Here is a 288,358-nt window from a genome sequence, read left to right on the forward strand (position 1 = left end):
ATCTCTTCTCCTTCTGGTAAAACTGGCTTATGTTTTACTAGCTTGTTTTATTTTCCTGATCTTTCATGCACTACCTGTTTTTAATTGCCATCTAATTTTCATGTTCATGCCTCAAGAGCGACCAAAGATACCTCAGCCTGACTGGTATTCTTCATGTGTATGGCATCAGCCAGCACAGGCATTGTTTTTGCCATCCTACATGAGCCTTCAAACTCATTGTCAGAACCTTGGAAATTAATTATTTTATAGAGTTTTAAGTCAGACAGGACTATGAAATGAACATCTGTCCTGATATACCACAACTTGCTGCATTTCATTATATTACCCTTGTACTGAGTCAAATACATTTTTGACAAAAACATTATTTTGGAAAAAGTAAATTTGATTTAAAGATGATTATTCACAAATCCTGTTGAAAGCTTTATTTCAGTGGTTGTACTCAGTGCTGTGCCTTGTCTCCAGTTCAGATGTGTCCAGTTTTGTCTTCCAGATATTAGTTCCTATGAAATTTTTCTCCACTAAATTAGAGACCACTGTGATACCTACTTTTTGATCCCAGCAAAGATAAACACAGTAATCAAGTTATCTCTCAACCCTCCTTTTTTTGCTCTTTAAATAACTAAGACGACATCTTATCCAACTCTGAGGTATTTTTGTGACTCTTTCATGCATTTTAATGACTCATTTTTTGAAATGAGGATTCTTTGCTATTGTCCAATATGAGACTCATCAGCACGATAAATGAAAATGAAATTGCCTCTCAACTCCAACTTATCATCTGATTTTTATGCATAAGGATTGAATAATTTCCTTTTGCATTAGCATTGTAGTTTTGCACTTGCTACCCTTAAAATCCACATGAATCTTAGAGTTTTCCAATATACATCAAGGTTCTGGAGCAAGAAAGACTTTTGCTTGGTGGAGAAGGACCATATTAGGGACTATTTAAATAAACTGGACATACACAAGTCCATGGGAGCTGATGGGACGCACCCACAAGCGCTGAGGGTAATGTGACCAATGGCCAATGGCCATTGTCATTGCAAGGCCACTCTCAACTATCTTTCAAAGGTCATGGCAAGCAGGTAACTGAGGACTGTAAGAAAGCAAATGACAGTCCTGTCTTCAAGAAGGACAAGAAGCAGGATCCAGGGAAACACAGGCTGGAGAGCCTCACGTTTATTCCTGGGAATGTGGTGGGGCAAATCCTCATTGATACTATTTCAAAGTATTGAAATGACAATGAGGTGTTGGGAGTAGTTAGCATGTATTTGCAAAGGGGAAATCATGCCTGACCAACCCTGTAACCTTCTACAATAAGATGAGTGGCTTGGTGGATGACGGGAGAGCCGCTGGGGGGAGGGGGTGTTTATCTCAACTTTAGTAAGGCTTTGAACACTATCTTGCATAATAACCTCATTGATCAACCAATGAAGCGAGGTGAATTGAAAGTGATCTCAACTACTGGGCTCAGAGAGCTGTGATCAGCAGCATGAAATGCAGCTGAAGCCAGTCACTAGTGTATGCTGGGGGTCCATACTGTAGTCAATATTGTTTAACAACTTAATTAATGACATGGATGATGGGACAGAGTGTACCTTCAGTGAGTTTGCAGGTAGTGCAAAATTGGGAGGAGTACTTGATACACCAGATGGTTTTGCTGCCATTCAGAGGGACCTTGACATGGTGCTGACCAATCTGCTCCAGATGACCCTGCTTTGAGGAGGGGGGATGGACTAGGTGATCTGCAGAGGTACCTTCCAACCTCAACGATGCTGTGATTCTGCGAAAGGTATTTAAAACTGCCTTCAAATACCTTTCTAATATTAATATGAGACCACACATAGTTTCTTCTCAGGTGACATATAAGAGAAAGACTAGGGCAAAAACAGATGCGATGATATTGATTGCTCTGCCAGTCATGTGGCCAGCTAGTTTAAAGCATTGTGGGTAATACCGTTGACTTGGCATTTAGCAACCATAGCAGTGATGACATGTTCAGTTCATCATAAATCACCTTGAGCGTAGCTAATTCCCTCAGGTACTGGATACCTCTCTCCATGGTGTTATACTTGCCTAGGTGACATATAACATCTTCTTTGAAGGGATTCCTTTCCTTCACACCTCACAGTAGTTGCCTTCAGAGGCTGAGGACTTGTGCCCCTTTTCCAGTCACTTTCTCAATACCCCCTTCCCTAGAGACAGATTCTGGCTGTTTGGCTTCCTTACCTCTAATTCCAGCCTACTGGTCCTGTTATCCCATCATCGGAGCAGACAGATGACAATATGCTTATCTAGATGAGAGCTGAAATCCCTTCGCATATTTCCTAGCACATTTAGGGATAGGGATTGGGTAGTTAGCTCTTGACATAAATTTGTCAATTTATGAGCTCTTCCTCTCCCTCCAAGGAAGAGAAGGAGGAACCCTCCCATCGAGTCCTTCATCAGGGGAAAGTGAAGAATTCTTCCTCCTCCTGTTCTTGCAATGGCCCTGCTTCAGAGTAGTCTGTCTCCTCACTGGGCAGTATGCTTCTTCCTCCTGCTTCTTTGTAGGAAAAGCTTCTTCATCCCTTAATAAATGAGCTGACTTCCACTTCCAATATTTCTTCTTGTGTACAGGAGTGACTGATACCAGCATGGGCTGGTTCTCTGCTTCAGCTGCAGTGCCTGTCACCAGAGTTGGAGTAGCCAGAAGGCTTGTCGCTTTGTCACCAGATCCAGAAACCTTCTCTTCCCCTTGAGAGTACTGAATAGTGTTGAACAGGGCTTGGTAGGCATGAGCACATTGCATGTTGCAGTGATTTGTGTCTCTCTGGAATTGCCAGGGTGACAGCATACTATTTCCAAGTATTTTACCAGTTTTTCAGGATTCTACACCTGTTCAGGGGTAAAGTTCCAAGACAGTGGAGATGCCTACTGTCCTAAGTACTTGCCCATACTATCCCACACATGCTGGCACTAATAGCTATCCAACCTCAGGGCAGATCTCTTAAATAGTTGTTTAACATCAAACAAGGCCAGAAACATGTTTAGGAGACATGGCAACATGAACATGCTGTTTTGAACATCTCAAGGAAATTCAAAATGTACGGAGGAGAAGAGGAAGATGAAGGAAGGTGTCTCCACCGTGGATTTGCTCTCAGAGGAGAAAAAGTAAGAAGTGTAATTATTAATAGTTTCCAATAGATGGCTCCTGAAGTATGGAGATGATAGCAGTGATGAGTGTCGATACCAGATTGGTCTCACAGACAGCAATTTTATCATATCATTAACCAGTATTACAAAGTACAGCAAAACAATAATCTTGGCTGAGCTCCCAGAGATGATAAACAGTGCAACAGGGAATGCGTACTGCAAGTAAGGTGTTACACAACACAGCTCTGAGAACAAGTGCAACAACTTTGAGAGAAAATAAATTAACATTGTGACCAGTGACTATAAAAACTAATGTAATGAATGCTTATAACAAATTTGTTTTAACACGCTCTGGTCAGATTTGTCAATATCTCCAGCCCTTCGAGCCACACATTGTGTGCCAAAAGGATTGTTGTGATTTAATCTGGCAGTCAGCTAAACACTACACAGCCGTTTGCTCACTCCTCCCTTCCCACAGTGGGATGGGGGAGAGAATGGGAAAAAAAGTAAAATTCGTGGCTTGAGATAAATACAATTTAAAAGCACAGCAAAAGAAGATTAAAAAAAAAAAAAAGATAAAAGAATATACAAAACAAGTGATGAACAATGCAATTGCTTACCACCTGATGACCTATGCCCAGCCCATCCCTGAGCAGCAATTGTGTCCCCAGCCAGCTTCCCGCAAGCTTATATACTGAGCATGATGTCATATAGTATGGAATATCCATTTGATCATTTTGGGTCAGCTGTCCTGGCTGTGTCCCCTCACAGCTGCTTGTGCATCCCCAGCATCCTTATTGTGAGAAACTGAAAAGTCCTTGACCTAGTGTAAGCACTCCTTAGCAACAACTAACAGATCAGTGTGTTATCAACATTATTCTTATCCGAAATCCAAAATACAGCACTATACCAGCTACTAGGAATAAAATTAACTCTGTCCCAGCTGAAATCAGGACAATGGGAATTCAGATTCTGATGAAACAGCATTGAGTATAATGGTTTGGTATGTGAGAAAATTTTGCTACATCTGCCTAATGATGAGAACTCAGGAGATTTTTTTTAAGGTGTTTTGTGGTTTTTTTTTGTGAAGAAATTCAATAAATGAGGCACTCAGCTGCTATGCACTTCAAAAAGACAGCAGGCACTTTTTTTGGATGACATGGGACTCAATAGTTCAGAGTGCTCACAGAATAATGTAAACTACAAGGCATTGGATTTATTCAACCATGAATGCTTGGTTCTTTCATTTTAACATGGGAAACAAAGATCACCCTCCTTACCCACTTAGTTTGTTCTGGATTTGCACACCACTGCAAATAGTTCACTATTCCTGCTCCAATAAGTTTTTAAAATTTAACTTCTGTTATCTTATCATTTATTTTTGGAAGAAATAACACTGGTGAATTAGACAACAATCTGGTTTTCTAAGGCATCCTGAAAGGGCTAGTTTAGATTTTTGTATGAAGGAGTTAGTACAGAGACATGAGAAATGCCCGTATTGGTTATTGCCTGTGAATACTCAGGATGTGGGCTTTATCTCTGTCCTCTTTATAGAAATGATAGAGATCATCTGTCGAAACCACTTTCAACATCTGTAGGGTAGTTTTCCCTTACATCACTCACTGACAGGTCAGATTAATTGCTAAGTAAAACATTTCCCAGTCATCCCTCTGCACACTTTTCCTCTGTGCTAGCTCAGTCCTTGATCTTTGCTGCTACCTTGTTCAACACTCATGACATCTTCAATGGGTTCTGTACTCTCTAAACATCCACTGGGATTTCAGATATTAGTGGTTTACATTTTCCAACATCATGTTTAAAATGGTGTTAAGCCTGACAGGTTCCTGAGAGGTTTCTCTATTTGGAAGGCAGTCCTTGCAGTGTTTTGTTGGTCAAGCAGGATCTTCCTTTTTGACAATCAAGATATTTCATTTGGTCATACTTAAATTCCCTTCTGACTACTGCAAACAGGCACAAGCTTTTCAAACTGGTGTTCATGCAGAGTCTACATAAGCAATACACTGGAGCACCCTCTGGCTACATTAGCATAAGGAATTTCCTCACTGAGAATGAGGTCAAGTGCCAATGTCCTACTAAGTGATTACTGTAGCAAAAAATCAACTTTTCCTCATATGCATGAAATGGCTGGCAAAGGTTGGGTAAAAATATCAACTACTTCACTTACCTGTAACTATGCTTCAGTTCTGAAGGATTTAATATCAGCAGTTTTAAGACCGTTTGCTCATGTAAGACAATGGTTGTAAGGTCCTCCAATGTGTCTTTGAATTTTAATTTTCCCAGGGCATAAGGTAACAAACTAGACAACTGCAGTGGTTTCTCCCCCAGACAGCATCAGAAATGTGCTCTGCCATCACAGAATCACAGAATCGACTGGGTTGGAAAAGACCTCAGAGATCATCGAGTCCAACCCTTGGTCCAACTCTAGTCCGTTTACTAGATCATGGCACTAAGTGCCATGTCCAATCTCAGTTTAAAAACCTCCAGGGACGGCGAGTCCACCACCTCCCTGGGCAGCCGTTCCAATGCCTGACCACTCTCTCTGTAAATAATTTCTTTCTAATATCCAGCCTAAATTTCCTCTGGCAGAGTTTAAGCCCATGCCCCCTTGTCCCATTGCTGACTGCCTGGGAGAAGAGACCAATCCCCACCTGGCTGTAACTTCCCTTCAGGTAGTTATAGAGAGTGATGAGGTCACCTCTAAGCCTCCGCCATTGTGACTTCCCTTCCTTTACTCTTGTATTTTTTTTCCCTGGGGACAAGTCCCTTTGTGATGCCCTCTAAGTATGGAATAACTGGTCATTCTCATGTCTTTGCTTTTAAAATGAAGCTTTGTTTTGTCTTACCTCTGGGTAAGTTTCAGGCACAACAAGTAGATCAACACTTTTAATGAGCCTGCCGTTGCTTTGGCAAGTTTAGCCCTTGGGTAGCGTCACCTGTTGTCTCCACTGGGCTCTGACCATGTTCACCTACAAACGGGATGCACAGCAGCAGCACTGGCAAGTACCACAATGTGGGCTTTAATCTGGTTCAGTTAACCACAGCGTTGATAATTGTGACAGCAGCAGCAGCCAGGGCTACAAAATGAATGGAGAATCCATTAGTTACTGGCCCATAGCGTGCTGCCATGTCTTCACTGCTGGGTTACCTCTGCTTACTGGATTAAAGCTAACTTGTGCGTGTCTACTCCTGCTGCTCACACACCCAATGGAAAGCACGGTGGACAAAACCTTCTAATCTCTTTTTATCATTATTAGGTGTCTGGACATTTGCTAATTGCTAATTTCAATGGTCATACCTTTGATTAAATCACTCTTGGTGGTTAGTTCCTTCATGCCATTGATCTATGGGTTCCTTTTTGAGTAAACCCCTTCTTTGAGAAACCTTAGGAGGAAGCGTTGCTGCAGTGAATACAGTTTGCTGCCCAAGCCATGGTTCCTTTCCCAGTTTTCTGCTGCTTTCATAACCCCATCAATTAGAGAAGTGTGCAGCTCAGCATGCAAGATCTGATTCCCAAAGAAATCACTTGATTTTTCATTATCAACCTTCTGGCAAACCTGTCAAGACAGAATAGAGGAACTGACTCGGTAAAAAATCACAATCGCCTCTTAAATTACAGTCAGATTCTTGCAGGGCAAGCAATACTTTCTATTAGGCAGTAGTCTGTACCGTGCCACATATTACAGGTATTCCTCAAAAAACACTATTTGGGTACCAGAAGCTACAGTGACAGCATGAGAACCATGCAGGATAGACCATGGCGTCTCAGCTTGACAGTTCTCAGCAGCGTATGGGAGCCCACATTGCTCTCTGTTGCCACCCTTGGACTGCTTTCAATAACAGGGTTAGCTCATTTAAGATGAGCTAAAATTAAGAGCTCTAACAAGGATGTCCTGAGGTGGATCTTCTGGCTCTCATGCTGCTATTTACAGCTATGATAAAAATCAGTCGCATATTTATTCCTAGTTATAAAATCTTAAAATGCACCTCATGTTTGGCAGGCTTAGATCATTTTTTTTTTCCTTCTAAATATCTCCTGAGGCTCCATTCTGGGCAATCTGCCTACTAACAACTTCTACTAGCTTTGCTTCATTCTGTCATCTTAAATCACATTTTTGGCTGGAAAAGTCAGTGTTGGTTTGTGGTTTTTTTTGGGGGGGAAACATCATCCAGCATCATTATTTTAGCCCTTTTTAATAACAGTATTGGGGACCAAGCTTTTTCCTTCATCTTCAATTTTAATTTCCTTCATGATTTATGGAGACAGCGTTTCAATCAATTTTATGTATCTATTCTAAAATTTCAGTTTTCTTCTCCTTTGCTGAAGCTTAAAATCTATTTTTTAATTCCAGCAATGGTAATAATTCCTGATGTTTCAAATCTTAAAATTCTTATATTATATATTATATATATAATATATATATTATATTATTATGTTCTTATATTATGAAGACAAAAAAGTTCTTTATTTCCATTTCCTGGGAGGTATCCCAAAAATAGCCAAAGAATCATTCAGTCCCCTTAAATACTTATTCTTCAGTTGAGCAAAGTTTTCCATTTTTGTTAAAAAGATGTAGGAAAATATGCCTTAATTTAAAATCTATCACGGTTTAAAAACTTGCAGAGAAAATATTTATTGATTTTCGTGAAACATTAAAAATCGAACCACAAATTTCAACCTAAGGGAACTACTGACTAGTTTGAAGAAAATAAATTGATTGAAATAATTTCACAGCAGGAAAAATTAAAGAAAACAGCTTCTACAGTCTTTGCATTTTGTGGAGAGTGTTGATGGGATTATTTGGCTGTATTGGTAATTAAAACCAATCTATGTAGTTCAGTTTAAGTAGTATCCACAAACAGGTATTTCTTCTGAGACCACAACAAACTGTTTGTGTCTCATGTTCTATCTTCTTCTCTGGCAAGGTCTGATTAATCCCTATTTCCTCTATGATTAGAAATAACAGGAACAACTTTCTCAACAATACTGATGAACAGTAATTACAATGTACCTCCAAAGAGTGCTTAAGACATTAACATCAAGATGGTGCAACACAAAGCTGACCTATCTGTATGGTACTAGAATCTGTTGCTTCTGCATAATTTTAACTATCAGTCCAACTGAATATATGTATGCTACATTGTTACTTTTTGTCCAGCTTCAAAAATAAAAATCATTCCATTTTGTCCCCTTGTCCTTTTTTACCAACTGCCTGAATTTTTTAATGTTTTTCCGAACTCTTTCCAATTTGTAAATAACTTTGTGATAATGTACTAACTTTGTGGTAATGCAGTATCAGAGCCACAGTGATGCTTTTGATGCAGTCTGTCCAGGGTTGTTAAAATAAGAGAAGATAGATAAGTCTGAATCTGATCTCTTTGCTAATTCTGGCAGCAAAGGTATTTGAATTAATGTCCCTGCCCTCCTGGCTGAAATGACAGACTTCTTTGTTAGCAGATCATTAATGTGTTGTGTAGTTGTGGGTTGTGCATGCTCACAGTTCATCTAGCACATCAAATTCTCCTGTTGAAATAAGCAGTTGAATGCTGCATGTTGCTGGAGCCTTCCACTAAAGCTGAGTGCGAGACAAATGTCAAATGCTGCATGTTGTTAACATTTGAGTTGTTTTCTCATCATTATCAGCAAAAACTGTGAGAACTTTCATGGTAGACATGAATTAACCCATTTCCAGGGGTTGGAGATGATTTTGAAAGTAATGGGCCTGGATGATGTGATCATAAATGCTGAGAAAAGAGGTGAACCAGTCTGAGAGACTCCCTTCATCCCAGTGCCTGAGGTTACTTTCCCCGTAGCAGGGTACATCAAAAGAAATATGCATTTGAGTTGCACTATTTCAGTCCAGCCTCCCACTTTCCTCAGGATTAAAGGAATATGCCACATTCTTTATCTGCATTGTGGAAGTAGTGACCTCCATCAAAAGAGGGACGAAATAGGTCAGGGGTGAAAAGCAAGATTCATGAGAACTCTCTCAGAGTCCTTAATTGCTTAAAATGGCAATTGCTTTTGGGGACGGCTATGATATACTTATGCCCTTGTGTAACATCATCTATACTTCCCTTGCAGCATTACTGATTGCCCACGTAGTCATTCTTTTTGAATGCTTATGGGTTTTTTTTCTGTCTTCTGTTCTGGTTCTAGTTTGCATTCTCCTAAGGCTGTTATATGTCACTTCTGTTCCAATTTCTCCCATTCACTTATCAATTCCACCGATATTTTATTTCGTTCCTTCTTAAGGTCATTAATAAAGATGCATCATAAGTGCAATCTCTGTGGCACAACAATACATTGTTTGGATGCATTCGTAATTCAGAGGGTGGAGGACTAATGACTGGCTACTTAAATTAATTTTGAAGTCTACTTCTTCTAGTCATGAAGGGACACTTCATTCCGGTACAAATGTATGGGGTTTTTTACGCAATAATAACAATAACTGCATTTACATACTTATAATAGTATTTTCCACATGAGGAACTGCAATGATTACAAATCCATTATTATCAGCACTTTTCATAGATAAGGAAGAAGAAAAAAAGCAAAACCGTAAGCCTCAACTAAATGTCAGTAAGACAGTGGAAGACTCGCAAAGAAAACAAGTTCTTTTTCCTATTAGCTTTTCATCAGCTCAGTTTTACACAATTATTGGTAAAGGTTGCTGGGGAAAGAAGTAGCTGGCAAGTAACAGGTGGAGTAGATAGGGGGTCATAATTATTCCCGAGGAGCAGAGGAAGTGTTCCCATATATTGGATTTAGTGTCTGAAGGCCTGACCCTGTCTAAGCTTGTTGGACCTTGATTGTGCCTTCTTGGATGTAGTCATCCTCAAAGACTTTCTATCTCTCTAGGCCTACTCTTTTTCGCAGCACGGGATTTCTGGAAAATCAACCCTGTTGTTTGGTGGGGTTTTTTTTTCTGTTTTCTTGTTTGTTTTCCCTTTTTCTTTTTTCTGTTACTAAATATCATAGTTACATGGGCTTATAGAAGCTGCATATGAAAGCTGTCTGATAAAGTAATAAATAAATATTTAGAAGTCACTTCATGTTCTTCTGATTAAGAGTATCATTTAGATTATCCAACTCTAGATCTTGCCATCACTTTTTCAGGACCAAATTCACAGTTATATGTGGTATCTTTTCTTGCTTTCACTGGTTGTGGTAGAAGAGTCATCAAAGGAGACTTTTAACAAGTTGCGGTGCTCTCAACTGTTATAGTCTGTGGAGCAGCATGCTCAACATTAGATCTCCCAACCGTATAAAGATCCCACACAGTCACAGAGACTGGTGAGACAGAAACAAATCTGTATCCTATTTTCTCTGCAGGGTCCTATGATCTGACAATAAACAAATGCGGTTTGGTATTTATCTTTTTCTTTTTTTAGACACTGAAACAAGAAGTGTCTGATATCATAGCTATATGTCATATTACAGCTATAATGGTGATTGCTGTTTAATGTCTGCTACACCACTGTTGAAAGGTATATGTTAAAATGACTGATGCACATTATTGCATTATGGCCACCTACTCTTTGAAATACTCTAATAATGCAGTGAACAATGGTAAAATGTCACAACAAGTTTAGGCCCTGATCTGGTATCGTGACCAAGTGTATCTTTCACCCATGCACTTTCTTGAGTTTACTACTTTGAGCTGCTCAATTAAAATTACTTTTACTTGGTTCTTTCTGATAGTCTACGTATTTTCTCTGAAACCTAACAATAGCAAAGTCTTGAGTCAGTCATTTAGGAGGAAAGTGTCAAGAACAGATGTTGAGCAAGGTCAAGTCTCAGATTTCTTAAACTGGAAGGCATTCACAGACCGTGTCCCTCTGTCCACACCCCTTATTTTTGTGAAAAATTAAGCTGGAGTCTCTCAAAGCTTTCTGAGGGAGAGGTGAAAATAGATTCAAGATTCTCTGGCCAAGCTTAAGCTAGTCACACAGAAACCACGTGCAGTCTAAGGGCTGTGCAGGGAACATTATGCACAAATTATCACGTGCTGCTTCTTGGGCAGGTTTCAGAAGACCATTCTAGTACAACCATGTATTTTCTGAACTGGACCAAGTCCAGGTCCAACTGGACAAGAAGGTGGGCAGAAACTATCGTAGTTTGGAGCTATCTGACTAATTGTCCTTAACTGACCACTTCTGCCAAAGCTTTAATGACAGAAGTAGTAGTTGGTATTATCCAGAGTTTCATAGGTCAAAACCCAGATTTCACATTTCACTAAAGGACTGATTAGCAGCCAGCATAACAAGTTTGATAGGTTTTACTGCAGTTAATATATATTATCTGACATTTTTAAAATAATCAAGAATGGACTTACCGAAAATGTACTGCAATAAACATGGCAACTGTACCATGCTTGGCTGTTCTAAGATGAAAAGAGAATTTCCAACAGATATATATATACAAAATATGTTTTAATCTATTCTTCTTACATGGACATCCAACAGAACCTATGGATCCAGCATGACCCGAAGTTGGGAACCTACATAACAGACTTTTCACATGATTTCTCAGCTGGTCTTTTCTAATTGTTTCCAGCCCACATGAATCTGTAACTCAGTCTGCCCATATATGAAGGAAGCTGCTGGACAGCACCAGCAGGATCTGATGAAATCGATATGTGCAGCTGCGTATTATCCTCCTACTGGAGACAGAACAAGTCATATCATCATGGATTTCCTGTGTGGCCTAATACATACATTGTACTAGCCAGATAACAGAACAAAACACAGGAGAACTCCAGCTGAAAAGTCATCCACAGCAGATTAGTAATTATCCAGTATGCAGGTGAGCAATCACCTACTATATGTTATACTCAGTGCCAGCCTGTAGAGGCTGGTACTATAATAGGTCTATAATTATCACTGTTTGAAATGGGTGTAAATAATAATAAAGTTTTCCTCCAAGATCAGTGCAGCTATTGAGTATCAAAGAAATCCTCAAATGAGAAAGTTCTTAAGGTATTGGAACTGATATTGGGATCTCTGGGGTTGATCTCTAGAGCTGTTTTGGGCATCCTGTATGACTTACGGTATGCTGCTTACTTTCCCAGGCCTTAGTTTTCCAGTATAAGAGGTGACTATTTCTCAGTCTTACACTAGCGATGAAAACAAAATTTGCAGGTATTTTCAAGGTGTTCTGATGAGATGGGGATGCACAGAAAAGCATTTGGAATTGAAAAGACACTGACAGGATGAAAATGCATGTTTGGATTGTGTAGCAATTCATCATTGAGATACACAGGCTGCCTTACTACTTCCAAGGGGAGTAATTTAAAATCTGTGAAGCAGATGGTCAGTTGAATCAAAGCCATTCAGTTTTAACTTTGAAAAAACATTCAGATTGTCCATTTAAAAATTATATCCATGAAGGCAGTAAGTTAGTAATAAATTATGTTAGGGGACAGAGCACAGAACAGGGTGAGTAGAAATGGCATTGCTTGTGAAAGGAAGCAGTTTAGAAAGAATTAACTTCAATTGACTGAGAGTTACACATTTAGACCAAGGTAGCTGCAGACATTCCCCCAATAGTCAGCTGAGTGGAAAAAAGATACTTCCAAGAGAGTCTCTCACCTCATCTGCAGACTGAAATTACGTATGGTTAGACAGCCTCCCTACGCTGGCTGCAAAGAGAACGTGGATCACCAGCTTTGTCTGGCGACATTCAGATAGCACAGAGGAGGTAAAATTAACCCTACCCTTCTGTTTTTATTTTTTTTCAATATTAGCCAAAAGCTTAATGTTAGCAGTTATCTCAAACTGTAAGAATGAACAATCAGACATTGCACCACCACATAAGATGTGCTTTTATTATAAAAGAAGCATAATTAACCCTATCTTCTACATAGTGCTCTCTTGTGCAACGGCTAGCTGTTTTTTCGGCAAATAGCAGAGGTTTATATCCAGATTAAGCAGCTCTGATCTTTTCTGGTCTGTTCTCTCTGATGACTAATGACAGAACCTGAGGGAATGGCAGGAAGATGTGCCAGGAGAGGTTTAGATTGGACATTAGGAAAAGGTTCTTCACCCAGAGGGTGGTGGAGCCCTGGAACAGGCTCTCCAGGGAGGCGGTCATGGCCCCAAGCCTGACAGTGTTCAAGAAGCAACTGGACACCACCATCAGACACATGGTGTGCATTTTGGGGTTGTCCTGTGCAGGGACAGGATTTGGACTCTTTTGATCCTTGTGGGTCTCTTCCAACTCAGGACATTCTATGATTCTATGATTTAGAGAGTGGGAGAACAAGGAACATAAATTTATATAAGGGGTAAGAAGACTTATGAGAAGTGATTTCTCTGATTCCCCAGGAAGCAGATGCTTTGAAGAAACAAATCTGCAGGAAAGAAACTTTGTAATATGAGACACATACTTTCCAAGTCATAAAGAATGCTGATTAATTCTTGAACAACAAGGGTATGTTTCTCCTGAGTCCTGTGGATTTGTGGAGTTCAAGGTGGAAAGGACCATTGGATTATCCAGCCTGATCTCTTCTTAGGACAGTTTAGAAATTTTCATGCAGTAGCCCTACTAATGATCAGAGTAAGTTATGCTTAAACATAATATATTGTACAGCAAGCCTTAGCTTAACTGTCAAAAGCAAGAAAATGTATGCATTTCTTTCCAGAGCTTTTCGCCTCTTCTCTCATTTCTCATCTCTTTTTTGCCAACCTCACACCTCTGTTTCTCCATCCCAGTCTTCTCCCAAATACAGGACCTGCCTTCAAATCTGGTATGGCTGGCACCATTACCGAAGCGATCATACACTTCCGTGGTGGTGGTATTCCTGATGCAGTTATGTGGGTGCTCGTGGTGTTGTACACTCGTACTCCACAAAATATACCTTTTGCAAAATATTCCACTTAAAGTAGCCGTGAAGTCTGGCTATTCTTCACATAAACTCCCCCATAACCACATGAGATCCAGCCATCTTTCACAGCTTCTCACAAAGTCCTGTTGAGCGATTTCTCGTCATGTTACCTAGATTGCCATGTCCCCTCAGCCCTCCTAACCTCAGGCCAAGATGTAGTCAACAGCCCAATCATTTGCCTGCAGCCTTAACACCATCTCTGCATCAAGCTTATCCGCAACCATTTTATATCACTAATATAATACTCAAAATACATCCTAGTTAGAGCCAATCCCTGAGGTGGTATTCTGAAATGAACAGCTTGAACTCTTCTTATTAACACTTCTTTTTTGAGATCTTCTGATTAGACAGTTTCTAAATCAGTCCTGTGTGTGTGTACATATCTGTGCATTTTACAGACTTTAAGCAAAAAATGGTATCAGACAACAAAAAGAAGCCCAGGTGCAATGGTTCTCATTATTTAAGTGATTGAATGTGTCCATCAATATGGAAAAGAACGTTTATTTTCTAAGTCCAGTCACAAAGAATGTATCAGATCCATAAAAGAATAAATGCCATGGGACAAGATCCAATGAAACAAATAATTATTGTTCTGTTAAAAACGAGAAATAATACACACAAATATCAAAGCAGTCCGTAGCGACAAACAAGTAGTATGTCATGGAAATATAACAACTAAGAGTGGGAATACTAGACACCTGCTGATTATTCTTGCTGCTAAAAATCTTAATAGTTATTTACCCACTTGTTTTCAGAACAACTTCTCAGTCATTGAGGTGGCTCTGCCATCTAGAACATTTGTTTGCTTCTTCTTGTGGACATCTGTAGACTGTAGCAATGCATTAGCAGCCAGGAACAGTCCAGTTTTTAGTCTAAGTAAATGGAGTCCATGAAATACTCCGCAGAGCTTTCTTCAAATACACTTTCCACCAAATCAGCTACACTGAACATCTGTCACTAGTTGTAACCAATGAGGTACCATCTCTTTTCTTTTACATCAAACCATCATATCAGAGACATTAAACCTCAAACACCAACTCGAGAGGATGAGTTAGTGGTTGCCAAATTTTCAACTAAAAGAGGAAGGCCTTTCTCGTATCCATTTACAGAAAACACCACAGGTGATATAAAGATTTTATCAGCATTTGAAAAATCCTTCATGACTCACCTGTGCCTTTACTACACTAGGATTTGCAATACCATTGTCCAGACTGATAAAAAGAAATCTTACCATACGATCAGGTATTCAAAATAATAGACAGGATTCTCCTGCTGGTAACTCATTACAAACGATTGACCTCTCTTTCCTTTTGTTTGTAATCCAACATTGTCCTTGTTTTTGTGATTCACATGTCACTTTCGTCATTCAAACTGGAATCACCTTTAGGTGGAGACTTCAGTTCATGTAGTTCTTAAATTCTCCATAGATCTATGACTTCATAATGAATAAGCGTAAGCAAATACATGATGGTTGTACCAACAACACACACATCTATTTTGTTGAATACTACTAAATGGAGGCTCCTGTATTTTTCTCTAAGGGTATTACAGCCTTTCTTTTTCTGACCCTCCTCCTTGCTGCTTTTTTCTGGTCTACCTTGTCTTCTCCTGTTCATTTTGCTTTTGCCAGGATTCTATATGGTACCCCAATTTCTTGTCACAGCTGCAGAAATCAAATGACAATCTCTTACAGCATTATTGACTCACTACAACAATCTAACTCTCATCACCCATAACTCCTATTCATAAAATAATTTATGACTATGTACCTCAAGTGAAGGCAGATGCAGAGCAGATTGATGCAACTTATGCTGCACCTTTCATTTTTTACTAGGTTTGGATTCTAGTGGAACACAAAAGCTCCAAAGCAACAACAAAATAATCAAAACCACCAAAAATGTGTACATGCAAGGAGGAATAAGGCTATAAATATAAATATATATATAAATCTCAATCTTAGATACCTAAAAGTTCAAATTGCTCTATATTTAGTAGAGAAAAAATGAGACCTCCCTGCATGGGATGATCCATTACATTCTAAAATAGGTGTTTGGACTGAATTTCTCCCTTGAAAGACCTCTTTTCCTTCACTGTAGAGCAAGCTTGTATGACTAGGTTAGACAAGATACTTAAATTATAGAGGAATAAAGATAAATTTCAATGATAGGGTGCTTTACGTATCTTATTAAGATATCATGTGTGGTGTCTACAGAAAGTTAATGGATTACTAATTTATCAAATTAATAAGCCATATATCTATATCTCACTGGCTTTTATAGTATGTTAACAATCTTGAAAATATTACAAGCAACAGAAGAACCATACCTACTATAAAGAGCACTAATTAATATGTACAGTCAGAATGTAAACTGAGAGAGGCTGAACTGTTCTAGTTAGTGCATTTGCATTGCTATAATCTAACTCCAAGAAGAAAGGGACAGCTCAGAGAAACAGCTGCTTCTAGCAGCTTCAGGCATACTGCAGATCTAGGATCAGCTTACAAAGAATCCGTCTGAGAAAAAGGTAATGATGGAATCTTAGGGAGCTGGTCAGGACACACCATCCCACAGTTGTTACAGCTAAATGAACCTTCAAAAAATAAAGTTATCCCTTACAGAGGAAAATATTTTCGGTTATATTTTATATAAGTTTGCAGAGGTGGTAGGTGCCCCATCCCTGGAAACATTTAAGGGCAGGCTGGACGGGGCTCTGAGCAACCCGATCCAGTTGAAGATGCCCCTGCTCATTGCAGGGGAGTTGGACTAGATGAGCTTTGAAGGTCCTTCCAACCCAAACTATTCTATGATTCTATTATTATCTCGGTTTTGTGATCTGCATTTTGTACTCAAGAACGGCACCTGGGCAGCTCACACCTCCCCGTCCCTCTCTGTGGGAATCGGGAATAACGCCTGCAGCCGTGCCAGCGCCCCGGCCGCCGAGGAACCGACTGCGACCGCCCGTGACTGACCAGCTCTCGGGTAGGAGCCTCCCCTCACCGCGCCCCTCAGGGACGGGAGGCGGGCCGGCCCGCCGGGAAAACACCGCCACGGCCGCTGAGGGAAGCCGTTCCCGCGCTCCCATCACTCCAGATGACAGCGACACCCCCCGCTTCCGACAGCGCAGCGCGGCCGCCCTCTGCTCCCAGCTGCGCTCCGGGGCAGCGCGGCCGGGCGGGAGCGGCTGTGACCGTTGGTTGCCCCGCCCGCGCTGCAGCAGCGGCGCCGCGAGCGTTGGGGGTCCCCACGAGGCGGTGAGGGGGCGGGGCAAGGCACTGCTACTGCCGACACCACTCCTCCCCAGTCGGCAGGCGGGCTCTCCTGTTTTTCCATCTTCTGACCAATCAACGTGCGCTTCCTTCCTTCCCCCGTGAGCTGTTGTGGCCAATGGGAAGTGGGTTCTTTGGGCGTCAGTCATATTCAAACCTAGAGCGGCGCGGGCACCGTTGTCCGGTTGGAGCCTCCGTCCCAGCCCCGAAGCAGCAGGAGGGGGCGGCGAGGGTGAGTGCAGCCGGGCCGGGGAACACCGGGGTGCCCGGCACAGGGGGGTGGTGATGTGTGGCGGTGGAACCCGCGGGGCTTCCTCCCGCCGGCCCCGCCCTCCGCGGCCGGGGTCAGCGCTGCCCCGCGCCTCGGCGTAGGCCTGCGGGGAACGGCGGTGCCTGCGGCGTTCTCATGGGCTCCCCCGTCCCGGCGCGGTGGGCTAGGGGAGCGCTCGGCGGCGGACGGGACCTGGGGCTCCGGTGGGCTGCTGCCCATGCGGGTGAGGAAACCTGATGGCTCTGTCCACTCTCTCGCCACCTTTTCTCACCGCCTTCCTCTTCTGTGGCTTTGTTTTTTAACATGACTTTGATGAGGGATTCCGAGAGTGGGGCTAGGTTTTTTTTTTGTTTTGTTTGTCTTCAGTTAGGCTGAGGAGTAACGCTTATCGAACTAGACATAAAGCAGAAATGTGCTTGGTATGATTTCGTGGAAATTGTTTGGGAAACGGGAAAATGTATGCGGGAAAGGAGAGGGAGAAGGAGAGAAAGATCTTGGAATGTGTACCCCCAGCTCTGGCTGGCCTAGGTGATGAAGCAATAGCTATTCCTGAAATGATACCCTAAATTAAAGCTACTCTCAGTGGTGTCCTTTGTTACTGCTTGGCTATATCCTTAATTAAGTCTGCAGCACTCAAAATTGTGTCTCAGTGGTTTTGTGTGCTGCTCTGTTCTCTGTGGCCTCTGGGTAACTTTTACATGCGGTGTAATCTCCAGTTTGTTTATCCTGCAGTAGCTCACTGCTCCTCTGCTGTTGAGCCTTTCTCTGATTGGCTCTATTTTGTATCTTTGAGTCTTCTTTTGTAGCTACTACTAGAGCTTCTATTTTTCCTATTTATATTCGTAGTTAATGTTGCTCTTTAAAATGGTTGGTTGCTTTGTTTTTTTTTGTTGAGTGATTTTGTTTCTCTTAAAAGAAAAATCCTGTATTTTTTGGATAGCTAATTAATAATCTTTTAACCTAGTCTTGTAATCAGGGTGTCATGTGGAACATGAGATGAGCTGAAGTTGGAGAGTATTTGAAGGGCTCTGCCACTTGTTTAAATTCAGATTTTGGTGACTGCTTATGGAACAACTTAGCTTGATGCTTTCTGGTAGCAGCATTTTTTTGACATCTGTGTGGAGCAAGCAGAAGTTGCAGGATTTCCTTCATGTTCTTACCATTGCAATTTGCTCTTCAGACTTTAACCCAAAAGCTTGTATCATTTAGCAAGCAGATCTGCTTTCTGCTTTCCCATGGGTTTTGAAGAAACTCATGGGATGTGGTTTAGTGGTAGACTTGGCAGCGTCAGGTTTACTGTTGGACTTGATCTTAAAGGTCTCTTCCAACCTAAATGATTCTATGAAAGCTGGTATCTGTTTCTTCAAAGGAGTAAGAAAGACTAGATTCTGCTGTAATATATGTAGAACAATAACTGATAACTGGATGAATGATAGATAATACCGTGTGTTTCTGAAGATAGTTATGTGTGACATGTTTTTGTTCTTGTCTACCTGGAACCAAGGTGGCAAGGTCAAGGTAGGAACTTCTGAACACTTAAATGTCTGTGTTATACATCCCAACATTCAGGAAGGGTCTTTAGTAGTACTACAGTGTCTTTTGGCAAGGTTGATGTAACTGCACTTGGAGATAGTTTTAATTCCTGTAACTGACAGCATTTGGTGTGCTATGTGCATGCATGTGCCTCTTCACTCAAATAGTGACAACTATTAAATAATTATCACAGTATCACAGAATGTTAGGGATTGGAAGGGACCACAGAAGATCATCTAGTCCAATACCCCTGCCAGAGCAGGAATGCTTAGATGAGGTCGCACAGGAACATGTCCAGGTGAGTTTTGAATGTCTCCAGGGAAGGCGATTCCACAACTTCCCTGGGCAGCCTGTTCCAGTGCTCTGTCACCCTCACTGAGAAGAAGTTTTTTCTCAAATTTAAGTGGAACCTCCTGTGTTCCAGCTTGATCCCATTACCCCTTGTCCTGTCATTGTTTGCCACCGAGAAGAGCCTGGCTCCATCCCCATGGCACTCACCTTTTATATACTTATAGACATTAATAAGGCCCCACCTTAGCCTCCTTTTCTCCAAACTAGAGAGAGCCATCTCCTTCAGCCTTTCTTCATAAGGGAGGTGCTCCACTCCCTTAATCATCTTTGTTGCCCTATGCTGGACTCTCTCCAGCAGTTCCCTGTCCTTCTTGAACTGAGGGGCCCAGAACTGGACTCAATATTCCAGATGGGGTCTCACCAGGGCGGAGTAGAGGGGAAGGAGAACCTCTCTCGACCTACTAACCACCCACCTTGTAATACACCCCAGGATGCCATTGGCCTTCCTGGCCACAAGGGCACCGTGCTGGCTCATGCTCATCCTGTTGTCCACCAGGACCCCCAGGTCCCTTTTCCCTACGCTGCTTTCTAATAGGTCATTCCCCAGCCTATACTGGAACCTGGGGTTGTTCCTGCCCAGATGCAGGACTCTACACTTTCCCTTGTTAAATTTCATCAGGTTATTCCCCACCCAACTCTCCAGCCTGTCCAGATCCCGCTGGATGGCAGCACAGCCCCCTGGCGTGTCAGCTGCTCCTCCCAGCTTGGTGTCATCAGCAAACTTGCTGATAGTACACTCTATTCCCTCGTCTAAATCCTTAATGAATATATTGAGTAATACTGGCCCCAATACTGACCCCTGAGGCACTCCACTAGATACTGGCCTCCAACTAGACTCCGCACCATTGACTGCCACTCTCTGGCTTCTCTCTTTAAGCCAGTTTGCAATCCACCTCACTACTCTGTTGTCCAGACCACACCTCGTCAACTTAGTAACTAGGATGCTGTGGGAGACTGCATCAAACACTTTGCTGAAGTCAAGGTAGACCACATCCACTGCTCTGCCATCATCCATCCACCTTGTTGCATTCTCATAAAAGGCTATGAGGTTGGTCAAGCATGACTTAACTTTAGTAAAGCCATGCTGACTGCCCCTAAATTAACTGAATACATCAGTAGTATAATGCAAATACTGTAAAAGATGAAGGCTACATTTAAGTTTCCCCTCTTTTTTGTGTGTGATCTTTCTGCATAGGAAAGGAAGGCACCAGAAAACATACACATGGATAAAGTTTCTGATTGAGGGGTGGTGTTTTTACCTCTTTTACACAGTGTAGAGGACTTAACTGAAAATTCTTAAATGTGTAGCCTTCTGACACTAGTAAACACTTTTACTCAGACCATAAGAAGATGGCTAAACAAATATTTAATGTAACAGTTTGTAGCCAAAATGGTCTGGGGGTATAAGGAAAGTATAAGTAATAGGATAACAAATATATTTTACTAGGCTTGTCCATTCACTTGGAGGAAAAATGCCAGGCAAGCTCTTGGGCACTTGCCTGAATTTTTTCACTGTTCTCTACACCTCCTTAGATAAACAGATGCAATATTTCAGTAGATTCCAGGGTAATAAGAGAATGTACCTTTTTGTTCAGTAATTAAAAAGTATTTTCATACTTTCTCAAAAGTTTGAGGAAAAACTGCATTTGGCACCATTCAGAAACTGAACAGATATGTGACTTGCTGTGTTACACTGTTTGTCTTTGGTATCAGTAAACGTTGTTGGGTATATTGCACCTGAAATCCTGTGGATAACTGGTACTTCCACTTCATCCATTTACAATATATACTGCTTTTTTTTAGTCCCTTGGCTCCAGATGTAGTGGGTCTGTATGAGGGGTTGAAGTTACCTCATTTATGCTTTTTTTCAAAGGTTATTCTCCATCTTCCTGATCTCTGCATATACATTCTCCCTGTTCTTTGCTTCCCTGTCTCTAACCTCACCTCCTGAATGGCTTTTCTAGATCTTAAATGTGCTGCCATGTAGTTGTTGTGGTTAGAAGCTCTGCTTCTATTAAATGCATGTAGAACAGCATGTTCCTATTTTAGGTCTTTGCTGTCTTGTTAGAATTTGAATGGATTTCGCGCAGATAAATTTATGGCAAATGCTAACCGTACAACAGATAAAGCTAAAATGAGAGTCTGAATACTTGCTTACAGTTGAACTTTGACAGGAATAGAACGATTAGTTGCAAATGCTGACAATATGCAGATGATTATGCCCTGAGCGTATTTTGTATCTGTAAATGTCATAACAAGCTTACACATTTGGACGTGCTCAACCTCAGTAATAAAACAGTACAAAAAAGTTAAAAGACTAACTTAGACTAGTTTTATTGATTTAATGAAACTTTATTTCTGGAATGTCAGGAAGGTGAAGCAAGGTTACAGGGTACACTGATATTCATTTACTTTTCAATGTCTAACCATTCCATTTTTGATACACAGGAACTTCCTCAGGATGCAGAGCTACATTTCTTGCCTTTCCTGTTTGCTAGGGATCATCTGAGATAGTCTGACCCTCATCCACATTATCTTTTGACAAGGAGAGGTTTTCTCTAGATAGTACTCGTTGAACCTTGGACAGTTAAGCGGCACACCAGCAATGTAAGTTTGACATGTATTGATGGGAGTTAAGATAAAATTTATGCATAAAATGATTATTATTTTCTTTTTTTGGTCCACTACATTTGGCAAGCTATTGCTATAAAAAGAAAAATTAAGCTTTTACATTGGTGAGGAAAATAAAAATATTGTGGGTTTGTGGTTTTTTTTGTTTTTTTTTTTTAAATCTACCAGGGAATTTGTAGCAATTACAGTTGTAATGAGAGAGTATGGTATTACTAAGCCTCAGGTAAAATTTGCATGATCTTCTTGGTGCTTCAGGTTTTGGAGAAGCTGACCTTCTCCATACTTTGAGGAAATGAGTACAGTTCTAGGACAGATCTTTAAGGATGTTCTCACCCATAAAGAGGAGACTTGGAGTATTGAGTTCCTGTAGCCCCCCTACTGTATTTATCAAGGCAAAGCTGTAATAGGTACCAAAATCTTCCCTGGGAAGAAATAAATGTGTTTTGTTCCCCTGTGGAGTAAACAGGTATAATCTTTAGAATGTCATGTGAACAGTCTTTGCTACTATAATCACCTGTGTAACTTTCACCAAAGGGATCTCCAAAAGATGGGACAGTTTACAGAGGCAGTCTCAGAACGGCCTAAGGTTTTTTTCCCTATGCACTTTAGGTTCAATCAGATCTTAAAGGAAGTTCCAAATGAGCACTAAAATTAGAATTTATTCAATGTAATTTCTTTTAACAAAATTTGAGAATTATTTTTTTGTCTCAGCTCAGTTAAACAAAAGTTGTTTTTCAGATAGCACTGATATAGCATGCTGCCTGTAGCTTTCATAGTTTTTTCTTCTGTATTGTTCTTGCTTACAGCCATATTTGGGGGGATGCTTCCTTCTAATTTTATTAGACCACTGAAAATATTCCATTTTGTAAATGAAAGAAGGAACCATTTTCAGAGCTTATGAACTCATGTGTTGAACATCTCACCTGACTCCAAGAGTTGTTAAATTGATGCTAAGATCTTTTGATAGTGGTAATGTACATGGTGCTTTTGCCAGACTAAATCTTGGAGTTTAGAGGAGAAAAAAAAACAACAACAACCCACTCATGTGTTTTGAACCTACTAAATAATGCTTCTGTATAGACAAGAGCAGACTTAATATTCTTGGTGGGGCATTTGTAATACAGCAGAAGAATATTAAATATGCCTACTTCTGCTGTATAAGCAGGTTCTGTAAGCACAAAAGTTTTTCTGGTTTATGGTTTCTGGTTAGCGAAAGCTGATTGTAATATGGTAATTTGTTACACATTACTTACTGGTTAACCTGTATTCAGTGGTTTGTCTTTATTTGTGTAATCTCTTCTAATGAATCCTTTCAGAAAGACATCTAGGCAGTAAAATTTTGCAACAGCAAATCTTAATGAGAACCAGGACAAGAAACTATTTCAAAATGTTTGATTTAGAATCTCAGTAGTATAAATAAGTGCATAATACTTCAGTGCTGCTTTAGGGAAGAATAATGTTAAAATTAAGGTATAAATAATAAATTGATATTTTTCAGAGCATATCTCACTGTCCAACTATAAGTATATTATGTTAAATTAAAAATACCATGCGTATTACAGAGAGGAGATAATGCTAAAAGATGAGTTGTAAGTATCTGTTATGTCTTGAAACTTACTATTTCCACTATAAGTTACACCAGTGATGGAAAAAATTATATTGTTAAAACTTCCAGTGTATAGTATGAAGCTTTCTTTCCCTCTGAAAAACGTTTACGTTTAGAGGAGGTGTGCATGTGAGGTGACACATCTAACATAGTCTAACCCAGCCTTACAGGTGTCATCAAATGAAAGTCTCTCCTTGCCTTTCCTTTCTCTTGTCCATATGGTGATGCAGTTGAGAGAGCAGGAAAAGCATTAAGCAAAAGAGATAAAAGTTCTTGCCCTCTCACGTATTTTTCTGCTGGGATTTGTCCCTGAGGCAGGTCACCCTGAAGTCTGACAAATGCTTGTTCCATTGCTGTTTATTCAAGAGAAGTGTTAGGAGTGTTTGGCAAGAGGGAGAAGTATCTTAAGCGCCTATTCCTGTTCATCTAAGCTGGCTTCTGCCAAGAAGTTTACTTGCATAACTACACTGACAAAGGCTTCATAAAATATTTGTTACATAATGTGGTTGAATCTCAAACTGCAAAATATACATGAGAGGGTTTCCCATGGTAATTGCAATTAAGGTGTGCAATAAGAGGGTTCTTGAGTACCTTCACTGGTTTTTAACCTTGTGTTTGCAGATGGAGGAAGAGGACCTAAGTGAAAGAGCATTGCCACAGATTGCTTCAATCATGAATAAAGTTAGAGACTTGAAAAACAAATACAGAAATGAAGACAATATCACAGATGAACTTAACTGTACTAAATTTTCAGCTGATACAACAGGTATGTGGTTTTGTTCATCTCTTGTCACTTATGCAACTGATCTTAACCTAGACTGAGAGTGAAAGAACCATTAGCTGAAAGGATTTCTTCAGTACTAGTGATCACAAAATACGTTTTGCATTTCCTTGTATCTTTAGTTAACTGCATTGTTCTAATCTGGTGTAAAAACAAAACATAAAATCAATCCAAATCACCAGTCTTTTTACATGAAAGCTTATGAAAAGTGCTTTCTTCTGTTCAAGTTTGCTGCAGTTTTAATGGATCTCCCTTCTTATTTTTCTGTCAGATAACTCTGGAACTGTTAATCAAATAATGATGACAACAAATAATCCAGAAGATTGGCTGTGTTTTTTACTTAGGCTAGAGAAAAAGGGTATTCCTCAGACGGATGTTGGTCTACTGAACAGACTCATTGGTCGTTACAGTCAGGCGGTGACTGCATTGCCTGCAGAAAAGCATAGTCAAAATGAGAGCTATGCTCGCATCCTTGTGAGATTTGCTGAATTGAAAGCGTAAGTATACATTTTCAATTTTAAGGATAAGAACTCATTCAGAATTATGAATTTGAATGATGATAAAATTTTTCATTAGTAGTTTCTGCAACAAATTATCATTTTGAGTGGGGATGTTTTCATATTGGTTCCTTGAAACTCCGAGCAGCTTTGGCTAGTCATCTGTTGTCTGCACAGTACTTGCAATTTGTTGTATATGCTAAACAACATGACTGTTCAGAGTTATTTCATTTAGAGATGTTAACATGCTTTTTTTCTGTGTTCTGTATGTAAGGCACATGGGGAAATAGCATGAGACACTTTTTTTTTTTACTTCAGCTCAGAAGAAGCTGCATAGGTGAAATCTGTTACAACTTTGGGTAACTATAATCTGTGTATTAAACTGTGTGTTGTAAATTAGGGTTAGCTTCCTGTGGAGTTCTGTAACTGATTTGGCTGTGAGGTAGACATCTAATCAAACCATGGTGGTCTATCCTTGTCTAGTCTGCTTTCTTCCTTAGCAGGAAAGATGCATACCAGCTACATTAAATAGCTGCCTTATGGTAGGAAGGATGTCTCAGAACATCATTCTAGACTTTCATACTTATAAAATTAGTTTTGTGGTCATTTATTGGTTTACTCAATCCAAATTTTACCAGTGTGCTTGTCCAGATGTTTCCAGACATAATTTGGGAGAGGGTTATAATTTGATTTTTCGTAAGTAGTTCTTTTGTCACTTGAAATGCTGTGACAGCAAATATTTTGATGAAGAGCTGCAATTTAACACTGCAGCAATCCTTAACGGTTAGTTGAGCAGGTGATCTTCAGTGAATATAGCTAGTCTTTTTCTGTTTCTTGTATGTCCTCCCATTTGGATTTTGGCAGGTGGCTTGGTCTTACAGTATGATATGGTCTGCTTCTTTGTCTGTACTGTCATTTGCATGGATTTTGCTGCATCAGTGTTTACTAAAAACCACACAATGGAAGCCATCTGTTTAATGTGGAGAAACATGCAGGAGTGAATAATGACCTGCTGTGAATCTTTAGTATCTTGAAGAGGTAAGGTATTTTTGTGAAAGTGGAGTAAAGCATATCTTCCAGAAAGATCTCCTGTCTTTAAAGACACTGGGAGATGGCATCTGTTGGCTCTGTTCAAAGCTTAGTTGCTTTTCTTCAGAACAGCAATTGTGTAACGCAGGATTCCAGCTCATCCTTTCTGGAATTTCTTTTCCAAAATCATGATTAGATGCTATTATCTATCTCTTTGTATACAGTAGGAATTGAAGTTCTGAAATATTATTTCCTACCTTCCAAATAACTTTAAAACTCTTGGATATCTTTCCACTTGATCTTTAGAACACAGTTTTAAAGGTGAATACTAGAACTGTGTTCAGTATTCTGTGTATTGTGTTACAGAGAGCAAAATCTAGGGCACTGTCAGTAGTCTGTTAATGCTAGAATGCAAGAATATTTTTAATGGTTTTAGTTGAGGTGTCCCTCTGAAATGTCTTGAGTTGCTTCACTGCTATAGCCTTCTTGGGAGAGTAGTTTATCTTGTTTCACTATTAAAATGTACTCTCTGTACCTGGAATGTCTTCTGTTCCTGGTAGTCAGCATTACTGTAGAATATACCTAGCTCACCAGGTAGTTCAGATCTTGGTTTTTTTCTACTTCAAATTTTTAACTGGCAAATATCATCAGTCATATGTATCCTGACTTGTTAATGAAAATTATTTTTTAAATTTAGTTTTTAGAAATGTACAAAATCTGACACAGCATCAATCCCAATGGAACTTTACTATAAGTATCTCCCTAAATGGCAGTCCCCCATTTGAAAATTACCCTCAAGAGATTAGCCAGTTCTTAATCATTTAAGCTAATGCTTTCCCTTTCAGAGTGGTGTATAATACAAAGTCAATTATTTATATGAAACTATAATACATTTATAAACTATAGATGTAATCACACCAGAACATGAAATTGCTTTGACTTACCAGATGTAAAAAACCAACAACAGTGTTGCTTGTCTATAGTTTTTGGACGTGAATGTTAATCAGTGAGTGGTTATTTGGATTTTCTTGGTGCTTGATATTTCCCTGGTGTTTCATACTTGCCTTCTCTGTTCCTGGCTGTCATTTTGTTTAGTACTATCTGTCTTGTCTCTGCTCATTTTTTTGCTTCTGGTAAATAAATCCTGTCATCTCATAACTTCCTTGAGTGTTTCTGATTTATTTTTTTCAGCTTTTGCAAGTAAAGTAGTGCTTGGATGCGTAGGTGCTCTGATATTGCCTTTGGTGGGAGGAGAAAGGTGCTCTTCAGTAGAGTTCTGCTTGTTCTCCCAAACGTTCCATCTAACAGAAGTAAGCCAGAGCATCACAAACTTGAGAAGCAGTGACAACAGCAAACTGATTATAGCGACTCTTGGCACCAACAGTTTTCTTCTGGTCAAAGCTGGGTTATTCCAGTCTTGGCATTGGTCCTGACTTTTCCTGATATCTTCTCTAGCTGCAGCCTGACTATACCAAAACCTTTTGACTTATCAATGATGCTGAGAGTGTTTGAAGATCCCTTGAACGTGCTGTGAAATGGGCAAAGGTGAACAACCAGCTGCACCCATGATTATCTGTATGGCACATAAACCATGCCAGGCCTGCTTTCATGTAACACTTCTGGCTGTAGCACAGTGCCACCAAGTGTGCGGCACTTGATGCCTGTAGTGAGCAGTGGATCTTGTTCTGCATATTGCTGTCCAAGTTGTTGCCGCTTTTTGTGGGAACCTAAATTGTAACACTCTTTGTAAAAGTGCCTGTTACTGCTTAATTTGTGTTAGTCTGACTCTGCCTGCAGATGGGTTATTCTGTGCCTGTCCTATTGCTTTAGATGGCCAGAGATGAGTTTATTAAACTTACTGGAGTTCAGTAGCATGCCTAAGCAATGATAGAGACTTTTTTCATTCTTAATTCCACAGAATTCTACTATATTCTCATTAGTTTTCTGTGTTGTGTTTTTCTGTACTTATTTTTTTAAGCCATTGTTGTAAAAGTTTTATCATTCCTGCTTCTAAGTATTACTTCTGCTTACCTATTGAATAAGGATGTAATTTTGCAAGAAATTCCTTATTTCTTGGTTGTAGATTGTGCTAATAAAAGCATTAAAAGAATTTGGGGGGGGTTGCACTAAATGACCTTTAAAGGTCTCTTCCAACCCAAACTATTCTATGAACTCTTTTTTTCTTTTTTAATGCTAGAAAAGGGGAGGGAGTTCATTGAAACATAATGTTAATTTATTATTTCATAGTAATATAGATTTTGTGTCTTTTTCTAACTTAACAGGTGTTTACTTAAGCTGTTAGATTCTCCAGAATATTTAAATTTTGGTGTACTGTGTGCAAGAATCTGGGTCACCTAATTTGGCAACCTGTGTGGCTGAATGTAAAACTAGGATTAAAATTTAGTCAAAGTAAAGGAACTATTAAATATGAACTATTTTATTTAGACTTTGTGGCATAATCAGTACGTTTTTGAAGTATACTATGTTTGCTATTGCTGCTATCTGTGTGTCTGCAGAAAAATGACTTAAATCCACCTTGTGCTACAAAATTTAATTGATAAGGCTGTGTTGGCTAGGAGTATGGGGAAAACAGAATTTCGTACATCTTGTAAGGAGTTGATTTTTCCCATAATACTCTTGATAGAGGTAGCTGTTGGGTAAATGTTCTTGTTGTGTTTTAGTTTTCTATAGTTATGGTTTTATAGATGTACCAGCAGAAACAACTTCGTTCAGTGACCTACATCTCTACTAAGGGAATCTTGACAATTTGAGTGCAGTTGCAAAAGTTCTTCAATAAAAGAGCTCATAACCTCTAGCAAAATTTTAGAGTTCAATAGTGCTTTAATATAATGGATTGGAAACATTGTGACCATATTGCTACTAATATATATAACTAACAGTGTATACAATATTTCTTCTGACTCGATTAATATGATACATTTTTCCACACTTGGAGTTTCTAAAGCAATTTCCCTGTCCCTTTGCCTTGCAACCACCTTAGTATAGGAGTGGTTACAGCTATAAGAATGGATATTTTTCTCTGGATGGTGTTAGCATGTAGCCTGGAAGGTGTTATTTGGGTGTTCTGAGGGGAAAATATGTATGTATTTCGAAGAATAATATGAGCAGGGACGAAGAATGAGTCCTCAGTCGTCTTCTTCAGATTTGAACACATTCTGGTTCTTGGAAAGTGCCAGCTTGATATCTTTCAATAATTACCTTTTTAAGATTCTCTGCTTATTTGTGCTTCATTAATGGTTCTAAGGCAGAGGGAAAACTTTGCTGGTGGATTGCTTTTCAAGAATTGTCTGAAGCACATGGAACTTGATCCTTGTTAGTCAGGCTTTTCGCCTTGTACAACTATTGTTATACTGTTTTTACAGTCTTCAAGATCCAGAGGAGGCACGGGACCAATTTCATCTGGCCAGACTGAACTGCAAGAAATTTGCTTTTGTGCATGTGGCTTTTGCACAGTTCGAGCTCTCACAAGGTGCGTAGAAAAACTTGGTGTTGCTGTCTATGTTATTCTAGATTTTGTTGTTTTAAACTTCTGTTTTTAAACTTCTTCATAATTTGCAAGGAAACTTGGTAGGTTTTCAATCAGAAAAAGAAAAATCTGGGTTTGCTGTTTCTTTTTTGATTGAAATTTATCAAGAGCATGTTCCTTTTTAAAATAAGAATATGTGTACAGTTAATAGTTTTTTTCTTTTTTCAAAATAACTTTCAAACAAGATGAAAATTGGCAGTGATTTTTTTTTTTTAAGCTTAGAACTTGGTGTCAGATAAGGCTCTTGGTATGTTGAAAAATGATGCTCAAATTTGGGTGGTAATTTCCCTTTAGATATTTTCAGCTTGCTTGTGGGAGAAATTCTATCTCCTTCTGAAAAGCAACTGTAGATTCTTTGTGTGTTTTTTCATTAAACCAAAATACACTGTAAATGGGCAATTTGGTCCAATTAAGTTTTCCCCCTTGCTGCTCAGGTTCTTAAGTAGCTAGCAATTGCATTTTCATTGATTCTTTTGTTTCCTGTTCCACCGTATTGAGTATTCATGTGGAGATGGATGGTATTTTCTGTTGCTTCATAATGACCATGGGCTAACTTCTTTGACAGTATCACCGATGCCATGTTTCAGTCAGCTGTGGTGAGGGGGAAGGAGTTTTGTCATTATTCGAAACAGAATGGTAATTTTTGTCATATGTTACCAACTGAGGTGTTTTAGATAAGCCATTCTGATGAGAGTGTTAATGTCTTTTAAAAAAATCTGGTCCCTGTTTTTAAGAGATGTCTGAACTCTGTCTCTGATAGGGATAGTTGCACTGAAAGCAAACTTTCTGAATTAATTTAGCCTGGAGAAAAGGAGGCTGAGGGGAGACCTTATTGCTGTCTGTAACTACCTGAAAGGAGGTTGTAGCACTGAGGGTGCTGGTCTCTTCTCCCAAGCAGCAAGTGATAGGATAAGAGGAAATGGCGTCAAGTTGCACCAGGGGAGGTTTAGATTGGATATTAGGAAAAAATTCTTCATGGAAAGGGTTGTCAGGCATTGGAACAGTCTGCCCAGGAAAGTGGTGGAGTCACCATCCCAGGAGGTGTTTGTGTAGATGTGGTGCTTAGGGACATGGGTTAGTGGCGGACACAGCAGTGTTAGGTTAACAGTTGGACTTGATCTTAAGGGTCTTTTCCAACCTAAACAATTCTATGATTCTGTCATACAGGCTTTTGTATGTGATGAAGTGGACTGATTGAAACTCACAGGTAGATCTGGCTTTACTTTTATGCCTTGGTTCCTCATCTGTTAAGGGAGATGGAGCAGTTCATTTTTTATAGGTGTTTTGGTGTTGTGTTCTTACCCAATGAGGCAAGCAATACTAGAAGGAATTGCTTTCATTTTGAGTAGCAAGTCTTGTTGAAGCATTGTGTAGTTAGTAAATAGAGCCAAAGGTAGAATGCTGGATAAGGATTCTTAAAAAGTCTAATCCTATCCACTGTTAAGGATTTGGGAGAAAAATATCTGATTACATGATTAAAGAACAAAGCATAACAAAGATGCAGAAAATAGATTTAGATTAAATTGTAGCAAATCTTTTGGTCCTTCCTGGCTTCGGTGTCCAACATCACCCATATAATATTCTCAAAATGTGTCACGTAAGTGTTAGTTCCTAATATATACACCCCATTCCCCCCAGTCTGAACTGCAGGTGACATTGATGTCTAACTTCATATACTGGTGGAGTTATGAGTGCTGAAAACATCATAGAGCTCTGAAATACATATATAATAAAGTACTTCTTATACTATATAATGGTGTATGTGGCACCTATAAAATAAAATTAAAAAAAAATAAAACATTTTCCTGTTTTGGAACTGAGGAAAAAGGCATCTGGGCCTTGAGGGGCATTAACAGATGTAACAAAACGTGTCATTTTGCCATGATATGCTATAAATTAAGGAAAAGCTTTTGGTTGCAGCAGACTTTTTTTTTCTTTATTTGACTCTGTTTTTTTGTTTAACAGCTGGATGTGTACGTGCTTATGTGTAAACTGATTGCTTTCAACATTTTTTTTGTTAAACATGCCCTTTCTCCCCCAGTTCTCTTTAACCTCTGTTTTTGGCATTTAATAACATGTAAAACTGTAACAAAACAAAATATTTCCTTTTCACTCATCTTTTCTTAAGTGTAGTGCTTTCTGGAGTAATCTTTAGTTTAACAGCTGCTTTTGACCTTTGATTTCTATTGAGTGCCTTAAAGATGTTTCATAATGAATATATAATAAAGTTTGTATCTGTTCAGATCTAAATGGAAGTCCTTAAAGCTCTTCTTTCCTTGCTGATACTACAGAAAAAAAAAAGAGAAAAATTTAGTTTGTGTTGTATTTCCGTACAGTTCCCAGAGCACTAAACAAATGATGAGAATGCAGTTCTATGACTTAATAAAGCATACTTTGTGACCTGGTGTTCAACTTCATATGTAAAATTGACTGATGTGATTCACTTGTGACTAGTTCAGTCAATATCCTGAGCATGGATATGTAAGGGGAGGTGGAAGTGCCTAATGAACAATGGCTTCACAGAACAAGGAAAAGTGAATATAAGACAGCATGAGTGTGATCATGTCTTTAAAAAAAAACCACAACATGTTGCCTCAACATAACTTTCTATTTCCTTGATTTCTACTTCTGTGTTCTGTACTACTTAGGAAATACGAAGAAGTGTAAACAGCTTCTTCAGAAAGCTGTTGAGTGCTCTGCTCTTCCACTAGGAATGTTGGAAACTGCTCTACAAAACTTTCATTCACAAAAAAAGCAGTTGCTTTCAGATGAGGAAAAGGAGAACTTTGCAGGTAACTGCAAATTTTTAAATTGTTGATTGGGTTTTTGTAATGCTTAATTAAAAAAAATCATTCTGCAATGTTTGTCCTTTCTATATACAGACTCAATCTGCTAATGTCTAATAAGCAGTCATATTTGTCTATATTCTCCATTTTATTCCTTCAATACTTGGTTCTGCCTTTGATGTGGTGACTTGTGTTTGCAGGACCTACAGGAGGGTAGATTCTAATTCTGCAAAGGTCATTCCTCTGACTCATTGTGTATTTGTGCTCTGTAGTAGATACTTTTAGCTGAAAGTTGAAGAGTGAGCTACTGGTGGTAGAGAAGAATGAGAACTGGAATGTACAGAGTAAGCTATATGGATAGCTTGCTTTGAGGTGTGTTTTTTTGTGACACTTAGCTGCCAGTACTTTACCAGCATATTTCAGTGAAGTCAAATCTAGGAAAAGGAATCCATTTCAACTTTATGTCTAATTTACAAATGGGCAAACCCCATATATTTATCAGTATAAAATTTAAGTGCTTGACTATATCAAAATATAACTGGTACTGGTTGCAGGGTATAACTTCAATAAGGAAAAAGGTACCTTGAAGTTTTCGAAAGATAAATTTCTTTGAAGTGAAAAACATGGTTTGACTTGAATACTGAAATGCATGCAACTAACTATTGCAAGAGCCATGTCTTAACACTACCATATTTTGCTTTGTATAAGGACAGAATTAATGCAATAGATCTGATTTCATTTCCTTACAGATATGTCTTCAGGAATATTATTTGAAGTTTGACTGTGTCTTGTTAAATCAAAGAACACTTGTTTCTTTATAAATAACTGCAGTCTACAGTATTACCTAATTAATTCTAATTTCCCTACAGTATCAAGTGCACAAGAGTCTGTACTTCAGAGCATAGCTGGAAGTCGCAGAAGCATAATAAAAAAGAATGATTCTGGTGAAAATCCTTCTACTGTTACCAGACTTTTGCTTGGGTAATGGCTTGATTATTTGTTTTATTTCTTAAAACATCATTTAAACTACACTACAATGTTGTGTGGGTTTTTCTGTGTTTTGGTTTTTTTTTTCTTGCTTTCAGGGAAGAGAAATCAGAGGACTTCAATGCTCTACTTAATTGCCACAATCCATTAAGACCACTAAACAAGTCTAACCAGGTAGAACATGTAATATTTTACTTCAAAACCTTAAACTTTTCATACTGCTTTACACATCTGATAACTTTCAATTTGCTCTTAGGCCTGCCCCTTTGGGAGGGTTCCTGTTAAACTAGTAGCTGATGCTGATGATGATGTGAAGACAACAAGTGTTCCACTTACAGCTAGTGTAATGAGGAGGTATGGTTATTTGGTTTACTGCAGCACAAAAGATTTTATAACTCTTTTTCAACCGAATGCTTTTGTTGGATAGTGAAAATATCAATTAAGAATGTTAAGATTAATCTAAAGATTGACAAATAATCATTATAACTGCACTAGGTGTTGCAATAGCCCACTTCTTATCTTACTACTCAGGTTCTTTGTATGAGAGCATGTAAAGATCATTTTCTTGTTCTGGCTAATTAGTAAGCTCAAACCAAATGGAGACTAAGGCAAAAATAAACGTTGTTCAAAATAACTTTACGTTTATGTATCCCAGTTCCTAAAATTAGACATAGTCTTGTAACTTCCAGAAGAATTTTTTTTAAATCTTCATTTGTAACATAGTCCATATGATCATGATTATATTGAACTAGTTATGCTCGTTGTGAATAACTGTTCAGCAATGGAAGAATCTGCCAACTAAACCAGCACTTTACTACATGTTACCTGACCAGAGCATAGCTTGAAAATAAATGGGAGAAAAATCTTCCTCCTCATGGCAAATCAAGTCTGTTATGTTTTCTTCCTGTCTTATTGCTGTGTGATATAAATTAATGTAGAAGTGATACATTTGGGGAGAAATATGTTACCGGAAAGTAAAAACTTCATACTTAGCCTCTCAGAAGTTAGCTGAAATCCGGTATTTTGAATCTGTGCAAGTAGTGAGAGAGCTATTTCACATGATAGTATTGTTCTGTAAGTATTTCAGAATTTAATTTGGAACACACCATTATGGTTTAGGATCCGAGTCGTAGCTTACTGGTGTTTTCTGTGGGAGACAACCAGTTAAGTCATCTGTCATTTCATAGGATGATGGTGGCATTGTTACAAATTTTTTGGTGGTGTTTCTCACTTGGCTGTCAGAGTGGACCTGCTATTCTGTTTATTTGAAACTTGTAGTCAAGTCTTCACATAACTGCCTTTTTTTTAATCTGGTTCACAAAAGCCAATTATTACATTGTGTTGGCATGTGATGTAATTAACAATGTTATGTCAATAGGCAAATATCTGGCTCCAAATGCAGAGCCTTCGTCGCACCTTGTCCACCCTCAGAATCAAAATCTAGTGGGAGTGATTCATATGACTCAGGAGACCTACAGGTAACTTGAACTTTTTCAAATAGATGTAAGGAACTCTACTTGACTGTCCTGTGGTATTAGAAAGGAAAATAATGCTTTTTTTCCAGTTCAAGAAAGAAATAAGGTAGAATATTCCTGTATGTTAAGTAATCAGTTGTAACTAGAAACATTAATTGTGGCTTCTAAATTTGAAAATTGTTATGCATAATCAGGCATTAAGAAAGCTTTCTCTGAACAACATATCTGATGGGAGAAATGGAGGTGTATTAAAAATCTGTAACAGGATTTATGAAGAGGAGATAATCAGGTTTTATCTTGACTACAGGAGCTCTTTCAGCTGTAGTCATGAGTTTTATCATGGGAAGTACCCTATTCAATGAAGTTTGTTTAATTTACTTCACTTGATTAAGTGCTCTATGGAGCTGTAAATGATAGTTTTTGATAGAGATTAATTTCAAGCTATGCCTTTCATGTCCTGTGTCCTTGTCCCCCGAAAGAAAATTAAAAAATAGAAAGCATTTAGGTCTCTGTATGGTGGAAATTCAGAGTGTCAATGGATTTTTGAAGTAGTATCAGTGACAATGTTCTGTGTACCCGCCATTGTTTTCTGAAGCATGTTTGCTTTGTGATGTGTCAGTCTTTAATTATCATAAAGAAATGTATTTCAGACACTATACTTGGGATCTTCTTCAAGCCTTTTTAAGAAGCCTTTTGTTTTTTTAGTCCTTACAAGAAAAAAATTATTCACAGTCGCACATGTCGGATGAGAACAGTTTAGAAATGGCTACCAATTCAACTATAACTCTTCAAACCAAAATGGATACGAGTCTTGCAATGAAAAGAGAAGGTAACTACATGTGATTATATTATTATTATTATTATTATATTATGATAGTTTGCATATGTGAATTATTTATTTATGCTTTGGTTAGGCTTTTGTCTTTTTCTTGATGTCTTCTTTTAAGTACCTGTTGCCTTTGGTCAGCTTCACTGTCCCATGCACATTTACTTCAAATGTTAAGAAATGTCTAAAGTTATATAAATTTATAACTTGTAATGTAGTGTTACTTCACCTGAGTTTTACCATAGCAGACGCATTCATCTTATTCTCTGAGCAAAGTAAGTTACTTTTATGCTACAGTTACAGTTTACAAGTACCTTGTATTCAGTACAAGAGTCATTGACATGAACAAAAGATCCCCGCAGTACAAGTTTATAAACTGGGTTACACTGCGTATATGGAAAGAACAGAGTCCAAGTGCCCTTTAACATGTTTCTACCTGTACTGACAGTTTCTTCATATGCCAGTAAGAGGTTGTTCATAATCTTTTATATTCACAGCTCTCCTTTTTTTTTTTTTATTATTGGTGTGGTTCTGAGTTACAGCTCTGTTCTTTCTGAGTTACACCGCTGTTCTTTCCATATACACAGTGTAACCCAGTTTATAAACTTGTACTACAGGGATCTTTTGTTCATGTCAATGACTCTTGTACTGAATACATGTCTATTCTTTAGAGGCTTATTACATTTCAGTGTCAGTCAAATGCACTGTTACACTTTCAATTACTGTAAATGCTCTTGTTTTAAACAACATGGTGCTTTAGCTTTAACTGTGTTGTTCCTTGTACTCCTTGATCATCAGTAAAGATGGCACATGACGATGCTTCTAATTTTTAGAAATTGTATTTTGCAAAGAAATCAAAGTTTTGTTATTATTTGAATGGCTGAGATTCTCATTGCATTTTTGACATACTTTTTTGGGAATTATTTTAAACTTATTTTAGGAACATTTTTGTTGTATTCCAGAAATAACCTACAGTCACCTCATGATATAGAAATAGGGCTGGCATTGAGACCACCTTATATTGTGGTCTTCCTGGGAAATGTTATAGACAACTCAGATTTACAGCAAGTATTTCAGGTGTGGTAAAATTCACGAGGATATTACTAACGATTTAGCACCAACATGATGGAAAATGGAATACATATGCTAATCTTTTACTGTTACTTGCCACTTTTGTGTTTCATCAGAAATCTAGTTCCTTAGATGGCTTTCTTTTTTATGATCCTGCTCAAGAAATCAGGTGAAAATATCTAATAATATTGCAAGAGTTGAATTTAGGATTAAATACACACATACCTATTTTAAGAAAGAAGAATATTTAATTTTGGAAAATAGTGATTATTTTTTCAACTTCATTGTCCTCCCCAGAGAAATCCTTGCCATTGACTTGCATTAGGAACAGTTTTGGTTTCATGTCACGCTTTCCCTATTTGTGCTTCATTCATCCTTCCAGATGAGATGCTGGTTATAGTAACTCAGTCCTTTGGTAGCTGAATTACACTCTTGTTTAGCGTGGGGTACCACTTCCTGGTCATTTGAAAAGAAAACTGAATGAACACATGAAGGAACACTCTTAGGCTGTGCTATTTGCAGCCTGCCCCACAATCTTCACTGATTCAATGTCCTATTATCTCTGCAAAAGGAACTGTGCGATGGTGCGTCCCATGTCCCTTTTTGCCTCTGGCTTCAGTCATTACACTGGACTGCAGGTTGCCTGTTGTCATAGACAGACTTCTAACATGAAGTATTGCAATAAGCTTATTGAAATGCTTTATAAACCTGCTCAGTGTCCCAGGATGTTGTAGTACAGATGATGAATATAATTTTGTTCTGTGTGTTGGTGAAGGAAACAGTTGTATCTCTGTTACTGTTAAAGTAGTATCCTAAAATTTTGAAGAAACTTGCTCTGTTATACGCTGAACTGAATATGAATCCCAAAGATTACATTCATGCCTTTTAGTGTCTGATTCTAGTAAGTCAACTGTGTTTACTTATTCTAATATAGAAAATGAGGTAAAATTGTTCTAGAAAGTGTGGAATAAAGCTGCCAGAAAGTGTTTCAAGTACTAAATATGTCTTTATAATAACTTGTGTGTGTTTAGGTTTGTGGTTTTGTTTGCTTTTATTCCAGAAAATAGACCTCAGCATGAGGAGCTGGAGATACTAGAGCCCAGGAGTCTGGAAAGTGAACAGCAACAATATAGTTCTGGTGAAAGCTATAGAAAGCAGTTGGAACAGATTAAACCAAACTGTGTTAATGCAAGAAAAAAATGGCCAATTCAAGAAGTGGCACAAAAAAGCTGTTATAGAGAGGTAAAGTAACAGGAATATGTATTGGTGTTCTAGCTGTAGCACACTGAAAAAACTGTGTTCTTTGTTGTGCTCCTTGTGTGGAATAATACTTTGCTTTGCTCCTATAGGGAAGACAGTCGAGCCTTGAACAATCTGGTCATTCTGTTTCAAAAGGATTATCACCACCAGATGCTGTTTCTAAGAAAAATGATCCATTGCAAGTTTGTGGAACACCAAGCACTGCGTATAATGATTATATGGACTGGTAAGCTACTTATTTGAGCTACATACTCATGAATGGTAGTTAGTCTCTGCAAGCCTTCAGCAGTTTTTAACAGGATTTCTTAAACTTTTATGTTCAGAGGGGAAACAAGATTTCTGAGTGCTTCAAGTGCCTGACTTGAAGATTCAGCTTGCATTTAGGGAACTTTGCCTTCCCTGTCAGCTTTTCAGCAGTTGGAAGTAGTCCATCAAATCAAGAAGTCTCTGTTACAGCATTTACCTCTTTCTCTCATCTTTGCTACATGATACTTCCATTCAAATGGCTTGTTTTTTGTGACTGACAGGTTGATAGATTGATAACTGTGTATCTGTCTGGTTCGCATGATGGAAGAGTCTGTGGGGCTTTTTTTTTTAAAAAAAAGTGTAAGAAATGTAGAGGGTTGCAGAATTGAGCACTGAAGTTTGGATAAATAAATGCTAGTATTTCCTGTCTTAAATTAGGCATAAACCCCTGTATGTTGATAAATCTTTCTAATTATATGATTACTTATTATTTTTCTAAGTCTATGGTGAATTGTACAGGTCAAGGCTGTATGATGAGTAATCACTGTTCCTGTTGGTAGAACCTCTGTCTCTGTAGCTGTAGAATTTAGAATATATGTAGTGATTGAAGTACATTCTCATGATGGAACTTGACAAAAATGGTCCTTGAACAGATTCTGTTCTTGCTTCTATTGAATTTTGATGATTACACACCATATGTACAGCACACAGTAAATATGTAGAATTGTTGAGTGCTTTTGTGTTCAGTGAGAACTGTGCCTTTTACTGGTTTTGACTATTTTTTCAAACCTATTTTATTTTCTACCAAAGAAGTCCTAGGTATATAAATTCTTTTCCAGTTCTTTATTTTTTTTTCTGAAATACTTGGTCTTTCCACTCATATACAACATAGTGAAACCTCTCAAAAACACTCTTATTGCCTTGAAGTTGTTTGTCAAATTATGCTCACTTACAAAAAAAAAAAAAATCTCCCTTAATCTAAAAAGGTTTTGAATAAAGAACAGTAAGATGAAGAAAACCAACTATGGCTCAGGCTATCTTGCTGTCTTACAGTCAGCTGCTCTTGTTATATGGTCCTTTCATTTTTCCAGTTGTGGGGAGTGTCATATCTGAAGACGGGCATTTGATTAGATACTGTTTTAAGAAATAGGTCTTAAGTATGTTGTAGTTTAAGTGTACTTCTCAAGAACTTCTAAGTCAAGAAGTTGAAGTGATCTTAATGCTAACTATTGAATGTAGCAGAGGTTTGGGCTTTTGGTAGTCAATAGGGTTTAATTTTAAAGCACTGAAGATTTCAGCTTTGTTAGAATAATAGTAAAAGAAAAAAACAAACATCGAAGTGCTGATATTGTTCATAACTTTAGTTTCAGAACACCACTTGTAAAGAACAACTTTCTACCAGGATGTCAAATTTCTACTCCCTACAGCCAGCTCCCATATATCCTACCACATACTCCAGCAACTCCATTTCAAAATCAAGGTGGCTTGCAGGTAACAATTTTAGGCTGTCTTCTGCCACTTTCCAATATGAATCTTTGTTGGAGACTACTTTAGGTTAAATATATGCATGTATGTCTACATGTGTTTTGCTCTTCATCTTTCTGGATGAGTAATGGAAAGCAGTCTGTATTGCTTATTCTCAAAATAACTATTTCTTCATATGTATGTCTGAATTTAGGTAAAATAAGTCAGCTCTTGAAAAATCAGTTCAGTTGTGTCAAAATCCTGAAGCCTTTGTCTGAAATCAAAGCCTTTTTAGATTCTACTTCATGACAAAGGCAAGGACTAGAGTCACTATTTTTGTTCTTCTGTGCTTTTATAGTGGTACTACCCACTATAGTGGAGTACGCAGAGAGAGAAGCAGTGTGTTTGAAACCGTAAGAGTCTGAGAGATGTAAAAGAATGAAGAATTACATTCCTTCTCCATTTTGTTAAATTTCACAAATTTTGGTGCATTTGTAGTGACTCAAAATTGTGTAAAAGTGGGTTACCTTAGATGGGTTGCACACTAAGGTAGGAACATTCTCAATTGTAGATAGAATTGGGGGATATGTTTAAGCTTCCTAGTGGAAGATTAATATTATTAATTAGGATGAATATTATTAAAGAAGATTAATATTAAAACTTGGTGGCTATTCTACAGCTGTTCTAAAGCAATACAGGCTGTTTTAGCTTCAAAGCACTGAAGTTTCTTAGCCAGTAGTTAGCTTCAAATAAAATAGTAGGTGATTTGAGTACAGCTCTACGTTGGTTGTATGCTGTGACTGGAAGTGTCTTAGGCTCGTTTCCAACTTTGTCTGTAAAGAGGGAAGTGTCTCTAAGAATCTGAGAAGCCTTATTAAAGAAGATCCTGTTCTTGATTTTCAATGTGAAGAGCATTGGTATCTTTTATAGGAGTCCAGTGATGTTGTATACCAGGTGATGATCACTATACAAATACTTTTGCTATGGAGATCTTTAGCTTTCAAGACAAACATACTTAAGCTATAGCTTTACCACACTTGTTCAGAAAGACCAAGACAGAGCATATTAACTTAAGAAGTAGAACTACCTTTTTCCACTGCATGTTATACTAATAGTTATTTACTTAGCTTTTTCTGTATGTACGCAGGTTCCAGCCTCTATATCTTCACATGAATGTGTTTCCATCAAAGGAAGAGTTTATACAATATTAAAGCAAATAGGAAGTGGAGGCTCAAGTAAGGTAAGATGCTCTTTTTACCATTGTGTAAAAGGTGTGTTACTCATTTACACAGTAGGAGTCACATTGTAAATATGCATGTTGAAGTAATCTAGTAAGGATTGCCTAGTACTAATGTGTACAAAGTGTTGAGTGACCTAGAAAAATCTAGAAACTTGTCATTTTAATGCTGTGCTCAGACTTTCTGTCATGGATGCAGAATAAATATAGTGCACGGATTTTATTTGGTATAATGCTGTTTTATGAGTCTGCAGATAGCCAGCAATAATAACTGAATTAATGTCTTATTATGAAAATGATGCTTCAATTATTACAGGATTTTAAGCACAGTACTCTTCATATTAGTGGAGAAATAAAGTAAAAACAGTGGGTAGATAAAGGAGAGGTCTCGTAGTAAAGAATAAACAGTGAACAGAAATTCTGATAGATATAGTCAGAACACTGAACAGAAGTTACAAAAATAGGAAAAAGTGATCATCTAACTCTCGTGAGCATCTAAAAATCTCATTTAAATCAGTAAACAATGGTGGGAGCCCACTTCCTTTTGGTTTCTGTATGAAGGCCTGAAGGTAGATTATGTATGCTCTTGAAGATACAATTTCTAGGGTGGAATGAGTAGTAAAACTACTGATAAAATCAGCTCTTCTGTTATAAGAGGTATGCTGCAGTATTACTGTACATCTTAATTTGAGAGGCTATTGTTTGGGGCAGTGTGATTACATAGGTGGGAAATGTGTGGTTTGTAAGATTGATTCAAAGTTCCTGAAGTGGACAGGCCATCCCTTATTACAGAAGTCTTTTTTACCTTATGTGAGAAGTGAAGTGTCAATATGACTGAAATGGTAAGCTGCTTTTACAAAGAAAATTTGGGTCATAGGAGCTTGAGAAACAGAAATTTTCTTGTTCAGAAGATAAAGAATTATAACAAAATCAACAGAAGCAGTTTTGTGTGAATTAGGTTTCTGTCTGCATTCTTCTATCTCCCACACCTCTATTTCACCTGTGTGCTTGTCTGTGAAAACCATGTTACTAGTCAGAGACTCATTGACCAGCTTCCATCAGTGAGGACCTCCCAAAAGAAAAGCCTCCTGTGCTGGCAGTGTCCAGCTGTAGAATGAGGCAGGATAGAAGGGGACCTCTGCATGTCACTTGGTCTAATGGTCTGCTTAAAGCAAAACCAAAGGAGAGCAGGTTGCTCATAGTTTCTTGCAGTTGAGTTTTGGTTATCACCAAGGATGCAGACTTCACAGCCTCTCTGGACAGCCTGTTCCCCTGTTCGACTACATAATGATGAAAAAAGTTTCCAGATACCTACTTGTAATTTTCATTTTTTTGCTATGCTTGCTGCCTCTCCTACTTGGATGGTTCCAGAGGGCTCTTTTTCATGCCTTCCCTTTAAATAGCTGAAGACAGCAATAAGATTCCCCATAGCCTTTTTATCCTAAGGCTGGAGGCCCAGTGTCCTCAGCCTCTTCTCATGGGCCGTGTGGTCTAACCTCCAAATCATCTTAGTGTGATGAAATGGATGTGCAGTGGCAGGTCAAACACTTTTCTCTGTGGGAGGTTTTTTTTGCATTCTTTACCTTAGGAACACTCCAGACTTGTGGTCAAATACCTCTAGTGAAATATAATGTGGTACCAAGATGGTTTATGACAGAGGGTTGTAACTTGTGGCTCCTTTCTTAATTTTTCTTCATGCTGACTTAAATTTAGTGTTGGTTGTTCATTTAGAAAAAGTAAACTTTTTAAATTCTAGCTGTGGTGAGATGGACCATAGCAAATCAGAATTAGGATTGAATGAAGTTAACTGATACTGTTTTGCAGGTGTTTCAAGTACTGGATGAAAAGAAGCAGCTGTATGCAGTCAAATATGTGAATCTAGAGGAAGCTGATCAACATACTGTTGAGAGCTATAAGAATGAAATTGCTCATTTGAGTAAACTGCAGCAACATAGTGATAAGATCATCCGCCTTTATGGCTAGTGAGTAAACACTAATTCTTTTAAAACATTATCTTTATATAAAAAGAAGTTGCCTTAAATTTTAACCTAAGTATATTTATTTATTTTTAGTGAAATTACTGATCATCATATCTACATGGTAATGGAGTGTGGAAATATTGATCTCAACAGCTGGCTTAAAAAGAAAAAAAACATTGATCCTTTGGAACGAAAGAGCTATTGGAAAAACATGCTGGAAGCCGTTCACACAATCCATGAATATGGTATTCTTAAATAAAACACTTTTAAGAAATGTGCAAAGAAAAAATTGATCTTGGCTGGATAATGCTTATCTGTACCTTCTATCTGTGCAAGGACTATGGCAATTGAGCAATAAAAAAACCTCATACCTAGTAACTTGGATTGACTTTAACCTCTATTTTACAGGCATTATTCACAGTGATCTGAAACCAGCAAACTTTCTGATAGTTGATGGAATGTTGAAACTAATTGACTTTGGCATTGCAAACCAAATGCAGCCAGATGTGACAAGCATCATTAAAGATTCTCAGGTAAAATATTTCTGTAAAAATTGATGTATGCTTTCTAGAAAGTGCTATAGTACTTCCTCCTGATGTTGGTGAAAGTATTAACTTCAATGAATACTGAGATTTTATGCTGAGTGGTTTTAAATGTATATATAAATATTCATATGTATGAATTTTTGATGTTTTTATCGAACAAAATAAAAACGACCCTCAGCCTTAACAGAAACAAATTTTCAAGATGCTTTTCAGTGTTTTGAGGCAAAAATTTAACTTTTTATCAAGTGAGTTAAATTAAGTACATGTTTCGTTTAAAAGAATATTTTTACGTTTTTATCGCTAGGTTGGCACAATGAATTACATGCCACCTGAAGCAATAAAAGATATGTCTTCCTATGGAGAAAATGGGAAGTCTCGATCTAAGGTAACAAATCTTTTTTTCTCCTGTTCCCTTAATGTTAAGAAGAAAGTAATCGAGTCATATATTGTAAAACTTGGTTTTCTTAAAATCTCCCACTGAAACTAGAGCAGAAGGAAATCCATTGTGCCACAGTGATGATGGGCAGTGATTGAAGGTTAAGTTTATTCCTCTCAACTACATAAAAGCATTTTGCAGGTAGTGTTTAGAAAAAAAGTGCGTGCTGAATTAATAAGTAAAATTGAAAGCAAAACACAAAGCCTTAAGCTTTGGAGGAGCTGTTAATAATAATAGTATCTAAAGTGATAAATGTAAAAATATTTTAAAATACATTTTTATGGACAATATAAACCAGTCTTCCAGTATTTACAGTGTGAATGGCATTGAACAGCAATGTAGAGTACAGTGAAATGCATGAAGCATTTCAGATATGAGAGACTGTACTGATGACTAATGATATAAAAGTCTTTTGAGCATCTTAAGGGTCCACTGTGGTATGCATCTCTGACAAGTCTTTTTTTTGCACAGAAATAGTTCCAGGGCAGAGCCTTCGGGATTTTTTTTCTGGGAGGGTCTTCCATGGAGCGAATCATTCTTCAGTCTCTTCTTGGTTGCCTAGTGTGCAGTTTGTGCTTTTGTTTTAGGTTCCTTCTCCCAAAACCTGAGGGAGCTCTTAGGGTACTGCTGGCTGCTACACAGCTACATTTTAGCATTCTGCATAAATAACTCATAAATAAATCTTTTTCTGAAAGCAAGAATATTTGCTTTCTGATATAAACCGTTGTTAGTGTGTTTGCTTAAGCAGCAAAATACAATGATGCTTGTGTCAGTGTCATATTTTTAATTATTTTACGTGAATGGCAGGTTTTGCAAGAAATGAGTGATACCTAATATGTTATTTTTAAAGATGATATAGGGAGTCTAGTATTTTACAGAACACATTTATGCGTTCTGTGCACCCCATTAATTTTTCCGGGCTACAGAGTACTGTGTGTTGCAGAACTCTAACTTCACTGAGGCAATGGAATGTGAATGATGAGGAAAATGCTGAAGGAAAGCAATTTCACATGGCAGTCAAATCTCAGTTAAGAGGCGAATAGTTTTGTGGAAAGGTTTAAAAAAAATCCATATTTATATTTACATGCATATAGACGTTCAAAGATTGTGACTTTTTGACAGTTGTATGGAAGTATTGCTGTCTAGTGAAACACAGTCTTTCTAAAAACAGAATAGAATGTTTTATAGATGGATTTCTTCGAGTGCTTCACCTTCAACAGGAGAAGTGGAAACTATTCCTGTAAGGAACAGCCCAGGTGTGGTGGCTGAAATCTTGATCTGAATCCTTTGAACCCAGAGGAACTAAACTATGGCTTCCCACTTTGGGGACATAGCTGTGATGTCTCACTGGTTTTTGAATTGGATTAATTTAGTGTGCTTTTATTTGCTTGTACTCATAAACCTGAAATTAGAATCCTCCTGTTCAACTTAAGGACTAACTTTAATTTTATTTTTAGTTGAAGTAAGTTGATCTTCAAAGATCATCAATAAAAATAGCTTTCTTATAGAATATTACTGAGTGAAACCACATCACTGTTTTAGTAGATAATGGCATGCTGTCTTGGTGATTATGTGTAATAGTTACTAAAATCCGTTACTCAATGGAAAATAGACACATTAAGTGAACTGACTGTAGAATTGTATGATAAATGGACTGAAGGGACAGTTCCTTAAGTGAGGAGTAATCTTATCTTTTTTTGGTTTTATATTAGATAAGTCCCAAAAGTGATGTGTGGTCATTGGGATGCATTTTGTACTGTATGACATATGGAAGGACTCCATTTCAGCATATAACAAATCCAATTAATAAACTCCATGCTATTGTTGATCCTAGTTATGAAATAGAATTTCCAGATATTGCTGAGAAGGATCTTCAAGATGTGCTGAAGGTAATTCTCCCTTAAGATTAATTTTGATGCAAATAATAGCAACTTCTTTATTTAAAGCATATTTTCTTAAACTGGATGAGTTGTGCTTGATTTTTAATTTTTTTTTTTTTTTCAAATAAATGCTCACTGCTAGTTGTAGGAACATGCTTTATTTCAAAACAAGACTTAATGAAGATAGAGCTGCTTCATATAGTTTCCATAGTAAAAGTCTATTTTCAGCTCAGTAGCAAATAAACATGTAAACAGTTAAAGCAGTCTGGCTTAACTCCTCTGGCTGAGCACCGCAAAGTAGGTACAGTAGCTTTTGTACTCACTGTCCCTTTGCTCACCTGGGATATTTGTCTGGGTTTGAAACTTGGCCTGTGCTTTTACTTGCCCTCATGTTCCTCAGCAATTAATGAGCTGAAATGCAGAAACACTTATCCCCTTCACTTTCAAATCTTTGTGTCATTCAGAATAAAAGGATATTGTAGGTTCTGATCTTCACGTCTTCCAACATTTGTATCTTGTTTTTACTCAAGCAACAACTTTACTCTGAAGATAATTGCTAATGAAGGCAATTAAGTTAATCTGTTATTGTATTTTGAGTTGAGTCTGAGTATGTAGTTTGGCAGTAAGAAGTCCTGACATACATTATAAGTTCTTTACATACCATCACTTTTAATACTTCAGAAAATTATTGCTTTATAGTCAAAGCATTCTTCCTCTTCTTTTTATTTCCATTTGCAGCACTGTTTAGTAAGAAATCCTAAACAACGGATATCTGTTTCAGAGTTGCTGATACATCCATATGTTCAAATTCAAAGTCATTGTCAAACAGGTATACTTCTTTTTAAAATACATTTTTATTTAATAGTACTTCTGTTTAAGATGACAAAATGCTTTACTCTCATACATACTTTCCACTTGCTGGCATAAAAATAATTTGTTTGGTGCCCATGCATGTTTCAGAATTGACTTCAGTATTTTAATTCCTAAACTGTTCACTGACTTCTTGTATACCTCTTAAGCTGCACTGGCAATTTATACATAGTAGTATACAACTTTAGCATAATTCTAAATTAACTGCAGGTGTTCCAAATGCAAAAGGAACAACAGAGGAAATGAAACGTATCCTTGGCCAGCTTGTTGGCTTGAATTCTCCCAACTCTATTTCTAGAGCTGCTAGGGTAAGTAGATTTTCTTTTCTGTTTTATATGGTAGTGCATGCTCATGCAAACAGAGATAAGAATGTTTGGTAGTGAAAACTGAAAGGATACGTGTATCAGAACTTTAACTATGGCTGGAAAAATATTATACCTTGTAGTGCTTTTGTTTGCAAGCATGCAGAATCTCTGCACATCCCTCTGAATGGGAACAGTTGAAAGGATAATCATAATCTTGGTTTTAGCTTTTTCTTTCCTTTCTACCTTCCAGTATATCTGTATTGTTTTATTTCCAAACTCTCCACTGCCCTGGAATCTCCCCTCTAAAACAGGCCTTGCTGTGCTGCTTTGCTTTTAAGATGCCCCAAGGCTGTGGTAGGTCTTCTAGTTTAAGAACAGTATTTATGGACAAATGATGTAAATCGATCTGTCAAGTGTGCAAGCTACTGGACTGCAACTGATCTTACTTCCTGGAAGCTGCTAACTATTGCTATTTGTAAATTAGTCCCTGTATGTTGAGGTATTATGATTTCAGCCTCTTGGTTTACTGCCTTGAAAGGAAAGTGTGATAACTCTTCACCAACTCAGTTCTTTCCACCTTTCTTTCAAAAGAGGTGATGGTGTTCAAATATAAAGGTTAGGTGGAATGCAAATCTGCTTTCATGAGGAGGAAAGCAAATTGAGTTTGCAGAAAGTAAATCTAAAGAAGTTTGCTTAAACTTACACTGTTAGTCATACCTTTTTTTTTTTTTTAAATATGGGGTGAATGAGCAATTATCCTTTTAACAATATTGTGATGTGTCTGTGTTTGTGGCTGCTGTTTTTATCTCATATAAAGCTTGCTTACCCAGAGTATGCAAATATCTCTCTCCTTCCATGCTGATATTTCACATCAGAGACAATTAATGAAGTAAACTTGATTTTAAAATCTCTGTTTACATCTTCTCTACCAACTTGTGAAGCTCTATACCTTTGCTTATGCTGCGAGGTCAGTGTATGTGTTTTCTCTTAGGCACTACATTGCATTACAACTGGTACAACTGTGCTTTCATAAATGTATATTTTCTGATCTCTGAGAAGGAAATTTTAGTATGGAGTTTGTAGTATTTCAGTATGTGATGACTTATTTCAAGTGGTAATGTTTGTTATAAAGATGTGGTTTGAATCTATATGTGATACAGCTGTGTTCACCTGAATATCTATGTTTTTATTAACTTTCAGACTTTATATGAACAGTGCAACAGTGGTAAAAGTCTTGATGTATCAGCATTTGCAAAACCTGGGAGTCAAAAAACATGGACAATGAAATGATGTGCTGCTGTTCAGGATGCAACAGAGATGTTTGGTCTGTTCAAAAAATATTTTGTGCTGCTGGCTTTTAAAAGGACACTCAGCATAAAGTTCACATTTACATGTTCTTTGTCTTCTGATAATGCTTGCAGATCATTAAAAATAATTTAATTGGATGCTTTTCACTGTAAGCTGTTTCTCTCTTTGCGTGCCACTTGGGTTGAACAAAGAGAACTGCTATGTGGTGATTTTTGTGTTTGGAGTACAAAAACGTGTGAGAATCTTCAAGCTCTTATCCCCTGAAGCTAAAACAAAAAAGTTCATAAAATGCAAACTGGTGTACACAGAAAACATGCAAATATCTCTTGAAATATCTCCTGTGATGTGAACACAGAGTTTTATACTGTTCCGTGCCTTGCCAATAAATGCCTCTTGTGTCCAGTTTAATCATAACTTATAAGAGTGCTTAATTCCTTAGTCATCAGCTACAATACTGGTAGATGCATGTAAAAGTCACTTGGATTTTGGGCTATTCCTGTGGTTAAGTGACATGGTGGAAGCATCAGTACTGTTCTGAAGAGTTATATGATTAAAATGACATTTGTTCTATTAAAGATGCTACTATAAATCCAATATGCTTTTTTCAAAATAGAAAACACACCAAGATTCATGATGGTCAGAAATCACTAATTTGGATTTTTAAAAGCATTAATACTAAGCACTCTTGAAAATGCACTGAATGTAGTGGGACTGTTTCTTACATGATTATTAGTGGACTGATCAGGTTTTGTTTTAACTGAGTTACATTTCTGGTGCAGGTGTATGAATTTTAAGTGTACTAAGTCATTGAAAGACATTAAAATAACATCTAATAGTTTTAAATTGGAAAAAAATTTAAAAAAAAACAACCAAACCAAACAAACAAAACCCAACCTTGGCTTCAGTTTTCTGACAGCTGCCATGCTGGAGCTTGTCAGTGCTCTATCTTGATCAAGAATTTTGAATTAGTCTCTTCTGCCTTTCATTAATAACAGCCCTGCATATAAAGATCCCAACTTCATTATTAAGTTTATCTATGTGAATTAAGAGTGTGCCACACTCCTTGATCAGTGATGGAAAAAGTTCAAGATCAGCACTAGAGAAGCTTACCTTGACAATTTCTGCATATTAAATTACTGAGTTCATATTTTCTTACCTTGAACACTGAAGTATTTTAAAACCTTTGATAGCTTTTGTATTTTGTGTTTAAGTTTGGATAACTGATTTTGGGAAGAGATGTTGTAATGCTTCAAATGTGTTGAGGAGGGAGGTTTGTCTTTCATTGTAAGCCAATATTTAAGTACTTTCCCCCCCTCCTTGTTTTCCTTCAGCTTGCCTGGATTCACATTATTGAGTTTTTTGGGTTTGTGTTGGTGTGTTTTGTTTTTGTTTTCTTCTTTTTGGTCTCAGAATGTTAGCTTTCATTTCCATGACTCTTGAAAGATTCAGAGGATCAAAAATCTGAGTGGCTACTGGTTACCTGTTTACCCAAACCTGTAGCAGTGCTGTGAAATCTCCATAAAGCCTCTGAAGAATGTCTTCTGGTTTAGACTGCTGGGTTTTACTACCTGACAGAAGTGTGACTCTGCATCCAAGAACTGGAGTGCAAATCAAGTGCCTGGATATTCTTGTACCTCTGGTGGAGGTGCACCTTCATAGCACTTGTGTCACCTGTCTGCCATCTGGCAGGTGGATTTGCTCAGCTCTCAGTGTGGGAAAACCTGGTGATTCTTGCTGCTTGAGGTTCCTTTAAGCCAACACATCTTGCTGCCTTGGGAAGATGCACATGGAGTCTAGAGAACTCTTAAAAACTACTTTGAGCATCACAAAACACTGGGTAGTTGTTCTGAGGATTTAGATATTGTTCTTGAACTTTCAGTTTGACCCTAGAAAAGGGGATTTTTCCACTGCCATTGCCATATGTATTAGCAGGGTGGAGACAGCTGTATTTTATCTTTGTCTAGGTAAGCTTACCTCAGAGGACTAGTCATATTGTACTGCATGTTCTATACTACTTTCCCTTAATGTTTGTTACCTTTTATCCGTGGAAGATGCAGCTACTTCTGCAGTGATTCAGATGCAGAGTGGCAGCTGTACTTTGCATGGTTCTTCAGCTCACAACACCTTTTTCCATGCCTGCACACTGAGCAATAGTAGCTTTATTGGTAACCACGATTGTAACGTCTTGATCTGAAGTTAATAGCGAAGACGCAGTGACTTGTATATACCTGTCTCAACAGTGACATGGAGAGACCTTATTTCAATGTGTTCTGGCTGTCTTTCCCAACATTGATTTATCAGTTTGACTTTATAGCCCTGCAAGAACTGATGAGAAAGAATAACACACACTTTGATCTTGAATGATATGTGAAACTCAGAAGTATTGTACTTTACTAGCTTTGATTTTTTTAAATGAGGTTTTTTTCAAAGCTTGCTAATATAATAAAAGCACCATTTGATAGGTGGGAAACTTTGTTCTTAATTCTCATTCAAAGCAGCAAAACAATTATTCAAATAATTCAGTTAAAAAAATATAAGGAAGAGTAGTATTTCTGTTACTTTATCAGGCCTTTGCTTAATGTCTGTCTTTCTAAACTCTAAGCCCCCTCCAGTTTCATATGCCAGTTAGGATTATCCTGCTGTGTCAGAGCAAGGGCTTGTAAAAGAGCATTATTAATTATTCTGGGATGTTGTGTTCCTGTGTTCAATACCTGCCCTACTTTCTTTTGAGTGGGCAGATATTATCTGAATACACAGAGTGAATGATTAGGAGTGGGAACTACTGATACCAGCCCCTCTCCCCTCAGCCTGCTTGGGGAGGAGGGCTGAAGCAGGGGGAGAGAATGTGTCCTCACTCCAGTGATGGGGCACACACAGGAACATCTTCCTTCTTTTAAGGGCAAAACTGGAATCATAAACTTAACTCTTGTTGATCTAATTTATTATTCTGTGAAAGAGATTGTGGAGTCTCAGTCATCTGTGGGGCCAGGGGGGAGCTATCTCCTAGCAGGGGAATAAAGTTAGAGACTCGTTCCCTGTGATGGTCCTATTCTTTCTGATTTTTCTTTTTTTAATCATAGACTTCAGTACTTCTGTGGAAGCTCAGTGGTATGTCAAGCTAGTGTGTACACATGCTAGTTGTACTCCTCTTATCTGTTACATAAATGGTAAAGTTATAAATATTGAAGCTACTGAAGAAAAACTGTGAATGTTCTGCACCTTCATGGTCTAGACAGTTTAGGAGATGACGTGACATGGGAAATTAAACACTATCTCTGTCTTTCTCTGAAGATAAAAATACGTGTCATCCTCTTCAGAGAAGACCTTGTTAAGAAAATCTCTACAGAAACATCATTTGTTAAGAGTTATAATTGAAATGTCTCCAAACTACTTGTTTAGATTACTTGTTTAGATTACAGATCTTGAAATATTTCTGCATAATTTTTCTGCTGTTATAATTGTTAACTTTCGCTGTTTTGTTTTTCGCCTGGTTAGCACTGAATATGCAGAGAAGCAGTGCTACATGTTGTATTTTTCCTGTTGTAGCATATGGTTTACCAGTCCTTTCATTCCATGACTGCCAGAGAACCCACAGGAAATATAGCTGGCATGAGTGGGAGCTTATGAAAGAGGATTGAGGGTGATGAGAGGCAGTGGGTTGTTATCAGTCATCCCTTTTAAATAAAAATGTTCCATTATAAATGTAGAATTGATTTGTACTCATTCCCTGCCTTAGTGGTGTGCTACAAGATATCTGCCTACCCTCCGCAGCTGCCACCTACTGGACCTCAATCCACTCCTATTGTGTTTTGGTTTCTTTGTTCATGTGGGGTTTTTTGTTAGTTGTTTTTTTGGGGGGGGAGGGGGGAAGGGATGCTTTACAATCATCTCCTTTTTCAGATTTTGTTGGGATCTGAAAAATGTGTTTGAAGTACAGAATAGCTGTGCATGATTAGCTTTAAAGGGCAGAAAACACCGGTCTTAAATGTTGGCTAACAGAGGTGGTTGCCTGAAGCTTTCTTAAGCTAACAAAATGCCCATCGAGCGTTACTGTCACTCTCTGGGCCACAGTTCAGGATACTGTATATACATATATATATATATATAAAATAAGAGAAAGTGGTTGACTAAACCAGAGTGTGTCTGTTTATAAACACTCTTACTGGATAAATGTGTAGTATAATGCTTTATCAGCTAATATTGAGATAGTGCAACTACATAAAGAGTAGAAATGTAAATGAGAACACCTTCAGTAAGTTCCCTTCAGTAATTCTTGTTCAAAAAATGAGTTTGGAAAGTTACAGCCTTTAAATCTAATACTGTGGTCCAAAAAACTTTTACTTGGCAGCTAATGCTAAGAAAAGCCCAAATGCAGAAGGGTACCTGTCTTATTTATGCAGGGGTACAGCATTGCTCAGTCCCAGCTGCTGGATGTATAGTTAAACTTCAAAGATGAAGTTCTGAAGTCTGCTGTTGTAGTCTTGGTGCGCCAACACTGAACTGAGCCCTTGACAAGTGAAACAGAGGCTGTTTGATCACATAACTCCCTGCTCTCAGGACACTTCTCCAAGGAGCAAGACAAGTCTCCCTATGGCCCTGGCAGAGTCAGACTCCCACTTCTCTCCTCTGGCTTTGAAGGTACTCTCAGGTCCTGCTGTGGAACAGGAGGGCATGGTTAAATCCGGAACACTAGGGAGTACAGAGCAGAGTGTGAGTTAATCTGAAGGTAAGTGGTCAAATTGTCACTTGAGTTTTGGTCCTCCTGTGGGTTTCTGTTCTTTAAGCACCTGATAGTGGTTTCATGCTAAATAGATGGCTAGTTCTGAAAGCAGTGACAAGGATCCAATTAAAAGCTAAACAGTTGAAGTAAACTTAAATTCTAGTCCCTCTCTGAAGCCAAGGATTCTGAGCTCCTCAGCAAGGATCATGGGCTAATCCTTGCAGGCATCAGTTATGGCAAATAGAAGCTGTTGCCTTTGTGTTGTCTCATAATGCCTTGCTGTTCCCTCAGCTTGCCTGAGTTCTCAGCAGCGAGGATAAAAATAAGTACTACATTTTATCACATTTGTATTTTAGACATTCATGGCAAAGATACATCCTATTTCAGCCAAATACAAATGGCTAATACAAAAGTATTCTCTTCCTGCTCAATGTGTATATCACACCCCAGCTTGGTTACCCATGCCCACCTGCCAAGAGCACAAAGCTGGTCGGTCTGTCAGTGAGCTTGCAGAGTATGTCCTTGTTTGCTCACTGCTCCATATAAAGTAAGAGATAAACCATCTTGCAAGATAAAGGCTGTAAAGAATGGAGCAGGCGGTGTAGTGTGATTGCTTGTGGGATACTGAGGTGTACACCTGTAGGGAAACAGAAAGGATCTTTGTACAGCCTGCTCATACACTTTCATGGGAGTTGCTGAAATGAAACCTGAGATAAAAATCTGACTCCTCACCTCAATTCCTCCCCTTGGAAGGTAGAATATCCACAGCTAAACAGTGATGCAAGTCTAAGACGCCAGCTCTAATCAGATGAATTGCTAAAATCCAGGCAGCTTTTGCAATGAAAAAGATGACTAATTTAATTGAGGAATAGTGATGCCACTGTTTTGAACCCTTAATAAACACAGGAAAAGGTCAGTGTTTAAGCAGCATCAGCCCATTGGTCTTGACTCTCACAGTACTGTAAAGATTGCTGGCTTGTCTCTACCCACTTAAGGTGCACATGTGATAAGTGCAAGGAAACTTTGAATAGCTGCGTGTTAACAATTAAAAATACAATTAAGTAAATATATTGAATGAAGTATGAGTTAGGTTCTTGGCATTGTCGCTTGCTGTGTGGTCTTGGATAAATTATTTTGAAGCATTCTTTATATTCCTTGTCTTTTCTGTTTACAGCTGGGCAGAAAGCTATTTTGTACCACAAGTCTGTACAACACCTATTGTGTTCGGTGTCTGTGGGGAGGACAGAGCTCTTGATGCTGCTCTTGCAAAGTGGCGTTATGTTTTGAAATATTCTTAATATGGTAAAATTTGTCACCCACACAGTGCTTGGATGTTCATACAAGAGAGGTCTGATTTAGAGGCGTGCAGGCCTGTGCAGCAGATGGCAGTGATGTCCCCTCCATGGTGACTGAGGACCTCTGGGCACCGCAGCAGCTCCTGTGGGGTGGAGATCTCCGGAGCCAAACACCTGGAAGCACCCAGGCAGAGGACAGTCTGGAGCCCATGTGCCTCAGTTTGCTGATGAATGTACTAACTACTGCACTGTAATGTAAGACACAACTTCCACGGCCGCCTCTGCTGCGTGTGATTTGGATGTTTCCAGTGGCCTGCGTCCTTCAAGGAACTCTGCTGCTGAGGCAGTTTCCAAACTCACGATGGTTTGGGTACAAGACAGCCAGCTCCTCCTGGCTGTTGGCGATGGGTGGTGGTGGCCCTGTAGTGCTTCAGTGAGTTTTACAGGTAAAAGTGCCCACAGACAATGAGGTACCTCAGTAACCAGATGAGCAGGAGTTTTCAGTCTTGAGCGGAACTTGGGTGCCTGACTTAAAGGTGAGTGTCTGCCTACATCTTTTTTAGTTTGACCTTAGGACTTGTAGTAGAGGTCCCGAACTGCAACAGTAAAAACGTTTGCTAACTGTGGCGATGCCTGCTGGGTAATGCAAATGTTAACAGAATTGATTTTAGAGAGAGCAGATGAAGATTCAAAGAAACCCCGGTTTTCAGCGCATCATTTGCCCTGAGTTAGGGAACATCCCTGTTGCTCTTGTTTCTTATCTTCCCTGGGAAGAGAAGACTCTGACAAAAGTTACCTGCATTGGTATTCAAAAAGGAATGCAGAAGTTTTAATGTCAGAGCCTTTCCTCATAAGAGATTAGTACAAGCAACTACTTAAAGTTGATAGACCAGTAACAGCTTTTTAGAGCAGTTGATAAAATGAGCCCCAACAGCCCTCCAGGCCCTGGTGGTATTGACTGAAGGAGCCTAAAGAAAGTTTGCAATAGGTGTGCTGGACTTAAGACCATAGAAATGGAAGGTAGTAGCTGTGATACTGGTCTTCAGGGATGTCGAGCTTGTGAATTAGACGGTAAAGTATGCTTTCCATAATACATAAATCAAAGGGAAAACATTACATTAGGGTGGAATGAGGGGATACGTGACTGAATAGAAACTACTGAGAGAATCTTTTGCAGAGAAATGATCCGAAAGCTACTAGTGTAAGGTCATTCACTGTCTCTAAGAGAAGCTAAGATGCCAAAACAGAACAGCATAAATTGTTCAGGGATGAACAGGTGGGAAAAAGCTGTGGAATAAGTAGACAGTCATTCCCATGTAAGGAAGATTACCAGCAGTTGAGTCAAGCAGCTGTGGTAATGCTCACTTTCAAGCAATCTTGGGGTTAAATAGCAGATGATTGATACAGAACTAGTAGAGCTTCCTTGTGGGAACATATGTGGAAGAATCTTGTTATTGATGAAATGGCAGTGGAAAGTCTACATGGACAGAATGCAAAATGATTAACATGGGAGGACAGGATCCTAATACGCATATGACACAAGAGGGCCAGAATGGCTTTTTTGGGAAGGTTCTTCTGCATTATGAGGAGTTCTCTAAAAACTCCTGCCCTACTCTTGTACTAAAGGAGCCAATTAGAATATTAATTATTGGGAAAGGAAGAGAACAAAATATTGATGTGCTACTGTATATGTGTGTTTGGTTGGAATACTGTCTGCAGCCCTTGAAAAGGATCTAGTCAAACTAGAGAATCTGGAGAGAACCAGTGAAGGTGTCCAAAGAGATGGAACAACTTCCATACAAGACTGTAAGCTGAATGACTCACTCGGGAAACTCTGTCAGTCTGGCAGGGCGCTGGAGGGGAGCAATCAGCATTGCACAGGGCTGGGAGCTGATGAAATGATCCGACAGGATTTTCAATCAGATGGAAGGAAGATACTGGGGTTTAGTATGCAAAATGTAATTATGTTGGAAATGAGGCTAGTGGGGGATACTGTGGAAGACAAAGTCATAAGCATGTTCAAAAAGAGATTAGATACATTCAGTGAGGTTAGGATGATCCTTGGCACTGTGGTGTGGATGTAATCTCTGGCTTGGGAATTCCCTTTAAACATCTGATCCCAAGAGTGTGGGATGTTTTGCTAGGGATGAAATTGCTTACCTTGCTTAAAGGGTTTGTATTGGAAAAAGATATCAGATCACACCACCTCTTGCTCTGACCCACTGTGGCAACAGTTTGATTCCTTAACTGGAGCCCTATGGTTGGGTTTCTTTGTGTATAGATACTTGATTTCAATCTCGGCACCTGTCAACACGACAGTTTTCGCAAGCAGCATTCAAATACATTTGATTAGATACATCAGTGTCAACTGAAAAGCAATCATGTTTTAGCAGGTATTTCATGTACTTGCAATGGCCTGACCATATCTGTACAATGTTATCTGGCATCTCACCTTCGCCTTCCACCAAAGCCACTGCCTTGAGTGCTCACACAGGTTCTGTAACTTCCCTGCTGAGATCATCCCTCAGAAGGGCAGCTGGAAGCCAGGATCATGGCAAAGGCTTTTGCTTGGATTTAAGCTGGGAGCAAGGCCACAGAAAATCAAGTTGCAGGGTAGTCAACTTACGTGCCTTGTGGCAGGAGCAGGTTCTGGTCTGTTTGTTTGAGGTTTGGTCTTCAAGGTTCACATTTAGGTCCTGCATATGTGCTTGTAACCACACACTGACACAGTTGTCATGAGGTCACGTTTTGCACCGAACCTGTTGATAACACTGGCAGAGATTCCTGCTGGGAGCTCAGGTTGGTGCAGGTGGTGATGCTCCAATAAACAATTTGACACACTGGTGGGTTTTTTTTTCCTACATGAGCAGGTCTACAACCTGTCCTGCAAAACTCGTTTAACTAGTCCTTCCTCTGCACCGTTTGCCGTGTGCTCAGCCTTCCCACAGCACCTTGCCTCACACTTTGCTATATGCATCAACTTACTCCCTGTTTTAGGGCAACAGCTGGAAGCTTTCCAGTGCTGGTTTCATGGAGAAATGCCAGTTCAGGGAGTTCACACACAAGTGTTCCTGTCAAATTCTTCTGGGTTTCACTTTTGACAGGTGCCTGGTATCATCTGTGTAGACTCCTGCCATAGTTCCTGGCACAATGTCTGGGAGTTTAGGTCCTTTCAGGACTTGGAGTGAGCCTGTTGGAAAATAAGGAGCCCCACAGCATTTGCTGTTGGCTTTGTGGTCTATCACTGTACTGGAGCATTAGATCTTGCTCCTTCAGCCACTAGTCAAGGATGTTTTTGAGTTCAGGTAGCTTCTAGTTCATGGAAGACTAGTGAAAAATAAACTTTCATAGCTATTGGACATCCTGCTTTTAGCTATGTTTGGAAATCCATATTTTCACAGAAGGGGTGTGTATAAGGACTGGTTATGTAATGAGTTGATTCATAAGTGTTGCTCATCCATGAGTTGTGCATCCAAGCGCATCTTCTGTAACAGCTTATTCATCTTACAGTAAACAGGAATCATTATGAGTGGAGCCTTGCTCCCTCTTATTAACCAAAATATTATATCTTTTTCTCCTACTTTACTACGATTAAAATAGCTTGAAGTCTATATTGAGATAAGGTACCACAGAAGTAACTGATTTTCATCTTAAGCATCTTAAAGCATCATAGCCTAATGAAACATTTCCTTTCCCTAAGACAGACCAAGCATAAAAGAAAGATGAAGATATTAACTCAGAACTAGATGAAGCATCCACTTTTTTCTGTAGCAAATATATATTGTAGCTCTTGCTGTGAATTGAGATCTAAAAAAACCAAAACAAAGAAAAGAAAACACCCCCCTCCCCTGCAAACAAACCCCCAAACCAACAAAACTCAAACAAGCACACAACCAACCAAACAAAGAAGCCCCACTAGAAACAAGAAGTGCTGTGTCTCTACTGTTCTGCCTTGTGAGCTGTCAAAAACCTCTCTGGGAGGGTGAGAAACTGTTTGGTCCCCTCCTGCTTTCTCCCAGCCTTCCCTCTGCTTGGCCCAGTGAGTCAGGCTTTTTTGTAGAGTGTTTTCCTGACCCACCTACTAACCTGTCTTTGCCCTTTTGCACACCCCAGTTAGCCACAGTCTGAGAAGATAGACTGAAAATGAAACTATTTTGGAAGTCTGCTTTTTAGAAGGAAATATTAACACTAGGTTGTCTTTTCAGGGAATATTTTTCTGAGTACAACCCCTGGGCTGCAGTTGTGATTGACAACTGAAAAAACTAGTGGTACAGAACTCTTTCCCCCACACACTCCCGCTTTCACTTCCAGTTGCGAAGCTCACAGCACGCAGGTGAAATGCTTTGGCTTTGGTTCTAGGTGCTTGATCTGCTCTTTGTATGATCGGGTGTACTGCAACTTATTTTTAACCCTACCTAGACCTGAATTATGGATCCTGAACTGAGGATAAAGACAGGGTAATGATAAATTTCAGTAGAATGTTGGTTTTGTCATTAATTAAAACACTAGCTGTGATATTTACGCTGTGAAGGAGCTCTAAGAACCTCTTTTCAGCCTACTGAAACTGGTCTTGCTTTGCTCCAAGCTCCTCAGGCTTTTGATTTCTTTCTGAGCAGCAGGATGAAATCCAAATTCACGTGATGATCAAGACCAGCATTAGTACTTTGTTTCATCTGTTTTAATGGTTCATTTTTCCCCCATTTTATACAGTAAGACGCTGTTGTGCTAAAAGCTGTATGTAAAGATATTTGCAATACATCCTGACCTCCTGACTGTCAGAAGGAAACTTTAGTTTACCATTAATAAACCCAATGTATATCTTGTGTCATTTCCTACACTATAGTTACATAATTTTCTTCTTAAATCTAGACATACTTTTGAGATCAAGCTAACTAGTCTTGCATAGATCAGCACCTTTTTGTCTTTTTAGAAAAATCTTGTTAATATTCAAAAGTGTTACATTCACTCTGAAATGAGTCTACCCCACCTGCAGTTTCACATGCCAGTCCTTCCAGAATTACAGAAGAACAGATGGTGAAGTGAGAATTAAGGTACATGTAGCCTGATACCTTGTCTGACCGATTCTGGATGCTAAGGAAAGAATGGCCTGTGACATGCATGAAGTGATACTTCTGAGATGGTGATCAGTGCCAGCTATTGAATGCAAATGAAGTTGCCCTTCCAATTCCAAAATGATGAAGTTGTGCAACGTCATGCTGAATTTTTTTTTTGTCTGGAATTAACTTTCAGATTTTAAAAACCAAAAGCCTTATTCTTAGAACTACTTTTGTTTATCTTGCCACTATTTAATCTGTGGTCACCTGTTATTTCTACAATAAGATCTTGCAACCCTCCTTGCTTATCAAAATGAAAGAAATTGGCTTTTGCTTTTACAGATTAAGGGGCTATTTGGTAGAGAAATGTCCCTCTCCAGGCTGTGTCTCGAACATTTTTCCTCCTATTTTTTTTTTTTTTTTTCAAGGATGCCAGCCTTCCATAATGGTAAAGCATACAGTGATATTTAATCTATGGTTTAGCCCCTGTAGTCTCTGGACAGCAGTCCTTTCCTCTAGGCACTGCTGCTGCCCAGGATGGCAGACATGAATGTCACCTGCTGGTCAGAAAGGAGTTGGAAGCCTGAGGAGCTTGGTCTGAGGCAAGAGCATAAATCAGTGCCCTCCTCATGCTGCTGGTACAGTGTGGACACAAATCTGCCCTGGGAAGATCATTTAAACTGAGGCCAGGACTGGTGCTGGGTGGGTGCTGAGGAACTGCCTAGAAGAGAATTCCTCAGCAGAAGGATGTTCTGCTGCATCTTCTATGCCCTGAGCTCAACTACTTGCGCTGATCATAACAGTGTCTTTTAATTGCTTAATGTTGCTTTTCTCCTGTAACTGCTGCTTCCTGGTGGTCTTTGCATTAAAGACTGCCAGCTTTTAATGTGCGTTGCAACTTTACCAAAATCAGTGTCCAGGTTTGCTTCCTTTGTGGTTATTCAGCTGCCCCAAAGCGTTGTAGTTGGCACAAAACTGTGCCGATGCGTGGGGTGGTTTTCTCTTCGTACTCTCTTCTGGGGTATGTTATCATCAGCAATGATGTTCTAGAGCAATACGTCATTGTCCAGTCAATGTCAAATGGATACTGGCTTTGCTATAAGAGCTGGTGTGCCCATGTCACCAGTCTCTTCTTTCCACAGGCCTGTATTTTTGGCATAAAACCGGCAGGTCTTGACAATGTCTTCAGTCCACCTATTTGTTTCAAGCTAATAGGAAATGTCTTCTTAGATCTCTTTATCTGTATTTATAAAAATTTTATTAGTCAGAGTCCAGGTGCCCTTTAACATGTTTCTACCTGTACTGACAGTTTCTTCATCTGCCAGTAAGAGGTTGTTCATAATCTTTTATATTCACAGCTCTCCTTTTTTTTTTATTATTGGTGTGGTTCTGAGTTACAGCTCTTGCAATTGTTGTCTGAGATGAAGAACACTTTACTGTCACACCACCGGCTCTGGACTATATTTTAGCTCACTTATGATGAATCCTCAGGGAAAAATTTCGGCACTCACCAAATCTCTCCCAGGTTGGCATTTAATTTGCAAATTGTATGTGTTGACTTCAAACAGAGCCTTTTCTTGAAGCCATTGATTCCAAATATTTGTTTGTTCGTGTGTGTGTTTTTGTTGTTGTTCGGAGTCAGGCAACACTGGCCTGCCAATGGACAGGTCTAACATCTGTTATGAATATACACTGTGACCAAACCTGCTGTTTCTGCTCAAACATGCTGGTTACTGCTGCCTGATGGTGCCTGTTCCACATACTACCAGACCCTTGGGCTGAAACGTGCTGCTGATGCTTTAAGGGTACGATGACCATGGAGTCCTTCAATGCCTCATAGTTACTGTAACTCCTTTATGAGTATAGTCTTTACTAGGATTTGTATCAGCGTGTTGGATACTTATGCATGGGAATGCTCTAAAGGAGCTTATTTGGAGGTCCCCATTTCTGACCTTCATTTACTATTTCAAGGAAGTTTGTATGCCTCTCTGGTCTGCTAGAAAGCTGTTTCTGATTGACTCCTATTGACCATGATTTCTCTGTATACCTAGGAAAGTTCCTTCTAATAAACAGTTTGCTGTTGCTCTAGTCTTATATTGCCGGTTCTTTCCACAGCTGCTCAGAAGACTAAGTCATGCTTGAACAATCTGAATGCCTTCTATGATGAAACGACTGGATCTGGGGATGAGGGGAGAGCAAGGGATGACATCTACCTTGACTTTGGCAAGACTTGACACTGCCTCCCAAAATACTCCTGTATCCAAGGCAGGGTGTTAGGGACTGGATGGGTGGATGTGCAACTAGAAGGTGGGCGAAATGCTGGTTGGAGACTGGGCTCAGAGGGCAGTGGCTAATGGGCTGTGCTTCACAGACAGTTCTCTACTTGTTGCTGGGGTGTGTCCTGTTCAACACCTTCATCAATGGCCTGGAGGAGGTGATACAATGCATCCTCATCAAATTTGCAGATGATAAATGCTTGAGGGCTGGGCTGACTTTCCTGGGCAGGCTGCAAAAATGGGCCAACAGGAACCCCATAAAATTCAGTAAAGACAAATGCTGAGTGCTGCCCTGGGGAGGAAAAGCCCTGGACACCAGGACAGGCTGGGACTGCCTGGCTGGGGAGCAGCTCTGTAGCAAGATGAGCATGTATATGAATGTGCATCAGCACCTGCATTGCTCTTCTAACAGACCTCTGCCCATGGAGTGTTTAACTGAGGTAATTTAGCAGCTATGCTTAGTTAATTTAAGTTTTACATCACTCACCAGGATTTGAGTCCTCTCTAGGAGTAGAATTATAGAATCATTTTGGTTGGAAGAGACCTTTAAGATCATGTTCATCTATAACCTAACTCTAGCACTAAACCATGTCCCCTAAGAACCTCATCTGTACGTCTTTTAAACATCTCCAGGGATGGTGACTCAACCACTTCCCCAGGCAGCCTGTTCAAATGCTTCACAACCCTTTCTGTGAAGATTTTTTTCCTAATATCCAATCTAAACCTCCCCTGGTACAACTTGAGGCCATTTCCTCCCATCCTATCCACTTGCTACTTGGGAGAAGAGACCAACACCTCCATGCTACAACCTCCTTTCAGGTAGTTGTAGACAGCAACAAGGTCTCCCCCTCAGTCTCCTTTTCTCCAGGCTAAACAGCCTCAGTTCCCTCAGCCCACTCCTTGTGCTCCAGGCCCCTCACCAGCTTTGTTGCCCTTCTCTGAACTCCCTCCAGCACCTCAATGTCTTTCTTGTAGTGAGAGGCCCAAAACTGGACACAGGATTTAAGGTGGGGCCTCACAGTGGCACAATCACTTCTCTAGTCCTGCTGGCCACACTATTCCTGATAGAAGCCAGGATGCTGTTGGCCTTTTTGGCCACCTGGGCACACTGCTGGCTCATGTTCAGCTGGCTGTCAGACAACACCCTCAGATCCCTTTGTGCCAGGCAGCTTTCCAGCCACTCTTCCCCAAGTACTGTAGTGCTCCCTGGGGTTGTTGTGACCCAGGTGCAGGACCCGGCATTTGGCCTTGTTAAACCTCATACAATTGGCCTCAGCTCAATGATCCAGCTGGTCCAGATCCCTCTGTATGGCCTTCCCACCCTCCAGCAGATCAACACTCCCACCCAATTTAGTGTCATCTGCAAACTTACTAAGCATGCACTCCGTTCCCTCGTCCAGGTCATTGATTAAACAGATTAAACTATTAAAGTGATTAAACAGAACTGAACCTAATACTGAACCCTGGGGGAACATCACTCATGACTGGCAGCCAATAGGATTTGGCTCCGTTCACAACTCTTTGGTCCTAGCTATCCAGCCAGTTAGCACAACTTACCCTATGACCTCTGAGCATTAAGCTCAGTCAGGCTCATTTTGTAGTCTTACAGATGAGGGCTTTTTTTTTTAATGATGTGAACTGGATGTTCAGAGTCTTTACTTCTACTTCACTCTAGCAGCACACCTGGCTCAGAACTCATGCTGGTTTCACAGATCTGCTTTGTACAGTGCCCAGGTTGCACCTTCACCCTTTTTATGTGACACAGACCTCCCTTTCCCTCTGCTTGGTGGCTATGTCTGCTCTAGTAGGTAGAGCTGACCCTGGCTCCTTCCCTGGAGGACTGGGGTGCTGTGTGGCTCATATCCATACTCCTGAACTTGCTTCTGAGCCAGATGAGGGTCATCTCCTGCCTCTCCTGAGCTGTTGCTGGCCCTTGAATTTTCTGAGAAGGGAGTAGTTGGCTCAGGTAAAACTTCTGTCAGGAGAGTTCCCTGGTTGTTTTCAAAAATTGTTGGGCAGAAAAGGGCTGGATTTTGCAGAAGGTCAGGCCAGCCCTGGAGTTGTGGCTGGGAGTTCTTCTGCTAGGGGGAAAAATAGTATTTTACAATTGCTGGGACAACGAGTTAACTGGATGGCACATCAGAAAGGGCTCACGTCAGGCAATTCAGAATCAATTGCTGGTTTGCAGAGGAAGGCAAACAATACTGCATCTGGGAAGAGAATCAAGTTCGATGACATTTGGCCTGTGCTTAGGCCCAAAAGCCCTCCAATTTTCTTTTTACCCCTTGGAAACACCAGGAAAGTAATGCTGCAACCAAAGCTCCTTTTTTTTTTTCCTACATGAAATTATTTCTTGAAAAAGCTTTCACATCACAGCACACTCTAGCGCTCCAGAGCAGGCAAGTTCTGGAAAGAGCAGAAGGAGCATCCATGCAGCAAGAAATGCTGTTAAATGAAAGAAAAGATGTTTTTAGCTGTACTGTCTCCAAACTTGGCTCCACTACTCTTAGCTGTCAGAGACTTTTGGTCTGGCACTCTTTTAATGTCAAAGCACATTTATTCCTCTGGCATTGCAAAGCATTATTAAGGTGGGCACATGCTGTGTTTGGAGTCTGGGGTTGTAAACCAGAGAGCAGGGACCACATTCATGAGGAAGATAGGGGCTGTCACACGTTTCTGAGGGTTTTGCATCCACTTGAGGGCACCATAGTATGCCTGATAGCGGAGCTTTTGCTAACTGCATGGAGGACTGTTCCCTGCTTTTTAAGGGAAACTTTTAGAAAAAAGCAATTCCTTAGTTTATTTACAACCACCACCATCTTGTAAGAACAACTATTTCTGATCTGTTTTGTCTTTTCCAGGGTTATGGGCATCTTGCTATAGCACACAATCATCATTGTGGGTGAGCTGGGCATGAAGTTTCAGTAGGAGAGATCTGTCCTACAAAGCAAGAAAAAGCATGAGAAGATTTAATTTGAGGCTTGGCATGAGACTCTGAAGGGCCCTGGCTGGCACGGCACCAGGAGAAAAATCAGAAAAAATGGTTTTGAGTCTCGAATCTAGTTGTGTGACAAACTGCATGGCCTCTCTGAGCCTCAGTTTCACTAGCTGCACTTCATTATGCTCTAAGCCAATGGCCTAAAATGTAAGGGTGACTGACTATGTTTTCTTTTTTTGTGTGTGGCCTTGTTGAGGACCTTATCTTTCTCAGTGACTTATCTCCTACAGAGCTCCTCTGGAACAGATGAAATTTCACAGGCATAAAAGGCTTTAGGCAGGCTGGCTTTGGTTGAAAGGGTGGGAGAGACTAATGTTTCTTGTCACTGGGTCAGCTGCTTGCTTGCCATATATTTATCTCTCTGAGATTTTAGCTTTGCTGAATGAGGTTGATGATCAGACTGTGAGATTTGGGACCGTCAGTCATTCTGATGAGCTTGTGCCTGTCGGGGTTGAGGCACAGCCCACGCTCTCCACAGCGGCTCCGAATCGGACAATGGTTCATTTTTATGAACTGTTTGGAGAAGGAATATTGATAGAAGTAAGTCCCTGGCTCTCTGTGCTGACAACCCAGATGTACCCCTTTCAGAGAACTGTCAAAGTGGAAGAGCTGCATGAGGGTCTCTCGCTGTCCTGTTCAGCCCATGGTACTTGGACTGTCTCTTGCTTAACATACTCCAAATCAACGTGTACTTTGAAACCCCAGGGACTGACTCTGCAAGTCATTGTGTCCTTTATCCCCTTCCTCTGTCAGGCCAGCTAATCAAGCAATTTTCTGTGAAGGAGTAAGAACTATGAATTGTGGACGCTGATTCCAGGAACATTTCTGAGTTGCCCTTGCAATGCAGTTTGGTACAGATGTCAAAATAAAATAGTTCCCGTACACCAGCATCTAAGAGATGACTACTTAACAGGCACCCACACAGTTCAAAAAGGCATTAAGAAATAGGCTTGCCTGTATAGTTTTGTGGGGTGTTTCTGCCACCTTCAGAGGCCTGTAGGTTCCCAGTCAGTTGTCCATGAGCCCTGTGCACTCCTTTCCAGGCGCTGGGTAGTTCAGCTCTGCTCCTTTGTCTTCAGCTCCTTTCCCTATCTGTCTGAGTTCTCCATCCATGCTACCAGGAGGTGTTACCTGCAAATCCTCCTCATTCCTTGTTTTCTTTTGCATATAACCATTAGCTTGGTAACCCGTAGTACCTGTATGCCTTATCTTCTCCTTTGCAAATTTTTCACATAAGTTCTTACTTTATTGCAGGTGGTCTTCCTGGCCACCATCTCTAATGTGGTAAGATACAGATTCCATTTGTGTCACTGCACAGCCGTCATTGCAAACCTGTTTCGCATTTCTGGTTGTATCTTCTACAGCAGCGCTGCCCAAAATAGCCTTTGCTCCCATTTTCATTTTCACGTGGAAATCCTGTTCATTCATACTGACTGAAATGTCTTCATGCAGTGGAAGATAGGGGTGAAGGTGTGAAAGACTTTGTCAATAAACTTAGGTGAGGATACTTGGCATGCCTTGTCTTTTTTTCTGCCCTATGTCTCTTGTGAATATAAACTGAGAAATTATTAGAATTGCATCACTAGAGAGAGGTGTAGCAAGAAGAGATCGGTCGTAGGTGATGTTACCTGGGGAACTTCCCTGCTCTAAAAGACAGCAAAGTATATGCTGAAATCTGATTAAAGAGGCCTGGTTGTGCTTAAATAAAAGTATGTGTAGGTGATGATTTTTCTTTTTTTTAAGAAAGCATTGGTGTATTTGCAAAGTTGATTTTAAAGCACTGGTTTCACAGGGTGAAAGAAAGACAATATCAAAGCAATCCTATTTGAGGCTGGGTGTTGAATGGTACTCACTGCATAGTGGCTTTATATGGTAAACATAGGCATGTCAGACCAGAGATTCACATTTTCCATTAGTTTTATTTGTTGCATAAACAAGACGGGATCATGTGTATTTTTGCTTTTGAAATAGCACATTGAGCACGCACATGCTGCTGCTGGATCCCCATTAAAGGTTAACTATAGCCAGCTGTCATATTGGTCTCTTATCAACTGTTTTTTATCTGTGAAGTCAACCTGCATATAATTCTCTGTCCTTGGATTTTGCAATTGCATCCAGGTAGTTTGGTTTTCCTTTGAGACGGCCTGAGTGAAAATTAATAATAGACTCCCGGAGATCATTGTCAGATCTGCAGTCACCAGGCATGTAAGTGCCAGGTATGTGGTCAACACCCTGTCCGCAGCTAATCCATCTGCACGCTCAGGGACTCAGAAGTGTTCCTGGATTTGTCAAATGATGGAGTAAGGAAAAAGAAGGCTTGGAAATAGAGTGACACAGCAAAGCTTCATAATACTCTATAAATAGGGAAATATTTTTCTGTCACTTCTGCTTTTGCTATTTGTATTACCATAAATTGGAACTGTTACCTGTGATATATGTACATGAGGGTATATCCCAGCAAATATCTTAGAAATAATGACATATGGTAATCAGGGTTAATCTGCCTTCCATTTTTACTTTCACATTTAGAAATATTCTGGGGTTTTTGTGATAAATGAGCTAGGAAGCATCTGTAAGTTGCTAGATCATGTTTACTTGGTATATTGTTTTGTGATGACTGCAAAGAAGGTCAAGGTCCAGTAGTTCTATCTGCTTTATGAACACCCGGAGACAAAGAAGAACAGAAAACAGGAGGCAGGAAAGAAAGGGCTAGCACAGAACATTTGATTATAAAGGAAGTTAACGTACATTTTGACGTATCTTCACATACCGTTGTTTCTTTTAGCATTTTAAAATAATAATATCAGTTATGAGCAGCTAGGGCACATCCAAACCCAAGCACTTGTGTGGTTTCTTGTGGGCATCAGTGGTAGAAATGCTTTATTTGTAAGGAAGAATTATTTTGCTGTTAGAAGAGAAAAATAAAGGGGAAAAAAAAATCTTCCTGTGTTCTTGTTTTTACCTTCTTTCAGTTTAAAACTTTCACAGTAAACTCTTAGCTCATACAGTGAAGAGTTAATTTCTTAATAAACAATAACAATGAACAACAATAATAATTTTTTTTCCTGTAGTTTTCTTTTATATGCTTGCTTTGTTTGCTTCCTCTGTTCTTCTCTTTTTCTAAACACCTCCATCTGTTGAGATTTCAGTGTCAGGACTTAATATGTAACAGAATGCACAGAGACCTTGTTCTTAATCTCACCCTTATCCTTTTCAGCACCAAAGTGGTTGCGTGACCATGTGGCATCTGAATCATTTTCATGGGTTTACTGCAAACGGGAGAGGTGTAATAAAACAGGACCTGGAGCACCTCAGTGTCACTGCACTGGGGAAGTCATATACTTTGATGACATCAATACTTCTGCACCTCTTTGGTCAAAATATTCTCAGTAATACTTTCCAGAAGAAAGTTTGATCTTCCAGAGACCTCTTATTCTCCTGTTATCATAGTTATTTAATGGGGTGGGATTTTCTATGCTCTACTCATTTTTTTCTGTTCTCTTGTCATTTGAAATGTCTTTTGGGGTCTAGACATGTGTTTTTTGATGCTATATTAGCAATCTGCTAATCCTCCATGCACACTGAAACACAAATTCAAACAGAAGGTGAGGAAGGCTAATGAAACAAAGGGTCCTGGTAAGAGTCTCACTTGAGCTGGTGAGACTCTCCTTCTGCTGAACCAGAGACAAGGTTTACCAGAGACAAGGTTTTTGGCCACCCCTCAGACCAGCTCTGCTGTTCTTTTCCACTGATGAGCCAGCTCAAGGTAATTTTCTTCTCTCTGCAGATGCTTTCCAAAGCAGATAAGACATTCTGAGGAGTCTGGCAGGTGCAGAAGAGCACAAGACCCAGCAGAAGCACAGAGCTCTGAGAGGGTGGCCTCCCACCACAGGTCAGCTTAGTGTATCTTGTCCCAGTAGCCTGTCCAAACACTGAGCTGGGAACAGGGTTGAGGTACCTCCAACATACTGTGACCGCCATGTGTGTGGTTGTCATAAGCTCTAGTCTCAAGTGAGATCAAGTAATGAGCTGTGCCATTTGTTCACATTTATGAGATTGCATAAAATAACGATTTGCAGGGTTATGGTGTGGGTACAGAATAGGAGTTTCATATGAAATATTGATATCCAGCAATTTGAGCATTTCCCAGCTCAGTTCTGGGAATGTCTGAATGTCTTTCAAACTACCAGTGAATGGCATGGAAGTGCTTGTTCTTTGGTTCCGTGTGCAACTCACGTCTTCATTTGAATATTTGCAAATAACATTTATCCTGTCATAATCTGCTCTTGTTAGATGTGCTAAGGTTTATCTTTACCTCTTTTTCCTCCCATTGGTTTTTAACATGTATTATTTAAAAGTTTCAGGACCTCCTACTCTCTCAGCATCCTGGTTCTTCCTGCAGAGAGATTTTTTTTTTCTTAGCCTTAGTTTCCTAATCTTGTTTGTTCAAAACCATACTGCTCTTCAGCAAGGTTTTCACAGCATTTCTTCTTCACTCCTGCTGGACTCCACGGTCATCAGAAAGCTCTTTCCCCAAAGTACCTTGACAAGAGAGCCTCACACATGGAGACACATTTCCTTTACAATTTCCAACATATATAAGTCTCAACATATTTTCTTCCTTTCTGGTTTTGTCAGACCAACATATTCCTAAAGGAATGATTGCTCAAAGGTTGGCAGACTCTTGTCCTTCTTGGTATTCAGTGGTGCCAGTTAGGTAAATGTCTAAGACATTGAGTATCAGCTGCTTGTAATACCAGAGAATCCTTAAAACCTGAAGTAATTCAACATCATGCAATCGAAGATGTGCTTAGACTTGGACATACATTTTCTGTGAAGATGTTTAAGCTCCAAAGGTGGAAAGGGTTTTGTTACTCCTCTCAGTTCCAGGGAACCTCTGATGTCCCAGTCCTCAGATGTGGTGGCTCTGTGAACTGCTCTGTCCTTGCCCCTTTGGGAAACAGTAGGAAAATAGTAAGGAAACAGGTCTGTAGTAAGTTCCTACCACAGCTGTGTCTGAACCCTTCCCAGCCTTACTTCAAATCAGGAGGGAAACCAGCTGCGAGAGAAAGGAGCAGGTATCTCCTTGGCAGGGGTGTGGTAGGAGAAAGTCAAGGCGGGGAGAACATCAGCAGAAGAAAGAAGAAGTAGGGCTTTTCTGGGTAAACTGTGGTGAGGAAATATCTGATGAAGAATCTCTCTGGGCCTGGGTGAACACTTGAGGATTTGTACCTACAGGCTCCATAAGTTGTAATCAGTAACTGATTATGAAGAATCAAACCCAAATTATGTAGATTTTTATATCATTTTTTAAGCCATCTGAGCTCTAAGAAAATCCAGATTTTGAGAAAGAACCGCTTTTTTCCCTTTCCCCCCTCAATTTGAACAGATGGATCTTTAATTTAGGAATCAATGATAGAAAAGTTACCCTGTAGCAAACAGTGAGGGAGTGTGTTAATTTTGTCACAAGGAAAACTCAATGCATTAGTCCTATACCCCTGGTAGAAGTTACTCATCCCTCATACACTTCAAAATATATTGGAATTTAGTTCTTTGGACCACAGATTACTTGTTAAGACCTTGCTCATTTTATCATAAATAAAATATGTAAAGACAAATCTAAACAGATACACTACATATCTAATCTGCCATCTAACCTTCACTTGCTAATCTACGGTATTTATAGGATGCTAATCACTAGATTAGATATTTATCTTCAATGATATAAGATAGACTTAAATTTCATATGATAGTAGGTTCCACACTACATTAAAATGTTTAACATCTCAACCAATCTTCTCAGCAGGGAAGAAGGCTGAAGAGAAGAGTCACCTTTTCAGTACCACTCTAGAGATGGCATTGCTAGTCAGGAGCATTTTTTAACTTTGTTTTGGTTTTTTTTTTTTAAAAAAAACTGTGCCCATTTTCTACCTTGCTTTCCAGCACTTTCCACTTGCTGAGCAATAATAAGTGGTATATCTATCTATATTTAAAATGACAGATGGTGCCTGTCCCAGTGCTGATAAAGGTGACTGTACAAACACTGTCTCCTTGATGGGGGAGGTAGAGAAAAACAGCACAATCTGCTATGAGGTCACTTCTGTGGTTTTTGTTGTTGTTTGTTTTGTTTTTTTTTTTTTAATAATCTCTGCACCCCACGCCCCAAGATGTGCCCTTATAAAAAACTGCCAATTTACCCTTTTAAAAATTGACCAATTTTTCTAGTATGAAGAAAGTAAATGATTGATATTGGGCAGCTTAAAACCTACCGGTGTCTCCAGATTCATGCCCTTTTCCATCCACTGCTTAAACCCTTACCTTTAATCAAGGGAGAAATGGCTCAGTAGCAGCATGTCTGCTACGGTGTGCATTTGCATACATGGAAATCTATTGTTGCTTTAGATTCATAAGAAGCTGAAGGGCTAAGAAATAGGTTCCTGTGTCATTCCATCTTCTGACCAAGGAGCATCACTGAGCTGATTATTAACCTTCTGTACTAATATTTTGGTCTCAGATTTGGCTAAAGCTCAAGATGGCATGTGTTTGAATTCACATTTGTTGAAGTATGGTCATGCATCATAAAGCCTCCAACAAAATGTCCTTGATCTAAAATGAAGACAAAACACTCTCACTTCTTCAGCCAGTGACCAGCACCTGCTAAAAAGTCACTTTAAGTGTTACTCCAGTATGTTTGGAAACAAACAACAGCAGCACATTAGTTAAATGTAGATGCCCAGGTTGGATTTTTACAAAGAGGGCTTCTCAGAGCTCCTACTTCACATCAAGATGTGGAGCAAAAGTTCAGAGGCATTTGCCTTTTTTCCTAACTTGGTCACTGGAGGCAAGTTTAAATACGCCTAGTTTCAGTGATGGACAACATTTAACTGCAGACATTCCTGGGGCAGCTGCCTCTCAATTAATTTGCTGCTTCTATTCAAATGGTTATCATCAAAAAGACACTGATTTTACCCACTGGCAAAGTTCACCTACTGATTTCCAAGATGAGCTAAATGTGTTTAAATTAACTGGATTTATAATTTACATGCCCTTGCTTCACATATAAGGGCCAAATTCTAGTTTGCCATGGCATTTCGTGTTGGAGAATAAGCTAAAGACACTGTATCAGCGTGTTTCAAAGCTGAGCAGGCTTTAACTTGGGGATGATAATTCCCACTATCTGCCTTGCCAAAGTAGGCAGTCGGAATGGTAGCTCTTGGTTCTTCTAGCTGAGAAATGAATACCTTTATTCCTCAAGAAAGATGATGAACACCACGGGACAAGGAGGACGTGGAACTTTTCTAGAAAGATGTTTGTTTTATTACTGGCTCATTTTGTCGTCATTAAGGCTGTTAGTGAAGTCAGGTGTCCTCAAAAGTACCAGTGACACGAGATTCAGCCAGCTCCTCCCAGAAAATGAAATGTATAAAACTCCTATAGATAATCCTGTTCTGAAGTCATAGAGGTGTTTATAGGCCAATTAAATCTTTGTACAAGAGACCAGAGAGATAAGAGATCACCAAATCAAGGAATACATGCAGGTATCAGGCTAGTGTGACAGGATGACCTCAAAAAGGCTGCTGGCAGCTTCCTAGGAAGGTGTTTCCTTTCTGAGGCCCATATGAAATAATTATGGAAGATTCTTCTCCAGAAATGCCTCTGCCTCCAGTCTCATCTTTTAGGAAAGCAGGAAAGCTCCCATACTGTTTAGTATTAGCTCAATTACTATATACATTGTGCACCAATACATATAGTCCAACATGTATGTACTTGTAATACAGACAATCTACTGCAAGGACAATGTCAGATTTTCTGCCCCATAGTTAAATTATGATAGTCTTTTAAACAACTCACAGCATTGAGGAAACTCTTCCAAAGAGCAGTGCCTTTAAAGTTTCAGAATATGAGTGGCTGCTGATTATACAAAATTATTCAGAGGAAGACTACGGCTGTTAGAAGAATTGCAGAAGGACTTCACGAAAATCATCAACTAGGTGCCAAATGAGAGATGAAATTCAGTGTATATATGTATGGCAAAAGATGCACATAAGATCAAACACTCCTGACTAAGGTGAGAGCCTCTGAACTGATGACTGTCACTTAGGAGTCAAAGCTGGGGGCTGTGACAGTTTCTCAGCAGCTCAGTGTTCAGGAGTGACTTCTGGGAAAGACAAAACAGAACTTCATTTTGTCCCTATATAACTCCATGCTCTCTTAGAGTCCTAGATACTGTGTCCTGTTCTGATACTTTCCACACTTCCTCTTAAAGAATATCTTAAAAAAGATACAGGGTTAAAAAGGGTTCGAAGAAGTGTAAAAAGACGATCAAAGGTATGGCACCACTCTGCAGAAACTACAGTTTTGAAAGCTACATTTCTTTAGTTTGGATGAAAGACGACTGTGGGAATCTTACTGAGATTTATAAAACAAAGCAAGCTATAGAGAGGGTGAACAGGGATTGACTGATTCTCTTTTTTTTCCCCAGTACAAGAACAAGGCGGCACCCAATCCAGTGAATGTCACATTTGATCAAGTTTTGTCTCATGTACAGCATCCGCAGAGCTCCTTGACATAGGCTGATGTGGATATCCACATGGTTTCAAGAGCAGACTGCATGAGATCATAGGGTAGAAATTAATTGAGAGTTATTAAATGCATAAAATCACTCTGGTTCAGGAATTCCCTAATGACTGAAGGCAAGAAAAGCACTCATGAGAAGAGCGGTATATATCTTACACTCTTCCTGAAGGATTCACGTTTGGCTGCTGCCAAGGTAAGGCCACTTAAGCTCCTATATTATCTGACAAGTCTCTTCAGCCTTCTAAGTATTCTATTTGGCGAATTAACAATATTGGCTAAGAGCAAAAAATGCTACATGCCTGGGACCATCTATGCTTAACAGGCAATTTTTGAAAACCTGAGAAATCCAGGGATTTTAGGAAAAAGGTTGCATTGTGTGTGAATCACCTAGACAACAAAGATAAAAAGCTATATTAAGTATCTGCTACCTGTAAGAGTAATATAGAGGCATGCAAAACAACACTACTCTTGGGAGAGATGGAGATGGCAGCCTTGCTTGAAGCAGGACAATTCCCAGCAGTGGTGTGAGTATCCACGAGTTGTCTGTAGTAATTTTGCGTGTAGACTTTGGATACTTTTTTTGGTGTCCAAAGAGTGATGCTTGTGCCCAAAGAGCAATTCTGACAGTTGCGGAAAGAATATGGTGACAGTGAGTATCTGTGGGTGTGTGCTTTTGATTGAAAAGTATATAAATGCAAACCAGAAAGAATAACACTGACATGACTGTGTCTTATTGTTCTCAAACCATCATTTAACTGGAAACAGCTAAAACAGATAAAAGTCCATGGGGATTTCTCATATAAGAAATGTATTTTTTATATAGTATACGTTCTTAACATTAAGAAGTAAGAAGCATTGCTACTGTGGAAAAAAAGACTGTAGATGCTTGATATCTAGGCACTTGTGGCTTCAACCATTCTATAGGTAAGATTTAGAAAGAAAAAATAATTACTATCTAATTTATGAACATAGAGCTTAATTTAGCTGCTGGTCCTCCATGTTTGGGAAAATCATGCCACACATAGAGCTCATTTCAGACAATTTTGAATCAGGACCACTAGAATCAGTTTCACCTTCAATTCAATATTGACTTATATCCTAAGTAACCATTCTTTCAGAAAAAGCTGATGATGTGTTCTTAGCAGTTGTACTGAGGCAGTAACCTTTACTCTGTATTTTTGGTAAACAGTCATAAAGCTATTACAATATACCAGGAATTCCGGTTAGAAAAATATAATTTGCTTTTGCCTCTTAGAACTACATACAGTCAAAAGAAATCAAGTATGATAAATAGAAATGGTATCCAACACCATATGTTACTGACATCAGGACTCTGCATATGATTGAAGCAGATCTCAGGAAAAATAAAAGTAGAAAAGGAATCGATTTGATCTGGAGTAGAACTTTAATAAGCACAATTCATAGGAACTGTGAAATGATGACATGAACTATGAGGGTGAAATGATGGCCAACTGTGAAACGGTGCTGATTTCAGTTGAAATGAAAGATTTTTTTCCTTGGTGTAGAGGAGTTGCGTTTATCAGAGCTCACTCTTCTACCCAGATTATTGAAACAAAACCATACTCACCAGCAATTAGGAGACAGAACTTCTTTTCACAAGCAAACTCTGTGTAAGAATGATTTTAGCAAGCTCAGACTCTTTTTCTAGTACAGTCATTAGCCAATATCTGTACCTCATGCAGAACCTCAGGTGGCACTAGCTCTGCAACTGGAGTTCATTCCAGTGAACCTCAGCCCAGCTAGAATTTTACAGTGAGAATAAGAAGAATGGGACTTTCTGGGGACTCCTCTGTTGCTGTACCTTCTAACCTAAAAACCTCTTTGATACCCCAGCAATGGACAGCTGTAGAGACCTGCTGAATGGATGGAGAAATGGACAAGCAAATCCCACCAGGTGTTCAGTGCTCTGGGCCCCCTTAACCTTCACTGCAGTTAGTGGTAGTTGCACCTCAGCAAGCACTAGACTTCTAGATTGCCCAATTTTGTAGCAGTCATCTCTTCCTCCACTTATTTCCTCATAAGGGGGAAATTTTGTAACATAAATGTCACAGAGAGGTAAACAAATGGAAATTATAAAATGGCCCAGCGTGGAAAAAACCAAAAATTTGTTGCAAAGGACAAATGTACAGCTATGCATCTGATGGCATGCCCTTTATACACCTAGAGCTTGGAGATCTAGCAGGTAGCTCTTGGAGCTGTTGTTTTTAATGCTCAGTTTTTGTTAAGACATGCTAAGAACTCAGATGGTAGAAATGCATAAACATGATGCCTGGTGAAAAAACTTAGTACCTGTTCCTCTATATAAGAAGAAGCAAGAGAGTGTGAACTAGCAAAAACTTGAAGTATCACTTTCTTATTTTTAAGGCTGAGTTCTTGCATTCCTGCCACTTACTGTTGCCTGATGTCAGCTGAAGAGTCCTAACAATTCCATCATTCGGCTCTTGTTCTGCTACAGAAGTTCAAACATACCACAGTAAAAATTGCCATAGTGCTCTCTTTCTTCACCAGTTTTACTTCCACAGCTTGCATGATGAACACTTAATTACACAGCAAGTCTGGGAGAAGTCCACATGTTCTGTGTTTGAAATGACCATATGCAAAATGCAGGAGATAACACTGTCATGAACTATAGCTGGCACGTGAAATAATTCCTATACATGGGAATTTTGATCCCTGGGACTTTCACCTGTGAGCTCCTTGACATAGGTGTCATATAAAGTATGAACACTGGTAAGCGCTCTGTGAAAAGAAACGGTAGCCATCCACAGTGTCTTCAGTTGGCTCTTTTTAACAAGGAATAAAAGTGTCTACTGAAGGGACTGCTGCCACCACACCATTCATGACTATAAACATATTTCTGTACACTTCAGAGCATTAGCTAGTGGGCAAGGTCATTGTATCAATAAAAATGTAGACAGCTTGTTCCTCCTTCACTTATGGTGTCATAATTTTCACTGGGCTTCCCTTCAGGGGCAGGCTGTACATGTCCTATAGCTGGCCTTTGCAAAAATGCCGTGTGCTGGTGGCAGCAGCACAGAGGCACCGGTACGGTGGCGGGGGTTCAGCCGCTGGCACCGGGGCACGGCGGCCAGGGGTGCCCATGCTTCCCCAGCGCTCCAGCAGCCCTGTGCCACAGTGGCAGCTGGCAGCCCCGCCTCGCTGGAACCAGACTGGTGCAAATAAAGTTCAAGGTAACTTTACAGATCAGGGTCATATTGCTTTTCAGCCGTCTGTTTGTATAAAAAGCACACAATGCCTTGCTATGTGGCAGAAATGCTCTCACCTGCTGTTGATGTATAGCTCCACACGCACATTTTGCTGCCACGGGGACCTTTGGCACTATGGCTACCAAGATGCCAGCTGAGAAATTTGGGAAATGTCCATGTGAGACACACGATGCTAAGAGCATCCTGTACCAGATCCTTGACAAAGAGCATGGGAGTGAGCACCAGAGGCAGCAGCACCATCACAGTGTCCACCGCTCCACGGGAAAGAAGGTTTGCTCTTGTGCGGACAGGAGAAGAGTTGTCCTGAAAACTCCAGAAGCTACGTGCAGAAGAGCTTCTGAAGTGCTCTTGAAGACCTTAACTTTTATTAGAAACTTGCCTTCTTTTTATCATGTGCCTTGGGAGGATCAGCTTGTCCTCCTGCAGCAGAACTGGGCCCCTCTTTTTGTCCTGGGCATGGCACAACAAGGTGTGGATTTTGACGTGAGAGAGATTTCAGCCCCTAGTTTATTGAAAAAAATCCTTCTCAATCAGTCTTTGACAGATAGCAATGAACTGGGCAGCTCATCACTCGGAGCATCTTTAGCAGAAGTTGAAAAGATGAAGAATTTGTTGTGGAAATTCTGGGACCTGGATATAAGTGCAAGAGAATATGCCTATCTTAAAGGAATTATTCTTTTTGATTCTGGTAAGTCCTCTTGGAAATCACACAGATGATTATGTGCCTAGAAGGACATTTGGCATTTTCATTTACCTATAGATAGATGTTTAGTTTTACTCTTTTCTATGAATATAGCTAAATGTTCTCAAAAATCTATATTCCACAATTTAATGATTTTTCTGTCTGAAGTGGTTTATTTAGGTTCCTTGGATGTGTGCAGTAGATCAGCCTGTGTAAGCCAAAACAACTTCTATTAGACAGTTTTTAAGTCATAAAGAATTAGCTGTGTCACTTCAAACTGGTTTCCAGTTCAAAGGTAACACAGCAGCCTCACCCACAGTCTAGAGAAGGAGAGACAGCACATGGGTACATGAGTTGAGTATTAGAAGTATTTTAACAAGACTTCCTCTGTAGCAAAAAGACCAGAGAAGATAAAATAATCTGCATCATCTGATTTTCATCAGTGAGGCAAAGGCATACTGCATTGAGGTTACAGAGCTTTTCTTTATATATTTATCCTTTAGTATCTGTACATTCAAAGCCTGGGACATCAGTCACAAAGTAAACTCAGGCTGGGGATTGCATCCTCTCACTTCTTGTGCCAAGTTCAGCCTCTTTAGGAAGAAAGGTTGCCTAGGTCAGCATCATGGAGCACATGAGTCATTAAAAGCCGAGCTTAGTCTAAGTCCACTAAAGAAAATTGAAGACTTATTGACTCCAGCCTGCTCTGGCTCAGATCCCTGACTTCTTCCACAGCAATCACTGCTGTTGGCTGTACTGTCAGCAGTGTGTGCTGTACTTGGGACTGCACCAAAGGATACTTGAAAGCTTCAGTTATTCCATGATATTTCTTGTGGTGAATGGTTTATAGGCTGCTCAAAGGCTGTAGTGATTTCATATTTGTTTCCAATAGGATTCAGATTTTGATTCCTGAGATGTAATGTCATCCAGATGTTTGGTATTGTCTTGTGTGTCTATGCCGCAGCACCAAACCAGTGGAGTTTGTTTCACTGCAAGTTATTTTTTCAATTTTTCACAATAAAATCAGGCTAAAAGAAACCACCATTTATATCCAGGGTGATGATAAGGGGAGAAATCCCTCATCTGCAATACTTTACACAGTTTAACTAGCATGTATTTTTATTAACTCTGTGGATAAATGTGACTTTCCCTTAATGAAGAAGAAAGCAGCAGAAGAAGCAGTGTTGTGTACTTTATTTGTGCTAACTCCTGCTGCTTCCCTGGAGTGCTGTATGAAAGGCCCAGCAGCCCTTCATGCTGCCTGCAGACAGTCTCCAGAGCTTCAGGGAGATTCCCTTGTCCTCAGGAGGGATGACCCTTCTCTCTGGAGACACTTTTCTCCATGGGCTGCAGAAGGCAGCTGGGAGAACCTCAGTGAAGTCTGGATTGATTCCACATGAAACAGAGTCACAGTCTAACTCTGGGCTGAAGCAGGTTCTCAGGGATTACACACAGCCCAAACCGCTCTCTCTCTACCTGTGTTGCTGCAAAAAAATCTGTACAACTGGCATTTCACAAATATTTTTAAAAGCTTTTGAACACTTTCTGCCAAACTCAGAAAATGTTTCCTACATACATGCAGCACATTTTCAGCTGCCCTCTTAGTTTTAGCTTGATGTTTGGCCAAATCCTAATATTTTACAGCCCTCAGTTGTAAATGGGTTTTAGACAGCCACCAGCAGCAACAACACCGAACCCTCTCCTGGATCATGGAGTACCTTGTGTGGGCTTTTATTCTGTATCTTTTATTCCTGTTTGGACCACCAAAACTGGCTGAGGCAAAGGGGAAGGATGAGGCATGGAGCAATGCAAAGCTGGGTTATGAATTGGAGTTTAATGAGGTGCCCAGAAATGCAGCTGGGGTGCAGGTCCTCCCACTAAAGCACAAATTGTGCATTACCTCTGTGCAGGAGGCTCTGCCTGGGTCACTGACTGACCGCATCTGGGTCAGCAAGAACCTGCGAAGACAAAAGCATGTGCCCCACCTCTGAGGGCAAATAGGCAGCCCTGCAACAGCTGAATCCAGCCTCTGCAGAACATATTGCCACCCTGCCCCTTGCTGAGGTGCTTTGGCTAGGTGGCTCCAGAGAGGTCTAAGTGTGCATGGGTGATGGGTCCAGCTGCAAGGCCTTCTCTAGGACCAAGCAGTAAGTCAAAGGAAGGAGCAGGTAGGACTGTCCCACCATGCATGAACAGCACAGAGTGAGGTGAAACTGCTTTTGCTGCTTTTGACACTTGTCTGAAAAGCAATCGGAACTGTGCAGTAAAACAGTGAAAACCAGTGCTGTTATTGTATCAGTGCCATATATATATATATTTATAGAGTTATATATGTATGTATACAATTCCATCAAGGCTATGACAGGACTTCTGTTAAAAAAGATGCTCTTAAGAGGTTTACAGTTCAGCTGCAAACGTGTTTGACTCAGTATTATTACAACAGATCTCAGAACAAGAAGTTTCTCATCATTTGTAAATTAAAACCAAAGCTTGATTACATATAAAAGAAGACCAAATGGGGAAATGAAGCAAATTGGAAGGCATAGAAGCAACTGCAATTTCGTCCTGAATATACAAAATCCTGACAACTTCCTTTCTGTGAAAAAATCTAACACTTGGAACCACCCTCACAGCTTGCAGCTGGTGGTAATCCTGGGGGAGAAGATGACTTTTCCAAACCCTTCATTTCTGGCTAGCCTAGTGGCAAGCTTTGCTGAGGCTTATTCTCCTCTGGCAGTGATGTCTAGGCAGACGAGAGCTGCTGAAGACTGACAAAGGGCAGCCAGCCACAGACTGAAAAAAACCCAACCAGATTGGTTTTGCCCTAGTACGGAGCACTAGGCAAGAAGGCAGAACCTCCTACACTTGAATGAATGATCCTGTGTTAAACACTCCCTGCGCTAAGCTATTTAGATCCCATACCAGGGAGGCATGGGGTCAGTCACTCTAAAAGATGCTAAACAGGCCTGGAGTGTGTTTTGGGAGATAGGGTAAAATAGGATGTGGGAGGCAGGAGAGAGAAATCAAAACTTGGGGTTTCATGCTACTCCTGTTCAGGCTGCAGCAATTCTAGGAAAGAAAAGATGGTGCTGTCCTTAGGTGGTAAGGACAAGGGGCAACAGCTTGCTGAGAGCTACGTGACAAGGCAATACCACCAAAGGATAAACACAGGGTGTCCTTTGAACTGAGCTGTGGCATCCACAAAGGCCCTCAGTGAGCCAGCAGGTCTGAAGTCACGTGCTATAGGAGGTTATGTGATTGAGGCTCAAGACCACGAATCCATAGGGCAGAGGCCTCTCCTTCTTCAGAAATGGCTGAGGAAAGGGAGTACAAAACCAGGAAATGCAGTTATCTGTCCTACTCCTGTGCATCATGATGCATGTCACAGACAACCTTTGCGCTCTTTTTGACTGTAAATAATCTGGATAGCATGGTCAACCATAGTGCCCTAGCTTAGTCTAAGCAAGCAGAGGCAACAACAGGAGGGAGATGGGGCTGGGTAGACTGGAAACCTGTGTCTTCAGACTGCCAGCCTGCTCACTGCTCCAAACCATCTTCCTGATGTTAACTACATGTTTAGATCTGGAATGTTTCCACCTACTCAGACTACAGTCTCAGCAACATTTGGTGGGTAGACAACACTATAAAGCTGCTTCTCCACCTGTATTGGGTCAAAGTTATCTCCTGTTACCATTTCAAAGCTGGTTTTCATGTAATGGCCTAGATTCCAATCTGCTTACAATGCAGCTCAATGTTCACAGTATCACAGTATCACAGTATGTTCTGGATTGGAAGGGACCTCAAAAGATCATCTAGTCCAATCCCCCTGCTGGAGCAGGAACGCCTAAGTGAGGTTGCACAGGAACATGTCCAGGTGGGTCTTGAATGTCTCCAGAGAAGGAGACTCCACAACCCCCCTGGGGTTACTTCAAATGATTGAACTATGCATAATCTTCTCTTTCCAAAAAGTATGTTTAGAGAGTTTTTATTGTTTTCTCGAGAAAATAATACTATAAGCTAGAAAGTCAGATACCCATCATTATGAATGGCATAGAATAAAAGTGTTTACGCAAGATTATTTTACTTTTTCTTTTGACAGGATGCCATGTCCTAAAATGTCTCCCCTATGTACAAATCCTGCAGCAGGAAGCTCAGCAAGCCTTGATGGAGTTTATCTCAACAGTGTTCCATAGAAACCTAGGCAGATTTACTTGGATTATCCAGCTAATCGCCTCTCTTCAAGACATCAGTGCAGATGCTGTTGAAGAGCTCTTCTTCAGGCCCATCCTAGGAAAGGCCACCCTGAATGCATTACTTCTAGAAACCCTGTCTATCAAGTCAGACTGGCTTTGAAAACAGATGACATCTGTGCTCTCAAATACCTGCTTTTGAAGAGATGAAATTTCAAACAAATCATTGACACATCTTCGTAAGCCACATATATTTATTGTATGATGAAGTAATTTTGTATCATTTTAGAATTAAAAGCATAGAAATCTAAGCATTTAATGATTCTCTGTGCTTTCAAAAGCCTTTAGTTTAATGTATTCAAAGACTGTCTAGGAGCAACAGTACACCTTCCAGTTGTGCTAGGTTCAACTGTATTCTTTCTAGTGAGCATTTTTACAGTTGTTTAAAACTATACTATATGCTTTTGGCTTTCCAGATGTTTTTGATTTCAGAAAAAGGGGAAGTGGTAAAATTTATTCAGTGCATCACCAGCTGAAGATGAATAGATATATAAAAGGTTGATCAACGCTAAAGATCAGTATAAATCATTCCTTTTCCTGGGAAGTCGTTCCCTGACTCCAAACCCTTTTCTGTTCCTCTGAGAACTCCAGTCCTTGGCTGTAATTGCTTGATGGAGCTCCCCTTTACTAACTGCTTCCTTATGGGTTCTTTGTCTAAGTCTTGCAATAAACTCTGGGCATTAAATCCCTTTCCCCTAATTCACAAAGTCCTTCCCTGAGTAAGAAACTGAATAATATGGTTTAAACATTTGTTGACTAGACAAAAGCCATTGTTCAGGATTGTTTCCAGGATGGGAATAACAAAGGCTGAAAGCTACTGTGTTATGCCATGAGCAGCAGAGCCAATGTATCCCAGTTTCCTACATATTTAAGACCTTTCCCCTTTAGCCCTCCCTGCACCCTTTTATAATTACCCTCACTTCCCTCCAAACAGATGACAGATGTTCCTTGGACAGCAGAAATGCTGAAATATGTTTTCCTACAGATGTATACAATCTGTTCCTCTGTCTCCCACTGCAAAAGTTCCACGTCTCTATCTCCAAGTGTGCTATGGCATGTCCCACAACATCTCACTGTCTCCTGTCTATCTGGCTGGAGAAGAGGCAGCATATGTTGTTATTGGCACCAAACTATGTGTGTGCTGACTGGTCATCCATCAGGATAAAAAATACATTGAGTTTATACTTCAGCCGCAGTAAGGGAAGCTATTGGTGTCTCTTTCCTGTCCCATTCCTCTTCCAATGGTTTCCTTGAAACTCAGAGGAATTAATTTCATCATTTTTTTTCAGTAGAGGGTCCAATCTAGTTTTGTTTGGCAAGGGGGCTCAAATTCACCAAATGGGGACTGGCAGGCAGGTAGACAGACAGGAGGACAAAGAGTATGATAGCTTAATCCATGCTTCCTTAGAAAGTCAAGCTAAAATTGTACGAAAAAAACCTCATATATATACACACATATGCATCAACACATTCAAATACAGAGATGGATGTTCAAAAGACATTAAAAGAAAACCAGTCAAGGAAAAAAGTTTAAACAAGAAGAAGAGTTTACTACCTATCAGTGTTGCCTATATACCACACCTTTTCCCCCACTTTAACTGAGGAACAAATTGTAAAAATAAGGGGAAAAAAAGCAAACCCCAAACAAGATAAATCAACTAAGCCGCAGGGTACTAATGATCATGGAAGTAACAGCCTCTACAGTAAATACAATTGACCTTCCTATGTTAGAAGTTCACCAAACCTTTCAGAAATAAAGCTCTTTGGACTGATGTTTTCCATGGAAAGCCTTCAGGCTAGCAGGTTTTAGTAGTTTTTTTTTTTTTTAATGGTTCAACAGTACTGCCACAGATGGTGGTGCATGGTAACAGGACATTCCATCCATTCCATTAGTGAATGGAAACATTAGTTCCAGAGATTTGCTTTTTGTCTGTTCTTTTTAAGATTCACTTAAGCAGTATACATCTGAAAACTGTACCTGCACATTTGGTATTGACAGTATCATATGGTAATAGACATAGGAGTTTCTCTCAAACACATCCCAAGTCCAGAGAGCTTCTACCTTCTGGCTACTGAAAATGCTCCACTTGCAGAGGTGACAGTGCAGCACAGCCAGGGCTGTGGGAGCAGGACCTGGGTGGCCTTGCTCATGCAGTAGCTTCTGCAATGAGAATGGGAAGAAGATCCCTGCTCTGCTCCCGCTGCTGGTGTGAAGAGAGCAGAGGGGAAGAAACACCCTCAGCTCAGTCGGAAAAGTGAGGAATTTGGGACAGAGGTAAAAAGTAAAGAACACATGTAAAATGCGAAATAGTCATACTTTTAATAGTTAGAGAGAGGAGCAAAAAGGGAAATAAAAAAAGCATGAGAGGGGGACAGAAAGCAGCTTATTAATAGAGCTGCTTCCTGTGTAGTGCCTAGCTCACCTTCATAAGCCAAAGGCCTGCTCAGTAACTCACCAACAACCTGAAAACCCAGGACAGGGTTCACAATTCAGTAGCCTAAATTTCAGGCACTGACAGCACATCAGACAGTCTCTTCTCACAGCTTTACTTCTTATCAAAATCTGCTTCAAGGTCTTTGACTTTATCTTCAAGGTATATAATGGCTTCAGTTCAACTCTCTTTGAATTGGAGGGCACGATGCCAACACGTTCCCATGGCTTGGCTCACCTGGAAGGCAATGCTGTATTTGCTGACTACTCATTTAGCTTGATGGGTGTCTATGTCACCAGCTGTCTGAAAAGAATGCCTAGTGCTCCATAATGGAGATCATGGCCAACATCTTGTTTTTCAAGATTGTGTTACCTGCTACCATGAAGGCAAACACTAGGCTTCAAGGGAACTCCCACAAGATCTGATCCTCATGGACCTCACCTCACTGTGCTTCAGTCCTACAACAGGTCTTTAACAAAACACGTTTTCTTTAGTATGCATGCATTTAAAAATTCATTAACCTTGAGCTAAAGCAGTATGTAACCAAATATGCCCCATCTCACAGACACGATCACAGGGAGATCATGAATGTCAAAAATCATTTGCTTGATATCCTATTCAAAGGGGCTGAGATACTATTGTCTTGCTGAGGACAGAGTAAAAATCCATATCTAATGTAAATAAGCTGCATATGAATGTGGATGCTGTGAAGGTACCAGAGGCAGGCAGGAATAGGAGAGGTGAAGGACTATGAGCAGAGGTTAGGAGCAAAAGCAGGAGCTGTCCCTGGAAAGAGGAAAGGCACAAGACAAGACAGCCTTTAGAAGTCAAGGGAAATAACACTTTGGAATGGGGATGCAGGTACAGAAATGAACAGAAGGCAAGAGGAGGATAAGGGAAAATTCCCCAAATCTCACCTCCACCCACAAAACAAACAAACCAACACCACAAAAACCCAAACAACCAAACAAAAACCACAAACAGTGAGGAAAGGTTTGTCACTACTTCCTTGAGCTTCTGGAATTTAAACCAGAAGCAGGAGCACTGGTTCTCCGGCTGTGAAATCCACCAGCAAGGCATGTGTATCCAACCCCCTCTAGTGCCCAGGAGGTGACAGTATTGCCACCGCCTAGAACCGTGAGCTCAGTTGGTGGAGACCTGCCTAACAGAAGACCTGGTGCTGCTGATGATCCAGGCAGAACTCAGAGACAACTCTCCTTTCCCAGTTGCTGACTTTTTCAACATACTGCATGACAATATTTTTCAATTATTAGAAGAAATCTACATTTGCAGTATCAAGAATGAAAAAGTAAACTAAATTTGCTTGTGAAATGATACTCCAGCCTCATTCTGAATATTATCACAAGTTTTTAAAAGACCTGATTACAAACTCCTGTGGTTTCCCCTCACGACTGCTTGCCTTATGTGGGGCCTGTGCTCCGGGAACTTGTTATGACTGTGAACTGGAGGAGGCTGCTGCCTGCTAAGGCTCAGCTGCTTTCACTGTAGCACCAACACTGCAGAACTTTGATGAAAACAGGTCTGCAGTGGCAGAAACAACGCTCTTACAGTTAAATTGGATGAATGACACCTTACAGACTGTACGGCAACCCCATAAACTCAAGTGGCATTATTCCAGGCACTTCCGAGTGGTACGTGTCCCAGAATAAAGCTGCTACTGACAGTGTTGCATGGAATAGTTTTTTTTTTCAGATGGTAAACGTCAGATTAATCCCACCTCTACAACATAAACAGAAGTGGTCTGGATCTGGTCTGCACATGCAATATTAACTTTAATATATTCTAATGTGGGCACGCTTGGCTTTGCAGTCCTGATCTTCTTTAAATAGTAGGTTTCAGACTCATGCTTCCAGCTAAATGTGTATCTCTAGTAGACAACAGATATCTGATATAGGCCTGGAAACAAAGATAATTAAGTGTTTTTATTCACCTGCCCAGAAAGGACTAATACACTATTCTCCATTAATCTATTTTGTTTAAGTAATACCAGATTTCAAAGCCACGGAGGACACCACACTCATTTATCTGTATCCTTATCTGTATCAATATTTATTTTTCCTGTTGAATGCCTTTACTACCTCTTTTTTTTTTTTTTTTTTAGAAATGAAGGTATTTAATTCAAAACCTAAAACTTCACTTTTGCTAGAAAGCACTAGAAATTCACAGTCTCAGTCTTAGATATAATTTTATTTGCAACTGAGCCAACTATCGTAGGGTATGGATATGAGAAAAATACGGTGATGTACTTTGTATTAATATAGTTGCACAAGGAAACATGCCCCTTATGTCCACCACAGGTCTACTGATACAAGCAGCCTAACTCAGGGGGAAAAAAAAATGGAGACAAGTTTCTATAATAAAGGCACAGACTAAAGAAGCCCCAATTCTTTTAATGACAAAAAAAGAGAGAATCTCACTGAAACTGGTGTTACTAGTTGTACAGAAATCCTCAATTTTTTCCATTGGGACCAGGAGAGGGGAGGGTGAGTGAGGAGTTCAGTTTTGCTTGGGCTTGTTATCAACTGTTGTCCTAGGTGAGGCTGTGATTTTGAAAGTACAACTTGTCATCTTCCTCTGCATTCCCTCTCACTCTGCCTGGGAGGGTAGCAGAAATGTTGCAAGATCAAGCATTCCACATCTCACCTAAGATAAGAACATCTTCATCAAAGGAAGACATGGTCACATCTGTCTCCTAGCAGGTAATCTCAGGAGGCAAGAATGAAAAGCTTCAGGTAGTGTGGAAATGGTTCAATTTCAGTCACAGTGGAAACAGTGCAAGCCATGCACACTCACATAAGTACAGATGTTTGCTAGGAGGGCAAAATGGAAATTTAGTGTGTCTGAGACAGCAGTCAGGATGGCAGGAGAGGAATTTGCAAAATAAAGGTCTTGTTTATGCAGATGACCATGCAATGAAGGATCTAGCAATTTTCCCCCAACAGCATCTTAATCAGCAATTAAGAATAATCTCTCATACGCCTACAATACACAAATATTTGCTTCCAACTATGCAAATACCAGTCAGTGCACTGGAACATAACTTGATGCAGTAAATGGCTGTAGTCACTGCAGCATGAGCAGGGTGCTGTACATTTTTTGAGGAGCAACACAACTTCTGGGAGCATGACATGAAGTATGATAACAGACAAGGAAGGGATGCTTTAACTAGGAGGAACAGTGGCATCATTTCTATTATGCAGTGTTGTCTAAGAACTCAGCACAACAGGGAAGTCAATCAAAGACGTAAGTCATTGTTACTGATGACATGTCATACACAATGCTGGTGAATCAGACTTCCAGTCTGCCACCAAACATCATGCTGTCATACAGAAGCGAGGAGAGAGGTGGTGTATGCGGCTCCGGAGAGTGCTGCTGTGGTACCCTGGCTTAGTAGATGTTTCTACTACATTTCTTCCAGGATCTTGAGTCTCCTCAGCCCTGCTACATCAGCTTGTAATGTCCCTGCACCCCTAATCTAAGTAGTTTTCACACTCCTCTAAGGCACCCAACATGTGAGCCCTGCAGAGGATGTATTGCTAGGTGTGGACTCCCTCGCCCACACTCCAAGTTAGGCAAAAGCAAGCCAGTTCAGATCTGAAAGTCATGTATTCACACTGATTTAACAACTTGGGCACAGCCCTGGACCACAGCTACACAAATTCCAGAGGTGGGTGGCATGTAATTGGCTTGCAAAGCGTGTGAGGCAAATATATGTCTGCCTGCACCTGTCCTGGTCAATATATATGAGTCAACAGCAGCATTATTAGGAAAGTAAGATTAGGACAAGGACTAGGAAGGTCCTACAACATGCAGTCTGGTCTCTCTCATCACGGATATCATTCCTGAATCCGACTACATCCCCAAACTTATCAAGCTCCACCTGAAAATAATCTTGAATGTGTTTGCATGCTCCATTCCTAATGGGAGGGCACTCAACGTCTCCTGATCTGATGGTTAGAAACTTTCTAATTCTATATGATTAACGGTTAATATATGCACATTCTTTCCTGTACCAATTTTGTAATTCAATTCAAATAGCTTTTCTCACTCCAAGGCCAAGGTGTTCATCCAAGACATTTATAGACAACAGTTGTGTCCCCTATCTACCTGCCTCTGTCAGGGCCTCCTGTCACCCCTACTCTGACAGTTTTCAAGTTCTAGTTCATATCTCATTCTCTTGTTTTTGGCTGATGGCCTAACACTTGATCTGCTTGAGTCAGAGGACAAATCTCTCTCATATAGAGGTGAATGTCAGATTTGCTCCAATCTATTATCTTCTTCACCTGGAGGTCATTTTGTTTCCTGTTCTGTGTCATAGTCTCATGTATGGCCTCATTGCTCTGTCATAGGCTCCACCTTTTAGCTATCTCAATCATATCTTCCTCTCCCTTGTTGCAACTGGCTTCACTAATTTTCTCTTTTGCCATTCCATCATCTGCCTGCTTTTTCACATCCCTTTGCGTTACTGTGAATTCATTTCTCAACTTATTCTTCTCTATCAGTTAGATTTTTTGTTTGTTTTGCAACTGCATCTTTCCTCCTCTTTTACTTTTCAGGTTCTTTTACTAGATCTCAGACTTAAAGAAAGGATGAAAATGCTCAGACTTCCTCCTAGAAATTGTTACATAAACCACCCTTGCTGTTGTTTGTTTTGGACAGGTAGAGCATTACTTGCAAGAGTATTTTTTCCTTTAGTCTTGGCTGTAACAATCTTTCACAAGAAGCTGAATGTGTGCAGTTGTAGGCAGTAGCTTTGACAGCACCTATGAAAACACCAGTAGGTCTTGTACCACCTCCTGGCACATTTGAAGGAAAACAACCCTAGGCATTAATCTACTGCAATGTAAATCATCATCCTGTATCTTGCAGACCTGAAAAAAAACAATCCTGTTTTCTGTCTCTCTTCTTGCTATCGTTTTCTCAGCATGCTAAGAAAAGCATACTAAGAAAGCATATGTCTTTCCATTAATCTCATTTCTGTGTGACGTGAGAAACCTAGTGGAGAAGACAGAGCAAGATGGTACAGAGCATGAGTCTTCACAGAGTCATTATATGCCTAGGAGAGACACTTTCTCCTGCTGCTCTCCTGACTTTTTTGACCTCTCCAGGTAATCTGCTTCCACTGTCCTCCCTGAAATCCCTCTATCAAAAGAAACTCTTTAGTCCATTAATTTGAGTAAGTTCAGACCAAGCTCTTGACTGTTATCTTACAGTGAAACATTATCCCTTTGCATTCTGAAATATGTTTTAATTTACTGGGGGCTCCTTAAAAGAAAGTAGAAGTTCACAGTTCATTACCTAGACATTTCAAGAAAAACAAAAATAAACTGTTTGATAATCTCCATAAAAGGAGATGAAGCACAATAGCAACAAAAAGTAAGGATTTTTTTTTTTTTGTACTAAAGTAGATAATTCCTCATGTTTTTGTCTTTGTAACATCCACCTAAAAAGGTAGATGGAAGATACAAAATCCTGCGAACTTTGTCCTCTTGGACACAGCCCAGGAGAAACGAAAAAAGTGTTTGTGACCACTTCTGCAAACAGCTCTAACTTCTAAGGAAGATCCAGCGAGACTGAATCTTGTTGAGGTTCTTACATTCCCCAAATATGCCAATATCTCAGAAAAAGTTTATCCTCTCCTGGGGCAAACTTTCACATCTGATTGTAAAACAATGGAAGGACCTAAAACATAAGTGGAAAACTTCAGGATTTGGGCCCAGCTGAGTAAGCAGCTCTTGACATTTCTAAAACAAGTGTGAATAACATCATAAGGAAAACAGTCTGATAACAGATAACCAGTCTTTCCTACCTTCAGGCATATGGTAAACCACACGTGAGTCATGCAGAGTGAAAAGACCTTTCCTCTCTGGAGATTCAAATATTTCTTACTACTTATCTGTAGTTTTGAAAACAAGACACAATAAGTCATCAGCATGATCTCTATGACTATTCTTCCCTTTTCCACAAAGATAAGTAAATCGCCTTTGCCCTAGATTTAGTCAACAGCGTTAACCCACGTACTGTTACGCACCATGCTTGTGGGAGAACCACAGCATCATTAGTATTTACAAGCTGAGATCACTTAACGTGAAATCCAAGCCAGCGGTCACAGTGTGCTGCACAGGGGCAAATTCTCATGTGCACACATCTTGCATAGCACATTGCGTTGCGTGATACCCACCTCTTCCCAGCAGCCCACCCTCTGAAGAGCCTAGGCAGCCCTACTGAACACAGTCTCCTCAGATAAACATATTTGCTTAGTGACTCCTGTTGTTCATCAAGCCTTTCAAAGACAGCATTTTTTGACTACTGAAGAGCTCACAATGCACCAGAAAAAAATACCGCTTGATTTCACACAGGGTTCACGCTCAGTCTCCTTACACACTGCAGCTCCTCTTTCATGATCTCCAGGGCTCTGCTGCACCTTTCCAGGGATATCTATAATCTACAGAGTTACAAGGTAGAAACAGGGTAGGGTGATCTATGGACTGACTGCAAGACTCATCTGTTTGGAGTACCGAGACTGCTGTCAGATGCTAAGGCTGACAGGACACTGAATTAGCTTAAATCCTCTTTGACAGCTTTCTGAATCTGTGAGTTGTTTGTGAAGGAAACAGACAGTTGCTGAAGATGACCCACCATGGCGGCCATGGGACTGTGATGTGCACAGGCAGTATTTCTGTTTTGGAAGAAAGCTGATTTTCTGCACTCCAAGTTAATAGAATCTGTTACTTAAGTCATCTTGTACTACCATCATCATTATTGGGTTTGGGATTTTTAACTATTGAAGATTCCCGTTCAGATACACAGTTTCCAACATGATTGCCTGTGAACTTGTGTGCTTGTGGTCTGTGTTCTCAGGCAATGCCGGGGCTGAACTGGCGGAACAAAGGACTCCCTGTTTCCAGACACAATTGTCTGGGACAAAAGAGACACACTCTAGGAGTTCTGTGGGTTGCTACCACACTTTTTTTCTGTGAATAATGGGTTTCAGTCTCTCTACTGTCACTTACTCAGTCACTTTAAAACTGCATTGAGCTGAATTTCTCTGTGTATCAGACTAATCAATAATAAATCAACCAAATGTCTCTCTCGTGCTTTTCCTCCTTTCAAGTGTTAGCTTAACAAATGGGTACAGCAAACTGCAGCTGTATCATATTTTCTGGAATTGTTACTTCTTCCTTTGGCATGAGTTTATTACATAAACACATGGAAAAATCTGTACTGGGACTTTCCAGTTAAGCTCATGTGATGATATCTGTGGCACAGTTCCTACTAACAGCACTAGAAGAGAGTTTTAGTGAACAAGAATAAATCTCTTAGGGGCTACTCCTGCCAGGGACTTAATTCTACCTCTCTGGGAAATGCTGAGCACAGGCATCCTTAACTCCTACAGAATCCCTACTAGTGGAATTAATTTCCCATACATCAATCATCGAGCGAGTTATCAAGCACACAAGTCTTGCTCTGTGATTCCTGCCACCTACCCTCTCTCACTCATAGACATCCACTGCAATTCTAAAACCAGCAGCCATCTAGATTTAAAGAAACAAATGCTGCTGGCAGTATAAATTTCCTGTTTTCACATGAACCCACCTGTCTGTCAGCCTAGGTATCTAAACCCCATCACTTCAATCTTCTTGTACCTCTGCTATGTAAAAAATCCTTATTTACAGCTAGACCCAGACAATAGCTTGGCACTTTCAACTAGTTTAGAATCAATGCTCCCAAAAGAATAATAAACTTTCTTGCCTCCCGTTAATAAACCTGGCCTAGAGGCCACTTGCAGCAGATTTAGCCTGACCAGAAGCAGATGTAGAGATTAGACACAGAAATACAACTGTGGTGAGATTTAATTTTAGAGAACTCTCAGCAGGATGAGCATGCCTTGTTTTTTTCTTGTTTGACAAAAGGATTGCACAGAAATGAAATCTGAAGCAGTCTTGATGAAAGTAGTGAGCCCTGTTAGTAAGTCATTTAATAATTAACTAGACAAAGCTCTTGACAGTTCACAGTAGGAAATAATTCTGATTCAGAAAGGGTGGAGAGAACATTATGACAGATCTCTATTTCAACATATGTATCACATTTCATCAAGTAAATCTTTATTGCTCCCTGCCACCTAATGGTGTATGTGAAAAATTACAAATCAGTAAGACATTTCTCAAATTATACTATTTTTAATAGATTTTGATATATTTATTTGAATATAAAGAAGATTAAGGTTATGGATAAAAATGGAAATTACTGTTACTGGCTTTCAGTGAGATCCAGGATGCCTAATTTAGTCTAAATTCTGGGTGTTAGTGAAGCTGCATTTCTAGATTAAATGTCTGTGCTGCCTGTAGGTGCCTCTGAAAACCTGCTACAAGATACTCTGTTCATCTAAATTAAACTTAGGCAGACATTTGTCATATAACTACTTGAAACAATTCTTTATATAAAAATTTGAAAGAATCAATGTACAGCATTGCCACAACCTAGTTGTTTTTTTGAATGAGGCACACACATTTTTAATCAAGCTTAGATTTCCCCAAAGTTGTATGAATTCTATGAGTGTTAAGCATTTCTGCTTTGAGTGGTAACCAACTGAATTTGCAGGTACTTTGTGGTGACGAAAATCTTTAGTCCAAAGAGCATATAGAAAGATATAAATTTTTTATGTTGAAATTAAAAATGCACCTACACATTTTCTGCTGGGATTGAGAAAATTGATTGAGTGAAGGAAAAAAACAAAGAATAATAAATGCCCCAACCAGCTACCTTGATTAAAGATGGCTGCATGTGGGTGACTGCATTGGTGTAGACACCAGTGCCACATTGACTGCAACATTAGAATCTGAATACAATTGCATATCTGAAACCTTTGTAAATTAGCCTAAAAACAAACAAACAAACAAAACCCCCAAACAACAAAACTAGAACATCCTCAAACTGTAAAGATGGTCAAAATAAAAGGGAGAGGTACGAAGAAGGAAAAAAACAGGCAATTTGGATTAAATTTAGGTAAACTGACAGCTGAATATGGAGTTTTGCTTTTATAAAATTAGTAGTATAGGTGTCCCTAGAGTAAAATCTACTTTGGGTAGCTTCGATTATTCACACCCTGAACACAGTTCTTTTCAATCTTCTCATGTTTGAGAGTAACGAAATGTGGGCCTGTATACTACACTTGTGCAATATTGCCTCTCTGGCAATTGATACTAGTTCAACAAATGGACAATGGAAATTGATATCTCTGCACTTAAAAGTCTAAATTTTTCAATTATATGGCAGGAGTATGACTTTTACTTGTTCCTGTGCTAGTAGAGTAGAAATTCTTTATGTTAAATTTACAGAAATGACTATTAACATTATGGGGTGAGATTTACTATTTTTGTAATTGATCACAGCTACCGCTCTGATCAGCAGTGCAAGGTCAGTCTGTGGCACAGAGAACTGAATTTCAAACACTTATTTAAACCTGTGGAACATGTTGCTTGGATTATGATTCTCTTTAGAGCAGTACCTGCTGGTGGCAGGCAGAACACTGTGGAAACCTGAAGGAACTCATATCATCCAAATGTGAATTCATTAGATCACAACTGTTACTTAAAGCAAATTAAACTGAATAAAACCAATCTTCTGACAAAGATAATTATTGGACAGTGAATTTTCATTTCTACCTCCCTTCATAACACACTTCTACCTGTACATGTGATAAGGTTTGTGGTTTATTATAATTTAAATCGGAGTTAATGTTACCAGTATGAATAAAATAAGTACAGCTTCTAATAAAAACAGTAGCAGAAGAAACACAGAATTATGCTTCAGACTCATCTATAGAGAACAAAATGCTTCATAAAGGCAGCTCTTTTAAACAGACATGGGAACTGCACTTTCTTCTAGGGGAATGACTAACCATGGGGAAACAGCGAGGCTTTGGCTCAGTTGGTTCCTGGCACCAGATGATCCATCAGACCTTATTGTTCCTTCTTTAACTTCCACTGAACATGACTGTTCTATAAGGAAGCATCAAAACTGACCAGTATACTGTAGTATTTTGTCAAAATATCAAAGAGGTATTCCAGCATGTTTTATGTACGATCTGCTGAATGGATATACTTTGTCTTAAGAATTTTGAATACAGGCCTTCTGTGTATTTGCTTTTTGAACACTGCTTGTCATGTCAGTTGTATATATGTATCTATATCTATATCTATATCTATATCTATATCTATATCTAGATCTATATCTATATCTAGAATCCATCTCCCCACTCATTTCTGAATCAGATTAAATGAGATTTTTTGGCATATTTCCCTGAGCAGTCAAATAGCAATTCTTGCTTATTAGTGAACCACAACAGTGTTTTAGAATTGGAAGGTATAATGCGATTATTTCAGTATGACCTTACCCCAAAGTTTTGGTATCAAGACCATAACTTCTGTGTGAGCTATAGTACATCTTCTACAAAGAAATCCAGTTATTATTTGAAGAATGGAAGCAATGAGAATCCAGCATGTTCCTACATTTAATTATCCTCTAGATAAAAATGAGGTCCTTATTCCTCATACAAATTGGATTTCATAATGATTTTTTTTTGCATTAGAATTATGAGCTGTCAACTATTAGAAATAATTTCCCTGTACAGGTATTTCTAGATTGAGTCACAGTAGAAAATAGAGTTAAATACGCTCTGTGGTTTCAAAGCAATTAAAACTGATTGAATTAAACAAAGGAGAGTGGGATCCTCTTCCCGTAATTATGAAACACAAAAATGTCTTATAAAAAAAAGCTGAATAATGTCCTTGTGCATAGACACCACTGTTTCTAGCATCACTTCACTTAATGTTAGGAATTACTTATACCATTTAGAAATAGGATTGTCTTTAACTCAAGTGTGATAATTCTGGTGAAGTGTTTAAAAATCTAGAAAGCAGTTGGAGATAAAAGTCACGGTTACTATTCTAGACTGAGTGGGAAGTACTGTCTTCACACAGAGGTGGGTGATATGGCAGAAGTAACTGGATGATTTCTGACTCTACATGCAAATGAGTACAAAAGTGCTCCATTAAAGCTTCTTTTCTTTTTTTTCCTGCTCTCTGCCAGACTACAACTTGGCTGGCCCCAGATGCAGTGTCTCTTGTATGATTTTTGTCAAAGTCTAAAACAGTAAAATTCTCTGCTAAACTGCAAAATGGTCTCTGACATTTATGCTACCTAAGATGAAACTGTTCACTTCTCAGTCCCTTTTCTCAAAACCATTGCTGCTCTCCTCTTCAGTTTGTCTAACTTGTTCCTAGGAGTAAGATTACCATTTCTGGTCACATTTCTAATCTGTACAGGACTGACAACAAAAACAGCCAGGCCAAAAACTACATCTTCTCCTTTCCTCAGTTACACATACACAAGAAAGAGGTGACTGTCCCTAACCAGCAAAATGACCCGTTCACGTGAGTGAGGGAGTAGGGAGAGGAGAGAAAACTGCCTCAAAATACCAATAAATTACAGAAAAAGAAGGATGAAGCAGATCATAATTAGGGTAGGAGGAAGACAGAAGACAGCACAGGAAGCAAGAAAACAGCCATAGTACCAAGAGACAGTATTAGCATGACAAGAGTGCCTACTAGCAGCTCCTATAAAAGGGGGTGAATTAGCTAATTGACTGCTGCAGTGGAAAAAAAGGCTACAAAATTCCTTCAATGAAGCAGAGAGCAGCAAGGAAAACTTACAGCAACACTATAGTGTGACAGACAGAATTGAGAAGAAAACAACAGTGCTTGAAAGAATGCAACAGATATGACCTGGAGGCTTCATCATCTACAGAGATGTAATGTAAATAAAGCAACACCTAATTGGAAATGTGACAAGCTTGGAAGCAGTCTACAGTTCGGATCCAAGCTATGTCTAAATCTTAAGAGATTTTGGAGTAGAACAGTAGACATGGAGCCATATGCTCATGTCAAGAGTCCAATACTCACAATTTGCTCACAAGTAGATCCAAGTCAATCAGAGGTAACAACATGGACTTCAAAGGATTTCCATCTGATTAATGCTGGCATAAACATGGGCATAATCTGGTCAATGTCAGTAGGGTCTGCAGTCATCATCAGATCCTCATTAGTTGCTCTGCATGATTATTCAGAAATAATAGTAACGACTGCCACAGATTTTTAATGGTTGTCAACACTAAGGATGCACATAATGACTAATACACACAGGTGGGGAATGTCGCTGATTTCAGCTCTTAAAAGTCTGGTGTATAGACTTACCAGAAGTGGCTCTAAGTGAGTGAACAACTTCCAAATGAGAAAGCTGTCTTCAAAACATAATCGCAGTTGCTGGAATATCATCACATACAGCAGGAACAACATGGATATAATTATTACCGCATCAGAGCTGGGAAGACATGAATGGTAGGACTCATCTCCACTAACGTATTCGTCAGCCAAAGTACATTTAGACAAACCTCTTTGATCACCCATTTCCTTTTTTAGTACCAGTGTAAATCCCCAAGGACATGTGGACAAACTACTTTTTGTACTCAAAAGGCAATAAAAATTTAGGTGGCAGGCCTCATCTCCAGAGACTTTTTTCTCTTTCACCTAGGTCTGAATAGGAGGTGAACAGCTCTTACTGAAGGTATTTCTTCTTTTCATTCTTCCATCATAAATGCCTAATTTCCTCTGTAAGATACTGGGCTGCACAACCATTCTTTTCCTTTTCAAATTCCATTTATCACCAGATATAGGAGACAACAGTCATGGAATCAAGACAACAAGGAGCACTCTTTTATTTGCCTGTGTTGAAAACTGAGGCATCTCCTGAAATACCTGATCACGGTTATTGCAACCTTTCATAAATAATACATCCTGACAAATAGTAACAGTATATACACCAAATATATCTCATAGTTTATCATTTGAGTTTAGCAATTCAAAGGTCCAACAACTGACAGACTTACAATGAGAGTGTTTTTCTATACTAACTGTCCTCCATTTGTAAATTTTGCAGATCTGGCCACAATTATGTGCAATATAACTAAATTCTTCTTGCTCAAATACATTTCTTACTGAAAGAAATGATTACTTGAATAATAAACTTGGATATTTTCCATCTCTTATACTATTACCATACAGATATATGGTTATAGATTATTTGATGGTTATAATGTTTGCTATGTACTAAACTTTTTCAAATATTTATATTTTGTCTTCCATTTATACTCTTTCATTGGAGAGATTGTTTTTCTGTTGTTTATTAAAATTTTCACTTCTGTTAGACACTCATCAGTATTTTGCTTACATGGGATATAGTGGGTAATGTTAAAAGAACTTGTTCGATCCCATGATCTCGAGTGCTTTGTCAGCAGCCTCTAAGGATAAAGGGCATGCTAAAGAGTAAGTGACATGAGCCTTCTCATTTCAAAGAGACAATGCCATATGTACATCATTCTAGTTTCCAGCCTTTTTCTCCGAGGCAAGGTTTTCGAGTTAGGAGTTCTTGGAGCAGAGTAAAAATTCTACCTTGTGTGGTCAGTCTTATAGATAATATCAACACAGAGAAGGAATAACAACTGAAAGGGCCTTGTATGTGTTGGAGACTGCATGAAATGGGTTGATGGAGATGCCCATGTATGGACAAGATGTGAAGCATTGGTAAAAGGGAAAGGATTGACGTGGAGGCTGTAATAAATAATGGTCAAGGTTGTTGAACAAATCAAGTAGGGTTCAATCATATTATGCATATCGTTGTAAGAAGTAATTGCGTTTGTGCAAGTTTCATTATATTTTGTAAAAAATAGTAGTTAAGCCAATGGCCGGATGCTGGGCCCCAAACAAGCCAATGGCCGGATGGTGCAACAGATAACAGAGTGGCCGGATGGTGCAACAGATAACAGAGCTCCCAGATGGTGTAACAGATAACAGAACTCCAGAGGCAGAAACACCAAGCGACACCCAGCAACATCTTTCACTGTCGACTAGCCAACCAGGAGCTAACTCGTCAGGGTGTCCCAGCGCGTGAACAAGTGTATAACATATATAAGCACATACGAAAAGTTGAGTTTTGTGCCGTGGCGGAACTGAGTTTCCCCCGGTCACCCAGCGCTGTTTTGCCTAATTACCGCTTGCTTTAAATTCGCTTGCTCAATAAAATTAATTAATTGGCTCAAAGACTTTTGTCTTCATTTATAACAATTTTTGGTGCCGTGACTCGGATTAAGGATTTCTCGGAGGAACTTCTAAACTTCAGGGAGGCGCCCCGTCCCAGTTTCAGACGGCCCTGGAGTGGACGAAGGATCGCCCCGAAACCTTAACCTCCGAACCCTAAATTCAGGTAATTAGGCAAAAGAATCAAGCCCCGTAAAACTTTGTGCACGAAGAACCGGATGAAGACCCCAGGGAGGGTAAGTATAGAAAGCGATTCCGTTCGGTTGGGGTGGGTTTCCTGGAGTGTGCTTGAACGAGACGCACCCCCCCCCCCTTTCTAGGGGGGAAGCGAAGCGAGTGTGGACCCTGCCGTAAGGCAGGGCGGGACTCTCTAGTAGTGCAGTTCTCATTGTCCGCGAGGGCGTGAGCCACGAACGAGGGGTGTGTGTGTGTGTGTGAAAGAAGGCACTCCAGAAGATGGGACAGAGGAAGAGCAAGCCCTCTGATCTCATGGGGAAGGGACCCAAGGAGAGGTCACCGGATATTCCCCGAGATTCCCCATTGGGCCTTATGCTCAAAAATTGGGAAGGTGCATTTTGCACGAGAAACGAGTAAAGAGAAAATGGTATATTATTGTATGTATGTCTGGGGAAACCAGCAGCGCCCTAATTGGGATAATCAAAACCCGGAACACAGGGGCCATATGGGAGATCTCCGCACTATAATCGTACAACGGATTAAGGAATCGGTCCCTCAAGGGCAGAACATAAATAAAGCCTTTAATGAACAACAAAAGAAATATGAGACTCCCACAGAATGGTTAGAAAGATTAAGAAAGAGCTTGCAGCTTTACTCCGAGATAGACTCTACGACACTGGTTGGGCAAGCTCTTTTAAAAACTCAGTTTATGGTAAAGTCATGGCCAGATATTAGAAAGAAGTTAGAAAAATTGGAAGATTGGCAAGTAAAAAGAAACCCGTAGGATATTATTCCAAATTATTAGATCCAGTTAGTCGCGGCTGGCCTACCTGTTTACAGGCCATAGTTGCTACTGCTCTCTTAGTCGAAGAAGTCGGGAAAATAACTATGGGAGGAGAATTAAAGGTATACACACCTCATAATATACGAGGGGTATTACAGCATAAAGCTGACAAATGGATTATGAATGCTAGGTTACTGAAATATGAAGGAATCCTATTGCACTCTCCTAAGTTAGAGCTTGAAACCACTAATTTACAGAATCCAGCCCAATTTTTCTATGGGGAACCGAGTGAATCTCCTTCCCATGATTGTATCAGGGTAATAGAATATCAAACCAAGATAAGGGAGTATTTAGAGGAAGAGGAGTTGTTATGTGGAGAAAAATTGTTTGTAGATGGATCATCGTGGGTAGTGTACGGGAAAAGGAAGTCAGGATACGCTATAATAGACGGGAACAGTTGGACAATTAAAGAATCGGGTCCCCTTAACATAAGTTGGTCGGCACAAGCCTGCGAACTATTTGCAGTATTGAGGGCATTACAGTTGTTAAAAGATAAGAGAGGAGCAATATTTACGGATTCTAAATATGCATTTGGGGTAGTTCACACGTTCGGAAAAATTTGGGAAGAGAGGGGCCTAATGAATTCTCAAGGTAAAGGATTAATACATGAGACCTTAATAAAGCAAACTTTGGAGGATAGAGACCAAAATGAGCTGGGTGAAGTGCCTCCCCTTAGCCCTCTTGAACATAAGGACACAACCGAAGGCTGATACAGGACTTTCGTCCTTTGAAATGTTATATGGAGTGCCCTATGATTTGGAGAAACCAATAGAACACCCTAAAGTGGAAGAAAAGATGTTACAAGAATACCTTATAGAGCTCATGAAAAGGAGGCAAGAACTGTTAAAGCGAGGCCTGGTGGTTCAAAGACCACCTTTAGATATAGCAATACATAGTATTAAACCAGGAGATCAAGTACTCATAAAAACATGGAAGGAATCGTCGTTAACCCCTCGCTGGGAGGGACCTTTCCTTGTTTTACTCACCACAGATACCGCAGTCTGCACCGCGGAAAGAGGTTGGACACACCTAGTCGAGTAAAGGGTCCTATTCTGCACAAAGACTGGGAAGTTGCTGGGAAATCGGATGAGTTGAAGCTGACCTTCAAGAGGAAACAGACACGTGACGCATAGCCCTGGATACCAGGCTTTTTATGGACGATTGTAAGGAATTATAGAAGTCGCACATCACATGTCCTGTATGTAAGCAATGCAATCCGTGGGTATGTCACGTGTGTAACGGGTGCGGGATACAGCAGTGGAAAAAGTTTCCTTATGTTGAATGATGGTGTAATGAGTGATGGGGAAAAACCTTAGATACCATTAGGATATTAATAATCACTGGACAAGAACATAGCACGGATCCTAGTTACGAATACTGTAGAAGAGATTGGTACAAAACTGTTGCACAATTAGAGGAAGAACTTAGGGATATAGGGTGTAATAAAACTATTCAGCTACCCTCTGTTTGGACTGTAAGTCCAGACATTTGGGAAATAACCAAGAGGAATTGTAAGAAGCATTTTGGTAAGGAAAGATACAGAAAGTGTTCCAAACCCTGTGAGGATTCGGGACAGTGGCCAAAACCTTGTATTCGAAAATAGCCCTATTGGGTTGAGTATTAGAAAGTGGGTTGTGACAGAACAAGAAGAGAATTCAGGAGGCAGTCCCCTGAAGACTACAACTGCTGCCGAGAAGATAACTTACCCGGCTACTCTGAAGCAACAGAGTAGGCCCAGGGCAAGGCAGAGGGGTATCCTTGTGGGGATTGGCAAGTGCCTCCGAAAACTTCTAAAATAAAGCAGCTCCATTAAGCAGAACGACCCTCAACAAAATGAACCTCCACTGGCTGATTTTCAGCCAACTAAGGGCTGGGTCACTCTCCCTAATCCTCCTTACCTTACCGGTAATAATAGCAATAAACCAAGGGAGTTCCCATCAACCTTTTAAATGGACCCTCTATCGATGGGAGGACCAAACAATAATACAACAACAAACCACATCAGGGTCACCCTCTTTTACTCCAACCTTATGCCAATTAGTTCAGGTTAAGCCATGCCTTAACGAAATGGGGTTTTATATGTGCCCTAGGACAGGGTCCTCATTTTGTAATACCCCAGGACACTATTATTGCGCTTACTGGGGGTGTGAAACAATTGCCTCAAATTGGCAGATTCCTCATGCCAATGTGGATAAGTTTTTAAAGGTTGAGTGGAGACCTCCAGGATGCATTTCCTCTAAGTGACTTGGGGGTGGGATGCAATTGGCTCGCCGTGGGAAACTAGAACCCGATGGCAACTGTAAATACATAGTCATGAACGAAACAAATCCTGAACATAATGGATGGCTTGTTGGAAAAACCTGGGGAATGCGGTATTATCAGCCGGGTAATGACAGAGGAGGCATGTTTATCATAAAGAAGGAAGAAGTTAAACCGACCTTTCGAGCAATAAGTCCCAATCCAGTAGCAAAATCCCCTCCCCCTCTAGGTAGGGAAACAAAGACAGTAGAAAATGAGAATATAATAGTAAGAGAGGAAACTGTCACTGAAGCCTTGAAATCTCTGAATACTGAAGCCTCAGAATCTTTGAATCCTCTGTGGGAAATTATCCGGGCTACTTATCAAACCCTAAACTATACTCAACCCAACCTAACCACTGGTTGCTGGTTGTGTTATAACGTTAATCCACCTGTTTATGAAGCTATAGGGGATAATCGTCTGTATACCACAAGCAAGGAGTCTGCGCCTATTCAGTGTCTTTGGGAAAAGCAGTAAAGAGGGATAACTATGCAACATGTAACTGGGATAGGGACTTGTATAGGTAAAGTACCAAATTCCAAGAGGTCACTTTGTGGTAAGATCATACCGAGCCTTAATGAAACCACAAGATATATTATTCCCCCGAATGGAACAAAATGGATATGTTCCAAGATGGGACTTACTCCATGTGTGTCTTTAAAGGTGTTTAACAGTTCCCGAGAGTATTGCATGTCAGTTACCATTATTCCAAGGATATTACATCATCAAGAAGATGTGATATATCCTAAATCGACTTATAGGACTAGTTAAAAGCCGTGTAGAGCAGGTACACCTTATGCTGCTACAAAGATATGGTACTGATGAAGAAGCTGAAATGATCTTACTAGTCCAAGAAGCGGTAACTTGATTTGATCAACAAATAGATGCTCGAAAGGAAAGGGGGGAATTGTAATAAATAATGGTCAAGGTTGTTGAACAAATCAAGTAGGGTTCAATCATATTATGCATATCGTTGTAAGAAGTAATTGCGTTTGTGCAAGTTTCATTATATTTTGTAAAAAATAGTAGTTAAGCCAATGGCCGGATGCTGGGCCCCAAACAAGCCAATGGCCGGATGGTGCAACAGATAACAGAGTGGCCGGATGGTGCAACAGATAACAGAGCTCCCAGATGGTGTAACAGATAACAGAACTCCAGAGGCAGAAACACCAAGCGACACCCAGCAACATCTTTCACTGTCGACTAGCCAACCAGGAGCTAACTCGTCAGGGTGTCCCAGCGCATGAACAAGTGTATAACATATATAAGCACATACGAAAAGTTGAGTTTTGTGCCGTGGCGGAACTGAGTTTCCCCCGGTCACCCAGCGCTGTTTTGCCTAATTACCGCTTGCTTTAAATTCGCTTGCTCAATAAAATTAATTAATTGGCTCAAAGACTTGTCTTCATTTATAACAGAGGCAACGGAAACATGGCAACAACAGACATATAGAGGAAGAAAAGCTGCCGCAGCAGAGTGAGAAGCATCACCTGGGTGACTGGAGCATCTGAAGCAGGAACGCAGTGCTTTTGGTAAAGGAGAACATTAGAAAAATATGTTTTTTAAAATCTGACAAGGAAAATATGTACATATGAAAGACTGTAATTTCAATTGCTGAAAAAAAGGCAATGAAGCTATGAGCAAGGGTGTTTGCAAAACAAGACCTTGGGCAAGAAGAATAATTAAGACTGACTCAGAAATCCGATGTGTAGTTGACATGGAGTGAAAGCAAAAGGGAACACATCCTATCTGCCGGTCTCTCTACTCTTTCTTCCAGGCCACGTGCTGGGGTAGAATTTGAGGATTTCAGACATTTATTCAGTGTTCCTCAATGTCAGATTAGCCATATCAAAACCCCAGTGGAAGCAAAGAAAAAAGAAAGGTGAAAATGTTTCAGCCACGGCTGTGACGGAGCCGAAGGCCAGGCAAGGTCGGGTTCGGCGCTCCCCGATGCCTTGCACACCGCTACCCGCAGCGCCAACGAGAGAGGGAAAGCAGCCGCTCGCCCGGCCCGGTCCAGCCACAGCGCAGGAGCAGCGCCCGCTGCCGCCGCTCCGCCCTCAGGGAACTGCCGCTTACACCCGCCCACCAGCGAGACCCAACGGCCACAACCGCCACAACCGCGCACGCGCAGAGGCCGCTCCCGCCCCCAGGGCATGCTGCACGCCCCCGCGCGCCGCGCGCGTAATTCCGCCCCTTGGCAGACCCACGCCACAACCGCGTGCCGCCCGCGCACGCGCAGTAAGCGCTTCCTCACCCCTCCCACCCCCCCACCCACGGCAGAAGGGCTTCTGATTGGTCCGTCCTCCTCCTGCTGCTGGCCAATAAGAAAGCCTGCGCAGGACCCCGCCTCTTTGGAACGCGCCGGCGGCCGCGGCGGGCCCTGACAGCGGCGGTGATGGCGGCGGCGGGTCTGGCGCTGCGCGGGGCGCTCGGCCCCGCGGTGTCCGCGGTGTCGGTTCGCTGCCGCGGCGGGCTCTGGACCCGCCTGCGCCCACTGCCGGCCGCGCCCTGCCGCTCCGCGGCGCACTTCGCTTTCCAGCCGGACCCGGCGCCCAGCGCGTACGGTGAGAGTGGGGCCGGGCCGGGGTCCACCTCACCCTCGCTCTGCTGCCGGGTCCGCCCCGCCGCCGCCTTCTCGAGGAGGCCCCCGCCCGCCCAGTCGGGGTGAGGGGGAGGGAAAATGGTGGGTGCTTCCCGCCTCCCCCACCTCGGGCCGCCCTGCCCCGCCTCGGTGCTGGCGGTGACCGCGGAGCGACGTTTCCCGGCGGGGCAGCCGCCGCCAGCCCCAGCGCTGAGGCCGAGAGCCTGGGCGGCGGCTCCTTTAGCCTGGATGCGTTTCCTCCGGTGTGGCCCCGATGCCCGCTGCTTCCACCTGGGGTTTTTCTGCCGAAAAGCTGGCGCTGTGGGTGGGAAAGTCCCAGCTGCCGGGGCCATGGTGCCCCAGGCCGCTTCAGTGCCTCAGCGGTGCCGTCCGGGGCGGTTTGGGGAACTGTTCTTGGTCCGTCAGTGCAGTGGCTCCTACCGGCCTACCCGGCACCTCCTCAGACCAGCGAGCCCTTCCCCTGCTCCTCTCCGGTTTCAGTGGTAACGCTGCTAGCGGTAACTTAATGACTTAGGTCCGTCCCTAATTTCTTATTGCATGCTTAGGTCATGAACGTGGTAATAAACCTGTCATTAGAAGACTGCTGTCTAGTGAAATGTTTGAGTTCATCCTCACGATCCCACGACTGAAAGTAAACACGGATTAATTGGAAATTAACAGCTCAGGATGAAAGTTGGTGTTTTGACTTTATTTCTGAGGTGCATCCCTGCAACTGACTAGTGCCAAGTTCTGCTGGAAGAAACCTGCCACCTGCACAACACCTGTTTCTCTCATGTGAACTGCACTGTCTTCTAGGGTGTTACTTAGCGGGATACCTTTGCTGTTCCGGCTTGGTCATTAAATCTGAAAAAGGTCTTGGCCATTTCTGATAGTCATGGGGACATATGGGCATCCCAGGTGTCACGGAGCAAAGCCTGTGTGCTGCAGGTCCCTGCTTGAGATCACACTAAGGAAGCTCCAGTGGGTCAGGCTGTTTTTTGTTGCCATTTACTAATAGAAAACTACTTCCCTTTGATTTAAAGCACACTTAGAAATTCTGTGAAAAATAATGGAAGTAAAATAAGGTTTTGTTGATACTGATATTATTAAGATAATGCTTCTCCAACTCCACAGTTCAAATTTAAATAGCACAATAAATTTCTCCTTTCTTGCCAGGGCTGATGCAGAGGCCTTTATTATAAGAAGGTCAGCACAGTCAGTGTGAGGAGTTTCTGAGAGTTGCCTAAATAATAGGCATTTATTTCTAAGCAATACTGGAAAGATTGTGTCTTGTGGAAAAGATAACCTAAATACTAATGTGGATTACTTGGGAAAGAGAGAAACAACTGGGTTTCCCCAGCTTTTCTTCCCTTGAATTTGTAAACATTAATTATTTGTTGCTTTCATATAATTTGAACAGTTCCCATAACATTTCTTTTTGCAGTTTCCTCTTCTTAAACGGTAAAGTGTAACAGGTGAAGCTACGAAGCATAGGAATATGTTGGAATGCAGCTACTCAGCTTTGATGTGGCATGACATGAGTCTTTAACAAAAATTGCTAATGCTAATTAACAAATTAGGAGGAAGGGGAGCTGAATGGTGGTTGAGAGAAACTGTAGTTGCTGGAAACAGAAGGTAGTTCTTTCGGATTTCTGTTCTCATGTTTGTCTGGGATCTCCACCTGACTTTTTTTTTTTAATCAAGCTGTATGCTGTGTGTGCTGGTAGGCAGTATTCTTCTGGGCTGTGGCTTCTAGTCGTGGCTTAGATAGAGGTTTTACCAGCTAAAGAGCTACCAAATATCAGGCAATTTCTTATTCACTCGGTTTCTGATAAGGCATTATTTTATTTGCTTTGAGAATCTGAGTTAGCCACAGTAGTGGGGACTGCACTATTGTTTTCTTCACTCTTTGCTTTCAGCTCTGATTGTTTTTCCTTGCAGCATTGGAATGAAGGAGGGCACTCAAGTAGCCTTTGTTGATTTTGAAGGTTTTCCTTCAGTCCTTACTGCAGAACATTTTAACACAGCAGTCTGGTGCATTTGCTTAACCCATTTTAAGTATATCTGTTCAGCATTGAGTTTTCTTTCTTTGGAGCGTGGATTTGATGCTTCCGACACTTTCTAAGTGCAATCCAGAGAGCAGACCGGTGATCTAGAGAACTACTGATAATAACAGGTGTCTGTAAACAGGAAAGGCTGAAGCTTAAAAAAGTACTTAAAGGATGAGGAAATAAACTTAATGAGATCTGGTAAATCTTAGCAGAAAGGACCCCAATCCTCAAAACAACAATGCTTCACTATAGTTTCTTCCTTTGAAAAACTCACTGTTCCTAAAAACTCATTGTTCCTCATGTTTGACTAAATGTTGCAAGGCTGCATTTACTGTAGCTGAAAGCATAATTTTTGAAAAAAGTTTGCATGTGGGGTAATAGAATTATAGTCCTTGGGATTGCAAAGTCTACCATGCTCGGTCTCATCTATCCCATAATTTAAGTTCATTCAGCAAATGAGTCTTGGGTACTTATAACAGGGATCTTGTTTATGACTGTTAACTAAGTTTTCAGTCAGATTTTGCACGAGTGTTTTCTAATGTATTATGTGGTTTGAACCAATGTAAGTGGCTAAATTATCACTTTCACACAGGGGAAACTCAGAAGATGAATCTCTTCCAATCCATAACAAGTGCCTTGGACAATGCTTTAGCCAAAGATCCGACTGCAGGTATGCTATGCTTATTAGTGTGTTTTGCTTTGTATAAATTCTGTTTTGTTTTGCCTATTTATGTACAATATTAAATGCATTTCTCATGGCCTTTAAAGTTTTCTAATAAGTTATTTCTACACCTCGATCTCAAACAAAACTTAAAAATGTGTTATAGTAACAGATTATGTGATCTAAGGTGCAGTGTGTCTTCTGCATTATCTGGGTGTTTTTCACCTGAAAGCTGGGACAGAAATATATATTGCTTAATGTGCTTCTGGTGTTACTGATGTGAACTGTGCTTGATGGCAGCTTGAGTCCCATCAGTAAGTAAAGGAGTTTTTAAAATATAAATCTTACTTTTTAATTCCTACAACTCTCTGTACTCAAAAAATGGTATTTTTTTAGAGACTATGTATTCCTTGTACTGTCCATTCTCCATTCTTTCCTTCGCTGTCCTCCAAAATTCCTTTCCAGCTTTGCTGATTTCTGTTCATCATAGTGCATAGTCAAGGTAAGATTTTCTAGGCTTTTGCAGTCTGGATAACCTATAACTTTGAAAAAGCTAGATCATCATAGCTTGATTTAACAGGATTTTCCTAAAATCTTTTGCATAAAACTATTTATTCCACTTTTAATTCTTATACATAACAGGAGGTCTCTTGCTTCTGTTGTCGTAACAAAGGCGTGATGATGGCCAGATATCTGAAAGAGATGTTTAATGTCACGAACACAGCTGCAAAAGCTGTATGATCTTGTGTAATTTTGATTTTTCTTTTTAGTGTGTTAGTAACTCTTTTTGGCAGTACTTGAACCACTGCTCAACTTGAAGCCTGACTAATCGTCTGATCTGTTAGGACAAATTCCGTGTTGTCTGTCCAGTATTATGCCTGTATGCATTCCTTCCCAGTCTACAGCTGTGTTGTAATCACCTTTATTAAATTAAACTTAGAAAACTGAGGGTAAATTAGTGCCAATAAGAGATTTTTAGTACCATTTCTGTAGAATCAGCCATATAAAAGTAAGTAGAATGTTAGTCCAGCAGGAACCTAAAGTCATATATAATCCTCAGCCTTTTAGTTGTCCTGAGGTTCCAGTCTTGCTCCTCAGTTTTGCAGGGCTGGATCTTTGCAAAGCCCTTCGCAGGACCGTGTTGGAGTTCTCTGGTCTGGATATGCAAGTTGTCAATGTCACCCTGCTTACTGAATTAATTAGTATTTCTTGCAATAGAAAGCATGTCCTTTGTATGTTTTTAGTTGTATGGGAATTGAGCAACTGTTGTTTAAGTAGTGGAAATCCTCATACTTGAGGAGAATTAGAATCTGTCCAGGAAAATTTTTTCAGCGGCTGAACAGAACAAGTAAACCCATGCAAATTTGCTGATACCAGCATCAAATGGGATTTTTTTTTTTTTATGCCAGTTGGCTCAGAAGTGAGTATCTGTATGGTAACAGATAGGCCTAACAAAGATTTTAAGTACATAAAAAAACCCAAACAAATTACTATAAAAAATGAATTAGAGAGATGATCTGGGGACATACTTCAGTCATAAACTCCATGACTGCCTTGGCTTTACATCATTATACAAGTAATTTTTCTTTAAGTAGTGTCATTAATGTGTTTGCTAGAAGAGTGTTAATCCTTTTAGTACTTCCAATCATAACATTATTTTAATTAAATAAAAATAATATCTGAAAGGCAAGGAGACTAATTCATTATTTTGTGTCCTTTAGAACATGGAGAGTATTGAGGAATTTGGGAATTATCAGAACTGGCCCCAATTCATACAAGCTGCTATTGGTGATACTGCTGCACATCTCTTACATGCTTAAAAAAATTGAAATGGGCAAAACTTATTTCTATGAATTAAATAACAAAACTGTTTTAAGAAAAATTAGACATCATCATTCCATAAATTCAAAGTAAAAAAACCCAGACTAGTTGTTATGAAGCTAAATTTTAAAGGAAATTACTTTAGTGATAAAACTTGATTTGCTACGTCACCCACACTATAAAAATAGTAGTGTTGAATGCTGAGAGTTGTTCTGGTTATTAGATAACCATCTTTTCTGTAGAGGAGTTCCTCTGAAGTCACGCTTTGAGGATCTAGCAAGTATGTTTGGAGAAGGTTTGAAATTTCATGTTGGATTGGCAGTTTGAAAAAAATTTCCATCTGAAGTTTTTTGAAACACTACATTTGCTCAAATCTATGGATGAAGAATGCAAGTGGTTAGCAGTTGAAACAGAACAGGACTTCAGTGAGTCTTTAGTAATTGAATGTAATCATTTATTGAAATTAATTTTACTCCTTTAGATTTATATATTGTAGAAAATTTCAGAAAAGTAGGTGGTTTGATGAAAGTATAGCTGCATCAGTGTCATGAATTCTGTTTTGAGACATCCTTTCATTGATGTACTATTCCTCATTAACCTTGATTCTTTATTTGCTACAGTTAGGCTGTGCATGAGGAATGCTTAGGTCTAGATAAATTTTGAAGTAAAATGAAATGTTAGGTTATACTTAATTAGTGTCTCCTATAAAAACCTCTGAAACAAGTTCATTAAAAATGAAGTGCATTGTGATAACATCAGCCTCCTCTACTGTTCTTACATTCCAGTAATATTTGGTGAAGATGTGGCCTTTGGTGGGGTCTTCAGGTGTACAGTTGGCTTGCGAGACAAATATGGTAAGTTAACTTTTAAATCTGACATTATTTTCATATTAGTATCTGTTCTTTTGTACTCTTGAATGGTTTGCGGGTGAAGAGAATAATACATGTGAGAGAAGACTTGTAAATGGACTTCTCTTTTCCTTTCCATCCTTGGAAACAGAAGTAGTTTTGGATATGTTAGTATTAGTATTTATGTAGAAAACAGGCAGTGGCTGGAGAGGGAATAGCAAAGATGACTTAGAGAATGTACTGGAAATATAGTTACAATGATGTTGAGGTCCAGGAAAAACTGGAAGTGTAAAAATTGAAGAAATCCAAAATTTCAAGAGGGGTGTGGCTGGCTGCCAGTGTAGTCTTAGGGATTAAATAAGTTCTGGATCCAGTGCTTGTTTTATGCAAAGGCTAGAGTCCATGTAAAATGAGGAGGAATTCCAGAAAGAGTTGATGAACAAGCAACCTCATGGATCTTACCTGTACAAGGAAGATTACAAACACTGATTCTTCTTTCTTCATTCCCTGCCTGCATTTGCCATCAGCGTAATAATAGGAGACACAAGTGATATAGTATGATGTTTCTGTATGTTGACGTAAAATCTGAAAGATTTTTCTCCTCTCCTGAAAGAAGGTGGTGTTTGTTTTTTTTTTCTGTAGATAATAAAATCACTAGGTGGCAGTCTATGCCTATAAGTAGTTATTTCGATAAAAAGCGATATTTCTTTTCTAAGCACTTTTATAGAGGTCAAGGTCTGAATATCACCTAATATTATGGTAGGGAGAATTTAGTATATTAATACTCAATAGTAGTACCATACATATGTTGCTTACTGTCTAGACTATTACTGAAGTCTCTCTGGAGAGACAGAAGAAATATGCTTTTAGAATAAATCTGTCATCAAATCTATTTTTTTTTTTTTCCAGGAAGACCATATAAGCCTGAGTATAGAGTAATGTAATATAAACATAGCTAGAGACCTGTACTAGTAAGTGAAAGAAGTCAAGGTCTTTGACTTTGTAAAGAAATCTTAATTTTTGATTGGATGAATTTTTGACATGCTACAGAAATTTTGTTTGAAAATGTTTAATTGAGGAGTCAGATGTAAAGTCAGTACGTGGAAGTTTCTTTTCTACAATAGCTATGACTTAATATGTTTTTTCCTATACCTCTTATCTTGTGTCAACATCTGAAATAGACAAATTCCAGTTTTCTGTCATTACTTTGCTGCTCATGATCCTTCTATTTGTATTAGTATGTTTTGCATGAAATAAATGCTTAGAAATCTGTTGCTATGTAATACTGCTTCCTGGCGATGAGTAGACTACCTGAGCTTTTTATGTGGATAGTTCCTTTCAGATAAGGGAAGGGAAATAAGTCTGGTACACTTTTATTCCTTTGTCTCCTCACTCTGGTCTTGCACACTGGAAGGCATATTCTTGTTTCTTGTCTCCTTCCTAATCCCTTCCTGTCAGGTTTTTGATTGTCACAATTTTCCAGGGGTTGTATACTCTAAACTGTAGAATATCCTTATTGAAGTATTGAGTGTTTGCTGTTCCATAGTTTTGCTGTCTGGAAATGTTTTCCATCTCTAGAGCAAAGATGTTAACTGCCTGATTGACAGCCTGCTTCCTTGCCTACTGTATTTTTGTAGCCTAGGTAATGTGTGCACACCTTTTTTTTTTTTTAAAAGGGAAGTACATTAGCATTTTCATCAAAAGACCAAAATAATATCTGAATGAATGTACATTTGCTTTTGAGTCTGCAGACGGATTTGAAACAATGATCTTGGAGTGTGAATAATTGTGTCCTTTTGCTCTGCCTGAAGTGTGAAATAAAGTTCCAGCATGTACAGATTATTATCATCCACAGGACAAAAATACAGAGGAGATATGAGGTTGGGATTAGATGATAGGAAGTAAAGAAATGGGAGGAAAAAAACAGAGGAGAAGGTAAAAATGGAGAAAGTGGACAGAAGACTGAGAAACAAGAAAAGCAGAAATTGTGTTTGATAAGGAAGACTACTTCGAAGAATGCCAGAGCAGTTTTTTGGAGGTAACTCCAAAAAAAGACCCATCTCACTTACTGTGGGCAAAAATGAAGAGATTATATAAACAGGCAAAGAGAACTATATGTAATATTTTCCTTGAATACTCTCTCTGCCATCTCCAAACACAGTTTGAGGGCTTCCTTATGAAGAAGTTCTGTGTAGTCATTTGCCTCAGTAGAGATTTGTCTCTGATACCATTCTGGTCTGTGCTTGAAGGGAGGTTCTAATGTGAACTTACAGCCATTGCAAAAACCTTTGCCAAGAGTAAGGATCAGAAGCACTCTGACTAGTTCAAAGATTAATATTCTGAGAGTGTGGAATAGGATAAGCCTTTGCTTAGAACTCTGAGAATCCAACAGAAGATTGGCTTCACAGGTCTTTCCCCACAGCAGTGTTTTGAGGAGACTAAGGGGTTTTTTTGGCTTATGTGTTGACTTTATGAGAGTTGGGTAGGTGATAGAAACCAAACTTCCACAGATATTTTAAAATGGAAGAACTGAATACAATTAAAAAATTGGAATCTTAGATTGAGTTATTGTCCATGTTTTTTGTTATCTCAAAAAGTAAATATACCTTTATAGTAGTTCGTGTCTGCCTGCTAACGCATACTTACGTACAGGCTTTCCAATATGAGAGCTGTTTGTAGGTCTTATCGGTTACATGCAGATCTCTTTAACACAGATGTACACATTTGTATATATGTGTTATGCATCACTCAAAAGCTGGGAAGTTATTATATTTGCCAAAATGTTTGCATTACAGAGCGGAAACATGACCTAGTAAGGAAACTTGAAAGACCAGAATTTGGTTTTTCTTGTTGCTAAGATTTCATGCAAATTTGAACAGGCAGGGAGCTGGTGGTTTCTCTTTAGAACAGAAGTAGTGTTTGCGCCTTATGTCTCTTAACTAAGAAAGCAGATTGCAGTTCATTTTAGGGACTGCTTTCCTAGCTATAGGTGGTCTAGTGAGAGCTTGTTACTGCTTTTAATGTTCCTGCTAATGTATCTGAAAAACTGGAGTAAAAAAAACCAACAAAAACATTTGAGTGTAGTCCTCTGAAAGTTATCTTGAATTTTCCACCTAGCAGAGATTAAGATAGTTGGAAGAAAGATGGTCAGCAGGTGAAAATGTGAAAAATCCCCAAGTTTCTTTCTTCTGATTACCAACTTGCAGAAGGTGACAGTGGCTGCAGGAGCTACCAGGTTAAGTGCGATCACATTTGATCAATTCTCAAATGAAAGAAGGGTGTTGGGAAGAGAAAATACGTTTCTGGAGTTGTGTAAGGCAAGGAAGTAGCACTAGACCAGTGCCTGTAAGATGGAACTTCTGTGAATGGTGAATTTGAGTAGGAAAAAGAGTTTTTGGACTGGAAAAAGGTTCTCTTTAATTAGAGGAATGAGAGCTTGCTTATAGGGAGTGCTCTCACATGATAGAATAAAAATGCAAGTATTTGTGATCACTGACCCCTGAAGAATAAAATTATTCCAATGAAGTGGCCTGAAAACAGGTAGCTAGTGTGATTCTGAAACAAATAATGTAAAACACCTTCACATATAAATAAATCCAGTGTTACTCAAGTTAATGGTGAATTATAGAATTGATAGGCCCTGTTGCTACAAGTTTTACAGCTCCAGAAGTTGCATGAGGCAAAGGTTGCTGGAGGATTTTAAAAGTTCAAGGAATCACAAGAGGAGTATAGGTTTCCTCCTTCTGGAGTAGTATTGCATCACCGGTTGGAGAGTCTTTCATTCATGCCTTTTATTTTTGTCTGTTCTGGTGTCTTTTAGCTGTTCTGTTTGGGCTCTGTTATTGTCATCCTCCTCTTTTTGTTTGTCAGTGCTTACAGAGGTGTATTGCCCACAGCAGCTTATGGTGCTCTCATAACAAGTAATTAGAACAAAATGCTTTTTGTAAGGTTTCCATGTAACAGTGGTAACGTGCTCTAGAGTGATGTTTGCTGCCTTTATTAGCAGTGTGGTGCATGTTTTAGTCCCTGTGTTCTTTCTGCTGTACTGCTGTGCAGCCAGTAATTGCTTCTTTTCTGGGTGGACACTTTGTAAAGTGAAACTCAGTAAGAACACCTGTGTGTCACTCCTATATGTAGGGATAAAAAAAAAAATCAATCTTGGATCATTTTGTTTCAGGTAATTCTGAATTAGTAGATGGCTGGAGACATTCATACTTGCAGACAGTAGGAAATGAGAAATGAGCAGCTTTAATTTTTTTTTCCTCCTTACTTGTTTTTCATAGCTAAAATAGATATTCCCATATGTAGTTGTAAGGGTGCAATAAGTATGCACATGTAACTTGAAATTTAATTCATTTCTTGCCCAATTCTGTTCAAGCATATAGGCTTTTTTATGCATAATCCTTCCAATGCTTTACTATTTTGATGCAGATAGAAGTGTAGTTAAAATTTGTAAGATTTTTTTTCTTTCAAACCATATTTAAAAAAAAGTGTGAAGAAGATAGGGAGTGTACAGTGAACAGTAATTAGAGTCTGTTCTATTGTTCCAGGATATTTTCTTACAAATTGGCAAATCACAGAAGAAAAGGAAAATCAAGATAAGGAATAACACTTGTATTGAATCCCGTGAGGGCAGGGGGAGCTAGATCTGAGATTTCCCCTGCGGAAAATTTCAAACACATCAAAAAGCAACTGACTGAGCTGCGTATGAAACCACAGTTTTAACAAGCAAATAACACACTTATGTCATGATGACCTAGCTACATTAGCAATCAGCTGGATGCTTTAAAAATGATTCTATTTATCACTTCCATATTTGTTTTCCTCTACTTTCTGCCTGTCTTACAGAATTAGATCTTTGAGACACAGGGTATGTTTTGGGACAGATCAGCTGGCAAAGGCTGCTGTTAACCTTCAATGATGGAGATTCTCTGGCTTCCCTACACACACGGTCCCAGTGCGGGATTATTCTTATGGTTTGAAGCTTTTTCTTATTGTTCAGTTTCCTCTGGACTCTAATTGCTGCAACTGAAGGATGTGGACTGAATACACTACTCTGGGTCATACTGAATAAAACTTGGTTGTTTACAGTTTTCTCTTGATACATCTCATGATAATACTAGCTTGTCTTGCAGCATAAATGTTTGTTTCTGGTGTCTGATCCACTGTAATCCCTGGTTGTTTTTCTGTAGACCTTGTGTCTAAGGTGTAAACACCTGTGTGAGTTTTCAGGGAACACTTGATTCTTGGTAAAAGAACCATTTGTTTATAGTTCAGTAAAATAATTCAGGACTTTGTTTATTTGTCCAGAAGATGGCTGTACCTAGCCATGCTGAAGGGACACCAGCCTTTCTAAAATTAAGGTATTAATTCTTTGAAGAAATGTTTGTTTGAACACAATATTATTTTATGAGTTTGAGCTGTAGAAAACTTATGAAGGCAAATTCTGGTTTTGAGTGAAATGCCTATGTGAGAAAACATGAGTGAGAAGATAAGGTTGTCCCCAGGCTGTTAGGGTGTTTGGTGAAGTATTTTGGCTAAGGATTGGATATGCTTACAAAAATTGCTTCATGTCCTGACAGCTTTTAGTAGCATGAAATAATGAGAGAACCTCTTGAAGCTGAGCTAATAGAAGTAAATATGGTAGTGTGTGTTGTTTTTTTGTTTTTTTGTTTTTTTTTTAAATCCTAATAACTTGCCTCCAAAATGCATAAAATACTTAAATGTTTATATTGTAATTTTATTTTGTTAATGATTTCAGGAAGTTTTTTATTGTGGAAACTTCACAGCATGTTACTGGCGAGGGAGCAAAGATCTGTCAGTGGAGGTTCTGGGTGTGTTCTGGTGGTGCCAAACATTACAGGGCAATGGCAAGAAGTACAAGAACAAAATTTGGATATACTATTTGGGGCTTGTAATGCAGTGTATTATAACATGTTCTGCCTCCCAGAAGCTACTAGTGGTTGGATATTACTTCAAGAGGTGAGGAGACAGTCTGGAGATTTTCTCTAAGGGTTTTTTTTAATCAATAATCATGAGGTCCTTTGCATGCTTTAAGAACATAGCAATAAGCTATTATAAGGAGTGGAAAAACTTGCCTGAAGTAGCATAAGAAATCAGTGTTAGGGGTTTATTGTGTAAAGAGATAGATAGAAAACATTAGCTCGATGCTTCAGAAGCAGACTGCAAGCTTGTTGGAGAAGGAGTGTTGTTCCTCTTTTCTGTAGGTGCTGGTCCTTCCTAGCTTATTGCACATGATAGAATGAAGTAGTTCAGAATTTTTGACATGGTGGACTTAAGTGGAGAATAGAACGATTTATTCAGAGTTAAAAATAGCTAGTTGTTCTGTAGAGATTGAGTAAAACCTAAGTAGTCTGGAGTTTGGTTACCCTTGTTTCTTTGTGGATGGATTTAAGCAGAGAATTCTGCAGCTTGCTTTCCTGGTTCTTCCGGAGCAGTTTGGCAAGATCTGCATCTTACTCTGATTTATTTAAATGTCTTTGAACAGTAACATCTGGAGAACGTGTTCCAGACTCATTACACAATAGTACATTTCGTTCATTTTCGTCTTAAATAGCCAATTCTTTTCTTAAGATTTACAGTTAGAAAAAAAGTTGAGAATTTGATGAAATGTGGTATTCCTTTTTACACTGTATCTTTGGGATATTGATATAAATCAGTCTCTATCAGAGCTGATAGAATTTATTTTAGTTTTGTTTTTATTTTTTAAATTGTTCTGATAGTGTACTTGGTGTGAAAACAGTTTTATTTCTTTGAGACTTAGAAAAAGAAACACGATAAATATTAGTATGTTGTAAACCTGTTTGAGGGAAAGATAAGGAACTTACTTCTTAATATAGAACTTGATACTCAGTACAGAGTTCAAGAAAGCTCTTCTAACATATTAAGGTATTTCAAGATACTTTTTTTTGTCCAGCAATGTATGTGCTGCTGAGCGTCATAAAAATGGAATTTTCCACTTCAGGAAATACTTGCAGTGAAACATTTAAAAAGCAATATTCTAGTTATATAGTGTCAAGTAGGAGGAAACTTTATGTATTAAAGGCACAAGATGAAATTGATGAGCATAATTAGTATCCACAGTCTGTATTAATTCCAGGTCTGCAAGCACAGTTCGTGTAACTTGGTTTAAATGTCTGTCTTTATGCCTTTACTATTTATTGTATGGGATTCAGTGATTCTCAGTTTCCTTGGTTAGTCCTGTGATCACTGTGCCCTCTGTTTCATTTGTACTCACCAAGTAGGACTAATTTAGTATGTCTGCTGTTTTTTCTGCCTCTGAGGTTGGTGATAAGAGTGTACTAATTATCACCACTTCAGTTTAAGAAGGTGCTGCAGACTTTATTATAGGGAGTGAAACTCTGAGTTCTCTTGGAAGTAATTTGCTAGGAGCTTGTAAGTGTCAAAAAGGTCAAGGCTACCATTCTAGTCCAGTCAATTTTCTAAGTAGCTTTGCAACAGAAGCACTTTGAGGAGCAGGTTCATTTTAATTTAACTTGATTCAAAGCAGTCTTCCAGTGACCAGCTTGACATAAAACACCAGTCATTTATTATAGAAGATCTCCTTTCTTTTTAATTTGTAGAAACATTACATCCTCAAAACTTGACAAGGAGTTTTCACACTTGTATGGAAACACCAAGTAAAGATCAATTTATTGATTTTTCTTATGCACACGCTTTGCATTATCAAGAGACAGGCCTGGTTACAAGTGAGATCCGTAAGATGTTTTTGTTACTGCAGATTACAGGTCATTCAGCACTTTTGTCCTGAGTACTACTTTAGCAGCGTTAAATCCTTGCTTTTAAGTTGAGAATATTTGCTTTATAATTTAGGGTAGGTCTAGCATGATTTTGAATCTACTGTAAAGTATTTCTATACCACTGATACTGAGGAGTATGTGATACAGTTTTGCTTATTCCTTGCTTTGTCATCCAGGTAGTGTACCCAGCCTGTTATGGAAGAATTTTCATTAACATGTTGCAGTACTTGACTTTGGAAACTGCTGTGTATTTTCCTGTTGGATCTCTTTTCATGTCATGTAATATTGCAGATATGCTGAAAATGCAGGGAATGGACACAAGCCTCTTAAATAAAGCTGATACATTGTCCCTTGGTTATACCGACATGAAGTGTTTGGTAGATGTCAATATTAGGGCGGATACAAGTAAGCTGTCATCTGGTATAGCTTTGCATGTCTAACTTTGTCATCAATTATGTTTTTCTGCAAGTGTGCTTCTCACACAGCAAAATTTTTTTGCGGTTGAGCAAGGAATGTTATTAATCGTAGCTGGAGGAACATTTGAATACCTTGGTGCAGTTGGGCATTGTGCTTTTTTTCTTTAGGCTGATACAGCTGGGTATATGAGCCAGATGATAAGGAATTCAGTGTGCAATGGGCTACCTGCATAGTCATCAGTAAAAAGAAATTCTAGGGAACAAACCTGCCACTTTGATGTGAGCTGCTTATTGAATGTTTTTCTAACAGTGTGAAGCTGAATCAGTTCTATTTTATCAATGTCATGAAATGCTTCCATCAGCAGGACAGAAACAGACGTAAAAAGTTTGGGCAGTCAGCATGTAACCCTGTTTGGGGCTATTAGTGAATCACAGAATAATAAGGGTTGAAAGAAAAAGACCTTGAAGGACATCTGGTCCAAACCAGTACTCAATGTTGAGCCCATTTAGGTTGTTTGTGGTCTTGTGCAGCTGAGTTTTGAATATGTCCAAGGAAGGAGCTTGTACAACCTCTCTGGGAAGCTTGTTCCAGCATTTGACCACTGTCATCGTGAGTTTTCTTTCTTCTTATATAGTTAGTTTCCCCTTTTGCATCATTATTTCATCTGTCACTGTGTACCTGAAAGGAATTTGATCTTCCTTCTCTTTATACTACTGCTTGGCTGCTTTTTCATCATGGGAGGATTAAATGACATGCAAGTTTAATGGTATTCAAAGTTACACCAGAGCTTTGCATTAACCTCCCCTGAGCCTTCCCATTTCTTCTCTGAGAAAGGGAGATTATTAGATAATATATATTTTTTTTAAATTCTGCTTTACTTTTTAGCTTTTGTTGGGATGCTAGTTTGTCACAAATGACGGGAAATCTGAAGTGGAGGAGAGGCCCAGGGAAGCATGTTTTCCCTGTTTGCCTTAGGGAGGTAAAGCTGTTAATAAATAAACTTTCCTAGGTCCTCCTTCATCCAGAGGGCTATAAGCGTGACAGTTGAGTACATGCTTAATATTAAGTTTATGCTGTGAACAACTTTTAAGAATTTACTAAGATTTACTGGAAAGGAAGTGTCCTTCCAAACCTGCAATTCAGTAACTGCTGGAAGATAAGAATTTGTAGATAATTGAGGATGTTACTCCACATCATGGTAACATTTTCTTTGTATTCCAGCAGTTCTCCTGGCTCTGATAATATTTAGGGTCTTTGAGAGTAAGAATTAAATGAAAATGCAATAAACATGCTTCTCTCCTAAAGGAATCTTGGGGGAGAGGGGTTGAAAGTGCAGTTGATTCTTTGGAGCTCTTGGAAGAAAAACGCACCATCTTCAGTAAGGGAATGATGTCTCGAGAATGCTTTGAGCTAGAGCTACTAGTTCAAATATTCATGTCTGTTCAAATGTATGAATGCCTTGGAGCTGGTAATTGGGGAAGACTTAAAAGGAAAACTTACCCTTCAGCTGTTTTTAACTTTCAATTTACTTGAAGTACTGTTCAGAAATGTTGGTTATGTCAGTGGAATAGATGACAGACCTGTGAGGAATTCCTGTTCTTAGCAGTTATCTGTCAGAACAGGTGTCCTTTTCTTTGGCCAATACTGTGGTGATTAGTACTTCAGAAGGATACTTTGTGTGCAAGTGATATTTTTTTTTTTTCTCCAAATGAAGTTTCAGACTCCTGTAAACAAGTAAACTGAATAAGAAAGACTTATATGTCATTTGACTTATATAAAACTTCTGTCTAGAATAAGAAGTTGGGCCCTTTGTTGCAGAACAGGCTGGCACAGCTTGCCCAGAGAGGTGGTAGATGCCCATCCCTGGAGACATTCAAGGCCAGGCTGGACAGGGCTCTGAGCAACCTGAAGTTGAAGATGTCCCTGCTCATTGCAGGGGGTTGGACTAGATGAGATTTGAAGGTCCTTTACAACCCAGACTATTCTAGGACAGTGGATTTTGCAGCAGCAGAAGAGGAAGCAGCTAATTTATTTTAGTGCATGTGAATCTCTGTTCTGACCCTTTTCCTGGTCACACATTTTTGCTAATTCATGTATCTTTACTGCTATAATGTAGCTTTTTTGTATATTTAAGGAAAGAGTGATGGCAACCTGCCATGGAATTAATTGTTAATTAATCAAACTTTGAATGAATTTTTTGTTCAAAGTAACTAAATGTTGAACTTCTTTTGAAAGCATAGGTTGCGTATACACGGTGATTTTTGTATTTGTGGGTATATATTTCTCCTAAAACAGACCCAACTCATTGCACTTGACTTGAGACTTCGCATTGGCTTAGATGAGGGCTGAGGAATGGCTGAGTCCTCGGAGCCTGCTGTGAGTGTCTGGGCACACACAAATCTTCTTGGCTCAGTCTGTGCAACTCTTGTAGGATACAGGATCGGGGAGGAACACCAGAGGAGTAAAGCTCAATTCTGTGAATTGTGTTACTCTACACACAGTAGGTTAAATTCACCATCAGTATTTATAAGATATGAAATTCTTTTCATTTCATATAATTACTTTACATCTGTTAGGTGAAATGATATATTGTAACATGGGCTGCTCTGGAAAAAGATGCTTTTTAAGTGGCATGGCATGTTAGTGTTCAAGGATTCAAGACTGAGAGGGAAACCATCTCTGTCTCTGTGAAACTGAAGCCCTGCTTTGGACATGTAAGTTTGCATATTCAGCTGGAAAGCCAATGAGTTTTTATTGGTATTCACTGTAGAGGAACAGTGCCCGTTGCACACCCTGCTTTAAAGCTGAGGAACTGTGATTAGGATATCAAAAGAAGAGGTGGAACAAATTGATTAAAATTAATAAAAAATTACTAGAACTGTTTGGTGTTCAATCAGGAGCTGTAGAAGAGCTGAATATGAATGTACCAAACTACTCCCTGGGATGCTTACCCTCTCACGTGGTATCAGAGAAATGGAAGATAACAAGTGTCACCAATTGTAAAACAGGGCTTAAAAGTGATTGTGGGTCCAAGAAAGTCTGAATGCTGGATAGATTGTGTTAAATATATTAAGGAATAGAATTAGTACACTTATGTAGGTGTACCTCTATGAAAAATCCTAGATATTCTTGGATTACAATAGATTTTTAAAGGCAGGACTGATTTGAAATGTTATTTCTATTTGAATGTTCTACACAAAGTCCCCAGAGAGTAGCAAAGAAGCTGATCTGTGGGGACTTCCTTTTCTTTCCAGTCCTGTTTCTCCACATGCCTCTATGGTTGCTGCAGTTGAGGATAGAAAATATTTAGCTTGTTGGACTCTTCTATATAATAGTTGTTTTAAATGGGAAGTAATGAGATCACGGGGATAAATAAAATGCTGCCCAGGTATATTGTTAATGCCAGTCAGTACTGACATGTTTTAAGATGCCTTTTTTAACACAAGTGATGTAGAAGTATCTTAAAAACAAAGCAAAACGCCATCCTTTGACTGAAGTGCCAGCAGTACTCCTCAAACCACTTGAAACTTCCCACGAAGGCTCTTTCAGAGCAATGCGAAATTACTCAGACTTGAAGCCTAGAGTGGTATGTTAAGATTTTAGGAGATTTGATATTGTTTGAATATCTCATTTTTGAAGTTAAAATTAAGACAGGAACATGTTTTATTGCAGATATTAAAATCTGAAATACTTTTTTCCTGATCGCTTGGAACAAATAAAGATGAAGCAGGCCAAACCATGAATGCACAATAATCGACTACATATGCCTGTAAACATGTTCTGTTAGGTTGCTATGAAACTTTTTCTTTGTGGAGGATGAGAAGACGACTGTAAGACTGCATTAAAGCTGTTGCCCCTTAGACAGAGGGTCAGTGGGAGTTTGAACATTTCTGGGGTACTTAACTCTTTGTTCCAAAAATCACAAGGATCAGTCTTTTTTTTGTTTAGGTAAAAATAGATCGGGGAGGATGAAGTAGTTTTTTAAAAAATGCTTTTAATCAAATACTGCCTTTTCCTTAATGTTTTGTAATATTTTCATATTTACCTTGTTAGGCAACACTTCTGGGGTATTTATTCACTCACTTAACATGCATCTAATCTTCCTGATTTATTGGCATGGAGAGATAAGAATTGTCCTTTTTTTCACATAGCCCTGTTTGTCATATTGCTTCCCTTGCTACATAGTAAAGGACACCAGCCTGTTCAGGTGGCTGAAATGAGGGATGTTTACAAAACCAGGCAGGTTAATTGAACGGGACACCAGCATGATGTCTGTCTTCAGAGGCTGATGCACCCGATTTCCGATAAAGTACCACTTACACCTGCAGTGACAGGTCAGCTTATAGAGTTTGTCTTTGCTTGTTTTGAACTGTGTGGCTGACGCAGGTAATACGAGAAGAGAACGTTTTAGGAAATGTTTCTTCACTGGTAAGGAAATGAAATATGGAAAGACAAAGTATCTCTGGGTTATTTGTCTGCTTGGGTCAGATTTCAGCTGGGTGAATGATTTACAAAGGATGATGTGAATCGCTGTTTATCAAAGTTGACTTCCTGTGAAAAAGATAAAAATACATCCTCTTAATGCCTTTAAATCTTCAGTGTTTAAATAATTTGCTCGAGTAATGATTTTCACATTATATAAATAAAGATAGAAGGTTAAAACCATGCCATGCAATTTTCAGTGTTTGGGGAAATTAATAAATTTGTTTTATCCTAATGATGTGTGTCTTAAAAGGCTGGATTTTATGGAAAAAAAAAAACAAAAACAAACCCCAAACCCAACCCTTGAAACTTGGTTTCCCACCTATTAAATAGTAAAGTGCTTTAGGTTTTACTTTTAAGAAGGGATCGGTATTATTGTTGTACATGTTGTACACGTAAAAACAAAATCATTCCTGAGTAATGAATCTCATTCAATGGCAATTACCTAGCTCTTTCTTCACTGTTTTAAGCCAAAGCACTTCAGGATTATAACTTTTCATTCCCAAAATCCAAATTAGCTGCTTCAAACTGATCGTGTAATAACTGTCATGTTGTATTTCACGTGTGCTTTTAGTGACTCTCACTTCATTTATTTCAACATACACCATTGGTATCAGCATGCTGCCTCGAATACCTCAATAGTATTTCAGCAGTTTTGTTAGGACGCCCTTTATATTCCAAATCATAGAGGGGTAAGCTAGTGTGGTGTATCTAACATACTTTTAAATGAACTCACTTGTCACAAATTGATATTAAACAATTAATTTTGAAGTTTTTATAAGGTAAAAGCTTATTTTACAGGATTGTTCAAATACATTTCCATTTTTATGTGATGATATAAAATTATTTATAGAACTAATGCATCAGGAAATTTCAGTGAAAAATGTGTTGATGAATAAGTTTAGGTGAGCTTAGTATGATCTGACTTCTGGGCATTTCTTAACGATATTTTTTTTTATTCTGCTCAGACATTAGTCTATTTATGTAGGCTACATGATAGAGTTTTAAACCACATTTAACTACATTTCAGTAAATCAGTGTGTGTTAAAATAGAGTAGAAATCCACACATTGAGTATTTTGATTTCAATATAAGAATGTTAGATTTTTTAATTTACTGTGAATTTCACTTTTTTTTTTCCTTCCCCCAGTCTCTTCTATAGTGTCGTTTTTTTTTCTGGTGTTTTCTTTGGTGCCTGCATCCTATATCAAATTATCATGTAAGCACACAAAGTGAAATATTGATCTACGAACAGACTTTTAAAGAATTATGGAAATGTAATATATCTTGTTAATGCATTTTTAGTCCATTCAAATATTAAGTGTTTTAAATGAAGATTTTAAATGAATCTGTGAAAGAGAAGGGAAATAAGATGCCTAATTCATAACACTCGAGACTTAATAAAGAGGAAGGGAGAAGTTTGCCAACTGTTTATAGTTTCACAGTTGGATGTGAGTACAGGGACAGCTCTTGTGGCTGCACTCAAGCAGGACTTCCCTGCCTTCTGAGATGGTGGTGAGGCCTTTGCACAGGTGGTTGATGTTCTTGTGTCCTTACCTGTGACATCTATCAGCAGAGAGAGGGCACTAGAGGATGCTGCACAGCTTGGGGACTGAGATTACAGCCATCCTTTAGGAATGAGAACAATTTATTTACACAGTATACATTCTTTCCAGGTTCAAAAATAATCTTGTACTCTCATTGTTCTAGTTCATTCATCTTTCCATGGCATTATTTTCCTTTTACATTCTATGGATTAGTTTATTGATCTATTTACTCTGGAAATGGGACTAAATAACTCTGAAAGACAAAGTTTCTTACTCTACATGGGAGAAGCACAGTACCAAGGTGACTGAAATCTTCCCCTTTGGTCAGATCTTAAAGGAAGAGATGATTCCTGTGTGAAGCTTTTTAAACTATTTTTGTTAATTCCTGACAGTAAAGCCAAGACATGATGCCTTTCAGAAGTGAGGATAACTTAATTACAAGGACAATAAAACTAAATTATTTCTTCTATAAATATCTTCCCCAGTTTTGGGTTTCCCAAAGCATTCTGTCTTCCTGTTACCTGGAATGAAAATGTTTCAGGGCTGGGGCTGTTTTTATATAGTGACATTGCCAGACATTGGTAGTACTAGTAAAGAAAGAACACAAATACGCAGATGAGCAGTGCTACTGCAGCATGCTGGTAAAATAAATGCCCAGCAAGAATAAATGGCTGCACCACAAAGTTACAGCCATTCTCCCTTCCTATGCCATTTGTAGTCTGAACAACTTTTGAGCACAATACCTGCAAAGATTATTTGTTTTTTTGCAGTATATATAAAATCAAGTACAGATGACCCACATCTTGAAATTACTGAGATCAGCTTGCTCATATGCCTTGGAAATGAGAACTAGCAGGTTTCGCTAATTGTAAAACATTCTCTGACCTACAAGACATTTTGCTGTGAGGCAGAGTTGATCAGAGTACTGTTGGGTGTGTTTGACATCCAGACAACAAAGACCTTACTTTCTTTCAAAAATGGATGTATCAAGAAAGATCCCCTGAACAAACAACAAAACCCACCACTCCAAACTAAAAACCCAACCCTAAACAAAGTAGCTCTTGAAGTACGAAACTCAAAACACCAGGTGAAGCATGTGGACAGGGTATAAGCAATGACAATGCTGTGCTGGGTCATGTGTGGAGATGAAAGATATGTATTTTATAGATTTGTGAAACATGCCTCTAGTATATCGCAAATGCAGCTGTGGGCAATGGTTCTCCTCAAGTCATCCCTTTCTGAAACTTTTTGTAAGCTTCTCTTTCTCTAGTTAATTAACTTGTAGCTATTGAAATTAGGCATCTTCATAGTAGCAACTTTGCTAATTATTAATTGATGAGTTTAGTCTTTCTTTTTAGTTATTTGGTGCTTATTTAGTTATTGTTTAATTTATTGAATAACCACTGATGTACTCTGTGCTCACTTTTTTTCCATCCAGTTTGATGTCTTGGCATATTCATGCACAGTGGACTCTTAGAGAAACCTACTGTCTATTTCCCAGTGTTGCAAAGGGAAAATTTAATCGCCTAACTAGGTTCTCCTGTTGATCTGCCAAGGGAGTACAGTACTGCTGGCAAGTTGTTAATATATCTTATAAAGGATATTGTAGTGGTGTTTCATCTCCCTCCACTCCCTTCTTGTTTTTAGTTTCATGAACTTAACAATTTTGTCTTCAGCCATCTATTAGACTGATGCACATTTGGAATCTGAAATTACTGTGGCACAGAAATATGTCAGGGCTAAAATGACCTTTTTGGACTCCCACAGGGACGATACAAACCCCCAAATATTTAATTTCCAGTCTTGTGCCTCCAACAGCAGGAACAGCTTTCTTTTCTCTTGCCTTGGAGACAAACCAAATTCTTTAGTAAGCACAGCCTTACCTTATGAAAGGAAGTTGGTAAGACTGGGCACTGATTACTGGGAGCATGGGCAAGAGACAAGATACTTTTCTACAGATGCTCTTGGAGATCTAGCTGCCTTTGACAGTTAATTCTGACTGCCTGAAAAAAACTGAACTAAAAATATTTGTAAGCTTTTTTAATGCTTTTAAGTATTCTTTACTCCTCCTGTATAAGCATAAGGGGTATACGTACTTATCTGTATATTCATCAGAACAAATTGTTTTCCTTTAAGTATGAACAACATTGTAAGTTACAGAAATTGTGCTTCTGTTTTGTTTCTCTCTGTCTTCCTCCGAGCTGTTACACATGAAAGTGTCTTTACCTGTAATGAATATTTATTGTTCCTATACCTAAAAAAGCCCATCTAAATAGCCATATGCTTAATTACAGGTGACTTGTTTATAACTTGAATATTTTTGGGGCTATGTTTTCAACTTAGAGCTAGTATGTTATAGGAATTGTGGTGTATTTATTTTTTATAGGTAAAGATAGAGTTTTCAACACCCCGTTGTGTGAACAAGGAATTGTTGGCTTTGGTATTGGAATTGCTGTTGCAGGCGCCACAGCCATTGCAGAAATTCAGTTTGCAGATTACATTTTTCCAGCATTTGATCAGGTTAGTACTAATAAATTTGAGAGAAGTAAAAAGGAATCTTATGGCTGTTTAAAATAATCTTCTGTTAACGTTAACATTTGGTTTGAATATGTAACTTTTGTAAATATATCCACAACTGTATTACTAATATTTATGCATGTTTTAAGTAAACAGAAAGGTACTAAGGCCTGTTTGAAGGCTCATTGAATAACGAAAATTAAAGATGTGGTTGGAAGCAAATGTCTCTTTGTCTGTATTTTTTATTTTGTGGCTGTGTTGGCATCAGCAGCTTTAAATTCCTCAGCTGTGTCTTCCCACCACCATCTCTCACTTCTGTGCTGCTGCAGCCAACCACGTGTCCACAGGACAAACTACAGATTTGAACTGGGCTGACTGGCAGTGTGGGAATGGGGGCACATCTGGGTTGTATGGCTGCTCCTGAGGTGCGGGCATGTGACTTGAACACACTAGATCATTGCTCCATTTGCTTTGGAAAATGTTTCTTTTTCCACTGACAGGATTCCTTTGCTTCCATTTTGGTCCCCTGAATCCCATACATTGTGCAGATGATATAATTACATCTAATATATTGTAGAGGTTTAATGATGCATAACTAAAGGCATTGGACTGAATTTTACTTTTGTAAATATATCTTCCCAGATTGTTAACGAAGCAGCAAAATATCGTTACCGCTCTGGAGATCTGTTTAATTGTGGAAACCTCACCATCAGAGCCCCGTGGGGCTGTGTGGGTCATGGTGCGCTCTATCACTCTCAAAGTCCCGAAGCTTTTTTTGCTCACTGCCCTGGAATAAAGGTACAGTAACTCTTATTTTAGGAAGATTAATTTTTTTTGTTGTTTGTTTGCTTGTTTTTTAATGGACCTCACTAATAATGAGTATGGGTGCAGGCAGGGGAAGAAAAATAGGAGTCAGTCCACAAAAATAATCTCTGTTAGTTAAAAATGCTTTTATAACTTTTCAAGTTATAAAACTTAAACTGTGTTAAATGTTTGAGAATTTCTAGCCATTATTGATGCAATCTTTAATAGATGTAGCATTTTGAATTTGTGTGTTTTTTTCCTCTAAAAGCGTATATTTTACACCTGTTCTGTGTCCAGTATAGTACAGAAACTAAAAACTAACACTAATAAATAGTACATTTCTTTTATTTTTTTTCTTTCTGCATCTGTTTAAGTGCATTACCATATTCACTTATATGAATGACAGTGGCAGGCAACAGGCACAAACTGAAATGCAAGAGATTCTGAACATAAGGAAGCACCTGGCACAAGTTACCTGGGGAGGTTGTGGAGTCTCCGTCCTTGGAGGCACTTACTCAGAAGTTGTCTGCACATGGGCCTGGGCAAACAGGTCTTCTTGAGCAGAGTGCTGGACATCTGGAGGTCCCTGCCAACCTCAACTGTTCTGTGATTCTTTGAATTATAACTTTAGGCAAGCTTTCTGTGTGATGCAGTTCCATCCATTGAAGCTGAGGTTCCTAAGGCTTAGATGGATAACTTGCCTGGAGAAGAGGGAGGGGTGGGATCTCATCATCTCAGATTAATAGAGCACTATTTGCCAGCTCTCCGTTTTTTCTGAGTAATTTTTTTGTTGATGGACTTGTATTTCTGGCTTAACTGTCATCTTGTCCATTGAGAAATGACTCATGACTTGATTGATGTGGAATATTTAAACAAAACCAGTATTTGTATGCTGAAGACACATGTTCATTGTTTATCTGTTGTTTAAACTATTGTCTCTATATGATTTTGTTGTTCTAACACTTCAGACATTACTCATTTACAGGGAGGCCATGAACATTTCTCTTACTTTTTTCTCTTTAGTTAAATAAAAAAATTGTGTGCTATTCACATGATGTTTGAGAAATGGAATTTATTTTTGTCTGTGGGTGTTCTTTATGATCTTTGAGGTGTCCCTATTCTGAACTTGAAAATATTTCCTGATAGAGACAGAAGTAATCTGCAAAGTCTTTTGCCAGGTAATTGAATCAAATGGTTTCTTGAGCTTCTTTAAGAACTGGAGTAGTTTATTATTGTATGGAAGCATAAGATAACGTATGATTAAGGTACTGATGCCAGGTCTAGCTAATTTATGCTTGTTTTGTTGGTTAGTCTCAAATCTTTATATGCTGAACCAAGCGCTGAGATCTAGTGGTCCAGTCTGGTGATTAAAACTCTTCCTAATTCATAGCAACCTAGTACTACTGTCCTCAGTCTTCTACATAAGATAGCAAGTCAGAATTTTATTTAATCACTCCAGCTAATTTCATTTCTTTCATCTCTGATCGATCTTGTTTTTTCACTTTCTTTCACTTTTCCTTGGGTAAAGTGCTAAAATTGGTTGCTACCACTAACATCTGTCACCTCAAGTGAAGGTAAAGGGCACATTAAATTCTGTGGAACTGGTGGAACAATATACTAGTTTTTCATGCAAAAGAGAAGTGTATTAAGACTCTATATTTTGAATTTTGTATCTTTGTGAAAACAATGTTGTGCCTTCAATATTTTTTTGCAAAGCTGTTCATTAGTGCCGTTAATAATACTTAAGGTTTTATCTTCAAGGTTGCAGGTCTTTATTTTTGAATGAACCCAAACCCACCTGGTAACACATACGAATCCAGAAGTGTAGAGGAATTTCTATTTCAGATGCATTTGCAGAAGCCCATATGCATGTTTTCTCCAAATTACAGGAGGAAAGGCCATGTATTACAAACTGGGAAGGGCAGGATTGAGCTTTGGGGGGCAGAGTGGTTTTCAAAACTGCCCTCTTATTAAACTCTGTGGCAGGTTCCTGATTTAATAGTTCTATTTGGTGCTTTTTGTAAGTGAAAGGTGACGTTTGAACTTCCCAAGTGAAAGTGAGTTTGTACAGCTTTGAGTGTTCAGGGGAAGGACTGTGGTCATTATTGCTTCAGACAAGGCTTGTTGGGGTGAGCAGGACATTGCTAGGTGGTTGTATCTTTTGTCTACTCTTGTGAAGAAGTCTGTTGTGACGGGTAAACTGGTTTTCACAATTACCATATTGACTTTCTCCATTCCATGGTAAGACTGTTCCAGCATATTTGCTGTCATGGCTACAAGCTTTCATTTCCAGCCTAAATTTGTTCCTGGCTGACTTGCATATTTAACTTATCTGTCCTTCATCTTCCCTTTCATATACTAAGAGAACAATTGTTTTCCATTTAGTCTTTGTTTTGTTAGACTAAACAAATCAAACTATCAAAGAGATGTTAACAATTTCTGAAGCTCTTTTGGCACCTGTTTCATTCATTTTCTTTCCAGCTGAGTTTCTAGCAGTGATTTTCTCAATAGCACTAACACTTCTTGGCTATATTGTTATGCTTTTTTAGGGCTGTACTGCATAGTGTGCTAGTCATTCTTTGAGCAGATAATAAATTCAAATCTGAATTCTTACTGCTGAGTTCTAAACTTATAACAAAAATGTAGTCCTTAAACGTGTGACTTCTCAGTATGTATTGTTCAATTTGCTTTTGCGTTTGTTGGTCATGTCCTCAATGTGAACCAGCTCTCTTTGGTATTATCCTCTGTAATGATAGTGACTCTCAGCTTTTTAATAGCTTCCATTACAACGGTCTGACTTAACATTGTAAATTAATAAGGTAAATAAAGTCTGTCCTAAAAATGTTCCCTGAGGAGCTGCACTCATAACATCCATCAGCTCGGTAATTTCCCATGTCTGTTTCAAAATGCTTTGCTGGAATATTAATAGACTGCTTCCACCTTGTTTAGAAGAAGCACTTATCATGCTGATGTGATAGCAGATTTAGGTTGTTTTGACTCTTTTCTGTTACTTTTATATAATTAAATATTCTTACTCTCAAAAAATAATTTGAAGCCTTGGAAGCTCCTGTAGGCAGTAAGTTAACATGTCCATAGTTACATGTTTTGTTTTTTTTTTTTTCTTTAAACAAGTGCTACAACTGATGTTTTCAGTCAGGGGGGCCACTTTTAATGTCACAGCTATAAAAATGTTTCCTAGTATACTACATGCTGCGTGTACCAGCTCTTTGAGATTTGTGGGATGTAAATTAGATGGTCTTTCCAATTTGAGGAAATTGAGCTCTTGGGTTCTGTTTTCATTGAAACTATGATAATTTGTTAATTTTACATTAATAATCAACATTCCAAGTATTCATATTACATCTGGAGGCCTTACTTAGTTTTCTCTTTGCTTGGTAATAATTTCAGGTATTTTTTTTGTTCCAAATTGAACAAGTTTAAGGCTTCCACCAGACCTTACCACTGTCTACAACAACCTGAAAGGAGGCTGTAGCAGTGAGGGTGTTGGTCTCTTCTCCCAAGTAGCAAGTGGTAGGACAAGAGGAAATGGCCTCAAGTTGTGCCAGGGGAGGTTCAGATTGGATATTAGGAAAAAATTCTTCATGGGAAGGGGTTGTCAGGCATTGGAACAGGCTGCCCAGGAAGTGGTGGAGTCACCATCCCTGGAGGTGTTTAAAAGATGTATAGGTGAGGTTCTTAGGGACATGGTTTAGTGCTAGAGTTAGGTTAGGTTATGGTTGACTCAATGATCCTGAGGGTCTCTTCCAACTGAAAATATTCTATGATAAGTAAAGAGAGTCAACTTTAAGTAGCTCTTTCATTTTTTAGTTTTCAAAACTTACTGGACTAAGACCAAATTCCTTCCAGGCCTGCTTAGATGAATCTTTATCCATGCAACTGAGCATCACTCAGCTGAATTTCTTTGTCATACATCTACAGCATTTTACTAAATGAACATATGTATATATTTGTTTAATCTGACTGACTTTCTTCTGCTCCTTCTACCTCAGAATGTTACTGCTAAGATGTTAGTTCTGCATTATTGGGGGGAGGCCATTAGTATTTAAACATGGTGTAGAAGGCAACTATTCAAGGTTCATCAGTGAACAACATAAAATTCAATATTTGAAGTGTGTGTTGGTAACATAGCTCTGATGTTAGTTCACTTTGCAAGAACTGCTCAATCTGTGCATAGGCTTTTTTGAAGCAAATTGTTGCTTGTTTTTTAATATTAATAGAGGAACCTTGTAGCAGAATTACAGTTTAAATAACCATTAAAAAAATATTTTTACAGATTGTTATTCCAAGGAGTCCTCTTCAGGCCAAAGGATTGCTTCTGTCCTGCATAGAGGACAAAAATCCCTGCATATTCTTTGAACCTAAAATACTTTACAGAGCTGCAGGTAAATATTTATATGCTGTATTTTTCAATAAAGCAACATTTCTTTTTTCCCCCCCATGTATGTTGATAGTCACAGTTAAACCAATACTGTAGCCGAAGTCTTGACTTGTTTTGTCTCCAGTTATGTTTGGGATTGTGTTTTTAGAGGAATTGTGAGAATAAGATCTCTACATTTGGCTGCAGATATAAATGAACATTTACAATCTGCTTCATGCTCAGTTAACTTTGGAAATGGGATGCTTTGTACAGTCTTGGGTTAAAAAAAAAGAACAGAAGTAAGAGGAATTGTCCTTTATCAAATTGCAATATATATTTGGCAGAAGTTAAACTGCTTTCTTTTTGATAACTCTGGATACTAAGTTTTGAGATCAGTTTTTATTTTTCAAAAAGACTTGAACATCACCATTTTCCCAAAGTTAAAATTTCTCTGAAGTGCTTAGTTTCAAAAAATCTTGAAAATCTGCCTCCTTAGATTTTAACCTTATGTGGAAGGAAGTTTGATTGCCGTTACTTTTTTCATTTGTTTTAGGTACAGTGAACTTTCTGGTTCAAACAAGTTTTAACAGCTATCATAAGTAGCATATAAGAACAGAGTAATGTGAAGATGATAGGGATGTAGTTGGTTGTAAAAAATTAGCTTGTTAATTGTTGGATTAGAGAAACTGGACTGAGAATAGATAATGGACGTAATTGAATCTTGCATGTGGAGATAGGTAGAGTGATTGGGTGAGCAACCAATAAAACAGAAATCAAGCCATCACTTACCTTCAGTGTTTCTGTCGTACAGCCTTATGTACCAACTATGCTTGGATCTGTCAATCCAGTTTATAAGTTGACTTTGCATGTGGACTGAAGTTGAATGAAGGACAAAGTGTTTGTATTTTACTTTGGACCTTTTAACAGCACTTTTCCATCAGTGCATCCATTTTCTTAGTAAATTTATCCTCTTTCTAGAGAAGAGAACCGAAGAATAACAAGTGAAAGATTTAGAAAGTAAACATAAAAGCTACCAAAAAAGGGAGAATAACTCAGGAATGAATAGGATATTTACTGGGGAAACTGTTCATTTGCTTTTATGTTTTCAAAAAAGACCCAGCAATATATTTTTTTAAGTGCAGCTATTTCTAATTTTTAGTGTGGTGTGATGTACCCAAAGGGTATTGCATTCCTTAAGGACAGTGTGTTTTGAGACCTCACTGAAATTAAGCAATAAAGACTTCTGGCCCTTCATTTAGATGAAATAGTTTTGAAAGTGAACTTGAGTCTTAGAGTCCTGTTAAACAAAGGAAAAAAATGGAAGCTGACTATACCTGTGTCTTTAAAACAACCATTTTTTTTTTTTTTCTCTCCCAATGTTTGTAAGTCACAAGTATGGACTGTAGAGTTAATAAATTCCTGCTTTAAATGATGGGCTGCACATCAATATCACACAGCTTTTGTGAATATAGGGAGCTCTCTATATTTGAGGAAATGACTTTTAAAGGAATTTCTGGATTGTCTAGTCAACATAAATCAGCCTTGCAATTGAAATCTTGAGTAAAGTCATACTGAAATAGTGGTTAATGTGGTTTAAGTGCTGATCAGTAAACAACTGCAGTGTTGCTGCAAGATGATGTTGGTAGTTTCTTAAAGACTGATTTCTTCCTACATTCCATGGCCTGATTTTCAGAGCCATTACCTACATTTGTCTTAAAATGTTAGTGATCTAGGCTGAAATTTATAGTACGTTTGTGTCAACATGTGACGAGGATGATTGTGACAGGTAACTTCTTTCATTTTGAGAGAACTTTGAGTGGACTTTTAATTATTTCTATAATATAAAGCAAGAATATTATGTGGAAGAGTTTCAGTATTTCTTTTAATTTAAAGCCTTTTCCTCTGGCCTTGTTTGTTCCTATTCTTAACTGTTTAGCTGTCCTTTGTGGATTCGGGCAGCTTGTCCTAGAAGAAGACTGTCTGGGAATTACTTCCAGAAAATTAATCTCTTAAAGTTCCTTCTTATGCTGCTGGCCTTGGTCAGGGTTTTTTGCAATTCCACCATATAAATGAAGTGGCCTAGTGAATTCTGAAATGGACCACGGTCATCATGATTGTTTTTTGGGTCCAGAGGCAGCAGCAATGAGAGACAGGCCTGATAAACAAGAACAGGATAAATGGTAGAAAGAGGAATCTTGAAAATGCAACTGTCTTGTGTTTTTAGTAGAGCAAATCTTTATAATATCCCATATGAGTGTGTTGATTCTAGCAGAAGAAGATAGTACTGATTCAGAAATTTGCTTTCACAGGAAGCTTGAACTGTGTATGCACTTCTTGTCTCTATTAGTGTCTCAAAATACTACATGATCTTCCTAAGGCTGGGAACATGCAGGCATTCCAAAGTAAGAGACATAATGGCATCAGATGTCCTCTGTTGCTTTATTTATCTCTGGTGTTTTTTTATGGTGTGTGGGGAGCATGGTGTGAGGATTTATTGCATTTTATGAGAAACTTCCAATTTGATATATTTTTAGGAGAAAGGTGAGATAATACTAGTATAATATGATATAAAACCCCACCCAAGATTTGGGACCTCCTTGTTCCAGACAAAAACTCATTTTCTTTATTCCATGATGATGGCTAAGGCATTGAATAATGAAATTATATTGCCCCTACCATAAATTCTTTTGTTCTAACTTCAGGTGAAGAGACATATTTGTTGCAGAGACCTTAATGACTGATGTTGCAGTGGGTGTGTAGGTACTTCATTGAAAAATTAAGGTGTCAAAGATAATAATGGAAAGTAGTATTTTCTATCTGTAAAATTAATGTAGGCATTTGAGCTTCGTCATTCTCCTCTAATGGAATTCCTTTTCTCCTTCTGAGGCCTCTAAATAACTATCTGTGATATTTTGTTCAGAGCTGTTAGTATCTTTGAAATTTCAGCTGAAAATAGGCTGTAGATGGGATAGTCTTTAAAACATAGGGTATCTGTCCTTGTTGTCCTTGTTCATGGGGTTTGAAGCTTGTGATGCTTTGTTTAAAACAAACAAAACAAGACAACCCCCCTGCCCACTACACTCCAACCAAACAAAAAACTATGCCCTCCACTTTTGCTTTCAAGTGTTGCAGTCATGGTTGAAATCAGTTGTTGAATGCTAGAGGTGAAAGATAAAATATATCTGGCCTAGGATGTAACCTGAAGTTGCTTTTTGAGAATGTTAATCAGGGTACCAGGTCATTGCTGTTTTATGGAAACTCTTATGCAGGACCAAGCTTGTGATTTTGCATCTGGTGCGCACCTCCAAGGAGCTATATAGACCCACCATTTTCCTTCAAGGTTCTGTGTGTGTGTGTGTGTGTGTGCGTGTGTGTTGTGGGTGGGTGGGCTTTTTGTTTGTTTCTTTGTTTTTTTGGTGGATGACAGGGCAGGTTTCTCACGATTCAAGCACATATTTTTTTCATAACAGTGAAGACATTGTGAAAAAAAAAGAGAGGAATCTTTGGAAGTGTTTTGAAACAAAAGTCTGATCCTCAAGGAAAATCAGAGCTATAGCACAAAATATTTTGGTGTGACTATCACATGGATATCGTGGTTTTTTTTGAATAATGATTTTAGCTTGATGTCACCCCAAATGAACATAGATTTGCTTGTATGCTTATTTAGACAAGAGGTAAAACTAACCATGTGATAACATGAAAATTCATTTCTATATGCTATTCAAACATGCATTTGCTCATACAAGGTACAGTAATAAAATTTGGCCTTAAGGCTTTAGTCGTCCCTTGGAGAAAGGTGGATAGGAAAGCAGCATTGCCTTAAGTTTGCAACATTCATGCTGTGGTGAATCGAGGAGAAAAGGCAACTTCCAAAATGAAGAACAGCTCTGCAAGAACAGTTTGAAAACATTTTCCATTTGATTCAAAAAGTATCTCACGCCTTAGATATCCAAGAGCTGTAGTAATACCAACACCAAAAGGAGGGAGTGGACTTAAAGCTAAGATCTCAAACCTTGTCTGGCCATCTGTTAATAAAGTTTTAAAAGTTACAGAGGAGAACTTTCTATTTCGATTGAATGAAATACAGTTGATAAGTTTCATATTCTGCATTAGCTCTGATGTGCAACCACTTTGAAATAGTCCCTTATATACAGCTATATGTGTTTATGTATAGGTATGTTTAATGTTATCTATGTACTTCTGTTTATATAGGTATAAATGTATGTAAGACAAATGTCATGAGGCAGTAACTAGATCAGAAAAGTATACTTAGCATAGTGGAGTTGTAGCAGTAATTGCAGATTTCTTCTTCCCATACTCTGCAGCAGTGCAGTGTCCAGCTGTGGCTGTTTCTGTTGCACAGCCACCCCTGTTTTCCAGCAGTTTGTTTAGCAGGACTTGGTGTTCCTCAGTGTGCCTGGGCTCCTTGGAATGCTCACCCTTACTCTTTGTTTACTTGCATGGACAGGACAGGGCCACCACCAGCTTGGTTATATGGATGTGAAGGGGGAATGACAGCGTTTCTCCCTCGGACATGGCTTTTCCTTTCACACCTCTGCAGTGGGTGATTTCAGCTGGTCTAGCAGCCCTACGTGATTCCCCCAGAAGACAGAACAGCTTCTCACTTGCCTCACTCCAGGCCCTGCTGGTGGCTGGTGTTTGGGACACATGCTGTTCCCACCCCAGCAGCTGGTGGCTGAGACAGCACTTGTTCTTGTAGCTCACACCGCAGGCCCAGGGTGTCTGCACCTTGGTTTGAGCCCTGTTGCTGGCCCAATGTCTTGTCTTCTCATGCTGGTCTCACCAGCAGCTGGCACTTAGTCCTTCTTGCAGCTCACACCCGTGCACAGAATGGAACTTAAAAAGAAGCTGGGCCTGACCACTGTGATGAGGCACAGGGCTCAGTCAAACACACCAACTGACCCTGTTTCATGTGTACCAAGCCCCTTCTATAACCCTTTCTGTTCTCTACCTTGTTCCTCCCAAGCTCCTTCCCCTTCACATCCCCTTATGAGCTGGTGTAGTTTCATGCACCCCCTCCAACACCCTGGGCCCTCAGGTTTCACAGAATCACAGAATGCTAGGGATTGGAAGGGACCTCAAAAGATCATCTAGGCTAATCCCCCTGCCGGAGCAGGAACACTTAGGTGAGGCTACACAGGAATGTGTCCAGGCAGGTTTTGAATGTCTCCAGAGTAGGAGACTCCACAACCCCCTTGAGCAGCCTGTTCCAGTGCTCTGGCACCCTCACTGAGAAGAAGTTTGCGTGCTTATCAGTTGCAAAGTTCTCTTTTGCCCATAGTTTCTTGATAGCCCTCACTTGGTGTGCCTGACCGGGTTTGTTTTTTGTCTTTGTCTCTATTTGTCTTCAGATGTGTGTTTCTGTATATTTTGTATATAGCTTCTTTTCCTTTATCATTGCATGGGACGTCTTCCGTCAGATAATCTTACTGAAAGAAACACTCCTACATTCCCCAAACTGTTATCAATAAGTGGGACTGCCTCCCTCATCATTTGTTGGTTAGGCTTATGTCCCTGCATGTTCCTCCTTATGGCTTCTCCCTCTTCCTGTTATCCCCTTTTGCATTGAGAAGATCCTTGTCTGGACATACTTAAAGGACTAGGAGAGAGCTCTCCTTCCACATAACCTTACAGTGGTCATCAGAACTTTTGTGTTTTAGTTTGATATAAAATTAGAAAGGACCAAAGAAGTGTAAGCCTTTTTGGGTAGAAGTTGACAGTTAAATATACAAGTAGGCATATAGAGAGGAAATTCTGTTGCTGGTTAATTTGAGATTATAGTGATATTGAAAGTGCCATGGTGATGTCCCCCTAAATGTCGGAGACACTAAGAAAATACCCGATTTTAAAAGAAAAAGGAGGTTTTGATATATAAAAAGTAGATAACAGCCTGTGCAGTGTCAAGAGCACATAATGATTATGAATCAAAGGAGAAGATGAGTCACCTTGACATTATCAGGTTTAGACATCTTGTGGAGAACCTACTCTGATGTTTTTTGACCTTTTCAGTTTCATTTAATTGTACTATATATGACATTGGTGGTGTAGGAATAAATATGACTTGCATCAGTGGTTGTTATAGAGACAAGACAGGTAAGATGAGAAAACACATGTTTTCTTTCTGCTGTTTAGGTTGCTCTTTTAGAAAAACCAACAGATGGTGCAGCCTCTTAATATTAACTTGTGATGGCCCTTGTCCTCTGAAAATTACAACTTCAGGTTAATTTTTTTATTTGAAATGTGTATTTGAAATATTTGCTTTAAAATATTTTATTTATGTCTTCAGTAATTGATGAACGAACTGCTGTGTATAAACACTATTGCCCTCATTTGGTTAATTATAACGGAAGAATATGCATGGAGTAATTTCATATACTACCTTTCATTATTGTTAGTGGAGGGAGGAGTTTTTGCAAAGGCATTTGAATAAAATCCTGCCAAATCTGGACTTCCCTCTAAATTTTTGACAAGCTGAATTTTGCATTCAAAAGTGTCAGGAATTCTAGATGAGGTCATCCAACGGACATCTTGTTGCAGAATGATTTAGCTGTAGTTTTTGTACTAGTGTATTTAATTTCCCTAAGTGGATAAAGCCATTGCAGAGAGAAATAGCTCTTTTTATATCATGTACACCTTCCTGTTCTTCCTCTGGTTCATTCCACTGTCACTACAAAACCTTCTCATTCATGTTGGTTGCCCAGATTTCCACTGGCATCTTTATAAGGTTCGTGTTCTCCAGGTTTCACGTAGATGACAATCCCCTGAAAAGGACAGTTATGCAATGCCAATTAGTAGAGCTGTGGATTTCATTGTCTTTCAGGATCTCTGCTTTCTTTTGCCTGAGGGTTTTACAGTGTGCCAAATCTGCAGAAGCCTGGGCTGCTTCACTGTCAACATCTGATCTTGTGCTATGTTTAAAAGCACTTTGTGTTTAAAATCCAGTTTTTATTCTTTTTTCCATGATTGATTGGACCTGTGTCTTGAATTATGCTGAAAAAAGAGCTCCTGTTCTGTTTTTAGGAAGAATGATTTAGTTAATATGTATGTCTCCTCTGAGTTATCGCTAACAGAAGCACAGGCAGAAACATTTTTACTGTGAGGGTGGCCAAACACAGGAACAGGTTGGCTAGAGCGGTTGTGGTGTCTCTGACCATGGACATACATGAAACCTGACTGGACACGACCCTGAATGACCAGCTCCAGGTGACCTTCCTTGGAGCAGGGGGCTTGGACAAGGTCATCTCCAGAGGTTGCTCCCTATCTCACCCATTCTGTAATTCTGTGAATTTATAGTATTTATATCATTACTGGCAAAAAAGAAAAAAAAAAAATCTACTGTAATTAAAAAAATATATATATATTCGCTACTTGATTTATTGCAAAGTTATGTTTATAACTTGTGTGCCAGGAAAAAATCTTAGGTCATTTTACTTTTACTTATCAATACTTGCCATATCAATAAAGCAAAAAAAAAGAAAACACTTCTTCTTCTGGTGCCTCTCAGTAGAATTCTTTATCAATAAGCAATTTTTTTCAGAAGGAACTCTAACTGTTTTATGAACTATGAAATATGTTAACAAAAAAGTAGAGTACGTTCTTTACAAATCAGTTTTGTGTATTTAGGAAGAGTTGAGTAAGATTTTTTTTTTCCACTTATTGCTATAATTTATTTTAAGCAGTATTATTTGACTTACTAGTGCATAGACAAGTTCACCATTAGACCAAACATTATTTATTTTAAATTTTAAAGTATGGGTATCTTTTATCACAGTTTTAATCACTAAACCAGTCAATGCATATTGCATTGGAGTGCAACTAGTACAACTGATCTAGCATGTTTCCATCTGAAAACTAGTAAATGGGTCTTAAGTTCAGAGCAACCACCTTAAATTTCTTGAGAAGAAACATGCTTAATTTTTGTCTAATCTAGTTATGTATTTTTTTGTGAATAGATAACTTTTTTAAAAGCAAAAACATTTAGACTAATTTAAAACTACTATAATCACAAGTTCTTGCTGACACTTTCTGTGTAGGTTCTGAAAACTTTTTCCCTCTATTTAGACATAAGTGTGGGACACCATTCTTGACAGATATCAGAAGGGCATGGGCACAACTTTTACTTCATGTCTGAATATTGAAGTATCGTTTCAAGGCTCTGTTGATGCTTACTAGAATTAAATGCAGTGGTTACTTGAGATTTTTTTTTTCAGTTGTAGCAGTGTCCGTCTCTAAATCTGGTTCTGATATTTTGACTTGGAGTACAGCAGGACTTATTACTATCATTGATGTGTATATGTGTATCTTATTGCTGTAGTATATAACATAAATTAAACACTACACTGAATGTGTTTTTAACAGTATAATTAAAATATTTTTAATTACAGCTAAACCTTTGAAACTAAGGCTAATACTCAATGTGATTTTGGTCTATTCTTTTAGATGGCATTAACACTGAAGAAACTTTTTAGTGTATATTTTTATGGGATAATATTGAATAGTAAAGGAATGCAATGCTTCTTTTTCCCTTTTTTATTTATTCAGTGGAACAAGTTCCGGTGGAGCCCTACACCATTCCACTATCTCAAGCTGAGGTACTGCAGACGGGCAGTGATGTGACACTCGTGGCTTGGGGCACTCAGGTCAGTCCTGTTCCTACAAGTTACTTGTCATACAGCAGAGCCTGGGCTAAGGGTTAGGTGCTGTTTGAATAGTGTTGCGTTCAGGCTCAGGTGCCAGACAATAAACTGCGTATGTGTTCCACCACTATACACTTGAAGAAATTATTACCAGTGTTTATATGAAACCTGCTTTTTATTGTATAAGATTTTACTCATTTTTGGTTGAGGCTGACTTGACTCTGGAAATGTGGAAGAGGTACCGGTGCAAGAAGTTAATATTTTATACATAGTTATGAAAGTGATACATTTAAGAATGGGGCACTGGGATGTGACACTGGGTTGGGCAATGGGAAAGGAGAGTTCAAAGTACTATGCTGAAAGAAAAGTACAGATTTCTACTGCATCATTTAAAGTGCAGTCTGGGGTTCCTTGTATACAGAGGGTTAAAATCCACTGAACATTTAGAATTAATTGGGGTCAATATAGTTTTGATTCTAACAGTTATATTTCAAAGCTGTTCAAGAATATGACTGGACAACCCTCCATCCCAAATTAAGATGTGCAAATATTGAAAAATCTGGTTAAAAAAAAAGTTTGTTTTTAAGAATTATAGAAGAGAAATTTGAATCTAATTTGGAATTGCCAGAAAAATATTTTTGTTGCCTTTAACCTATAATTAAGAAAATTACTATTTTCCCAGCCTGATTATATCTGAGAGGCTTTTAGAGGAACAAGTTTTACAACATTCATCACAAGAATATTGAATTGATCTCTGGGCTTGTGTCTTTATTTTTTTTTTTTCTTTTTGTTTGAAATCTGTAATCTTCAGTGCTTTTCTGCAATAGTTTCATTATCCTCAGACTATTTGATCTCCTTTATATCTGTGGTTATTCTTACTAGTCTCTGATACTTTACACTGGTATTAAATTACAGACTCCTTCAATATCTTTACTTGTACTTGTTTGCCCAGCAGAAAACAGTTTCTGTAGTTCTCTGTTCACTTTTGAAAGTGCAAATTTTTGCTCTGTTAAATAATCTCAGTGTTCATCGTATTTTCCAAAACTGACTTAATAAAGTAATGGCTTGATAGCTGGCTGTGGAGATTTAAAAATATCCTGAGTTTATCCAGTAGGCAGTAGTGCAGAGAGGACTTGGAGTGATATCCTTCAAAAAGCCTGTGTACTTTGGAGCTTGGAAAGTGTAGGCCAGATGTTAAGACAGGCATCTTTTGGTGTGAATAGTAATAGGAGGGATGTGCAGACCTAATCCAAGTTTAGGAGCTGCCCAAACCACAGGTGTGGCTGTATGATACAGCATGAGGACACATCCTTGGTGCATATGCAGTAAATCCAGCGTGTTCTGGATGCCTCAGGCTTCTACAGATCAAACATGTTCAGTGAGTTTGTGCTGAGGGCATTTGCAGGCTGCATACATAAACCTGGAACTCAATTGCTAAATGTGTTACCAGTCCAGAGTTTATTGTCGATAGGCAGAGTGGTTGCATGTGCTCACTGGTTACTTCTTGTATGATTTTTGGATGCTGGGTAGTTGCCTGGCAGCTGCTGCCCTGGTGGAGTTGCCTGACGCTTGATTTCCTGGGTGATACTAATGAAGAGTGGTAAAGGCTTTTAGTTCATTTCCAGTTGTGCTCAGTGTTTTATGGTCATTAACTAATCCTTATTCTCTGTGAACTCAATAAACATTCTCACTTACACATCAGAGAAATGGCAAAAACATCCATCCTGTGTGTCGTGTTGAAAATTCTCAAACCCTTGTATTACAACCACAGATGTATTAGAAGTTTACACAAAACAACTGCAAACTATGTTTTCTTTTTATTGTTACACTACGTGTGCCTATTTACTGTTTAAAATAGCCATTTGGTGTTTAGCTGTTCATATTTGCATTATGTAGATGCATGTTTAATTCCTTAAGCATCTTGTTTCAGCATAGATTTTTGTGCTATGTAAAATTTAATGTTCATCTAAATTGCTTGTTGGGGTTGGTCCTTGGCCTCCAACCCCTTATGTGTGCCTAGAAGTTCCTCTATGGAGGTTATCTTATCTCAGCCCAAACCTGTATTATGAAACATTCTAACAATAAGGAAGACATCAGAATTTATTGACATCATGTTGAGAAATTCTTTTCTACCCTCACATCTCATGAGCAAATAATTATTGCTGATATATTTATGGAGTATAATCTGAGTTGTAGTCAGAAGTTATTTTCTGTGTTGTAGCATTTGTTTGCTAATGTTTGTTTTAGGGAAGCTAATGCTTACAATACATTTTGCTTAAAGTGTCAAGATACAACTTTGAATCTATGTAGTGTTGCTTTCTTCTCAGTTCATATCATAACATACATTATGAAAAGGATGCTAATAGATGTGGATTTTTTTACATCTACTTCAACAAACTTATGCTGCTAAATTCATTCCGTGACTGGTGGATAGTGAATAGCATGTATTCTAATTCAGTACAAGCCTCTTGCTAGAGGGGAATACTTTTTTGTTTTAGTAAAATGTTAATTATAATAATCAGACAATGCAACATTTATCGTGTTAGTATTGAACTATGTGTCACATTGTCTTATTATTCCCAATATGCTTTGATTATGAGGGTCAGGACTTCATGTTTACAGTTAAGTTTTTTTTATGTGGTACTTACTGTCTCTCCTAACTGTTCAGTAGATAATGCTTGGAGATGATCACTTGCTAATCTATTGTACTTCCAGTGAATTGCAGTAAGTGTAGTTACTAGGGCTATTTTTGAAAGTTTGTGATGCTTCTTGCAGAATTGTGTGACTGCTATGTCAAGATGCAAAAACCCTATCCTAACCCCCAAACTGACTACAAATACAAAATAGTGTAGCCTGATACTGTTTACACAAAGATACTTCTCTAGAAAGCAACAGGTTTTTTTTTTTTTTTAGCGAGAGTTCATTGAAGTTGGTTTTTGAAGTGGTGCTGAAATACTAGGCATAATGTAAGTAGTAAATGAGAAGAATGAACTGAGTAATAAATGCTTATTAGATTACTGAATAAAAAAGTTTCTGCTAAATATGCAGGTAAAAAATCACTGCTTGTATTCAGTATATGTAATTTAGTACATCCTAAAAAGAAATTAAATGTTAACTTAGTGATAATATGTTGCCTTTTCAGGTACATGTGATCAAAGAGGTGGCATCAATGGCTCAAGAAAAGCTTGGTGTGTCCTGTGAAGTGATTGATCTGAGGACCATCTTACCCTGGGATACAGAGACTGTTTGTAAGGTAAGGAAATGATGCTTGTTAATGTAAAACCACAACAAACAGATAACCATAGGGCTGAGAAGAGCCGTCAGCTTGAAAAAGGTGTGTGATTCCATCAAGTACCTTCTCTGCCTGCAATTTCTAATTTAAGGCAATATGGTATCAGATCTGCAGCTCTACAGATGTTTAAATAGGGGAGATCAGGCACACCTCCTTATCTGACTATATACAGGTATCTGGAGTATCTTAATACTGTAGACAAGTGTTTTGTCATTCTCTAGTTGCTCAGTAAAGGATTTGCTCTTGGTAAGGTAAAGTATAAACAGATTAAATGTGATAAAGGGAAAGATGGGCCATTGGTCTGCTGCTCTATGGCAAAGCTTGTATTTTTCCACAATGTGAATTTTACTGTTGCGTTTGTCTGAGGGACTGACAGCGGGACTGGATGGAACAAACTCTGGGAGGAAAGACCCATGTTGGGTGTCTGCTATTGGCCGTATCCTAGTGTCTGGTTGTGGATGTGTAGCAAGCTCTGTACTTACATGCATAGCTATGTGTTGCTTCGTGTAAGTTTGAGCTTCTCAGTTCAAGTGTTTTCAGTGTTTGTTTGCAGTGTATTTCTTATTACTTGGCCATGCTTTCTGTCTTTTAAAAATGAAATGTCTTGAGTTGTCATCAATATGAAGTGAAATTTGGGTAGTAATAAATCCTTTACAGTCTCTTCCAGACAAATAAAATTATTCTATTTTCTTTTAGGTAGATATTTTTTTCTTTAAAGAGTTGAGCTGTCATTCGATGAAAACAAAGCATCTCTTTGAAAGAGCAGTTAAGTCTGTTTCATTGGATTGGACCTCCACTGAAACACTGTGGGGGGAAAAAAGTAGCTTTGCTTAGAAAGTGCAAAGCTTTAGTTGTACGTTGTTTTGCAAATTTGTACTTTAGATATTGCGTGAAGGTTTTCACCTTATCTTCCATCCTGAACATCTTGTAAGGTAACTGTGGGATAAATAAAAAGATGGAACAGATTAAAAGCAACAGGTCAATGGGCTTACTGTTAAGAATTAAAAGTGAGTTATTTTGATAGAAATATAGTGCACATTGTCAAAGCAGTTCAGCTATTTATTATAATAAATACCAAATAGTTAATGTTTTTAGTAGTGGTCTTGTGTTACTACAGTTGCAGGTTGGCCAGTCTGATGAGAGAAATATTCAGTTATCTTCTGTAGATCTTGTCTGTTTTGCTCAGCTGAAAATAATTAGTGGCTTACATTTGATACTATGCAACACTGAAACTTCTGAACTTAATTTGTATCCTGGACAGCTTTTAAGGTAATCTTCAACAGAAATAGGTGGAAGTGATAGTTGTAGCTGCTTGCTGGAGCCTCATCCCAAGAGAAACTGTGTGGTGCAGTTGCAGCAGACAGCAACGGCTGTGAGTCTGCTCAGGTGACGGGACTTGCTGTACTTCAGTTATAACTTTCCTGAGATGTCAATGTCAATGACCAAGAAAGCGTGGTAGAAAAATTGGCCATGCTAGAGAAAGTCCTCAGCTGTCCATTTGTCTGCTTAAGTAACTCTTTGCAGGCTCTTAATAATGAAAATGGGATTGATTCTACTCCAGTCTGGCCAATAAGCAAATCACCAGCTGTTACAGGGCTTCCCTTTGTCTTAGACTGTTACTTATGTCAGCCTCCACAAATCTCAGGACAATTTTTTGTTTTCCCTCATCTTACATATATGCTTAAAGTATATGGCGATCACCTCCTTGTCCTGTTGGATGCAGAGGAAAAGGATGATGTATGTGATATATTGCAGCCTTATTGCTGTTCTGCTTGTGTTGGGATGCAGGGTCCTCAGCTGATGGGCACCTGGCTGTGATCCTATTAGAGAGCAGGACTTTGGGTTTAGATGTAAAAACATATCCCTCGGTTTTACTTCTGGGAGTGATGCTCTTGGTGATCAGTATAGGCTGTTACTTGTATTATAGTGTGGTTGTAGCATGGAGGGTGTTGGTCTCCCAAGTAGCAAGCAATAGGACAAGAAGAAATGGCTTCAAGTTGCACCAGGGAAGGTTTAAATTGGATATTAGGAAAAAATTCTTAATGGAAAGGGTTGTCAGGCATTGGAACAGGCTGCCCAGGGAAGTGGTGGAGTCACCATCCCTAGAGGTGTTTAAAAGACATGTAGATGAGGTTCTTAGGGACGTTTTAGTGACAGGGCTAGGTTAATAGTTGGACTTGATGATCTCAAAGATCTCCAACCAAAACGGTTCTGTGATTTTAGTCCTTGGCCTGCTTCCGCTTTTATCCCCTGCACACGCACATCTCTGTTCCTGTCTTTCATACCAACCTTAACACACATGTTAGAATTCTCCATGTTATTTTGATTCTCCTGTCTGCTGGCTCTTTCTAGAAGGCGAGGAGCCTTATCAAGCTTCTTGTAGGCTGCATGATTGTTCCTAATCATGTGCCTAACATTTCAGTTCCTTATGTTCCACATGGGTCAGTGTCATGAAGCTTTAATAAAGGAAATGAATTTTACAGAATTACAGAATTACAGAATTAATGTGCATTTGCCAGTCTAATATGTTTTACTCTGCAGGCTAAGCATAACTTACCCAAGAAATGCTGCATTTTTATATAGAAATATTCTGTGAATTTTCCTTATCAGTCTATGTAATTTTAAACAAAATCAAGGACCCTTCATGGTTGGTGTTGGCGATTGGGCAGGCCTCATAACCTTAATTGTTACTATCTTTAGCAATGAAATTACTTTAACACTGAAGTTTTCAATGCAGCTATTTCAAAATGAGATGCTTTACTTAACTGGTAATATATGCAACTTTAAGACTAATTTGACAGCTGTGGTGAAGGCATGAAGAAGGATGGGCTGAAATGGTTAGTGCTGTGGAGATGAGAAGTAATACGTCAATTTTCACTGCAAATCTAACTGCTTAGTCTGCTTTTTGTAACTGTTTCTATATAGAAAATTACGTCATCAAAATACATATTTCATAAAGCTATGAGAAGTTATACTTCACAACTGCCACCAGAGGCCTCTTTTTAGCCAAGTTAAGCAGCTGTATTGACTTGGCATTTCTCCTATGAGCATGGTTATGATATATAGCTCTGAGTGAAACGTAAATAAACGTAAATAATATAGTGAACATCAATAAGAATTGCTGCTTAATTATAGTGGTGTTTTTCTTTGAGTTTAAGATTTTGAGATTATGTTCAGTTTTGAAGTAGCTCAGCATTACTGCCCAGGTTAAAGCCTTCAACCATTTAGGACATTGTTAATGCTAGAGTTAGGTTGTGGTTGGACTTGATGATCCTGAGGGTCTCTGCCAATCAAAATGATTCTATAATTTGTCATCTGCATGAAAAGGAGATGAGAGTGCACCTACCTGGAGCAGACTGCCATGGACTTTGAATGGATCCCAGCAGTAACTGAAACCTTCTCTTTGGTACAATTCCTGGATGGGTAAATGTGCAAACAGGGCCTAGATAGTTCCTTTGTCAATCATCAGGTGTCTGAGTATTGAAGTTTGAGCTAGGTACAGTAGCTCATAGAGCTTTTCTAGAGAAAGGAAATCTCCTGAGGGTCATTCATCCCAGCTATTTCAGCAGCCTATTTGGGGATGAGATAAATTGGCCTCTGGAAATGTCTTGGTTTAGAAGTTTAAAAAAAAAAAAGTTAAGGGAGCCCTGATTGAGTGTAGTGTAAAGTCCAGGGAGATAAATTGCACCCTCATTCTGTAGCTGAGATGTCCTTTCTGTCAGCAGTAGGTGTCGTAAGCAGCTGGCCTGTTTAAAAAAATCTAACTATCTTTGCTAGAATAAAAGTAAAGAATGTGTATGTTTGTATATTGATATAAATATATATTTTTTATATAAGTCTTCATTACTATTTAACTTGGGAAAGCTTCTTGTGAAAGACATCCTTCCTTACTTAAAGGCAATAGATGCAAACAGTACTTGCCCCTGAAAAGTGATCTACCCTGTTTCAAGATTCTCTAGCATTCTTAAAAAATTGCTTACCCATACCTGCTCTGGATCAAGAGAAAACATTGATTTTACAGGCTAACAGCTTAAAGACATACCAGAAATATTTTTCGTTGCTTAAATTAGTTCAGACCTGTTTTTTATACTTTGTTGCTTTTCATAGAAATCCAGACAGGTAAAAAGTGAAACTACATAAAATGTAGTATATTCCTTAGTTGTCTATATTCAATCAAAGTTTTCCATTTTGAACACATTTCAAACTGCTGAAACTGTGACTGCTGTGCATATGTTGTTTGACAGGCTCAGTACTGTGAAAGCTTGATGTGATGTCTCTGAGATTTATATCTGACTTTTCACGTGCTTAGAAAACTAACTTCTGAAAGGATTATTTTTCTGAATTTTATCAAGTGTTTGTCCAGAGATGCTTATTTAACATCTTGATTTTTTGTTTTCTTCAGAAGATAACAAGGACTGTTTTTAATATATCACTTACTTTGTGCTTATATGCTTAGGTTTGAGCTAGTGTGCTTGTATGTCATGATCACTTAAACTTGGACTGTTCTGAAAAGATTCAGATCACACTGAAAGTGTCACTAGTTGAATCTGCCAGTTCTTGATGCCTTTTGCACTGCACAGCTTTTTAATAAAACAGCTTTTTAAAGATCAAGATGGGAACCCTGAACCTTTTCCTTTTGGAGAGTGCCCTCCTTGCAGGAATGATCACATTCCCTTTTGTTTTCTCTCTTACTGTTTTCTGGTGCTTATTCTGTGTGATTTAGGGTAATAACAGCAAAAGAATCTGAGCAGGCTGATCCCTCAGTTTATCCTGTAGTTTGCCAGCAAGATCACACCTCAGGGATATGGAAGATGATTGGACTGGAGAACCCATGTGCTGACAAGACATTGAATCCAGGTCTTGCACCTCTTGAACATGTGCCCTTGCCACCATCTCTAATGGGGGAGCTGAGTAGCTCCTGAGCTTTTGTACCCAGGGCCATGTGACTTTGCTGTCAGTTCAGTGTTGGCAGATTATCAGCATGCTCAAAGCACACTTCAGTCTCTGAAGGATAGAGTTTGTTGTGGTTGCTTAGGTAGTGAAGCCTAAAGGGCTATATGTATGAGTTGTATGTTTAGGTTCTTAAGTAAACCTTTCATCATGCCTTAGTTGAGAAGCCTGGATCCACTGCAGACTTGATGCACTGAGTGTCCTATCCTGCTGTCTTTGTGATCTGCTTTTGTGCCCATATCAGGTGGCTTTTTGCTCTCTATACACAACATTGCAATGTGATATACTGTGAGATACCTAGGTGGTTACATGTAGTTATTTTAGGTTGTTGACTTGAGCAAATTTATTAAACTTTTTTTTTTTTAGGACATTTTTGCTCAGTCACCATTGCCACTTTAGCCATGTGGAAACAATGCAAGATCTCAGTAGTGTCATACAGCTGTCTTCATTTATAGATCTGTTCCTAAAAGGAAGAAAAATGGTTTTATTTCTAACTCATTTTTCATCATAGAGGTTGGAGATTTCCCTTACAGAGGTGGAAGCAAGCCTTTTGCAAGGCAAGTCCATCAGCAATTTACTTGTTTGAAAACAGAGAATTTTTTTATACATTAAACGACATGCTGATCTTTAATATTTCTAAAGCCTTTCACAGGAAAAATTGAATAGATTATACAGCTCCATGTACATAAAGCTCAATTATAGTGCTTCTGCATGAGATATGATGCAGTTCTTTGTGCTTTACTTCTAGAGGATTGAAAGTGAAACCAACATCAACTCCCAATATGTAGCTGAATAGATAAATATAAAAAGTTGTGTTGTTATGTGTTAGAGAAGTGTCATAAGCTTGTTCAAAGAGTATGTGCTGCCTTTGCTTCCTTAAGAAATGTAACAGCAAAGGCTGCTTTTAGATTACTGAGACTCTTGTTTGTATGCACATTCTCAAAGCACTATGTCATTTCATAGACCAGTGAAAAATTTGGTGAGACTTGTTTACTTGGACAGTCTTCACTGATTTCTGATTAAAGCTCTTGCTTTTATTCCCCAGGGCTGCAGTATGAGTGATACAGTGGTTATGATTCAAAGAGAGAGGAGTTAGCTGTCCATAGAGTGAATTACTTTTTTTTTTTTTGAGAGAGAGAATGCGTTCCCTGTGCTTGTTCTGACATCAGCATCCTACTTACTTGTCTTTAATGTATATATGAAGGAGCTGGAACCAGGAATGATCTCTCCCCTTCATACCTTCAGCTGTAAGCATGAACACATGAAATTAATGTGCTTTTCAACATGCATTGCTGATAACAAAACCCTTGCCTTGACCATGCTGTGCTGACTCCCCAGATGTTGCATGTGCATCCAATCATCTGCATCTACTGCAGCCACAGCAAAGACATCAGTTCCTATTCAGGCAGGTGACATTTCCCTACTGCTTGACTGATCAGCTGTGTTATTATTGGAGGGCTAAACTATCATAAAGGGTGCTGCTCAAGAAACCAAAACATGGCATGTATATGAGATATCTATAAAATTTGTTACTTTATAACCTACAAAACTATTTAAAGATCTTTTTCTCCTTTTCAGAAATAAAATTTTCAGACATAACTTTTTTTTTTTTTTTTTTTTTTTTTTCCCCCCCTGCATTATACTTAACAGATTTGCTTGGAAGCTTTGCAGAGATTAGGCTATGTGGATTTTTTGGTCTGTGAACTTTTGGGTGGTGTGTTATTGATTAAAAAGCCAAGGGCACACTTCCCAGTGCTTCACTGGTCACATTCAGGGTAAAATTCTGTGGTTGTAGTGTCTTTTATATTGAAATGCATGTGTTACTGGAAGTGGGAAGTCTACCTCAGGATTAAGTACTGTTAAGGATTGTGCAAGTTACTGTGTTTCATTCACCCTGAACTGAGCTGAGCATGTTATTTAAACTTAAAATTGATTAGTATCAATCTGCCATTTTCACTTTTGGAAGTGAAAGTTTGCAAATGCAATGTTTTTTGCTTTTGTATTATTTAAATGGCAGGCATTTGCCATGCAAAATAATGATTTCCATTTGTTACCTAATTAGTTGTATCTTAACTTTCTCTGAGCTGTTGCTGCTGTAGTACAAAGAAATGCTGAGAATTATTCCTTCCTGTCTTAGTTACAAAAGCACTGTAAACTGAACTGCAGTATTAAGGGCTTGTGGGTAACAATGAACCTGGATAACTGTGAATTTCACGAGAAAATAGTGTCTTTGCAGAAACAATTTATGGATTGACATTATCAATGATAGTAATTCTGAATTTGCTTCTTTAGGCCACTGTACTACAGACAAGTGAAGGGGGTGGATGTTCTGGGCACTTGGTGCGGCTTTGCCCTTCTCTAGGAAAGGTTCTGCAGACCTCCCCATGGAGGTTGGCATCAGTGCTCGGCAGGCTGGAAAAACATCTGCCCTCTCGCTGGAAAGGGTGAATCTGAACAAAAAAGAACGCAGCTGCAGTGGGAGCCAGTGGGTTACATGGCCTGGGGAGCAGATCAAGGCAAACTGTGCCTTTTTTCCCATCGAGGGTATTTGATGGAAGCTGTTTCTACAGTGTATATTAGAGCTCTCTCCTTAATGCACAAGTGGCATTTTTGTCACCTGTTGTCATTAAAGTGATTGAATAATTGTCAGTAGTAGACCCTTGGTGTCCTATATTTAATAGGCAGCATGTCCTGGCAGAACTATTGGTCTAACAGTTTGTTGTTCCCATTGCTTTAAGTTTACTTCATCTAATTGGACTGTGAATAAAGGAAAATCAAGATCAGTGAGCCTGATATGGGTTTTTTATTCATTAACTGCACTCAGCAGGCACTGAACTGTACAATTGTAATGCAGGTATCCTGGAATCAGATTTATGTTTCTTGGCTCTCTGTTCTTGATCTTTTGCCATTTTACATGTTGCTCCTTGGTTTTCTTACTGAATGGATCTTGTACCTTTAAAACGTGATTAAAGTTGTACTTCTTGCGTGATGACAGTTAACTTTGTCACTATTTCCATAAGAAACTTGTGTCTTTTGGTCTTGTAGTTTCAGGTTGCTAGAGCATGCTGTAGGCTGTTGCTTGGCTTCCAGGAGCAGAGCACTGGAACTGTACTTGCAGGCAGTCGTTTTAAAGTTACGAGAATATTTAACCATTTTAGAAATGAGTTATTCACATCTTTTGCTCTTTTATATTTCAAGAAAGCTTTGAATTTTTTTTGTTCCTCTGCATCTTGCTTCAGGGAAGTACCTCAAAGCTGAGGTGTTTGTGTGTATGTAGTTTTGTTTTCTCCTTCAGAGAATCACAGAATGTCAGGGATTGGAAGGGACCTCGAAAGAGCTAGTCCAATCCCCCTGCCAGAGCAGGAACACCTAGACGAGGTTACACAGGAATGTGTCCAGGCAGGTTTTGAATGTCTCCAGAAAAGGAGACTCCACAACCTCCTTGGGCAGCCTGTTCCAGTGCTTCCTCCCAATATAACAGTGTTCTCAATCTTTAAATTCCTGTGTCTGGTTTTCTTGTATGTATTGATAAAGAGTCTAATTATTGAAAACCTTGATTAAATAGAAAAAAAGCATTTGTGTGTTGTTTCTGTTAACATTGAGTATAGTGCTGATGATGTGGTCCATGAATTCCTCAGAAAACCTTTTCCCTTTTGCCCGCATTTCATATTACAAGCTTCACATTTAAAGGCACTTGTGTAAATAAAAGAGTAGTGATGCGTAGTCTATAGTTAGAAGCTATTTTATAGCTCAAATATTTTTTTAAATATTTTTTTCCTTTGCAAGTGGTGCTGATTTAATTCTAATGGAAGTTGGGATGAAGTTCCACCATGGTAATCATGTATGAATCATTCTTCCATAGAGATAATTACTACCTCTCTACAGTATTACCTTTCTTTAAATGTCTATAGCTATTTATCCTGCTATTATCACTTAGTTGAGTTAGCTACTTTTTTAAACTAGTTTAGGATTCAGATGCTATAGATTCTCATTATTTGTGCATTATTAACCTTTATCCCAAGAGAATGTAGTTTTAATATTTCTGCAACAATTTTGTAATGTTTAATGCTGAGATTTGTGATGCTAAGATTTATTCTACTTTTTACTGAGTTATTGTGTAATAGCGTGTGTATTAATAACATAATGCATTGTATTTGGCTTACTGTAAATATTTTTCTTTTCACAATGAGATTTCTCTGAAGGCAGTCTGAAATGCTTATGATTCAAACATAGATTGCAGAGACTGCGTAGACTGCAAATATTTCCAAATATAAATGTTGCTTTATTTTTTAATAATCTTTCATTAAGATATTTACTTTTTTTTTTACCAAAGATCTTAGAGCTGTGCCATGTAGGATGACAGGTTAAATGCTGACCTGAATAGATATATTAATTAGACTTAGTTTTCATTATGCTGCTACTTTTTCCAGTGCTACTAATGTGGGACTGGACAAACCATTTACTTCCCTACTCTCTTTGTTCTGTGCTAAAGAGACCGTACTTACGAACTGCTTTCAGTTTTGGCCTGCCACACAACAATACTCACCAAAATCAAAGGCTTTATTCTAAATAAACTCTATATATTCCATAGTAACTTCTGTTGTTAAGCTACTATGGAGTACTCCTAAAATGCCCCAAATCTCTTGAAATTTTTTAGCCTGTTTGACTATTTCCCCCGGCAAATCTGGTGAGCTGAATTAATGCATGAGATCCTGAATGTTTATTTACCTAATTGACTCATTATGAGAGAAAACAATTATTTTCTTGTGTATTATCCTGTGTTATATATATATTTTTTTAGATTAGTAAAGTACCAGAAGGTCTCAATCAGAAGCAATCTAAAATAACCATGTTAGGCATTAGAAAAATCTTTATTGCTTTTAAAAATCAGGTGATGTGAGAAGAATTGTTCATTTGGCCTAAATGTCATGAAGAGAAGAGGCTGCCAGCATTATAAATACTTACGCTGATGTAATTTCAAGATCATGAAATTCATTCTTTGTTGCATTTGAACCATATATGAAGTATTTATCCATTTATCTAAGCAATAGTCTGTTTAAACTATTGTCACATTACTTCGATAAGCAGTGCAGTGTGCTGCAAGTTGAAACTGTACTTCGGTTAATGACTTGCAGTTTCAGACTTGTTATTGTTTACAGGGAATGCTAATCAAACTTTACAGATGAGAAAACCAGTAACTGGTGATTTAGAACAGCTTGGTTACTGTGTAATGCGTGTGCTGTAAGTGTGCATTATGATTTCTCCATCTACCTAATATATATATATATGTGTGTGTGTGTGTAGGTATATATACTGCCAGTTTTATTAAGTTTCTTGGTCTGCAAATGACAAAACTGTAAACCCACTCTTTTGGCCTGTGATCAAACATTGCCACTGAGTACTAATCTATGTCATATTATCATCTTTGGCATTTGTGATGCAATTACTGACATGGTACCTACATTTTAAAGTTCACAGGAGTGCTGTGTTTGGAAGATTACAAATTTCTGAAGGAAAAAGGGCTCAAACAGCTTTACTGCAAGAGGGGAATCTATTTTCAATTTAAAGAATAAGTGGCATTTATTTATCATTTGCCGGTAAACTGGTTCATTATTTTAGCACTAAAAGACAAATTTGAATTACTAATTTTTTCAAAGCTTTGAAAGATTTATCTTAGAAAATATATTTTCTTTAATAAATTTAGAAGGTGTGATTCTTTCCTGTCTGCTTCTCCATACAGGGAAAAAGGAGTTAGAGATGAGGAAAAAAAAAAAAGAAATTTGGATAATTAAGAACAGCAATGTGACTTTGTTTCCATTTATTAGTGTTGAACTGTTTGTAATGTGACAGCAACAATTGTTTTGCTTTAAAAAGCCTGTGGAAACAATTAATTTCTAATTATCAGCTACAGTGTTTTGTTGACGTTGGAGAAATCTCTTTATGCTATCACTTTTTTGGCTTAGGACTTCAGGAGGTTTTAAATAATGGGTTGACTAGAGAAAAATGTGATTTTTAGACCTTAAAAATATTGTCAGAAGTTTGTGCTAATATAGTTTTATTGAAAAACATGAAATCTGTCCAGGTAATCTGTCTTCCTTGTAATGTGTAAATTGTTCTTTGTACTGGAAAATCAATACATATATGAAGTAGTTAATGTCTGTTTCTAGATATATATGAGTTTAGATTTAAAAACTATCATTGTGATTGATGCAGTTTTTTTGAAGTTAAAATGTAAAGATTTTGTTTGGTTTATCTAATTACATTTACTTGCAGTAATGAAATGTTGCAAAATGTAGAGTGTTTTTGGTGGCAATTGCTTGGAGTAATGGAAGAGCTAATATATGGAACCTTTATTATTTTAGACATGACTTATCTTTCGTAATAAGCAAATTCCAGTGTGATACTAAATTCAGCTATATATTTTTTCTGTAACTTCCACTGTTGTCAAATGCTTAATAAGATTGTAACTTGTTTTATTTAAAGCATCATACTGTTAAGTAGCTTTCTGACCTGTATTTGTAGTAAGCGATAGTACAATTCCAAGTTTTTTCCAGTATTGGGAAAAGGTCAAAAGAAAGGTCACTGTAAAGTAGAAATCAAGACTCACATTCCCCTTCCCTCCTGTGTTCCTTATTAGTTTAATCTTTATTTCATTCTCACCTGAATTAATGTCAGACCCAACATGACTGAGCAAGCTGATGATTCAGCAAAGTACTGAGGAAATTGCTGATGTGATTCTCTTTTAACCGGTCACCATATGCGTTCTTAAAGTACTATTAATTTTGTGTACTTGTGCAAAATTACAGAGAAATAAAATATTTAGTGGTAATGCAGAAATGCTGATCTTTAAATAAAACACTTTGGAAAAAATCTAAAAATATAAAATTGAGAGACTCAATGCTTTTATAACTAAACATCATTAGAAATGCAGGAGTACATAAAGGAAGAGATTGTGCTTTTCATTAGTCAAGTCCCTCAGTTACAAGTCCTTTCTGCCACAAATTTACGGTATCTGACAAGTTACTTGGTTTCTTTGTGCCATTATCTTACCTTTTATAAAATACATGTTAGTCTGTTCTTTTTCCTGTGTTGTCTAGCGCAAATATAAGTTCATCGTTTTGAGCTTCCATTAGCTTTTAAAAATACGGATTTTTTTAAACTTCATTTTCTTCGAGGTGCTACAGTACAGCCACTTAGTCCCTTTTTCCACTTCTCTGGATTTTGCACGCTAGCTGTTTAAAGCTACTGTACCAGTTCCCTTTTGAGGAAAATAAGTGAAACAAAGGCTAAGCAAGAGTCTTTCTCTAAAATGGGTACATTTTACTCTGAAAGATTTTACTTGAGAAAGCTAGAAACTCTGATAAAGTTGCTTGTGAAAAGCTTTCTGCAAAAATAGCTCCAGGGAATATCAGAGAACGCAGATTTTGTTATTGTAGTAACTTGATGAGCTTCTGTGAAGCGAATTACAGAACTTTTCTTATTGCTCTGTAAGAAAATGAAAATGTTGCTCAGAGTAGGAAAACAGAACTAGTCAACAACCAGATTTTGTTTACCACTTATACTGGGTAATTGATCTTCCCTCCTGCCCTTCCACCACCAAACTGAGTTTTATAATGATCCATAGCCGATCTCCAGCTCTGCTAATTACTGCTCTTCAAGAATGAACTGACATTCCAGTCAATATTGTTTTGCTCAGTTGACAAGCTTGGTTATGCTTCTTTCATTGACGTACTCTGAGATGTACAAAGCTCCTTGGTATTTCCAGGGTTCTATATTTAAATCTTCTCTCTCTGGTCCATTGCATTACAGAGGGTGCGAATGAGGAGTTCTCTACAGGCATTTCAATCGTTACAGTGATGGAGAGTTTATTTTTCTGACTTGGAATGAGTGTTATTCAACAGCGTTACAGTAGGAAATCAAAGTTTCAGACAGGCTTGTTTGTGCCTTGTGTGGTTCTTAAGGCAACTTCAAGGTTTTCTGTCTGCATCATATCTACTATTGAATATAAAAACTGCCATAGTGATTTGGGGAAGAGTCTTTGTGTCAGTTAGACTATGACACTTTGAAGTGTTTAGAGTGAACACTGTGTTTCAGATATGTTAATAATACATAATAATCAGAAAGTAGAGAACAAAGACTGTTATTCAGCAATATTCAGAACTCTGAAGTGAATGGTTTACAGACTTTGATTATTTATTCTGTCATTTACAGAAATGACTGCTGTCTTTTGGTTGATAAGCATGTAAAGGCTTTAACACATCCTCTCAGCTGTTGATCTAAGTGAAAAATACCAAGGTCTGTGTATCATGTTTAATTTAGATACGAGAACCCAAAGAGTTGATTCTTTGAGGAATATACTCTCGATAAATAGGGAATATTTATAAACTCTTAATGCTCGTAATTTGTTCATGCTTCTGACTCATGTTGGTGCTATGGTGACAGTACAATGGAAAAATGTATGTCAATTAATGGAAGCAGGCTGGTTTTCCCAGGTTACTTTCATGATTTTTCATCTCATTAGGAGAGTCTATTTAAAAGTAAAGTATATTTCTTGGTCTATATATAGATTTTCTTTTGGGTACATTTATAATCATTACAGGTAGTGATTCTTGGGCTAACGCTTGTGTTAAGAGATTGAATGTAGCAATAAATGTAGGTCTATTGTGTGTCAAGAAATGACTGCCTCAGATGTGAGGCTTGACATGGTGTTTGTCATTGAAGAGGCTTCCACTGATGTAAGTGAAAAATGCATATATTTCATGGCAGTTTCTCAGTCACTTTGCATGTTACTACTTTATTGTCCTGTGCTAAACCATCAAATGATGCCATTGGCTCACTACAGCTCTAAATAGCATGTCACTTGTGCACAAATACCATTAAACTTAATGGAAGTGGGGAATAAATTTGGTTGAGTGCAAATAGAACTAAAAGGCACATGATCAACCTTTTAAATAACTTGAGCATTGGGAGAAGTTCTTATTTTAGTGTAATCTACTATTTTTATTAGTTTTAGCTTGAATATGCAAGGCAGATGTTGATGGAACATGCTGGAAGATTTTAATAGTGGTGTTTTCCAGAAAATAGAGTGATAGAATATGAAAGTCAAGTTCATCTATAAAGGAAAGGCTGCTGACTCTTAACCTCCGTTTGTATGGTGACTCAGTCAATATAAATTTACATTTTTTCCTGTTTTCTGGACCACTTGCATGTGACAAAGTCTGAAGCTTTATGATATAATCTTAATCAGTTGATTTTGAGAGGTAATGTTTTACCTTTATCTCAAGCATTGTGACTGTAGTCACTCTTCTGGGGAAAAAGTTAAATCCAAATTACTTGATTGAGACACATCAAAAAGATCAAACTAAGGCTGTTGTAGTAGAAGCAACAGAGTTATTATTTGAATAGAAAATAACTGTTGTTTCACATTTCATGGTATTTTAATGGAAATGTAAATAAAAAAGTTGCAGGCAAATTACTGTAGGTAGCATTGGAGGCAGTGTATTGGTGCTTACTGGTTGCTGAAAGAGCTGTGCGAGACAGTGTTAAGTGCAGCTTGTCTTTTCTTGTGTTACTCAGTTAGCAGGAGTACTAATCTCCCTCACCCAGAGAGACTGATTTTTACCAAGATTGCAGGGGCTTAATAGTTGTAAGAGTTGCATTTGTCTGCATGATGGCTATCAGGAGACTGACAAATGGACAGAAAAATAAGATCAGGTCACAGAACCCTAATTTCATTGCCTAACAGACTGAGAATGAATATACCTTGAAAATGACTATTTGTTCCTCCATAAATTGATGTAGGTCAGATACAGAGAGGGTATAACTGATAGAAGAGAGTAGAGGTTGAAGAAGGAATCAGTTAAGGATCGCTTAGGTAGTTTTGATTAAGAGGGCCCAAAAAATAGAAGGGAGAATAAGATGAAATATAGTACTGAAAGAATGAAAAGAGAAGAGGAATTGGTTGTTGCTTTAGAGAACTTAATTTAAATGAGAAGTAGTACAAGAAAAATGTATTCAAAAGAATAAACAAGGGATACAGGAATTTTTAAAACATTGGTTGGCAAGATATTTAGTACAAAAATCTGTAAATGATCTGTATCATTGAAATAGTTACTACATCTATTAGGCACATGCTAATGCTTGTTTTTGAAAGGGGTCGAAGATGGCACATGTCTCATTTTCAGACATCTTGACCATCTTGATCTATTTTTCTTAAATTATTTAGTGATTGTATTGCTCAGATCTTTCCACTGAATTGCCTCATGCTTTTCCATACAATCCACATTAGTAATTCAGATGTTAAATCCAATGAATCCTAAGCATAAGTGGGTCAACAGCTGCAGTGAAATGGATTAATCTGTTTTGTGGTGTGCTGTATGAATTTGTGCTATCAGAATTGGAGTTAAGTTTATGAAATAGAAATGAAGCAGATGCTGGATTCATAAATGCTGAAGCTCCTACTTACGGAGTTTCGGTGCAAAAAAAATTTGGAAGTGTAGTGTAGCTTTTCAGAATGATTATTCAGATTAGAAAATGTTCTGGCATTCAGATTTAGCAGATATACTCTGTTCTTCCTTGATGTGATTCTTTCAGTATTACTTGAAAAAGACAATTGCTGATACGAAGAGTGTCAGCAAAGTTGGTTCTTCCTCCACACATACTTGAAAGGTATCTTCACAGGTGTTTGTTGGTGGCTAGAAACTTGTTTTGTTCCCTTCTTCTGTGTTTAAAATGTTTTGTGAACATATGGCAAATTGAGAACACTGAGTTAAGGCCGAGTTCTTAATTTTAGCCAAAAAGTGGATCTATGAAAGTTTGAAGATCTAGAACAGCCTTTTTAAACGTCCCTGTCTTTTTTTTTAGAAGTCTGCATCAGAAGAATTGTTTGAATAGATGTATTTAATTGTGGTTAAATAAGCAAATATAGTTCGAAGTATTGAGGAATTCTGAGTGACCAGTTACCATGCCTTAATATTTTCCATTAGTTCACTTGCCTTTATACTTTAAAAAAATATTTAAGGAATCAGTTTATAGTTATTACTAGAAGACAATGACTGGGGGATTTAGATGCATTTGATCAAAAGAGGCTTTCTTAATATTCATATTACTTATTTCAGTAGTGCTATCCAGATTGTATGTGTGGTCCTCAGAAGTAAACAGAGGCTCCTTGCAGCAAATGGCTATTAAAAATATTGTCACTGTTAAGGAGAGCTGCCAGTATCAGAAAACAAATGAAGTGTGAAGTAGGGGAGGACAAGAATCCAGTAAAATCAATGTAGTGTATATGGTGTGATAAGAACAAGCCAGGTGGGTTTTATTTCCAAATTGCTGTTAAATTCTGAATCAGTTTTCTTTCCTAAATAATTTATTTGAGAGTGTATGTTTCAATTTATGTTAAGGATGTCACAAGGTCATGCTATGGAGTGCCAGAAGTATTTTTTCGTTGCCTATCTCTTCCTGAAGTTGGTTAGTATGTTCCTAAATATTTTCAGATTAAGCAGGAATATCCATCTACATAAAACATAACTTTTCTCCGTCATCTCCACATCCTATGGCCCTTATTAGCAGCTACTGTTTTCTTAGTAATTAACTGCTTTAGGGTACATAGAATGGTGTTGCGGAAGTGTTACAAGAGGGTTTGTAGCCGTGTTGTTTTACAGGAGTAAGTTTACTGAAAGGCGTCAGGATATTAGTTGCTGGCTGATAGAATATCAGTCCTTTTAATCTAGTCTAGCTCTCTTCTATTAAAAACTATATTAAGCATCCCAAACTGTGTTGAGATGTTCTCTGCAGTATGTTGTATTTCTTTTCTCTTGTCACAATCGCAGCTATTTAAATTGAAAGTTGTTTTGGAGAGGAATTCGCTGCTACTCCGTATTTTTACGGTGCATAACATGTTGGGAATCTGTTCTTGGTTCTTGGCTTTGCAGGAAGCTTATAAATCTCTCAATTGAACATCTCAGCCATACATATCCTGACAGCGTTGTGTAGGATGTAAAGGCCATAACTGTCTTATTAGCTGCTCTCTTCATTGCTTCTTAGGATGTTCTGCCTAGCTCTGTAGCCAACCCCTTTGGTTTCAATTTTAACTTTTTAAATTGTCCAGGTTACTTTGCATTTTCCTGTGCCTGTTTCCATTTCTCATTATCTCTGCACCACTATCTTTACACTACAGCTTTATGGTTTTGATGCTATGCAGGAAGAAGCCGCGTTCATCTTTCAGAATTATTTTTGGCATTTGTAGTGTAAAATGATGCATATTGGAATAATAAAATCCTGGTGTGTTGAGGCAGTAAGTTTTATGGCTGCACTAACATTGCTCTGTAAGATGTTTCATATGTGCATCACAGCTGTGGTCGCATTAGTTCTTTATGAACTGTTGCTGCCGTGCCTACATTTTAAGCTGGGGAAAAGATCCATCCTGGTGTGGATTTCAGAGCAGTGAGGTTTAACCAGTGTGTTATGCAACATCAGCATAATAGCTTAACTCTCCACTGCTGTCCCTGGGCACCATCAAAAAGATCCTGGCTCTGTCTTGTTTGAACATTCCCCTCTGATATGTAAATACATCTATGAGATCCCTAAAGCCCAGTCCCTTAATCATCTTTGTGACCATTCAGTGGACTCTCTCCAATATATCCATGTCTCTTGTACTGGGGAGCCCAGGACAGGACACAGCTCTCCAGCTGTGGTCTCACCAAGTGCTGAGTAAGGGGAAGGGTCACCTGCCTCAACCCGCTGGCAAATCCTTCCTAATGCAGCCCAGGACATCATTAATCTTCTTGGTGGCAATGACACATCGCTGGCTCATGGTGAATTTGGTGTCCACCAGGATGCGTATGTCCCTTTTCTGCCAGGCTGCTTTCCAGCTGTGCAGCTCCCAGCCTGTACCTGGTACATGGGTTGGTTCTTCCTCAGGGGCAGGATGTTGCACTTCCCCTTTTGAACTTCACGAGGTCCCTGTCAGCCCATTGCTCCAGTCTGTCCAGGTCCATCCAAATGGCAGCACAAACATCTGACCTGTCAGCCACTCCTCCCAGTGTTGTGTCATCTGCAACTTTGCTGAGGGTGCACTCTACCCCATCATCCGGACTTCCACAAAGCTTTTGGTACTATCTCCAACCCAGAATACTCCTGTATCCGAGTTAGGATGTCATGCTCTGATCAGATGGACAGCTGGATAGGTGAACTGCTGTTTGTGTGGTTGGGCCTAGAGGGTCATTTAGAGTATGGTATGCTACCTGGAGGCCAGTGACATGTGAGTACCACAGGGGTGTGTACAAGGACCTGTCCTGTTCAGTCATCATTATCAGTGTTCCAGATTTTGTTCCTTCCCCCTCCTTCAAGCTATCATTAGGATTTTAATCTGACTATATTGTGCTAATACTATGGAGCTGGTGGAAGTAGTAGCCAGGTAGAAGTACAGCAAGACTGACCTGTTATGGAGAACAGATTTAAAGTGGCCATGTAAAGTTGAATTATTTTCTGGGGACTTTACTCCTTATTAGAAATCAGTATTTCAATGCATAGTAATATAATAACTTTCGAAGATCTCAATGGGTAGTATGAACATTGTATATAACATACTACACCACAGAAGAAGTTTTGCTGATTTATTATATGCAGCATTAGTTGTTTGGTTTCAGATAAACAGTTAATTGAGCAGCAAGTACATTTTGAATACTTCTCTTAATTTTCCTACCTTTTTACTTCATTAATATGATACTTGTAATGCACTATGGTTTTGGATCTTTGTTTACTTTCTAAGAGCTGATCTTTTAGTCTGATATGAGTTGGAAAGAAAAAATAAAACTCCTGGGATTTGTTTTTTGTGTTTGTCTTTCTCTCCAGAGAAGGTGGGCAGGGGTGCACTCATGGTACCAGAGGAGGGTTGTGCAGCAAGACAGCCTCTCCTGTCATGCTCGTGTGCTAAGGTCCGTGGTGCTCTGTTCTGTCCCTTATCCCTGTGTCCCATTAGTGTTGTCTCCTATGGACCGTGTTTTGCTTCTCTTCATGAGAAACCAGAATCAACGCCTCTTTGTGCTCTCTGCCGCCTGGGAGCCCTAATGGATCTGCTCGTCCTTGCCATGTGAATTGGTTATCACAGGTCATTTTGCTTTGGGGAAACTTGTCTGCACTGCCCAAGCTGGCACCAGGTCCAAGCTCCATCTGGGCCAGGGCCCATTGCAGCAGCCTCAGCTCGGTGTATTCCAGACCTGTAGATGGGAAAGCACAAACCTCAGCTGCACCGGCTGAACAGACAGACAGTGAGGGATTAAAAGCCTGTTTTGGTTAACTACTGAGCAGGAAATCCAAGGTTTGTGCTCTGCTAATGGGGATCAGTTAAATTATTGGCAGCATTTTAGTTATTTGCTTCAAGTTAAAAAAAAAAAAAGTGAATTTTCTTTTTCATCCCCTGCTGTTAATCAGCATACTCATCCATTACAGAGCTGCGTATGTTTTTTTCATTTTATCATTTGAAGAGTTTTAAGATTTTTCTCCTGTGACCTTCCTAAGTGATGGATTAAGAATGATGTTTTTTTCCTTTCCAAGTAGTTTTATCTTTGATCTATGTACATTGTTGCCAGCATTCAGCTGTATTATTGCAATACTGATATGTTTATTATTCTTACACTAGCCTTATGAATCTTAACAAAATGAAAGTAAGGCTGGCTGTCTCATTACCAGTAATTGAGAAATCTTATTCATACTCTGGGCTGTTAAGCTGTGTGTGATGAAAGAATGGTTTGCCATGGAATTTGTTTGTCTTTGCATCTTGATTTTACTAATAAATTAGTTTCAGTTAACTTAGGAGTGCAGTGTAGACATGATATAGTAGATTTGAAGGCTTTCTCTGTTTCCTTCTCTGAGAATTTAGTACTGTTGAAAACCACATCAAATGTTATTTTACTTTCTTTTAATTCAGGTTAATGATGTAATTTTTTTCTTCAATGTTAAGAATTAGGTTTTTCTGTTTTGGAGCTTTGGGGACTGCATACTATTCCTGCCTTTTATTACTTCTAGGAGAAAAAGGTAGTTCTGTGCAACTGATAGTTACAATTTGCAAACTAGATGATGATCATTAGAGAGTTATGGGGCTTGAGCATCTCCAGGCTCTTAGGACACATGCCTTTCTTCTTCCCTTCTATTCTTCTCTCTGCACACTGGTAAAAAAAACCAAAAGGGTGCTTGAGGATCTACTTGTTTTTCATTAGATTCTATAGCTCCAGCATGGCTCTGGGGTGACTGAAAATTGGGGACATAATAACTGCATTTGTAAGTGTATCATAAGCACAAACAGTTTGTTGTATCCGGGGTGCACTGAACCTAATGTGTCATCCTGTGAATTTGCACATGCTATATAATTGTAATCCTCGGTGAATCATCTGGCAGGTTATGTTATACATTTATGTGTGGGAAATGCTGAATAAAAATCTGGGATCTTATTTTTATCCCTATGCTTATGATATTCGGTACCAAGAATGCTACTATGCAATTTCCTTTGTTATTGAAACATTAAAAGGAAAACAGAACTAATGGGTTAAAGTAGATTCCTCAAATTCTACAATTTCCCAGCACAAATTCATTGAAGCTTATTTGAAAATGGAAAAGAAAAAATGTTTTTCAAGGCACTTATTGAAACTTCACCAAAGTGGTGTATTTTTTTTTCAAGATTCCATGTTATCTATTAATATTAGTTTTTGTACAGTTTTATAATTGTTTACATACACACTTATTGCGAAATGAGATATAATACAAATACAATTTCAGCACTTTGGCCAGCTTTAAAATTATTTTCAAAAGCTGTTTTTTCAGTTACGCAGGAATCTTTTACAGTTTCTAAAGAACACGATCAAAAGTGTGCGAAATGAAACGTAAAAGTGAACATCAAAATAATTCCTTTTCGGTAAGAGATGGAAAATTTTTTATTCTGAGAAGAATATTTTCTTTTTAAAGAAAATAGGCAACTTGCCGTTGTGACACAATAACAAGCATTTATAATCTAATTCTGACTTGGATAATTTCTTTCAAGGCACTTGCTGTGATGGTGAAGCAGCTGGTTATGCAGGAAGAAGTGCTGTTGCTGTGGTTGGAGAGTAAGAGTGTACAGTGCAGTTGACCATCAAACTCAGTTCAAGTCTCCTTTCTCCTAAATAAGGGCACAGTATGTTATTGGTAGTGTCAGTGCTTAGTTTTCAGGTTTCTTGGAAGCACCAGACTTGTGTTATTTTCTTCTGTCATCAGTGCCTGTAGAAGGGGAGAAAGCCGCCAACATGACAAATTGAGAGTTGAACAGAAAAGTGATTAGAGAAACTCTTGGATAAAGAATATGGTCAGGGAGGTTGAAAATAATTTACTCTGCTGTTTCACTGCAAAAATGCTGAGCTGCAATTCAGAAAACCTTCAGAGTGCAATCTTAAAGCATTAGTCTTGCAAAAGTGTCAGGACTTTTTTTTTTTTACATTTGAATATCAGGGTGCTCATGCCACACAGGCCTTTTACTCTGCCGCAATGTCAATTGTCATCCTTATGGATGACACCAATGTAAAACTGTCCTAACAACAAAATTGAGGTGGAAGACTATAGTCAATATTGACTTCTGATTTTGTTTCAGGGTTAATTTAGTAGTTGAAAGCCCTAGAGTCTTTTCTCTGACTGGCTATAGCCAGGTGACAGTGGTGGGCCCTGACCTGGGTTTCGGGTGCCCTCTGGAAGGAGGGTGCACGGCTGGAGCTTTCTGTGAGCAATGCCTGATCTGCCTCTGATCTCTGAAATCTGTCTCTGGAGCAGTGTTTGCAGCTTTGTGCTGTCTGCACAGCGCTCTGGGATAAATGGGGTTGTGTCCTTCAACTGGCCTGCTCGATGGTCCTGGCAGTGCCTGGGGAGATGGGCTGGGAATGGGAGGTTCTGTGCAGGGTAGGACCTCTCGCTTTTGGGAGCAACCAGGGTCGCATCAGCTGAACTCAGCTGTGAAAGTGCATAGTGATTAACACAAAGAGGAGCCATGTTCTCTAAATGCTCAGGTAACTTGTATGGTTTGTTACTAAAGATGGCAAAAAAAAAAAAGTTTTCGTGTTGGTTTAATTTGAGATTGGAGATAACCTACAGAATCTAAAGCAGGAACATTTTTATCAGTGCCAATCTCCTAAACCACACAATATTTTTTTAAGATGTATTTTTAAAAGTAATCTACATGAGCTGCAGAACGTGCATGCATTTCAAAATTTAGATATTACTGAGGTAGGAAGAAGTGAAAAGACTGGAGTTTTGGAAGACAGAGCAGGGATGTTGGGGAAATGGAGGAGAACCAAGCCCTTCCAGAAATGTAATGAGTCTCTGGCTGAAGGGACGAAATACACCATTCCTTGAAAGGCCATCTTTTTCTCTTGTTAATCCAAATGAAAAAAGAAAAACACTCCAACCATCTACCTTTTTAAAAGATGATAAATTGGTAAGATTCTCTGCTTGCCAATTTGATACACCGTTCTGATTTAACCACTGTTTTCTCCAGTTTAATACCAGTGGTATTTCCCATTAAGTTTGAAGGGTGAGGACCCTGTTACTGGATTGGATCATGCTGCATTTATTTAGGCTATAAATGCTCTTCCGAATGTTGAGCTTTAGTTATCCCGGAGGTTGAATGCTTGCGTCATTTGATTTGACAGGGATTAATTTTTTTTATATTATTTATATTATGTTTTCTATTTGTTTTTTATAACTTAATGTTTTATAGGAGAGCACTGATATCTGAAAATAATAATAAACAATATCCACTGTGCTCTATAGATTGTAGAGCAGTTACTTTTGACATTTTTTCCCTTTTAAATGGTTAGCCATTTTACTTCCAGAAAATAAGATTAAATTTCCATATGAAGATATTGAAATTAAATAAGTTAGCCATTCTAGAACACTGCCAGTATAGGAAGCGGTTGGGCTTTTTCATCATGGGTTGTCTAAAACATTTTTACATTGTAATATATATTTTTAAAAATTATTTAAGACAATCACATCAATTGCTATTGGCTGCTGTTATTACTGCATAGTACTGTCATCTCTAAGACAGAGAAAACAATATAATAATTAAAATGAAGAGGGCATACAGAGAGCCAATATGTTTGATGAACCAATGTATCTTTCTACCAATAATTTATGAAGCATTTTTTTCACCAAAAAACCCAAACAAACCAACCCCAAACAATCAACCAGAAATATCGCACAAAACAAAACTGTGTCTAAAATCAGTTAGAAGGAATAATCTATAAAACTATGAAAAAAATAGCAAGGAAGAAGCAAGTAGGGAGAAGTAACTTAGAAATATGATAAAAAATTAGCTGCTCACAAACCAAACTAATATAGTTGAGAAGTATGGGATTAGTGCTGTGTTGACTTTAACTGTATGTCATGTAAAGGAAACACTAGTCAATGGAAATAGTAAAGTCACTGAGGTTCTGCAGAGTCTGAATTTTTAACCTGCTTTTTAATATTTCTATCAATGGAAAACATTTAAAACCTTTAGTACATAAGTTAGAGGTAACAAACAGGTGGAAGAATGGGTAAAATAGACACTTGGTGACTGATAAAGACAAGACAGGTTCATTAACTGATCTGAGTCAGGCACACTACATTTTTCAGCATATCCAAATAAAATCTTGTGTCTTGAAAGGATAAACACACACAGGAACAGCAGTCATCAGTTGAAACTGGACTCATTGTTTTGCTTTGGCCAAAAGGCTTCATACATCCAAGAGCTGCAGTATCCTGGTTACATTATCTCTGTATTTGGCGTTGTTCTGAAAAAGGCTGGAATGCTGGTTCCAGATGGGAGTACTTCAAGAAGGACACTGAAAACTGGAGATAATTCAGGGTAGGGCTGTAAGAATGATGAAGAAATTGGAAGTGTCTTGTTTGGTGAAAGATTTAGAGCTCAGTCTGCTTAGTTTAGCAAAAATGTGGTTAAGAAATCATTTGATCACAGTCCTAACGTGTTCATGTGGGCAGCAGAAATGTGATAATGGATAGCAAACAGAAGTAAAATAAGAACCAACAGCTTGAAGTTGAAGTCCGCCAAATTAGTTTGGAAAGAAGGTGCAAAATTTTACAGGGAAGTCAGTTAAACACTGGAACAACTTACCAAGAGCTGTGATGCGTTTGCAAACACTGGAAATAACATAATTAAGATTGCATGTCTTTCTGGAAGACTCACTGTAGCTTAGGAACACGTCTTAAATGTTGAAGTAAAATTGATGCCTGTAATATTCAGGAATTGGAATACTTGCATCCTTCCTTAACATCCAGGACTCTATTTGCAGAGCAGTATAGTGATAATTCCTGCTAATTTTGATTCTGATTTAACCATCTGGAAAGTTTTTAAGGTATTTCTACATGGGACAATGTGGTGCAGGTATCCATGCTGACCCTAAACAGTCTGGGAAGCATACTGAAACCACCAGAGCTATGCTAGTTTGGTTGGTTTCCCAACAGGGGTGATATATAGTGCTTTTTAGCAGGGCTGAGATGCTTGTATGCAATGCTTGGTGGTCACAGCTGCTTGCTGGCTCTTAAAAAGCTGCTACAGGGGAGGAATCCTTGAAGCCCTTGGGAATCATATGTAAAAATAAGGATTTCTCATATAGGAGAAGTAGGTTTCCAAAATGAGATTCCTCCTACCACTGCATTTTTTTTTTTTCTTTATTTTTTTACTTGGATTAGATTTGAGAACAGATCATGCAAGAAAAGATGCCAGTTGTTTAGGGCAAGAAACCGTATCAGACTCAGGAAACCTGTGATGTGAAAGCAGTTGAAGGCTGAGAAATAATGAAGGAACATATTAAAGGCCCTATTCTTACTGTTTTCTAAACACCAATTTTTCTCCACTGTGGATATAGGGTAGTGGAATGCTGGATTACTGGTCTGATCCCACGTGGATCTTCTTATATGCATTTTAACGGTGTCTGTTTCATAGTACTAAATTCTGAGAAACCCAATCTGTAATTTAATGGTAGTTTGCAATATTTCAAGGTGTGAACTTTCAGAACAAATATATGCAAAGGAATCTTTGTTTGGAAAAAAAAGAAAAAAAGAGGATTTTCAAAAAAAACCTTTAACAACTGATTAATTGTATCAGTTTTACCATAGTTGCTTCAAATTGATTGTATCAGTTTTATCATATCAACTTAAAACTCAAGTGTACATTTTGTTCGTTGAACTGTTGTTTTGATGTATTGGACAGATTTACAGTGCAGTCAGTGCCTCTGCTTTGTAGATATGAGTTTCCTGTGCTGGCAAAAGAAATTAAAGAAATCGGCCTACGTAACCGTGGATCACTTCCCAACTGTTGAAATGCCTTTTCCTGTCTTGTTTAGCTCTGAATTTTGTCAAACCACTTCATAGTACAGTGTATGGATCATCTTCTTTATAGGCCTGTGACTTGCCCATACATCTGTGGATGAGCTACTTAGAGCTGTTGATTGAAGCACTCCTAGAAACGCACAAGAATTAGAAAAGTACTTGAATTGGAAGGAATTCTGTATAATTAAGGCATTGGCTTTATGTATTATATTATGTAGACAACACAGGACTACGCGACTGGAGAATGTGCTCATGTAGCCATTAAACTGAAGATCGTGGCATTAAGAAAGTCTGACCTGATAGCCAGCACTGTCTTGGGCTTTTCGACTTGATGACTAATGACACCAGCAGTACACTATGTACTTACCTTAAAAATCAGACTCTAACTCTTCTTGAAAGATTAACATACGTTAATCTGATATATTTTTTCTGATGTGCGTCTCTAGAAGTTTGTGAACCTTTTTTTGCACCTTATGAAATGATAACACGTGTATTATGGACAGTGCGACTTTGCTGCCATATTTCTGACCAAAGGTATCTGATATTGTTCAATTCTCGGCAATTTAGCATGTAGTTGCAATAAACCTCCAGATATTTGGGTGTGGTGAAGCTTTATACTCCCATCAGATTAAAAATATTTTGCTTTCATTGTTATGTTTCATAATGAACACAGTTTGTGTTTTGATTAAAAAATGCTTGGATCACCTTCTGTGTATATTGTGCTGTGTAATTATTTATGAAGTGCATCACATGAAAATCGCACAAACATTGAGACTGAAAATTGAACAATGTTGCTTGTAATTGCCATGTAAAACTTAAATAAGCAGCATTAATCCACATGATTGTTCTCTTGCTAAAATTTTTTATTAAGCAATTTTACTTTCTGAATAGCTATGACTTTACCTAGGATCTGGTTGTGCAGGGGTATGTATCAGTGAAGGATTTCTTTACATCTGTATTTTTTTAGTATTTTATGGATCCAAGTTTTTACTGACTTGTCAAAATCCTTATTCTCCTTCAGAAATTTTACAGTTTGCATTTATAGGGTAAATTGATATTCAGTTGAATCAATTTTTAGTCTTGATATTTTCTTAAAATGGAGTAGAAGATGTAACTACTTTTATGATAAATATAAAAACCTTCTCAGTTTACACTTCAGGATGATTTATCTTGCAGTGAAAATTCAAGAGGGGAAAAAGCTACATTCTAACACTATTAATGTCATGTATTTCCTATTTTCCTCAAGTACTACAAGTAAAAAAATCATAAGATCTGTGATTTGATTTAAGTTTTTGGGTTTTTTTTTTTCCTTTTCAGTCAGTGGCAAAGACTGGGCGATTGCTGATTAGCCATGAGGCTCCTTTGACAGGAGGATTTGCGTCTGAAATCAGCTCCACAGTTCAGGTACACAGGTTCTTTGTATTTAAGCGTTCTGCATGGCTGAATGTTTACCTATTAAAACTTGAGTATTTAATATTCTTTTTAATATTTGCTAAGCTAGAAAATTTAACTTTCACTGAAAAACATGGAGAATGTGCTGTCAGATGCAGAGGGAAAATCTTTGTGTATAGTCTATTTCTAATGTACTTTTTAACCTTTCTCATATTTTTATCCCCCAAACTTCTTACAAATACATTTTAGAAATTTTGAAATCACACACAGGAAAAGGGCCAAGGTCCAGCACATGGTAATGTCCTGTTACACGTCGTGTTCAGAGACCTCGTTAGGAAAGCAGTCTGCAAAAATGGTTCGTGTACTGTTGTGGTGATGCTCATACGTGTGTCGAGCTTGTGAGCACAGAACAGCTTCAGAAGGCTGAGCTGCACATCACTGTCAGTTGTCTGGAGCATTAGGCTTTAACTTTTTTTGGAAGTGCTTTTGAGCTGTTTGACATGTTTTTTTTATCTGTAATTTTGTACAAATTTTCCCCTTAATTTCTTTCCTACACACATCAGTGATGCTGCTTTATAGGAACATCTAAACTAATTGTGTCCATCATCAGCTGATCACTATTTTTCAATTATTCTGCTCTTAGAGTAGCTAAACTATAGCACTAGAGAGAAATGGGATTCTAAATTTCACAAAAAATAAGCTGTACAAGCAGTAGTTAAAGCTTGGGAATTAGCCTTTTTGTAGGAAAGAATAGTTAATTGTTCTGGGAATGTAATTTTGAACTAAATATGCATAAGGAGTCAGAAAACTATGTTTATTGGTATTTGACACAATTTCTCTTAAAGAGTAATTGTATTAATTTTAATTATGTGAAACTCATTCATTTTTTCTACCAAAATTTTTTTTCAATTAAGAATCAAATATTTATCTTCCTTCTAAGTAATTTGTGCTTGACCTCCCTTCTTTTATAGGTGGCTTATTTGATTAAAATAGATCTAGTAAAGTTAGAAGGTATGGCTAACTGTGAGTAGTGAGAGTGACGAGTTCTGTTAAATTCTTACAAAAAAGTGAAATAAACTCAACCAAAAGAAGCCTGTCTTTTGGTTTCTTGTGTTATTGTTAACACTTGAAGAGAAAACTATTCTAAGCCATGCAGCAATCCCAGAATTTACTGGCATAACAAAGGAAAGCATGTCTGTTGGTGAGAAAAGTGAGTTGTAAAGAAGAAAAAAGCTTACGAGTAAATATTATTGGGAGAGCATGGGATGCTCAATATGTTGCTGAAACTACAAAATGAGTTTTGAATCTCCTCAGACCTCCACTAAGAAAGGTCCTTACCTGACTCATCCATCCTGGGGTTGTGTTTTTCTTATCAGAGGTGCATCTTGACATATAACATTATTTTAAAAAAGGAGTTTAAAATGCTTTAATAAAGAACTATTTGTTTCTGTCAATACTGAAAGCAAATATTTGTTTCATGATAGTAGCTCATAATTTTATTTTCATATTTTTTAAGAAACTAGGACTTGTATATTGAGAAATATTAGTTAATTTATCACACATGCTACCTCAGAATAAATGTGACTGTAACTTTTTGGCACTGAAATTATCCATGACGAGTTTCTTTCATATAAGTTGTCTGACTTGAATCTATGTTACAACTGTGTTGGCATTACTCTTTGACTTTTACCATGTGTACTAAAATTTTGATACCAGTTATTTCTAAGAGATTGCAAGAGAGATTAGAATAATATTTACAAAGCATTACAACTTCTTAAACAACAGGATTGCTTTAGGTGTAATAAAGTCCTTGCTTTTATTATCCAGTTAAAACATTTGATCTCTAAATGATCAAGTTAAGTCCATATGTCTGATATCACTGTTCAGTAAAAATAAAAATGAATTTTTTTTATTTTTTGCTGGATACAGTGCATACTGAGAATGCCAAAAATTGGGGATTGCAGTTGGCTTTAGTTTCTTCTTACACATGGAAGTAATAAGACTTCAATGAAGTGTGTTCAGTTGGATTAGATGGTTAGTTTCCATATTGTTATTCCATCCTTGCTGTGAGGTCTCTCGTCATAGAAACAAGGTGAATAAAAGTACATAGGTTATTTTAAAAGTTACCTGTCACAGACACTTCACGATGAGGTACACTTCAAGGCAAATAGTATGGTTGGAAATAATGGCTTTCACTCACGAACTATAGGAGAAAACTATATTGAACAGTTTTCTTTGTGCATTTGCGAGACTAAAAACAGCGTTTGGAGAGCATATTAAATAAGATTTGTTCTGTGTCAAATACAGAATATTGTAAAGCAAAATTTTATTATATTAAGCAGTCATTTACTCTGATTTCTCAATAAAACTAAGAACAGGACAAAGTGGTGCAGTTAAACTTTGCCCTTTGTACTGATGTTTCATATATGATCTTAATGGGTATTCTGAAGTGAGCAACAGATGGCAGGGTAAATTCAGTACAGGTACAGTTAATACTTCATATTGGTTATATTCTGTATAAAAACTTGCAAAACTGTCATGTTCAGCAGAGAGGGCACTAAACTTCTTAAGGCATCCAGTTGGAGCACAGTTTGAGAAGCCTTGGAGAAGGGCCCACCGAGATGTCACTTTCAAAATAATAAGGCATTAGGTGTGAAAATGGTCAGTACTTTATTCACAAGTAATATTAAAAAAATGTAAATGCAGTATTTGTGTCCCTGAGGGGAGAAAAAAAAAGAACAAAAAAAGAAAGAACATGATGTTTTCAAAGAGGGATGAGAGGGGGAAAAAGGTAAACAGGAGTAGCTTATGCTGTTGTGTGATAAAAGGCTCATCTCTGCACACTCGTGCAAAGGAGCCCAGAGGCACAGCAGCAGGCAGGGGAACCCCAGTAACCCAGTCTGGGACATGGGGCCCCCAACCCAGCTCCTCCCAGGGCTGTTCTCAGCCTCAGCCCCATGGGCTGGCATGGCGATACTCAGCACCAGGAGTCAGGAACACTCTGGACCACTCTGCAGACTGAGGGGGGTTGCTGCCTGCCAGAGTTTAAGACTTACTATGGGATACAGGGAGGAGCATTTTGTAGTCATACAAGATTTATGGGATGTCTAGAAGAGGAACCAAAGTTGGGGAGAGGTCTGGGACCAAGGTGGTTTAGATATAGAATATATAGAAGAGATAGTTGGAGCTGGTGTCTGTCACTAGCAAACATCAAGCTGGAATAGCTGGGGGTAGGTTAAGTGAGCCATGTATAGGTGTATGTGTAAATGTGACCAGCAGGTTGAGGGAGGTTATCTTCCCCCTCTACTCTGCCCTGGTAAGGCCGCATCTGGAGTACTGGGTCCAGTTCTGGGCTCCTCAGTTAAAGACTGATAAGGAATTACTGGAGGGAGTCCAGTGGTGGGCTACGGAGGTGATTAAGGGCCTACAGCACCTTTCTTATGAGGAGAGACTGAGAGAGCTGTGTCTGTTCAGCCTGGAGAAGAGAATACTGAGAGGGGGGGTCTCATCAATTTTTATAAATATCTCAAGGGTGAATGTCAAGAGGATGGGGCCATACTGAAGCACAGGAGGTTCCATCTGAATATGAGGAAAGACTTCTTTACTTTGAAGGTGACAGAGCACTGGGACAGGCTGCCCAGAGAGGTTGTGGAGTCTCCTTCTCTGGAGACATTCAAAATGTGCCTGGACACAATCCTGTGCGAGCTGCTCTGGGTGAACCTGCTTTAGCAGATGGGTTGGACTAGATGATGTCCAGAGGTCCCTTCCAACCCCAACCATTCTGTGAAGAGTGTATATATATATATGTGTGTGTGTGTGTGTGTCTGAGAGTGAGTCAGCTGGAGCAGTTGGCTACTGGAGGAACCAGCATGTCCAAGCCAGCCACTGGAGACAGCATAGGGCCTGGGGTCAATGGAGAGACCTGTTGGTGTATTTCTGGCAGTGAGTGGGACAGCTGGGGAGGGTGAGGATCAGTCCAAGCTAGTGAACTGACAGAAGTGTCAAAGCCCCGTTGCTGCAAGGATCTGCAGCATGTGTGTCTTGCTGGTGAGGAGGAGGGGGCAACTGCAGCAGCAGCTGAAGTGGGACTGTGAGTGGGGGCTTGTGCGTGCAGGTGCCAGCAGCTGGAGAGACTGGGGACCTCAGATGGTGAACTGGTTGTCGCTGGTACAGCTCCAGTAGTTTAGCAGTCCTTAGGCATATTACAACTGACAAGATGAGGAATTTATATCAGGATAATGCAAGGGCATGTTATATTATTCTGCCTGTTCATTTTTGTTAACCTTGTAATTATTTTAATTAACTTGTAATATTTCACCTTTTAAGTGTCTACTGCTCTAGAGCTACTTATAGGTGAGGCTGACCAACCTGTATGCGTGTTGTTTCTCTAATTAAAGCAATTGTTTAATCCATGGCTTTCTATCAGTAGTGACCCTGTGGTAGAAAGCTCACTTCCAGAGCAGCAGCTTGCAGTCCCACTGTGTCCTTGTCATTCTTGTTGTATCAACACAATGAAGATGATGGTGTAACACAATTTCAGAAAGAACAGCAAGACTCAGTAGGGGACTATGAAACAATAGATTCTACAAGGGAGAATGAACTCAGTTGCATGAAGAGCTAATCCTTGATTTTAGAGGTCTTTCATGGTTGCTGTGGTTTTATCAGATCTCTTTATTTGAAGCTGCTACTGTGTCATCAGTGTTTCAATTTAAGTTGTGATGCCTTGCTTTTTTCTTGCAAATGAAGAGATGATTATTCTAGGTTGCTTTTACAGTGATGACCTTTGAGTGTAGCTTTATTGATCTCTTGTAGAAGCGAGTTCCTTCTGAGTGGAGCATTTCTGTTGAGCTGGTAGTGTAAGGGGCGGAAGGAATCCAAACATAAAGCTGTAATCCTGCAGTAACCCACCATCATCATTTGAAAGAGTGCTGCAGATGCTAAAGGTTTAGGTTTCAGCAGTGAGTCATTATTGAAAGGCTCACCTAGAACTAACTCAAAGGCAATATTATTTTTCTTTAAAAAGTCATTATCATAATCCCTTCATACTATTTTGAAATTACTTGTCTTTTACGCTGGGTTATAAAATATTAGACAGCTAAACTTACATGGAATGTTTTTTGAATTTTATTACGGTCTAAGCAACAAATCAGATTTGAAAATAATTCTCAAATCCTGTTTTAGGAAGAACTTAAATGAAACTTTTTTCTTTCTTCTAAAAGTATGTGGCTTTTCAATATGCAATTACAAACACTTATACTTCGTTTGTACATAATGTATTAGGAAAGAGTTTCTGAAATTTGGGTATGTCTGAAAATATGGCTATCTGAAAAATGCTCACTCATATTTCATTAAAAACATTTTGAATTATACAGTTTTGAGAGAGATGTCATGTAAGACTGAAACAAATAGCTTTTGGGTTTCAGTCTTCCAAAAAATTAATATTAATCACAGGACAGGTGCCAGCAAATTCAATGAAATAGCCTGTTTCTGAGGACTGAGTTACATGATCTTATTATTTTCAATTCTTCAGCTCTGTGTCTAAAAATTTGATATAATAATCTTTGTCTATTTGGACTGGTGTTGCTTTAGATTTCCTCCTGCTGCTGCAAAATAAGGCCTAATCTCCAGTAAGTGGTGTAGTTTCCTGCTAGCTTGTGACATTAGGAGAAACTATTGGATGAGCTATTTTTGTAAGAAGCATTTCAGGAAAAAGTGAGTATGTCTAGGAATGCCTTTCAAAGATGTAAGAGTTTCATAGAAATTTTGTTCTAACACAGGTTGCCATAGAAAGAATTTGCCACGACAAAAAAAAAAGCTTGAACAGCAAAAAAATCATTCTGTTATTTTGGCAATATGGATATTTAAAGTAGAATAGCTCCAAGGCTCATATTGGACAGGAACTGAAGTCTTACATAGTATTAGAATGCCATCAGCATATTTTGATAAGCAATGTAGAAAATAAAAGTGAATAGGCAAAATGTTACAAACCCAAGATTTCTTGAAGGAAATAAAGCAGTGTTATTTATCAATAAAAGCTGAAGTATATATTCCACAAAAAAATGTTCAAAAAGTAAGGCTCGCCAGTGATACAGAAATGTTCAGTAAAGTCAAGATTAAAAAATGATCTTCCATTTTAGAAATTTGACTTATGAATTTGATGTGACTCTTTTACACTAATTATCAAATAAAGAGTTATTCTGTATCTTGAAGAGCTTCCTAAAGAGCCTGGATACAGGAATAAACATTTGAGATTTTCTGTTTTGTTTTGTAAGCAGAAGAACAAGCTTTATGCCTTGGCCCTCAGTGCTTGTGCGATTCCCCAGTGCCCTCCCTGCTCGGCACCTGGAGCTTGCGAGCTCGGCTGGAGGGATTTGGTGCTTATGTTTGTCTGGCAGAGGGGGTATTTTTCTGAACGCGTATCACTTCTAAAAAGGAACCAAAAATCTAACAAGCAATGCCTGCTTACAGAGTGGTGCCTGTACTTTCTCCACACAAACTGAGGCCAAAATAGTTCTGGATGTTACACTGAAGTCTCTTATTATACAGTTTGATTCACTGTGTGGAAGTATCTTAATTTTTGTCTTGTCTCATGTTCCGATACATAGGACCAATAAGAAAGCCTTGTTTTATAACAATAAGAAATGCAGCACACGATGAATGGACTTCTAAGAGGTTTTGTTTGATATTATGTCTTAAAGTCCAATTTACTCATGAGACTTCATATATGCTTTTTTTTTTTTTAAATTGACATAGAAAGGAAAAAAAATCTCTAAAATGCAAAAGGAAGAATCGTTATAATAGTGGCATGTGTTATCAGTTCAGGCTACAAGGGAGTATGGTGTTCCTCTAGGTTGGAATAAATTCCATACTCAGAAAAGAAAAATGGTTTGAGGAATTGAATATAGCCAAATAGTTAATGGGGCACACAGTAATCTGTCTGTACTGTGTAAAACTCCCAAATATATTTCTTTAAACAAGCAAACAACTCTCAAATCCTAAAATAACATTAAAGTTGGAAAATGAAGTGCTCAAAGATCATGGTGGATTTTTATTAAGTCTGCCCCAAAACGCACTCTGAAGTTGTAAACAGAGAGTGTTTACATGTCCAATTAGTCCCATCTCTAGACACAACAAAAATCAAAATGTCTTATTCATCTGTTGAAGTCTCCTCAGCTTCTTTGAAACACTTAATGAAAAGGTTCATGCAGTAGTGGGCATGTGTGCTGAGAGTTGTCCCAGCCGTGGTGTTGCCCAGGCACTCTCACTCCTCTTGCTTTTGGGGACAATTTCATTCCCTGCATGAGAAAGAACACGAACTGATAGCCCAGCTGCCAGCTCTGCAGGCAATGTTTTGCCAGCCACGTCCTTCTGATGGCAAATGATTAACCCAAGCTTGAATCCCACTGGCACTGATTTGGACATGGGTTTCTCCACAGCAAGAGTGCACCCTGCCTACTTGGCTTTAGGTCTGTTCCATCTAAAAATTATGGGTTGGAGTAAGGTTTTCCTCTGTACCATGGGAGAATCCTCAGTGCTGGCAGGAACTAAAGCTGTTTCTTTTTTTTTTTTCTCTAGAGAGGCAGTGGCAGGAATGAGACGGGAGCTTGGCAGTTTCCATAGGCACAGAAAGGAGAGGGACAGTAAGTTCTGCCTCATTAGGAGTCTTTAATAGCTGAGAGAACAAGGCCACCCGTAAGGTTTGGAGGGGCCGTTCCCAGTGTGTGAGTATAGACAGCTGCCTTCTGAGAGTGTGCTGTACACACCAGCTTTGCTGCTGCTCACAGACAGAAAGGGTGGGTGGGATGACAGACACGTGCCAGGAAACAGCTCGTGGTGGATGGAGCAGGGAAAGCTCAAGGGCACGGGCAACTGGGGATGGCCTGTCCCTTCACACAGACATCGGTGGTAGGCCATACTTGGATAGATCAGGCACGTCTTAGGAAAGCATTAAACTGAGAAAAGAATTTGGCAAATAACTTGTATACTTTCTATTGAGTTGCTTATTTTTAAGTAATATAATGAGTAAATGCTTTTGGTACTGAAGCAGAATAGCCTTCTCCTGTCCTTTTTAAGCTGTGCTGTCTGTTAGGCAGGGAGCAGCATTTCTGCAGGTGCATTGAACCCCATTTGTCTTCTCCTGTTTGAACTGGTTTTCCTGTATTGGTGGGATAGACAAGTGTGCAGCCCAGTACTTTTTCATTTCTTATGAAAATTCTTGAAGAGGCACAAGGAGTTTGTACCAGAACAATACAAAGTGGTAAAGCGGCAGAATACACAGAGAGTCATTGTGGTTCAGTGAATTCAAAAGTTTTGGCTCCTGAACAAGTTTGGTGTTGGATTCACCTTAATCAGTCAAGTGTATGGTGTTAAGTATGCTCTCACTGTATTTTCTGAGGACATTTTTTCCATGTTGGGATATTTAATTTGGCATGCGAATATTCATATGCCTGAGGCTGAACTCCAGCATCATTGTCCTGCTGATGCATCTGTGTTCATTCATTGTGATTTATAACTTTGAACAATGTGTTTCGCCTTCCATACACTAATTCTGAAAAACACCAAAAACATGAGCATTGAGGCGGAATTAAAATTTTGTCTTCCCTATGCATTCTTCCCCTGTTTGCATATTCATCTTTCTAGCTATTAGAAATTGCTCTTTTGGTGGAGGAAATACTTTGTGTTTATACTTAGTGTAATGTACAGTTTTAAAAAATATAGTTCAAACTGCTTTGATTAGAACCATGTTGTGATTCTAACACTGAGTCTCTGGTTGCCCATTTCTGATAGAAATGAGAAGGTTTTACTCCAAATAGTGAGGAGGGCAAAAAACCTTCCATGGATTGTGTATCCTATGTTTTCTGGTCTGTAATGTGGTGATATTTTTCCACTTTAATCTCAAATACCATATTATAGTTCAATAACATCAGCATTTTTAACTGGTATGTAAACATAACTAATGATGATTTAGGAGAACATGAAAATTAAAGCAATTCCTATGGTAATTCTGGGTAAATGTTAAAGCTGTTACTGAGCAGGCCTTTGTATTGTACCATCTCAAACAGTCAACTTTTTGCTTAATTCAAATTAATATAGGAAATTCCTCCCATTTTAATAGGCTTTACAGTGATTTGAAACTGTGACTCTGGTCTGATAAAGATGATCTGTAGCAGGACTCTAGAAAAAGACAACTCTGCAAAGTAATTACTAACTCAGTGATATTTAACTTCTGCTTGAAAACCTAACAATACTGTGTTTAACTTGCTTTGTTTTGTTTGGCATTATCTTCCAACTGAGTTACCAATTGCTTTAGAACTCCAAGTAAGTGGAGTTTTAAACAGTAATTTATGATGGTGTGCACAGGAGTTCTCTGTAGAAGTTTTCAGTGCTTTAGGGCTACAACATCATCTTGGGTGGTTGAAGTTACGTAAGGTTTAGTATCATTTCTCAAAACACTTAAGTGGGATGCTAGAATCCTTTATTTGCCACAGGTAGAACAACTTAGTATGTACTAAGGCACCTTGGGAAGCCAAGATAAAGAATGACGTGGAAATTTTTAGTTGTCCCATTATGTTAGGTTTACTTCTTTGGAGCAGACACTAAGTAGCTTATTCTATTTACTTAATTTACTTTAGTGGGTTGGTTTGGGATTGTAAAGTGTTGATTCATTAAAGCATATTGTTCTGTTTTTTTCCTGGCCTTTCATATTTTGATATGGCCATTAGAAATGATCTGGAGAGATCATCCATTTAGAGCAACAGATGTAGTTCAGAGTAGCATGACTGGAGAAGAGTGGTTGGTGGCATATAAAAATCTGTGCAGAATAGAGGGAGAATATAGCACAAAGTAGAAAAGTATGTTAATGACTCACTGAAGTTTTAAAAATATTATAGATAATGAACATAGCTTTTTATTTTAAGTTTACATTAATTAATATGTAAAAGGCATATAAAACTGTGTGTAGTTGTTGACATTTTATATGCACACAAGATTGAATCATTTCAGTTCCGTGCTGAATGTATTCATAGGAGAGGATGTAAAAAGCCTCCTGAACTCTTCTGTGCTTCCGCACCTTTCCAGAGTGCCATGAATTTGATACTGTTCCTACTGGCCATATTTAGAGCTTTAATAAGAAGAGAAAATGGAAGCTGCAGTGCTACTGCCTAAAAACCACCAGTCTAGCAGGTTCTGCCACATCTTTGAAAAGGGATCTGCCTGCTTTTTGGGGACAGACACAGCTTGTCTGTGCCCAAGTGTCACCCTGGATTAAAGTCTCAAATCTGGACATATGATTGTAGGATAAGTCATGGCAGTGCTGAGCTTCCATGTGATAGTTTAGACAGGCACAGAAGAAGAGATTTTGGAATAGTCTTTTTTTGTCCAATGGTCCTTTTGCATGTATGTGGGTACATGTTCATTGCTATCGTTTAGGGATCTAGCAGTTAAAAAGCTATAATTAAAGAGCTTCAAAAGTGATTAAAACCAATTAAAAAAACTAACAGATGTAAACCCAGAATAAGTTCCTGAGCAAAAGTAAATAGCTAGTTTCAGTCAGTTACGTGGGAAGAATAACAACATTGGGAGAGAGCCCTGTGTGTCCCTCTGTTCCTATGGCCTTACCTGCCATGACACTTTAGACTGCTAGAGAAAGGTCTATTACATACTGTAATGCCAGCATAAGAGAATAAACGTGAGTTACTCTAGTTGTAGATATGATTCATATGCTGTATTTAGGCAGTGCCTGTGATGCTTCATCTATCAACAGTTGTGCTGTGTTTGCTGTCACAGTGGGATTTTGACAGGCAGCTTTATGGAAAGAGCAGTAGCAGTGCAGGCATGTGTCTGCATCCCACTGGAAATGTTTGTTACTGTTACCACGCCTAACAGTGAGGAGCATCTAAGCATGAAACGAAGTTATAGGCACACATGGCGCAAATCATTCTGCTGACAGTTTTCTCACAAGGGGGAAAAATCGATGAGGATTTAATGTTAGACATGAGTGAGTCAGAAATGAAGGTCTGCTGCCATGGTGCCAAACACTGAAGCAGCCATTTGATAAAACAGCCTTCAAAACTGAAACATTTTCTTTACAAAAAGCCAAAACCATATTTTGTTAATCTATATGTGGAAGTTTCTGTTTCTGGAAAGACTGATCTGTGTAACTGGAATTGTTCCTAAGGTACACTGGCTTGGAAATTATATTTTGCTCCCTGTCATGACTGAATGAAGTGCCTTTTGTCTGTGCCACGGCAAGTGAGGTCAGATCACTCAGCTGTGTTTTGCTGAAGCACTAAGCGTGGATAAATGAGTAGCTGTGCAGTAACTTTGATGGCTGAGGAGTGCAACTATCCCCTTGGATGGAAGTGAGAAGTGTTTCGCTCTCTCCTCTCACTTGGTGAAAAAGTACTATGTCTCCAGTACATTTTGAAGAAAGTGCTCTCCTAGATTTAGGGTATTGCAGACTTGGAAGCAATATAGATAAAATCTGTCTCTCTACTAAAGGCAGCATTAAAAAATACCTAACTCATAGGCAAGGAGGTGATAGAACATGCAAACTGCTGAGATTCCAGAGCCAGTGTCTGGATACTGTTATCCCCTCCCTCCTCATGTGTCTCTGGTGCTATGGGCTTGGCTCTAAGTCACCCAGAGTGAAAACATAGGCCCAGGTGATGAAGTCAGTGAAATTAAGATTTCATTCTAAATATGTTTTTTGTTGTTGGAGTGTGTGTGTGTGGTTTGTTTGTTTGTTTGTGGGGTTTTGTTTGTTTGTGGGTTTTTGTTTGTTTGTTTTTTGTTGTTTTTTTTTTCCCACACTCCATTTCTTTTACAACTCAGTGCATGGAAGGGCTGGTTGGCTCTAGGTGTCACCTGCTAATTTTTTTCCTTGACGGATTGCACATGTGGAGAATTGGAAAGCTCAGCTTCTTTACAGCAGAAACTACAGTGCTTTGCATTTTTATACCTTCTTTTGTTTAACCAATAATATTAGTTTTACTGCACAATGATGAATTATCTTGCAGTAGGTAAATCTTTGAGAAGTGCAGTGGCTTTGAGCATAGAAAATGCCAAGAAAGTACTCTAATATTACGGGGTTATGAATAATATTATTGATATATTATAAAAAAGTGAATGTCACTGGGGCTTCTAGAAAGGAAATGTGTCATGGTCTTCCTCTCTCTAGTTTTTTTGATTTCAGCAATATTAGAATCTTACATAGTTTTGTATTTTACATTACATGAATATTGAGAGCTTATTGTTTATTAGGAGGGAAATCTTAAGCTATATTAGTCAAAATGTTAAGCATTTTTTGAGAGCACTCAAGTTTCCTCAACACAAGGATTCAGATCAAAATTGCAGCCGTGCTGCATCAAAAGGTAAAAGCAGCGGTTAAGGAGGAATCTTGGTTTTGAATTACATGCAGAAAGTAAGATACTCATTATCCATTAGTCCTTCAAAAATGCAATTAGCTCTTAGTGTGTCTTGCCCTGCTGGAAGTTACACAAGGCAATGCAGTGCATTTACAGACATGCATTTTCAGACCCTCTGAAAAATAGGCCGTAGTTCTGGTGAGTCTGTTGTCAAGAATCAGAAAAGGTAATTTTATTTTTTTTTAACCTTTGATCTTTAAGGTCGTTTGTGAGATTGTGAAGTTTTACTTTTTTCAGTCCTTTTCCTGCATGGCTTTCTTTTCAAAGGGGGTCTATTTTTTTTCTTTATATGGTACATGTAGTTAGACTAAACGGTTACCTAAATATCTAGACTGACTTAATCTCACATTTGTCCTTAAGCTTACGGAAATATTCTTGCTGGTTTATTTCTCTTAGAATTTATTCATGAAAAACAGTATGATTATCAGGTATATGAAAAAGGTAATCTAAGTATCTCCTGGTTCTCACGTTTAAAGTTGATATTCCATAAATAATCATCTTAAGAAATAAGATTAAAAGGACATAATCACAGTGATACTTTTTCATAGGAAAGTGCTGAAAGAAAAAGAACCATCACAACTTCATGCCAGTGACATTAGTAACTGGTATTAATCTGTCTGTGTCAAAGTTTTGTGCTCAAGGATAATTGACCCACAGAGATCAACAAGTCATTAGTTAACTTCGGCAGAGCCAGCATTTCAAAGCTCTATAAAGAAGCTTTTCTAAACTAACTGAAATAATCAGCAAGGTACTTTCTGAGAGAGATCAGGTTTTTATGCAGTAGCTTAGCGCTCATAACTGTGTAACTGAAACCGAGTTAGGTTTTGTGTGCATGTATGCTCTTTTATTTACTGACTTGAGAACATCTTTTAAATTTAGAGTGCTTTAAAAATAAGAAATTGTTCTGTTTAAAGTATTCTCTTAATATGGATTGGACTTTTGGGAGTATCTTATTTCTTCTGAGACAGCAGCACTTTCATGGTTGACAGTGGTGTGTTTCATGGTTTCCAAATGAGATGATTTAATTTGGCTTCCCAGGGACAGAGGCTGATACTTGGCTTGCCCATGTATTATGCTAATATGTACAGAAATCTATTATGCTAGTATATTGAGAAATCCTTTTGAAATAAGAATAAAGTTAACATTGGGAATAAAAATTACTTTTCATTCCCTTCTCTCTGATTTATTTCCTCATCTGTGGGCTGAATTTGCCCCAGAGCAAGCATTATTAGTAGATGGGATGGCCTGTGAAAAAGGATAGCTGAGAATTATGACTGTTTCAGGCATCTTTCCTTACTAAATTGAGTTTTCACATATAAGGGTTGTGTGCCTTTTAATAACTTAAATTACAGCAAGTTGTCTGACTTCTGTGATTATATGAGTATGTAGTTTTTGCCTCCTGTGGTTAAAAATATTGCTTTTTCAGGAATTGATTTAGCTAAAAGATGCAGGTGTAATAATCTCTACCATGCACAGAACATTTGTTGGATAGTGGAATATCCGCTCTGGTAAAATAATCCTTTCTCTGTTAACCTGATCCTATATTTTGTATTTAATATGTACAGTCTAAGGAAAAGTAAGCAAAAACAATTAAAGCTCCACTCTGATCCCATGATGAGGCTATTACTCATTATTGCTTCTTTTGAACACCACAGCTAAATACACTCTAGATGGCATAATAAAATTAGCTGCCAGTAATTTCCAGGAATAAAACCAATATGGGGTATTAAGTGGAATACAGAATTATAGTGATACATAGTAGACTTATACTATGAAAACTGTTGAAACTCTTACAGCCAAGCAACTTCATATTGCAAAAGTGAACTTCTGGTCTGAGTTGTGGTAATACATGCTGCTATTTGACTTAAAGAAGGAAGAAAAATATGCTATTGAAAGTTGCTAGTCACTGACACTATGATCAGAATAAAATGTATTTCTAAGCATACAATTGTATCATGAAAGAAAATCTGTTCATTAATTTGACTGTAGCCCAGTAGTTAAATAAAATTGCAGAATATCTTAAATGAAACAGTTTTACAGTGCTAAATAAAATGGAGTTTTGACTTGTTATTGAAGTTTACAGACTACACAATTTTATAATTACGTGGGTAGTTTTTCATTAATCAGCCCTGAAAAATATTAATTATGCCTATATTTTATACTATAAAAATATATATACTATATATTTTTATACTATAAAAATGTCTTCACTGACATTTTAAAATATTTTCTGAAAATTAAAAAAAAGGCTGTTTAGTTGCACATGTTCCAGTGTTTTACTGTGGGATGTGGTTCTGCATACTGTCCTACTCGGAGTCAGTAGCTGAGAGTTCTGCTAAAAATACACCTGTGGAAGTAATTAATCTTTATCTGACTTGAAAAACCCTTTGCAATATTAAAAACTGGTTGCAAGTGTGCAATCCCACTCGTCTATTTGCAAGCTAACAGGTACCACCATGGCAGCTTCAGTCACGAGCCCAGCGCCCACCAAGTGATGAGTTCTCTGGCACTTTAGAAAATGAGAGGTACAAGTGCTAATTATCAGACCTTGTGTAGTGTGAATCTTAATCTGGTCCTGCTTCTGTGGTAGTGAAGGTTAAATAGCATGGGGAGACATATAAATAGTGGCAGTGATTGCAGTGTTTCAAAACAAGGCTGAAGGAAATTATGAGATATGGAAGGGCCAATGCATAGGTTATTTCTATTCTTGGCTGAATGTGACAACACTGCTATCACAGCCAGTATTGCAGTGAGAGTGAACACAAAATGCTGCTCTGAAATGATCAGGAAGAAAGACTCAAGAGCTCTAAAAACAGGGGATAACATTAGAAAAGGCCGTTGTTTCTGGATGTAGATTGTTTTGCTGGTGGCAAGCTATTCAATTGTGGTGATAGTTAAGCACGTGTATTATACCTTTCCTTGACTTTCCTCTTCATCACAAGCAAAGGGAGCCAAGACTCTTCCAATAGCTGTCACTTTATTAAATCCATCATAATGGATTTAATGTGTAATGTATCCATAGAGAATGATAAGAAGCATCTGCTCCCTGAGAGGGAAAGTACAACCTGAACAGCCACAAACAACAGGACAAAAAATGCCCCAAACCCTTCCTCTGTCAGAACTAAAAATCTCCTCTAATAGAAATCCATTGGCTTGACTGAAGTCACACTGGATATTAAGGTTACAAATGTGTTAACTTGAATAAAGCACAGCAGCATCATTTTGAATAAAAACCAGAGGTGGTATCTTCTCCCTCCCACCTTGATATCTCTTGAGGGCTAGAAGGAAACCCCGTGGTTTTCTTTAAGAAATGCCGTTTGCAACCACTTCAAATGCTGAAGCCTTAAGAATTTGTTTGGAAATAGCTTTTTTTTTGTGTGCAATAGCTTTATTCCTTCTGACAGTTTATGCAAAGGCATAAAGGCAAATTCCTGGCTGTATTGCAGGCAGCCCCACCACTTAGGCATCTTACACATTCATCGTTGCTTTCCCCAGTCAGTTGCAAAATTTTCTAATCTATGTTCTAAATTTTCTAATCTATGTTCTAAATTTGCCATAATTAATTAACAGTAAGTATATTAAAAACATGAAGCAGTTGAGGAAGATGGCTGATATAAAGAGTTTTCAAATTACTATTAATTTTGGCTTTACAGCTGAAGTGATTAAAAGCAATCATATTGCAACAAGCCTTTTTTCTCCTCTGAATGAAGTGGCAATGTTTGTGCTTTCTGGAGCCTACACAAATCAGAAGGAAAAAGAGCTGAGAAATATGGTTGCAGATTGTACTGGCAGTTTTCAAGCTGGGAAATAAACATCGAAAGAAATGTTTTGATGTGCTTCCAAAATGGAAGAATTCCTCTTATTGTATCCTTAACTGTAAATTAAGGATTCCTCACTTTTGGGGGGAAAGCTTCATTCTTCCCAGGATTTCTACTGGATTAAGTTACATGAATGACGCTGAACTGCTAGTATACTACTGATCATGGAAAATCATGCCAGTTATTGCATTAAGCTTCTCATATAGGTGATGTTTTTTCCTGTGCATTTTTACAAAACATTTTTTGGATAATAAGAAATAATAGGAAAAACTAATTTTTGGAAGATGTGTGTGCAAGCATGCTGCCTTCTTACTGTTTTGTTATCATGCTTGCAAAAAGCACAGGTTTAGGGTAGCCATTCTGCTACAGTGTCATGTTTGTGTTCAGTGCTAAAGATCATAGTAAATTATTCCTGTAGAGTTTCTTTATGGCTGAAAAGGATGTGTTTGTGCTACTGCTCTTCTGGGCTATTTTCCCCACTTTCTCATTAGTACTTGGCAATGTGAGCTGCAGCTTTCTAGATCATTAACAGATCTTGGGGATATTTTCACAGCCGTGGCCACTTTTCCTTCCAATTTTGGGTACCTTGGAGATGGGCATGGGAGGCAGATAATGGCTCTTAATTAACAGAGGAATACATCATCTTGTACTCTGTGTTTATGGGTTTTAAATTATCATATATTGAAATTCAAGGGTGTTATGTTAGCAGAAGGCATCAACATTTGCTACCTCTGTCATGCAATGCCTGGGACTGTGCCCACCGTAGCAGTGTGTTAATTAGTGAAAACAGGGCAGTGAGGTCTTAGAACTATCTCCGGTTCTCACAGTAAATCCGTATCTGTTATTTTAAGAAGATTTCAAATCGTAAACGCTTTTTGCTAAAGGTTGTCTAGTGTGTCTAATAACCCTACAGTACTGATGTCAGTGACTACGCAAGCAGGCTTTCTCATTTACTTTGCACTTCCCCATGTACAATGCAAACAGACAGCTAATGACTGGGTAAATACAATGGGAATGTACTTTGTGCACTGTGTGTTCTGAGCTTGAGTGTTTTGGTCTTTATTTTGTTTGCCTATTTTTATATTCTTTCACAAGCACATTTTGTAATGATGGAATATTACAGAGTTCCCAGTACAGTACAGAGGAATAACACAAGGAATGTATTGTGCTCCCTCTTTTTAAATCTGAAATCTTTGCTGATGCCAATTATTTTTGGCTTTTATTCTTTTGAAGTAACATAGTATGAACAGGGGTTATGTGTTACAATTCTTTAGTGCAAGAGTGTTCATTTAAAGTGGAAAAAAAAAAAAAGATGTGATATGTCAGGTTTTGGCATATCCATTTTATCTTCTTACCATTTTTTCTCCTTTTTAAATGAAAATCTATGAGAAGTTTAAATATGTGAAAGAAATGCAAATGAGTGCGGAAGAAAAAATCATTAGCTGAAAACTACTACCAGTTGTAGTATTAACCCACAAGGATTACATGCTAGTCGTGTACAGAATACGATTTACAAAACCATGAAAGACAGGCATTGAAAGCAAAGTCTTTAAAACCGGGCTGATCTTGGAGGTGCCACCACAGCCCCGTGTGCCATTCGCTGCCTTGGCTGGACGTTCCTGCTGCTGCCTGCCCTCCAGCTCCTTGCCCAGCAGGATTCCCGGCTGCTTTTCCCGGAGCCGCTTTCCAGCCGCTGCACCCAGCTTGCCACGGTGCCCAGGCTGCAGGACTTGTGCCTCGTGAGGTGCTCGTTGGTCTGTTTCTCTGGCTGCTGAGGTGCCACTGAATAGCTGCTCCACCCTTTGAGCCTTATAGATCCAGCCTGTTTTCCACCCATGCTCATTTTTTGCAACCTATGTTTCACCAGCTTGGCTAAAGGGAGACTAGGGGAGGCTGTTGATAGCATTGCCAAAGTCCTGGTAAAATATCTGCTGCTTTCCCCTTGTTCATTAAGCGTGACATTTCATCTTAGAAGGCAAGATTTGCCCTTGTTAAACTCAAGTTGGCCATTCCCAAACAAGTTGTGATCCGTGGTGTTCTTGGACATGGCATCAAGGATGACTTGCTCCATCTTTCTGGGAATTTGAGGTTAGGCTGACTGTCTTACAGCTGCAGAATCACGTCTCTGTAGATCCTCTTTCTTGCTCAGCTATGCAGATAATGTCCCTACTATGTCTTATTCCTGCAGTCATACTGGATTTGAGGAATAAATCAGTTGTCTTATATCTTTGGTACCAGAGAGTCCCTCTAAGCAAAAAAAAAAAAAAAAATCAACACTGTTTCAGACACCTTATTTTATTTAAAGATCATGCTGGGTTTTGTTTAGGAAGTACCCAGTGGCCCGAATGGAATGCATTGGCAGGAATGCATTGGGTAGTCCATTCTTACACAACTGATTTTCCTAATTAATTTAGAATATTATGATGCAAAGGAAGGAAAATTAATGATAGCATTTCTGCAAAAATCCCCTAGTGGTTATTGTGTCAATATGAAAAGCTGCAGTGGCCATGTGAAACCAGAGTGCTTTTGCTACATACTGTGTTAACATCTCTCACTGCTTAAATTACTTATCTGATCTGTCATGCCCACTTATCATCAAACAAGTCAATTTGGGTTTTGCTTGAACATTCTCCTGACATACTGATCTTTAAGGTTCAAGCAGTGACACTTCAAGGTACTTGGGAAAGAAAAGCTCAATGAATATTTTATTGTTTTTGAGAGAAGGAAATTATTTATTTTGGAAGCCTGATAGACTTTGTAACTGAAGGGATGCATGGTCTTCAGCATCGAATTTTTCTTAAGGTTGTTTTTTTTGCATTACATTCCTTTGCAACAGCTGGAATTGGCCTCAGAAAGTGGACAAATGGAACAATTATCTGAAAAAAATTTGGAAAATTTTCTCTCCTAGATTCCTGTTTTGTATATTGTTTGCTGATCTATGTTAAACTGAACTTTCGTTTAGAAAGATTGGAAGCCCGTGATGTGTTTACGTGGGAATTATAAGCATCAAAAGCACAGCGTTGCAGCCTGGGTGTTCATCTTTTATCTGGGATTATTTGTACGTATTTCTCCTGCTCAGTTCCTTGATGCAGGATGAACTTGGGTTGCTGTTGACAAACTGCTTTCACTTTTTGGTGTCAAATGGCTTCTGCTCAATCTTAGTGTTTGAACCCGTTTTACATTTGGGATTACTGGAAGCTATCTGGGTGAAATATAACTGCATGTACTTTATGGGGCAGTGCACTAGATGCTCTGAGGAACTCTTCATATCTCCACACTCTCAAGTTATATGGCCACATTACGTACTTTAAAATGTGCTTTTATTTTGTTTTCTCAATGTTTGTACTTAATCTACCTTTATTTTCGTTTTTGCCTTTTCCTCAATTCAGCACTGTTCACTTATATTAGCAGCTCTGTCAAATGTCCTCAGAAGGGAAGCAGTCATATGGTCTCATTTAAAATAAAATATTTTTAAATGATCTAAGGAAAACTTACAATGGTAAACTGATTTGTGTTTTACTGAGGCCATAAAAAATAGTTAAAGAAACGTTTTGAAGTTGCCACTAAACCTACTGTTGTCTTAAGATGAAATGCAGAGCAAGCAAGTGGACCCCATAAGGGAATTTGCAGAATGCTGTGCAAAATGTTTCTGGAAGTCACAGAGATGCTGTGCAGGATATGTCCCCTAAACCTTGGCAGAACTGGCAAGCAGCTAATTGAACTTGCTGAGAGTGCTACTTTAGGTGGGCGCTCATCAATAATTATCGTGGTGGTGTATTGAATTACTGTATAACTGAGCTCCACTGCTCATGTAATTTACCTTCACTCAGCATCAATGTAATCAATAAAAATGTCAACAATTGAAATTAACTTCTTGAAATCATCAGTTGGTGTACAAAGCTTGCTAGTTTTGCTTACAAATGATAACATATGATGTTTATAGTTCAGCTCAGAGATGTGTTGATGTGATTGTTGTATTTGCTTGTTTTGCATTACTTAGAAATAAAATTATTTAATAATATTCAAAGCTAATGTTACATTGGTTAGATTCGTGAATGTTTTATATTCATACGCTACATATACATGTATGCTTGAATGCAGATGTTCTCTGAAAGCAAATGTGCTGCTTCTGTAATTTAATATTAGCTGAAAATTGAGAGTTGTATTATGGGTAGTTTCTTAATACAAACTGTTTTGTCAGAGATTTAATTAATTAACATCAGATTTGTCTTGTCTTTTTTTATAGCAGATGAAACAAACTTTTACAGAGAATAGCTGATGCTTTTCTAAAATAGGTATTAATAGATGGATGTATTCAGGGGATGAATAACCTCTGCTGTGTCTTACATTTCCTATCTAAAGACCTTTGATGCTACGTTAGTTAAGGTGCATGACTTAAGCCTGAGGGAAAAGTTCCACCTTTAAAGACAAGAAATAACAGGCAGCTGAAGTAAACACACAGCACAGAACAAAACACTTCATTCACAAAACACAACTTCTGAATTCTGTATCTGGTAAGAATTACATGGTGAAAATCTCTAATTTTGAGTAAGAAGTGTTATTGTCATCAATTCATAAGCATTTAAAAGACAGCACATTTGCTTTCAGAAGTATTTTGCTCAGTTTCATTGTTAAAAGGAGACATGATAGTAGTAAATTATTTGTAATTAGCACTTGATGACACTCAGGTTTGTCAATTTAGAGTCAACTTATCTCCAAAGTAGACATTTATTGCCAAATAAAGGAGGACTATTGGGCTATATTAAAGGACAAGATAGTCTCAATATTTTTAATAAGGTAAAGAAGGCATTTAGAGCTGAGATCAACATGCTTATCTCTGAAGGCCAGATGTGGAGGAGATTAGCTTTAAAATATAGAGGCACTGAGGACAGTAGCTACTAGTAGTATGACATAAGCTGTAGCCTGAGAAACCTATTAATAAAATGCAAATGAAGCAGAAGGAGCAGCTGCTCTTTAAATATATATACCTTTGAATACCTTATTGTTATATGCTTACAGCTCACTGGCTTATAGAAGCACCTTGCAAGGGTGTCTGTAGAAAGGAGGAAATAAAGGCTAAAGGTAACCTATCTTCTGAAGATGCCTGAAAAATACATCCCCTTACACTGTAATAGCAAATATTAGTGGGAAGTTTGAAAGTGAAATCAAACTAAATTTTCAAATCTTGTCCTTAAATTATTCTCACAGAAGGGATAGGGTACCCTTTCAATCGTCATTCACTTGATGAATAACAGTTCTGAAGTCATTCATGAAGGATGAGCAGTAGTGTTTTACACAATGCAGCCAATAAATGTGGGGATTAAAAGTTTTGGAAAATGGATTAAATAATAATTCTCTCAGAAATTATAATACAAGAAGTTGAAATAAGTCTGTCAAAAATCTGACTGTTTTAGTGCAATGCTATAGACAAAATGACACTTTACCAAATGAAAGTAAGATGATACTGCTTGAATTCTTTAAATATTAGTAAGAAATATATTAAAAACGTGAACTTGATCTCTCTGGTACATTTGCCGGATGCCTGGGTTTTCAGATATCCTGGAACAGTGACTTAGAAATCTGAATTTCTATGCAATGCAATTCTAATTCCAATTCTCTCATGAATATTAGTGGAAATAAATAGTATTAGAGTTGAGAATGGAGTCTGAAAGGAGAACTGAGTTCAGGGCAACTCAGGAGTATTCAAAAAGTTCAGAATTCATAAGGAGGAAAGGAGTGGACACACAATCAAGATCATACTCTTGAAAAGGACAGATGACATTAATTCTGGAGGACAAGTATATGAAGCACAACAAAATAAATGTGATTTGAGCTGTGACAAAAACTGGCTCTGCCCTTGACTTACTAGCTTTGGTAATTGTGTAGATTGAGAGAATTATGTACATAAGAGTATGCAGAGATTGTATTTAAAAATGGAAGAGGACTGTATCAGGAAAATATATTCTATTGTTGAGAGTCATTCTTTCATGTTAGGTTTTTTCACAAATAGTTTTAATATACTTGTTTAATTATCTTGACACTTTCCTGGACTTTCATTTTTTTTTTTTTTTTCTTCATTGAGAAACACAGTTCCTGTAGAGTGAGATCAAGAATAAAACATACTTCATTAGGACTGTAAAGGCTGTTCTTAATTTTTTACTCAGGTTCATAAGATCCAAAGTGCTACGTGTTTGCCAGACTTTACAAGTGAGCCATATTCAACAGACCTAGGAATGATCTTTTTGAGTCTGAATTTTTGAAAATCAAGATATGTGCAATAACTGGCTCTGCAGATGCCGTTGGTGCTTTGATTTGATCATGTACTGTAGCCTCTAACTACTCTGTTCCCTGGAAAAGCTGATGCAGACTCAGCAGAGCAAAACGCTGGAGCTTGTTGGAACCACTGACGGTTTCGATTCCGTAGCTGGGAAATGGTGAGCAACCCATTACTCATGTTTCTCCTACAAGTCTTCACCCTTGAATATTAAGGAGAGGAAAGTTCTTCTCAGCTCAGGCGTGCTAAATATTTATAGCAAGAGAGTTTAAAACTAGGATTTTCAGCTGCAAAACTTGGGTCTTTCATGTTTTAAGCTGAGCGAGGCCAGAGCTGTTAATTTGCGATAGAATCACTTATTTCATTGAGGCACTGAATGATGCCATAGAATGGTGAAGCGCTGGAGCCAGCATCTGACACTAGGCAAGTGGGAAAAGAGTTGATCTTTGATATAACCCGAGCTAGTTAAAGACACTGCTGTGCAGATAAGCTTGCTGATAGTCAAGTGCGTTGCAGTGGTATGAACTGTTGAACTTTTCAATACTACATAAGTATTTTTATACTTTCCTTTTACGCTGTAACGCTTTTTGGCATGGGGGAGTTTTAATACTGGTGCTTTGCAGTTCTTTGGCTGGACAGTTTTTAGCTATTCCTCAGTGGCTTTCTAGATTTAAGACTCGCTCTATAATGATGTCCACAAGCGTGTATTGATTTATTGCACTGTATGAAAAATAAAGATATCACTTTACTGTGTAAGCAACCATCGGGATGACCAGGGCTCATGGTAGTTCTGTACACTCTGTATGGAGTTCTGTATGTTCTTTATGGCTTGAATAACTTAAATTTAGTGTTAATAATTTTTTGTAAAAATAGGACCTAATTTTTAATTCGATTGCTGGTTGACTGGGCCAGGTTAACTGAGGGGGTGGGAAGATGTGCTGGCAGAGCAGAAGTCTCGGTCCCGCCGAGCTCCCAGGGCTGCCTTGTCCTGGGAGTCCTGTCTGCTCCCTCAAATTGTCCGGAGGCTTCAGACAACCAGCTTAAACCAGATCCTGGCTCTAAAATAGCCAACTGAGGTTAGAAACTGCCCACTCTGATGGACCGATTTCAGACATTTTGTTGACAAAACAGATTTAAATGAAGTATTTTACTCTCCAAGACGCATTTTGAAATTCTTTCAGGTAGTACTCAGCTGTGGTTGCTGCCGCTTCCCTCTGGGTAATACTCACAGCAACAGAAATTTATATAGCGACTTCTGAGTAGTAAAAGCATTTTGTAGGGGTCTCAGAACTGCCAGACTGGGGGTGCAGTGCTGGCTTTGCACCTTCAGGGGCTGAATTGTGCCCCTGAAGGCTGGAGGGTGATGGCCGTGCCAGGCTTGGTGCTGGGAGAAGGGGAAGGGGCTCTCCCCTTGCAGATGGGAGATGCCCCCTCAGCTGTGCCAGGCACCGCCATGGTGCTCTTCGGTTTTGAAACGTGTCCTGAGCCAGGTGGAAGTTTTGGGTCGGGAAGTCGCTTGCCTAGAGAATTCGTAGAAGGTGTTTGCCATTTGAATTTAGAAATAAACTTGTAAGAGGAGAGGGTACAGAAAACTGATTTTAGTGAAGTAAACTTGTGGTGAACGGGCCACGCTGCCATCGCTTTTCTCAGGGGTTTTCTCCAAGAGCAGCCGTTGAAGCAGACCGGTTGCTATATTCAAATCAGTTCGATTACAATAAGTATAAAGCAAAATCAGTTGTTGTTTTAGCTTTAGCGGTTTTGGACCAGGTATCACAGAAATACAAATATTTGACAGTGTGGATGCTTGTTGTCTTGTATGGCCAAAGTACCTCCAGGGCTTCCCTGGAGTCCTCCTGCCTGAGGACACAAAAACCAAACCGGAGACTTGTTTTACAAATGCAATGTTTCTTTCTTTAAATCTACAGTTTAGTGGGCTGTCACATGTCCAATCAGTAAAATAAGTAAAAATAAGACGGTTCAGTGCATTAGCATGTTTTGTGCTGTTCCACAAAAAGTTCAGACCTAAGCCTTTGTGTTGTTTATTGCTGTCATCCCACTGAGGTGTAAGAGTTTTAAGTAAACATGGAAAGCATTTCACAGCTCACAGGACTGGAGTTGTTAAGCTCTGTGCAACATTAACCTTTTTTGACAATTTCGAGCCAGCCCTTTTGTTTACATAACAGAAAGAATTTAGAATGGTAATTAGTGAAAGTAAGAATGAAATCATATAAGTTGTCTTTCTATGTAAATATTAGTAACAATTGTGAAATATATGGTTTTGTTATTATCTCATATAGTATATTTCTTTGCATAGCTTGACTCTAATAGGCAATAAATTACCTCTAATTGTCTTTATGTATACAATAAGCATATTTGCAAAATATTATCATTTCAAAAAAGTATTTTTGAAGCTTTATTTTCTATAAGCACAACACGAGATAATTGCAATTTGAGTTAATTGCTTCCGTGTGCTCTGGTTTGTAGTAGCACTGCAGCTTTAAAATCTGAAAGCCATTCTCGTGTCTGTTTCATAGCATGAGATTTTACAGTAGATTATGGAACTTAAATACAGGGTTGTAATTTTAAATTATTATTTCTATGCTAAATTGATCTAGTTATCATTTATCACTTTTTAACAGGTTATTAAATTGAATTCTGAAGATCAGAAAAATGTTGTACATAGTATTAGGTATTCAGAAAAATACTCATAATTTTTGGTTTAAGAAAACCACTGATCAGTACACTGTAAACCTGTAACCTAAGTTTTCTGTAGGTAAAATAATTATATTGATTGTGGTATTGTATCTGAAACTCTGTTTAATTTTTTAAATTTTTTTTACAACTAAATTAAAAATGTTCCTTTTACAGCCGTTCATAGGTTTTACAGTGAAGAACAGTTTTGAGTAATACAATGGAAAGTTCATGGGGCTACATTTGTACTTTTGCCAAATAATGTAATTAATTCAGTGCAAAAAAATACACTAGAGTATAATATTATAATTATAAAAATACACAGATTGCAAAATGAAGTGCAGTCATCTTATTTTGAAACAATTTACTGTTAGCTGAAGCTTAAACACCAGTCTAGTTTCACATGCTTTACAATCTGATCTCAGTGTATAAAATCTTTGAAGCAATATAAACATGTTTAAATGAATTGTTTTAACATTTAATTTTCATAATGCAATTGCCTTGAATCATGAAACCTCAAACCTAAGATGTTCCATCAGAGGGGCAGAAATCCTGTTAACAGTCAAATCCAAAAAGCATACAAGAAACAGCTTTTGGTTTTATGAGTCCAAAGACAACTCACGTGGTGTTCCTGTAACAACTTAAGGGAAAAAAAATAACAGAAAAACCCACTCCTTAAATCCTGCATTATAATGTGAAAGCTCCGTGCTTTTGTTGGACAGCCGAGATGGATGAATCCTAAAGTACTTCAAGATTGGCTGCTGCTTGGAATACAGTCAAACTTACACTGTTCAGCATTGTCAGAGAAAAGGAGTTATCTGCAAGCCCAAGTTTCTGTAATTAAATCCTGGACGGCCCCTTGGGTGGCTAGCGCTGACTGGTGTTATTCAAGAGAAACAAGCATTGCGTTTCATTTACGAAATACTGGAGTAGAAATAGAACGTGTCTGTCTCTTTGCCTAACACAGTTTCAATATTTTTCTTTAAGATAAACTGTAAAAGATGTGCAGGGTCTTGCATTTCAATGTGTCTGTAAGTCACGGCTAGATCCAAGACAGTAATGAGAGGGAAAGAAGATGATAGACAAAAATTGCTGAGGACCTGGAGGAGGAATGACCATCCAGCCCTGTTGTTTTGGGGCTGCTAGTATTTAGTCTCTGCAAACCTATTCTTTCAATCAGGCAGGAAGCTAATTACATGCAATGCTTTCCTCCTTTAGCAAAAAGATAAAGTGCTTCTATTTTAGGACTGACTGTGGAGTTTTTGACAAAATCTTATTGTGCAAGAAAATGCTAGTGACAAATCTTTTTACAGTTTTACCTAGTGGTTTGTTCAGGACTAGTTCTCTCTTTTTGGTTGGAATTTCTGACAAACTTGAAGTTCTTGGTTGAAGGTTTGAGTTTCTTCCTGGACTGTGTCTCTGTTTTACATTCGTAGCTGTTGGATAAAATGTGTGCATGAGGAGGAATGATCAGGGATTCAGGAGATGCTGTCCCTGAGGTGAGCGTCCTGGCCGTGGGGCTGGAGTGTCAGACTTGTGCTCCCTTCTTTGTTGTTTGGTGACACTGCAGCTTTTGGGGTGCCACAACAAGAACACTCCTCTTCCCAGTTTTACACCTTTCTGTAGCTAATTATTAGGGCAGCTCTGTATTCATGTGAGTACTTCAAAAATGAGCCTTTCTGTAGTGAACAGGATGGTCTTTCTTGTTTGTTTTTTGTTTGTTGCAGAACAGCTGCAGCTACCCTACCTGGGGATTAGGTTCCAAATGTTGGATTCTCACTGACCTGGCCAACACCAGTCAGCCTTGAACAAAGGTGTCTGTGAGCTGCTTTCTGGTGTTAATGCAGCACCGTGCACTGGTCTTACCCAAAACAGAATTCCCTACCAGATTTGGGCCGCAGAGCGTTTCGGTTGTGGGTTCTGAGCAGGACCAGGCTTGGAACAGGGAGAATGTTGGTAAAATGTGAATGGTTCTTTGAGCATGTAGAAGCAGAGCTTCCAGTCACTGCACAAACCTGTAAGGCAGGCAGCGTGCAGGCACCTCAGACATGTCGGGTGTTCTGGAGATGGGGAATCCATTTAATATTTCGCTAAGGTCCCTGAGACCTTTTGAACCTGGGTTTCCAGAATTCAGGACCTTTGGTTTTACTGTTGGTCTGGTTTGTCTTCTCTTTGTACCTGAGGCTTATGTTTCTGGATCAGAAATTAATACAGTGTCACCTTACAGGTTGAAGGAAGTGTATTTGGTTCACTCTGATAGTAAAACTGAGCGTATCTTAAATGTGTGTTTAATTTTATGTTATCTACCACTATAATGCTGGTTTTGAACTCATTGTGGAAGTATAAGGATGAGATTAACTGTCAGGAGGTCCCTCACTCGTGCTGTGTCTCTGACTCACTGTGCTTCCACTGGAGGGAGGAAAGGAAAAATCCCTAAGGGGGTGGCCAGAGTAAACAACCACCTGTAGTGAATCTGGGTACTGGGGCTTGTACAAGAATGAAGGAGATTTGAGCTTTTCTCCTCCTTTAATATCTCACACATCACTTGTGCATCCCCCCGCAGTGTTACATTCACTTGCTCTCAATTCTGCTCCCCAACAGGGAGGTTTCTGCTGACCTGGGACCCTCAGGCCAGAAGTCAGGCTCACTCGTGCTGTCCCACCGCCTGCAATTGCTGGACTTTGATGCTAGGGGCCATGGTCCCTAGGCATGCCTGCCATTCATCTCTGTCATACCTTGGAGTTATGAGCATTTCTAACTTTATGTGGGAAACTTAGTGGTAGGTAGTCTTTATGTAGGCTAAGGAAATAATGAGTTGTGTTTCTTCTTTTGTAATGAGAGAAGTATCCCTTACACAGCAAAACATAACTGTCTACAAAACTGTATTGAACATGGATTTTCTCCATGCAGCAGATTGATGAAACATTCAGTAACATAAGTCACCTGGTCTGTATGTTGCTACCAATGGGAAGTTAAAAATAAATGAAAATCTTTGCAAAGGATATCTTGCAGAGTGATACTTCTTTCACTAGCGTAGTGATGTAAGACTTCAGTGTCATCTTAGCAAGAAACCTGACAAATGTGCATCGGTATGTCCTGTGCAGTTGCTACATCTTGCTATGACCTAATTTCTTCCTCTGTTCTGCTGTGATTGTATGGGTGAACCTTACATCCAGGAATGCTGTTTGGCTAAGAATAAGAAATACTGACTATAACATTGAATATGCTTGTGTATACTGTGGGTGTCAAGATCATGCCTGCATATGTCTGAGTGAGCCGCCATATATATTGTTGTTGATGGAATTAACGTAGTTATATACTAATAGATATATTGGTCAAGTTATGCTGTATCCAGTCCCAAAGGGCAGAAGTGAAAGGAGAGAAAATGTCTCTGAAATATGAATTGTCACACCATATGTTGCTGTGTGTTGAGTTAGCAAATTGGTCCCATTTATTCAGAATGCTTCAGATAAGCAATTTATCCTCAGAATGTATGGAGAATCCTTCAGATAAACAAGGAACCTGGTGAGTAATAGAGAAGAAGCAATCCAGTGTTATTCAAAACTAAATTACATCAACCATGTTGCATTGCCAAGACCATTTTAACAACTTCCTTTCAGATGAATCCTGCTTGGTTAAACTAAAATAGAGAAATCAAATTTCCTTTGAGGCAAAATCATAATCACTGTCTATATTCAGAATACTAAGAAAAATATTTCTTTTATAAGTAAGCGTGACAGGATTAAGTGACTAACTGTGGATGTTACTATCTTCACAAAAATTGTGAAGATTTTTTTACTATTCTTTAATGATGAAAGTTCTCTGATTTAGCTTTGAGTAGGAAGATCTGAACTTCTCCCATTTTCATACACCCTCTTGAGCTGCTGGAGGGAAACATGTTTCTAAATACTACATGTAACATTGTATACAAGTTTAGAAGTGCAGTGTTATGACTGTGTATCAGTGTATTCTATTTTAGATATTTTTCCTTATAAGTTAATGTGTTTGAATACATTCATTACTTGTAGAAAGTTAAGAAATATTGTCCAACTGAATTCGGTTCTTAGGAAATGGGAATTTCCATTAGTAGCCTCATTTGAGAAGCAAATGGGTTAGCCTAAAAGATGCTGAAATGAGTTCATAGGATCGAGTTCAGAAGTCATCTAATGAATGACATCTTGGTTTTTTTTATAATATGTTTGATTACCTGCAGGCTTCATTCACCTTTAAAGCTGGATATTATACCAACTTTGAATTCCAGCAGGTAGTAGTCAAGAAATTTGGAAGATCTGAAGATCTTTCACGATCTATGTGCTCACAACATATGCTGTCCTGTACATTGTACCCATAAAGATTTTATGACCTTTGTGCTGTTAAACTTTTGCAGTGGATAAGGACTGAAAAGAGAAGGAAATATGGATGGATTTTTAAAGTAAATTTGTCTCTTCTACTGCTTTTGATGGACAGCCTGACTATTACAGATTTTGTATTGGTCCAGTTTGGTGTTAAATTACTTCCACAATGTTTAACTGTGAGCATTTGTCTCATCTCTGCAACCATCTGTGTAAAGACAGCCACTGTGATGAGGTGGCATGGGTTTGAATTTTTCTTCATAATTACTCAGGTAGGATTAATCTAAAAATTACATCTCTAATCCATTCACTTCAGGCCTCCTTCTTAGTCAGTGAGAGCAACTTCAAAGGGTGGCACATTTCATTTTGGAGTAAATATCCCTATGGAAATATATGAAACTTTTTAGCAGTGACTGAGAATTAAAGATCCTGTTGACTGTATCCTGAAATAGCTATCTCCCTTACAAGAACATCAATAGCATCGGACATCTGGTCTCTAGTCTCTCAGTGCAAGTAAGTGACAATGGAGATTATCCACCTTAAAGCTGCTCAGCTGTTTTGCACTGTTAGCAATCTGTCTGCAAGGTAGATTGCAATTGTCTTGCAAACTGTATTCTAAGCCACCATAGCTTTTATGTATTTTTTTAAGATTAGTATTAAAGTTTTGATTTGCTTTTGGTTTTAGTATGAAATATTTCGAGGTTTTTCAGTTGTCAGTTTACTCCCAGAAGTACTTACTTCTAAAATTTTAAACAGTTTATGGCTTTATTCTCCCATTGTTCAGATTTATGAGTTGTCCATTTCCCCGGCAGTATTTTGCAGTTTCGTCAAAACTGCTCACACCCTCTGAAATGACCCATCCTGAAGGAAATCCCAGAGTAAAGGAAAAAAAATGCCTGTCTTAATTAATAGTTCTGTTTCTGTTCTCAGAGAAGCTGCCAAACTTAACGTGACATGCAACAGCACAGAGAAGAGTATTTAAACGCTGCTTAGCTGAGAAATTCAGATACATATTTCATATTCCCTTTGGGGGGGGGGGTGGAAGAGGGGAATCAGAAAGAAAGAATTCTTGAAAACAGCTGTTTTGAGATGCATCATCAGTAATCATTTAGAACAGTTATATCAAATAAGTTGTATCAAAACTTTCAAAATATGTTTGGCTATTGGAAAATGTCTTACACAAGGAAACCGCAAAGCAGCAACTTGAATTTCAGCATTTTTTGGTCACCATGCTACAGTAAACCTCAGCCTTGGGTCAGGGGGTCTTCTAGGCTGAAGTTGTTTATTAACCACTAAAAGCTAAGCTTTTCTTTCTCTCTGTAATTTCTGGTGACCACTAAAATAGGTATAAATATCTTGAAAAATTATACACTGTTCAGAGAAAGCTGCTTAAACATCTATTTTTGTAGAGCTTTCAAAATAATATTGATTTTACGAGAGATAGGAAAGTATGCAGCCAACAAAACCCATAATTTTTGGAGTTTCCCTGAATTCATAGCAGATATAAACCATAAAAATAATGTGTTACATGTGAGCTTTATTTCTGTGGCTGTTGTTTTTTTTTCTAATCAACCACAAAAGCAGATATTTGAGAGCGTGTGTCTTGTCCTGATCAAGACAAAGTACGATGTCAAACACTGAAAGCGGGATCTTCAGTGATATAAACCCATGACTGCAGCATCTGCAGGATTCTTTCTTATCATTATTAGCAGAATTGATTGACTGTATTTCTACCAGCAGACACAGGAAAAATCCAGAATGAATGTAGACACCAAATATGGTGAGGAAAGGCCCGTAACTTCTTTACCAGCTGCATTTTTCTCACCGCTGGTTTTCCATCTTCATAGCCTTGAATTCCCTCCTAAAAGCGTAAAGTACTCATTTTCTTCAGTTATTGTATTTTAATAAATTTGTCAGGCTGATGTTTTCTGAAACTTTATTTGTTACTGATTTTGCTGGGCTTTACATGGCAAGTGCATATTGTGCCAGATTAGCCTGACAGATTAGATCCTTACATTACAAAATCGTGTCAGTACAAGAACTGCAAGTTTACGATGAGGAGATTTGCAGTATGTTGGGCTCTCAAAAGTGTCACCAAGTTCCAAGAGGCTACTAGTAGCATTTCTTAAGACTTGGTTAGCTCTTAACACTCGTTGGTTTCTTAGTTTAGTTTACTGGAGTAATGCCACAGAGAAATAATACATGAATGAATTTAGGCTTGAAATTAAAAAAAAAACAGTTTCAAGATCACCCTTCATACAGAAGGAGTGGGCATAAAAAAACCCAGTAACTGCAGTACCACCATAGTACAGTACAATATAGTCAAATAGGATCAATTTATGGCAGAAGCTGTGGCCTTCTGTGAAGGCAGAGACTGGACTTAAATTCTGACACCTCATCAAGTCTTGTGTTCTTACGCTTTCTCAGAAGGTTGGAAAAGAAAAACTTTATCTGGGCATGGCCTGGTGGTCTCATGTATTGAGAGGAAATCAAGTATATGGGCTGCTGGGAGCAGGAATTCCCCTGACTGGGTAACCATTGTTTAAAAATGTGTTTTGGTTTTGTGGTTGCACAGCTGGAAGAGCACATCGGTGTCAGTGGACCTGGTCCGTGATTTCTGCCATTAGTAGTGACTTTATGCGATGGGAAATCTGAACAACAGTGGGTTTGGCCACCAGCAAGGAAACAGACCTAAAAAAAAAGGCTCAAATTTCCACAGAATTCTGCTTTTTGGTTTCTCTCGATGCTTTCTCTTGTAAATCATATATCACAGTCTCTGTGATTGCGAGTGACTAAAGTTTATGCTACTGTATAATTACAGTACTGAATGCAGGGTAAAACAAGAAGCCTGATGTGCTTCAAAAATATGTTAAATAATGAAAAAATCAGTTGACATAGAGACCTTTAATTCTTAAATGATCTTGCTTTATTATAATATCTGTGGGTTTTTTTTTTCAGAGGAAGGAAGTTAGGATTGCTGTTTGCTAACAGGCTTCACAGAATCAGACCTTGTAAATAGTAAAATAATCTCCATTTGTATGGTAGTTCTATTTTATATTTGTGATATTGAATGGCATTTGTTAGTGATTTCCACTCCTGTGGAATGGAGAGTGTCTTGACAGATTAATCTCAGCAAAACTTTTACTTACTGAATAAACTGAGGAAGAACCTCCTAACGTACTTGCATGAGGGAAACATTTCAATTTTTACTATTTAGCAGTCATATAAGGGAAAAAGAAAATCTCAGCTTGAACTGGGTTGCACTTTTCTTTTTGCAATATTACCAATAGCTTATTCTTACATTTCATTCATGCCAGTTGTATTTTGAGTGCTAACTGTGTGTAACTGAAAAGAAGAAAATTATTCCAGGTACTTTATAGTAGCTAAGGCAGCTGTGTAGGTATTTTACTTTTTACTCTGTTTCTTCAGTAAGAATTTCACTATACAATTGATAACATCATTGATGGAAGAGATAGATTAGGTTATATAAAAGATGTGTAGTTTTGGCCCTAAAGCAGAAAGTTCATTAGTGGACGGAAAATTAAAGTTTCGTAATTGATTTAGTGTAAATCATTTTAAGTATGAAATTTATTTAAACAGTCAATCCTAAAACGGGCCAAGTTAAATATTTGGGCTTAATCCAATGAAAACTTCAGCGAGATTCCTAAAATATAGAGTTAACCTCTACCATTATGTTTCTTTATTGTATAAAAATAAGTAATTCTGTTACCGGTATTTCTGTTCTTAAATGTTGCTGGATATTTCACACATTCTATGCATTTGTTTTTATACATGCAGTTCATTGACATTTTGAAATTAGGTCAATAATTATGAATTGTTAATTCTGGGATAAAGGTAAGCTAAAATTTCATAGTCTCTGATGTACGTTATTCCTGGTCTTCATTTTTAGACCACTTTTTAAATTAAGAGATGTAGTGTTAACTAGTTTGGTAGTTTTATTAAACATTTTAAAATGAAAGTGTTTCACTTGCAGCACTTTTCTTGGTCTTTGTAACAGAGTTGCATTAACTTTTTATAGCTGGAAAAATTGAAAAAGGATTATTTTTTTAATTTTTCAGAGTTTTTTTGGTTTTGTTTTGGGTTGTTTGTTTGTTTTTGAAGGGTGGTTTTTTTTTTGGTCGGTTGGTTTGGGTATTTTTTTAGATGAACCAAGGGGAGTAATACCGATTTTTCTTGACAGTGGAATAGCAGTGTAGCCTGTTTGTGTGAAGAGTAGTTTAGGAAATGCAGTGAAAAATGATCAAAACTATTAAAAATAAAATCTCTAGGAGAGAAGAAAAGCGAATTAGTGTAAGAACGTTGGAAATAACTTGGTATAAAAATTTGAAGTTTGTATGGTAAAATAATTCTTTCATGCTTTTTAAGTCAGTCTGTACCCAAAAGCTCAGTCTCCAATATGGTTCATTCAGTGTTTGAGTATTCTTCTGCATAAACCTTTATACTTTCTGTAAAACCTCATTGCATTTATCTCCATTCAAGTTTTTAGACTTTATCTGGAGAATAGAAATTACCTGTCTATACTTACCAGTCAGCTTTCCTAACAGTTACTTTTGCCATTATTATGAGAGGATATTTAATATACGGGTCGAAACTTTGCACTGGAATACTTGATTTGTCTGTTTGAATTGTCAAGCAGCTTCCTATAAATTAAACACATAAGTAGAATAGCGACTTGGTTTAAAGAATATGCTATAAAATTCCTTATACATCTGTTTCAAGTAATCTAATATTTCCCTCCTGTTCCAAGTCCACTTTACAAAGACGACAATGTTAAAAAAAGCGGTGGAAAAATACTAGGTAAGCCCCCACCTTTTCACGGGGGGATGAGATATTTCGTTTGCACTTGCCTGTCCCCAGCTGCCTGGCCAAGCTGAGGGTTTGCGCTGGAGAAGCGTTTGGTGACAGTCAGTCAGAGTGACAGTATTGCTGTCATCGTGCTGTCCCAAAATGCAAATGTTTCAGTATAAAATGGGAAACATGCTGTTTTAAATTATTTAGTAACAGCAGTTGAAGTTGCATTTCCTTTGAATTTCATTAGTGTGTGTTGAGTGAAGGACTTTGCTGAGGACTTTGCTGTGCCAGATACATGGATTGACAAGGCTGTGTTTGCAAGAATCTCTCAGCTGCCTAAACAGCTGTAAAAATAAAAATACCGCTCACTGGCTATTAAAACTCTTAGCAGCAAATCCTTCCAGTCACTTCTGGCATGGTGAGATTAACCAGGAGATGTTTTTGCAAAATAATTGAGTAAGTAATTACAATGGTAGGTGATAAATGGTGATCTAAAAGTATAAAATCCAATTATATTGGTAGGATATTTCTGGCTTTGTGATTAAAAGGTGTAGGGTGTAATTTAGAAGGGGGATGATCCTCAGTTTAAAAGCTTAACAAATGTTTGTTATATATTGCTCATTCATGCAGAAAAATGACTTGTGATCTGCAGACATTTTCATATATGAATAATTGTGTGCAGGCACTTTAGCTCCATTGATTTCACTCAGATTATTCACCTATGTTAACGTATGTGCAACAGTTTGCAGGATCATAGACTGAACAGATGGGTTAGTAGTGCCAAGTAACTAAATAAAGAAAGTCTTTTCAGATAGTTTTGGGCTGGGGAAATCGTTCTACCCGTGGGGCTTAGGGCATGCTTTTAGAAAATATGTGTGTCTTGGTGCAAATATTCATAACTGCTACTTTAAGAAAGCACACAGTAAACATGGAGTGTCCTCTAGAATAATATAATTTGTAGTGAATGTGCTGTAAGGTTGCTTGCTACTCTACAAAATAAATAACTTATATTTGAAGAATTTTGTCATGTTTTGGGTATATACTGTAGAGTATATGTAATTTGTAGGAAACACCTAAGATAGTTTCTGATATGGTATAGCAATAATTACCTAGGAAAAAATAGTTTTTCTAGTACTTGTAGGAAAAAGATGGGAAGTGGTCACCTAGTGGATTACAATTAAATGTCAGAAACTTGTCAAAGAGCTTTGTTATGGCTCATGTAAGGCAGTAGCATATTCTGGCAATCTGGAAGTCCTCTCATAATACATCCTCTTGAGCATATCTGTCTCATGCCATTTATTTTGGCTGACTGCTGCATCTTGTGCCCTAAACAATGCAGATTATAAATTTACTGGAGAGAACATAATTTCTGGCCGTGCATCATTATGAGTTGAATGCGTTTCAGTTCTAGTTGTAGACTCCACCAGGTTGGATTTAAATTGTGTAAAATTTTCATGGAAACTCTTAGCTGTTTTGCAGAAGACATTGCATGGGATGGGAAGAAGTGAAAATTACTTTTTATTCGTTTACCTCTGCTTATGGGAAGGGAAGGATAATTTGTTTGACATTAGTGGAAGGGGTTTTTTTGTTCGTTTTGTTGTTGTTGTTTCGTAAATACCTTGGGAGTGTGATGCTGATTTTTGTGCAGTTCTACCACCAAGACAACTAAGCCACTGACCTCTTCCCAACAGCTTCAAGTTAATGCTGTTGCCATGAGTATTTGTTGGAGTGGTTGTGTTGTAACCTTGATAAAGAGGATCAAACGAACAGTATCAGTCTGGCATAGGATTTTTAAAGATTGTAACTGATAATTTGTAGAACTAGACAAAATCAAATGTGAAGGCAATCTTCAGTGTATGAATGAGAATTTAACTGCAGCAGGCAGCCATTGCTAAGATAGCTGGTGTTGTCTTGAGCAATGCGCCTTTTAAGCTCAAAAGAGATGTAAAACAAAAAGAAAAAAATGTTCTTGAGTCTGTATAAAAGTCTTCAAATTATGACAGGGTTATGTTATGTAAAAGCGAGGTGATGAGGCCCTCTGTAAAATCTAAGATAGATCAACATGTCACTTGGTGTCTCCCGTCAGCTACAGAATACCGAGCGTGGGGAAGTTAGTTACAGTTCTTCCTCTTGGATATTGTAGAACCTTTTAAAATCACAGTGACTATTTCATAAGCCTGTAAGCAATTTGTTGCAGTGTAAGTGAGGTACAGAAGCTATGACTGCCCCAAAATAATGCCTGCAGATTTTGAAAAATAAATCCAGCTTATAGTGAGGAGTCTGTCCCGAGTTTCTGGTCAAATCCTCTTGCAGGGTATTTACAGCTCCCAGAGGCACAAGTGACAACGAAGACATTATCCTCATTTGTTTTACTTGTCTAATTATGCACATTCCTTTCTGTGAAATGGAGGTACTGAGCTTAGTAAACTGGTTATTTTTTAATATAAAGAAAATGCAAGTGGTCTGGAAAAATATGTAACATAAATGTTTTTCAGTGTCTTGAATTAAAACATTCTTTCACTGTCATTAGTTTCATCAGCTTATGATGTGCCAGAAGCAAAACACACAAATACATATCTGCAGTGACAGTCAACAAAGTAGCCAGGATTACAGAAAAATAACACATGGGATGTTCTAGATACCGACTTTTCAGAAGAAAAAAAAAAGGCATTTAATATTTCAATCAACTTGTGGATTCTTTACTTCCACATGACACAAGAAGAACCGAGATAAACAGCATTGCCTTGCAAGGCTGGTGTGTAGCCACCCCATAGCTGCTATAGTGACCTAATGTCATCTTATAGGATTGCAGTTAAGGCCGTAGCACCAAAAATTCTACGCTGTCTGAAGAAAGCAGTTTCAAAAATACTATATTTAGTATATAGGAATGTTTTTATTCTTACAAGTCTGGGTTACTTCTACTTGTATTATTTTCATTTTATGTTGCTTGCAATTTAAACATCATTTTGTTGAAATTCCTTGAACATTTATTGGGAAACCTTTTAAATACACAGTATATAGTTGAAATATGTTTTGCTGAAAGTGTGCGTGTGTCATATAGAAGGAATTTATATTAACTCTCACCATCCTCCCCACTCAATCCGATGTGTTTCTTTTGATAAAGACAACATTTAAAGCACACACACACTCTCTTTTCTAGTTAAGATGTTGAAACAGAGGATGCATTTATCAAACTGCTTTTATTTGAAGTTATTATCATAATGCAACTTCACATAGATAATTTTAAAAGGTTTAAGTATTAAAAATATATAAGTATTAAACCAGGTTTATGTATTACTCTTAATGTTGCATTATGTTGTATATGTCTGGATTCTAAAAGTGCTGTGGTCAGAAATATATTAACTTCTAATAGATTCAGTGCTTATGATTAAAAATAGCTGAAGTAAATTCTAATTTTAGCATGATGGATTTAAGAGGAATATGAATTATTCGGAAATAATTTTGTTAATTTTACGTGATAGTACTTTACCTTCTATATAGTAAATTTGGCTTAATCTGTAAATATTGTTTTATGTGATTCAGTTCTATAAAGACAATATTTACCATTAATGGCTTTTTAGTGGTAAGAAGCTGATGAATTATATGGAACAGACTTTTTTCCCTTAAGTACCTTATTGTTTTTTAATTGCTGATGTATTTTTAAGTAAAAATATTATCTGTTTTAAGTAAAAATATTATCTGTTTATTATAGTTTTAGCAGTCAACTGTTTCTCTGTATTTGACAAGATATTAATTACGTAATTTCGAAGAACTGGTAAAAAAAAGAATCATTACAAGCTGTGCTAAATTATAAAAGTATTGTTTTAAAGTAATCTTAAAAAGGAGAAAACTGACAGAAGTTAAATATTTGCAAAATATAATTGCAGAGTTCTCTGAGGAAAAATTGTATTACTATTGTAACTATCAGGAAGATATTTGTTGAAGCATTTTAAGACAAATTGAAGCCATTGGAAAAAAGTGCTCCCTCTAAAACAAGATGTCTCTCTCTCAACTTGAAAATATCTCACAAGTGTATAGTACTTATGTAGCTCATAGAAGTGACTGTTTAGAAGAGCATAACATATAAATGTTGTCAAAGCAATTCTGTTTAAAATTTGTAGCTTTTGGTGCTTGCAGCTGTCAAGGAAAATACTGTGCTACAGTTGTGAGATATGACAACTGCAGATACTTGACTTTTCTATTACTGAAAGTCAAGTCTTTGAATTAGTCTTTTTCTTTTCTTTTTTTTTTTTTTTTTTTTTTTAAGCAGAAACCAAAGAAAAAGACCTTTAATTTGTATTTAGTTGCAGCTTTATTGCATGAAATCTGCCTTCCATAAAATGGAGTTTGATTGACTACCTCTTTGGAAAGCTTGTTATGATATGGAATAAAGGTTCTTAACTGTTTGAACTCCATGCTTTAATTTATGACAACAGCATAAATAAATCAGAATAATAATATCAGAACAAAGTGAAACTCTAATTAAGATAAGAGTTTTCTCTCTGAAAATTTCTTTGAATATATATGTGGGGTTTTTAAAATTTTGTAGTCTATAGATAAAAAGGCAAAATTCAGAGTTCTAATTGACAGAAACCACAATTGAATTAAACCTAAACTAGTCACTGAGTTCCCAGGTCTAAATTTGTAGGTACTGTCAGCAGAAAATCAAGTAGTCTTGCATGAGAAATATTCCTGCAGTTTGCCTTGTGTAATGGACCTCAACCTTATGTTTAGTCTTTTTATTATTAGAGCTATAATATCAACAGAAATACTAGAATTTCTATCAAACTCTGCCTATTCATATTAGTCTTTAAAATAGACTTTTTGTCTGTCATCCTACAGAAAGTAAATTCCTGTACTAAAAAACACGAGTTGTAAAATCAGTGTTCTCATACAGCAACTCTGTAGTCGTGATATTCTTATAGCTCTTAATTTTTTTGAGTACCTGTATTGTTGTGAAATAAGAATAGAATGGAAGAGATCCCTGAGACATCAAATGTTGCAGGAATAATTGATTTTTAAAGGAAAGTTTTCTCCCTTGATGGAGTATTCTACAGGTTAGTAGAATTTAAAAATAAAAAAATAATTCCTTTTTACTGATTTTAATCCATGTCGGCTGGAGGAGAAAAAATGCAATAGTTCCAAAAGATACAGATGTAAAGAGAATAAGACCAAAATAGGGTAATTAAGGGGAAAAGTATCAGTTTGGAATTGTCTGTCTTGCTAGTTACACATTAAATAGTGTCATATACTGGTACTTACCAAAGTGTTTGCATATAGAGGTATTTTTACTATGAGTATAGAATGATAAAGATTCCCTCCCTCTCTAACTATTTTCTCATTGGCCAGATGCCTGAAAGCACTTCCCCTAAACTGCACACCAGATTGCTTTATTTTTCTATACGTTGCACAAGGATGAGTCATGTTTTCTTTCAGTAATGCCCAATAATGGGTTTGTTTTCTTATTCTATCTTTTTTTTTTTCTTTTTACAATTGTATATCTGTATACATGCCTTCAATTCTCAGTTGTTTGTTTTTAAGACCTTTACACTCAGAACATTGATCTAGTGATGAGTACTCAAATCTCTAATAAAGAGTAAAATGTAGACTTAGACAAGGCTAAAATAAACTTGGGTAAAGCTTTCTATAGCAGCATACAAGAATATTATGATTTGGGAAAACAGAGGGAGTGTACCCAGTACAAGAGGATGCATTTCAAATATCATCATGCAACATCCAGCAAGTCCTTGGTTTTAGCATCTATTCTAAACATCAAGGCATAAAATTGTTTTGAAGTGGTGTGTGTGATACGTTTGGCTGATTGCTATGAATTTCAAGAACAGATTTTTAGTAGGATCTGTGCTCTTAAGTTGTTTTGAAAAGTCTTCCTAAATATTTATGAAATATCAAATGTTAAGATGAAATAAAGTGACCAATTAAAATACAATAATGTATTTTCCAGCAGGCTGTGAGTGAAATTCAGGCTAATGAAGGTAATTGGCAGAAGTCATATTGAATAACTAAGGCCAAAATTTGACCTCTGCAGTTAGGAAAGTGAGAAGAACATTGATTTAATGTTTTGTCTGAAGTTTTTAGATTAAGACAACTTGGATATATTAGACTAATAACTATATCTGTTCCCTTCTAAGCAATTTTTTTTTCTAACAAAACAATAATTTTTTACTTCATTTGAATTTTGGAAGTTAGTGGATATTCCACTAAATTAAGTATGACTTTTCATACTGATTTTCAAAACTGAATTTAAAACACTTTACATGGAATCAGAAATTTCATGCCTACTACTTTACTTCCAAAACCACTTAATATTTAAAGTTTTTTCCCAAGATCTTTCCTTGAAAGATGTCAGGTTGTTTAAATAGACTGTCTGAAATATGCAGAGACTTGAAGTCTGTAAGCTTGCATTCCTGTTGTGCAAGAGCACTTTGGGCCAGTACCATGTCCAAGTAGTATGGAGTAAATCCACTTAACTGAAAATGTTTATCTTCTATCACAATTTAAAATAGCAGACTTATTCTGATAAGGTTGCACAAAAGATGTCTGCTAATTAGTCTTAGAAAGAGCTGGACGTTGTGTTATTTAATAGTCTCAGTCGTATTTCTCCACAGTGGCTGCACAGGTGCAAAAAACCTGGCAGAGCAAGATGTACAGCAGATGTGGCAGCATCACATTCGGGATGGGGTGAACTCTTGTTTCTCCTGCAGTCCAACTTCTAACAGCAGCTGTGAACAAGAATCTCTATCAGATAGGCTACTTGATGGGCTGATCACTTCTCTTCAAGGTCAAAAGGGAAGATAAGTTAGGAATATGTCCATAGACTATATAGTTTTTTCATGTTAGAATATAGATTTTGCTAACGCTATGATATTTCAAAGTGTAATGCCATCTAATGAGGAATATAATCTCATTTGCTCAGATTACAATTAAGTTAATGCAAGCAGTTTCATGTTCTGTAACTTTGTGAAAAAGTTTGGTTTGATTTGAGTTTAAAGGACATAACTTCATATACTGTCTCGTAAATTAGAACTAATTCCAGAGATAAATCAAAACCTCATGAACTGATAAAGTTTATTAGTTGTATTTTAAAAGAAACTGGCTCCAAACCTAATGATAGATTATTATAAGCAAAGACCTTAGTCCTGCAAAAGACTTGCTGCATACCTAGGTGTATCCAAAGCACCGGTGGTAAAGTAGTAGTATCTTTTGTCAAACCACAAGACCCAGCTTCCTTCTAATAATCTTATTAAGATATTTCCGTAAGCTTGTTTTATACGATTGCTTATGCGTAGAATGTGGATTTATGAATATTTTTTTTAATAACCAAATACTTAGCATATGGAGCAGTATCAGTGTGATTCTGTGACTAAATTTATCTGTCCTACTGAGATCAAGACTCTTGTCTCTCTACAATACTTCTACATTGTAAAGTAGAAGTGCATTTTTTTGGATTGTTTTCAAATACCTTATTCTGATAATAACTTTATACTCCACCTTCTGGATTATGATTTTATTTCCACTCTATAGAAAAAGGTAAATCTTAAAAGCCTTTATTCTGTGCAATTTGCTCTTGCCAATATTATTGCAAATACTGTCAGTAAATCTGTAAATTAAGTAATATCAACTGAATCACCTCCATTTTGCTAGGTCTGCAGCATTTCTGTTGTTACTGTGTTCACTGACATTAAGACAATCTACTTGACAGCATTTTGTAGTGATGTGAATCTCACTTTACAAAGAAAAGCAATTCAGGGCCTGAAAATGGAGCTTGAAAAAATATTTATATTGTTTGTATATATTTTTACCTCAGACCTATTCAGAGTCTGAAGTTTTCTAGGTGAAAATTCACTCTGAAGTATAATGACACTGTGTGCAATCACACAACCTCTTGGACTTTCAACTTCCATCTGTCTTCCAGAAATACACCCCTTCACAATGCACTGAAGTGGTTGCAGGAGCAAAAGGTTATAATCTCGGTGTGTTATGAGTATCTTCTATGCTGCCAAACATCATGATGCATACAAAGCACAGTGAGTTAGAGTTAGGCAGCCATGAACAGGAAGGCAATGTGCATTCAAAACAGTTCATCAGTCTGAGAAAATACTTAGCGCTTTGCTGCAGAAAATCAGAGCTCTTTGCCTGTTTTCCTCATGGGCCTGGTGGAAAAGGACTGGTAGATAATCCTTCATCTTCCATTTTGCTGAGCCAAGCACAGGGGAAGTTGGCCAGGATGTCTCAGTTGCTGCAGTCCATAAAGGAGAGGCCAGGAGGAGACACGTTTTGTCTCTTCATTTGTCTGCTCTGGAAAGCAAATGCATGTGCTAAAGATATGGGGAGAAAGGGAGCTGAAAATTAGCATCAACATCAGTTTGATCCGGCAAAGTTATTTCTGCATCTGCTTCTTGCAGACTTTCATGCCATCACTCTGATACTTGAGAGTGGGAAGATTGAACCCCACTTTTTGTTTATTAAAGCTGATGTTTCATGTTTCTACAAGTTATTTTCAGATTATTACGGTGTATTTGTAAGTTTGTGCTGTACTAGGTCAAGTAATGAAACTCTCACAATCATTGCCAAATCTGATCTCTGAATAGAATACAAGTTGTGAGGTGTAGTGTAGAGCATGGATTTGACTCAAGGGTTGGAGATATGAGTTCTAATTCATTATTTCCGTAATTGCCTAATGCTTCTCAGACAGAGTCTTAGTCATCTAAGGGTTCTAAGAAGTTTGAATATGATGTTTGTGTATTCAACAAATAATACAGAAAAACTACATAAGCTAAGTGTATGTTTAAAAGTGGCACAGTAAAGAAACTCTTACTCCTTTGTTTCTAAAATATTTGTTTCTTGGCAGCACTTGTCTGGATGTATAGCAGATGTACTAAATATAACCTGCCTATGATTTAATACAGCACACATGTAGAAAATGAAAATAACATTAATACATGTTGTTTTTTTAATATGGACCTTTGGGCAAAAGGAAGTACTGTTCTGGTTTGGACTAGTTATGCTGTAATATAAATAGAAAATTTGAGTTTCCAGGATTGTCAGTCTGGCAAAGTTCATTTGACCTCAATTTGTGATGCAAGACTTTTGAAAATAATGGCCTCATTAACATTTATTATGTATTTCTGTTAATAGGAGGAATGCTTTTTGAATTTAGAAGCTCCTATTACGAGAGTATGTGGCTATGACACACCCTTCCCTCACATCTTTGAGCCTTTCTACATCCCAGACAAATGGAAATGCTATGATGCTCTTCGAAATATGATAAACTACTGAGCAGTAGTACAGGTGAGAAATAATCTCTTATACTGACAGTTCGCTTTTAAATGATTCTGACAGAATGATGGTAAGGTTTGGGGCTAAAGTACTACTCTTTTATTTAGTTATTTATTTATAACAAGAGTTGCTTCTTATGGCTATGGGTCTTCAGTCTTAAAGATGTCAGAATATTTTCAAGTAATGACAGTGTTTAAAATTAATCACCTTGCTTTTAATCAATCTGAAAATTAAATGCCTTGTATCCTGAGAAGTGAAAAGAACATAAAGTGAAAGGTGGAAGGAATAGTAATGCACAGAATATATTTCACCTATAGTAGTAGACTTACAGTTATTTTACAGGCGAACCATAGTATTAAATGTTATAATTTTTCACTCTTCAGTGTGGCCTGGAATCTTGTGAGGTACGAAGGCGGCCCAATTTACAAAAAATATAGGCACTGCATTGCAAACATAATTCGTGTATTTTCAGTGTTCTGTGTATCTGTAGTATCTTACAGTTCTCCTCAAATACAAGTCTTATATTTAATATGTATTCTAAAAATATTTTTTCTTATAAGATTATATGTAATTTGGTCATGCTTGAAGATTTCTGTTTGCAGAGCCGTTCAGGCACCAAGTCTGTGAAATAATATTTATTTCTATTACATGTCTATTAATCACAGTCTGTAAAATCTTTTGTCTCTGTTTCATTCTAATATAATACTAAATAGCATTAGGCTGTGTGGTGGCCAACTAGGACTTACTATTGTGTGTTGCTGTGGGAGAACTTCTGTTGTTTAATGACCAAAATTTAATAGTTGGGAAATGTGTCAATGCATTGTATTCTCTACTTCCTATAATTAAGTGAATCAAATAGCTTGTTTTTTAAGATTAAGTCTTGATGGGTCATTTACATCTGAACTAAATAGAAAACGACAGGCCTGTTCTCCTGTGGAAGAAGGAGATCCTGGAACGGTCAGTCAGGAGATTTGTAGCTATGGACTCGGAAGAGGGGATGGCCAAGGTGGCCCCTATATTAGGAGCGCCCTCTTGTGTCCATTTTACCTATGCGTTAAACTGGGAATTAAATTTAGGGCCAGGGATAGAAGGTTGTAAATACCTCATGTTAATCTCGTTTATGTGCATACTTACTTTCAGAACAATTTTTGCGTTTCACTTTTTTAGTTTCCCTTGGTAGTGGAATGCCTGTATGGGAGGCACTGTCTCCGAAAAATAATGTAGTTCCACTTACAATATTTCTACAAAATCACCTGTAATTGACATACCAGAGCATTTCCTTAGTATTAAAACTGAAGAATGTTGTAATCTTTTTGTAGAATAGGTAGTAAACACTTTCTTTTTCATGACAGTTGTCCTTGTCTTTTATCTGAGTTGAAGTAAACTTATTAAAGACTTATTTTTTCTTTGGCACCTCTGTAATGAAATCAGTGAAGCTTTTCTAAAGAGAAAGGATTGTATCTTCTCTTTGAGGCAAGTTACTGGACCATGCTTGGTAACCTCTAATCTGTTTGTTTGTAAAGGAAACCAAAGGACCAAATATTTTTACCTCTGTGTAAAGAAAGGAAAACAAACAGAGAACATTCAGTTGTTCAGAGAATTAGTTTAACCACTGTTCCTCCGTAGGATGGTAAAGTGAGGGAAGTATGAGGAGAATAAAGTGGGTTCTGAGTTTGCATTGAGTTTGCACACAATCCAGTTACCACACTGAGGTCCATACTAAACCTTTCTGTGAAGCTGATATGGACTAAAATCTGGAAAAGTCATCTGCATTCATATTTACATTTCTCCTGTGGGCTGCACTACATACAAATATTAGAGGAAGTTATTGGCCAGCTGAAAGTGGGGATTTAGCATATCAAGGAGCAGGATTATTAGGGAAACACCGTAAAGACACAAAAAACTCTGCTTTCTGGTTTGTCTAAGAAAACATCCAGATGGTGGGACCCATAACACCACGTCTTTTGGCTGGTGTGACTAGATATTAGTGCTACAGAATGAGCTGCTCAAAGGTTTGTCTGAGATATAACCTCAATGTGCCTTGTTGTGGGACACATTACAGGGGAGTATTCCTTATTTTTCTGTGTGCTATAGTAGGTAATTTGTTTTATATGCTTGATGCAGCAGTTGTAGATCTCCATCCTGCCATCTACTCTACAGTTTGCATATAAGGTGGTGTCCTTATGTTTCTGAGAAATTGAAGAATTGCTTTATATTTGCTTCTTTTTGTACTCGGTGTAACATTTATTAGTGACGTTACTTGCCGTCGGTCCAGATTGATGAGGTTAATGTGTTCCAGGCCACCTGACGTGCAGGGAGACAGGGGTATCCTTTCTAGGAGATGATGTTACAGTCTGTGTGGATTTGAGCACAGCCATAGCCTTCTGGATCTTAGAAAAGTTGGGCCCCTTCTTGTTCTTCTGCTGGAGAGGAGACAGCAGTTCCCTGCGGTGCACGGGGATGTAGGGTTGGATTTTGAGTTACAGAAACGGGCAAGCTGTATACGTTGTTGCTTGATTTATGTTTCAAGCCATTTCTGTTAGATATGACCTGGTGGCATGGATGGCTACCTTCTTCTTTTCCCCTCTTAATCAACAGCTTACTCGAAATTGCTTCATCTGTTGCTTTCAGGCAGGCTGTGGAGTAAAAAAAACCCAAGCAGTAATTGCTAAATGTATCACTGGTATATATCAGATTGTCCTTTCTAACATGACCTGAAATGTCTATAGTTTGAGGGAGAAGCTACCTGCAACTTCATTTCATGAAGTCTGCAGTGACGTGATTCCCCTCCCTTTTTACTGGATAACACGGGGTTGTATAACGTTCCGTGGTCCACCACTGTTTGGAAGTCATCTTCAGATCTGCAAACATGTTCTGTATTAAAGCAAGTGAATGCTAATTCCAAACTTATTTTTACCAGTTATAGTATGCTTTTCTTTACATTATTGGTGTGTCCAAATATTTGTGTCCTTATTCACATAAGTATTTCTCACTTAACAAAGAATAAATCTGCATCTTCTTTAAAAAACAAGCAAATCCCTCCCTGAAATATATTTGGCTGTGAATGCACATGCACCTCATACCCAGAAAAGTTCCTCTCAGGCACCTGGATTAACTCTCTGCTTTATGTCTGAGGCTAATGCAAGGTCTCACACTAGATGCTACAGTCAATCATTTCTAAACTCAGCTTTATTATCTTAATGTACATTTGGTTTTATTCAGCAGGTGTTGACAGTGTCTCACACATGCATAGTCTCTTATCTTTAGACTGACAGTACAGATGGTTTTTCCTGCTCAAAGACGGCATCTGACAATGCATACTGTATACCTCACCAGTGAGACAGGCAAGAGCAAAGTCTGTATCTTTCAGCAGCTTCTTAGTTATTAAAATTTATAGCTATGTTAGCTATAAGAGAAATAGCTTCCAGGTAGGCAGCTGTGTTCCAGACAACTCTTTGTAGTTGGAAAAAAGATAAAGACAGAAGCAGCGGTGAGATTAGGATGGATATAAATTTCCTGGGTAGATGGAATGGTGCCTGACCGCTCATTTGGGGAGGAAAACCAAAAACAAACCCCAAAGAACAAAACAAACCAACCAAACAAAAAGGAACAGAAGAAAACAGCCACACATTTTATAAAACATACTCTTGTGATACAGAAGTATCATATATATATTAAGGGATGGCTGTAGCATGGAAATGGCAGATAGCCAAGTGCTTTCCTGTTACCTTTTGCAGCTTTTTCTACCACATTTGCATATTCTGTTTTCTTGTCAAATTCTACATGTTAAAGCTTTCCCTGCTAGGTGACAGCTTACTTCCATGAGAGAGAGTGTGTGTATATGTAGAGACATCATTACTATTACAAATGTAATCACACTGAACTTTATTATGGAACTATTATATGGGAAGTTTAATCTTGGTGCTTAAAAGTTAGGGGATGATGGGGAGTTGATTTAAATTTATTTTTCTTTCAAGCATGTATTTGAAGTTGTATTTCAACATCCAATACAGTTTGCTCAGAAACAGTGCTCCAGCTGGGAGAGACAGCAATACTTTCCCTTCCTCAACCAGTAAGTTGTGGTGGGAAACAAGAAGGTACCTGGTAGATACTTTGGTTTGTAATTGTCTGTTCTTTGCACTCCTGTTGTTAGGCAGGGCTTCATACACCTTAACTTGAGGCACAAGAGAAATATAATTCCTCTCCCTCTTTGGTAAATAAAATATGAGAGACTGTGCAACATCATTTCTTCCTAACCCAAGACTAACAACCAGATTGGTTTTTTTCAACCTAGTCCTCATTGTGGCAGGGTAGACTGCCTGCCTTTTGTAATGCGCTGTCTATAACCGAGTAGAATTAACAACCTCCAGAGGCATGAGCAGGATGCAGCATTCCTGGTTCATGTTTTCCTGCTGGATGGCAAAAATCATGCACACGGCCCGTGAATCATGTCTTGTTCACAACCAGTGAGTAGTCCAAATGTAAGATAGCAGTCTGCTAGTGCTATGAGTTAGCCTGTCAAAATGACTGTTGCAAGTCTATACTTGCATTCAAACCTTGCTGAGAATCTGTGCAAGATCAGGAATAATGAAATTATCTTTAAAAAAACCTGTAAGTAGGAAAGGTATTGACTGTAGTTTTTTACAAGACCCCTCTTCACTGTAGTAGTAGATAGTGTAACTAAGAGAGGTTTAAGCAAACAACATGTAACACTTTGCTTAACATGCTAGAGTGGGATGGAAGACACTTCATCATAATGTTTTTTGCATAAATGGTGGTAATTAGTGTTGTTTTGACACTAGATATCAGTTGCAGCATTTCTGATTTCCGCATGTCTACCTTGGGAGCTTTAAAAATGTAATATAGTTTTCAGTACATACTAAGTAATTATTTTGTTATAGTTCACAAACCTTGAGGTTAAGAGGACATCATAAATTTAAAAAGTAAGATGACCATGCAGGGTGCTGTGTATTTAAGTTGTGGATATTACTTTCAGCTGTGAGATTTGTAATTTATTTTGTTACCTTCTTTTGCAGAGATGAGAGGAGCGACAGGGAAATACAGAAGCCACCTTCAAAACTCTTGACACTTTACACAGATCTTTCAGTTTTGGAATTCACAAAGCAGACTGTTTTCTCTGAACTCAACTATCCTTAATATTCATCTTGGCTATTCTTCAGAAAGTTCAAATCTTCCTTAATGATGAAATCAGTGTTGGGCAGCTGATTGCTATATAAGTAGTTTCAGATGCATTTAAAGATATTTCAGATGTCATATGAATGTCAAACATTGCCATGCTTCACAAGGTTACATCTCTAAACTTCACTGTGTAAATATTAGAAGAAAGATTTTATTCAATAAAACATATTATGCACATGTTGTCTCTTGGTTTTGTTACTGTTATGGGAAAACCCAAATAAGTTATTTGAATATGACTGTATTTTCAACAAAACAAACCTTAGACAAACAGACCAGCTTGTGCATCTGGTTTGACTGGGACCTCCTTTAACCAGTGTTGCTCGCTGCCTTTCCGCTGGGTGGCTTCATGTAAAATAGTCCCAAATCCTGATTTCCTTTCTGGAAGGGAAATGAAACCCTTCTTTTTCTTGAGAAGGGAGGATTTTTTTTGCTTTGTTGCTATAGGTGAGACGCTCCCTTGGGACATCTTTGCTGCCCTGTCTTTGTTTAGTTATTTTTCCTCTAGGAATGGAATGTGTCTGCTGGTAAGCAGTTGTGCAAAATGTGCCAGTTTGTCAAGAAAAGGTGAGAGTACGCTGACATATTCATGCCAGTGGTGGGAGAAGAGGCAGCGCATGTGACGTTTTTCTGTTGGTGAGGATACAGAAATACAAAATTACAGGTGTCAGGAGGAGACCTTCACTGTGAACGTCAGTGGATATTGCCCCACCGTGTTCCTCTGTCACTCATTCCAATGATCTGGAGGGTTGTTCGTTGGGCAGATCCACTGAAATCCAAGGGACACGTGGCTTTGGGGACAACACCCTTTATTATAGGTGTCTGCATCTCAAAGTGGTGCGTGTCTCAGGGCTCCTGGGCAGCTCTCATCTCCCTCTCCCGAACCTGAGGAGCAGCCCTCGTGGGGTCCATTTGTGCTACGTAAAAAGGACTTGTACAGATTGAAGGTGCCACATGATGATCTTTTCAGGTCCTACTGCTGTTTTGTGTATGATCCTGCATCCATACTCCATACATGCCCTATAGAATCTCACAACTGAAAATGGAGCTATGTGTTAAGGTTTCTAATCAAAATGACACTCGGTCATATTATATGTTTGTAAGTCTCCTGTAAATGCCGTGTATAGAATTTGTTGATTGTTTCAAATAAGATGCATTATATATTTAGTATTTTTGTTGCTGGATGGAAACTATTTTGCTTTTATGAAGAAAAGTGTTTTTAAGAATTTCTCTCTTTGTAGAAAATCAATAGCTATTTTAGTAACTGTCTTCTAAAAACGTGTTGTTACTGTATTTCAAAGCACATAAAATAGATATAATTACACCGCTGCCATAGTAAAATGGGCTTTGGTAATTAATAGCCTAAATACTATATACTTTGTATTTGTGGTTTTCATAGATAAAAGCGGTTTGTAATTTAGTGCAAAACTTAAATTCAAGTTGTGTATATGGAAATAGGGAATAATATATTTCTTAATAAACATGTAGAAAATATTTTCTCTTAATGTGGACTGCTACAATCTGGTTGAGGGGCAGGTTTTGTATTTTCAGTGAGTGGTGATGCATCATTTTTTAATAGTAGAAAAAATGTTTCTCTTTCCTCTGTTTTGGATAGTAGAATATTTTTCCCTGGCAAAGACAGTGTTCTAAAATAGGTGCTGCTCCCAAAAGCCTGCCTAGATGGCAGTATCCACTCGTGTAACCTGTGCTCAGGGGTGGCAGCTGTTTAAAGTGCGTGTTATGGAAAAATGACATATAGTTCTAAATCGGACAGGAAGGTGTATGTTGTTATATACAAATAACTGTTTCTCATCGTATTCCTTAATAGCAAAATCCACAGACAAGTCGTATTTAGGTCTCTTAATTAGATTATGCAAAGAAATATGTGGAGGGATTTTCTCGGATTTTACCTGGACAGTGATTATTTCATTCTAACTCCTAAAGCAAAAAATTGTGTCAGTAGTCCCTGCGGATAGTCCAAGAAATTAGTAATCTATCTAGTCATGCTCATTTAACACTAATTGCTGGAAATACTTATGGTACATAGTTTAATGCTGGATCTGGAGACAGCACATTGGAATTCAAGAAAGACGTATACAGCTTTCATGGGATCCCAGATTTATTAATTGCAGATGAAAGACTTGTATACTCATCTCCTGTCATCTGGCTCAGTTAAGACTCAACCTCAGTGTAACAAACAGTGCGCCAATTAATAAAAATTGGATTTAAATCATTAGAGGTATTCTCCCTCGTGGAAGTGCACGTGTCTGTAAGAGGATTAGCCAGTAGAACGCTCTCTGCAGTAGCCAGGAGCCTTGACACAATGACCTTCTGCTCCTACGGTCTGATAATCAATTCTGAGCTCATGAATCTTCAGACAGCTCCCTTGCTCCCGTAGCTAAAAAGCGATGTTCCCAGTGCCCTGGTATACTGCAGCAGCCCTGCTCTAGCCATGTAACTTCAGAGGCAGCAGCTGAAAGGAATCCATTCAGCAAGCTGGCAGAGATTGTGATCACAGCAGCTCATGGGGTTCAGTGAGCATTATATGTTCACAACAAAATAAGCTGACGCAGTCTGTAAACTCTCCCAGATTTCAGTAGACCCAAAATAAGGGTGCAATTCTTTTGTAAGCTCTTTTGCTGCTTAGCTGCCATGCAAGATATGTGTTTGTTAAATATGGGAGATGTACGTCTGACTTCAGCACAAACAAGATTTTTGGAATTTAATTTGGTTGCTTGTGCTTTGGCATCGAGCACCTTTTGAGACACCCTGGGGTATCCTGCATGGTCTCCAGCTGCCGCTTCCATAGGTCCTATGTTATACCTGCCAGCTCTGTGTGTACCTTGGGTGCTTTAGGGCATCTCAACTGGCACTAGATGCCTGTGTTCAGGCATCTAAATGGAGCCCTTTGTTTTCTGAGGCTTGGGTAGCTGATGTCTGACTGTTTTTCTGTGAGCTTGCATAAAATGCTAGCACTGAGATCGGTGCATGCATTGGTTTTCAAAATAAATTGCTCAAATCCCCAGTAAGTACATAAGGTGGGACACACGACATGTTGTGCTTGTGAAAGAAAGGATTGTCTCCTGGGTGACGTGCTGATGCTGAACGGGGCATTTAGTTCCTTGAGGCAAATAACTTGGAGCAAAAATCCCAGCCTCATGAATGTCCCCTGGCCAGAGTTGTTTGCTGCAGCTCACAAGGTTTCTGATGAATATCTGAAGAGAGTATATGGGCAGGACCTGGTTTGAGTTCAGCAAAGCCATGAGCAACAGTGGTGAGTTAATGGGAGATGAGGGAGCTGCAGTCCCCTCACTTGCTGTAGTAGCTGCGTGTGGGATTCAGCTCAGGATTAAGCCAACTAAATTTAAGTGTCGAGATACAGGTGCACGTCTGAGCAGAGCAAGCAGGCTGGCTAGTAAGTGTCTTTAGGGTAATCTGACTCACTGTGTAGGCTGAGCTGACTCCACTGACTGCCTCAACTAAGTTGTGTGTAGTGCCACGTGAGGTGTTTTAAGGTATCCTGCCTGGCCCTGGGCTGCTAGTCTAGAAGGGCTCATATCATTCAGCCCTACCTGCCAGCTCAGGCACAGCTTGCACACCCTATGTCATCTCAGGCATCATTGCTAGATGCTGGTGTGGACAACAGCATCTGATTCTCCAGAGGCTGTGGCTGTCATGGGATCACAGTCTGAATGCGGACTTCAGATTATTAACTTCAGATGAAATTGCCCATTCCATGCTTTGGACAGAAGGGAAAGAGAACAGAGAAGCAGCACACGAAGTGTTAGGTGGATGCTGGGGCCATACACTAACTGGTGCAAGAAGATGGGAGAAGATCGTCTGTGCCCAACTGGTGCAAGCAGTGGTGGCCTAACCTCTACTTAACATTATGTTAGTTGCCCCCAGCCCTCTACAGAAAGAACTGAGCCTCCTGATCGACAACACTGATTAATCTAATCAGTAGCCTATTTCATACTGCAAATGCAACAGTGAATCAACCCCAGCTTTGGGTTTATGTTACTTGCTTTGAAATTGTTTATGGTCTTTGGTTACATTTTTAAACCCTATTTTTGTGTGTTGTGGAAGAAAAAAAAGAAAGCCAAAATAATTGTACTACATTGAGTAGAAACTAGTGTCTGTTCTTACTCATGTAGGTCTGTGGATGACTATTATACAGCTGACAGCAGTGTGCCACCAGTGTTTGAGAAGGACTCCATGTGGATTCCTGCATCTAATTAATTACTTTTATATGATAATTAAATCATTCCTGTTTACTTGTACTCTGTTTACTTGCAGCTGAGTACTTGCTGAAAACAGAAATTGTCTGAATTTATGACGCCTGTGCTTGCGCTCTTCTTGCAGCGTCGGCGAGCTCTGCCCTGCCTGAGCCACTGCTGGTTCCAGTTTCGGGCAGTCTCGGGCAGTCTGAGGTGGGCGACCTGGGCTGCAGGCGGATGGTTTCTTCCCAGTCTTCCCACCACAGCCCCCGCTGCACCCGCCTTAGCCTGGACAATGAAGCAGCTCAAATGAACACAGTTTTTCCCTCTCTGTTTAACTACCGCCATGAATTCAGGCTGCTCATGCCTAACCTGGGCTTGTCCCATGTTTGCTGAGGGGACCCTGGAGCTCCAGAGGGATATTGGAGGTGCCGAGATGTTTCGGGGGCTGGCAGGGGGCTTTGCAGTCCCCTCTCTCCACCTGCACACCTGCAGGTCAGTGAGACCCCCCCACACACATACAAACACAGTTTTTTGGCTTCTCAGGGCTCTGCCATAAGCCACATGGGTAGTACAGCTGATACACTCCATTCCACTCAACTGCCCTGCCAGTTCAGGCGGTGCTGAGGACCTGCAGGCAGCTCTTGCCGAGGGTCTGACCAGTGGAGGTCACCATGGGCATGTGGAGCAACACCAGGATCCCAAGCACCTTTGGTTTGGCCTGGGGCAAGGGCAGGACCCTCACATGAACCTGTCTCTGCCTGCCCTGAGGCTGTGGGACCATGCACGTGACATGGGGACTGAGACCTTCAAGGGGATGCAGAAGTGACCCGTGTGAGGGCAGGTGATGGCAGCATGGGCAGCAGCCGGTATGTGGACCCAGCTGTGCCTTCTGCCCTCCAGCAGCCCTCAGAGCAGTTTGGTACCTGACAGGCAGCAAAAAGCCATGAGGGAGACAAGTGGAGGAGCCAGCTCACCCCTGTGAGCCAGGGGACCGGGTCTGGCTGGCCTGGAGCAGCACATCCAGGCAGTAGGTCCTAGTAGTTGTTGCACAGAAGAGGCGTTAGAGAGATTATTGTTCAATGATGACCTGGGACCTGACAGGCACTGTGTGACTCCAAGCCTGCAGTGCAGCACCTCAGCTTTCCATGAGCTTGGGCAGCTCAGCTATCTCACACTATTTATTTGCTAATTTAGGGTTTCCCAGGAAGGTGCCAACCTAGACATGCTGAAAATTTTGGACTGGTTTGTAGAGAAGATGGAGAAGGTGCCTCCAGCAGGACCCATGGCTGCAGCCAAGTGCTGCACTTTCCCCTCCCACCCAGCACAGTGCAGGGCAGTGCCTCAAGTCAAAGCAGAAAGCTCCTACGAGGTATGCGTCACATATTAGTGTGTTTTTAGGTAAATCTTTTATCCCATAAAAGACAGGAAGATCATGTCTGCTGTGATGACAAAACTCTAATGCCTACTGGCTTGACCTCAGGGTCTTTCAAACACCCTTTGAGAGAGAGCAGTGAGGCAGTGGAGGAACAAAGCGCAAGGTTGTTCAAATGCTCCTCCAATAGCTTCATGGCATCTCCTGTTGTTACCAACTACTCCTGTGTTTTGTTCACAAAACAGAATTTAACCTGAGAAGGAAGCTGTGAGCAGGTTGCCATTCAAATGTCAATACACAGAGAACAAACAGAGTAAGGGCAAGGTTAGAGTAACCATAACTGTTATTCCTTTCCAATGATTTTTTCTCGTCACTCACCCCCCACATTTTCCGTATGGTTTCTCCTCCTGTTGTGCCAACAGCCTAGCTACTTCTTCTAGTACAATGCTTTTAAACTTTTTAAGTGATTTTTGTCTTACTTGTAATAAAACCAAAGTGTGTATTATTGAGCTGTTCCTCATTTAGTGCTAATCACACTTGAATTAGAGGTGGCTGAAGCAAAGGCAAGCAGGTGTTGAACTGCTTTGCAGAGCAGACATGGTCTGAAGCTGTTGCCTTCTCCCTCAATCCTTTCCTTCACAGCTCTGCCCCACCCCACAACCACCCCACAGCTTCCCTGGGTGTGGGGAGACTTCGCTGCCCCCCGGCAGGGGATGGGGCTGAGCTGAGGAGGTGGTGGAGTGGGTTCCACAGCAGCTGCTCCTGCTGGGCAATGAGGGTGAGAGGATGAAGCGGTGTGAGGTGGGCACCAGCAATTCACAGTGGGGTCATAGCCCTGCCTGCCCTCAACCAGTGATTCCAGCTTCCCCAGTCTTCCCCTCCACTGCTGGTCCCAGCCTTGGCCCCTCAGGAGAGGGAGCCAGCCTGGCCATCACGGACTGTGCATCTTCTCCCTGCCCGCAGTGCCCTGCCTGCCGCCACCCCATCCCACCCCTCATCCCTCAGCCTTGTTCCTCTCCCCAGGTTGCAGGCAGTTTTGGTGACTTACAGCTCTTCACTGCTCAGGACCATCAAGTGCCTGAAACACCCACTCAGGCTGTGACAGGGGTGTTGTCATACTCACAGGGTGAGCCTTAGCGAGATGGCACTTTATCTCATTAGCTTTCAGCAAAGAGCCTGTGATTCATCTTGTGTTACGAGCAGTGAAATCGCTGAGAGTTTTGCTGTCGGCTCCAGTAACGGAGCGCTTACCTACCACAGCACTGTGGGCTAAGTGAAGCCCTGTGCAAATTTGTCTGGGTTTCTGCTGTTGCCGCACCAGCCCACTCTCCTCAGGCTGATGCTGCTTCTGCTCTTGCAAAGCTGCTTTGTGGCAGCAGGGGAACTGCCTGCACTCAGCCTGCTGTTTTGGGGAGGAGGATGTTTACATTATTGCTATGGTTAAAATGATCTAGGCGGAGCATAGCTGCAAAAGCAAACTGATATTTGCGTTTGTCTGTTTCTATTAATATACGCACTCACTGAAATGAGTGACGCTGCTCTTGAGTGAATCTGGTTCCCTGAGACTGAAGTTCAGAGTATCTTTCCCAATGAGTTAGATTATTTTTATTGTTAATGAAAGAATTCTTGGGTTTTAGTAATTTATTTTTGCTGTGTTTGTAACATGTGTCCACATCCCTAGATGAAACCTTACTATCCTTCAATTAGGTATGAAAAATGGGTCCATTTTCTAAGTGGGTTCTTGGATTTATTTTCTTGCTTTTCAGCCAAGGGAGGAATAGTTAAATTCAAGTGGGGTTTTGTTCTTTTATTACTTATTTGTGAACCTCTTTTGATCCTTTTAGCAACTCTGATGCTATGCTGAGAAATCTGCTAGGCAAGCCTCACTGCAGTCCCTTGCAACAAGGTGAGTTATGACTGCGAACACTCCCCATTCATTGCCAGGGAGTTTAAAGACCTGACACTGTGTCTGAGAAATACAGGATCCTGTACACCGGGAAAACATCAACACTTTCCCGTCCTTCACCAAGTCCCAGCCATGCTGGCTGAGATGACAACAGGGCTTCTGCAGAACCAATCACCTCCAGTATGTCCCTCCTGCTTCGGAAAGGCGCTGGGGACTGTGTGCTGGCAGGAATGCCAGATCACAAACGCTTCCTGAATGAGTGATTTAGGTCTGGGCCACCACCACCAGCTCAGTGTTGTGCTTACTGAGGCGAAATGAAATTTGGGATGCTCTGCCAGCACGCTGTGCATCCTCACCAGCACGCTGCTGTGGGCTTGCTCTCTGCACAGTCCTCACACATCAAGCTGGTTGGGCAGGAAGATTTCAGGCTCTCATTTGCACATAAACCCTCTTTTCTTTCCAAGGCTGCGTGGGTGGCAACCCTTTCGGCTTCACCAGCCGGTCGTTTCCTCTGCCCACAGTGGAAATGATTAGGTGTCCCTCTGCCCCGAGACCAAGGCTCCTCACTTTGTAATTTGCCAGCCCCACCACGATGGGAGTGAGCCAAGCCCGGCCGGGTGGCACAGGGCTCCTGAGGCAGCATCCCAAACTGGTGCTCGACCTCAGAGGCTGCTAATGACACGGAGCCAAAGGGTGAGCTCAGCTGGGCTGATCTGGGAGTATTTATACCCTTCTTATTGGTTTGATCGAAAAGTGTCAGCGATGGAGGTTGGTGGGCTTGGCTCCATCCAGCTGTTGTAGAGGTGTGTGAATTTTAGGCTGGTAGGGCAATGACTACTGGCTGTATGTGTTATACACTCTGGTGAAGAGCATACTCAAGGTGCATGAGTATCTTAGAGGAAAAAAAAACCAGAAAACAAAACACTGCTCATACATTTTTAAGAGGCTGTATATAGCTCAGCACTCTAGTTGCGTCCCATTATCTGAAATGAGATGTTCAGAAACAGATATCTCAGTCAAGAAACAAGAAAGTGACAAAATGTAGTGAAGACTGTAAATCATAAACTACAAAGCAAGCCCACATCTTTCAACAAGAGCTGCTTTATTCAGGCAAGGAAGTGTACTTAGGCATAACTTTAAATAGCATGCGTCAGAAAAACTCTCTCAAATTCTATATAATTTGACATAATTAAGTGTAGGTATTTCATCCTACTACAATTTACTGCCTTGCCCCTTTTGCCTACAATGTTGATATTCATCATAGATTTGAGCAGTTTATTTCAGTGAAAGCTAACCCACACTTGCAGAGCCCAGATTGTAATTACCCTACTCCAAAGTGCCAGTCACAGTTCCCTCCATTGCCCGTCCAAGTGCTGCCGGATCCAGCCCCAGGCAGAGAGGTGCTGGCAGGGCAATGGATGCAGGCAGCTGCAGGCAGGTCCCTGAGCAAGCTGCCACCCGCCTGGTGCCCCTCTCTTCCTTCTGGACTCCTGCTTTCAAGACTGCTCTGCTCTCCTCCTTGTTTTATTTCTCTTGTCCTCCGCGTAACTGCAGCTCTGCCTTTGGGCTGCTGAGGTCCAGGGATGTCACATTTCTATGAGAAATGCATTGCTTCAGGCAGCATAAATGGGTGAAGAAAGTCCTGGAAACCCTTTTTTTGTCCTGGCTGTTATATTCAAACCGGAGAGAGCCCAGAGATGGTAATTGTGAGATGGACCCCAAGGTGGGGCTGCACATCTGGCTTCTCCTCAGCTGGAGAACTGTCGGGGTTTGGTGCAGGAAACGTGTGGCATTGGGACATTAAATATATAAATGAACCAGCTGCAGGCATGCCATGGGGTCCTCAGCTCCTGCACACAACCACAAAGAGCTGCCGCCCCGCAAAAGGCTGCAAACCCCCCCAGCAACCATGTTGGGGTGCTGAGGATTATGGAGGGCTGTGACTGGGGCAGCATCAGCTCACTCAGAGCATTGCTGGCACATGGGGAGAGTGTTTTGGGAGGGGTGGCATGGACAGGCCTGTGCCTGCAGCAGCTCTTGTTTGCCGCTAATGGGCAGGGGCTGGAGCAGGCAGTCAATGCCATACCATGGTGCCAGGAGCAGGCAGGCAATGCTCTGCCACAGGGCTGCAAACAAAAGGCCATTATCCAGCCCAAACTGCAGTCCCTGAGTTACTTGCTGTTCGTGTGCGATGCCACTGTAAATGTTGTGGGACATGCAATGAGCAGTACGAGATCCTCGCCTGCTCCCAGAGCCAGGGGTGCATCACAGGAGGAGGCACAGGGACACCAGGGAACAGCTGAGGAGCTTCTCCCTCAGCACTGTCAGCATGATCACCTTAAAAACTACCTCATAATGGGCATTTCTAGTTCAAGCATCCCACGGTGTTGTGAGTAAACATTGTATACTGATATATGCATTACATATACTCTGCCTGGTATATTATCAGACCAATTATGTTTTCTGCTGGGAGGGAGTCTGCATGTATTAGCAAGGTTCAGCTTAACTCCTTCAATTTCCCTTTCATTATGCCATTATTGCAAGTTAAAAAATGACCAAGGGGCTTCTCCAGTGATTTATGTGGCAAACATCTAAAAATCTGGCCAACAAAGTACCACATTAATTCTTTGATGTGGACTTGATGCCCAGATCCATGTTTAAAAGAATGAAGTTCATTTAATTTCTGCTATATTAGCCTGAACTCCCATAAACTATTTTTTCACCATCATGTTTTTTTACTTTCATAAATCTTGTTGTTGTTGTTCTCTGCCTTTTACTTGTATGAAAAAATATACCTGAAATGAAAGTGCTAAGTGTCTGCCACTGTGACAAAAGCTGGAGATTCACCCAGGTAAATGCATTGAAAGACAGGGATTGCATTTTGGTTTGCTGGGATCTGGTTTTAGCTCCAGAGACTTAAGGCAAGGTTTTTACCAAAGCCAGCTAAAATACTTCCAAGGAGATGTAAGATTTCAAAATTTACAGAATATATTTAACAGAAAAACCTGTTGAAACAAAGCCCTTGATTTATTTTTTTACTCGTCACTGCCTCTCAGGCTTGGCTGCCCTCAGCTTGCAGCACAGGTACAGCTAAAGCCGATGAAAAACATGCAAGGAAGTGTGATGGGGCAGTTAGCTTAGGTGTTCAGCCTTTCCCTAAGCAACACTGGCCAGGCTTTCAGGGAGGGATTACCATAGCCATACATTTCTATTTTTGCATCCTGCAGCAAACATGTTATTACCACTGAACCGAACACGGCCTGCTGAGAAAAGAAATTTTAGACGTCACCTCTCGGACACCCGAGGAAACCAGTGCCATGATCCCAGCCAAGGGGGTTTGCAGTGTGTCGGCTCTGGAAGCTGCTGTGGGGATGGGACGGGATCCGATGGGGACACTTGACGCAGGGGATCTCACTCCTCACTTGGCTGCAGGGAAACCTCAGCCTCCTTCTGCCCCAGCTGTGGCTTCTGGCATGAGAAGGGTGCTGGTGTGGAAACCAGAGCCAGTTCCTTGTTTTCCGTGTTCTCAAGAGGAAGCCGTGGGTCAGCACCAGGACCCAAACCTACTGGCACCTTCAGGACTTTACAGAGAGAAATAACTTTTATCAAGTCCTTTCTAAGTTTTCCAGTCTGCAGTAAGTACACAGGCCAGTGGTTTCACTGCACGGTTCAGCTACCAGGATTAAAGTGTCAAGAGCACTACTGAGCTTCCAAAACAATAACCATAATTAAACCCCCCAAATTCTTTCCTATTGTATGAACATGCCAAAAGATACAAGAAATCCATGGAAAGATGGATGGATTTTTCATTTTGGCAGATCCCGTAAGATTAATACACTTGCTAGAGAAGCCCTGTTGCAAGCAGTATTTATGCCAAGTATTCCCTTCTGAAGCTCATAAAATATCTGAAAGTATTAAAAAAATCCAAGTTTAGTACCTGCAGGGCTTCCACTTACAATAAAGTCAGTCATATGGCAGATGTGATTGGGATGATCTTCTGTAGCATTTTGCAGTTGTTTACATATTTGAAGTTTTCTAATTCAGACCCCTGTGCCAGAAACATGTAGCAACCTTTCCACACTGACATTTTTTGAAGTATTATTTTTCACTGTGTTCTCCCACAATCCCACTTTGTGTTTTGATACAAACAGAGAAAGGCAATGAATGAAAGATAAAATTGGTACTCCAGGCATGATCCTCACTGCAAATGTTTGTTGAGGTGAGCTGTCCTGTACAAAACATATGAGCTTTTGCTCTTGGGATCTCTTTTGGACAAAATCATGTTCATGGAAACATGGCACAAGTTAACAAGAAAACAACGGTCAGTCCCAGAGGGGTGTCTTCTGCAGTGGAGAGCACTGTGGCTTGACCAGGCCAGAGGCACATCTGCTAACTGCAATAATCATAACTGGGAATGTCTTGTTTATGTGCTTAATTACAGTGAGATCTCCAACCAGCAAGACAAGCCTGGCTGTATAGGAAAGGATGGCAGCTGTTGATGGGGGTAGATGAGAAGGCTTCAGAGATGGAAGATTGTGTGTGGAGCTGGCAGGGTCTCCAGAACAGGCACTGGAGAGCTGGGACATACCACAGGCCATACCGCCTTGGCAGCGGTCTTCTCATAGTTGTGGTGGGTTTCAGAGAGCCCAGGGAAGGTTATAGCGCCTGGGAGATACCAGAAGAAATAGAAAAACAAAGCTGCAACTCTATGCTAATGGTGAACATGGTGTAAAACCCCATCCCCAAACCAGCAGGTTGGTTTAAGGTAATGACAGAAATTGGGCAAAAGTAATGGTGATTGTCTCTTCTATTTTGGGTGGGCTAAGGGACACCTCAGGCAGCAGTGCTGAGGTGGTGTCAGCTGAAGGCAGGAGCACTGGGTGTGTTGCAGAAGCCTTGCAGCACCTTCTCCTGGCACTCAGGCAAAGGTGCCAAGCAGCGTCAGACACGGGAAGGAGACCTGGGTAAGTTGTGTTTGCTTTTCACTGGAGGAGAACAGCAGATGCAGCTCAACAAGAGGAAGTAAAGGTCAGTAGTACTGAGGAATTTTATATCCTTGGTGAGCCTGTACTGGTACAACAGAAAGGCCAGAGGAAAGGTTGGGAAGAAAAGGTGGTGAAAACCCTTCAACAAGCAGCGAAGTGTCAACATTGTGGAAATAAATATGGATGCTAATAGTTAAAACTTTTCACTTTATCTCATAATGTTGGGAGAGAGCATGAGCTGAGAGAACATGCTGGGTTATGGGTCTGGAAATGTCTGAGAGAGCTGGACTACAGCCAGTAAGCAATGGTAGGAAAGCTGGTTAGGTCAGGCACATAGTGAAGTGTAAAGCAAGCAGGGTCCTGCAGCCAACATGGGTCCAGAAAAGGGCAAAGAAGCCTTGGATGGCCAAGAGCATTATGTCAACAAAACATTAACAAAGTCCTAAATGAGCCAAAGATCAGCTGGGGAGAAGTAGATGAAGGGGCCAATGGCTGTGGTTTTGGAGAAATCATCTGCTGGGTTTATGAGTCACAGAGACCAAAACCAGACAGGAACAAGAACAGGGCAGTCACAGTTATGGCTTGCTGGGCCCGGGGATGAACAACTAATTTATTTCACATGTACTTTATTGCAGATTCCCTCCATATTTGAATTTTAAAAAATGGGGCATTTTACACCCAGAAAAATGAGTAACGCTTGGGAGCTTAACTTGTACCACTTGTATCACTGCTTCTGTGAACCTAGTGGATAGCAATTTTAAGTGTACATGGGAAACTTGGGCTGTTCCCTTGCTTTCATTTTATCTATTTATAGTGCTAATGGTGAGACACTGGAAGTGGTGATGGGCATTATGAAACCAGGTTGCTTTTGCTGGATCCCACTGCAGCTCCAGCTGCTTTCCCATGAAGCCACCATGAGTCCTGAGTCCTGCATGCCACGGTGCAGAGCTTTGCATCCCAGGGCAACAGCTGGAGAGGTGACAGCTGTCACGCACTCATGGCCAGATGTGTGTGCATGGCTGCATCTGTATCTGTAACAGAATGGGATGCAGTAAGTTATGAACTGCATTTTTTAAGATGTGCTGGGCTTGCTTGGAGCCTGGCTGAGGACAAGCCTTTTCTGTCACATTCCTGAGAGTTTGGGGAAAGACTTCTGAGGGCTTTTTATGGGGTGTTACTAAAGGCCACCATGACACAGTAATTTAAGTATGTGACACTGACTGTTTCTCAGTCACTAATAGCCTCATGGTGCCTGGTCGATGTGAACACCAGCATGACTTGTGGATCTGGTGTTTTCCATCGCTCCTGATGCTCACTGACTTAAAGGGGGAGGTTTCTGGTGTTCTAGTGTTTTCCTCCTGTTTGTGTAGAGAGTAGCATATCACATCTTCTGATTGCCATTTCTCAGAACAGCAACAACAATAGTAAGCCCATGGCACACATAGGAAGTCCAATGGAAGAAGAAACAGTAACAGTGATCTGTAATACCTGGGTGCGATTCCTATTGTTCTAGTTGACAAATTAAGGATTTCCCCCAGCAGACAAAACAGAAAGTCTTGTCAGAACATCTTTTACCTATAGGAAGAGATCTGGTTTTATTCTGAATGAAACTTTGATGCAGTCAGTCATGGGATATGTTCCTGGTTACTGCAGTCCCAGAAATACAAGGCACATACAGAGGTAATTTCAAATAGTTCAACTGAACAGAAGTTTTGCTTTTCACTAGAAAATGTAGTTTCCTTTTCAATTGTCATTCCCAAGCAATACTAGGAACATGTTAAAGAAACGTTATTACAGAAAACGTGGACTGACTTCAAAATAGGTTCTAAATGTGTTTTCTGCATAATCATCTCTGTTTAGACCTAGACCTTTTTCTTTCCAAAATGCTGATGGCAGTTTAGAGACCACAAGTTCCCAGAGCCTGTCCAGCCACTTCCTTGTTCAAATCCCATCAAAGATGCCTGTAGCTCACCAAAGAGCTCCATTTTAGTTACATTTTCAGAATTATGCAACAGGCACAGGATATGTCTCTGTCCAACCACACTTATTTTTCTTCATATCAAAGGCACTTGTTCCCTTGTTCAGATCAAAGACACTTCTCCATGTAAGAAGATTCTTACATTAAGAACTGAGCTGAACAATTACAGTGTATTTGCCCAATACCTCAATCAAATGGTACCTCAGTATGGTCATTAGTTTTTCCTTTGTGCTCTCACTCCTATGTTTAGTTTTCCTTTGTTTTCTTTCAAGCTCAGAATCACAGGAAGGCTGGCACCAGGCACTGCAGCAGCATCAGTATTCCTGTTACAGTATAGCCCTTTTCATAGGTTTTTTAAAGTTTCATAAAAAGCTTGGGTACAAATTCCAGAAGGTTATGATGTATTTAAAACTGGATTATGGGCTCCCATAGAGAATTGTATTAATGAAAAAATAAAAAGAGGCTAAGTGCCCAGCCACGTGGATGCAGCAGGTGATAAGGAGCCCCAGGGAGCTGTTTCTTGTCGCACTTGGACATATTCCTCAGAGTAATTGCTTGTATGCCCTAGAAATTGGTCTCATTGTTAGACAACATGCACTTCAAAAGCACAAGGCTGTCCTTTGCTATTTACTAATTATTCAGAAAGCTCTGATAACACTGTTTAAAGAAAAAAAAAAAGGGCAAACAGGGCTGGCTGTCTTGGCTGTCATGACTCTTTCAGTGGGAACTGCCCAGAATGTGTAGACCCTGTTTTCAGCACCATGGTCCTGTACATCAAGGACAAACGTATATGCCCTCCAGCACTTTCCTGACTAAGTAAGTACAGGGGAAGGGGATGGAGTCTTATGGAGCAGCACACTAACCAGGATGTCCTCAAGCCTTCAGAAAATCTTTTGTACCTTCAGAAAGAAACGACATCCATGAGCAAGAGCCTCAGACTTGGGGGAGCCAGTTTTGAGCCTCTTCACCATATTAATGACATGCAAGATAGCCAAAAGAGAGGAGGGCGGCTTTCCATCCCTTTCCATCCCACAGTGGGAGGGAACCCATTGAGTAAAGCCCCAAAAGTTAAGTATGAAGTAGGTGCTGATCATGAGACTGCTAAACATGAAACAAGAAGTGAGACATGAGACAGACCTGACTCCTCGTGCTTCTCAAGCAGTCACTGCAAGTGAGCCCAGCTGCAGGAGACCTGCCAGCTGCAGACAAAATGTTGGCTAAAAAGATCTAGTCAGGTTTTAGGATGAGACAGACAACACCTTCCCCCTAGAGAAGGGAAGGATTAACACTGCTGTGCAAGGCTTTATGTATGATTTTTGTTTAGAAAACTGTTTTCAGCTCTGAGCAGCTGTGTTTTAAAATAAGATAAACTGGAGCACATGTGGTGAAAGTCTATAAGGTTGATCAAGGCAATGGGAACTCCATGTGGAGACTGAGTGTGACTTCTTTGGCTTAATGATATGAAGAAAGCAGGACCTTCATGAAAAAATAAGTATGTGAAATCCTAGGGTGAGAAAAGAACAGATTAAATGGCAATGCTGATAGAAAAAAAAAATGGTGATGAAGGAAATTAGGTCAGAAATGAGAAATTGTCCAGTTGCCCAAGGACTGGCATCTGTAAGGAGCTGACTATGTGTATGGAAAGGTTTGTGTGACACTAGGGGTGAGACTTCACATCCTCAGATGTCCTTGAATCCTCCTGATGTGGTGATGTGCCCCCCAGTGCCCCACATATTGCAGTCCCTGTGGCGCACTGGAAGGACACTTGCTGTCACTGCACAGCCTTGAGCATCCCAGTGTATCATAAAAGCACCTGCCCTCGGGCTGTATGTGCTGCCAGTTCCGTGTTACATTTCATAGTGCTGGGCAACAATCCTGGCGTCTTCTTGTGGCTCTAGCCTTTGGCCTCTGTGCTGCCATTCACCACTTGCTGTAAACCAGAGCTGTGACAGCTGTGCTGCTCAGCAGAGACACTGGGAAGATTGATCTGTTAAAGATGGTGAGGTGCTCATATGCTATAGTCATGAAGGCCGGGTAAGTGGGGCAAGCAGGCTGGGATTTTAAAATCTTGGAGAAAACTCTGCTGAAAGCCAGTTACACCTTTATTCCTGTATCCCTGGGGAGCTTTTGAAAAGCCTTTGCTCTGATGGCAAAGAAACCTCATTTTCTTGCAACTGCTCCTCTGAAAGTTTAGTGGGAAGAAGAGTCTCTTCTCCCACGTTTCTGTATTCCTATTTTTTTTATCCACAGTCCCGTGGAGCTGCTTAGAAAGCCAAAACCCACAAGCAAAGCTAGTTTCTGGCCTGTGCCTTTCAGAAGATTGCATTAAAGCTTTTTCATGTCCCCAGAGAAGACAGCTAAGGCTAAAATTATTATCCTCCAGATGTTCCCTCCCTCTGGCTGGAGGTCAGTCCTACAGTAATGAGCTGGTCTAAGTTTATCTGTACAAACATATACTTTCATATAAACAGGAAGGAAAAGTGACAGGCTGTTTGTGTAGTTTGGATATTGTTTGCAGGACCCCTAAGGACTACTAAAGAACTCCAGATGGACAAGAAGGAGATTATGATTGCTTCAGTCTGGTGAGTGTCTTCAGGATGCCACCTGCATGTTTCTGTCAAACACCTCTGTGAAGATTACACTGATCACAACTCCTCTTCAGTGGTGGTTAGGAGATACCAGGAAAAGAAAGCAAAGGATCAAAACTAAATTCCCAAACACAGAGAAAGTAGCTGGGACTGGCCTTCAGCGAGCTGAAAGACACAGTGCTACCCTGCCACTTTCCTGCCCAGCTTCTCTGGGGTGTGAGATGAACAAGCCTAGAATGAACGTCTCTTCCCCTACCCACCTCCTTCTGCTTCAGCTTCTCTCTGAGACCTAGTTAATTACTTTCACCTCACTTTTGGTGGAAGAAACACAGCCCACACGTGTGGCTCTGATTTCTGTTTCATTTATCTCTGCATGTATTGCATCTGTGGCCTGACTGAGGTTATTTATCAAAGAACAGGTCCTGTGGTGCTCTAAGTGTTTCCCAGGCACAGCTTTAAGGAATTAATGGACTTAGAGGCTCTGGTCAATGTAACAGTGTGAAAAAAAGACCAGTTTTCTCCCAGTCAGCAGCCTAATCGGTTTTATCGCAGCTCATGCATTATCAACACTTGCTCTTTGATCATGATACATTTGGGCTTAGGGGTTGTTGTTACTGTTTGTCTGTTTAATTCAATTACTTATTTGATCACTTCTGAGTATCTGCAGATTCAATTCCCATTCACTTTGTCTTGGACACGAGAAAGAATGCATCAGCTGCAGAGCTCACCTTTCCCTTGTTTCCTGGGATCACACCTGCAACATGAAGTGTGTATTTATTTGCACATACATCAACCATAAGCCATTGCTGTCTACTGAGGGCTTTCAAATGCAAGAACAACTTGTCCTGTTGTCCCCTGGATCCTGATTATCTATTGAGAAACATCAGATCCCTCCTTACTCTCCTGCAGTGACACACAACTTTCCCAAAGCCTTAACTTGTACCCCACAACTCTGTTGTGGTTGTTTCATTGCAGTTGCATCAGATGTAACATGGACACATGGTCTGGTGTGACGGAGACCAGTGATCAGGTTTCATTCCTGATAAAGCCTCAGAAACAGCAAAACAACAGGTTCCCTGAAGGAACTGCAGGCTCATGTTTCAATAAAAGTCCATACAACGAGCAGTTTATGAATACCCAGAAAGCAAGTCACATGGGGCTGTAACAAATGTCCTGCAGAAGATACAAGCTGTTCTCAGGCAGCTCCAGCTTTTTTTGCTTCCCAGGGCATTCAAGAGCACAAGACCTTTTTGCTTCTTTTGAGGACACTGTGGACTGATGTTTGGAGGAGACAGATAGCTAGCAGGCTGTACTTATTTCCTTCCATCAGCTTTCTGGGACCCTCTGAAATGGACGGCAAAAATAACAAAGGTGGTGGTTTTCTTGTTTTTGTTTTTTCAAGTCAGAGTGTAGTGCCAAAGTAATTATTTTTGATTAGTTATGAAATCGAAGGCTAACTGTAACTACATCTTCTTGTCCTGGCTATTGCTTCATTGTAAGGTTGGTGTATATGATTTTTGTAACCACTAAGGACAGTATTGTAACACATTGATCAGTGTGGTGAAGAAACGCTTAAAGAACGTGTGAAAATGCAACTAGATAAAAAAGCATGTTTAAGGAGCTAGTTTTTCAGCAATTGTCACATTTCTGGACATCATGTTATCTTACTTTTCCTAAACTATTTAAAAATAAACAAGGCAAACAATGGCACTGATTTTAGCTCTAAGGAACGTTAATATCACCTCTTCATGTATATTTGAATGAACCTATGGTTTTGTAGGGCTGTTCTGTTCAGCAACAAGCAACTGTTAATTCTCATTTAATCTCAGTCTGACATGACAGTTCACAGAGCCCTCACTATGAAGCCAGTCCAGCTGAAGACTTCTGAGCCCATTTGCACCTTTTCCAGCTCTTGGTTGCCCAATACGTTCCTGCTCTCATGGACATCTCCTTCTTGCCTGACATTCCCGCCCCTGCCTTCTCATCTCTCTTGCCAAAAGTTCTGGTTCCTATCTAAGCCCTTCCCAAAATTTCATTTGCAAGGGGCTATTGCTCTGACTCCTTCCTAGGCCCTGAACTCCAGCACCTGAGAAGCTGGTCCCTGTTGAGATGTTAAAAAAGTCCATGTGGAAGGTTTTTTTCTGCATCATTTTTTTATTCCTCATCAAGGGTTCGCGAGCCTCATTTTAGCTTGAACTCAGGTAAACTCCAGACCCATAGGCAGGATTTGGCATGATCAAAAATAATACTTCTACTTCCAGCTTGCAGCACTCATCATTTCTACGGTAAGTTGCTTCTCTGTCTATTTTAGTTCAAGTTTAATGTAGAATATATTTAAGAAATGTGGAAGAGCATCAAGCCGTAAAATAGTCCTTGAGTGAGTCACGAGGCTCAAGTAGCTCTGCTGAAAACAAAACAAAAGCAGTTCCCAGGTTTTAACCTCTCCATGGCCACCCACATTTCTCGTGCACCACCAGTGCCTACCTGCCCCTGCTGGACTGAACCTGCTGAAAAGTCCTATTCAGTGACATCTGCTGAAGTGATATTTACCAGCTTTAAGAGATGCAACACACAGGATAACTAATTTTTCGATGTGGAAGGACTTTACCATCCACATCTGTTCTCTAATGAACTGGAAGTCATGATGCATCGTGCTGGGTGCAGCTATAAAACTCACACAACTTATACTGCATGTCTTACTTGGTTTTTCTTTTGCAAAGTAACTTGAGAAATAGCGTGATTTCTTCCATGAAATTTTAATGATATATAAATTAGTTTTTTTCCTAATTGTTTTCCCAGTAGAAAAATCACTAAATAACTTTATTAGTAATGTTAGTACAGTTTCTTCTGCTTTAGGTCCCCCAAAATATTTGGTCTATTTTTTTATTTCTTGCAGGTTTAACTAAAAGAAAGGCACATATATATAGAGATATATATATCTATATCTATATATATCTATATATATAGATATATATATATCTACATCTACATTTTAGAATTAACCCTATGGGGATAGTAGTGTATAACTGCTATTCTCTAAAATGTAGTTTAGACATGATTTTAATTTAAAATAATTGGAATTTATTGTATAGCTAAATGAAGAGTTGCAAAACATTATTTATTCTGGAAACATTTTTTTTTCCTGAGATTTCTACATGTTCATGCAATTCTTCACCTACAAAAATAATTTATAATTTATTATTGAGCTGGGGCACTTTTGAAGATTCTACTCACATGGCAACATAACATACTTTATCTTTCATTTACAGATATCATCAGAAAATAATGCTGAACTGGGGACTCTCATGGCACATTTATGATTTTCAGCTCCAAAGTTCAAGTTGCTGAAGAAATATTAAGTCTATGTTTTAAACATGTCATGATCAGTATCCTGCTTATCTTTTCCAAATTCATCTGCTATCTACCCATCAGACTTTGTGATGATGTTCCATAAATTATGCTAAAGGTTGGAGTGGCAGCACTGTAAGCATTGTAACATAGGTAGGTGATTTCACAAAAATAATTATGACTCACTCTTTTCTGCACGTTTAAAAGAGGAAGTTACAATTATTGTAGGCAACAAGAGACACCTATAACTCCTGCAGCTACAGGAAACTCAACAGCACCAGAGTTTGGGTGCTTGGTGGTTTAAGGAAATTTACTGTGGTTTCAGTATTTGCTGAACAGTGAGAAACTGTCAGATCAGCTCCAGCGATGCCTTGGTGCTGTCATTGCCATCAGAAAAATCTGTGACCTTATTAACTTACTCACTGATTTTTCTAATCCTATTTATAGTGAATTTAATCAATAAAAGGAAGGTTTGCTGTGGGAGATGTCCCTGTGGGTTGAAATGCTGCTGGTATGATGGAAGTGGAGGAGCATGTCTCATCTCGTGTCCTCATTCCCTGTCCCTCATCCTCTATCCCCTGCTTGCTGTACGAAAGGGAGAGCCAGAATTTGGGGCCTGCCTGTCAGCTGGAAGGATGCTGTAAGCATCAGCTCCGGAGCTGCCTTTTTGGGGTCATTTATCACAGCCAAATCCTTTGCACTTACATACCTGGTCTTCATGAGTTAGGACATAGACTCACTACCCAAGTGGTCTTCCTGAAAAAGAGGGACTATTTATTGTATTTTATTTTGTTAAGGGATTGTGTAGGTAATTTACCTATTAACTTTTATTTCCACTCTGTTTTTAAATGAAGTGAGCTTGTCAGCATCAGTACAAGTTTTGTGACATTGGCACTGTTTTGGGCACCAAGGGTTAAACCAAAACATCTGGATGGGTTGGTGTTCTGAGGACCTGCTGTAAGTATGAGTATTTTTCAGGATGAAAAGAAATGATAGAGGACGTGACAAAGTATTGTATGTATGCGTCACTGTGATTTCCATGGCAGCGCTGTCACCTTGGACTGAATGTTTGGCCCCAGGGGAGACAGTCAGTGTTTTGCTGATAACTGCGAGGATTTCAGTTCTGGATGGAGATCCGTGTTTGTATAATGTCACAAATGTAAATGGACTGGTAATCGCTGATGAGTCTCTCTTAGGCATTTTTCCAAATCAAGGAGCTAATGTAGATTTTGAGCCAAATTCAGACAATTTTTTCCCCTTCTCTAAACAAGAAAAGAATACCTGAAGTAAATGTGTTACAAAACCAGTGCTGGCAACATTGTGCTGCAGATGAAAGTAAAATATCTCATACTTCCTTTTAAACAATCATGACTACAGTGTTGCAAAATGAAAATGTCATAACCATGCTGGCTTATTTCCATAATACAATGAGAGATGTTGTGCAATTTACCTGAGGCATGAACTAAATAAATATCCTTGACAGGCAGATACCATCAGGACACAGCCTTGTTTGACACTTTTAGTTAAAGCAGAGCTGTTGGTTGTTTAGGAAGGTCTTTAGAGAGCCAAATGTCAAAGGTAATGGCTACTTACCTGTTTTTTACTGCTTCATATATGCACACTCAACTGCTGTACCACTTTTTGTATGTTCCTCTTTCTTGTAAGTATGTTCCTCTGCCTGTTGTTTATGAAGTTGTTGTAAATGGCTCCCCAGGTGTGATGCGTGTGGGTATGCTTTATGGGATCCCAGTTTCTGGGGCTCTACCTCACCACAGCTGGGAGGAATGGGTAGAAAACCTAACTGCAGACTGTGAGCTGTGGTGGCATTTGCAGGTATGATCTGGGAAACAGCAGGCTACTAAACTTTGGTTACATTTATGGGCACTGTGCTACTGTCAGAGCAATACTCATTAGAAATGTCCTTTCTTTCCCCTGATGATTTCATTCTGCTTATGCTTCTTGCCAGCACCTGTGCTTTAGTTAATGTACTTAACTATAGAAGTACTTAATATGTTTGCTTGTATCTCTTCCCAAAGACATCATTGCTGCTTCGTTAAATGTATAACAACCAAAAAAAGATTTTTTTTTTTAAGAAGTCTTATAAAGCTAAACTTTAGTTCTAGTTCTGATAAGCCTGAAATCTGAGGAAATGGTTTGAGATATGTGAATGTACACTTACAAACATAGTTCAGATAGTCACCTGATATTAAAAGTCTTCATCCAAGGAAACGCTGACTGCACCCTTGACTCCAGGGCTGCCGTGGGGTGCATGCTAAGGAGGGGTGGAGGGATGGGTTTGAAGCCCAGCTGGGACAAAGAGCTCGTACAGCGTTTTCCCAGCACCAAAGGATGCAGGGACACCTGCCCAGCATCCCTGCCTGTGGCTCAGAGGTGGAGCTGGTCTCATGGGGCTCAGCCCAGAGCTGCCTTTGCTCCTCAGAGCAGCGCTGCCCCATGGTGTAGTGAGAAAGGTGGAGTTCAGCCATATGGGAGAGAGGACGGCTCTTGGCATCACTCTCTCTCAAGCTGTTTATTTTCAAAGTGTCTCCATAGCCCACATCTTTATTGTTTGAATCCCTGCTATATTGTCAAATGCAGCCTGAAGCATTTTGAACATGTAATTAGGAAAAAAAAAATCAGGAAATTCTGACAACATGCTCATTGGTGTAAATGTTTGGGTGTGTGTCATTGTTTAATCCTTCACAGGGAAATTAGACCTTTGCCTTCAACGGCTCTCACAGTTTTGTTGGAAGAGAAACACCAGGCACAGAATGAGGGGAGACCTAGCAGTAGCTCCTCATTAGTAAGTCTCTGTCCAGAAGCAAACTTCATTACACGCTGAAGAATTCACGCCTTCAACAAAAATTTCCTTTCCTAAAAATGTGTGGGGATTGCAACACTGTGTGTGTGCAGCATGTGGGTTAACATGGGGCAGCAGTGTCTGCGCAGGCAGAAGTGGGAGAGAACAAAAGAGGCATTTAGGTGTCTGTGAAATACGTGCAAAAGGCTGTAGCTCTTTGATTAAATTTATTCTCCTCCTCATGCTACAAACAACAATCCTGCTCTGTACAGCACCAGTTGAACTAGGAAATGAGCTAGGAAATGCTTGCCTTTGGAAGTGGTGAGCAATTAAAAAAAGTGTTTTCCCACATACCCAGTCCCATCAGAGCTCCAGCGAGATGCTAATGCGTGGCAGAGGAAAGGGATTGCTGTGTCACCACACAAAAAGGGAAAGAGAGACAAATTGAGTCAAAGGGCACATTTTCTTGACAAAACAGTAGATAGCTCATATCTGAAAATAATACATCATGGCTATTTATGTGTAAAGGATAAAAATAATAAATCAGGACTATCTGTGAAGTGGCATATGATTACACAAGTAACAGAATATAAACTCTAAGCTTTCCAAAAGTGGGTGCCAAACAGGCTGCTGCTGACTGGTGAAGGTGGTTGCATGGCAGGAGGGCCTGGGAGCCAGAGCACCTGGGTGGAGAGGTGGGTGCCTGTGGGCAGATCCCCCCTCCTCCCCTGTCCCACCAACTATGCTTGGCACACAGTGCAGGTGATCACCACCATGCTCGGCAGCAACAAGAGGGCAAAGGGGAAACCCTACAGCACTGAAAATACCTGCTCTATACCCATCTTAGGTGTCATCGGAGGCTGTATGGTGATTCAACTGCTCAGCTGCAGGATGTTTACAGTGAGCTGAGTCACCCTCCAAACTTCACCTCTAGAAGGATTTCAGGCACTTACTTCACAAGAAGGCACTTAAATTTAGGAGTATTAACCTTGAACTGCATTCCCACTGAAGTATTCTCAGTAGGAGAAACAATGGCTTCTTGCAAGTGAGACTTTTTTCCCCCCGCAGTCTTTTTAAAGTGCCTTTGAACTTACCCAAGGGTGAAATAAAATAGCAATTAAATAAAGCCCAACAGGAAGAAGTAATTGTGATGAACAATGACTTCTGATTACTGTCTGTAACCAGATCATTTTGCCTCTCTGAGTGGATCAGTTCCTTTCAAACTCTCCAGTAAGGCTGTTCAAGGCTCTCTTTGCAAAAAGTGAGAACAGAAATACAGGAACCTCTAAATGTTTTGAAAAAAGCCAACAAGGGTTTCTAAGCTACTGTATAATGTGAGATTAGAAGGAGGGAACTGTGGTTTTCAGTCTGCAGGAAGAAAACAAAGTACTGTCTTTCCAGAGGTGCTGGGTACCTGCACTGATTTTGACTGAAGCCATAGGTGGCTGGAGAGTTTGCATCTCTCCAGGGCTGCTGTTTCTATGCTGTGTGAAGTCTAGTGGACCACGGGTAACAGTTATGTTTTTGTGTAGCCTGCCAGCAGCTTACTAGAAGTGAGTATTATCAAAGCTGTGGTGCAGAGTGAGCTGAGTAATGCCACAGAATCCCTTCTGTTGGAGCACCAGGTCCTTCATCTGCCATACAGGGCTGGGAGAAGTTCTTCCTTCTAATAGATATGCATTAGCTGTCCACTTTCTTAGCACTGCATGTTTAAGGATCCTTAAGTATACAGTAATAGCCATAGCCACACCTGGCAATAAAAGTGAAAATAGGAGCTGCATTTCTGAAGAGCCTTTACTGAAATCGCACATGGGACATGGCAAGAGCAAAGAAATGGGAGGGAAAGGTGAGGAGCATTGGGGTTACAGTGAAGGTTCCTGCAGTTACTTGGTTTGGGCAGGTGTGGGGAGTGTCCTTGTCCCTGCTCTCCTGACAGCAGTGACTGCTGCTGTGATTAACCCCCTCAACGGGGAGCTCCTCTGCCGCTCACAGCCAACAGCTGACCTTCCTGCTGCATCTTACACTACCTTCAGAAACTCCTGCACCTCTTTGGCTCTGTGGTTTTGTGCCACGTGAGGTATCAATCTCACCCACATGGTCTGAGTACTGGAGCTGATGTAAATGACTGTTTCTCTGTGTGCAGCGCAGTGAGTGAGTGAGTGCCCGAGTCCTCACAGTGCAGCTTGTACCTGCCTTTAACTTCACTTTTATAATACATCTTTGCCATAGCTTTCCAACTTAGGAACACCCTGAATTATCTATTTTTTTTTTTTTTTCTTCACAAAACCCTTCCTTAGAACCACTTATATACATACATATATGTATATTTTCTTTCCTCAGCAAGAAGAATTGGCACTCCTAGGAACATCCAAACCCCCGGATTGCATGTTAGCTCTGCTCTTCTCCAGTGACGCCCAGCTCTGCTGGGGCAGCCCAGTGTGGCTGTGCACGTCTCTGGCTGTTGAGGATCTTGGCACACTGGCTCAGTGCCACTGTTTAACTCAACGGCAGCTGGAGGCACCAGTGGCATTTAGCAGAGCATCTCTTCAAACCCCAGGTTAAGGCATGCCGCTGGATGAAGCCCCACTGTGGTGGTTCTTCCCGCCCGCCATCACTTCCTTCATGCACTGGATGCAATGACTCCTCTTTGCTGCCTTACCTCACATCCCTCAAAGCAGGACAAAACCCAGACAAAAATATCACCTTGTTCATACATAATAAAAAAGTAATTTTCACCCTAAACCAGGACTAGTTTTGCTCTAAAGTTGGCATGCTCTTAATGGAAAATGGGCCTGATACTGCTTTAACAAAATGTGCAGAAGTGAACCCGTTTGTTTATACTGAGCTAGGAAAATCCCTTTACTTTGCTGTAGCTACAAATGTTTTTCACACTACTGTTCAGGACTTCTGTTTTTTCATGTCTGGCCTAAAAGACAACTCTCTCCAGCCATCGAGTACTTGTTAACCCCATTTATGGGAAATGGTTGTACACTGAGTCAGAGGGAAGAATGACACTTATTGAATCACCAGCACCAGCATCCCATGGGTTTTTCTTGGAGGCAGCTCAACTAAATATTAGCTAGGAAAACACAGGGCCGCAGGGACCGCCACACCGGCTGCAGCCAGCGGCTCACCTATCGTGGTTCTGTCCACACAGACATGCCTATAACAGATGGAGCCCAGGCCCTGCCTTGGCGTGAGGTCAGGCGCCACACGTTTGCATCCAGAGCTTGTGTCTTACTGCACATTCATTCTTTCCAAGCAGTGGATGATGTTCTAGCCTCGACAGCAGCCGGCCTGTTGCTCCCTGTCAGCAAATTAAAATGCTTCCAGACAATGTCCATTGCCTTTCCCCCCACCTCAGCCCCAGCTCTGGCAGGGGATGACAGCACCAGCAATCAGAGCTTCCCTGCCCTTCGCAGCCTGGGCTTTTCCATTTGGGGTGCGACGTTTGCCAAAGCTGTCCTTCCCGCATGGGCTTTGGTTGTGGCACTTCACCACTCCTCTTCCTCTCCATCCATGCTCTCCTCTTCTGAGGAGGTAAATTATGGCATCCCAAAGCCAGGGGAAGACGAGGAGGACAGCTCAGGAAAGCAAACTGCTGCAAGCAAAGCTGAGCCTCAGGGCATCTGAGATCTCAAGGGGCTGTGTTGAAGGAGCCATTTGTGCACTAAGTCCCTGACATCCTCACTTCTTTCTGGGCTGCAAGGAATCAGGGTGCTTAAACCGGCTCAGAGTTCAAGAGCAAGAGACATTTCTGTGTGAAATGAGACCTTTGCACCATCAGAATGGGTGAAGTCATTTAGGCAGGCTGGGTAGCTGCAGAAGTGGGTGCCAAAATGGATATTTATCAATAATTGTCCAGAAGATAATGTTTTTCTTAATCTGAGATCACAATGCAGTATTATGTTGATGCTCTAAAGAACTTTTTAATCATTAATTTTTTAAAGTGGAAACGCTCTTCTTTAAAAAAAAAAATCCTCTTTGATACTGATTTACACATATCTAGAAATTTTCTGTTATGTAATAGAATAGGCTGTATCTTTTATTCTTCTGTTGCACAGATGCCTTTTAAAAATTTCTAAGAATGCTGCAAAGGCTTGGTGGTAGAATATATTTTATGCAACCTGGATGCATCCATTACACAGGAGATGTATCCTATAATCTCTTATGTGGGCTTTGCAGTCTTTGTTTCGCTTGAATGTGTTTGAAAGTGCAGATGAAAGTATAAAAAACATTCAGGTGAAACAAAGACTGTACTTTGGTGCGTATATGAAGGCAAAAGAGGAATGAAGAAAAGCTATCGTTCACCACACTTAGCAGGTATGAAAACTGCCCAGATCTCTGCCCAGATACAAGTTGCCTCTCAAATTATGCCAAAATACCACCAAGCACACAAGTCAGGAGTGCTGAAGGAGGCTGTAGGGCTGCAGGGTGTCATATTCCCATCAGCCAGAAATGAATCAATTCAGCAGTCTCTGTAAATTTCAGCAGGAGACTTTGATGTATGGTTAATAAAAGCTTGTCCCAAGCCAAGATCCCTAATGCAGCTGATACTCCCCTTGTCTCCCAGAAAAGTCTTTGAACTCGGCTCCAGTTGTGTCACCAAATTTCTGGCAAGGTCAGAGGTTTCGTGGCCATTCCCTGCCAAACAGAGATTATTCTGATAGAGCAGTTTCAAGAGCAGAAATGATTATCTTTGATTTGCAAACCATTGCTTAATACTGGCAATTCAAAATGGCTTTTCCAGTCCGGCTCAAAGCTGGATACACCTCAGTGGTGTGTGAGGCTCCTCAGTACTTTCTCTTATAATTTTGTTAAATTTTAACCATTTGGTCTGACATTTCCCATCCGGCTCTGGGGTGCTGTATGGAGCAAGGTCTAAGCACCTTCATCAACCCCAGTCCCTTGGACCCTGTGAGGCTGGGGAATGTACACTTAGTTTTTCAAGGAGGACCAGGCCCAGTTATACTGCAGAGCTGCTTGCTGCCTTTTTCCTCAACCCCAGCTTTGAATAGTATATTCATAGAGGCTAACCTCTCTCAAGCCAACAGCAGTGTTTTCATGGATTTAACATAGCCAAGATTTCAAGCCAGGTCCCAAAAAATAAATAAGAGGTGATTTTCTCTCAGTTCAATAGGAACTAAATCATAGCATCTGGAATATTCCTTTCCTGCCCTCTTGCAGGACTGAAGGACTGAGCATATGCTGTGCAAAGTTTAAATCAGACAAATATTATTTAAAAAAATCTGTTTTGTTGGCTGTTGCTGGAGAATGATAACAAGTTTTGAGTATGTAATCCATGGTGAGAGAGGGTTTGTCCTTGGTTTCAGAAATCTGACATGCCTGTGGTCATAATGTTTTCAGTCATTTATCGCTGATGGTCAAACAATAACTCTTTCACAGGGCAAACTCTAATAGCACCGAGGAGCAAAGTAGCACTTTCATGTCTTCTTAAGCATGTTAAGAAGGATCCATTCCTCAAGAAGCCCCAGTTGTGTTGATGTGTTTGTTCTCTCTCTGTTTACTTTTTTGTTTTGTTTTTCTATTTTTCTGTTTTTCTCCAGACTACCAAGGACTGTTGGCTTTGCTGCCTGACTAGTACAGCCCCATCCTCTAATAACCTGAAGTCAACAGGACATCTTACCTCTTGACCTTCTCTTCAGTAGATTGGCAGAGATACTAATGTGATTTTTCACATATTTAGTAGCCAAAGATATAACTTAGTTTGTGGTGTGATCTGATCTTTTCTGTGAACGCATTTTTTCACCATTGTGAAGGGCTTGTGTTTCAGTGGCACCAAGCTCTTTCTACTTTCTGCATGCATCTTACTTTTAATTTCTTGAAGATCAAAATGACTTAGTAGATGTTTCTTGATTTAATAAAGATATATGGGTGATTTCTGATGACATGGGTACACAGGAGATCATATTAAAATCTTTGGAGATATATTCAATGAAAGTGTCCACATATAAGGATTGAGGCCAGCAGAGAAGGGCTGCATAACAAGGTAAGAACAGCCATATAGGGTCTGACTCCTTTTTCAGGCTGGAGACCCTGCTGGAGAAAAGGTACTACACCATACACACCATTGGCCTGGCCCTGCAGGGCAGAGCTCAAGTGTGTTTTAGCATGCTCAACATACTGCAAAAGGGATTTCTGCAGCTGAATGATCTGTTGTGCAAAGCAATTTTTTCTTTTATTTAGCTTCAGTCTGTTCCTTTCTGCTCTTGGCTGACGCTCTTCAGTTCATGTACTGGAAGAGATGGTGAAAAATTTATCAAGTGTGGAAAGAATAATCAGCAACTACTGAGATGGTGAAAACATAAAACAGTCATCAACATTCTGTTCTAGTAAATTTTTGATAGTGATATCCGTTTCAGCAACATTCCCAGAAGCATTAACATATCTTAAGAACGTTCAGATTTCAAGAAGTCATTGAGATGACTTCCACCACAGACACACATCTCAATTATTTGGCTTACAGTCAATGTCTGTTGAACCTCAATGTGGCTGCAGGCTGGGGTGTGCAGGCAGCACACTTGCCTGTTGCATGGTCCTTCCTGCTGCTTCATAACATCTCTTGCTGAAATGCACTGTGAGCAAAGAGGGTCTAAGACAGAGAAAATTAGATTGCATTTTGGACTGAAATTAATTTAATTAACTATCAGCTCATTTGGACTACACTGTTTTGTTCAGTTTAAAACTGGTAATTTCTATTATACTACTTACATGTAATGGAAAACTACATCCTATTTCTTCTAGTACAAAGCTGTTCTACAAGTCTGTCTATTTTCCCTTCTCTGTGTTCACAGACTACTCACTCTGGGTAAGTGGTTTGGGAAATGTAAAGTAAAGGTTAAGCGGGTTATTTCTGCATTATAGAACTACTCTAGATTAGTACTTCTTTAATTTATTTAAAAGTAAGTCTGCATTACTTTCCTGTCACTTATAAATATTGATAGCTACTATTTGGCTAAATAAATAATTAGAACAATCAATTTCCCCTTGGAAACCATCTGAAGCTGCACTGGCTAATCTCTCATCAGCTAATAAATATTGGCCAGCTGTGTTGGCTGTGTCTTAAGAAACCCCGAGATGGGCCGCTTCAGATTTAATACTGTGATCTTCTGTTATTCTGGTTTAATTATTAACTTCCTACGCATCTGTTTTCATCAGTCAGTAAAGGGAATGCTTATTCTTTAGTGTTGCCATTTGGAGTACTGTCTGTCATCCAGGGGAGCTGGTTGAAGGAAACAGAGGTGCCTGGGGCAAGGAAAACAAACCGGTTCCTATCTGCTGCAACACTGGAAGAAGAAGAAGAGACAGGAATTTGCCTCTGGTAGATTATTGCTCTTCTGGGGGCTTTCCCTGAACTGTAGCAATCCACACACTTCATGAGGTGGCACATGCACCTGAGTTTTGGGAACACAGGTGCAGTACCCTGGGGTATGACAACGTGAGATTTCAGTGCATGTCACCTGTTCTACAGCCCCTGTGCATACTTTTCCTCTGCCTTTAATATACTGGGAAAAATAACTGGGGACTAACTTATGCAAAGTATCTTGTAAAACATTTCTCTTCATCCCTCTATCAATAATATTCCATCTGTCCTGGATGAGTCAAACTTGCCATAGAATCTTGAAAAATTAAATAACTTTAAAAAAGAATAGATTGAAATAAGATTAATAATGTTGCTATGTACTTGTTCTCATTAAGAAAGTCTGAAAAACCTCTGTCTAATGCATTTGCTCTGATTCCAGTCACAGCCTGCCTTGAACCAGAACAAAGCAGAGTTCTGGTGTTCAGCTGCAGCTCAGCTCTTAGGAAAGGCAATTTCTCAGCTTGCTTGCCATCTTCAAGAAATAAAAAATTCCCCTATTATTTAAAGAAGTAAGGCATATATGTATCTTTACTGTTTTCACACTGCAAATTTTCATTTAGCTAGCATAAAAAAAGACAAAAAAAAATAGACGAAATCACCTTTGCATTAGAAAAAGAGCATTTAAATTAAATTAATTTGTGTGAATTATCTTCCCAGTTAGTCCACGCTAAGGTCAAATTTTGAAGCATTCAAAACAACGTCACATTTTTTAATCTTTTATGCCACGGAGAAAACCTCCCTAGGAGCCATGCTTTGTGTTTCAAGGAGTGCAAAATTATATTCTTACTTCAGGAATGTATCTTGCAAATTAGGAAGGTTTTACTGTGAGTTGTTAGACAAATAAAATTTCTGTTAGAAGAATGGGTTGGGGAAGTAATATCTTCGTAATTTGGGGTTAGCTTACTTGAAACCATGTTCATATCAGAATATAGTAAAATAGAAGTTTATTCAACCAGCTGGAAAGATGAGGCTTTGGTAGGATCGAACAGGCCTCAGGTTATTTGGTTGTTTTACATTTTTTAACAAATCTGAGTGGCATGATAAGGGCAAAAATAAGTGTTCAGAGAGAAAACAGGAGGGAGGAACTCCCTCTGGTCATTCCTTGTGTCTGTTCCCATGGTGGCCTCCAGCAAGAGGTAAGAGTAATTGCATGTAAAGTCATCATCAAGCCCCATCAATTCACAATGGAGCATGCTCAGTGAAACACATTTTGGGATAGTTTTGCTGCCAAAACCTAACAAATATTTGCATTTGTCTTTTATTCTTTTTCTTTTTCTTTTTTTCTTTTTCTTCAGAACCTCAGCCAGATTTGGGCAGCTTTTCTTGGGCAGATCATTCCAGACCAGTGCTAGTGCAGTCTTTCTGCCAAATTTAGTCTTTGATACACGGATGGGAAGCAAAGCTAAAGCATTTCAACAAAGAAGTACATTTTCACAGACCAGTTCAGGTATAGGTACCATCTCCAGTACAACTACCGTGACTGACCTTCAGTGTTTTCCAAATGTTTGTTGTTGGATTCAACCACAACTTTTTCATGAAAATATTCTTTTAGTGCTTGATTGTATACATTTGCATCTGAATACACGCTATTTTTCAGTCTGTGAAGAAATTAAACTTTATAACACATGTTTTTTTTTCTCTTCCCTGTACATTTTAAAAGGCAGTGTGTGTGGTTCTGCCAGACATATATTGTTGCAGACATAAACACTTTTCAAATGAGTATGAAGGGAAGCATTGTCTTCACTGTCAATATAGTGTCGAGACTGATTGTATTTTAATTCGATGTTTGCCACCTGCATGTCTCATAAAAAGCACTAAACACCAAACCAGAAGAGAAAGAAAAACAAATCCCTGACTTCTTGCCTTGCCATAATAGAGCTGGAGTTATTTCAGGAACAAGCTGGACTGGTTTTCCCTGGGTCTTAAAAATATACAAGAGACTGTGGTTTCCAGAAAAGAACCAAACTGAAAGGAAGGCCAGCACTGGGAGAAAGACCCTTCCCAGATGCTGGGTTGTTTTTTACTGGGTTATGCTGGTCCAGACCTCGGGAACATGGTGTTCCACCATCTGTGATAGCTCCTCCTGTGGCTAGTCACAAATCCACACGTCTCAGGGAGAAGAAAGCTATGGGGACTGAGGAAAATCAGTTTCCAAGAGCAGTATATTTGTTAGGGAAGCACAATATAATAAAGCAGAGCATTCCCGTCATCAGCCATTGCTAACAGTGCTTTCTGTTGGGAAGGGCTGATAAGGATCTATCAGCAGCACGAGGTCCACAGCATTGGTTTTGACCTCCAGCAGTTATGAAGAACAAACTCAGGATGACTACCAGCAGTGTAGGGTAGGCTTTCCTACTCCTTATAGGGTTACTGATAAGCTTTTTCCTATTAACAAAAATAATAGAAAATCATCCCGTGAGAGCTCCTTAGCATTGTTGGACTGATAAATCCTTTTCTTCAGCAAGTTCTCAATTTTTGCTAATAATATGGGCAAAACCTAGCCTCAGGCTCTTCTTCCTTCTAATGTGGCTAAAGTGCTGCTGACAGGGAAATGGTGGTGCTCTGTCTGGAGGTTTTGGGGGCCACCTGTGTTGCAGACCTGAGGATGTAGGTCTTTTTCCACTGATTTTGCTGTTCTCTTGTCCACATGAAGTACTTTGACTACCTCCTTTCATCATGGGTGAGGGGGAGCCTGTGTATGGCAGAAAATGCTGACACAAACAGCCCTGGCGTGGACGATGACATTGAATTGTGCATTTTGAGATAATGAATTTGGCTTGCTGAATGCATCAAAAACAGTACAATGGATCACATACTCCTTTTGTTCCATGAGAACATAAACCCACCTATTTTATATGGTCAGTTGGGCTACTTCTTAAAATAAATTTAAAAGATGCATTTAGATTATTATCCCTTTGAGTCTAGGAAGCCTGACTCTGACTTGTCTTAATTTTGTTGTGATGCTCAGGACAGCCATTCATGGGTCTGGATCCCATTTTAATAGGCACTTTACAAGTACGAAATAAAGAGCTTCTAAATATGAGGCAATAGATGGATACAGACTGAGCAGGAATGAGAAAATATGCCTCAGCTTTATAAAGAGTCATAATAGCATTGCCACTTTTTTTTTGTTTGTTTGTTTTGTGTGTATTTTGTTTGCTGGTTTTTTTTGGTTTTTTTGTTTTGTGTGTGTGTTGGCAAAAGATAGCCTAAGGAAGGATGTGAAGAATGATAATGAAGTGCCTATCAATCTGAACTCTAATTACAAGCATGCAACATCAAAACGTAGTACTGCTTCACTCTAGTGGTTTGGGTTGTCCAGTGTCTGGAAGATAAAAGCCTTTGTTTGGTCCAGAGCTTTCCTAAAATCAGCAACTGTTTTCCAGACATCATGGTTAGCAATCAGTGTTTCAACAGAGGAATTCCTGATGTGAGAGGGCTAGTTTGTGATAAAAACTGGTCTGTCTTTCTCTTATGCAGTGATTGGTGACTGTTTCTGTAGTAATCTGTGTTTTGACCCGGCTCAAAGCCCATTGACTGCGATGGGTTTGGGTTAGACCCTGAGCTCTGCTCTGTTTCCCAAGTCACTGAGTTTGTTCTCAGGAATTAAATTTTGTAAAAAGTGTGAGAGGTAAGTGTGCAGATAAGGCAGTCAATTTCTCAGGAGAGTTTTCCAATGAATAAACAGAGAGTAATTAAGAATTCAAAGGGGAAAAGAGGCCAAATCTTTCTTTGGTGGGGAAGGCAGAAGTCTTAGGGAAGAAAAGGGGTTTACATGAGACAGAAAAGATCACAAAGCAGGAAAGCTGTCAGCAATATTTTTTTTCCCATTTAAGTAAGTCTTGTGCTTTATTTTTGCTAAAAGCCTGGTGCGTTGTTGTTTATTTTTTTCTTTTTAATTCAGATGGAGTGCACATGAGTCAGTTTGACTGGAAATAAAATTCCAGCAGAAAATTAAATTCTTTAGACTGGTTTACAGAAGGCAGTGAAAAAATTCTAAACACCAAATATGCCAATAACAGCAGTACAGATGGAATGTCCAACAGAAGACTTCAAATCCTGCCTAAATATCCCCTATCAACAGGTTTACTAAACTGTCACAAAACTAACTTTGCCTTGGTAATTTAGTGGAAACAACATTGCCCTGCAGCAAGCCTTGTTGTGTACCAGGCACAGTATTGCAGATATGAGACCGTCTGGTCCATGTCTGGTGCATTTGTTCACTTGCTGAATACGGCTATTCCATGAGTCCCTTTTTAAGAAGGAAAACTTACGTTTAATTGTTGCAAATATTAAAGGGATATTGTTTATTGAGAAATGACATATTGTGATTCTGTGGAGATAGCCTTGGTTTGAAAGCAACATGAGTTTTCTCTCTGACCTGAAACCACTCCAGAGCAGAGTCAGTATAGCTTTGTCCTGCATGATTGGGGGTCTCACTGCTCATCTGTGAGTTTGCCTGAGCTTGCACCATTGGGACAACATCTGTCCCAATGTCTTCATGGTGTCTTCATGTTCCTTGTTACTGCCAGACAGGAGTTTTGCTGTTGATGCCCTGGTTTTGGTATGGAACAGCTAACACCTGTTCTATGACATGCCATCGAAGCGTGTTAAGGTGGAACGCTTCATCATGAATGGCCACAGAAAAGAAACGAGAAGATGTTCTCTTGTGACAAAACAGTGATATCCCTGAAGAACAGACAAGTAAGCTGAACCTTCTGTTACTGACATCTGTTTTGAAACAGAATCTAAGAAATATTTTTTATTTGAAACTTTTCAGAGTTTCAAGTTTTATGGTTTGCACCTTCATCAAATAGAAAATTCTTTATCTTGCAAAGATAGCAACACATGGTGGTTTTTGGTGTTACTTTATAGACTGAATGACTGCTCTGGGTGTTCTTATTTTTCAGAATCACTTCTGTGGGAAACTGTGCATCAGGAAATAATCCTTTGCAAAGCTGAAGACATAAACTTGGCCTCCTGCTTTTCTTTTTTTCTGATATGTTTGATTTTGTTTTGTTACTCTCTTCAAGTGTCATTTATGTAATTTTCCTTTTTCTTTTCTATCCTTTTCAAATTTTCTTGCTTTTGTTTTTTAAAGTGTGTAAACAGAGATGAAAGGGCTCAGTTCCAGTTGCTAGTTTCATTTATCAAAACATACAATGAGATCTGAAAATCCCAAAGGATGTAATTGAAACCAAACCTCTGAAATGGTTTTAAGGCGTTTCTAGCTAACCACTTGAAATTTGTGTGGCTATGTTGGTAGATTTGTCTTGTGGTGTCAAGTCATTGATATGGTGCCCTACAGAAAACAAAACCAATGAATAAATGCATTGCCATTAAAAAACCCCAACCAAACAACACATAACAAACTTTTAAAAAACAACAGTCTTTCATAAAATATTGTTTAGAGGTCTATATACAAATTAAATACTTTTATAATGGATGAGGATGCCAACTCCACCCTCCCCCAAACCTGGAATATAGTTTGGCTTGGTCTAGGAAGTTTTCTGTCTTAGAAATCTGTATACATTCTATGATACAACACAAAGTCAAATAAATCACAGTTATTTATGAGTATTTTCTTTTTTCATCTAAAGCTGAGTTTAGAGGCACACACAAAATAATTTTAAAAGATCCCTTCTACTCCCTTAGTTTAAAGCAGATCTTCTGAATGAAACTCAGTTTCAATGCAGAAGCTTTCCAGTTTCATCTGAAGCATGAGACATGTTGTTAGGAATCTTCAAGGTTTGGAAAAAAAAAAATCACCTTTCATTTTCTGTAGAGTATTCATATCTAGTGTTCCTAAGAACAGATCTATGCAATAGTCTCCTGCACCATTGCCTCCTTTAGTTTAATTCTGCAGTTTCACGTGTGTACGCTTTCCCTGGCTCCTCCTCCTGGCTGATGCTGTGAGACCTGAATATTCTCATCTGAGAATGGCTGGTGCCACTGCAAATGTAGTAGCATGGAAATTGCTGTCAATAGAAATGTCAAATAACCATCCTTCTGTACTATAAGTGTCTGTAACTTGAGTAGGAAATGAAGTTATAGATGTTACTGTATACAATAAGGAATTTTTTCTTACATCTCACTACATTTCTTTACCATTTTTTTTTCTTGGCTTAATTAATTCTATATTTTCTGCACAGTAGGCCAGCTTCATTCTCTGGTGCAATTTCGTAAAAACTTGAGCTTTCACAAGGGTTGCAGTTGGATGGTGATCAGTCAGGAGGTGTATGATTAATATCCTGCTCAAAGGCTGGAAGTGATGGAAGGCAAGGCAAGAGCCAGAAATGGGACCGAGAAGTTTATTTCATGCTATTGACAGATAGGTTGGACTGCCTCCTCTTAGTCTCTTCATATATTTAAGGTATTCAAAATACATTTTTAATGCAACAAAGGTTTATGACGGCACTCAGTGAGCCTACAAGAATGAAGGAAGTTAAATGACAACAAAAACAACTGGAGTACTGCAGAAGTGGTGAAAAGCACAGTGAGAACACTGTGAATTTTTATCCAAAACATATGATTCTCTCCGGAGTGAAGTGACCAAGCTGAGTCATCATTGGAAGTGGTGGGAGAAATACTCTAGGATCTAATATGAAACAGTTTTTCCAAATGAACAGTGTCATCACCCATTTTCACCCATCCTGAAAAGATCTGGCTTATGGTGCAGGACTAGGATTTTATTTTTCTTTTTGTTCTTATCATTGGAACACTAGAAAGTTTTATGAAAGCTCAGAGTAATCATTAATCATACATTAAAGTGCCCAGTCCTACACTCATGGGCAGCTGATCCTTGGAGCCAAATTCAGAACTGCTGGTGAGGAACTGAAACTCCATAACCAATGACTGGGAAAACACTTGGAGAAGAGAAACCATGATCCAAATTGACCATGGTTGTAGTACTGTAGTACTGTAGTACTGTTCATAACCAGTGAAGAGCTGGCTGAAGCTGATGAGGGAGCTGGGCTTCCAAAACAATGCTCTATGGAAGCACCTCCAACTGCCTTGGAGCCTCAGCCCAGACCCTCTTCTATACCTTTTCTTCGCAAGAGTTAGAAGGGAACAACTTGCCTAGAACTCAGTAATTTTCTTTCTTGCCTGAGGTGTTTCCTGGACCACCTGGACCAGCGGGCATCTCTGCATCACTCTTGCAATTGTTGTTTCCACACTTAAACTAATGCCTAGTTAAAGTGTTGTTCCCACAAGCAGGGAAAGAAAGGGAGCTATTTTTCTCCTTCTCTTAAGAATTAATCAAGAATTAATCACTTCTCTTAAAGGCATGAAGGCCGTTATTCAGCAAAATCAGCACTCTACATTACAGGTACTGTATGTCTGGTTTTCCTAGTTGATTTTTTTTTTTTTTTTCCAGAAGTTCTATCTACGTTAATTTTGGAGATCATTTACTGTTGCCTATGATCCTCTGAATGTTTGGTAACTTCTAGCCCTTTGGGCGGTACTGTGCAGGTGAAGTAGCTCCAGACCAGATGCTGTATATGTGGATATCATAGTTAAGTTCACAACGCATGCATGGATCAGCATGTATTGTTCATGCCCAGTAAATCTAGTTCTGGCGGCATATGTCATGCTGTCTGTACATGGGCGTTACACAAATGTACCACTTGTTGATACAATAGAAACTCCATTAAATGGCATGATGTTCTTCATAATCCTGGAAAAAACAGAACAGAAAGATGTGATACTCTTCGCTTTATTTTCTAGAGGTCATGCATGCAAAGCATGGGCTGAGATTTGTCAATCACTGCAGGTAATTCCTGAAGTAGTCCTCAGTTGCTGTAGCTAATGCAACCCTTCTAAATACGTGATGACAACGTAGCATCAAGGTCCTAATCCAAGAAGGAAAAACACTGCTGAAAAGCAGGACTCGCTTATACTATTTCTATTCAGAAGTGTTTCTCATTATGAGATGTCATCTTGGTTATGAAACACTGGAATGATGGAAGAAAAAGACTGAACTTTCAATAAATGAATAATGTCAAAAATCTTCTGCCTATGGAAGGGCTGATCAAACTCCAGATTTTGTTGCTGTTTGGTACCCATACTGGATTGCCTGCATTTTGCGGCTTTACAGAATTTTAGATAAACAAGGGACAACAGTGACCATCAGCCAGCTCTTCCAAATCACACGTTCTAAGACCCTACCTGTCACTGATTTTCAGGGAAACAGCTGTCATCTGATTACTGCGAATTTTGTCATTCTTCCTGTGCATATGACCTTCATTTGTCTGGGTTAAAGTATGTTGTGATCCAAACTGATCTAACTGTTGCGTCCCCCCAGACAGTAAAATCATAAATTTAAACAGGAGCCATATTTTTCTGTTTTCTCTCAGCTCACGTTTAAAGATACAGATTAAAGCTAAGAGTAGAGCAAATTCTTGCTTATTATCTGGAGTAACTTTCTGTGATCTCTGAGAAGCCAGTTTTTGTTTCCTTTAATAGGAAAACCTTTTTTTTTTTAACTTCGTGTATTCGGATACCAAGGTGATGACTGATGTAAGGGTATGAGTAGAATAGCTTAGTATTATGAAATATGCCATGTGGACATTTTTAATAGTCTTTAAACTTTGGAAGTTTAAGACACACTGCTTTATGTAGGAATCATTTCCAGATATTGAGAAAAAGTGTTAGTTTTCTCAGAAATGCCCAAGCAGAGTTGACTTTTATATAGCTGTGAAAAAATGTGCTGCAATGTGCAGAAATCTTTAAGAAAAGTGCCAATTTATATGTGTTTTCCCCTAATATTCCTAAAATGGTATTTATTTTCTTAAAGAAAAGAGCCAGTATGTCTGCCTTGCCCAGAAATATTTATTTGAAAGTAAGTTTTGAAAAGTAAATATGTTGATTGAATTGATACATTGAATTAATGAAGAAATAAGTTTAAAGGCTGATAACAATAATGATAACAATGATAATAATAATACTAATCCTAATAATGATAGCAACAAAATTCCAAATAATGTAGCTGTCATTAAAATTTAGATCCTGGGGAAAAGTTAAAGCTTGTCAGATGAGAAAAGACTGGTCTATGCAAACTGTGACAAAAAGCAAAGCCTTAGGATTAATTTATGTATCATGTTATTCATCATTATTTGGATGTCCACGTGGAATGGGTGAAAATGGTCACAATTCATGAAAAATGAAAGATTTTGGGGATGTGATTTTTTCATTTGAAGATTCATAATGGAAGTGAACTTTTGTTTTTCATCAGTATCCAGATTTATGCATTTGTCACGGATTCAGGGATTAGAAACAATGCCATATGGTTTGAGTGGCCAATCACACAAGACAAATAACAATCAAGAGTGGTAAGAGTGAACATCTGGTGAACATTCTGAATGTAAAGATTGTCCCAATTACTCTATGAATATTTATGAATAAAAACCAATTTAATAATGAGCTAGTGTGTTAGTCCATAAGGTGCTCACAGTGAAAAGAAACAATTACCTATGCAATCAATATTATTTCAAGTGAATAATTGTATCATTTAATATTTAACATACTTCTGATTATAAACAGCTTTTCACCCTGCTGGAATCTCCATCTCTCTGAATGTGGAATCTGAAAGCAGTCTCTGCCAAGAGATTTTAAACCTGCTTTTAGATTTTTATATATATTGTATTCATTAACAGTGAATCGCTAAAAAAGAATTAGAAAATTTGTGTCAGTGTGTTTAGCATATATCTCACAGACCTCAGAATACAACAAAGAGTTTACGATAATGAAACATAATTGTACACATGTTAAAGTGATAAATTTAGAAACTGAATTCACAAGAACTCAATATTTAGGAAAGGCCAATGTGGCAGATGCACTCTCCCCTCCCCTGGCCCTAAAAGCAACAGAAACTTCTAGGCTGATGGACCACTCTGGTCATGCACACACCCCATGGTCAACAGACAGGGCCTTTGACCAATGAAATGCCTTGTTTGAGAGAAGTTTCTGGACCACTACGATAAATGACCACAGGTCAGATTCAACTAGAGTATAAATGGAACCTGCTGGAGACTCCTATTGAGTTGCTCTTCTTGGGACTAGAGGGCATGCAGTTGAAGACTCTCCACTTTAGACTGGCCCTCTAAGGAGCATTGCATCTTGATGACCTGGTAAGGGATCATCTGGGTACCCTCGAGAGTCATCACTCTGACACAGAGTGGGAAGATGTGCGTTTTGAATCATCACTCTAGAGTTTTGGGATCTGATCCTTGGAGTTTGAGTCAGCTGTATAGTAACTGATCTCCTAACCAGTATCTGAACCTGTGTTTTATAATGTCATCGAAGTGCTGAATAATTTTGGATAAACCTGGTTTCTAGTTTTCTGCTAAACAGTTCTGGGTAGAATAAAGTCTGTTTGGAGCTTATTGCCTGCCTAAATTGACTTTTGGGGTGCTTCTGTGGCATGTTTCTAGTCATACTTCTTACAAGAGTTCCTTTCTTGTATTCAAAACTTTCAGTAACTCCAAATGCAGAAAACTGGAGAGACTCACCAAACATTGATAAAAATGCTTCAATAACTGTAGCAGAAAACTGCAAAAATAGTTACTAAACAAGTGCCGGCAGCAGGCACATGGTGCACAGACTTCAAATACAAGACTTTGGTCAATCAGTCAATAGAAACTTTGATGTTGACTTTGATGGATGAAGAACGATAGTCTTATAATACCTTTTAGAATCATAGAATGGCGTGCGTTGCAAAGGACCTTAAAGATTCTGTAGTTCAAACCCCACTCTCATGGGCAGGGATACCTTTCCCTACACCACGTTGCTCAAAGCCCCATCCAGTCTGGCTTTGAGCACTTCCAGGGATGGGGCATCCACAACTTCTGTGGGCAACCTTTTCCAGTGTCTCACCACCCTCACGGTGAAGAATTTCTTCTTAATATCTAATTTAAATCTACCCTTTTTCAGTCTAAAACCAATACCCCTCGCCGTATCACTACACTCTCTGATAAAGAATCCCTGCTCATCTTTCATGTAGGCTCCCTTTTAAGTGCTGGAAGGTCACTATAAACGAGGGATGTCAAACTCATTTTCACCGGGGGCCACATCAGCCTTGTAGTTACCTTCAAAGGGCTCAATGTAATTTCAGGCTGCTGGTGCAAATGAGTTTTGCACCCCTGCTATAAGGTTGCCCTGGAGCCTTTTCTAGGTTGAACAACCCCAGCTCTCTCAGCCTTTTCTCCTAAGGGAGGTGCTCCAGTCCCCTGATCTTCTTCGGGGCCCTCCTCTGAATCCATTTGAACAGGTGTGTGCCTCTCTTATGCTGAAAGTGCCCCAAAACTGAACACAGGCATCCAAGTGGGTTCTAGGAAGAGATTTTAATTCTGAAACTGGTGAGAAATTCTGCCATTGATTTTACCAGGCTAGGATTTCAGCCTTGCTGTTGTGCCATCTCCATACAGACAATAGATGTGCTTGGGCAAGCCATTGCAGTGAGTGTTAAGACTTTAATTTCATCTTTTCTCAGCTAGATGGCTTGGATAGGTCACTCCTCCCGCTGTGTCTTATTCCCATCACCTATCTATTGTGCTGCCTGTTCATCTCAAACACAAATGCTTTAGAGTAGTGTCCGTCTCCCTTGCACATTACTTAACAGCCTGAGGCTTGAAAATCATGGAAGTATTTAGATGCTATATGAATAATAAAAATTAGAATGCTCTTTGGAGAAATCCAAGCTGGCTTGCTTCATGGGTTCATAAAATTCTTTACAGGAACAAGACATATATTTTTAAAGAATGCTTAATTTTTAACAGTGGCTTTAGATGATAGTACAAGTCCATGCCAAAATGTACGTATGCTGAATTTCTACAAAAATAAGTTTGTTTTCTTTAAAAATAATGAGTTTATACTAGTTATTTTTGGTGATGTTTCAGACTGAAATAGCACTATAACTAGCTGCAGAAAGACTTGTGGCTCACACCACAGCAAGTTTTAAATCTTATAGAGTCAAATGGTGCAGTTTTTGCTTAAAAAAAAAGATGAAAATAAAGAACTTCTACATTTGTTTTCCCAAGTCAGGCTACGGGCATGACTAGCCTAAAGTAGTTTCTGCAGTCAAACACTTATTTTGTTAGTAGAATAATGTTAAAATCTATTGAAACCACATTTTTCTTCAAAAATTTGCTCTTATTTTGTTTCGTCCACAGTGTGCTAAGCAGCAACAACAGCTCCATTTGAAAAGTATATATTTAGAAAAATTAATCGTGGGAAAAAAAACTTAATTAATTAATTAATATTCTAGACATGTAATGCTGTCGTTAAGTTTCAAAATGGCAACAGTTTGAGAAATAAAAAGTTTCTGATGCCAGTATTTCCAGAGTAGTCATTGGCTCAGACTTTATTCCATACCTATTGCCATTCTGGCAAAAAAGAGTTAATGTAATGAAGCTGCCACTGCAGTCAGTGCTAAATCAAAATACTTTTCTGAGCTGGTGACAAGAGCTCTGGTCTCTTTTTATTTAGACTTCCTTAAAAATCAAGATTTTATGATGATGCTTCCAAGAAAATGGGATACTCTATTTCACAGTTGCTCAGAAACGCCTGATTTTCTACTCCTTCATGTGGCACAGTAAGTCTCAAGGAACAGAAGTGCAGTCTCACTGTTCATACTTTATTTTTCCTTCCCACTGACTTTCCCTATTTACAAACTGCCTCAGGCAGTAATCTGGCTTTTCTTAACTGTATTTTAAAGCATCTTGTTCACTCCTGGGAATTGTCAAATAAGCAATGAAAGTTTACATTAATTTTGGTGGGAACAGAACCTGGTTGATAGAGGAGCACAATGGTGAACTTACTTTTTTCAATTTAAGGACCTTTCAAAGCAGGTGTTTTTCAGAGTGAGTCTCAGGAGAAAGGAGAGCATTCAAGGACATTTGAATTGAATCTGAATGTCTTGCAGAAGATGAGACTCTAACCCTTGATTTCAGCATCCCAGGAAAGACCAAATTCTTCCTAGTTCTTGTAAAAGCCTCACATAATATAATGGTGAATGTGAAAGGCTACTTTCTTGGTTGTGAGGAGCTCAACCAGCAGGTCAGTGGAAGAAAGATGATCTACCTTGTATAAGGCAGAGAATCTAAACCAGAAAAGCCATAAATGGTGAAGATAAAAATAAAGAGGATTAGACTTTATATCCACTAAGAGAAGGACTGCCTGAATCAGACAGATGTTGTTTAAGCTCTTTCTTAGTGATTATTATGTTGCAGCCAAAGCAACAATAGAAACTGAGGAAAGGACAGAATTAGGGCTTCTGGTGTCTGCTGCTGTTTTTAGTGCAGGTCCCTAGCTATTTTCACAAAACTAAATGGGAACTTCAAAACATTCCTGTGACCTTCTGAAAGATAAGTGACCAGATGGAGGAGAGAGCAAGGCCCTCTCTTGTTCCTGAAAACCTGTGTTTAATAGACACCGGAGGCCCACATAAGAAAGTGGTGCTACAGCTTTCCCAAACTGGACAGTATTTTCATGGTACATCTAGAATTTGTGGGGACACCAGAGAGTTGAGTCCTGAGACAAGAGAAAATGAGAAACTGGGGTTTGTTAGCACCAGTGCCCAGGAAATGACTTATTTCTGTTCTATTGGCAACATCATCCTGTGAGGGCACATAGATGGCTAATATGATAGCCAAGGGCAGAGATGTTAACATCTTTAAAAGAAAAAACTTAATTTCTGCTAATAGCCTACCCCATTTTGCATTTATTTTTTTATGTAAGTTCCTGTTTTGGTTTGGCTTGAATGAAATTTCTTTCTTAACTTTCTTGATTCAGTCCTGGACTACAAACTCTACTATCTGCTGAACTCTACAAAATGTAGTTTATAAAGAGAATCTAAGTGAGTTATAGGCCTGTTTTTCCAGAAAAAAAAAAAAAAAAAAATGTTTAGAGCCATGGCAATATTTCACTTGGATAATGTCAAAACTGCAATATAAAAATAAAATATGTACAGGAATATAATACTAAAATTATGATCTAGAAGTTAAGTTGAAATAATGGAAAAACTGTTGAAAGGCAAAATTTTGCCATAATAACATAAATTTTGTTGACACCTGGAAAGAAGAGTTGATACTATTAATTTTTATTGTCTCCCATTGTAAACTGTCGAAGTTAACACAACTCACAAATATTTCATACTTGATAAAAATACAGGTTTTGCTGGAAAAGTGAACATTGTTTTGAATACAACTGGAAGTTTGTACCTGCAATGTTGATCTGCTGTGATCTGTGAAAATCCCAGCAGCATTAAAAAAATATTACGGTAGGGCTGACTTTTTTTCTGTGCATCTCAGAAAGAAAAAGAATGCATATTAATATTTTACAGTGGCAGAGGCCATCTGTGAAAGTAAGGGGAAGTGGGCAAGCAGAATAGGCTCTGAAGCAGATGGCCTGGAGCTAGGAGAGCTGAGTGCCCTGGCACAAGACCTGTGACTGCCTACAGCCTGTCTCTCCCCAGGGACACCAATTGCATCTCTCCACCCCCCATCCTGGGGAAGCTGGTAGGAAGTGAGTAACTGGGGACTCACCTGTATTTTGAAGTGTTCTGTCTACTACAAGACTCCAGTCCAGGACAAAGATAGTGGGAGAAACTGAGATGTATTAATAGAAGAGAGGAAGTGGCCTTGAGGATCATGTCCTATAGTAAGAGCAAATGTGAGTTATCCTGTACCTCTTGGTCCAGGGAGCAGGGCTTAGCTTATGTGTTATGGAAACATGTGAGAGAGACCTGGGAGCTCTTGTTTTCTGTCAGATTTAACTGATCATCCAACAGCTTCACATCTACTGGACTGGAGGAGAATGAGCTGGTGGGTCTCTGAGCAGTCAGACAAACATACAGGCATACAGTACCTGCAAGTCAGATGTAAAATAAACACCGAGAAGAACATTTTGTGATTACATTTTTTCTTTGCCATGTGTTGCAATGACTGTCAACAGTTGTAGTAAACTTATTGAGGTGTTAAAAGTCTTAAAATACTAACTTGCAACATGGAAATCCTAGCCATCATCCCCGTAGCTTTGCTGGGAAAGCATGTGGAGGTAACAAAGACACTGAGCCCTGCTTCCCACAGTTACCCAGGAAACCTAACCATTGGCACTAGTCATGTGGCATACAGTGAAACAGAAATGCAAAACACATGTACCCTTGGCAGCGCAAATTCCCAGGCAATGCTTTGCCTTCTCTTCAGGGGGTCTGTGGCACACAGATGCTAGCAATGATAGGGGAAATAAACTCAGTCTTTATCTGGACATTATCTGGAGGCATCACCTTCTCTTGAAAGCATATTGAAGAGCCCACCTAATGTGAATGAGCAGAAGTTGAATCTCTCTTTGTTGATGTTGTGGGTATGACTTCATTGACCAAGGCTGGGAAAGGCTGGATTGGATTGCCAAGAATTGCAGTTAGTGCAGAAACATCAATAAAGTTGTGTGGTAAGACCAGTATTTCTGCCCATCTTCCTATGTCAGCTTCACTCATGTTATTGCTAAGCTGGTGGAGATAAATAAGTTTCACTAAGGACTTAGGAAATAAATAATGCAAGAAAAAAAAACAAACGCAAAAACATCTTGTAAATTACATTGGTCACTGAGGCATATGAAAAATAGCTCTGTGAGCCTACAGAAACAAATGTGCAGACAAAGGGATTTTGTGGTACTATCCATGTACAGTAAAACAGTCACTGAACATAACTGCAACAGTGGCAATGGGAGATAGAAATCTGGAAATAAGAAAAGGAGAAAAAAATGTGGCTCAGTTTTAGTTGCATTGTCTTATTTACAAGATACCAATATCTCAAAATCACCCTTTTGTATTAGCTAAGATGTAGATGAGAGTCTGCCTGCTGGACCAGGCCTCCTCCTTTTGGTTTTGGGAGCAGACACCATTCCACCTGCCTTTCTGGATGTGTGGAGTTCCAGAAGCAGAAGTTGGGGTGTTTCAGGCTCTTGGTGCTCACTGCACACAAAGCTGAGTTGATTGTGTGGTGGGTCTGAACTACCCTGGATGACCTGTTGCACACATGGAAAAAAGAACGTGATGCAGCCAGCAGTAAGGCTTTTGGACCTTGTCTGGGTGTGGAATCATAGAAACATTTTGGTTGGAAGAGACCCTCAGGATCATTGAGTCCAACCATAACCTAACTCTAGTACTAAACCATGTCCCAAAGAACCACACCTAAATGCCTTTTAAACACCTCCAGGGGTGGTGACTCCATAACTTTCCTGGGCAGACTGTTCCAATGCCTGACAACCTTCTCTGTGAAGAATCTTTTCCTAATATCCAATCTAAACCTCTCCTGGTGCAACTTGAGGCCATTTCCTCTTGTCCTATCACTTGCTACTTGGAAGCAAAGACCAACACCCTCCATGCTACAACCTCCTTTCAGGTAGTGGTAGACAGCAGTAAGGTCGCTCTGCAGCCTCCTTTTCTCCAGGCTAAACATCCCCAGTTTCCTCAGACACTCCTCATCAGACCTGTGCTCCAGGCCCCTCACTGGCTTTGTCACCCTCCTCTGAGCTCTCTCCAGCACCTCAATGTCCTTCTTATGATGAGAGGCCAAAAACTGGACACGGAATTCAAGGTGAGGCTTCACCAGCACTGAGTACAGTGGCACAATCACTTCTCTAGTCCTGCTGGCCACGCTGTTCCTGATAGAAGCCAGGATGCTGTTGGCCTTTTTGGCCACCTGGGCACACTACTGGCTCATGTTCAGCTGGCTGTCAATCAACACCCCGAGATCCCTCTCTGCCAGGCAGCTTTCCAGCCACTCTTCCCTGAGCCTGTAGTGCTCCCTGGGGTTGTTGTGACCCAAGTGCAGGACCTGTCATTTGGCCTTGTTAAACCTCATACAATTGGCCTCAGCCCAATGATCCAGCCGGTTCGGATCCCTCTGTATGGCCTTCCCACCCTCCAGCAGATCAACACTCCCACCCAATTTGGTATCATGTTCAAACTTACTGAGGGTGCACTCCATCCCCTTGTCCAGATCCCTTATAAAGAAATTAAACAGAACTGGCCCAAATACTGTGCTCTGGGTGACATCACTTGTGACTGGCCACCAAGTGGATTTGGCTCTGTTCACCACAACTCTTTGAGCCTGGCCTTCCAGCCAGTTCTTTACCCGTTGAAGAGCACACCCATCCAGGCCATGAGCTGCCAGTTTGTGCAGGAGAATGCTGTGGGTACAGTGCCAAAGACTTCAGTGAAGTCTAAGTACACAACATCCACAGCCTTTCCCTCATCTACTAGGTGGGTCGCCTCGCTGTAGAAGGAGATCAGGTTAGTCAAAGAGGACCTGTCTTTCGTAACCCCATGCTTACTGGGCCTGATTGCATAGTTTTCTTGTATGTGTCATGATGTCACTCTGGATGATCTGCTCCATGACCTTCCCTGGCACCGAGGTTAGACTGACAGGTCTGTAGTTCCACAGATCCTCCTTCCAGCCCTTTTTGTAGATGGGCGATGGAAAGACTGATGTGTATAAAAAGTGTACAGATAATTTTCTTGCTGCCCTTAGTGATATGAAGGTGGCAGTCGCTACACGGGACAGTGCTGGCCAAAGCTCTGTAATGAAGCAGTTAGGGCCATGTAGCTCAGATCCCTGCAGTAACACAGGTGCTCAAATGGTTCTTCAACATAGCTGACGCAAAATGACTTTGGAGGGTTATTCTGTCTTCCTCACTGCAGCAAACTGTTTTCTTAAGTGCTGACAGGAAAAATCATGTTGATAGTTTACCTGTGTTCCATTAAAATTGGTTTTGGTCTAGTCTTGCATACACTCCTAAATCAGCATGGAGTGCACTATGCATCTACATTAAGCCAGCCCCACCACTAAGAAAGTGTACCTCCAAAGAGAAGACATTTTTTCTCCTGCTTTTCTTGATCCTGAAGATTACCACTGATTATAAAGAGCTCTGAGCACTATAAAACTGCCAGTCCTGTGTGGTGACAGAACTGTGCTGACTGATGCTGTAGCATATCTATCAAAGATATCTAAACATACATATAACTGTGTGTGTATGTAGTGTATAAGCACACTTACGTATGTGCACACTTACTTGCGATTATCTTTTCAGATAAGGTTTTCCTGTTTAATTTATAACTAAATACTCTTAATTACTTTTATGAACCACAGTTGGAGTTCACAGAGCAGTAGCTGGCATCAGGCCATTTCTGCCTTGTATCTGTGGTGATCCTTGCCAACAGGAGCCCACAATATCTGGACACATTCTGTAGCCTGAAGCTCCGGGGCAATATCTCCCCCAACAGTAAATGCTGCACCTGCGTTTAGTTACGTGGGCCACCAGATGCCTGCGTGCAAGAGAGTTTTTCAGTGACTAAACACAACACTTAGAATCTGAGGTTCCCATGGGAGTTAGTGATGCAGAGCTGACTGGAATTACAACCTTTGAACAGGATGTCTTAGATGGAACATATGACTAAATATGAATACCTTTCCTTAAATATAATAATGATCATCTTGTCTCAGGCCCAGTCTTCTTGATCTCAGTTGTTTTTAAGAAGTAAAATGTTTTGAGATCACATACTATCTTTGAAGGAATGCTTCTGACATTTGTTGAATTTGGTTTGATCAGTGATCCTTTTGGTTATGAAAAAGGGAAGAAAGTTAAGAAGTGGAATGTCAAAGGCTCTGTACAGCAAATGGAACAGAGGGGTTTTCTTAAATGTAGAATGAAACCCAAAAACAAAGTTGGAATCAACATTTAACCCTCAGGGATGAAGTTAAACCATTTTAGTGTCATTTTGCTTCCAAAAAGCGTGATTGACACCATCTTTCTGTTTATGTTCTTTAGCTGGGCTTCTGGGATGCTGATCTTACAGAAATCACTTAAACCACATTTCTCATCCGCTTGGGTTCTAACCAACTCCTAGGATTAAATGACAGGCTTATTTTCTACTAATTGCTCCTTTGCCTGTCATGTAATTTGCCCTATATACAGTACAGGTCCTCCAGTATTTGCCTAAAATACTTCTTTCCTTCTTCTATTAACTTACCATGTATTTTCTCACCATTCATTGCTTCAGACGTGCCTGGTTTTCTGTCTCTGTCTGCCCTACAGTTTGATGGGTTTTTCTGGTAATTATTTTTTTTTCTTCTTCTTCCTATTTTTTTTTTAAATGCATCTTTTCTCAAAAGCCTTTTTATTATATAATATTTTAAAATATCATCTTTTTAATTTATTTTGTTTATAATATTTTATGTGTGAGCTCTCCTCCACACCTTTTCCATTTGCAGATAATTTTCCTTCGTTCAGAATTTACAGTTCAGTACATTTTCTGTTCCCTGGGCCTTCCTCTTTTCATGTTATCCGTGCTCCTGCTTTTCATCTCTTTCTTCAGCCATTCTGTCTATGCCTTTACAGATAATTTCTCAATAAATCCTCTTGGTCCTTCTGTCACTAACCTTTTCAGACTCCATTGTATTTCAGAGACCACTGTTTTTCTGGTGCATTGTAATAAACATGATGTCCTAGTTCTTTATTTTGTAGCCACAAAAGAGATATTGCTCATCATGAAACCTCAGAAACAGCAAAAAGTTATCTTATAATATGTATTGTGAACCAAAGGCAGAATATCAGAAAGATACTTGTTTTGGTCATGGTTTCATAGCAATGTTTAGCCTTTTATCACCATCTATTCATGTATCTCTAACAGCTTTTGTCTGATATTTCTTCACTTTCTCAATGATAAAGCTATGGAAAGCACTGGAAGAAAAAGTCTTCTCAGATTCTGTGGTAGGAAGCAAATGAGAGTTTTTATTAATCACCATCTGGTGTATCCTGTTGTGTCACTCTCTCTGCCTTTGCCACAGAGGGTGGTGGAGTTTGCCTGGCATACCTGGACAGATGAGAGCATTCTTCTGGCTGAAGCAGGAAAAGTTTACACCACTGTCAGCAGAAGTCTTTGGTGATGGTGAAGGAATGTTTTTGTAGGCCTAGATTATGCTCTCATTTCAGATTGATAAAACCTGTGATCCTGCAAATCAACTAACAGGTAATCTCTATGCTTCTACAAGGAGGTTGCATTATTAATCACCCTGTGTTTGTAGGAGTTTTAAGCAAAATATTTGGGAATAATTGTGGAGCTCGTCTGCAGAAACCAAAGGAGTTGTTTGAGAGTCACATCAGAGCAGCTAAGAAATAGAAATTTCCCATTTTTCCAGATCTCAAAAGGAATCTTGCTCTGCTTTGGATTGGTATTATGCCACTTGTTAGTTGTAAAACCAAGTTATATTAAGTTCCTTCCCTAGTTTTGGTTCAGGCTTTCAATTTTTCACATCCTTATTTTGAAATATTTTTCTAATATATTCATATTTATTTCCAGGCATCCAGCCTACTTTTATTCTGGCCTTTGCGTCTTTTTTTCCTTCTCTGTTTTAGTCCAACATAAATGATTCCCTTTCAGCACACATAGTACCCTGCTTTTTATTTAAGATTGAAAGAAGGCAAGAAAGTAGTTTTCTCATGCAGCTTCTAGGACATTTCCAATTTTGTGGCATGTTTTGGCTAGTTCCTAGGTAAAGCTCAGTCATAGTCATTGCAAAGTAAGTTAGTGTGTGTGGCTAATAGAAATTGTCTACATATTAAAACACTTTGGTCTAATCACAGTCATATTTTAAGAGTTACTTACCAGCAAGTGTTTATGTACTGTTTAATCATATTTGCAAATTAAAGATGCGTTATTGCATTCAAACAGTTTTATAAGCAACTTTTACATTGACTAAATTTGCTACCCTATGTATGGGACCAGTCTGGCTTTTTGGAAATTGCCAACACATAAAAAAAACAAGGCACCAGAAAAAGAGGGCTCTCTTGATGTTCTTTGATTCCAAGAAGGAAAGACACGTTGTTGTTTGTAACAAATGTATATACTCATTTTCATAGTGAACCTAAGCTTTACAGCCTGATATTGGATGCTTTCATACGTGGTTTTTTTAGTTTGTTTTTGCTAAAATGTATATATGGTTTATTCATTAGGGCAAAGTAGCTGTTTCTTTGCAGTGTGAGTAATCACACTGAAGCCAGTGGGTTTCTCAGACATGTTGGGAAGGATATTAGTCCTATTTTCATGTGTCATTCATTACAGTGGGGTCCTGGCCCACAACTATGGCTCTGAGGCTCTGTAATAAAACACAAATAGTTATGCTTTGGCTACTTGGGTGGAACATCTGTCTGAACTGCAGTGTAACCAAATTCAGCCTTCTTCTTTAAAATAATACCAAGACTGGAATTTTGTCCTGATTTGAAGCAAAAAGAGCTTGTACTAATGTATTTTCTTGAGAGGTCTAAAGCCTTCACTATCAAGAGGTGATTCTGTCTATTTTCAGGGATCTCTTCATTGTGGTACTTGAAAATAAAAGTGTTATGGAAAGTTTCCAGGGTCCCAGTCACTCTTTAGGCTGAATTTGTGAGGTGGGCGTTACAGCATCTGTTCATCTGTGCGAATTCATACACTGTAAGCTGGGTAAGCTGCCTCCATCTGGAGTGCTTCAGGGGCATTTTGTCATCCCAGCTGTGATCCGAGCCCAAATGGAGTTCTGTCCGGGTAGAAATACAATGAGAAACACTCAAGAGATGATGTGATGTTCATACTTCACTCCTGTCTTTGGCACATTATCCCTGATACCAGGAAATTTCTCTCCTACGCGCAGGGTACACCCTAAAAGTGAGGCAGTCACTTTTGGGATATGGCTGGCAGAAGAGGTTGTCTGTCCTTCTGCAACTGCTAAGCAGGCAAAGCACTCAATTGGTAGACAGGAGAGTGAGAGGATTCAAAGACATGGTGACACTCAAGAGACTGGCCAAGTCCCAGAACCACATCCCAGCCCCTCTCTGGCACATCCAGAGATGTAAGGATGCTCTCACCTCCCTCCTTCCAGAGCATCCCTCTTTATGGGAATGAGCCACTGTCAATGAGGCAGAGCAGGTAGCTGTGCAGGTCTCTGTCCCACAAGTTGCAACATTAGCTGGAGGGAGTGGTAAACTAAATTAATTTAATGACAAGATAAACAGCTTCAACTGACAGGAATGGCAGCACCTCCTCCCAGCTCCCTGCTCTCTTCCACCTTGGTAGCATACCCTCTGGCTCTGTAATTAGTGTGCTCATGAAAAACTGAGATGTGGGTTAAGATGCTAGATCCAGATATCTGACAGCGCCAATTAAAGATTAAAAATGTAGCCTCCCTTATCTCAGTTTTCTGTTGGTGAGCTCTGGGACTGATGCCAGACTTGAGGCCAGCAGGAAGAATACTGGTTTGCAATGCCACCTTGCATTGTCTTGTCCCAAAGTGATGCTTAGCATTGCCAGGGCTGAGGCACTTCTGTAAATACTCCAGAACGGAACTTGAAATGCCCAATATATTCTGGTGTCAAAAAAAAAAAAAAAAAGATAAATAGAACCAGAAAAAGAACCAGAATCAGAAAAAGCTGCACAATGCTTTTGAGGGTGGATGGTTTTAGCATGAATACCTAACACAGTAAGTCTTGTCCTTAAGTCTTTTTGGTTCCATGCTGACTTTTTTTCTGAAGGCCCTCAAGCCTGGTTTGCAGATTTCTCAATACCCTTGGAAATCTGACCATGGGTATTTCCTGGAAGTTCCTAACTGTGAAATTCCTACCACATTTAAATTTTGGGTATTTTTATGAGTCCTGTCAAATTTCCCCTGTCTTCTCCTTCTTCCTGCCTCTTATTTTGTTAGGTAAAACAACTTTTACATGAGACACTCAAAATATTTTTTGCATCGTTCCTGTGTTAAATTTCCTTCTCTAGACTCCACTAGAGCTGCTCACATGTACCGACAACATCTGTAGGATAGCTTTTCCCCATTTTAATATGTTTAGCAGACCGAAGATTTTAGCTGTTATATCAGTTTGCTGTGCCAGTGACTTTAATATTTTTAGCTCCTGGTATGTAGAATGTGTGTGACTGAGGATGCTTAAGAAAGCTCATAGACTCTCTTTCGCTAGAGCACTGAAGCCTGAAATTCCTATGTCAATATCTTGGCCGAGGAGCCAAAATAAATTTAATTCATCTGTATGGAACACCCCCACAAATGCCCTCAGCAGGTGGACAAAAACTGAAGAAGGATTTGGCTGGGAATCCAAGGGGGTGTGTACATGTACATCAGTTGATGCTGGTGTAGGACAGTAACAATTTTCACATGCTTCTGCTTCTGTTCCCCCTTTATTTCTCTTTCTCCCACAGCAGCAGTGTGCTGAACGTGAATCTTTCAGGAAGCTGGGTGTTTTTTTGCTACTTCTGAGCATAGCACAGCTGAATAACCCCCTGGGTATACATCTTGGGTCTTAGGAAAAAGCCACAGTCTAATCTTTACTAATAGAGTCAAACTCTTTGTCTCTTTCTCTGTTTTAAAAGAATGTCATAAAAAGCTATATAAACAATTCATCAGCTGAAAGCAGCATAAACATACCTAATGACCTATTAGCAAAGAGTGTGGGGAAAGCTGAGGGTGGGAGAAAGGGAATCCAGTAAGTCCTGCAGCTGTACCTAGTTTGTCGTTAAAACAGCCTGAAAATAAAACTCCTTAGCTCCTATCCTAGCAGAGAAGAACAGTTCATAGCATCCTAGGAAGATGCAGATGTGACAGGACCTCAGGAGGTCTCTAGTCCAGCTCTCTGAGAAAAGCAGGATCAGCTACAAAGTTCTGAAGGCTGATGAGAAAGGAGTAAAAAATAAGAGAACTGAGTTGAATTTAGACATTCAGATAAAAGGATCAAATCTCAAAAAAAAAAAAAAGAAGCAGTGGTGTAAATAGGGCAAGCAATAAACTAGTTACTAATATATTGACACAAATGAGAGTTATAGCTTGTAGAGGTCTTGATCCAAAGCCTTTTACAATCTGCTGAGAGGTTTCCAGCAAGGTCAATGAGATCAGGCTCACAGACTGACAGTTAGTGGAAAGACCAGGGAGTGACTTGGAATGCAGTTCGGCACTAAGAAGGCTTTGCTAGGTTTTCAGCAACATTGCTACATGGTGTGGAGAGTCTAATCTTGGTCCTCATTACATACATGCATAATGTCACAAAGCAGAGATCTTTCCCCTGTCAAGGAGTGCAAGAGCCAGCCCTGAGGCTCTGCAGCTTTGCAGCTGTGGTGTGGATCACAGTCACTCTCTTCTTTCAATTTCACAAGATTGGCCCATCCCTCCAGCCTGTCTGGCTTGCTCTGAGTGGTAACCCTGCCCTTGAGCATATTGATTGGTCCTGCCAGTTTGTTGTCAACTGCAAACTTGATGAGAGTGCACTCTGTCACATCCTTCAGGTCACTGATAAGGACAGGAAAAGTGGCAGTATAGATGCCTGCAGTGCTGCTTTGTCACTGGCCACCAGGTAAAGTACAACCCAATTAACCACTAACTTGTTAGACCAGCTGTCCAACCAGTTTTTCATTCGTTTTTCCACCCATCCAGACTTCAATGTGTTAACTTGGATACAAGATTATTGTAGAAAACAGTATCAAAAGCTTAATTAAAGTCAGGGTATATGACACCTACTACCCTTCTCTCAGCTAGAAATACAGGAGATTTACCGTAGAAGGATATCAGGTGCTTGAAGCATTATTTCCTTTGGTAAATCCATGCTGGCAATCTGCTTTTGCTTCTCCACATGTTCAGGATCGCTTTTTTTGTCTGGGTCAAGTTTTTGGCTGTAATCCCTGACTCAGTCCTCATCCTGTGGTGTCAGCTACCCTCCTCTCTGAACGCTTTCGCTTCACATAGAGGCCTGGGACACTTTGTTGGTGAACACAATTAAAGAAGACACCGAGTACATCAACTTGCCTGCCATCACTAAACCACTGCTCCATTTAGCAATGGCCTCACGTGTTCCTTGTTCAGCCTTTTACTACTAATTTTGTCACAGAAGTTCTTCTTATTGCCCTTGACCTTCCTTGAAAGTCTTTGGCTTTTGTGACACCATCTCTGCATGCCCTGGCAATGTTTCCAAATACCTCCTTTATAGCCTGGCCCTGCTTCCCCTTTATGTTGCTTTTTGCGTTGGAGCTCTGTCATGACTTTTGTATTCAGCCAAACCAATATCCTGTTAAGTCTGCTCAGCTTCCAAAGGATTGTGATGAACCGATCTTTAGAGACCTGACAGCCTCCATGAGCTCCTTTTACTCTTCTGAGATGCTGTGATGCCATGTATCAGTTCCCTGAATAGTCTGAAGTCTGCTTTTCTATGCTCTTCTATCTCCTTCCTTGCTCCCCTCTAGATCTCAAACTCCATCATTTCATGGTCACCCTAGCCAACATTGCCACTGATTATGACATCTCTGATCAGCTCTTCCTTACTAGTGAATAGTAGGTTCAACTGTGCAATGCCCTTAGTTGCCCATCCTATACCTGAGCCAGAAAACTGTCATCTTCCACAAATCCTCTTGACTGTCTGTGTCCCACCATATCATCATTCTGATAGCTGTCAGGGAGGTTAAAGTCCTTCTTGAGATTCAGGGTTTGTGATCTATAGATTTCTGTACAATTGAATTCCTGCTATGGTGGAAATCCAGTGCTGAACAATGAACCCCTAGTGCAGATTACTTCAGCTGTAAAACTGTAAATAATAAATCTTAGGATCATAGGATCATAGCATAATTTGGGTGCAAAGGAACCTCAGGAAAGCCACATCTGTTTCAAAGCAAGGGCAGCTATGAGATCAGACCAGATTGTTCAGGCCTTTAGCCATATAGATTTTGAAAACCTCCAAGGGTGGAAACTGCACAGTCTCTCTGGGCAATCTGTTCCTGTGCTTGACTGTCCTCGCCATCTTACAGTTAGCAGTAAACAAGCAAAAAGGGAAGAGTTAAAAGGAATGGATACACTCATCATAATTTTGTGGGTGACAGTTTTATATGTCCCCATGCAAATGTTCATAAACCTTCTTTTTATAACTAAGAGATCATGAAAGAAGATTATAAACTACTCCATAATATAACTGTTGAAAGAAAACTGTCTTCAAAAAATCAGTCTTAGTTTTAAGATGTCATTGGAAGAATCTTAGTGTGTCAGCAGTATCTCTTCAGAGGCTCCCTCATTCAGATCTGTAGTGAGTATTGCTATTGCAATGCTGCACTGTATAATAAGTATTTAAAAAGTTAGGAGTTCAGCCTTATTTTACTCTTCTGGTTTGAGGTTACATGGCCACAGATTGATGGAGGCATAACATCATATGTAAAATAGAGCATTACTGTTATAGAGCATATGTGTTTTTATATCAAAGGCATATGCCTTAGAGTATCACCACAGAAATTTCTCAGACTAACAGAATAATGTTGCACTCCCAGCATATTAGTACCCATTGTACTCTGACATAATTTTATAGCCTCCTTTTCCCACCAGTGTTTCAAGTCTGGTATTCATGCAGCAATTTGGGACATACTTGGGTAATGATGTAGATTTATGAAGACTGTAACATGGATGATTCATGCAAAACTCTTTTTTTTTTTCTCTTTTATTTTTTCCTTTTTTTTTTTTTTTTTTTTTTAAATTCTGGACAACTTTTGGCAACACTTCAAAAACCAACCACAAATATAACATAAATATAGAGGATATTTTTCTATTTCTAGAGGCAAATGTACTTGAAATGAGGCTTTATTTTAGTACTTTAAAGGCTGCCAGGATACAGTCATATCGTACCATCTGGTGTCATAGTCACTTGGAAAGCAAAGCAGTGTCCATTCGCAGTCATGACTATTTGTGCTAGTTCCTACTTTCCCACACACAGAGATGTTTTGTTTTTGTTTCTAACAATGGCCATTTTAGCTCCAAGAAAGGTATGCATTTTTAACAGCCGTCAGATCCAAAGAGAGTGCTCACACTGAAATGACTGAAAGTGCTCTGTAAAAGAAGGGGGAAAGCCTTTTTGTAATGGGACTCTCCCTTGAGATGAGAGAGGTTTGGCAAGCCTCAGGGACAGACTGAACAGCTTCTTCCCTCTGCCTGAGCAATCCAGCCCTTTTAGTGGGAAGTACATAAACGCTCTCCCTGGACTGGTGCAAACACATGTCCGTACCCCTGTGCCACCAAAATACAGTCAGATGGGAAGTTCTGGCCTATTCATGTGGATGTGCTGCAGCAGAGGATCTTTCCAAGGGACTTTAATGCTCTTTTTGTTTTCCATGTGCTTCAGGCTGGCCCTGCCTCTGGTCCTGAACTCAGTTTTTGGGAAGATGGCCAAAGTTGAAGGGGGCAAGTGGGAGAGGCAAGTGCCAGATGTTGTATACCTGACTGAAGCCGTGACATTTCTTTGGTGCTCCAAAGAATTCGGCATCTACAGCCTGCACCATCACAGCAAACATGAGAGAAGGGCATTTCAGATATGTCCCATAGGAAAGCAAATGTCAGCTGCAACCGTGGCTACCATCAGAGGGACTGGTGTGCACCAAAGAAGCTGAAGAAAGTCTGGAAGAGAACTGGAAGCTTTCCTCTCCTACTATCCAGGTAAGATATCCCAAATATCCTGCTGTTAGCTTCTCTGAGAGGTTGGTCCTTTTGAAGTCTTCTATTGGAGAGGTGGATTGTGAAATATTTGAATCAGGGTGCAAACTCAAGTCTCTCACATGCCAGCAGACATCTTTCTTGGTGAATGATCAAGCCTTCACTCTGTCTCTGTGGCCCCATAACTGATCTTTTCACAGATATTTAATGACGCTAGCAGCCGGACATCTAAGTTCCTTCTATGAAAAATGAACACACTGACTTGCAACTATCAAATATAAGCTTTTCCATGCAAATTTTTCTGAATATTGGCTTAAATATAATATATTCTGATTTAGAATCTCACAGATATGCTGTGACTGCAAACATGGAACTGAGAACAAATCTAGGCCCTGCTCACCAAGCCACCGTCTGCTCTTTATTTAAGTTACTTCAAAAACAAGTGCTTCTTCCATGCTGCCTGCAGTACGTGATCTGATCAACGTAAGTAAAATAAATCAGTTAATAAATTTGCAAGTACCATCAGGACATACCTATGTAAAAAATTCATGAGTACACAGTCCCTTGCCATAAATTTTACCCAGTTTCTCAGTCCCTCCCCTTGTTTATCAGTGGCACCTGGCACATCCTACACATCTAATTTATCAGAAGTGTTGAGACATTGAAGTACTAACAAGCCATGGCACTTCCAGCGAGGTGCTTGCATTTTGCCTTCAGTTGTTTTCAGCAGGAGCATCATCCCCTGCAAGCACCCCAAAAGCAAGAAGCGGACTCATTCAGAAGGCTATTTAGCTTCTCAGGAACCTCAGTCATCATCTGGTACCCTGCATTTTCCTTAGAGAGAGTCTGTGTTGACTTCACTACTAATTTAGGATCGTTTGGTTAGATGAAGTGAACCTTAGCCCTTGATAGGACTTGAATATCTAAGCCTTTCAGGATTTGTGCCTCATCTCTTTGTACAAGGAGCAAAGTAAAATATTTTCTATTTGCTCTTTAATGCCTGGAAATTTCTGGATGACATTTAAAAATAGTAATCTCTGATAATGACTCTTTTATAGAAGTTATTTCTTGTCTCTAGTTTTCTTTTAACAGAGGCAAAGATAAGAGCAAAACTGGGTTATAATATTTTTATAATACAATCTATAATAAATAATATAAATAATAATAAATAATATAATAAATAATAAAAGATTTATTCGATTTTTTTAAGGCCAACAAATCCAGAAAGTCTGATGTTACATTTTAATTTGAACTGTATATATTAACAGAATTAGGTACAAATCAGAGTTTAACATCTTGAATTTATTAACATTTTTGCATTCCTTTTTACTTACTGAAGGGCTTTTTTGGCTAACATTGTAGAACTGAAATGGTGAATTAGTAATTACACAGAGACCTGGAGTATGGCTTATGATTACCCATTGCCAGATAAGAAAACCAAATCCACAGAAAGAGTATAATTTTTTGCAAAGACATGTTTGTCTTCACAGAAGCGCCTGTTTTGACCTTCTGGTTTGGTAGATAACCATTAATTTAAAATAAAAGATAGATGAAATAGATTCTCTTTAATCTTACTCTAATGTCTAAAACATCTGTTACTATGGGAAATGTATTTCCCATGCAAGTCTCCTGAATATTTCATGATGATCATAATCCTCACCTTATGCACACATTCAGAAAAGAGAAAGGTGATGGTTTTTGTGTGTCCTACACTTCTGGCCTCATGTGTTCTGTTCGACTTGCAAACATACTGCTTATTTCCACAGCATTTCACTCTACAGAACATTATACATCTTTTAATGAGTCACTGTCTTGCTATCTTATGAATATTCAAATTACATTTGAAATTACTAGATGAAAAGAAAAACAAGTTAAATACCAGTACCCACTTGGTTAATCTGTCACACTATTGTTATATTTCTACAGAAATGCCAGCCAAATTTCCCAGGTGTGGTTTCCATGTCTCTTACATAACATCAAAATAAAATCTCTGCATTAAAATAATGCATACAAACTTGCTGGTGGTTATTAGGGGAAAAAAAACCCAACACACATGTTCGTCCAAAAGAAACTATATGAAGGACCTGGTGTGAGACAGAATTTTGGATGAGCTCTGAGAAACTTTTCATCAGCATAGTTCTCTGAAGAGAAACACTTTCCGGTGTTGCTCCTCTCTGTAAATGAGCTAACCTCAGACATTACCCAGCACCCAAACAACTAGGCTGTTTCAGACTTGCAGTACATTAATAAATGATGATGTTTATGAACTATATTGCAGACATTTTTTCCAGGGCTCTGCAAAGCCCAATAAAGAAGGAAAAAAAAAAAAAAAGAAAAAAATCTCTATGGACTTCGGGTTTTTTGGGGGCCAAAGACATACAAGCCTCATGCAGGAAAGCTACCATGAGTTGAAAGGCCACTGCTGACAGTCTGTGATCTTGGTACTAGGGAAAGGGCAGATGTCCTCAGACCGAGCACGCCGGCTGTCTGAACTGGCAGCCCTGGGTTTGTTTATTTATTTGTTGTGGCTCGTGTTTGAACAGTAGCTCAGCAGACGGTTGCTAAATGCAAATATAATTAGAAATGTCTGAAGCTCCTCCACTGTAGAGCCTAAGCAGCAGAAGGAATGAGTAAGCAGATCCAGAGGAACAGAAGGTGTACCTCTTCGATGGTCTCCTGTCAGAAAGGGTGATACAAGTCCTCACACACTTTGTTAGAGGTCTTACCACACAGCTTTGAGGAAGATTTCAGATGACTCATAACGCTTACTGAGTGGGATTGTTTGTACATTAAGATATCAAAATGTTGTCACACCTCAGTTAATTACTGCAATAGGTCCTCTGTGGCAGAAATTAAGTCTGAATACACAGAGAAAACAAACAGCAAAACACAGGTACCTGTGCATGCACATCCACTCTTTCTTCTGTGCACTGTAGCTCATTGCCCTCAGTGCCCATGCACTCAAGCACGTGGGGACAGACAAACCCATGAGGAGCAGGTCTGGCTGCAGGTTGATTTCACACATTTCTGATGACCGCTGAGTGCCTTGGAGCTTCCTTGTTGCTCTCCCAGACTCTTATTGGACTGTGTGCTTTCAAGGTCTGCAGCAACCTTACCGTGGATTTCTCTGGAGATACCTTGGTATGTGGTCATGTTCTTATGGGTTCTGGTATTGCCCTGACAAGCCTGAGAAATGGATTTCAGAGTGTCTTTAAAGCACTTTCAGGGGCCCTCACTTGTTTGTTTGTCTCTAGCAGCCCAGCTATGTAACATGTCAACATTTTTGGTAGCTTTGGGTTCTTCTTCAATGACTCTTGTGTCCGACCTGACAGAAGTAGGGCTTCCTGGGGACACCTGCAGTGCCATTGCTGTGAAATAGAATATCAGTGTTTGTGAAACACTCATGTCAGTGGATGCCCAGAATATGAATTAGGCAGATGTGATAAAATAGTTCAAGCTGTTGGATTTGGCAACAATGCAGGTTCCAGGAATCTGACTTACAGAGGGAACAGATACTAGTGTCCTTGCACATGGCATCCATTTTGAATATTGTACTACTTCTTAATTCTAATTCTAACTTTGCAGATGACCAAAGAATGAAGTTTTTAAAAAGAAGAGAGACTATCATCAATAAATTCCTCGGTGGTGTTCACTGGCCAGAAAACAACCCACTCAGTATGCAAGAGATACAGGGAGAAGAGAAGCAGTTCAAGGCAGCAGTCATTTGTAATCTTGTAAGACAGCAAACACATCACAGGTGACAAGTTGTCAATAAGCCCAGTTGCAAATACTGGGTGGAAGGAAAAAAAAAACACGAAGGCTATCAGAATATCAGAAAACAGAGGGCTGGAGGATACATAGCTTAAAGAAATGCAGTTTGTGTCAGGAAAGTAGAAAACAAATGCCCGAACCAAGATATGTTCTTTTTAAGTTCTGTTCCTTCTCTTGATAAAAATATCAGACTAAATTAAGCCTTAATGTAACTGCAGCAAAATCAGTGGAGTTAAGCTGAGGATAAATTGCTGCCATAAGTCATCAAAATCAATGACAATTGTGTCTTTTCATGCCAGAAATTAATCTGGCCCATTACAACAACAACTTTTTTGACCCCTAAAGCTGAATTTAATTTCTGGTTTTTTTTTATGCAATGAAATAAACTTGAGCCTTGATACGTAAAGAGATGTCCATGTCCTGGGAAACATGCCTCCAAGCCTTGATCTACCAGCTACGTGGATGGGAGGGTGCAGCATCCCTGTTCTGCTATCTGCTTTCCCTTCAGGTGTGTCTGGCTTCACGCTACTCCCCTGTGTGTGCTGGAAGGAAGGGCCTTTGCAGTGCATGGAGGCAGGTGTGAGAGAAGGAATTCGTACATACTCTACTGCTCCTGATACTCTGATCCTGACGAGTGCAAACACATGCACACCCCACACTTGGTGCATCTCTAAGGTGGTCAAAGAAAATTCCTGCTCTGCAGCGTAATTGTACCATAGGTGGATGTAGAAAGGAAGGAGGGGAGTGGGAATAAAGGAAAGAGGGTTTGTATGTAGTCTGAGACTTACCATGACAAATAAGCTAACAAAAACCAAACCAACTCAGTGGAAGTGGGAGCCAAGTGGTTTAATGGGTAGGTTACTTTTACATGCTTTTGGACCATGCCTCATTTTGTTGCCATGGGATCCTCCTTAGAAACAAAAGCAAAGAACATTCCTTCACTTAGGCACTAATGAGAGGTACCAGATGGACAGGCCTGGAGATGGGAGTCACTTCCTTATGTTGGGAGTGGAATCTGAAATGTTAACTATGTCACATTTGCTCCCTGACTTTGACTTCAGGGACCTTTGGGAAGAGTCAGGGGTGTCAGAGTTCTTCTCATTTGCACAGGGAAGAGGTGGGTGTGCTCTCCATCCCCATTTATTCTCTGCTTTGCAGAGGCAGCTTTCACTTTTTCGTATCTTCTTCTGGACAAGTTTTCTTTTTGTTGAAAGTGACAGTTTTTAGGAGCTAATTACTAATTTCGTGCCATAGGCAATCCAGTATTCACCTGACACTTGCTTATAATATGCTCCAAAGTGCAGCTTCCTCTCCCAGCCTCTGCAAAGAGGGATTGACCTTAGGGACAGAAGTCTCCTGATTCTCAAATGGTTTCATGCCAGCTCCAAAATGGTACATCGAAAGAGTGATTTTTAAACTTTCTGATTGTGATTTGACCTCCAGATGTAACACCCACTTCTCTCATTATGTCACCACACAAAAAAAACCCCACCACAACATTAATGATTGTGTTTCTCAGGCTTTGCAACCTCCGTTGTAGCTTTTGTGACTCTAAAGGGAGTCAGCTACCTCAAAGTGGGTGAGTGATCTGGTTTTCCTTCAAAATAGTAAGGAAAAACTTGACACAAGGGGTATTGAGCACCCACACCTCTGGACAACCAGCGATTGTCGGGCATCTGATTTCCATTTGCAAGTTGCAAAACTGCCTTCATGTGGCATATACCTGCCAGGAACTGCTGCCAGCTCATCCCTTAGCTTGCACAGTACTGACAGTGCTAGTGCTGTCCAAAAGTAACTTTGAGAAATTAGTATTATTTTGGCAGCACAAGAAACTGTATTTGATATAGCCTTTGCCTTTTATTAAGAAATGTAGAGACATACTGAGATTATTTGGATACCTGATTTTTGGTGAGTCTATGTAAGATTCTCTAGGATAGGTTAATACGTTCTGTTTCTATTAAAAACTCTGTACTAGTTTGAAAGGCTTCATTTACATTAGAGCTAGAGAGAAGGTTTTATTTTCTAGCATGAATCTCACCATTAATCAGAGCTAGATGCAATTTACACCACCTTCAAAGAGCCCGTAAAAAGATAAAGTGTTAATCAAATGGCAAAACCCACAGAGAAAAATTAAACTCAGAAATAAATTATTTCAGCATTCATGACTTCTGTGGCATTGCCAGTGTAAATCTATGCAGTAGGTCACCACAGTGGAGTCCATAGTGGCTAAGTCTGAGGTTTTGCTTTATATATGTTCTTATAAAAGCATGGCTATCTAGTTGCATGATGTTCTGAGGTAACTGAAAAATGTGCCTTTCATACAGTATATGCAGGGTGAGCCAGATTTCTTTGCTACCCTTACTGAGATGTGGATAACGAAATCACACGTAGAACTTCTCTAATTTACTCAGTTGTACAGATCTTCAAGATCTCATTCTGCTCTTTGTTTGCCATGGTCTCTGTTCACTTGCTAGACAGCCTGTCTACATAATGATTAAGATAATAAAAATGTAACATTATAGGTCAGGCTCTATAAGGAAAGATGAATACTAATTATGTTAGGAATAGACAGACATACCTTTAAAAAATTCTGTATGTGTTTTGAATTATATAGACACAAAGATTTAAAATAAAAATAAAAAATTAGTTGGTTTTCATTATTTATATGATTTTCAACTCACTATAATCTTCAACAGTGCACAGCATAGCCTGCTTCAGTTTCGAATCTTTATGGCCCATTTCCTATGGGAATATGTGAGACCTAAACACTGAAAGGCAAACCGATTGAGACACTACTAGTTTGGGTTGTTTTTTTTTTTTTTTTTTTTTTTAAATCACTATGTTTAATAAACATTTGAAGTTGTTTTTGTTTTCTGTGTGCCTAGGTTTTGTGGAAAGCCTATGGGCCTGAAGCAGTTGGCCATCCGTGTGCTCACAGACCTGGAGCTGGCTGGGGTGCAGCAGCCTGTGGAGTTGTGCAGGGCACACTTGGAGCTTCTCTGATGCACAGAGGCTGCCGGCAGCTTTCAGATCCACACGTGCTCTATGCTTCTCTTTATTTTAAGGGTAGGACAGGGTGTACTGACCGGAGGCTGTGAGCAGCTCCCCAGCATTTACCTCTAAATTCGAAGTAAAAGGATTTCAGCCACACTGACTAGAGAGGTGACGTTCCAAATAAAGGCTATAAATACCCCTATAAATGCCCCTATCCTTGCTGACTCAGATTTTTGGTAGTCAGGTGTGTTCAAGCTTTAGATGAGTGAAGTTGTTTGAGGTGCTGGATACGTTCAGAATACCCCCAAACAATACTCTGTTTATTTAATAGTACTGCAACACTCAAAATATTACATTGTATGCACTCTGATGTCATTACTCCCTTGACTTTTGGAAATTAAAATTATGACAAGGAGATGGTAGTGTTTTCACACAGGTGCATTTTATTTCTCTGGGAGTAGGGAGATTGGGATGCATACAGGCTGTATTCTCAGTGTTTTGTTCGCAAATTTCTTCTTAGTTAAAATGCGTGCAGTGTTGCCATCACAGCTCGTGTATTTAATAATTGGAAGCATCAAACCATCCAAAATAAGCTACAAAATCAGCAATCCTAAGTTATGTTTTTACATACCATCATAAAAAAATGTGTATGCTATGATCATTAAATGAAAATGCCCTGTTATGCGTGTCCATATATTGTGATGATATTAGCCCCAAATGTAAAAATGTGATGGTCTTTCCTCAAAAACTATTTTTAATGAGCTGGTTAACATGGGTGAAATAACTTTTAAAAGCCTACATGAACCTTTAAAATGTCAATTTTAGGTATTAATTTGACAATTATAATAGCATCCATATGGTGCTGGAAAATGTCAGGGACTAAAGTCATAGATTGCTTGTTTTGTACCTGTTTTGCTATTAATTTTGCAAATTCCTCTTTGGGTAAAGATGGCCCTGGTGTGTGCAGTCCTTGAAATTCACACTACTGAGTAGAGAAACAAAACAAAACCAAACCAAAAAGTGAACACTCATGTCTGAAGACAATTTTTTGAAGAGTCCCGTTTATTCAAGATCATTTACATGTATAAATGTAGGAGTAGTTATATTTATAAATGTAGGAGTAGTTAATTTACAAAGGCCTAAAATTACATTTGGCCCTTTGAAGGCAACCACGAGGCTGATGTGGGCCCCGGTGAAAATGGGTTTGACACCCTTGATAGTTTGGAGGTCTTGATTTTTCTTCTTTATGATGCAGTGCTAGCAGCCTCGGTTTTCTCTGGATCCCCCAAACACCAAGGAAATGACCACTGTGGTCTGTGTGATGGACCTGGAGCAGATGCTGAGAGCAGGGCAGGTACCTCTGACAACTGCTGGGCAGCTGCTGCCAGCCAAAGCCCTGTGGAGCACCAGCCCTACAAATTAATTTCAGCCTTCCTGCAAGATGGTCATCTGAGGCAGCCCACGTATCCAGAGAGGGAGATGATCTGTAAGAAAATGTGATGTTCACCATTTGGAGCTGAAAATCCCGTCTGTCAAAGGAGGATGGAAAGCAAACACCAAACTTTCCTGTGCTGCAATGTGAGGTTGTTTTGGTTTTTTTTTTTTTTTTTGCTCTTCCCTGCACATTTTTCTAATTTGAATTCAAGCCCGATGTCATCTGCCTTCCCTTCTTCAGTGCATATGTGGGTTTTCACACGTGCTCATCACTTCAAGGACAAATCCTTAAACAGCAGGGAACAGGTCCAAATGGCTCATCAGTTTTGGCAAAGTTGACTTATCATCAGGATCAAAACAAGTCTGTGCTTCAAGATGTTTCCCTTACTGCTTCTCCAGCTTCCTGGAGTCTTGTTTCTCCTTTCCCTGGTTATGGGGAGTTAGACCCTCCTCTTCTGTTTCTGGGGTATCTTGGTTTCCTTGCTCAGCTCTGTTGGGTATGGCCTGAAGCTGAGGATCTCGATGGGACTGTTCTGCTACTGGAGTTTTCTTTGTCCTGCCTTCTTTTTCCTTTACTTTCTCTGGGTTTCTAAACTTCCTTTTGTTTTCTAATATTATTATCAGCATCTGGACTGTGTGCTATGCCAGTGTTTTGAAATAAAGCATTTTCTTCATCAGAGAGGTCCTGCCACCTCCTTATGCTTACACTGAAGTGACATGGCAAACTCTGCCATGCATTTGCTGGGTGTAGGTGTTTTTTGCAGAAGCAAGCATAGCAGTTAGCAGGATCATCTCTAGTGCAGCAACTTGCAGACTCTGCAATAAGTGGACCTTATGCACCCAGGGCTTCTTCAAAATTTACATCTCTTTCATCAGCAGAGATATTTTTATAACACTTGTTGAAGCTGTGTTGTGACGATGGGTTACATTTCCTAACTGGCACACAGTAGCTCTCTGACAGGTAATGAGATCAGACTGGTCTGTCTAGGTCTACATCTATGCAGAGGCTTGCCTTTGAGTGGTAGAATTAGGAATTCCCTGTGCAGAGGAAGAGGTACCAGTCACTTTTAGTGCAACCATCTCCTGGCAAGCTGTAGTCTCTACAGAGCTCACTGTGTCCCCTTTGAACAGTTCCTAAATGGTGTCCTGAGGAGAAGTTAAGAAGCTCCCAGGATGTGTTTATACGCATCCTAAGGGGAAGAAAGGGCTATTTTCCCTCAGCACTCAGGCCACCTGCTGCAATTCTGTGCACACTTTCCTTTTACAGGTATGAAAGCACCTTATGAAATGCCAACAGCAGAGCATTTGGGTCTGCCTGAACATTGAGGAACATGTGTGCTGCAGACAGCAGCCTTGTACATACCTATTCTCCATTTGTAAAGTTCTTCTCATAAACAGTTGAGATGCTCTTGAAAACATACTTGAGGTTCACCTCAAAATGCAAGTGAATAAATTGTATGAGTTTAGATTAATATACTTCTGGTTTACCATTTGCCCCCCTTAGTGCACGTATCAAGGTTAGACAGGGAATTGACAATCAGAACATACATTTGAGTAAATACAGCAAATGATTTTGAAAATGGATGGTAGAGCTGCCACTAGAGCCAGCATAAAGGCCTATAACTTTCACAATTGTTTTGAAACATTTCGAGGAATATTCTCAAGCTATTCTATCTGTGTGTACCACTGTGGTGTTTTTTTACACTTTGTTTTTAAAGTAGGAAACAACAGTATTTCACACACCTCTGGGTGATAATTTCTGGAAAGCATACAAATCTGAACGTTGACAGAGTGCCACCGATTAGATGGACCTCACTCTCTATTGACAGGCGTCCATATAATTTTTGTAGCTACCCAAAAGTTACTGTCAGAGGGATTAGTACAGCAAAGATATTTAGCACTTGTAAAAACTGTGCCACTGTTGAAAATGAGTGCTATTTACCATCATGTTCATGTCTCAGAGCTTGGACCATTTTTCTCTGAGCATGTAAAGATCTTATCATTTACACTTCCCAGTCAAGTACGGAAGGTGAATAGGGCAGGACAGCCTGCAGTGGGAGAGAAGGAGCTCAGTCATGAATAACATGTTCTGTGCTGCTACTCACGGAGAAAAAATAAAATTCCTCCACATAGGAGGCAAAAAATATAGTTCCTCCAGACTTCAGGCATCTGTAGCACCCAAATGTGGATTGCCTCTGCAAGGATGCTCTCCAGTGGGACATGAGTGAAGAAGCCTATATTGAATCCAGTGCACAAATACTAAGAAACTTTTTTGTTAATTGACAGAGAGGGAGATGGAGAAAAAAATGCTTTAGTCACTCCATACAGCATGATTACAATGCAAGCAGGTTACACATCAGTCAGTTCCTCTTGTAAATGCACCTCATTCATCCTGTGGCTTGCTTATGACCAGCTGAAAAACATGTAACTTCCTTTATAGTATTTGATCACTAAACGCTCAAAACTTCTTTTTGAATGAAAAAATAGGAATTTCAGCTACTGTATGCAGGTCTCCTGATGTAGAAATAAATGCTAGAATGCTGTGGTCATAGTGTTAGTTTCTTTGTATAATTTACTGTCTCTTTTTATAGTGGAGTATTTAACTGACAAAAGAACACAAATCATGAGTTCTTGTCTCTTGACTTTATTCTGCTTATTATGGAAACATTAATACAACCCGTATCCTCAAAGAGAAAAAATAAAAAAAGTGTCAGCAATGTGCCAAAACCAAGTGCTGTGTTCTTCAAAAATATGGAGAAACAAACAGAAACTTTGATAAAAGTGTCAGAAGAATTGAAATAAAGGCATCTAAATTACTGGTATGCTGAATTTGAAGAATTAAGTGCATAACTAAAATGGATATTCCCTGACACTCATATATCTTATTAGGCAGTGCTTTGACTAAACACACAAAAATGTTCACCCTGTAATGGCACTATGTAATACTTTCCTCTGCTACTAATTTACTTTGTCATGTTCCATGGAATGAGCAAATTAAATACTACACATGTCTCAAATAATTAGATTTATCTTGATAATTCTTGCTATCTATCTGCTTGTCTGTCTGACAATATCAGGTCGATGCTTGTGAGAAGTGGTATGGAGTGGGGGTACCATGAGCAAACCAAATCTTGCAGAAATGAAGTGTCCCTTGAAGCCATTGTGGATTTTCAAGAGGGAAAACCAGCTTCTGAAACAATGACAGTTTGGGAAGTTTTGCCGAGACTGCAAGGACACGAGCAGGTCAGACAAAGCATTTGATGCCTGGGACAAAATCCCATGCAAGTTTTTGCAGGCCTGGAAGGACACCACTGTGCTAGCCCTAGGAGTACACTGCCAGAGGCAGCCTTCCAAACATGGTGTCAGTACATGTTGCTGTAAGAGAAATTTCTTTGCCATTCTGTAGGGATAATCCATCCTGGAGCTATCTTCCTGCTAATCC

At 39.2% G+C, this 288,358-nt stretch overlaps 3 protein-coding genes across 23 annotated transcripts; all 3 read left to right on the forward strand.

The window, feature by feature from the left end:
- Positions 1–24,320: 24,320 nt before the first annotated feature.
- Positions 24,321–48,210, forward strand: TTK (TTK protein kinase; the record flags this gene model as incomplete). Its single annotated transcript, XM_080342736.1, has 21 exons — positions 24,321–24,465; positions 24,752–24,977; positions 29,390–29,496; positions 32,202–32,345; positions 33,209–33,320; positions 33,425–33,500; positions 33,583–33,680; positions 34,705–34,804; positions 35,507–35,630; positions 37,759–37,940; positions 38,048–38,184; positions 39,569–39,695; positions 40,816–40,908; positions 42,730–42,887; positions 42,978–43,129; positions 43,293–43,417; positions 43,734–43,814; positions 45,578–45,754; positions 46,484–46,574; positions 46,826–46,923; positions 48,121–48,210. 21 exons carry the CDS (start codon positions 24,321–24,323, stop codon positions 48,208–48,210), a joined length of 2,643 nt encoding a protein of 880 aa, XP_080198862.1.
- A 28,300-nt stretch (positions 48,211–76,510) lies between these two features.
- LOC308038816 (nuclear receptor subfamily 0 group B member 2-like) lies at positions 76,511–81,431 on the forward strand (the record flags this gene model as incomplete). Its single annotated transcript, XM_080341680.1, has 2 exons — positions 76,511–77,084; positions 81,178–81,431. The coding sequence occupies 2 exons, from the start codon at positions 76,511–76,513 to the stop codon at positions 81,429–81,431; spliced, it is 828 nt and encodes a 275-aa protein (XP_080197806.1).
- Positions 81,432–97,347: 15,916 nt separating this feature from the next.
- On the forward strand, positions 97,348–218,826 carry BCKDHB (branched chain keto acid dehydrogenase E1 subunit beta). 21 transcript variants are annotated; one of them, XM_080341552.1, is made up of 15 exons: positions 97,348–98,170; positions 99,947–100,157; positions 102,280–102,534; positions 102,672–102,785; positions 103,031–103,820; positions 106,481–106,558; positions 109,156–109,224; positions 125,831–125,964; positions 126,604–126,759; positions 131,060–131,168; positions 139,706–139,803; positions 142,943–143,053; positions 169,709–169,795; positions 213,312–213,464; positions 218,489–218,826. In XM_080341552.1, the coding sequence occupies exons 5-14, from the start codon at positions 103,652–103,654 to the stop codon at positions 213,450–213,452; spliced, it is 1,152 nt and encodes a 383-aa protein (XP_080197678.1). In that variant the 5' UTR covers positions 97,348–98,170; positions 99,947–100,157; positions 102,280–102,534; positions 102,672–102,785; positions 103,031–103,651; the 3' UTR covers positions 213,453–213,464; positions 218,489–218,826. The 21 variants fall into 21 exon arrangements, with proteins under 21 accessions (XP_080197678.1, XP_080197676.1, XP_080197680.1 ...); XM_080341550.1 differs by having other exon boundaries at positions 99,947–100,153; XM_080341554.1 differs by having other exon boundaries at positions 99,947–100,153; positions 102,283–102,534.
- Positions 218,827–288,358: the final 69,532 nt, after the last annotated feature.

The sequence above is a fragment of the Nesoenas mayeri genome (assembly GCF_963082525.1).
Source record: "Nesoenas mayeri genome assembly, chromosome: 3".
In the NCBI taxonomy this organism is placed as follows: domain Eukaryota; kingdom Metazoa; phylum Chordata; class Aves; order Columbiformes; family Columbidae; genus Nesoenas; species Nesoenas mayeri.

What these genes read in the sequence shown, in the direction of transcription:
- BCKDHB (XM_080341537.1), top strand. Translation starts at nt 103,652, where the DNA reads ATGGCGGCGGCGGGTCTGGCGCTGCGCGGGGCGCTCGGCCCCGCGGTG. An exon ending in CCCGGCGCCCAGCGCGTACG is followed by an intron (nt 103,821 to 106,480) that starts GTGAGAGTGGGG and finishes ACTTTCACACAG; the next exon opens with GGGAAACTCAGAAGATGAAT. An exon ending in TCGTGGCTTGGGGCACTCAG is followed by an intron (nt 139,804 to 142,942) that starts GTCAGTCCTGTT and finishes TTGCCTTTTCAG; the next exon opens with GTACATGTGATCAAAGAGGT.